Below are 288,358 nucleotides of genomic sequence, written 5' to 3' on the forward strand. Positions count from 1 at the left end.
TGCTCCTGGGCCTTGGGGGAGGGGGGCTCCACTTCCTGGGCTGCCTCTTCCTGTTGTCCCTGGGCCTCGGGGGAGGGGGTTACCTCTTCCTGGGCTGCCTCCTCCTGTTGTCCGTGGGACTCGGGGGAGGGGGGTTCCGTTTCCTGGGCTGTCACTTCCTGTCGTCTTTGGGCCTCGGGGGGGAGGGTTTCCATTTCCTAGGCTGCCTCCTCCGGTTGTTCCTGGGCCTCGGGGGAAGAAAGTTCAGTTTCCTCTAGGACGAGGAAACGGTTCTCCCTTACCACTCTTTTCTTTTGTCCTTCCGAAGGTGGATCCGCCCTGCATCTCTTCTCCCTCTTTCTCTTTCCCTTCTTGCTGGGAGTTATTAGGGCCCTTCCTCTGGTCAGCCATTTTGTCCGTCGTCCTGGCGGCCATCTTGTGGCACTGGTGCGGCTGGGGGTGTGGCCTTCTTTGTTCTCACCTCTCTCCCTTGAGACCAGTTTCTGCCGGCCGGCTTCCACCACCTGCGCAAACGAAGGTTTGTTTACCTTGCATTGGTGAAGGAGGTGTTCCTCGGCGCTGCATCCGTCGCACTTTTTGGCTGCCCGGCAGGTTTTTGCCAGGTGCCCCTCTTTGTTACAGTTGTGACATCTGACATCTGATGTCACACGTGTTCTCCTTGTGGCCGGACTGTCTGCTCTTCTTGCAGAAATCCGGCATCCTGGGGTAGTAAAGGTACCCCCTGTCGGCTCCGATGTTGAAGCGGGCCGGGACTGCTGGAAACCGTCGACGCCCTCTGGGTCCTCTTTCAGGAGGACTCGGTACTGGCGTTTGCCGTACCAGACGCCGCAACTGTCCCTGATCTCCGTCGGTTTGCCCACCACAGTTTCATACCTCCCTAGGTACACTGTTACCAGTTCCATTGGTACGTAGGGGTTGTATGTGAGGACTGTGATGGTCCTCTGGTTTGTCTTCCTTATAGGCTCCGGCCTGAAATCAGAGAAACCGGGGTGCTTACCTTTTTCTCTGATCATTTTCGTTGCCTTTTCATATGAGGCGTCCGTGGCCATGTAGGCCTCCATGTATCTCTCTGCCTTGTTGTCTTGCAGGCAGTAGAGATCTCCAGCCACCAACTGCAGGATCTCTCTCAGGAAGGTAATGAAAAAGGATTTCGCAGTTGGCATCGTCTCTGTTTTCTTGGTCCAGTGGAACCGGATCAGTGTCTTCTTGTCTGCCATCTGGAAAGGAGAAAAAAAAAAAGAGAAAGAGAGAGAGCAAGGTCCTGTGGAGAGGAGGGTTTAGCTGCTAAAGGAGCAGCGAGAGAGCCCTGGCCTTTGTCCTTGTGGGCAAAGCCCAGCTAGGTGCAGGCGCAGGAGGAGAGAGAGAGAGGGGGCGGATAGTGCTTCCGAGTCTCCAGGAAGAAAGCAAGCACCGCGGGCAGGCCACGAGTACCTACTCCCAGCCAAGAGGCCAAGGAGGCAGAGCAAGAGAAAGGGGGAGGGGAGAGGAGAGAGCAGAGAGAGAGAACGTTGCTGCCGGATCCCACCCAGCTCAGCTGCTGCTTGGCCTTAATCCCCTAGGCTCAACCTAGGGCGATACCAGCTCAAGCACTCTTCAGGATCTTCGATCGCCTTCTAGAACTTTGGAAAGACAGGAACTGCGGGCATGCCACTTGAACTTGATCTTAGCCAAAAGGCCGATAAAATTGGATTCCAGCTCACTGGCCCTGCAAAACTTAGTTCAAGACTTTAAACTCTCAGACACATATAGATGTATATATCCCACAACAGCAGGATATACATGGTCAGGGAGGAATAGCAGCTCCAGAATTGACTATTGCTTTGTCTCAGAGAGAGTGAAAGTTGTTGGGGTCACTCTTCAGCCTGTCTTCTTCTCAGATCACCAAGCTTTAGGGTGTAGAGTGGAACTCCAGGGCGGGACTGTCTTTGGGCCAGGCCTCTGGAAACTCAACACAAAGCTGCTAGAGAACGAGGGGGTAGTATCCCGCTACAAGGAGAAACTATCACAGTGGCTGTCCTTGCAGTGTCTGTACGGGTCAGTAGGAGAGTGGTGGGAGGAGGTGAAGGTGAGGACAAAGGCCTTTTTCATGGCTGAGGGAAGGAAGGCTGCTGCCAGACGGAGAGGAGTGCTAGCCAGGAAACAGAGGCAGCTGCAGCGTCTCTACACGATGCTGCACAGTGGCTTCGATGTGCTCGAGGATATCACCCTTTTAAAAAAGGACATCCGGAGCATAGCCGAAGAAAGTAGTCGAGGAGTGCTGTTAAGAAGCAGAGTGCAGTTCTTGGAAGAAAATGAGAAGTGTACTCGCTTCTTTTTCAGGAAAGTGGTAGGCTCCAAGTCTGTCATGGAAAGTGTAGTTGATGAGGAGGGACGAGAGAGAACAGAGCCGAGTGCTATCCTCTCCTGCACCGAGGCCTTCTACTCAAGACTGTACAGCTCTACAGAGGTAAAGGATGAAAAAATTCATTTTTTTACCTCAAAGCTAGAAAACGTTTTGAGTGAAGAAGATAGGGAAGTACTTGAGAGGGATTTGACAGTAGAAGAGCTGAGACAGGCTATGGAGAGCTTACAGAAGGGGAAAACTCCGGGTGCTGACGGGCTCCCAAAGAATTTTATTGCACCTTTTGGGATCTGCTTCAGGATCCGCTACTGCTCCTATTCGAGGGAAGCTATAAGACAGAATTGCTGCCTGACTCCTTAAGAGAAGGCACTATCTCTCTCTTGTTTAAGAAAGGAGCAAAGAATGACATAAAGAACTGGAGACGCCTCAGCCTGTTAGGCGTGGACACTAAGATCCTGTCCAAAGCCCTTTTCCTGCGCCTACAAAATGAAGTGGCCTCACTGGTAGAAAAAGAACAGACTTGTGGGATAGCAGGACGCCTGATGAGCGACAACCTGGCCTTGTTGAGGGATGTCTGTCTGTACTCGGAGGATCGCTCCCTCCCTCTGTGCATTTTAGGTGTAGACCTAGAAAAGGCGTTTGACCGCCTAAACCGGCAGTACTTAACATCGGTACTTGAGCACATGAAGTTTGGCCCCATCATGAGAAAGTGGATTAACCTGCTGTACACAGGTAGCAACAGCAGAGTAATGGTGAATGGCAATAGATCACGCCCCTTTGAAGTCTGTTCAGGGGTGAGGCAGGGCTGCCCATTATCCCCCTTGTTATTCGTTTTGGCTATGGAGCCCTTAGCCTGTGCCTTGCGCCAGGATCAGGCCATTAATGGGATACCAGTTCCTGGAAGTGGGGGAGGAGAGGTAAAGACATCTCTATACATGGATGACGTCACCCTGCTCCTCTCTGACAATGCCTCAATTAGCAGAGCTCTGCAGTGCTGTGATCGTTTCTCTTTGGCTTCCTCTGCAAAAATTAACAAATCTAAGAGTGAGATTTTTTATCAGAACTGGAGGGAGCCAAAAGAAGGAAATGATCTCAGGCTGCAAGAGAAGAGAATTAAGGTCCTGGGGGTGTATTTTGGAGAAGAGATGGGAACAGTAAATTGGCAGAACAAATTGCCAATCTTAAACAAAAAACTGATGCAATGGAAGGACCGAGACCTCACCATGACAGGGAAGGTGCTGGTCATCAAAGCCAAGCTCTTGCCTGTCTTGAATTTTCTGGCTTCTACCTTCCCAATCCCACACCGTGTTGCGGCGGTGGTGAGGAGATTGATGTTTCAATTTCTATGGAGTGGGAAGCAGGAAAGACAGAAGAGAAATAATGTACAGGCCGCTACTCTCAGGGGGGAAGTCTGTCCCAGATATTGCTACGAAGCTGCTGTGCATTTTCCTGGCCTCTGTGCTGAGAGGCTTTGCAACAGCGCCTGTAGCGCGTACCTGGACTTATTTTTCCAGGCTCTGGGTAGGTAGGGAGGTGTTCAGAGTGTGGGGTGTCAGACCCAAGCTGGATGTCCCACTCTCTGACACATGCCCTGCAATTTATGGGACAGTTAAAAGTTTTCACCCAATTGGCCATATTCCCCTCCGAGATGTCAGCGTCCAAAAACTGGAAGATTTCGTTGCACCCCAGAACAATAGGCAGACCCCTGTGGGCATTTTAACATCAGCCCAAACAAGGACAGTGTGGAAACACACATCCTCTAAGTTTCTGTGCAACATTCACAGAGATTTAGCCTGGAGTGTCGTCCACCAGTGCTTACCGGTACGAACTTTCTTGTACCGTAGGGGCCTCACCCCCAGCCCTCGCTGCGTTAGGGTGGGCTGCGGCGAGGAGGAGACTGTGACCCATCTCCTGTGGTCCTGCTTTTTTGCTAAGGCCTTCTGGGCACAGTTTGAAGATTGGTTGCAGGCTCTCTCGCCCCAATTTACCCTGACCACTGCTTTCGTCATATACGGCATCTCTCCTGTCAAACTTCCTCCTGACGTGTTTGACAGGATCTGGGCCGTGGTGAACAGTGGGAAAGACGCCCTGTGGAGAGTGAGGAACATGGGGCTGTTCAAAGGCATCGAGGTCCCAGTCAAGGCAGCAGGTAGCCTGGCCCTGTTCATCACCCGAGAGAACTATTACCTCAGAGATCTGTGGAGAGAAGGGAGGGAGGAAGCAGAAAATCTGTGGGAAATAGAGAGCATAGGTCAATATCTCAAGAAACTAAGGAAAACATGATCATGTTTAAGTAAAGAATGTGATTTGCACCAGAAAAAAAGAAAATTGTTGCTATGTAACTGGTACCGTGTCAAAATGTAATGAGATGTGATCATATATACTGTTTTAAGTATGTATATTAATGTAAAGCTTTCTAATTTGTGATGTCCAGTATTTTTTTTGTGAAGTTCTTAAAAAAAAATCGGTTCACCCAGAGCGAGGCTCGGCCATTGCACTCCGGCTGTGCTGACCCCTGCGAATTCCCCAAATGTGGGAATCTCGACTGCATAATTTCTGGTAGTGGGGGACTGCGTTCGCGCTCTCCCCTGATGTGCTTGGTCCAATATCAGATACGGAAGAGTTACGACATCACGAGCTGCGATAGGATCCCAGTTCGAAAGGAGTCGATGCCACTGCTGGTTCCCGGTTTCTTTTAGTTAGAGGTCCGGAGAAGCATTTCAAGCTGGTTACACTACTCCTTCAGGACATTCAATCCCTTTTCAAAGTCAGTCGTTTTGCTGTAGTCTGCATTATTTAGGCTGATTATCGAGGTTAGCCTTTATTTGGTCATGGGGGCCTCGGTACTGTATGCTAATTCTCAAGACAGTTTCACCCGTTTTCTGATTGCTAGGTTCTGTACCAGTGCAGACATGTCAAACAGTGAATGGCTGTACCTCTATTGTATCCGTGCTCAATGAATGAAATCAGTAATAAATGAATATATGTATAGTTATACGAAAAACAAGTGGTTTATCGACTCATCTTCATTTGCAGATTTAGAAGCAGCTTCGATATTCGTTTTACAAACGGGTTTTTTTTTATATGGGTCACACACATGCCATAGCAACAAAACATCTCTAGAGATGAGGCTATAGATCACCTTTCCATCCTCCAGGTTTTCCTCCCAAAGCATACGGCACCAACGGCGACCCCTGCTGGCCGAGAGAGCAAAAGCTTGAAAACCTGGTATTCTTAGGCGGTCTCCCATCCAAGTACTAACCAGGCCCAACCCTGCTTAGTTTCCAAGATCAGACGACATCAGGCGCATTCAGGGTGGTGTGGCCACAAGCGAAAGCCTTGGCGCCTGAGTCGCTACTTGAAGCTGTGTGTGGCTGGGGCTCTGTACCCCCCGAGCGGGACTGAAGGATCGTTCGTGTGCAACTCTTTGGAAAGGAGCCTCTTTCCAAATCGCATTGCGTACCTGGATGTTGGCGAATGTGCTCCCTTGTGTTGGCTTGTCCCGCACTGGAGGAGAACAAACAAACTGCACGGAGGAGCACAAGGCAAGTCTTCACAAGACAAAAACCTCCAGTGCACAGCACTCTGAAAACATTTCTGGGCTGTCACGTGTTTATTTCAGCACATAAAGCACACCAGTCCAACACGTCGGCCGGGCGCGCGGCGCCTCCGCCCTCTTGTGGCCTTGCGGCGTCAGAGCAAGAGGCTCCTTCTCGCTGCCTTTCCGCTGTGTTGCAGAGCCCCAAGAGGGAACCTGGAGCGCACACTTTGTGGGGGGCGGGGGACTGCGTTCGCGCTCTGCCCCCGGTCTCTTGCGCGAGTACTAAATCTCACGGCGCCAGCCAGCGGCCAGGAGACAAATACAATATCGCGGGACAGGGGGGCCTCGTCATTGATTGTTACATATGAGACGGGGATTAGGAGGAGACCCAGACTGATTGGTAAAGGGGAACACTAACACCAGAGAGAGACTCTTCTTAATGGCCAAGGAGGGTCGGGACCTCGGTTTTATGCCTCCCCCGAAGGACGGCGCCTGTTTGTGCAGCAGAGTGTCGCAATCAGGATGCTGGGGCATAAGAAAGCCACACAGACCGCAGGGTGAGCGCTCCCTACTGGTCCCAGTCACACCTCTTGTAGGAGCAGCAGCAACCTGAGCTTTTCCGGGGGGAATCTCCCATCCGGGTGCCGGCTAGGCTCACACCTGCTGGGCTGCCGTGGGTGAGCCCAGTCGAGAGTCGCAGGGTGAGATCTAGTCACCGGGGAGAAACGATACAAGCGAAGGATTACTCGACTCCCAGCACTTGAAAAGACCGACAAATGACTCGTTCCCACCGGAGCTGAAGGTACCTGCATGTGTCGTGTCGTCTTCTTCCCCCGCCCCGCTGTGTTTGCTGTATTGTCTTTGAAGCCGGCCCCCAAGACGAGACGGGCTGTTCCTGTGCCCCAATTAACACTTTACAGGTGCCATTCCCCGGCATTGTGGCCATTGTCGGTGGTCACACGCGATAAGATAAGGTGGAGGAGAGCGGGGCATGCCCAGCGCCAGACATTCGAGGAGGGGGCTGTGCGAGGTGAGGTGAGGTGCGACACGCCGGAGCCCCGAAGCTGCTAATGCGGAGCACTTGTTGAACTGGCATTGAAAGGACGTGTGCGCACGGAGCGAGCCTTCCCTGCGGCGGAGCGTGGAAACTTTCTCCCCGCGCTGCAGGAGTTGTGTGCGCTGCAGCGGTGCTGAGAGAACAGCACAGAAGGCAGCAGGCTCTGGAGAGCGGGTAAGAGACGGAGCCTTGTGGGCAGGCGAGCAGGCCCATTTTTTGGAAATTGCTGAAAAGGCTCCGGTGTTTGTTCGGTGCGTAGCAGGCGCACGACGCGAGCTTGCGTAGCGATTTGCGGGTCTGGTGTTATGCAAATGAGGCCGAATTGCATCCCGGGACATGCTGCGAATGCGCAATGGCGACTGCAGATGTGTAGGAAACGGCGCGCTCGTTTTCTCGTTTTGCCCACCCTTTTGAGTGTTAGTGTGGCGTGTGAGTGTGCGAAAGAGTGGGCCCAGCAGGAGGCGGTGGCGTGCGGGGCGAGGAGCTGGGCTAGGCTGCGCGCTTTGTGCTGTGGGTGCAGGCCGCTTGCAGGGCCTTATACAACTTATACTTACCTGGCAGGGGTGATACCTTGATCATCCTGTAGGTGGAGTAGTTGGATTGTTTTCTTGTTTTGTTAAAGCAGTGTTTGTTTTGCAGTTTACGAAATGGCAACTTTTGGATCCCGCAAGAATGCTGTGCGTTTTGAGCTTTTGGATGACCTCTTCATGGATCGCATGCAGTTCAGCAGAAAAAAGTGTTGCAGAAGGAACTTGGCTTTGAACCTCGGCACTTGGATTTCATCTTCGCTCTCCCAGGTCAGAAAGCATTTGAGGTTGTTTTTGCTACCTATCCTCTGTTTGAACGATGTGTGGATGTGTTTGAGGCAAAAAGAGGGAAAGTTCCTGCCCTTGAGAAGATCAACTTGCAGCCTCTGACACAGAGAGAGAGGAAAACGGTGCATGTTGTTATGTTCTCGGATCTGGCAAAGACGGAGGACATTCACACCTGGCTTAACCAGTACTGCACCGTCCACCATGGAACTGAGGTTAAAGATGTTGATGGTATAAAAACAGGAGCAAGGAAATTCGAGGTTCGCTTGCTACCGGACAGTGTAAATGGAGGCTTAAGGCACCTGCCCTCTACAATCCGGCTGGGCACCTGCAATGGCTATGTTTTTTATGTGGGACAACCAAAGGTGTGTCAGCGCTGTGGTGCTGTGGGACACCTGGCATCGTCCTGCACTGTGAAATGCTGCAAGACCTGTGGCAAACAGGGACATTTAGCCTCTGACTGTTCAATGCTGCCAAATTGCAATTTATGTGGCTCGGAAGGACACGTTTTTAAGAACTGCCCTCACGCCTACGCCAATAAACTCAAAATGAGAAAGGATGAGGCAGTGCTTGTTTCAGCCAAACCGGCCCGAAAATCCAAAGCAAGTAACAAGTCAAACAAAGAACCCTTGTTGGACAAAGACTCTCAGCCTCCAGCCAGGATCAGTCCTGCTGTGGCTCCGGGGCCGGTGGAAGAGAAATCCACTACGCCCCCACAACTGCAGACTGCACCAGACAAGCACGAGGGTTTGAAAACCCCCGAGAACAGCGAGGACCCCTCCCCCACTCCTGCTCCTCAGAATGAGGGCCAGTGTGGGGCCCCCCGGTGGAGTGGGTCCAGCGAGGATACCCAGGATTCAGCGGAGCTGCTTTTCTCAGACTCTGCAAGTGCTAGAGATGTCCTCCTCTCCTCCATCCAGTCCATCACGGAGGATCTGCAGCAGCTGGTGGGTGAGGGGGAAGAGGAGACTGGTGCATCGGCTGCACCTGTTTCCCCTCAGTGCTCCCAGGAGCTGGACTTGAGGAAAAGGAAAAATGACTCTGTTTTCTCCCCGAGCGAGGAGGAAGGAGAGCATGGTGATGGGGACAGCTGGAACCCCTCCACCCCTCCCTCTACCCCTTTCCTTGAAATGGACTCCGTGAACGCTTTTACTGCTGCCACCCTGATGAAGGCTCATTCAGAGGATGGCTGGCAGGAAATTGGTAAGAAGAAAAAGAAAAAGAAGTAAATCAAGAGAGGTATAAAAGCTTTGAAGATAGGTGGGATAAAGGGCCTTCTGATTGGTCAGGGGACAATAACAACAGAACCTCTGGCGTGGCCATTCTTTTCAAAGGATGGGCATTCAAATTGAAAAGTATTCAGAGGGTCATAGATGGCAGGTTGCTGTGTGTGGATGTGGAATGGGGGACCGTTAACCTGCGTCTAATCAATGTGTATTGTCCTACTGACGTGGGAGGAAGGGTGGAGCTACTCAAAGCACTCTCTCCCCTATTGTTATGTAGCACAGACGTGATAATGGGAGGGGATTTTAATTGTATCTTAGAGCACACAGATAGGCAGTCTAGCTCTCTGATAAAATTGGATTCCAGCTCACTGGCCCTGCAAAACTTAGTCCAAGACTTTAAACTCTCAGACACATATAGATGTATATATCCCACAACAGCAGGATATACATGGTCAGGGAGGAATCAGAATTGACTATTGCTTTGTCTCAGAGAGAGTGAAAGTTGTTGGGGTCACTCTTCAGCCTGTCTTCTTCTCAGATCATCAGGCTTTAGGGTGTAGAGTGGAACTCCAGGGCGGGACTGTCTTTGGCCCAGGCCTCTGGAAACTCAACACAAAGCTGCTAGAGAACGAGGGGGTAGTATCCCGCTACAAGGAGAAACTATCACAGTGGCTGTCCTTGCAGTGTCTGTACGGGTCAGTAGGAGAGTGGTGGGAGGAGGTGAAGGTGAGGACAAAGGCCTTTTTCATGGCTGAGGGAAGGAAGGCTGCTGCCAGACGGAGAGGAGTGCTAGCCAGGAAACAGAGGCAGCTGCAGCGTCTCTACACGATGCTGCACAGTGGCTTCGATGTGCTCGAGGATATCACCCTTTTAAAAAAGGACATCCGGAGCATCGTTCATCGTTGATGAACGACAGAGGCCACTCCGACCTCTTCTCGGTTTTCTTCAATGACTTAATAAGGATCTTCTTCACATTCGCCCATGCAGGGGAAGCCAGTTACACCAAAGCAAACGCAGGAAAGTGCAATTCAAACAGAGACCAGGAGGGACTTGTTTACACCCAGAGTGGTCGGAGAATGGAACAATGCGCCCAGCCCTGTTGCTGGAGCCGATTTTTGATGAGATCTTGGGCTCACTAAGAGGCCCCCACTGGATGCTAATCTTTCTGTTGTTCTTGCAGGTCCTGCGCTGCATTTGAGCCGACAGAGCTCGTCCTGGTCTGTCGCCACAGCCCAATTGCAAATGATCGGCTCCGCGCACAGAAGGAACGTGCGTTTGGTACAAGAGTGCATGAAGGCACCGGAAATACATTGGCAACAAATGATCGGTCGCTCAAGACCTCTGTGAAGTACAGGAGCGTGCAAAACGAGGCTGTTTCCGCCCAGTTTCGAACCGGGGACTTTTCAGGTGTTAGGCTGACGTGACAGCCGCTACACTACGGAAACCTGCAGGGACTGCTGCTTGTGTCTCGCTTGCGTTTCAGGCTGAGAAAGGGACTTTCACTTTAGGAAGGGGGCCCTGCAGAGAGGAACAGAGGGCTCAATGAAACAAAACGCTGAAACCCGGGATCAAACCAGGGACCTTTAGATCTTCAGTCTAACGCTCTCCCAACTGAGCTATTTCAGCAGTGCGGAGAGCACACACCCACCTGCTCCAGCCTTCCTGTGTTGCGGCATGAGCGCACCAAGAGGAGCGGGAGAGTGTTGCAGGAACGTCACTCAGAAGGAAAGCCATCCAGCTGTGCCCTCTGAGCTCTGTCCAGCGCATCTTCCTTGCATGGACTCCTGCCTGCGACGGGCAGGAAACAATTAGCAAGAACAGAACGACACCCCATGGGTGTCTCATGACCACACCTTAGGTTGTGACACGTGCAGGTGTGAGGGGTTGCCGGGCTACTTTGGAGCAGAGCTTGGGCGGAGGGGGGGCGGGAAAGCAGACAAAGAGGTGACACCTCAAGGTCTGCACGATCACAGCTCTCTGCCGCCCCAGGCTTCCGCTCGATAAGCTACTGGACACACCCGCCCCTCCTCACACAGACCGTGGAAAAGCCCCCGAGTGGGAGGGCTCTCTCTTCCTCCCAGGAGCTCTTGGACACGACGCACAGACAGGGCGCGGGGAGCCGCCGCCTGCAAACACGGCTCCAGGCAGGACTCCGCTCCGCAGGAGCCGCAGAGCAGAGGAGATGGGGGCAGCTTAGCTCCAGTGCAGACACCTGAGCTGTTGTTGCTGCGGACTCTGTCTTTTCTGTTCTTGGGGTAGGACATCAGGAAGCACATTGAAGCGCTGCGACATGCACTGTACAGATCCCGCCACTACTGGGCCCGATTTCCCCGGATCGAAACCAGGCGGAAACAGGCCCGTTTCGTTTGTTGCCACGCACACTGTTTGGGGATTCGCCTAGCGCTGTGATCGAACAGACCCACTCACCTCTTAGTGTGGCGGGATCTACACAGTGGATGTCGCAGCGCATCCTGCTTTCACTTCAATGCGCGTCCTGATGTACCCCGGTCTCCCGCGTGACAGGTGGGGATACTCGCCACTATACTAACGAGGAAGACATCGCTCTCTGCTTAGTGTGCAAAACACTTACTTGCAGCATTGTGGGTGCTGTGGTTTAAATGCTATTGGTTTGTCAACAGAATACCCCTATCCCAGTGCATTGTGCCACATTAAATAAACGCACGAGAAAAAGAGATTCAGAACGCAAAGCTGTGTCAGTGTTCTGTGTAAAAAATCGGTTTGAACATCATGGGAGCTGTTTTTAATAAGCTGCTGAGTAAAGAATATTTTAATCTTCCTGCTGTCAGTAGTATTGTGCATATAGTTGACTCTTACCTGAATGAAAACAGGACGTAAAGGAAGGGTTTCAGAATTCAGACAAAGCTTTATTCGCGTGCTTACAGTCTGAGTAATTGGAGACTGCGCTATTCTGTTGCCTATGGTCATATACGGGTTTTTCGCATGAAGCCGTATTGAACAGTATTTCTCGCGTTGTGAACTTGTGTATACAGCGGTCCCCCGGGTTCCAGTTAGTGCATAATTACGCATCGATGAAAAACCGGAGATTTAAAAAAAGATAATTAGCTCACTGATACTTTGATGTAGAGGCTGTGGAAATATCCACATGTCGTGGTCTTTAAAATACATTTGGTTTGAAGACGTTTTGTGCTTCCGTTGCGAAGATATGGACAAAAGAATATTCGTGCTTGGTCAAACAAATGTCATATAAACGAAAAAGTAAAGGCTTAGAAAGCATTCACAATGTATTTTATACACAAAGCAAGTATTCTCGCGATTCTAAGAGGTTTCGTGTAAACGCTACAGGCGTGCCAAATTCATTTTCGAACTTCAAGCTAACTTTACCCGGTCTGGTACCGTAGGTCACGTAGTTTAAAATCCCAGTCATGTTTTTTTTTCCTATCTTGTAGTACATAACGACCCATTTCGGACTATCACAAAGGGCTTGATTTCGTTAAATGCATGTATTCATTTCCTTTCTGGAAAACTTGTATTTCAAGAAATTCACACAGCTTGCGAGAAATGAAATTCAATTCTTGATTATCAGTGCAGAAGAAATATTACCAGCTGGCAAAAAAAGTTTTTTTTTAACCGGAAAGTCGTGATGCGAGACATAGACCCACCATTCCGTCTGTGTGGCTCGTTCGGTTGTTAACTGAAAGGTTGGTGATTCGAGTCCACCCAGGGACGGGTTTCTTTTGCGATGTAAACATTGTCTTCGCAAAGGTCGATTGGATTTCTCAGCGAAACCTTAACCAATTTAATTTTTACAGGAAATGTGAGTGCTTAACACGTGTCAGAATCACCGGGAAATGTCCAGTTACTGTATGCCCAACATCGCAACTCCCCAGAAAACCAAATTCACCCAAGAAAAAGTCGAGTCGTCATTTATACCCCCGTTGCATCCTCTGCTGAAATATTTTAAAAATACAATGCAGACTTGTTTAAGAACTTGCAAGCTTTGTTACATTAGCACCGTGCATTTGGACTTCGATATTTTGACACATTTACTTTAATTTTAAACATAAATACTGTACAATCTATTGTAGTTTTGTTGTACTATTAAAATATGTTAGCTGAGGATGCAAAGGGGTGAAAGGGAAAGGTCAGAGGGTGTAGTAACACCAAGGTTAAGTTTGGTGGAGGTGATAAGGGTGTTGATGGTTTTTCTCTGTAGAGGATTTTGAGTTTTTTATCCGTCTCTGAAGTGAGAAACTGGAAGAGTTGGGAGTTGAAGGATCTGATGAGGTTAGTTATGAAAGGAAGTTGATGTGGAGCTGTTAGCCGTAAAAACTCCTTAATGTCTTTGATGTTGTCATCAGCGATAAACTGCACTCAGCAATGATAAAAAAAAATTATCTTTGCTTACTGCCCTGTCTTTCTGTCACCTGAAGAAGGCTCCACAGCCAAAACATTGTGATTCTTTTCTTCTCTTTTCGGCAGGAATAGTCCTTTACTTGTTCCTTTGCAGCTTACGCATGCTGACGCAGCTACCCACCCGATATCTAACATTCTATAATCACAACTATGAATGTCCACTTTGGGTATTTTTTCCATGCTTATTTATTATTATTATTATTATTTATTCTGTCATTGAAGCATATTTTATGTCATACTGAAGTGTCATAATCACTGAAAAAATATTTTTTTTCATTTAGAAAGTAAGAAAATGATAAATCACTAGGAATTGCATTTAGCCTGTTCTGATCTAGATTTTCTATATACTTTAACATGCCATGGTCACAATGTCACAACTCATAAATGAAACAGTGAAGTGTTGTAATTACAAATGTACGTAGTGCCGGGACATTGAGATGTTTTGGTAATGAGGAAGGAGGGACATGCAATGTTCACAGGGTCAAATTTATAAAACACTACAGTAAAATTTCTTGTATTTCGGGATTATGAGAGCCTGTTACATTGTGTCTCACACCTCAGTGTCAGAATTGTGAGACATTTTTATAACCAGGGGTAGGTTCATAACAATAAGCAGAAAGTGCGATCATCCTTTGCTCATCCTCGGTTAACCATATATTCTCATATGCCATGTTCTGAATGTCCCATTTAAAACTGCTATATTAAAATTAAGACTTTTTATGATCAGAAGGCAAGGTTGTGGTAAATATGCATAAAGTGAAAGTGAACTTATGTTTTGCCTTTGTCTTGTTATTGTGAGTTTTGAAAATTGGTTTTCGATTTTCTGAAATGTGTTTCACACAAAAATGCAATTTGGATAGTCACTACTTATATATTCCCCTTTACTGAGGATATGTACAGTAATCCATCCCGATTAGTACTTTTAAAAATTACTGTAGAGAGCCATCAGAAAGGGAATGAAAACTTGCATTAAACAAAATCAAGCTGCACGTAATCATCCATAGTGATACATTTTGTAAGACAAGACAGGAAGAAAGACACTGCTGGGATTTGAATGCAGAATCTCCTGTTTAATAGGAAAACACTTTAACCAAATCAGCCAAGATGCTGTCAGAGTCTTAACATCATGTCTGCGTCAGTGATTCCAGCTGACTATCGCTGGAGGACAGTTCACTGTGAACAAGTCAGCCTGCATAATGAGGGGGAAGAGACTGACCTCTGCGATGCACTATAGAGTTACACTAACCTTCTATCCAACTGTTCTATGCTGCATTCTACCCTAGTGGTAAATATTGGTTTCCGTGCGTGTAATATTCCTTTTTTTGTCAAATATTTGCAAGCATAAATTTTGCTGTTGAAAATAACCCTTGTGGTTTTCAATGTTGTGATCCTTTTCCCCCAATGTCACCAAAATTGATACATTGTGCTTTGGCAATTCTTCAGGCGATATTGTTTAGAGGAGCTCAGTTGAATTAGTTTGCGTATATAAAGTATTTCTTTTCCCTTTAATCCTTTAAAACATATTACATTTTCAAAACATTGTATCTTTCTTCCTACTTATTGTAGCGGCAATGCTTGTTAATAAGACAGAATTAAGTGTTGCTGTGCTTTCCCAAATGAGGCCTCATTTCTCTCTTCATCTCTGTGGTGCAGCCACAGAGAAGCTATTCAGGCAGGCTGATTTAAAGATGTTTTCTTTTGATAAGGGACAGCTCCCAAAGGGGGATGCACTTAGCTAAGCCTGGCTATCATGATCAATGGGCATCCATTGGCGCCTATCTGTCTAGGGAGTGCCAGATGGACATCTGGACTGCATTCCTAAGTGTCAGGAGTAAGTGACTCATATCTCACCTTGATCAACCAATCAGGGACTGGTAGGGCCAAGTAACCCACGTGGGACTCTGATGCCCATGGAACTTTCAGCCAATCAACGAGCTGAAGTTCCTCCAGGTAAAAACAGGCAACACAGAGAGCCTGTAGTGTAGAATTCTGTGGACTTTTCTAAAGGGAATTCAAAGGAGAATTCCAGGGCAGGACGGCCCAGGAGCAGAAGGCTCCCAAGGGCAGGACATTCTCGCAGCGCGCCTCCTGACCATCCTGAGACTCAGCCCGGACAACCACGGAACGGCCAGTGTGTCCGTGTGCCAGAACTTTCCTTTGTTCTAAGAGTCTAGAGCGGAGGTTGCCAGAGAATAACCAGAGGATCCACCCGAGGTTAGCACCAGCAGCAGGCCTCGTGAACAGGTCGGAACTGTGGACAGCTGAATCACTATTCAGAACTAGCTCTTCATCAGGAACGAACTGGTCCTCTTCCTGACTTGCTGGGACCCACAGTCATCTTTTCTCCTGTGCACAAACTTTGCTAGTTAAAGCCAACATTGAGCATCAGCAGCGCACCGTCGCAAGCTGCACAGCACAGCCTGGCACGGAGCCAGAGAGCGCGGATTGGACAACAAGCCTCTTTGTGCCCGCAGGAGATCTGAATCCCCAGAGATTGGATGAATATTCAACTTCACTGCATTACAGCTCGAGAATTCAATTGTTATCCCAACCAGTTGATATCAATTTAATTCCTAAGAGTTATGTACTTGTTTTGAGTATCTGATGTAGAAGTTATAACCAAGTTCACTTTACGAAACGGTCTAAATGAATGATATACTGAACGTATGTCCTCTTGATATATGTAACTCTTTGTAACTGACTGAATATATACCTTTTGTATTCTGATAACCCTCTCGATAAGATGTGTTAGGTTTATATGCATATTCTATGTATTAATAAATGTATCCTCGTCTATTAGTACCTGTGTGTGTGCGTTGTTTGAGTTATATCGCATGGTTGGATTCTAAGGCCATCAAAAGAATCATTTTGTGATTTACTGCTACAATTAATAATTGTCCCAGTAAATGCCCAAACCCTACAGAACTGGTGCCTTCAGAGAGCACACTACACTGGAGTGGACTGTTAACACTGTAGGAAAACCGGCTCAGGGACGCCAAATATGTAATCATAGTGGCTCTCTGAAGGCTCAATAAACTTATCAAGAAGGCTGGCTCTGTGTTGGGGCTGAGCCTTGACCCCCTGGAGGTGGTGGCTGAGAGGAGAATGCTGCCCAAGCTCACAGCCATCATGAACAACACCTCTCATCCGCTTCATGGGACTGTTATTAGGCAGCGGAGCACTTTTAGCAACAGACTGCTCCAGCTATGGTGTTCAAGGGAACGTTTTCCCAGGTCTTTCCTCCCGGCGGCTGTGTGTACAGTATAACGCTGCCCTAGGCTAGGACTGTCAGCCCTTCATTTGCTCATCTATGGACAGCATGTTGCACTATTGTACTTTTTTAAACACTCAATCTATATTTACCTGTGCATATTTTGCGCACACCTATATATTTATTTTATGTTTATTTTGTATTACTGTATGTATTTTAATTTTTCGTCTATTCTGATGTTTGTTTTTGCTTGTCTTGGGCTGGGCTGTTGTAACACCTCAACTTCCCTTTGGGATCAATAAAGTCTTATCTATCTATCTATATGTCTACTGTACTCTATCTGTACTGTACTGTATCTGTACTGTCTCAATATCTGAACTATAACTATATGTCTAATGTACTATATCTGTACTGTATCTGTACTGTAGCTGTATCTATAGATATATTCACTAGATCCATATTGTATTTATTTTAAACCTGTGTGCCTGAAGCAGTGCTTTGCAGTACCAGTACTGTATCTGAACTGTCTCAGTATCTGTACTATATCTATATGTCTACTGTACTATATCTGTACTGTATCTCTACTGTAGTTGTATCTGTAGCTATAGATATATTCTCTAGATCTATATTGTACATGTATATATTATTATTGATATATATTGTATATTTGAAACCATTCCCAGTACCAGGACTGTACTGTCTCAATATCTGTACTACATCTATATGTCTGCTGTACTCTATCTGTTCTGTATCTCTACTGTAGCTGCATCTGTATCTACTGTATAAATATATTCCCTTAATTTTAAACCCTGTGCCTGTAGCAGTGCTGTGGTATGTGTGAGTGGTGTGTGTCAGTGTGTCTGTATTAACCCCCCTCTCTCTCTGTGCAGTGTTAATGTACAGGAGTGTCCAGTCAGTATGTCTGTATTTACTCCTCTCTCTCTCAGTGCAGTGTTAATGTACTGGAGTGTCTGTATTAACTTTAACATCCTAAATTTTCATTTGTCTTAATTTAGACTGACATTTAGCTTTTAGGTTTTCTCTATCTTTTGTTTCTTGTCCCACAGAGCTGTTTAATTTACATTACTTGATGTATATTTTAAACTTATTGCACTTGCCCTATTATTGTGCTTGGAATGGTTTAATTCACCCTTTCCTGAATGTCTATGAGAAGCAGAGCTAGTGCTGTCTCCGGTGCGATCTTCTGCAGCTGAAATTTCACTGTTTAAACAAATGAGAAATCCGATTACTCATACATCTACTTATTCTATGTAAACACGAAGTAGTTGTTCTCTGAAAAGGCTCTTTTTCTTGTTCGTTTTGGAGACCTTGATGAAACTGATCTGAGATGTTAAAAAGCATTTATCTTCTATTTGTATTTATGCCCCTGAACAGTCACACGTTTCCAACATTCCTCTGTTTTTTGAGATTTTAACTTTATATTTAGGCTCAGAATTCAGCCATAAGTCTTACAGTAATTACAAGCAGTAAATACTGATGTTTTGCTCCCCCTGACCACAATAATATATTTGTATCATTGCTGGGATTCACTTTTTTCTCTCTGGCCCGCTGCGATTGGGACATGGAATGGTTAAACATGGCGCCAGAAGGAAGGGTGGGGGTCTTCCTGCTTTTGTAACTACAGTAAATGCCAGGAAAGGCTTAAGTGATATACAGAGCCAAGTAGCAGACAGTTGCAGAGAGCCTGGCGAGTAAATTTCACTTTGTTGTTGATACTTACGCTTACGAAACTCTTCCAAAGAGTCATGTGACAGATTTTTGGCCCTGGTCAGTTGGTTAAATTCAACAATCTCCAGCATGTTAACCCTCCTGGTGGAAGAATTTTCACCTCGACAGTTTCCCAAGGCTTAGAAAGCCTTTATAAATATGCTTAAATTTTCACATGGAAAACTCTGGAACCCAGGTCTTTATAAAATTCAGATTTTGGTATTAATATTGTGTATAAATAGTAATGGGTGGTGGGGTGGCTAAGGATCTGTGCTTGGGCTGGAAGGTTGCCAGTTCAAATCCCACAGCTGGCAGAGGAATCCTGCGTTGTTGGGCTCCTGAGCAAGACCCTTAACCCCAGCTACTTCAGGGGCACCATATAAATGGCTAACTCTGCTCTCTGACCCCAAGCTTCTCTCTTCCTGTCTGTGTGTCTCATGGAGAGCAAGCTGGAGTATGTGAAAAGACAAATTCCTAATGCAAGAAATTGTATAGGGCTAATAAAGTGATCTTATCATTCAGCACAATTTATCTTGGCAGTTCCCTTGCTTTTCCAGATTTCTGTCACAGAAATTTTAGGATGTCTGTCTGACCTTGTCAAAAGACTAAAAATGCCTGAGTGCATAGCTCAGCAGCACCAGGTACTGACGAATTTCAGTTTCAACAAACAATGTCCTGCTGTTCACACCACAGGCAGAGGAGCTAACAACAAAACGAAAGAAGAGTTTCACAAATCAAAGAAAGGTTGTGAAAGATCACGGGTACTGTCTGCTCCATAAAATGCTTGACTTCACCTTGGCAGGACTTTCATGTTTGCTCGAGTACCTATCTTGTATCACACCTGGTTAAAGGTTGAATATGATGGTAGTCCAATTAATAATAACAGACAGATAGAATGTGGTTTCATATAGCACATATATGAAATTCCTTCCCTGTCTCCTATAAGCACTTTTTTATGTGGTACTAATTTATACTAATGATAAATTATTTGCTAAGAAGTCAAGTAATTATTGTTATGAATCATCCCTTCGAGAGACTCAGAGTGAAAGACAATTTCTCACAGAAACTCCAACTCCCCCAGACTGGAGGACACGGGTGAGAGAAACGGCCAGCATCGTCATCATCATCATCATTATTATTATTATTATTATTATTATTATTATTATTATTATTATTAGACCAGCAAAGGAGGGTTGTCACGGGGGGTTTGGTTGGTCCGGTTTCCATGACGACGGGCCCGCTGACAGTCCGGCGGCTCCGATCCGGATTCATTCCTCTTCAGTAAAAATCCACTGCAGCCTGACAGCAGGTTTGACAGGTCAGGTTCGTGTGGGTCTGCGGGTTGAACTGAGGACGGGAGAGAGCTGTCGGTGCAGAAGCACACGAGTGGACAAGAGCTGACATTGAAGCGCCGGGTCGTGTTTTTTATATAGCGCCTTTAAAGGTGGCTTCTCAAAGCGCTTTACTGAATGACAACAACAATTAATAAAAAAATTGATACAGGATCAAACACAGTTACACTATCAGCTGCAGGTCTCCCAGGAGTTAAATAATAATAACTAAAGGTTATAATAAACATTAAAGGTTTGTTCTTGCTGAAAAGAGAAAACATAACGTTTCGGCTGTGGAGCCTTCTTCAGGTGTGAACTGTATCTATAGAGACATGTCTCTCCTCTTACCAGCAGGGAATAAAGCTGTTACTTGTTCAAGTGTACAAGAGCTGACATTAAAGCGCTGGGTCATGTTTCTATGCCAGGAGCTGTTACTGAGGATCAGCTGGGAGTGTTGATGTACAGTACCGGACCCCTCTGCTTGTGAGGAGCTGACAGGTGTGAACCTGCTGTATCTGGCGAGCTGCTTGTGTACTACATTACCAACAATACCCAGAAATGGAGGGTGGAAGTGAGGTCGATCAAGTAAAGACACACGAGTATTCACATCCCTTCTCCGAGTCTCTCTATTAATAAAAATACAAGAGCATTGCAGCAGGAATTGATGGCAGCTTCTATCAATGACGATTTGAAGTTTGCACATTTTAGTTATTTTTATTATTGTACAGCTCTTGGGTTCACGTGGGTATGCGCCCTCACTGTTGCCACCTCAGATCAACCCCCCACCATCAGGAACTCAAGCCTTGGACTCCAGCATCACTCAACAGGGACCCAGCCAGTTGAGCTAAAGGTAGATCTCCCGTCAGCCCGACGGCTGCGGTCCCTGCTATTCACAGGGAAGGGCGGTGACGTCACAGCGCTGGTAAGCCGGCTCGCACAACCTGCAATTTTGGCCGTATGCGTTTCAGTTAAACATGTCTGTAGAGAGCCATCTACAGGGGAAAGGCGATATAACATCACAGCAGCAGCATTTAAGGTGGAACGAAAAACGCAAATAAGAAGCCAACTTCAGCCTCGTGGGGGAGTAACAGTCAAGAGATGAAATCTTTTTCTAATAAGAAATAAATAATCAATTTCTGGAAGGAACAACTCATTTTAAATTGTTTTCTTGAGAGTGAAGTAACGGGACACTTTAATCAGAAAGTGTTGCTGTAAAAAGCGAATTTCCCGGTTTTTATACTCGTCCAGAAACTCTCCCCTAAACACACGTTCTGTCTAAACACACGTTACAGGACTCCCGTCTCATGTGGAGACACATGTGGGGTCTTGTCAGGGCAGAAGTCCCACATTTTAAACCAGTTTAAACTGGGACTGGGTACAACCCGGATCAAGACAAGAACTGAGAGATTCATCAAGCACTCTCTCCCACTGGTGTCCTTTTATATGTCTCTGTCCTGTTTCCTAAAAAAACCCACTAATACCCCATGTAGGAAAGAAGACTCGCTCATCACTCCCGTTCTGTCCCGGTGTCTCAGTAACTGGGACTGAAGCAGACGGAGAGGAGACGCGCACTTCCAGAACTTTCCTTCCCGCTCGGTTATTCCTGCTGAGCCCCAGACGGACTTTTCCCCTCCTGAGGAAAGAACATCTTCCCACACAAACAGCCCGTTTCTCTCGGAGACACCGGCAGCCCACAACACCCACAGCACAGGGAGCGTTTTTACCAGCTGTGCCGCCACACGGGCAGCAGGACTCCCCTCGTCTGCAGAAACACCAGGGAAGAGCCTCCGCCATCCCTCCCAGCCCACAGGAGATTCCCGCTGGAAGGAGCTGGCGAGGGATTCCCAGTCATTCCTGGGATTTCCAGGAAAGAAGCGGCTCCTCACCTGGGACTAAAACAGCCCTGAGAGGAGCTCGAGCGCTCAAACTCGGAGTGTCGCTTAGCAACCGGCGCAGCAGCGGTATCCGGAGGACGAGCCGGAAGCGGGTTTTGGCGCCAGTTTTTCTCTTTTATTATCGGCTCATGAGAATAAAGTCAATATAAAACATAAAAGTCAATTTCTCTCCCTTATCTGTCTGAACATAAGAAAGGTTACAAACCACAGACACAGACAGGACACTGTAAGAGTAGGGGTGTTGACAATGACACATACAGTATGTATAAATATAAAAAAAGTTCTGACTGCTGGTCAGTACAGATCCCTGGACACTGTGTGTGAGAGTAGGGGTGTGGACCTCAGAGTCCTGACTGCTGGTCAGTACAGATCCCAGGACACTGTGTGTGAGAGTAGGAGTGTGGACCCCAGTGTCCTGACTGCTGGTCAGTACAGATCCAGGACACTGTGTGTGAGAGTAGGGGTGAGGACCCCAGTGTCCTGACTGCTGGTCAGTACAGATCCGTGACACAGTGTGTTAGTGTGGAGGTATCTTCCTTTTTCAAGTTTCGCTGTGATATACTGAAATACTTCCTCAGTTTCTGTTCCTCTTTGCTGTTTCTTACCCTGGTCAAATACTCAGCTTCTCTATTTAAGTTGAAGTAGTATTTCAGTTTGTGTGTGTGTTGTTTAGTGTGTGTTGTGTTTGTGTGTGCTCCAGTGGGTAAGGTTGTGTTGTATGTCTTTTGCTGTGATTCGACTTTGATTTGTTTTGTGGTGGTTGTTGTTCTAAGGCATGTCACTGATTCACTGAGAGGATAGGAACTATTCCCCCTCAGTTCACCTGGAAGATGGAAGGAGAGAGAGACTGTACTGAGTCCTGTCTGTAGGATACCCATTACGACAAGCACACAGTGTATATAAATGAGATATTAATGAATCTGTACTGTTATAGACTGTACTGAGTCCTGTCTGTAGGATACCCCTCACAACAAGCACACAGTGTATATAAATGAATCTGTACTGGTATAGACTGTACTGAGTCCTGTCTGTAGGATACCCATCACAACAAGCACACAGTATATATAAATGAGATATAAATGATTCTGTACTGTTATAGACTGTAATGAGTCCTTCTATCTCAACAAGCACACAGTATAAAAACGATTGTAGCTGATGTAACATCTAATCATGATATACACTAGATAGATACGATTTTATTGTCCCCTGAGGGAAAATTTTATGGACACCCAGCACTCCTGTACATTTAAACAGAATGGAAACAAAAAAAGAGAGAAGAAAAGAAAACCACAGCACATTATTTTATTACAAAAAATAAGAAAAATATTGCACATGTACAGTATAACACATAACAACATGTAACATGTATAACACGTCACAAAACATATCTCACTCACTCATGTGTTTATTAAAATGCAGATTACATTATATCGAAATTATTTATTTCATTTAAATTTGTTTGCTGATATAATTTATATAATTTAATAACTGCTACACATGCACAGTTAAAACAGAGCCTCCGTATAGACACACCTGTCAGCTCTCCTACCGTTTTATCTCTACTATAGAAGTCCCCGCATTTATTGGAGCCTCGGTCACCGCTAGTACACGGCAGCCCCACAGAAGAAACTCTTCACAGTGGTCTGGGCACGAACACTCGTGGAACCCGCCCGTCTTCTCCGTGGACATGGTTTCCCTGCGAGAGCCGGGCGAGGCGGGTCCTGGACGTGCGAATCTCTCAGGCTGCAGAGGCGCCTATTCTCGCAGTATTACGGCGCGCCGGTGCCGTGACTCGCTCCCGGCGGTGCCTCCAGTTCCTCCGCATTCCTGAGTGCCGGTTCCTCCGGTTCTGCTCATTTCATGTGAACTGCGCTCGGACCTGCGGACCGGAGCGGGTTAGAGCGCCGGCACGGCCGCTCCGAAGGTCAGGAGAAAATTCTGAACTTTTCTCTCTTCTCACGGTGTGTCGGTTTAGCGAGAAATTATGGATTTTCAGTTCTGAAATCGAGAAAGTGCTCGAAAATCACGCTTTCAGGATATACGATCAGCTCCTGAAAGCTCATCGTACATCGAAGCCTGTTTAAAGCATATCAGTTTCTTTTAAATCGTATTTAAATCCCCGAACAATTTCTCTCTCCTGATCCGTGATGCCTGGAATACAGCCTTGGGACAAAATCTAAAACAAAAACAGCACAATTGATTCTTTTTATACACAGAGTTTATTAATATACTTCCTTAATTCTTTGCAGGTAAATTAACAACGCTGAAGTGAGAACATTAATAATATGTATCTTATATAGCGCCTTATATTCCAGAGAAAAAGTCCACACTGAGAGGAAACAGCAGAATTACACAGGGGCAGTGAAATTAAAGCTCTTTTATTGAAGAAGGTTTAGAGTCTGGATGTGAAAGACTTCAGGGAAGTAGACTCTCTGATGTCCTTGGTGATGTTTTCACCTGTTTCTCTAAATACTACTTGTTTCTTTTAAATTAATTTTACATGCTTTTCCCCCAGTAAGAGTGTTTGTTTGATGCACATATAAAATATTAGCTCTTCTTAATACAGGCACATATCAGAAAACACTGACTCAGTGTTCCAGGTTCACAGGAGAAGTGGCTTTTTCATTCCATTTGTAGTTAATAATTGTATTAAAGACACAGCTTGTGCGATTTGCCTCAGTTACTTTTAAAATATCTGGGTTTTCTTAGTCTTTCACCTGAAGCAACTTTCATTTGTATTGATTGACAGACCTGCCTGTTACTGGAACAACACGAGTCACATGAGAGTTTACTCATGAAAAGTATTTTAATGTTTAATGCTTCCTGAGTGAATAGATGCGTTATGAATTTTCCTGGCAGTTTATTAAGTTTCGTTTGTACTGATCTACCAGGTGGCGCCAGAGAAGACTCTTCCTCACCCAGGTGAGCTCACCTTTACCTGAAGAGAACAGGAAGTCTTTCTCCTTCAGGTCACCAGGAAGAGGGAAGGAGAGAGAGAGATGGCATCTGAGAGCTCAGCGCTCAGCCCTGGTGAGATGTCTCTTGTTCTAACTGTCAGAGTGTCGGTAAGGGAGTCACTGAAGGTCTCTTCTCTGTCACAGAGCACAGCAGCAGCTGGAGAAGTTTCTTCCTGTCTGCTGAGAGTTTGTTCTGTCTGTCAAACACACAGGGTCTGAACTAAGAGAGAGGAGCTGATTTACTTTCACTTTCTCTTGTCAGCGATCGGAGATTAGTACTGTGAAACCTGAACAGGAAGGACATCATATATTTCCCCTGGTTTGTACTAAGAAGTTAATTTACAGTAAAAACAATTTAATTGGTGTAAAACCTCAGGTTCACTAATGTATCTGCAGGAGTTTTAAACACGGCTGATATGTTCAGACATGGTTGTTTCCTGTTTGAAACCGGAGCAGCAGAGAGACACGCAGAATATAAAAAGAGTCTTGCCTGTTCGTTATTTAGTCACTGATGGATACAAGGGCCAGATGTGACAGTAGCCAGGGAATTTCTACTTTCAGTGTTTGAACTTGAGTCCCCAAAACTTCTGTCCTTGTTTTTTGTTTTCCTACTTCTTGTGTTCAGAAAGTTGATGACCGGAGAAACTGACCCATAGCTGTAACTGGGATTTTTATCACCTCAGACAAATAAAACTGTTTCTTTTTGAATAGGTCATTCCTCATGTTTTTTTTTCCTTTCCTGAGCTGTACTGTCACCTTGACCTGATTCTTCCACTCCATCATGAAGGAGGTGAAAACACATCTCTGCTGTACAGAATTTCAACAGCAGGACGGACACAGCATCTCTGATCAGCTGGCTGTTCTACACCAGTTAACTAATTAAAACTTAGTACTGTGAAGAGGGCCTAGACACTAACTCCATTTTTCCTTTGACCTCTGCCATTTCTTGACTCATCTGTCCTGAAATGATCATCTATAATGTGAATCTTGGACACAGGTAACATGAACAGATGTAGCTTCACATGCATAGTTTGACTGGCTTTGGAAATCCGTGAGAATATTCTGAATTTGCTCTCTGATGGAAGAGGTGAAATCACACCAACACACTTCGGGGCTTGGTGACCTGTGGACTCGGTCATTAACTATCTAATACAAGTTCAATACAGCTTGCATGTGAAAGAATCCGACAGGTGGTGTGGAACTCCGAAGTCCACGTCAGGCCCATGACTTTCACACTTTTGCACCATCAGTTCTGCCCTTTGCTCATCTCACCCTCTGTTTCTGTATCTCGGCCTCGCTGGTGGTGAGGCACTGTGTTCAATCAATGAGCTCTCTGAGGCGGTGAACAAGTTGACCTGATCTTCACCAGCAGGGGGTGCCTGCAGGCAGTGAGAGGTTTCCACAGGTTGGGAGTTTTATCTGTCATCTGCTCTTTCCTCCCTGACCGGGTGCTGTGAGCTCGGGTCTTCACACAAAAAGGAAAATCTTGCACTTCCTGTGCCTCTGCCATGGTTGGGAGACATGTTGGTGTCACAGTTAATAGCTGAGTAAACAATGAGGGGGGAGATTGAATAAAATAAAGAAAATAAAGAGAAGGTGGGGCAGAGCTTAAATTTCAGCAGGCATCTTGAATTGGTCACTTGACCCCCCATATATTTTAGTAAAAAATAGAACAAATCATCTACCATCAAAGGACATGTGTCTAGAGAGAGAATAGATACAAAAATTGCATGTGTGATAAAAATTTGGTAATCTGTGATCTTTCTCTCTGACAGGGGAGCAACAGGCTGATTCCCATGAGGCACCACAGTGTCTCTCAGAGATCAGGATCATGCTGCTGGGGGAGAGATGGTCTGGGAGGAGCTCGGCAGGAAACACCATCCTGGGCAGAGAGGAGTTTGACACTAAGAGAGGAATGGAGGAATTTGAGAAGAGACAGGGTGAAGTAACTGGGAGGCAGGTCACTGTAGTTAACACACCAGAATGGTATTTCTGTGTTCAGTGGTACTCAGGTGGACAGGAGCATCCTTTCGAGGACACTCTAGACTGGAATAAAAAGGTGATTCAGCCCAGTGTGTCTCTGTGCCACCAGGACCCCACGCTCTCCTCCTGGAGATTAATCTGGACTCAATCACAGACCACTGGAGATCAGTGGAAAAGCATCTCAATCTTCTCAGTGAGAGAGTGTGGAAACACACAATAGTGCTGTTCACCTGGGAGAACACACTTAGAAACACAACCATTGAGCAGCGCATTGAGAGAGGAGGGAAGGAGCTCCAGTGGCTGGTGGAGAAATGTGGGAACAGGTATCATGTTCTCAACAACAAGAACAGGGGCGACCACACTCAGGTCACAGAGCTCCTGGAGAAGATAGAGGACATGGTGGCAGGAAACTATGGGCTGTACTTCACAACTGACATTGAGCAACTACACACTGAACCAGAAAAATATATTAAGCAAAAGGAGGAGAAGAGACAGAGAGAGACAGAGGGAGGGGGAGAGACAGAGAGAGACAGAGGAGTTGAGACAGAGGGAGGGGGAGAGACAGAGAAGTTGAGACAGAGAGAGGAGGAGAGACAGAGAGAGACGGAGGAGCTCACACAGAGGGAGGAGGACAGATAGAGAGACATAGGAGCTGAGACAGAGGATTGAGGAGAGAGAGAGATGAGGAGCTCAGACAGAGGTTGGAGGAGGAGTGAAGCAGGAGAGAAGAGGAGCTGAAGGAGAAGATGAGAAAGACACTGAAGGAAGAGGAGCTGGAGAAAGAGACAGAGGAGCCCAGACTGGCTGTCAAGAGGAGAAACAGTAAAGAATTCAACCCTCCCAACAGTGAGTGTGATTGAAGCTGTATTACTGAGTCACTGATTTTACTGGTCATCAAACTCAGAGATTCAACCATCTTGTTTCCTGTTAGGAATTAAAATAATACTGTGCTCCGCTCTGTACTGTATTACTAACAGTGGCACACAGATGTGTGTCTGTTTAAATCCTCTGTGCTGTAATTGAACTGTTTTCTATCTGGATGATTAGATTTAATCCATCACACAGCAGCTCAATCTCTGTAATATGTTCCTCAAGACTGTCTGACCAACAATCAATCAATAATCTAGGCTTATTTATCAATGCACGAACAGTACAGCACACAGCAGTGTTGTCGGCATTGAAATGCTTTCGCCGCGAGTTGGTTAAAGGTTCGGTAAGAGGGATAGAAGTGTAGAAGGACAGGAATTTATAGGGGTTAACATTAGGATACAACAGATTACACAATTGCAATTTACAGATAGTGCAGAGGTAACACAAGGATAGGTGGTATTTACAGATGCAGCCATTCAAAGTGCGCGGTACAGACACGTACCGGAGGTAATTGGCTACTGCGTCACGCATTGTGACGCACGATGACGCGCGGTACCACGGTGCGTGATTGGTTGACCGACAGGGGCACTCGTGGTCCGTTGGTCTGTCGTAGAAAGATTTACAGTAAACGTCTTTACTGTGCCCGTTGTAGTATTGAATATTTATATGGAATTTTACCACTGAAGGGAAATCTTAGTAGCTGAGCATAAAAAGAATAGGAGCATACTGTAACGCGTGTGAAGGCCATAAACAATATTAATTTTGGAACATAAACATACAGTTTATGGCTGGTCTCAGTAGTTTAAAGAAAAAATACACACCAGTATTCCATTTCTCCCTAAACATTTTAAGCATCGAAGTCTTTCATTAACCTGATACCGGAGTCAACAAGCATACTTTTTAGAATTTGATTAAAAGGGAATATAATATGGAATCGCGTATCTAAAGAAATTAATAAGCTTTGTGATAGTTCACCCACCCAGGCAGCAAAAGATCAGCTGCACTGGTAAGATGTGACACTGAAGATATGATTAATAACCTTTTAAATCTGAAGGGAGATCTGAAGGGATCCCTCCCCCCCACACACACACACAATAGAAGCAGGAAGCAGAAGCAGGGACCGTTGTCAGAAGGGAAGAAGGTGACTATTCATTGTTATCAAAAATGACTTAGATTCAATCATGTTATGATATTTTGAAAAATAAAAGTCAATTGATTGTCCATAATATTGCTATTCTATTTTTTCGAAGAAATGTTTGTTTAAAGAAAAGTCACAACGCCAGCTGGATTTGAACACACAACCCATGAGTTGGTAATCAGGCACGTAGACCAGTGGGCTACAAGGGAAGTCACATGAAGAGAGAGGCGAAACAGCCCTACACAGCCCTGTCGCAGTACACGAATATAATCATATCGTTATTAATTTCTTTAGATACGCGATTCCATATTATATTCGCAGAAAAGCTTAAAACTACCACTTTTTCACACGCTATTTCACATGTTAGTTAAATACTTCGATGCTTAAAATGTTTAGAGAGAAATGGAATACCGGTGTCTATTTTTTCTTTAAAGTACCGATTCCTCGAATCTGACTGGCTCACACCCTTCTGAAGTGGTTCCATAATATCTGGTATACGGAAAAGAAAGCGTTGATAAAAAAGCCTGGATACTCATGTATCTGATACAAGTATCTTTAAATACAGTCTTTGCTGTGCTCTTGAGGATCCTTGTGATATTTTGAGCTCTAGTTGAATGATAAGTGTCGCATTTTAAATAATTTTCGTAGTTAGAAATTATGAAACAACCTGTTAAAAGCAAGGGAGTTTTTATGTCTGTTGAAGTAAAAGAAAATGCCTGACAAAGTATGGCTTGGACAGATTCCAAGTGCTTGTACAAATGTGCTAAAGAAATTATACTTTGAGTATACAGCTTGTCCAAAGTCATTCATTATTAATACTATTAGTAATATCTTCGGTAAAGGCTTTGATGCATAAATATTTCTTATTAAGGTAGGTTGTGTACTTTTGTCCAACTAAGCAATCTTGCTTTCATAAAATATACCAACATTTTAATGACTGATGATTAACATGCTGTAATACACAGTTTAAATTTAAAAGCTCAAATGCTGTACATGAGAGGTTAAGCTTTATTGGCTCCTACTGGTGGTTTTACAGGGTGATGCCGGATACTTTCTGGCATGACGTCAAATGACGCGATTAACCCCGTGATACTGTGTGATACCGCGACACGCCCACCGGGGTATACCGCGAAATACCCCACCCATTTTGAATGGCTGCATCTGTAGGTATTTAGGTGTCCTGACAGTAGTAGGGTACAGGGTAGGAGGTATTTAGTGCTCTTCGTAGGTGTCCTGAGAGTGCAGTTCAAGGAGGTAACTGCAGGCATCTGCTGTGGTTGGCTGTTCAGTAGTCTTACTGCCTGGGGGAAGAAGCTGTTACGAAACCAGGTGATCTTGGTCTGTATACTTCGGTACTGTTTCCAGATGGTAGTAGACAGAACAAGTTGTGGTTTGGGTGACTGGGGTCCCTGAAGATGGACCTGGCCTTCCTGAGGCATCTAACAGAGTCGATATCCTCTGTGTTCAGTAGCGCAGCCGGTAGTGTTTTGAGTCAGTTTCACCACCCTCTGGAGGACCTAGCGCTCGTGGGCGGAGCAGTTACCACACCAGGCAGTGGTGCAGCCGGTTAGGATGCTTTCAGTGGTGCAGCTGTAGAAGCTGGTCAGGATGTGTGACGGCATTCTGAACTTCTTCAGTCTGCGGAGAAAGCATAGCCGCTGTCTTGTCTACGGGGTTGGTGTGGTAGGTCCAGGTTAGATCGTCTATGATGTTGACACCTAGGAATTTGAAAATCTGGACCACTGCAGACCCGCTGATGTGAATGGGTGCGTGGTCTGTTACTTGGTGCTTCCTGTTGTCCACGATCAGCTCCCTAGTTTTGCTGGTGTTCAGAGAGAGGCTGTTGTCATGACTTCATGCTGTCAGCGTTTCTACCTCCTCCCTGTTTGCAGACTCATCACCGTTCGTGATCAAGCTGATGATCGTTGTATTGTCCGCAAACTTGATGATGGAGTTTGTCTTGTTCCTGGCGATGCAGTCGTGGGTGAATAGGGAGTAGAGGAGAGGTCTGATTACTCAGCCCTGGGGGGGCACCGATGCTCAGAGTCAGGGTGGAGGATGTACTTGTGCTGACTCTCACCACCTGTGGTCGGCCTGTCAGAAAGTCCAGGATCCAATTGCAGAGAGGGGAGCTTAGTCCTAGGTCCTGGAGCTTGGTGATAAGCCTTAAGGGTATGATGGTGTTGAATGCTGAGCTGTAATCGACAACATTCTCACATACGTTTCTCTCTTGTCTAGGTGTGAGAGGGAAGTGTGTAGAGCAGTGGCGATGGCCTCCTCAGTTGATCTGTTAGTGTCAAAGGCAGCTCTGAAGTCCTGCAGGACAGGAATGGATGAAAGAGCCCATCAGCAGGTCATTAGAAACCCAGACAAGAGCTGTTTCTGTACATCAGTCTGAAAGACTCACAGCTTGTCTGCAGATCAGTGAGTCTGTGACTAAACAGCAGCAGCCTGTTGTAGAATCTGTGTCAAACAGGGTGAGATGGAGAATTACTGAACAGCCTGGAGTCTGAATTTTGCTTTTTTAACAAAGTGGTCAAGACTGAAGGTCTCAGTGTTGAAGGGACAGTTCCTTACCGACTGAGGAAGAGAATCACTGCAGGACAGCCCAGCCGTGGGGATGTGGTACCAGGAACATGAGGTTGAGTTTATTCCGCTGAGAGGTGCTAAGCTTTAAGGCTGTTTCTCTCTTCTCATACTCTGAAGTAAAGACACAGTGGACTCTGACTCTGGGTGTGATCAGTTTCAGAGTGAAATACCAGAAGGATGATTGCACTGGACTGCACACTCTCCTAGAGTGCTGTTCTTAACTGGATTGAAGAGATTATCTCTCCTTTTTCAATTAACTTCCTTCTACACTCTGCCCCTGTCACGCCCCACACTCTCCCTTGCAAACGGCATTGCATTCCCAAGCCCACTGTTTCACAATCTCACTCCTAATTGAACCCCTCACATTCCCACATTCTGCAAGATTCATGGTTGCGCATAAAGTTCCTCCTGTTCTACCAATTGGTTTCCTGGCAGCCCCTGTAACAGTACAGTACTACAGCATGACTGTTGTTGCTTGAAGGCCGGTAAGTGAACATGATTTTTAAAATGAAACTTGACTCACTTTGGGGGGGAAAAGTTCTGACAAAAGTTCACAAAATCATGAACATCCCGTAAAACTCTGTAGTTAGTTGATGCTAAAGATTATGAGTCTCTTTTATAATGGCTCTTTAAGTTTTGACTCTTGAGCAAACTGAACCCTTCTTATCTGTGGAAAGGTTGGTCTCCTCTCATGTGTATCCTCCCTGATGTTCCTGTCTCTCCTCCTGTTGCAGTGAATTAAGTCAAACCCAGACTCCAGCCCCGCCCCTCTGAGCTGAGACTGGTGCTGCTGGGCAGGACTGGTGCTGGGAAGAGTGCAGCAGGAAACACCATCCTGGGCTCAGAAGAGTTTCCCTCCAAAGCCAGCAGCTCCGCGGTCACTCAGGAGAGCCGGAAGAGGACAGGAAGTGTCCGGGAGATGGGTGACTGTAGTGGACACTCCAGACTGGCTCCACACTGGACTGTCTGAGGGGGACAGGAGACAGGATGTGGGGCTCTGTGTTAACTTGTCTGCCCTGGGACCCCATGCCTTCCTCCTGGTGACCCCGCTGGGCCGATCCACAGGGGAGGAGAAGAGGACACTGGAGATATTCGGGGAGAAGGCCCTGGAACACACCATTATCCTGTTCACCCACGCTGATGAGCTGACCAGCAGGACGCTGGAGGAGTTTGTGCACACAGGCAGCAGGGAGCTCCAGTGGCTGCTGGGAAAGTGTGAGAACAGGTATCACGCCCTCAACAACAAGGACAGGGGCGCCACTCAGGTCACAGAGCTGCTGGAGAAGATAGAGAAGCTGGTAGCAGGAAACAAGGGCAGCTACTACAGCAGTAAGATATACCAGGAGGCCAAGTCCCAGATCAGACAGGGGCAGCTGCAGATCCTGATGGAGACAGAGGAGAGGAAACAGAGAGAGGAGGAGGAGAGACTAAGGGAGAAGCACCAGAAGGAGCTGCAGAACTACTTCCGCAGGATGGAGGAGGAGATCCAGACACGAGAGGAGATCAGAGCGCTGGAGGAGCAGATAGCAGAGCTGGAGGAAAGGGATGAGGGGAGAAGGAGAGTGCTGGAGGAGAAGCTGAGGAGAGAGGCTGCAGAGAGAGATGGAGGAACTGAGAGAGGAGAGGGAGAGGAGAGAGAGAGGAGAACACACAGGAGGGAGATGGAGGAGCTCAGGCAGCACTATAAGGAAAAGGCCAGAGAGGAGGCAGAGAGACACCTGGACCTGGTGAAGCAGCAGCTCAGCACAGGAGCAGTGATACTGGGAGCAGGACTGAGGGCAGCATTTGGGCCCCTAGCAGGAGCCCTGGGGGCCCAACAGGAGCAGCAGCAGGAACAGTGATAGGAGCAGGAACTCAGTGCTTTACTGTGAGGAGAAGCCAGAGCAGCACAGACTCACGCACAGGAGCATGCACAACCCACAGGCACACAAGAACAAACACAAAAATGAAAACTAATTTTAAATTAATATTCTGTTTTGATCATGTTTTTATTATGGTATTTTTTGTATATGTCATGTATACTTTTTGGAGGTACTGTAATTGTAACAGTGTATATGTATATACTTGTAACACTAATGTCTGTAACTTGGGGGTGTGCTTTCTTTCCTGTTCTCTCTGCCTTGAACAGCACCCCAGTTCTTTTAAATTATTAGTCTAAATTGAAAAACCTTGGGGTAATATTCAATTCTGGTTTAATATTCGACACACATGTGCAGCATACTGTCAAAACATCTTTTTTTTCACCTCAGAAATATCACTCGACTACGCCCTATGCTATCGCTAACTGTGGCTGAAAAGCTGATCAACACATTTTTGTTCTCAGGAATTGACTACTGTAATGCTCTACTCGCTGGAGTTTCTAAATCTACTCTGAACAAACTGCAGTATGTCCAATATTCAGCAGCCAGAATCCGGACCAGGTCTAATGCAAGTGATTACATTACTCCTGTTCCGGAGTCCTTGCACTGGCTTCCGGTCAAATTCTGTGGGGACTAATCCTCATGCGCACCTATAAGGCTCTGCATGGCTTGGCACCTCAGTACTGTACCTGTCTGCACTATTATCGCTCTGCTCCCCACCTCGCAACCTTCACTCTTCTAATTCTGCTCTCCTTACTGTCCCCCAAGCCCGTCTACATTGTATGGGTGACAGGGTCTTCTCCTGTTATGCCCCCAAGCTCTGGAACTCTCTCTCCAAGGATATCAGAGAGTCACCTTCTCTAAACTCCTTCAGATCCAGACTCAAAACCTTCTTCTTCAGAAAAGCCTTTACTGAACTGGTTCCATTCTTCACCTCTCTGCTTTTCTTAGTACCACCATACCATCCTCTGTATATTGTAATTGTGTTTTGTCTTGTGTATGATCTTGTTCTATTGTTGTCATTCTGTAAAGCACTTTGAGAAGCCACCTTAAAAGGCGCTATATAAAATAAAGTTGTTTTTTTATTATTATTATTACTTGTGATTTTGTGTGTTTGACTGATGGGCAAAGATCCCAGATAGTGACTGGATCCCTGGATTTCTTGAGATCCACCAGCAGGATCAGGGAAAGGGTCACTGTGTCTGAACCTCTTTCCAAGGCTAAAAACTTAACTGGGATACTGTTGATATAAAAAAGTGAAATATATATTAAAGGTGAAATGTAAAACAAAAATACAGTGTGTTTATTGCAAAAGACAGGACTAACAAACTCTTCTTCAATACCCCATCATAAAATGACATTTTCTTGATCAATTGGCACTTTTTTAATTATTTTTTTAAAGAGAAGGAAGAGGATGTACAATTTGAAAAATTGAAGTATCTTTATGTTTTTTTTTTTGTGAGTCTATTATCTATATCACCACCCAACCTACAAAGTGATTTTTTAGCTGATGTGACAGAAGACTAGTATATCTCGCAATTGCGACTTAAAGTCTCAGAATTACGACTTTATTTTCGGTAATTAGGACTTTATATCTCACAATTACGAGTCATAAAAGTAGTAATTTTGAGAACTAAAGTCAAAACGGTGAGATACCATAGCGCGTTTTTCTTTTTACTCCCTGGTGGAAACTTTATTCTCATGAGCCGATAATAAAAGAGCAAAACATGCGCCAAAACCCGCTTCTGGCTCATCCTTTTAATTACGGCACCAAAACTCGCTCGTCCTCCAAATCCTGCTGCTGTGCCGCTTGCTAAGCGACGCTCCGAGTTTGAGCGATCGAGCTCCTCTCAGGGCTGTTTTAGTTCCAGGTGAGGAGTCGGTTCTTTCCTGGAAATCCCAGGAATGACTGGGAATCCCCCGCCAGCTCCTTCCAGCAGGAATCTCCCGTGGGCTGGGAGGGAGGGCGGAGGCTCTTCCCTGGTGTTTCTGCAGATGAGGGGAGTCCTGGTGTCCGTGTGGCAGCGCAGCTGGTAAAAACACTCCCTCTGCTGTGCCTGTTGTGGGCTGCCAGTGTTTCCGAGAGAAACCGGCTGTTTGTGTGGGAAGATGTTCTTTCCTCAGGAGGGGAAAAGTCCGTCTGGGGCTCAGCTGGAAGAACTGAGCGGGAAGGAAAGTTCTGGAAGTGCACGTCTCCTCTCCGTCTGCTTCAGTCCCAGTTACTGCGACACCGGGACAGAACAGGAGTGACAAGCGAGTCTTCTTTCCTACACGGGGTATTAGTGGGGTTTACTGAAACTGATTGAGGAATCTCTCAGTTCTTGTCTTGATCCGGGTTGCACCCTGTCCCAGTTTAAACTGGTTTAAAATGTGGTGCTTCTGTACTGGTAATAATAATAATAATAATAATAATAATAATAATAATAATAATAATAATGCTATATGTCTCTCTCACCTGTGTCCTCCGGTCCTGAAGAGTTTTATAAACTGTCCCATTAAGACGGCAGATAACATTTATACTGGGAAGTAAAAAATCAGCTTGCTAACTATTTTCTTCCCAAATGTCCTGTACCTGTTGGTAAATTGCGTTAATTTTTTCACCGAGTCATGAATCAGTGTTACTAAAGCACATATAGATATACATCTGGTCAGCGCCGAAGAGCGTGTGATTAAAACTAAAAGAGGAAACACTGAGTCTGAGATGCTGAGGTGAGAAATGGTACAGGATGTGTGAAAAGTTTGACTTCAAGATCCAAATGTTACAAGAACAACAAAAATAATAATAATTAATATTGTAATGCTCCTGGGCTTACGTGGGTACGCGCCCTCGCCACTGTCGCCCCAGGTCGGCTCCCCAACGTCGGCGACTCGAACCCAGGCCTCCGGCGTCACTCAACAGGGTCCCAGCCAGCTACTTGAGCCAAAGGGAAATCTCCCATCAGCCCGATGGCTGCGGTCCCTGCTATTCACAGAGAAGGGCTCAAATAACCTGCAATGGTGGCCATATGCGATATTATTAGACGAGCAGGGGAGGTGGTTCGGTTGGTCTGGTTTCCATGGCGACGGGCCCACTGACAGTCCGGCGGCTCCGATCCGGATTCATTCCGTTTCAGTAAAAACCAGCCGCAGCCCGACAGCAGGTTCGACAGGTCAAGTTCGTGTGGGTCTGCGGGTCGAGTTGAGGACGGGAGACAGCTGTCGATGCAGAAGCACACGAGTGTGCAAGAGCTGATGTTGTGTGAGTTTTATATAATAATAATCCACTTTATTTTATATAGCGCCTTTAAAGGTGGTTTCTTAAAGCGCTTTACTGAGTGACAACTACAATAAATAAATATATATACAAGATAAAACAAGTACCAGGTTTATTCCTGCTGAAAAGAGAAGAGAGAAAACACAACGTATCGTCTGTGGAGCCTTCTTCAGGTGTGAACTGTATCTATAGTGACATGTCTCTCCTCTTACCAGCAGGGAATAAAGCTGTTACTTGTTCAAGTGTACAAGAGTTGACAGGAAAGCGCTGGGTCGTGTTTCTATGCCAGGAGCTGTTACTGAGGATCAGCTGGGAGTGTTGATGTACAGTACCGGAGCCCTCTGCTTGTGAGGAGCTGACAGGTGGGATACCTGCTGTATCTGGCGAGCCGCTTGTGTACTACATTACCCACAATACCCGGAAATGTGGGAGGAAGTGAGGTTGATCAAGTAAAGACACACGAGTATTCACCCTTCTCCGAGTCTCTCTATTAAACAATGAAAATATGAGAGTGGTACATAACAGAGCATTACAGCAGGAACTGTTGGCGGCTTCTATCAATGACGATTTGACATTTGTACGTTTGAGTTGTTGTTGTTATTATTATTATATTATTATTAAACACCGACTCCTTCGCGGGCTGGTTTGTATATTTCTGCTTTCAGTAAGGGGCATTTTATAATAACAATAATTATTGCTGACACTTATATAGCGCTTTTCTGGACACTCCACTCAAAACAATTTACAGGTAATGGGGACTCCCCTCCACCACCACCAGTGTGCAGCCCCACCTGGATGATGCGACGGCAGCCATAGTGCACCCGAACGCTCACCCCACATCAGCTATCAGTGGAGAGGAGAGCAGAGTAATGAAGCCAATTCAGAGATGGGGGTTATTAGGAGGCCATGAATGGTAAGGGCCAATGGGAAATTTGGCCAGGACGCCGGGGTTACACTCCTACTCTTTTCGAGAAACCCCTGGGATTTTTAATGATCACAGAGAGTCAGGACCTCAGTTTTACGTCTCATCCGAAGGACGGTTTTGACTATATTATCCTGTTAATAATCTTTTAAATCATAAAGGGGCTTATTACCGCACCTTACACCCTCTCTGCCCAGACGGAGGGGTGAGAACAGATGTAGTGTAGCAGGTAGAAGAAATATAACATTTTAATTAAAATATATATTAATATACCAGTGAAGATTCCTATTTTACAGAATTATTACTGACCATTTGTTTCATGTGAATGTAATTCTCATTCACTCAGTAAGGTCTTTATTCATATTGCAATATGGTTTAGGGACACACCTGGGAAAAACAGCCACAGTCACCATATTCTCCTACTGGTGAGTGTGTGTGGGTCAGTAACAAGATGTCCTCTGTACAAGACAACAGTACACAACAGTACACTCCTCTGCACCATGTAGTATTTCTTGTATGGAGGGCTTTTTTACCAATAGAAATATAATTGTTTATATATTGTTTATATATTGTTTTGTATATCTGTCCATTTTCTAATCCAGGATTGCAGGGGAGCCATAGTCTGTCCTGACAAGCAATGGGTGTAAGACAGCACACACACCCTGGACACAGACACACAAACACACACTCACACACCCTGGACGGGATGCCAGTCTGTCTCAGGGCACACATAGACACACAAACACACACTCACACACACCAGGACATCCCGTCCCGCCAGTCTGTGTGTGTGTCTGTGTGTATCGCAGGGTACACACAGACACACACACACATTCACACCAGGGCCAATTTTCCCACAAGCCAATTAACCCGAAACCCAAGTGAACACAAACATGCAAACACCACACAGACAGTCCCCCAGGAACTGAAGCCAGGCAGCGATGTTAACCACTGCACTACCCTGCAACTAAGATGTAGCAGGTATAAAAGGGTGAAAACAAGACTTAATGTTGTGTGTATTTCTGCCCTCTGTAGAGCAGTTACAGTTTACAGCTCTGTGCTCACTACTATGTCAGCTGATAAAAACAGAACCATTGAGGTGTTGAAGTTGTATGGTATGTTTGTTTATTTCATTTCAGGCTTTGTCGGAACACTTTAAGATCTTTAAGTAGGGATCCTAATAATTTGACCATGGTGGGGGTTTCAGTGGTCTGGACTTGTAGTGTCATTTGACTGAAAGTGAAGAAAGTATACAGAATCGCTGATTGTAAAACTGGAGGGAACTGTACTGGCAGATTAATCTGGTATGATGTATTGCAAAATTGTATGTTTGTCAAACAACAAACAGTTCAAAATGAAGAAAACAACCCAAGTGAAATGTCACTACTTTTTAATGCTTGTAAAAAGATACAGTTTGTCACATTTGATTGTGATTTCCTTTATTAGATATTTAAGTTAGAAGCAGTAATTATCCCATCTGTCAGTACAGGAGCAGAAGAAAGTTTTGTCACCAACTGTCACCAATTTTCAATTACCATTTCAATGTATTGTGTTTCTATTGCAGTATATCATTTTTTTCCCTATTTTAATCTTTTTCCATTAATCACACACCAGAGGATATAAGAATTTATCAGCACAGTAAACATAAGAATTTTCCTACACAGAAAACCCGACCCATGATGGAGTATGAGAGCAGATGCCGGGATTTCCTGTGGACATCACACCCACAGCTTCAAAATACAGCATGAAGTTCCTTAGTCAAACTCTGAATGACTTTTCACAAACAGCAAAACAAATGTCAGAATAAAGTTTAAAGATAAAACCAATTTCAGGTTAAAATAAAACACAATAGTTGCAGAAATCTGCAGTTACTCATTCACTATTCAGTGTCTAAATGTCTGTTGAGTGAGAGCTTTCTGTGACATTCTAGTACTGAAATAATTTTACTGGGAGACAGTTCTCTTTTTGGAACCTCAATCCTAAATCAATCTGAAGGCCATATGTTACCATATCTAACCCAGAGAGCTTCTCATCTGTTCATTAATAACCAGATTTGTTACAGATGAGCATGACGATATGATATGAGGACCTGTAAGACTGACTTGATCCGTAGGTGAGCTCCTGAAAGGATTGATCCATAATCCCTCTGAATCGGTGTCCCTGAATACCTAAATATTTACACTGATGTGGGTTTACTACACGTCTCTCAGGGCTGCTTCCTTTTTGCTTCTGTCCCAGTCATGAGGGAGTTTACCCAGACCTGTGAATTTCAGTCCAAATTCCTGCTCGATCTTTATCCTAAAAGTACAGATGAACCATTTCCAGTAGAACTGTTTGTTTGATATCACTTCATTTTTACACCATTGCAGGTGTCAGTTTATACAAAAAGACATTTATATGAAAAGTTCATCTTTAAATTTTGTTATTAATGGTACTTTTTTCTTTCTCAGATCTAAAGTTACTTCATTTCCTCTTTTCAATTGTTTTCCACTCATCGGGAATTTCACCACTACCTTCAAATTTTAGCTTTAATTTCCCCTCCAGCTGTGACCTGAAAGTACAGATGAACCATTTCCAGTAGGACTGTTCGCTGTTATCTGGGGTGATGCTCCATCTACTGTAAGGTTCACCTGCTGCTCTGTAGGTCTTATAAGGGAAAGAACTACTGGAACTCAAAGGTCTGAATCTCTTGTCACTGCTGACTGAAGTGGTACAAAAATCAACAGAGAATTCATCAGTTCCACAGCGATGCCAGCCAGCCAGAGCTTTTGATCGGTGAAACTGGACACTGTGGTCAGTCTCATGGCCAGGGATGGTGTTTGTACAGATGGCTTTACAGAAGGGACACTGTTCCCAACATCCACTGAGCGCCTCACACAGAATCTCATCAGGTCTGAGTCTGAACATCTTTAAGTCAAGGTCAGGTTTGCTGCTGCTTTCTTTCTGAAGATTTTCCAGTATCTCCTCAAGTGATCTGTCCATCGTTTCTCTGAGGAACTTCAGGTCTGTGATGTCTTCATTTTCAATGTTTCTGAAGTCCTGTCTGGGGAGCTCCATATGATCACTGAGTGCTACACAGAAGTCATCCAGCCACAAGGTGGCACCACCATGTCTCTCTCTCACAGCTGCAGTGACAGTAGTGTTCACTGTTATAACCTGCTGTACTAGGTCAGTCAGATTGGTATTAAACATCACTCTCAGTTGATCACTGTTGTTTCTACAGTATCTTTCAACACGCTCCCTTATAAACCTCTCAAAATAATCCTTTGGCTGGTTAATATATTCCATATAGGAGTCAAAGTCCTCCTGCTCAGCGAGGTGTCTCAGAATGTGGTTCTCCAGGTTGGATCTGTTACCACTGAAAGCAGGGCAGTTAGATTTCATATCATCTGTGATCTGGATACAGGTCTTAGCACACACTGCCTGCTGGATCGCAGGTTTGAGACATCTGCACAAAAAATCTACAAAGAATGTGACAGATGTGGCTCCTTTACAGAAGCTCTTAAAAGAGTCAAGGTACTGATCCCTCTTACTCTCGAGGTAAATCAGAGGATTGTTGGCTCTCCTGAAGGCTGTGTGTAGTTTCTCAAATTGTGGTGCTGCAGTAAAGCACAGATAGACAGACAGTTCAAACTCGTACTCCTTTGTGAATATATTTTGCTCTGTAGACTTTTCATAATCAGTTATGTTACTTTTTATCAGCCCCAGGATTTCATGGATGAAGTTTTCATTGAAATCCACTTTCTCCCCTTCTCTCCTGTCAATGTATTTATTAACAGCTCTCTGTATGTGCTGAGTGAGTTCATTCCCATGAAACCCGCACTGTGGGTCTTGAGAAGTAACTGTGTTCCATACAGATCTTGCCCAGCTTTGTTTGATGTGTTTTTTCTTATTGAACTGGAACATCTCCTCTCTGTTGACAATCTTGTTGAGGACATCTCCCTGGTTCTTGAATTTCTCCAGCAGGATGTTCTGCACTGTGGCTCTGATGTCCAGCGGTTCCTCAGGGGGCAGCTCTGAGGACACTCTGGTCACCCAGCTCTTCCAGAGTCTGTCAAACTGCTCCTCCACTTTCTTATCACTGAGCTTCTGCTCCTTCAGTCTGGAAGCCAGGTCTTTGCTCATTTTAATCAGTTCTGATTCATATTCTGATTTCTTCCTGTCCAGCTCTAATCGGAATTTCTTCAGTCTGATCAGTTCATTGCTCTGTTTTGGGTTTCTTCAGTGAGCTCATTCCTCAGGATCTCAAATCTTTTATCAACATTCACCTTCCAGTTAATCAAGATCTCCTGTTTTTTTTCCTCTTTAAAATACTTCTCTATTTCAGCTGTCAGAGTCCTGTAAACCCCATTAAATTCTCTCATCAGATCTGACAATGTCACAGCCTGAACTATATTATTGTTAATTTGGTTGCTCAGTCTGTTCTGTATCTCCAGGGCTCTTTTCCTCATCTTCCATGACCACTCTCCGTACTTCTCCTCCAGTTTACTGTAAACCAACATTTCCAGGGTGTTTCTGAAGCTGAAGACAAAGTTCTCCCACAGCAGTGCATTCCAGACATCTCTGATCCGTAATTTAAACTCGGACAGTGAGGGAAACTTCACTCTAGGCTGCCACTGAGCAACACTGAGGAGCTTCATCTTCAGCTCCTGGACATTCTGGCTGTAGGAGGGGTTGGGAGGAGCCATCGGAGGGTCTCCTTCAAGAAGGTTTTTGAAGTAGAAAACCTGTGATTCCACATCGAACTGGATTATATCACTGAAGCCAGTAACTTCATGCTTTTCCTCTGTAGCAGCAATCCGGGCCATTTCATCCAGTTTCTCCAGGAGACACCTCCTTCCCTCCATATTCTTGTCATTCGCTGAAGCTTCTGCAACATTCTGGTGCACAAAAATACAACTTGGTTTGATCTGAACACTTGTCATTCTCAGAAATGCCTGGACGCAAATCTGGAGAATGTCCTGCATTTCAGACGGATTCTCTCCCATGATGTTGATAAGAGTCATGTCCCCAATCCCGATAATTAAAGTTGCTAATTCATTGTCATGACTCAGTGAGGTTTTATTACTGAGCTCTGGTGACTGAAGCCCCTCTGTGTCCACCACCAAGACAAAGTCATACTGCAGCTGGGCTCTGACCTCCTCACTCACTCTCACTAACTGCATGAACGCTCCCCTGGTGCACCTGCCTGCACTCACTGTGAACTGCAGCCCAAACATTGTGTTCAGCAGAGTGGACTTTCCTGAGCTCTGGACTCCAAGGACTGAGAGGACAAACACCTTTCTGTCTCCAAGTCTCTCAGTGAGCTTGTCCAGGACGGCCTCAATCCACACCAGGGGCACATGGGCAGCATCTCCGTCCATCAGCTCCAGAGGGTGTCCTGACATCAGCATCTCCGCTCCAACAGCAGGAAGGACACTGAGAAACTGTCTCTGATTTTTTAGACTCTCTCCTGATTGACCAGCTTCATAGAGCTGAGCGGTTTCTCTCATGAGGTGTTGAAGTCCGAGAGTAGCAGCACTAATCTGTTTAGATATTGTGTTCAGATCCTTCTGCAGTTTAATTTCCTGATCCTTGTCCTTACTCTTGTCTTTCAGTCTCAGTGTTGTCCACGTGGAGTGGTATTTCTCCTGAAGTTCATTCAGCGTGTCTGCAGTCAGTTCATCTAGATACATCCCTAGCCAGTGCAGCATGAACAGCTTGGTGTCTTGTGGATCTGCAGAAGTTAAACACTCTAGGAAGGATCTCGTGAAGTCATGGAGAGGGAAAGCTCTCTTCAGCTGTTCATGACGGAGGGCTGTTTTCTCAGCTCTGATCTCACTCATTTGCTGTTCAATACTTTTGTTCGCTTTGCTGTTCAGACGATATTGTTCTTTGTCCTTCATGCACCACCTGTGCCACAGCTCACCCTGCAGAGGCAGCAGAGTCTCTTTTAGGGTTGATAATCTCTCCTCTTTCAACAGATTCAACAAAATCTTGGCCTTTTCCTTCCCTTCTGTACAGAATTCGCTTTCTTCATCCACCCTGAACTGCTGTCGTCTCGCTGCCTGTAAGTATGTCTGCAGGCTGGAGGTCTTGTTCACAGTGGAGATGCAGTGTTTGATGTGTGAACTGATCTCATCAGTCAGATTACCTTCGCTCCTGTTCTTGGCTGCCAGTCTCACTTTGGTTGGATTGTTTCCTGGAGAGACTTTACTCTGTCCAGCAAACAGACAGATCAGGGGGACAGGAGAGTTGGAAAGAGCCTCAGCTTTCTTCTTCTCTTCTCCAACCAGCGGAGACTCTGGGATCAGAAGCACGTTGACAGTGCTGACCTCCTGGAGAAACTGCAGCTGCTCTGGGTGTTGGCTGGCATCTCCGTGAAGGTTCAGGAAAGCTATACAGCTGTCGAACACGTCGTCCTTCCTGCCTCCTGGACAGTACCAGGCGATCTCCACCACCCCGTCCATGAGCAGGCAGTCTGGGGAGCTGCCCCTGCAGTGCCGGTGGAAAAACACACTGTGTCTCTTGGGGCTGATGACACTGTTCAGGATCTGGGATTTTGAGATGGAGGATGATCCCAGCCTGATGAAGGACACAGTTGGCACTGGAGTGTTGAACATGTCCCTGCAGTTGTGTTTCACAGAGCTGCCTCTCACTGAGAGCTCCTTACTGCACCAGGACCTCTTGACCTGCCTCAGGGCCCACAGAGGGAGCTCCACTGCCCCAGTCTCAGGGCTGGGCACCAGGAGGGGCAAGGCAAACTGACAGGTGGAGAGCTTGTTAAAGAGGAACGCTCTCAGGAAGTCACCAGAGCAGTGGAACACAGCCATGTGGACGTCCATGGGGTGAATATATGAGTCTAGTTTGTTATCCTCTTCATCTTCCTCCTGTCCAACGCTGAAGAAGTCACTCCTTTTGTTTTTACTGGAACACTGGTTGTCTGGACTGCTTTTCTTAAATTCATTATCTGGAAGTTTCAGTACAAAAAACCGAGCACTGTAGTCCAGCGTCATGAGCTTGTAGAGATAGTAAGAACACAGCTGTGTCTCTGTTGTTGGCTTCTTGGCACTGAGTGATAGACTGTCAATGACAAGAACCTCTGATTTTTCAAATTGCTGGAATACACAGACTTAATTCCCAGTTTTTGAAGCAAATTAGTAAAATCTTCCATTTTCATTTTATTAACAATGTGTGTCAACATCAGGTCTGCGTCCTGCCCTGTGATCCTTCTGTAGGCCTCCAGCAGGCTGCTGCTCAGTCTGAAAGGGTCTGTGAAGTCTTGAGTGTGAGCAGACAGGATGATGTCCCACACAGGAATCAAACTGGTTCCTCTGTCTATCACCTGCCAGGTCCTGTTACTGCTGACCAGAGCACACTTCCACTGCAGGTGATTGTTGGTTTCAGCAGGTCCCCCAGTTTTAGAGACAGAAAGCTTCACTCTGCTCATCTGTGCTTCACTGTAGCTCCCAGTAAAGGATCCTTTCAGCTGTGATGCAGACACGCTCACTTCACTTTTAGGCGCAGTGATTGAAAAAAATATTTTTTTCAGTAATAAGAAATGTTTTCTGATTCCAGCGACATTGCTCTCTTTAGGTGAACATAAAGAGGTTAATTTACTGTATCCAGCACCAACATAGAGATGTAAGGCTTCAGATATCAGGCTGTTCATCTGTCTGACTTCACTGCTGCTGAACCCCTGGGCAGAGGCCTTCCACCAGAACACCCCACCAAAGTGAAGAGGACCCTGGTCAGCGTGGGAACCAAATCTCTTGAAAAACTCACCAACTCTGTCCAGTAACTCAGGGGTCATGTCACCCTCATCACTGTTGATCAGCACTGCTTCTATGTCTCTAAGGTCTTTCATGGCAGCACTTGACAGCTTCAGTTTGTCCTTCTGAATAAAGCTGGACGCCAGTGGGACATAACTGTACATCGTTTTCCACACGCAGGACTCTTCAGAGGAGGATGTGTGAGATTTCCCCTGTTCTTTAGTACAGTGTGACTTTTCTGTTGTGTTTTCAACAGTAAAAACTTTAAATCTAACTTTTGCTGAAATGCTAAAAGTGTAGCCGAGCTTTTCCACGACCTTCTGGAAGAAGGTCAGAGATGTGCAGGAGGAAAATGCTTCCTTCTCATAAAGCGAGCTGTGCTGGGGTCTGTGCAGTGAGAAGCCCTCAGGAACCTCAATGAGCTGCTCTCTCTTCTCCAGCATGTTCTCCAGAATCCCAGTGCAGTAGACTCCCTGCAGAGCCAGGCCTCCAGACGCGCTTCTTAACACATCCTCATCAGGAACATTCCCAGGGTGAGACAGGGAGGAGTCTTCCAGAAGGTTGAGCTGTTGGTGCAGATTTTCCACCAGCTCGTTTAGAGACTCTCCAGCAGGTACCCAGCATTCCTGAGGAACGTCAAGGGCTGAGCGAATCTTGTCTTCCAGTTCTCTCACCTCAGCACTGTTTCGGTCTTTGCCTCCCTTGTGCAGTTTCTGAAGCTCTGTGAGGTCTTGTCTCACCTCGTCCATTCTCTCTCTGAAAGACTCCTCTGGGTTTTCCATCTTGTCCTAGTTCATCAGAAAAAGAGGACTTGGATCACAACTTCTTCTGGGCCAAGAAGAGAAAAAACCACTGGTCCCTCTTTTTTCCCAGAATTTATAAAAAAAACTACACAGTATTTTCAGGCAGAGCTAAGTCAACTGCATCACAAAGTAGAGGAAATACACTGTTTGCCCAGGTATGAAGCCCAATGGTTTTCAATATCATGGTGATACACAGAGTCTTTAACTGCTGATTTGTGTCATTATCGATGGAGGGCAGGGATCCTGGCCAGCCATATCATAAAATTTATTTACTACAATACATTCCTAATGTTATGCTTTGGGCCCTGAGATCTCGGCACAGTGCTTAATGACAAGCCAAGCTCCAAGTGCAGGTTCACAGCGGAACCTCTTCAGGCTTTTAATGAGAGATGATGAAGTAATAAGGCAGGCTGATTGAAACCAGAGCTGTATAAAATAATTGGAAGTTGGAAAAAAAGCTGCCTTGATGCAGCAGAGAGACTGGTTTGAATACAGCTGTCGGAATTGCAGAGAGTTATGCCAGCGGAAGGAGACTGTCTGGAGATGGTGGGAGAGCTGTAGCTTTGAAGGAAAAAGAGAAAAAAGGGTAAAAAAATCACAAGCCACAGAAAAATAGAGATGAATGTTCTCACTGATTGAGTGCTTGTGACTTTTTTTGGATGTAGCATCTGCTTCGTGGTCTGTCTAGCAGCAGAATAACAAAAAATTAAGCAAGAGATGTCAAAGTATGAAACTAAAAGCTGGAGGCTGGCTGGAGGCCGCGCGGATATAAGACCCCGGAGGCCTCTGAGGGTGCCGTGCAGAGATAAGGCCCTTATTGACTTTAAATTGAAATTGCTGCCAAACACTGCGAGTCAGAAACAGGTACAGCCTCGAGTGCAGATGAGATGGACTGGCGAGCGTCCGTATCTGATGCACTGTCCTGAGGCTGCAGAGACTGCTGCTTAGACCAAAGACTGGCTTCATGTGCTGGGCGACGCTGGCGCTGAAAACTTCTGCAAAGCTCAGTGAGAAGAGCTGGATTAAATCCAATACTGCCGAGCAGACCTACGTGCTATACTGAAGCCAAAATATCTGCCAAACAGTTTGCTGGACAGAAACATGGAGCCCTTGCTACAGGTTCCTGAGAAGTGATAATAATAAACCCGAACACTAACACTAACCCCAAACCCGTGAACTCCTGAATAAGTAGGCTCGCACTTTCACATTCATTGACCTGACAGCCTCGGGTGAAGTACAGAAGGAGGTGATAAAATTTCCCCTTTTTCATCTTTCTCCATCTCACAGGATTACAAACACCAACCAGGGCAGGAGTGTAACACAAAGATCAACTACAGAGAAAACACCACCACACAAAGACAACACATGAATGTCTTCACATTAGCCAGTCTGGGGCACAGGCTGTATATTAACACTGACAGGCTGGAGGAACTCAGTCTCTTTAGTCCGAAGGAAGTGTCCCACACTGACAGGCTGAGAGAACTGAGTCTCTTTAGTCTGAAGGGAGTGTCCCACACTGACAGGCTGAGGGAACTGAGTCTCTTTAGTCTGAAGGGAGTGTCCCACACTGACAAGCTGGAGGAACTGAGTCTCTTTAGTCTGAAGGGAGTGACCCACACTGACAGGATGGAGGAACTGAGTCTCTTTAGTCTGAAGAGAGTGTCCCACATTGACAAGTTTAAAAAACTTTTTGTCTTTCAGCAGGCAGAGCAGAACACAAAAGGAAACATATTTACTCATATTTTCCATTTCTCCACTTCAGGAGAGTTTTAAAGAGCTATACTGTCCTAATACAAACTATTTATTTAACTATTTATTTATTTTAACTATTTAATAAAAACTATATTAACTTCATAATTGATTAAGAACAAACTTATAAATATCTACTCTAAAGTATCTGTCTGTAGGAACAGTAGTTTATAAGTATTAAGTAATAATGAGATTTTTACAATACAATTATTTATGTTTCAAGCATAAGATTTTTAATTAAATATACACTATATACAGTTCCTCTCATGCCTGGAGTTGATGGGATACAGTGTTTTGATCAGGACGTCTCTGAAGAGGAAACACAATTATTACAGGTAGACATGATTAATACTGTAGGTGCCAACTGAACTACACTGGCTACAGGTCTGACAGAACCCACTCATATGAGCAGTTGAGCACAAACAGAAGAGTAGTTACAGTGGATATAAGAAGTCTACACACAATTATTGAAATTGCTGGTTTTTGTGATGTAAAACCAGAAATCAAGATAAATCATGTCATACATTTTTCCATCTTTAATGTGACCTTGCAAACACAAAATAGATAAAAGAGAAAAACAAATAGATAATTATTAGGAAAAAAATATTGAAATTAAAAAACCTACAACACCCTGGTGGCAAAAGTGTGCACACCCTTTTATAATGGGGGCTGTAGCTGTGTTCAGAGTTAACCAATCACATTTAAAATAATGTCCAAAGGTAAGCAGCATACACCTGCCATCAATGAAAGTGATTCTGATTAACCCCAAATAAAAATCAGCCGTTCCTGTAGGATTTCCTTGAAACTTTCAGGTTGCATCCTACTGGGATAGCCTTGGTCTGCAAGGAGCTGACAAAACATCTACGAGATCTTATTGTTGAAAGGTACCGATCAGGAGAGGGATATGAAATCTCCCCCACTCCCTCCCATCATATTATGATGTCTCCTAATGTCTTCCTATACCCACAAGGACTGTACTCCTACACCACTACACACACATGTAAGCCGAAATTGTTCTGTCCCGATACAATAGCCCAGTAAAACTGTACCGGTCAAAATATTTATTAATTAACCATACTATTTTTAACCATACTATTTTTGCACTGTTCCAAGAATGACCTTGCACTGTTTTTGTCCTGTTATATTTTCTCTGTTTGCACAGTTTTTGATTACTTGATTACATGTTATTACTGTTATGTTATTACACATTACTGTTATTGCTATTGTGTTACTGTCTATTGTCTTATCTTCTGTCCTATTTATATACTGCACCTGAGTGACTAATGAGGAACACTTTTCATTATACTATGCACCTTTGTAAGTATAATGACAATAAAGTTGAATAAAGTATAAAAGAATATCATAGGCATTGGATGTACCATGCAGCACTGTGAAGACTATCATCAATAAGTGGAGACACAGGGACAAGATGAGGATAACCCTCCAAAGTTGATGATAGGACAAGGAGAAAACTTATCAGGGAGGCTATCAAGATGCCTACAGCAACATTAAAGGAGCTGCAGGAATTTCTGGCAGGTACTGGTCACTCTTTGCATGTGACAATGGTCTCATGTATTATGCACACGTCTGGGCTATGGGGTGGGGTGGCAAGACAGAAGCCATTATTCACAAAAAAGAACATCCAAGCCCATCTAATCACCCCAAACCATGTGGGAAAATGTCTTATGGTCTGATGAGACAAAGGTTTAACTTTCTGGCCTTAATTCTAAAAGATGCGTTTGGTACAAAGACAACACAGCCCATCATCCAAAGAACACCAAACCTACTGTGAAGCATGGTGGTGGCAGCATCATGCTCTGGGGCTGCTTCTCTTCAGCTGGGACAGGGGCTCTAGTCAAGATAGATGTGATAATGACTAGCTCCAAATATCAAGATATTTTGGCACAAAACCTGCTGGCCTCTGTCAGAAAGCTGTAGATGAAGTGGAATTTCACCTTCCAACATGATAACGACCCCAAACACACATCCAAGTCAACCAAGGAATGGCTTCAGAAAAAGATCAAAGTCTTGGAATGGCCTAGTCAGAGCCCAGACCTCTATCCCATAGAAAACCTCTGGAATGATCTAAAGAGGGCTGTGCACAGGAGATCTCCTGGCAATTTGAAGGAGCTTGAACTTTTTTTGCAAGGAAGAGTGGCATAAAATCGCAAAGTCCAGGCCTTTACATGATTTATCTTGATTTCTGGCTTTACATCACATAAACCTGCATAATAATATTTCAGAAGGGTGTGTAGACCTTTTATATCCACTGTACATAACGAATCTCACTTAACCAGTCTGACACCCAACGTGTCTGTTCATGTCAAAAAACAGCTCTCGTCTGAGCCAATGGAAATGGGACAGAGAGAGAATGAATTCCAATAAGCACTGAGAGAACTTGAAAGATAAAAGCTATTTTAACTTCAGCATTTGACTAACTTGGTAAAATGTCAACTGAAGTTGCTGATAAAAATTCCCATCTTCTTCCCCCATCGTAAAATGCAGATTTAAATTTTTAACACCTTTTTTAATTTTACTGCGATGACCCCTCCTATCTCAGAGATGAAAAACACCCAACCTTCACCTTCATTAGAAACGCAGATGAGAAATTAGTTTAGATTAGAACTCAATTACAAACTAAATATCATCAAAGCAGACCAGCTTCCAGAAATTCACAAAAAACAACCATTTGTCTCCAGAAGTGTCTCTACAGGTCTGGGCTCTGAGGACAGTCTCAGGCAGGACTATGCAGAGACACTGCAACACATTCTGATCAGTTAGTTTTAATCTAAATCTCACTACTTGATTGTTACCAAGAAAACCCCAGCATTCTGACAGCCCAGTGACTTCATCCATCCTGCTTGTTTTTTCTGTTTTTGTAAAGTTCTACTTTCTGTACTTACAGGAATCTCTCGCTTCTCCGTGTCTGGAGTCTGGTGTTCACTCCTGAAGAGCTGGGCTCACACTTTCACATTCGTTTACCTCCACAGCCTCTGGTGGCATAGGAGTGTGAACATGTTACTGCAGCTCCTAAAACTTCCCTGACAAGGAACTTCTGCTTCAGGTAAAAGACACCACTCGGTTTGAGCCCCTGTTTATTAACATGAATTATAAGTATTAATACTACGTATTAGCATCCTTCAGCGTTTCCATCTGCTGTTCATGTTTTAACAGCTCATTGCCAGGGGGGCTAGTTTACTCTCTGACTGCTTTGTTGGCTCAGTCCCAAACTTGTCCCATTCCTCTGTGCCACACAGGTTCTAAAGCACCAGACCACTGGAGCCCAGTTGGACAGGAGGGAGGTGGTTAGGTGGTTTCACTGCTCACAGGGTCTCGGACACCAACCAGGGCAGGAGTGGAAGTAAGGAGATCTGCTACAGGGGAAACACCACCACACGTGTGTGAGCTCCTACCCAGCAGCCCCTCTGGGGAACAGGCTGCATCACCGCCTGCAGTATGCCCGCAGTTCTTGTCTTTCCAAAGGTCTATAAGGCGATCGAAGATCCTGAAGAAAGCTTGAGCTGGTATCGCTCTAGGTTGAGCCTAGGGGGTTAAGGCCAAGCAGCAGCTGAGCTGGGTGGGATCCGGCAGCAACGTTCTCTCTCTGCTCTCTACTCTCCCCTCCCCCTTTCTCTTGCTCCGCTATCCTTGGCCTCTTGGCTGGGAGTAGGTACTCGTGGCCTGCCCGCGGTGCTTGCTTTCTTCCTCGAGACTGGGAAGCGCTATCCGCTCCCTCTCTCTCTCTCTGCCTCCTTGGCCTCTTACTTTCCTTCTCCCAGCCAAGAGGCCAAGGAGGCAGAGAGAGAGAGCGGATAGCGGATAGTCTCGAGGAAGAAAGTAAGTGTTTATAAAGTTGATACCCTGACTACTCTGAAGAAATACCCAGATGTCCAGTCTTCTCTTCTAATGTTTTGGGAAAAAGCTCTCAGTTGTTGTAAACAGTACAGTGAAGACTGCCTCTGAGAAACACCCAGGTAACAACCATGACTGATCATGTCTGCTGCTGTCATTAACACTCATGTAAACACAACACTATCAGCAAACAGCCAGGCTTCACACCCCTGAACACCAACAGTGAACCACTGGGGTTCATATCACTAAACACCATCACCGAACAGTCAACATTCACATCACTGAAGACCATCAGCAAAAAGCCAGGGTTCACACCATTGAACACTGTCAGGGAACACTCAGTCAGGTTTCACATCACTGAACACCATCAGAAAACAGACAGGGGCTCACAGCATTGAACACCGTCAGAGAACAGTCAGGTGTTCATATCACTAAACACAGTTGGCAGTCAGGGTTCACATCACTGAACAGCTTCAGAGAACAAGCGGGGTTCACACCACTGAAGACCATCAGGAAACAGTGTTTGTACATATGAAGTGAAGAATCAAGTTTTACAACTTCTGATTAAAAGCCAGTGAAATATTCCGTCAAATCCACACACATCAGGTTTTATAGTTTTATGACAGTAGAAACTAAAAGTAAATCAGTTCCCATCTGTCTCCTAGTTCAGACCCCGTGCGTTTGACAGGCACAACAAACTCTAAGCAGACAGAAATAAACTTTTCCAGCTGTTGCTGTGCTCTGCGACAGAGAAGAGACCCCCTGTGACTCCCTTTCCGATACTCTGACAGTTAGAACAAGAGAAAACTCACCAGGGCTGAGCGCTGAGCTCTCAGATGCCATTTCTCCTTTTTTCCAGTTGATCTGAGCGAGTTGTTTCCCGTCTGCTCTGTGATGCTGGTTTGGCGCCACCTGGTGGAAAAGTAACACTGCTACATAGACTGATGGATAAATTAAATAATAATTCCTTACTCTTACATAACGCTGTTCTTGACACTTCACTCAAAGTGCTTTACAGGTAATAGGGATACCTAAAGACAGAAATGAATCGATGATTATTATGTCATCAGAATACCGAAGTCACAGCACTTCAGTCGACACCCCTACTCTCACACACAGCATCCTGGATCTGTACTGACCAACAGTCAGGACACTGGGGTCCACACCCCTACTCTCACACACAGTGTCCCGGGATCTGTACTGACCAGCAGTCAGGACACTGGGGTCCACACCCCTACTCTCACACACAGTGTCCCGGGATCTGTACTGACCAGGATACTGGGGTCCACACCCCTACTCTCACACACACTGTCCCGGGATCTGTACTTACCCAGCGTGTCTCTGGTTTATAACCTTTCTTATATCCAGACAGATAAGGGAGGGATATTGACTTTTACGTAAGAATAAAAGAGGAAAACTGGTGCCAAATCCTGCTCCCACAGCCCAGCGCGAGACCAGACACTGGCCGTCAGGCTCGAGGAGAGAGCGCCGGTTGCTAGGCGACGCTCTGAGTTGGAAAATCCCGGCCAGAGCGCTCGAGCTCCTCTCAGTGCTGTTTTATTCCCAGGTGAGGAACTGCGTCTTTCCTGGAAATTCCAGGAATGACTCGGAATCCCCCGCCAGGTCCTTCCAGCGGGAATCTCCTGTGGGCTGGGAGGGATGGCGGAGGCTCTTCCCTGGTGTTTCTGCAGATGAGGGGAGTCCTGCTGCCCGTGTGGCGGCACAGCTGGTAAAAACGCTCCCTGTGCTGTGGGTGTTGTGGGCTGCCAGTGTTTCCGAGAGAAATTGGTTGTTTGTGTGGGAAGATGCTCTTTCCTCAGGAGGGAAAAAGTCCATCTGGGGCTCAGCTGGAATAACCGAGCGGGAAGGAAAGTTCTGGAAGTGCGCATCTCCTCTCCGTCTGCTTCAGTCCCAGTTACTGCGACACTGGGACAGAACAGGAGTGACGAGCGAGCCTTCTTTCCTACACGGGGTATTAGTGGGTTTTTTTTTAGGAAACAGGACAGAGATATATAAAAGGATACCAGAGGGAGAGAGTCCTGAATCTCTCAGTTCTTGTCTTGATCCGGGTTGTACCCAGTTCCAGTTTAAACTGGTTTAATTAACTCTTTAAACTGAGTGTCTTCAGTCATTAACAAAGGTCCGTCCAGTTTCTATGCGCTTTATCCAGTACAGGGTCGCGTCTTTCACACTAATGAAATGTAAAGAGTAAAAACTCATTGAAATGAGCAATAAAACCTGGATTTACCAGAGAAACAGGGGAATTTATTAAAACGAGACTGTATTAAATAGGAGTCTACTTCATCAGTGTGAACAACGCTTTCTAATATCACTTCCAGCTTTTTTTAAGCTTCTTTGATCCTGTAGTTTATATATACATATTTATTAATACCTCATATTGTATTTCGGTACTGCAGCAGTGATATGAGCCTGGTATGTTCACCCACGGCTATTTTAAAGAAGAAAAGGAGGAGAATAATGGAGGCAGGTAGTTCCCTCTCGTAACCCTGTCTGAACGAGTAACGCGATGCAAGCTTCACTAAGAGACGCTGGCTTGGTAGCACCTTTCAAAATCAAAGTCCACTAAACCTGCCTCAGAAAAAAAATAGTTCAAACTTATTCTACAGAGCCACAGCTAATAGAAAATCACCATGGTTTTCTCAGATAAATGTCTTTGCTGAAGTTGCTGGGGTTTATAGAGCACCTCCCATCCTCAGACTGGGACTGTGCAGCCATGGACAGGGAGTGGTCTCACCCCGCTCCCGACCAAACAAACATCTGTGCCTCTTCAAAAATACCTCAGATCTATTCTACGGACCCTCAGCTAATAGAAAATAGCCATGGTTTTTTTCAGATAAGTGTCTTTGCTAAAGCTACTGGGGTTTATAAGACTACTTGCTGTTCCCAGACTGGGACCGTGCAGTGATGGTGCAGGGATTGGTCTCATTCCCCTCCCGACCAAACCAAAATTTGTGCCTCTCCAAAAGTGACTCAGATCTCTTCTACAGACCCCCCAGCTAATGGTATATAACCATGGTTTTGCCAGATGAGCATCCTTTGCCAATGTTGCTGGGGTTTATAGGGGCCTTTTAGCAGCCGATACTAGATTTGTCTCGAAGGGCATGTTATTGGAATGTGGGCATTGTTAACACTTCACCTTTCTGGTTTGAAATAAAGTGTAAATTTCACACTTTTTCCCTACTGTCTATGGGATAATTGTTTGGGGTGTAAATGTAAGACATATTATAAAACTTAGGAATTTTGCTATATTAAATTTATTAGAGTGTATTGAAACAGCCAAAAGATTGAATAGACCTTCAATGGTGATGTATCTTTTCTGGGAAGGTGGCTCTGCCACAGACATGGTATGCAGCCTTTTTGAGTTGATGTAATGTGGAAACGATGGGTTACATGGTGCCCAAGTACCAGTTGATAACTGATCCCCCCCATGCGTTCCGATAGACTGGGAAGTAAAGATACCTTGCAGGTGTTCTGTATCAAAACACTACACTATGGTATTTTCTCTTAAATCAGATGAGTTTTTATTATTTCGAGTGTAGAACTACTCAGACAACATTCAAGTGCTGCTTTAGTTATCTGGCCTATTATCCTCTGGACACAACAATTCTGCACAGCACAGAGGGGAGGAAAAACCTCATTTAACTGCAAGAAAACCTCCGGGAGTCCACGGCTTGGGAGTCCAATTTTGGACGATAGATGTTTCACAAGAAATTCTCTTACTGTATATTAGATTCTATTTCAATTTTACAAATATGGGTATTTTTGAAAATCTGAATAGCTTTAGATCCCAGAAGGGTCTTGAAAGTCTTGTGTATTGTTACAGGTAACGCTGCCCGTTTCTTCGTCACTGATTGCAAGCTATTCAAAGACTCGTTCAGTGCCTCTTTACTATGCAGTGGAGTTGATATGTAACTGTTCAGTGGCTCCAGGTTTTTTTATGTTTCATGAGTATTGACATTCTCAACTGTGAGTACATAGTTTGACCAACATATGTCTCTGTCTGATGCCTCCTTTATTTCCAGAAAACAAACACAACATTAGTTTAGTTTATGCTATGTGTTGGCTGTGTTGTGATGTTTTCATCATTTACTTTAATTCTAAATTTCTGTCCAGTGCACAAAAGTACCACCCAATAATGTTCACCTCTGTTTATAGACTTTCCTTCATGGCATATTGTTGATTTAATAGTACATTGCACTTTACCAACACCTTCCAATTCCAACTGCAGTTCTCAGTGGAATGTGCTCTGGGAATCAGAATCACAATAGTTTGTGGACAAGAGCTAAATCGTTGCTTCCAGACCACTGTTTAATGATAAGTAGCTTGTTGTGATCATTTGGATGACCATCAATTTTGCATTTATCATTTAGACTAAAAATGTGTGATTATCTTGATAGGGGTTTTTTGGAATGAATGCCTGAGATGTTGAGGAATTTTCTTTTCTTGTTCCATTCCTCCTCTTTCACAAGGGCAGGAGACTTACTTATTCTAGACAAATTCAGTCTTATCTTATCACAACATTCCCTTTTATGTGCTTTGTAAAAAGTTCCTAACCTTTCCACACATTCATTTTGAACTTTACCTCAGAGTTTGATGTAGTCCATCCATTTTTTGGTATTGCTGAAATCTGCCTATTAGTATTTCTGTCCATATTGGGATTGATGACAGAATTTATTTTTACAAAAAAAGGTTTCGAACCAAAATAGGCATTGGGCCCTTTGTTCTCCTGTCTGTTTATATCCGCCATTGCCTTAATGTATTTTTTTTAAACAGTGAAGAAATTGAATAATTTTAATTCTCTATGCATCCAAAATCAATATCTGAGTCCTCAGCACCTGTAACAGTGGGGACACTGCTAGTGCTCAGCTGTGACACTTGACTTTTGAGATTGGAAATAGACTGGGTGATAAGTGTGTTACTGTATCTACTACCCATGAAAATGCAGGTGTCATAAATATGAGCGGACAGGTCTTCGAATCCCGTGGAATTAACTATGACACTGAAGATATACTGTATATGCCAACATTGTGTCTTTGACGCTTTTGACTAGACTGCTTTTTCACTAGTTTGCATCATAACATGTCTTTAACTGGCCCTAACTAAAGTACACCTTAATTCATGGTCAGGTGCAGTCCTTTTGAGATAGCTTTCCATAGTGTCCCCATTGAAAATATTTAGTCATGCTTTGAGCAGCATTATGGAGTGGTCACTTAATTTGAAAAGGTAGTGTGTGTAAGATGACCAGAGGAAGGGTCATCCAGGACAGGTATTTCAGGATGAACTGCTCGACATAATCGACTTAGAGCTAAGCAGGAGAAACCAGCTGACCCGCGTAGGGAAAGGGCTAATTCCGAAAAACAAAGGAAACAGGTGTGTCCCATCAGGAAACAAAATATAAATGCCCCGGAAGTGGTGAACCACTGTGGAAGTCAGAGTAATGTGATGCAAGCTACACTAAGCGACACGGAAGTGTATGTCAACAGCTGAATTTCAATCAAAATAAATACCCTTCAGCTACCACAGTAGTGTATGAGGAGTATAGCAACATTAAGCGAAGTGACGGGAGATGAGTAAAAAACAAGGAAGGGCTGGAGCGTCCTTAAGAGGAGGAGTTTACGAACGTGACACAGCTAACTTTAACAACCCCAGACACTTCAGCAAAGACACCTATCTGGCAAACCAAGATGATTTTCTATTAGCTATACATCTCTAGAGTAGATCTGAGGTATTTCTGGAGAGGCACAAATGTTTGTTTGGCTGTAAGGGGAGGGGTCACTGCATGGTCCCAGTCTGGGAATGGCAAGTTTTCTTATAAACCCAAGCAACTTTAGCAAAGACACTTATCTGAGAAAACCATTGTGATTTTCTATTAGCTGTGGGTCTGTAGAAGAGATTTGAGCTACTTTTGGAGAGGCACGATTTTTTTGTCAGAAATTAGACTTTTTCCTGTCTAGAAAAGCACAGCTCTGTGTCCGTTTGCAAGGAGGAAGCAATATAAAAATGATTGCAAGAATTAAAAAAAACTTATGAAGAACAGCTATTTCCTATTACCTGTGGGTCTCTTTATCACATTCCACCTAGTTTTGAGGATGGACAAAGTGTTGTGCTATAAATGTGACTTTACCTGGTCCAGGATTATTTTTTCTCAGGCAGGTTTTAGGGGACTTTTATTTTGAAAGATGCTGCCAAGCCAGCGTCTCTTAATGTAGCATCACGCTACTCCAGGCGAATGCGCTACAATATTAGTATGGAATCTGTAAGTAAGCAGCTAAAATATCACAGGTGGACATTTTGGTAAAGTTTGACATTCGTTTTGTTTTTTTAAACTTTTTTTGTCCCTGTAGTAGTAATGAGCACTGTAATGTAGCGAGCTGCACTCAAAGCGCGATCAGAGCATTACTTTCGGTGTGTTTCTCATATAGCCGAACACATAAAAATAGTCCACTATTATGCAGTAGCTTATTATGAACACGTCTCTTTCAGGTTTGAAAAAATCTGTATTTTGTCTTAATCCAAATGTCAGCAGCCAGTAATCAGCCAACAATTAAAATTTAGAATTTAAACCTTTAAACCGTGCTGTATATTGCACTGCACAGTATTGCGCAGTCCAAAGATTTACTCTGGGAGGCTGCTGCTGGTAAAACTGGCTCTGGCTTGAGTGTGTGTATCTGGATGAATTGTGATGCGTGATGGTTTTCTGATGAAGGATTTCTTCACGCGTTTCTTTAGGTTAAACAAAGGAGGGAGGAAGGGTTATTTCTGCAATTGCCAGTAACCCGAGAACAGCTTATCAACATGCTGAAACCAACCATAACTGAAGACAGACGGGTTACACCTTTAATAAAACACACTCTGTTTTATTAACAGACACTCCGGCTCAAACCTGTGTCCTACAGTGGGTAATGTCACCCTCATTAATCAACGTGCTTATCACACAAATCCTGCTAAACTAGAAGCGTTGCAGAAGGTGATATACTGTACATGATTTAATGGAGCACTGTTTAATTCAAAGAAGCAAATGAACGCTAAACTCCACCAGGCATCGTGTGTGCTGTTCAGCTATGAACAAGTTTAACTTTAGACAAGGACATGTGCTCTGTTCCCTTTTGTAACAGGGTTATTAGACACAAGAAGAGCAATGTTGGACAATGTTGTGTGGCTCAGGGGGAATTTTTCTCTAAACATAAGAGTTATAGAGGAGACACATTGTGTATCGCGTCTTCTTACACTTGTAAGAATGTTCCAATTTTATTGAGATATGGAAGATATTATTTATGACATTAATAATAAATAATGAATGACAGGCTGGAAAGTGAAGAGTTACAGAGCAGACACGTCGAGTCTCGTCTTTTCAGCTTGGAATTTAACCTCAGAGCGATCCCTTTGGTTTTTATTTCTTACATGGAAAGTCGTGTACTGTTCACAAAGTAGCTGACAACCAATTATTGCTTGAAGGATTTAAAATCTGTCCTGTAGCTTTATTTAATTGAATAGAAACCCGCCATCCTCTTCCAGCGGCTCTGTTGAGCAGAGTTTGTGTTGAGCAGAGTTGTGAAAGAGTTTTATCACCGTCGTCAGGGCGTGGGGGTGGGCAGAGAGATGGAAGTGAAAGAAAGTGCGCTGTCTGGCAAAACACTATTTTATTACCCTGGGAGTGTGAAGATTTAGTGAGCACGGGGCGCACAGTGACATTAACACACTGAGATCACTGAGATGGACATTGTAGTAAATATGTTGACAAATGTCTGGATTTTGAGTTTCATGAAGCAAGGTAGAATTGTATCCAGCTGTGAATCAGCTACGTGACTTTATCCCTGTGAAGTTCTGGTGGGCAGTGCCCCTCACAGTGTCCTGCCCAGAGAGAGTTAGCTTTCATATAACAGTGTATTATTATGATCTTGCAAGTACGTTTTTAAACGTTTGTAATCATTTTTTTTTTTGCAAATGGCAGTACTAAGAGACCTAAACTTGAAGTTTTGCAGTTTGGATTAAGCATGACTAGGATGAGAAAAGGTGGTGACCAAGTAAAGAATTGTTGCGTGTTTTGTTCCAAGGTAGAGAGAGGAAAACACACGAAAGGAAATATATACACATCCCAAAGTTACAGAAATAATCTGTCAGATAATGATGCTCATCCTGCTGAGTACATGAAATACTGAAGCAGGGCAGTAAACTACCGCTGCAGTCTATCTCCATCTCCCACAGGAAAATAACCCCAATAAGAACATAAAACACACAATACAGAATATGCTGATGTAAACCCTGTCTTAACGGGAGCCACGTATTAGACTGGCTGTAGCTGCTCAGAGACGCAGCACTGCCTACAAACTACAACACCTATAAACACCCTGAGCCACTTCCTGACAGCTGCATCACAGTCCCTATTCCTCCTGGCTGTGGTGACGTCAGCAGGTCCCTCACCATTCTGGCAGCTTCACAGTCACCTCTGCGCACATGAGAGACTCACACAGGATTTCATTTTAAAAGTTTATTTTCTCAAAAATTAGAAAACAAAACACAGTAGGGTTTCCAGAGATACAGATGCAGCCATTCAAAGTGAGCGGTACAGACACGTACCGGAGGTAATTGGCTGCGGCGTCACGCATCACGACGCAAGATGACACGGGGTACCGCGGTACGTGATTGGTTGACCGACAGGGGCACTTGTGGTCCGTTGGTCTGTCGTAGAAAGATTTACAGTACAGTAAACGTCTTTACTGTGCCCATTGTAGATATTGAATTTTACCACTGAAGGGAAATCTTAGTAGCTGAGCATAAAAAGAATAGGAGCATACTGTAACGCGTGTGAAGGCCATAAACGATATTAATTTTGGAACATAAACATACAGTACTGTATATGGCTGGTCTTGGTACTTTAAAGTAAAAAATACACACCAGTATTACATTTCTCCCTAAACATTTTAAGCATCGAAGTCTTTAACTAAAGAGATACCGGAGTCAACAAGCATACCTTTAGAATTTGATTAATAGGGAATATAATATGGAATCGCGTATCTAAAGAAATTAATAACGTTATGATTATATTCGTGTACTGCGACAGGGCTGTGTAGGGCTGTTTTGCCTCCCTCTTCATGTGACTTCCCCTGTAGCCTACTGGTCTACATGCCTGACTAGCAACTCATGGGTTGTGTGTTCAAATCCAGCTGGTGCTGGACTTTTCTTTTAACAAACATTTCTTCGAAAAAATAGAATAGCGATATTATGGACAATCAGTTGACTTTTATATTTCAAAATATCGCAACATGATCGATTCTAAGTCATTTTTGATAACAATCAACAAACAAACATTTCTTTGAAAAAATGAGTTTCCCTTGGTCAGAGATATAAATATATAATATATAAATAAATTAAATTTAACTAACGTGAAATAGCGTGTGAAAAAGTGGTAGTTTTAAGATTTTCTGCTAATATAATATGGAATCGCGTATCTAAAGAATTTAATAACGATATGATTATTTTCGTGTACTGCGACAGGGCTGTGTAGGGCTGTTTCGCCTCTCTCTTCATGCGACTGTACCAGGAAGAGGATTTCTTTCTATTCGAAACGTGTATTTTAAAAGTTTAAGAAGTAAAAACCTTACAGCGTACACAGATTTCTAAACTGATCAGGATCGTTATCTTTGTCTTATGCCTAATAATGTTCACCGCTCTGTCCAGCAAATTAATAATAAACTTTATTTTATATAGCGCTTTAAACGAATAAGTAATTAGATTGCTCATAAACCTAATCACTTGCTTTTTCTTTTTATTTAGGCTCAGATTTCAACTATAGATCGTATTATTAATAACCATAATAACAACCAACCAACAAAAACAACCATATAAACATAATACCAACCAAAAACATAGATAACGACCACAATACAAAATCAAATATATCAAACCATTATACTCTCGCAAATTCCTCCAATTATCATAATCCCGCCCCTTATGCAAAACCAAACCTTCCTCCCATCCCAGTTTATCCTCTTTATCATAAAGAAAATCCACCTCAATTTTCAACATAAAGCATTACTGCTTACTGAGTTTTGAGGGGGGGGGGGGGGTGTCTTTCGCTGGAAATCTCGCCTGCTTCTACTTTATGAGTACAACCCCCTCTCTGCCGGAGTGCTGGCTGTGACGAATTAAACCGGTTTCACAGGTATTTTCAAAGTAGGAAGTACAGTGTTAACTGGTAGCTGGGCTCCTCAATGGAATCGCTTTAACATGCTAATGCGTTGGTTTAACAATCCGGGAGTGGCAAGCTTCCAATGTCAACTCGACTCGATTGGAAGACAATGAACGTATTTTAGCCCTAAATGAATTAATAGCAAACATGGTTTACATAAAAGACATTTTTCCAAGAAAGTTTATAATAAAACGATCTATAGTTGAAATCTGAGCCTAAATATAAAGGAAAAGGATTTTCAGAGAGCAATCACGCTGTTTATGAGCAATCTAATTACCTATTTGCTTAAAACGCTATATAAAATAAAGTTTATTTAGAGATGAATGATCAGTGTCACAGTTTAAATAATTTTCGTAGGAGGGCTTGGACAGATTCCAAGTGCATTTTTGCAATTTACGTTGCATTGTCCAATGTGCTGTTGTAATACAGTTTAGAATACAGTTAGTCTAAGCTTTATCAGCTTTATTTATGGGTTGCAATTTAGAAAAAGTCAAAAACCGCACTCAAAATGCAATTTAGAGCTTTCTGGCAAGAGGAGACACCCAAATTATAATGTAACATGCCACTGTTTGTGCATGAACAAAGTTATACTGCAATTTTCCTTAGATACGCGATTAAAAAAAATAATTTTTTTGAATCCCCGGCGGAACACACTCCATAAGAATCAGCCCTTTTATACAGTATATCGCCTTTAAACACATATATTTAAACACGCGTTTACGATTTAAATCAAAACGCGATTCAAATCAATATAAATGTTTATTTTGTAACGCATTGGTGACTATTCATTGTTATTAAAAAGACTTAAATTCGATCATGTTGTGATATTTAGAAATATAAATTTGTTTGGTGCGAGTGAGGTTTTATTTAATCTCTGACCAAGGGAAACGTTTCATTTTTTCAAAGAAATGTTTGTTAAAAAATAAAGTCATAGTTCCATGGGATTCAATCACAGACCATGTGACATGGGAGTCAGGAAACTAACACGCAGCGCCACCAGATTTGATAATGCTATAAAAATGCTATAAAATAATGTGACTAGGCACAGAACAAGTTTACAGCACAGTACAATAATAAATGCTGACCATGACTTTAGAAGTGTAATGTTGCCATAGCCAAAATGTAAATGTAGTGGCTCTCTGAAGGCACCAGTTCTATAGGGTTTTGGCATTTACTGAGACAATTATTAATTGTAGCAGTAAATCACAAAGCTGATTCTTTTGATGGCTTTAGAATCCAACCATGCGACATAACTCAAACAACGCACACACACAGGTACCAATACACGAGGATACATTTATTAATACATAGAATATGCATATAAACCTAACAGATCTTATCGAGTGGGTTATCAGAATACAAAAGATATATATTCAGTCAGTTACAAAGTGTTACACCTCAAGAGGACATACGTTCAGTATATCATTCATTAAGACTGTTTCCTAAATGAACTTGGTTATAACTTCTACATTAGATACTCAAAACAAGTACATACTGTAACTCTTACAAATTAAATTGATATCAACTGGTTGGGATAACAATTGAATTCTCGAGCTGTAATGCATTGAAGTTGAATACTCATCCAATCTCTGGGGATTCAGATCTCCTGCGGGCACAAAGAAACAGTTGCAGGCTGTTGCTGTCCAATCCGCGCTCTCTGGCTCAGTGCCAGGCTGTGCTGTGCGGCTTGCGACGGTGCGCTGCTGATGCTCACTGACCGGCTAGGTAGTGTTGGCTTTAACTAGCAAAGTTTGTGCACAGGAGAAAAGATAACTGTGGGTCCCAGCAGGTCAGGAAGAGGACCGGTTTGTTCCTGATGAAGAGCTAGTTCTGAATAGTGATTCAGCTGTCCACAGTTCCGACCTGTTCACGAGGCTTGCTGCTGGTGCTCACCTCGGGTGGATCCTCTGGTTACTCTCTGGCAACCTCCACTCTAGACTCTTAGAACAAAGGAAAGTTCTGGCACTCGGACACACTGGCCGTTCCGTGGTTGTCCGGGCTGAGTCTCAGGATGGTCAGGAGGCGGGCTGCGAGAATGTCCTGCCCTTGGGAGCCTTCTGCTCCTGGGCCGTCCTGCCCTGGAATTCTCCTTTGAATTCCCTTTAGAAAAGTCCACAGAATTCTCCTGAATCTCTTCTGAATCTCACTGAATCTCTCAGGCTCTCTGTGTTGCCTGTTTTTACCTGGAGGAACTTCAGCTCATTGATTGGCTGAAAGTTCCATGGGCATCAGAGTCCCACGTGGGTTACTCGGCCCTACCAGTCCCTGATTGGTTGATCAAGGTGAGATATGAGTCACTTACTCCTGACACTTAGGAATGCAGTCCAGACTGGCACTCCCTAGACATATAGGCACCAATGGATGACCATTGATCATGATAGCCAGGCTTAGCTAAGTGCATCCCCCTTTGGGAGCTGTCCTAGGAAACCTTAAATCAAAGGAAACCTTAAATCAGCCTGCATGAATAGTTTCTCTGTGGCTGCACCACAGAGATGAACAGAGAGATGGGGCCTAATTTGGGAAAGCTCAGAAACACTTAATTCTGCCTTATTAATAAGCCTCGCCGCTACAGAAGCATAAATTACCTTACACTCAATTTAAACACAAGCTGTCTTTAGCTCTCTAAGCTGGTTCATACAGAAATGTAGAGATCCAGGCTCAGAACACACAGCTTCATTAGCGTATACATATGCAGGACAACTAGAGAAGACGTTTTACAGAGGATGGATTTTTAGAAACATCCCATCAGTGACATCATTGAAGTCAACTCCTAGGTACTGTAACTGTCGTGTGGATAGTTTCACAAGAATCACACAAAGGTTTAAGCATCGCTTGTTCTAGATAAAACTGCAAACAACAACAACAACCCATAATGTACTTCTTTGCGGCTCTGTTTGCCCAAATCATATATTCACAACGTGAAATTTAGAAAATAATATTACGTAACCAAAATCCGCAATATGGAAACAGAACCTGTGTAATTGTTGATAGATGATGTACTCGTAACATTTTTACAAGACGAACTACAACATTTAAAAAATGACTTGTATGTACTTGATATCTCTAATCAATCCACGGCGACATTGTTAAAAGCAGAGTCCCAGCACAAAACAAAACTAAAACGCCCTGGGCATACCGTTTCGCGCTTCTTATTTGTTGCTCAAAAGTAATTTGACCATATGAAATGCATAATATAAACCTAGAAACATATACGTGAGCAGTATTTACGTACTGTAGTATCGGTGTTAAGACATACCTCTCAAATACTGTAAATCAAGTTAAAAATATCTCAAGACTGATTTTGGTCATAATGAAACCATGTTTCGAGTTATATCTCCCTCTCTCGTACATGTTATTTTCCCTATTTAAAACTTTTACTGTAATTTAACACGTTTAAACACAACATCGTCATTTCTAAAATTACTATTATATTTATGACATCATCTCATTACCCGCCATTAAACTCGTCTCCCAGTATGAGCAGTGGGACAGAGAGCTGGGAGAGAGTCAGCCTGTGTTCATGAGTCAGGGACGGGTTTAATCTCCACACTGACAGCAGGCAGCAGCTCAAGGTCTTTATCTGAATCCCCAGTACAGAAGACAGGATAGATCTTCTCCCCCTGAGTGAAGACCATGTCAGTGAAAGTGTAGAGATGAGCTCTGGACTCCACTGTGTAAAAGGAGACATTTCTCTGCTCAATATCCACACACACCCCCAGCTTCCTGGGCCACAGACTGAGGGGGAGAGGGGTCTCAGGATCAGTGAGAGCAGAGAAATCAGGGTAGTAGTCCAGACACCAGTAACCCTGCTGGGGAGAGAAGCTGAACTCTCCTTTCCTCTCTGCAGACTCTCTGGTCACTCCTATTCTCCAGCTGTGATTCAATTCCACCTCCCAGTAGTGTCTCCCTGAGGTGAAGACCTCCCTGCTCACAACACATTCCCAGTCATTGAATCTGTGAGGATTGTCAGAGAGATCCTGTTCCTCCTCTACCCATCTCACTCTCTTCCCATCCCCAGACAGGCTGAGCTCACAGTGAGCTGTATCAGGGTCCAGAGTCACAGCAGCTGGGGAATAAAACAGCAAACATCACAACAGGCTCCTGCCGATTACATTCCAGTTCAACTCCATTATGCTGTGAAATGTCTTTGTCCCCCAAACACACTGCGTGAGAAAAACAAGTAAATTACTCATTATATATTTTCCCTTCCAGAGAAACGACATATTCTGTCATTGTTTCACTAAGTATTACACATGGAAGTGATCCCCAATATCCTCTAAATACAAACATTAAACATTTGTTTTCATAGCGATTAAACTTTATTTTTTTAAACAACATTATTAATAAACACAGGACTGACTGGACTGCAAGAGAAACTACAGCCCGACCACTCGCTTTCAAAAACTTCAAAACCCACCACAACGACCTGTATATTGTAAGAAACTGGACGACCTGTCTTTTAAAAAGGTTTATTTCAAATCCCAATTCAGCAGCTCGTTCTTCTCTAAAACCATTTTCCTGATGACACAGAATAAAAAAGTGCTGAATTCAAAGACTGTATAATGGTCAGAAAAATCTAAAGTCAAAAGCAATAATTTGCTGAAATAAAGGACTTCAAACTTACTTTGAAAATGCCAAGAAATATCCAAAGTATTCAATTTAAACCGGAAATAACACATCCAGAAACCCGGAGAGAAAGACGAGAGAAACAGAGGCGCTCATACTGACTTCAGACTGCTCGCGCTCAGCTGTCCGCCTCTCTGATAGGAGACACCAGCTGTCAATCAGTGAGCTCTGTCCACTGAGAGACAGGGGCGGGGCTTATACGTGTTCAGACTGAATGGGGGTTTTAATCAATACAATTCAAGAAGCTTTATTCACATGACTAATGAACACTGACTTAATACTCTCCCCATACTTAATACTTCAGTATGAACTCTTAATACTTAATATTGAGTAATACGTCCCTTTGCTTGTCTGCCTGTCAATCTAGTGAAGATCAAAGATATTCTAATCAGCTCTTATTTTTTTACTCCTGGAGCCTAGAGAGGCTGACACAGCCACCTACATGAATTTATAAAAACACCTGAATTCATTTCTGGACTCAGAGCGCCTTTAGTTCAGTGATGAGAGAGGACGCACTCTTCTGGTCAGTGCAGCTCTGAAGCCGACACGACAACATCTTCCACTGATATTTCACATTTGTTCTGTGTAGAACATGACACAGAAGAATATCATCACACTCCTCTTTCTGGAAAACAATCATCTAAAGGAGCATGTGTTCTGTCTTTTGTACACATGAAGTACAGCACTGTGTCAGTGAGTGTTCCCGGGTTAAATGTGTGTCGTTTTTACCATTTCTGTGACAAGTAGAATTGACACAGCTTTCCAAACGTCTGTTCTTCTTGATGTGAAACTGCAGAAACATGTCCTGTACAGGGTGTTTGCTCACTCTTTAAACACTGAACAGAATAAATTTACGATGACTTATACCTCCTGTTGGCTTCCTGTCACTGTTACTGTTGGTCCCAGTAAACAGCAAGCCAACAATGGACAAACTGTATAACGGCCTGTGTGCTGTCCTGAATTATTTTTCTTTTTGTCTGTCATTCCTCTATATCTTCACATTCATCAGCATAAAATATGCAGAAATACTGTTTCTTCTCCCTTCAAATTACACCTCCCTTGCATTTTACTGTGTAATTCCCAATTCAAGTGCATTTGATGTCTGCATACTGTAGTTTAAAAGCGTTTGAGGATTTTGCAAGTGACCAACAATAACATAAGACATTCTTATTTTAGTAGGAAACCAAAAACAACTGAAGGACACCAGAATAAGTCTCCACAGCTGAAAGGTTCTATTTCTTCTCTTTTCAGCAGGAATAAACCTTTACTTGTAACTTTGCAGCCTACGCATGCTGACACAGCTACCTGCTTGAACTACTAACCAGGAATTTATTACTCTTGACCTACAAATAGTTTCTCAATTCAAACAAAATTTCCTTAACTTTTATTCTTAGACACACAGTCACAGTGTCACACTAAGAAGACACTGAAACACAGAAGCTAAATTTCCTCCTCCTGCCCTGTGAAGACAAACCCAAATCTGAGGTAAAAACTACAATCATTGCTGACAGTAGTGATTACGATGAACTGATGTTGAAATGACTGATCTATTCTGAGTCAAACACTACACTGAGTCTCTTACTGAACCCACATCACTGCAGCCTGTCTCAGCAGAGCTCACAGCTCTCAGATGAATTCTCCAGCCCAGGAAACAGATTCCTTACTGACAGATAAACACCCCCAGCACCCCTCTCTTACCAGGACTAATAAGACACCTGATGGTCAAGAGCCTCAGACTCTGGAAGAGAAACAGGCCACAGAGTCTCTTACTGACTGGACCTGAGAGCTCTGTCAGGACACACAGATATGCGCCCCAGATTCCCCCTTTTGAACTTCCCTAAAACTGTTTGCCATTGTCACACCCCCCTGTCTGTGAACCTGCCCTGATCCTCTACGTCTCCTCCCCGATGTCCTTCTCCACTTACTTCTGGATTATACCGTCTGCCAGGGTCCTGAACTACACTTCACACACCGGCTCCTGTTACACCAGGACAGACTCTAGCCTTTAGATTGAAACACAGGACGGAGATAGAAATTCCCACCAAGAAACTTTGATTGATCTTCACAGCCCACATGTAGGATGTTACAGAAACATGAGAGTGAAATACATCTCCTTCTGTTTACAGACCATGAACAACCATCTCACATTAAAGAGACCTTCTGGTCTCAAGACCTCAATAACCCCAGACACTAGGGCTTAAAACAGCATCTCTGTCATCAAGAAGAGACAGACCTACCTGCAGCACTGCACAGCCACTGCCATTCTGAAACACAGAGATACAGACACTGTTAATCACAGACACACACTGGAACACAGAGACACAGACACTGTTAATCACAGACACACTGGAACACAGAGAAACGGACACTGTTAATCACAAATACACACTGGAGCACAGAGACACAGACACTGTTAATCACAGTCACACACTGGAACACAGAGACACAGACACTGTTAATCACAAACACACTGGAACACAGAGATACAGACACTGTTAATCACAGACACACTGGAACACAGAGAAACGGACACTGTTAATCACAAATACACACTGGAGCACAGAGACACAGACAGTGTTAATCAGAGTCACACACTGGTAAAAAGATGTCAGTACAGTCACTGCTCTCAGTCAACAGAGTTTCACACAGTGTACATACGTGATTTAGGTAGAGGAACTCGCTTCACAGGATCTGCAGAGGAGAAGTAGATCTTTATTGTATTAAAGACCATTCTTGCTTCTTACCTGTTATTATAGCAGAGTTTATACTACAGTCTGAAGTCAGTACATTTCAGGATCCCCAGTCTCCACTGCAGTGTGGATCAGAGTGTCAGTGAGTGTGAGCAGCAGTGGCTGTAAGACTGGAGTCTCACTCAATAAGACTGAGCAGCACAAGGCAATAAGACACACAGACACATCACAGGACACCCTGGAGTCTGGTGCCTGAGCCACTGAGAGAGATAAGAAAGAAACACAGTCTGTCCACAACAGCGAGCAGTAATTTCATAAAGAACCAGCGGTGATACTGAGAACTGATCATTGCTCAGCCATCATTGTCCTGTACCCACAGTGTCCAGTATCACTGACTGAGTGACCTGTACCCACAGTGACCAGTATCACTGACTGAGTGACCTGTACCCACAGTGACCAGTATCACTGACTGAGTGACCTGTACCCACAGTGACCATTATCACTGACTAAGTGACCTGTACCCACAGTGACCAGTATCACTGACTGAGTGACCTGTGCCCACAGTGACCAGTACCACTGACTGAGTGATCTGTACCCACAGTGACCAGTAACACTGACTGAGTGCAGGACACATTGCTGTAATAAAGTGCATTTTCTTACAAAAATGACGCCCACTGGATTTTCTGTCTGTGTGCATCTGAATGTTTCTTATACAGTGTGTCTCTGATCCACACACAGTGACTGTCTGCAAGCTTGACTTTCTGAATTCAGACGTGTATCAGCAAGTATCAGAGTGTGAACCAGTGTGTGTGTCAGAGTGTGTATCAGTTTATGTATCACTGTTCCTGCTGTGTGTTTGAGCTCCAGGTATATTTCAGGGGGAGCTGTTGTGAAAACAGACTCACAGTGTAAAAGCTCTGCTCTGGACCCGGGCTCTGGAGTCAGCAGACTGTAGACTTCAGTCACTGGGGAGACACACAGAGAAATGTCTCATCAGGGCTACAGTAACAGAGTAACAGGAATAACAGAGCTGTTCTACTGTACTGGGACTGTAATTCCTATTGTAGCAGGACTGATCTACTGTACTGAAACTGTGGCTCCTATTGTAACAGACTGTTCTACTGTACTGGGGCTGTAGATCCTATTGTAACAGGACTGAATCTACTGTACTGAAACTGTGGCTACTATTGTAACAGACTGGTCTACTATACTAAGCCTGTCCTATTAAAATGTTCTTGTTAAGCTATATACAGCACAATATAACAATACTGTTACTGTCATAAAGATTTGTGAGACTAGAGCTTTTAAGATGTTTCACCTAGAAACTGACTGATAAGCTGCTCTGATAAATGCAGTCACTGCACAAAAAATCTATAAACAATATAAGAGAAAAAAAGGAAATTTATAAGCTATTCAGAAAGACATCAGTGTGTTTCTCCACCAACCTGTCATGGAAATCTTTATTGATTCCTTATTGCAGAGATCCTCCAGTCGCTCTTTCAGTCCAGAGACAGCTCTCCTCACTGCCTCAGGAGAGAAGTGTGGACTGGCAGGGATGCTGGGTGAGTCTCCAGCTCCAGGAGGGACACAGACAGATTGATAATTCTGCAGCAGGGGAGAGAAAGAGGAGTTTCCAGTCAAACACAACACACATTCCTTGGGAGAAGCCAGAAGCAGCTCTGTGTGAGAGACACCCTTCTGTACTGCAGAGTCACAGAGCAGTGATGTTACCTGGAGGAAATGGATGTGATCCTCTGTGTGAGAGCTGGTTCAGCTCAGCATCTCTCCTCTTCAGCTCAGTGATCTCCTTCTCCAGTCGCTCTAGAATCCTTCAGCCTGACTCACTGCAGCCCTCTCTTGAGCTCTGATCAGCTCTGTGACCTCAGATCGTGTTCTCTCAATGGAGTGGATCAGTTCAGTAAAGATCCTGTCAGTGTCCTGTACTGCTGTGTGTGCAAAGCTCTGAGGGAGGAGACACACACTGGATTATTACACAGGAAAACTCTCAAACTACATTATGTTGTATGCTTTGTTTCCAAAGGGTACTGTCCAATGTCCAGCTGGGGCAATGTGTGTCAGTGTGTCCACTCCTCTGGTCAATACCCACTCTGAGTGACTTCACAGCCTGTCTCAGCTTCTGCAGCTCCTTCTTTCTCTCCTGGAGTCTCTGCTGGGTTTGTGTCTGTCGCCCCCAGCTGCTTCTGTGGAGAAACAGAGACACTCAGGACATTTCTGCTGTAAGAGAATCACATCACAGAGACACTCCTTAGAGTCACCCTGGAAAATTCACACTCTGTATCCCTGATGTCTTATCCACATGAGATGTGTTTCCTGGTCCTGTCTGACACGCTCCTGTTTCTTGTCTAATCTACACCGGCAGCGTGTGCAGCGCAGCAGAGCATGAGTCTCCACCTCCTGCTCAAGTTTTACACCTCACACCTGGGTCTGCACATCTGTATGTGAAGTGAAATGTAAAAATGAGATAATTGTGATTCTAATTATATATAAAACATAATCTAGAGATTTCAGATTTCATTCATCTCAATATGACCGGTCTTGGCATCTCCAAACAGAGGATTTCAGCACTACTGATGAGCCCGGTTGCTACTAGTTTCCCCTGCAGTCAGTGGAGACCCTGTGGCTGACGTGCTTGACTGCTGGATGAGGTTCTGTACCAGTAAGACCATGTGTCTGACCACATCTCACATCCTGTCTGCTTCTGGGAAAATTCAGATCATTTCAGAGGAGAAAAGGGAACATGTTCTGTGTCAGATCTGACTCCAGCTGAGCCCAGCGTGAGTCTTGTATTTAATAGCGCATGTGAAGGTATTATACCACAGTTTACAACTGGTTTTTGTGTCTGAGATAAACCACCTGCCTATTAGATCCCCTTCCCAGCACTTTATTTCAATCCTGTTTCTCTGCTTTCTGCCCCATAGTCCTCAATATGATAAATGAATCCTTGAGCACTGATATCGTACCAGTGGCCTTCACAACTGCTGCTTTTAACCCTGTGTGAGAAAAAGAATCATGGCTCTGGACAACCTGAACAACTTTCACCCTCTATCCAACTTTCATACCTTTTAATTACCTTTTCAAGCAAAATGTTTAGAATGTGCTGTTAGATTTCAGATAATAATCCTCTTTGAACTCCAATCTGGTTTCAGACAACTTCACAGCACAGAAAGTGCCCTGACTTCACAGCACAGAAAGTGCCCTTGTCAAAGTCACTAATGATCTTCTAATGGCTCCTGATTCTTGTTCTCTTTCTGTCCTCATTCTTACTGAACTCAGTGCTGCTTTCGACACTGTCAGCCATAACATCACACTTTCTTGTCTTGAGACTGTGTTTGGAGTTTCTGACACTGCTCCAGTCTTACCTCACTGATCACTTTCACTTTGTCTCTCTCTGTTTTTAGCTCTGAAATTGGACCTGTTAAGGAGTCACAGTCAAAATTGAAGAACTTGGGGGTGATATCTAATCCAGGCTTGACATGTGCAACAGATTGCCTAAACATCATTCTTCTACCTCAGAAATACCACCAGGCTGCATCCTACAGCCTCCAGAATTTGGCAGCCAGAATTCTGACCAGGTCTAATGCAAGTGATCACATTACTCCTGTCCTGGAGTCCCTGCACTGACTTCCTATCAGGTTTCATGTTGATTTCAAAGTCCTCATGCTCCCCTAAAAGCCTCTGCATGGTTTGACACCTCTGTACCTGTCAGAGTTACTATCATCCTACTCCCCATCTCACAACCTTCACTCTTCTAATTTTGGTCTCCTGTCTGTCCCCCAAGCCAGCACTCTGGGTGACAGGGCTGCTCTGCTGCAGCCCAGAGCTCTGGAATTCTATCCCTATGGATATCATAGAGTCACATTCCCTGAGCTCTTTCAAATCCAGACTCACAATCTTCTATTCATTAAGAGCTTTAATTTAACTGGGTCTGTTTCTGCCCCTTTGCTTTTCTGCTGTTTTATCAAACCCCTTTCTACCTTCTACCTTCGGTGTTCTGTAAAGTGTTTTGAGAAGCCATTTTAAAGATACCATACCTCCTTTCTCTGTGCATTTGTTATGATGTAAATTGCTTTGCCACTTTTAAAGATGCTATATAAAATAAAGTTTATTATTAATAATAATACTATTGAGGTGAAATTAAAGCATGACTTCATTAATGAAGGTGCAGTCTGTACTAGAGGTGTTGAGTTTGCTGTGCATTAATGAGGGTGCAGTCTGTTACAGAGGTGTTGAGTGTGCTGTGCAGTTGTACAGGTTCATTGGTGCTACATGAGGACAGTAAAGAGGGAAACAGTGAAGTTGAGGAGGAGGAGATAATGAACAACAGACAGAAGAACAGGAGACACTTCAGAGACACAACAGTGTGGATCACAGCTGAGTACATGAGCAGGACTCAGCAGTGGAGAGATACAGCATTATGGATACAGTAAATACAGTCAGGAGATCAGTTAGAGCCCAAGATATCCTAAATATCAATTTTACATCTTGTACTAGAAAATAAATACAGACTCAAAGTCCTCACCTGTTTCTCAGTCCTTCCTGCTGCAGCTGAGACAGTATCATGGCCTCTGTGTTCATCCATTACCCAAAGATAACAAACACACTTCTGGTCAGTACGGCAATAGAACTCCAGTAGTTTTTCATGAGTGGAGCAGATCTTCTCCTGCAGTTGTCCTGTGGCATCAACCAGCTTGTGTTTCTTCAATGGAGCAGCTTCATAGTGAGGCTGGAGGTGAGTCTAACAGTAAGAGGCCAAACACACCAGACAGGATTTCACAGCTCCCCTCTGTTTCCCAGTGCAGACTTCACACAGCACATCTCCAGGGCCAGCAGGACTGTGAGCAGGAGGAGGTCCACTGAGCCCTGTCTCCTTCAGTTTCTCCACCACTTCAGCCAGGATGGTGTTTCTGTGAAGATCAGGCATTGGAGTGAAGGTCTGTCTGCAATGGGGGCAGCTGTAGTTCCCAGTCTGATCTTCCTGATCCCAGCAGTTATTAATACAGCCCATACAGTAACTGTGTCCACAGAGCAGAGCCACTGGATCCTTCAGCAAATCCAGACACACTGACCAACTGAACTGGTCCTGAGAAACTGAAATATTGCCTTCTGCTATTTTTCTGACAAGTAAAAACTGCACAGAGAGGAGCAGTAGAGACGGAGCTGCAGTGAGGCTGTTTCAGAAGCTGATCTCTGAGTTTCACTTCCTAGATCTGCACAGAGCTGCAGGGGTGTGAGTGTTAGGGGGTGTGATTGTTAGGGGTGTGATTAAGGATTTTAGAGGCAGTGGTTTAGAAACAGCTGTGATTTCTTTGGTGGTTGTTGTTTCAAAGAAGGTGTGTTGCTGTGGGGGATGTGAATCACTTTGTCATTTTGTGTCAGCCTGACAGAGGGAAGTTTTTTTAATAAACCTGGATGTTAGTAACTGCTCATGTGAAGTCAATCCAGTGGTTTGTGTTCCCAATAATCAAAACAATAAAATACTAACTTACTCACACACCATGAGAAGATCAGAGTATGATGGTGACAGACAAGAGGAGGCCAGCTGGCCCATCCAGCTATTTAATCATTGGAAGTTATTTGGCTCCAGGATCTCCTCCAGCTGTGTTTTGGCAGAGGGGTGTCACAGCTCCACATGGTGCAGACTATTTCACTGTCCTGGTGTGAGCTCTTACTGCGAACAGTCCAGCCTGTTGTGTCTCTCTCTCCAGGCCAGTGAGCCCAGCCTGCTGCCTGGCTCTGCCCTGCAGCGTGTGGGCCAGCAGGGTACGTCCAGGGCTTCGTGCTTCACCTGCGCAGTGACCCCCTGTGTGAGCTGCACAGACCTACAGAGCGCTGCAGAGAATCACAAGCTCATCTCTACACAATTAAAGAGCTCAGGAGTTTTAGAAATGCAGCAGGTGTTTCTTTGAAATTAGCAAACAGAAAAAAGCAAATCATGACCAGACATAGTGCAGAGGAGGAATGCAGGACCACCTGTTAAAGCTTAGGTATACAAAAAATCACAGAAAGCTGTGTTATAAAAGAACATTATGAACACTGTTCGGTGTTTACTGAAATGAGATAAACATATTTGAATTGTATTTTAATGGAAACGTATAGAATGTAAAAGTATTTTAGATGTTGTGTAGTTGTTAGCACTGAACTGTGTTGGATGCACAGAACCAGAAGCAGTAAGCAAACATACAGTATCTGATCCTGATCCATGGAGCCAGCATCTCAAGATGTTCATATTTAGAGGTAGATTGTTTAAACAACAAACTAGCTGTGGATACTGATGACCCAGAGAGGTGGAAAGGCTGTTGCCTTAAGCCAGCTCTTTAAAATGTATCCTCAGTGAGTAACTGCTGCCATCTCATAGTGAGTTTCTTTTTTTATAATCTTTTCACATGTGATGTCATTAAGAACAATAAGCTCCTGCTTTGTTTAACGAGTGTTTCAAAATAAAACTAACTTTTATGGAAACTCTGCTTTAGGATAATTAATAGACATTAAGTTAAAATAAATTATTTACGTTGCTTGATTAATTTTAAAAACTAAGATATGGAAAAGAGCTCAGACTAAAGCTCTGAGTGTCCCTGTCCTGCTCATTGCACTGTCTCTGGAAAAGAGCTCAGACCACAGCTCTGAGTGTCCCTGTCCTGCTCACTGTACTGTCTCTGGAAAAGAGCTCAGACCACAGCTCTGAGTGTCCCTGTCCTGCTCACTGTACTGTCTCTGGAAAAGAGCTCAGACCACAGCTCTGAGTGTCCCTGTCCTGCTCACTGCACTGTCTCTGGAAAAGAGCTCAGACCACAGCTCTGACTGTCCCTGTCCTGCTCACTGTACTGTCTCTTGAAAAGAGCTCAGACCACACCTCTGAGTGTCCCTGTCCACTGTCCTGTCAGTGTGATGGCGGGTGAACAGAAAGTTTGAGGGGCTGCTGTATTGATTGTACCTTGCTGTGTTTGCAGATCTTGTTAGCACAGGGTCAGGAGCTGTCAGAAGAGTCACATGAGGTCCATAGTAACATAAAGGGCATCAATGGCACAGATTAACTTCAGGCAACTGAAGATTAAACACAACTTTCACATAACTGAAATGATCAACAACTCTCTGACCAAAATGAATAAAAAACAATTAAAGAGACAGTAAAAGAAAACAAGTTTCAAACTCTGTTCACACCTGCTCTCCTGCTCTTGTTCACTGCTCAGACACAGACTCAGCTCAGTGGGAATGTTGCTATGCAGGCTGGGTGAGTTTGTGCTGAAAGAACAGGTCTGTGCAGGTAAAGTGAAAGAAGAAAGAGAACTGTGTGCCTGTAGCAGTGAACAGCAGTTACAGTATGTGTCCTGTTAAAACATAACCAGCCCCTGTATGTTCAGGCAAGGCGCAAGGCAGGTGGACGTTTGCTGTGATTATAACGAGGTGCGTACCAGCCCTCAAAATTTGTGGGATTCCATCCCTGCACTTTAGCTGTTTCTCCATAAGGCCGCGTTAAGTTACCTCCCTTTAAATTGGCATATATGTTCAGAGTAGTTCTATGTGTCCAATCTAGTCTACCTAGATGGTCGTTCATATTAAAAGGAATGACCCCCAACAGCAGCCCTCCTTGTAACGTGTAACGTGGTATGGCAATACATACCCAGCACGAGCTCTGATTATTCCTTACTGACAGAAATAGCTTTTCTCCCTGATCCCTATGTTTTTCTGGGTCCCCTGTTGGACCCGCTTCTCTTACATCAAACAGCAAAATGGCAGAATACAAAAGATGTAGCTGGTCAAATCTGCTTCTCTGGAGAAGCTCGCTGACAGTGAGTGACGTGGATCCAGCAGTCTTTCCCCTCCAGCCTGACGGCCGATCCAGTTGTCAGCAGCACTTGGAGCGGTCCTTCCCAACGGGGCTGCATGGTGCTTGAAGGAAACCTCTTGACCCAAACCCACTCGCCACAGAGCAGATCATGTCCTCCTTCTGGTTATGTCCCCAGGCCTCCAGCACCCGGTCTCTGTCAAGAGCTGTACTTACTGCCACAGACAATCAGTAATTCAACTCAAAGTTCCTTTGGTTAAGTCTGGGCTGCCCAGCAGCCTCATGGTCTCACAGGCCCGAGGAGCCTCCTGTAATTCTTGCAGCCATTTGCCAGCATGCACCATCCTGACGTAGGCCTCACCTTCTCTGTCCTGTTCTCCAGGCCTTAAGGCTGCTTTCTTCAGCTAGGGCATTCCCCTTAGCCACCAGTGAATCACTTTTACAATGTCCCTTACAGTTATCTATCAGCTGACAACTGTATTTACTGCACAGGACCTCCCACTGGTCATGTTAATGGTCTGTCTGATGGTGTTGAGGTGCTGTATTCCCTGTGTGTTTAGGAAAGGAGAAGGAGGAGAGCTCAGTGGCTCACAGGACACTTCCAGGAGAGAAGCTGTGCAGGATGTTGCTCTGAGTTTTGCTGGCTGTTTTTCTGTTCACCAATAAATAAACCAAATAAATACAGCATCACACACATGATTTAAAAAGCAGTCCACCATACGTTGACATTTTTTCCTACCATAATTAACTACTTCTGTTAATATTTTTTAAATAGTTCATTACCTGTGCATGTGGTCTGTTTTTCTCAGGTAATTGCACTGACCAAAATGTCTGAGAGGAGCTTAGAAACACCTTCTGTACAGTATCTCAAACACTGGCTTTAGGGCCTTGATAAAAGGTCAATTTACAAGGGTCCGCAAACAATATTGTGACAGAATCTCGCTCATTTTAATTTGTGTTGGCAAACTAGCTTTATCATGTACCTGCCTCTGCATGCGTTTTTCAAAATATAATATACTGTATATATAGAAATATAAAGATTTTTAATTCAGTGTCAGTAGCAGGATGAACTTAGGACTCAGCAGCTGTCAGGTTGCAGAGTTGGTGCAAGATGTTAGTGAAAACAGGTATTTATAAATGAACCATTTCAAGAAGGAGAAGAATCCGGGTAATTATATATCTAACAGGATAGGGAAAGCACAGAACATACTGTAGGTACAGTTACATTGTTCATTTTAGTATGCAAAGCCATTTAGCAAAGAGGGGATGAGAAGAGTGACAAACTAGTATACTTTAGATTTTTTTTTCTGATCCAGGGAAAATCTGATCATGTTTCTCTATAAAAATAATAAAACACTTTATTTTATATAGCACATATCCAAGCATCTCAAAGCAATAGAGTAGGTGTAAAAACAGTTATAAGGACCACAGATTACAAAGTAAATACATATAAGAAAGACAAGCAGTTCGAAGTGCTACCATATTTAGAAAATGAAATAGATACAGACACTAAATAACCTGAAAAGAAAGGTTTTGAAGTTAGATTTAAATGCACTCAGAGTAGGTGCCTCTGATATCACTTGGGATACGAATCCAGAGCTCTGGGGTGCAGCTAGAGAAGGTCCTGTCACCCACAGAAAGTAGATGCTCTTGAGGACAGCTAGAAGACCAGAGTCAGACAGACAGAGGTTGCAAGGTGGGGAGCAGACAGATAATAAACCAGATAGGGACTGAATGTGGATGAGGATTTTGAAGTTGACTCGAAAACTGATAGGAAACCAGTGCCACGACTTGAAGGTAATGCAACCCATCAGGATTCTGGCTGTCGAATTCTGAAAATATTGGAGATTGCTCAGTGTGGATTTAATTACCCCGGTGAACAGGGTGTGCAGTCATTAATTCTAGAAAAAAGCTTTTCTTATTTCACCAGTACCCTTTAAAAGAAACTAAATCAGTGTTAGTAACAGCGTGTTTTTACAATAACAACAACAACAACAACAAAACAACGTATGCAAAATAATGGCATACCGGTAATTAGAAATGAATATCAGGTACTGTATACAGATCTTCAAGGTATGGTCAGAATAGGAGATGTCAGATCACAGACACTGAAAGAGGAGGCTAGAAAGATTGAAAAAGAAGCAAGGGAGGATGTATGGACAAAAGATCTACTAGTGGTAGAAGAAAGATAAGAAAGTAAGAGAAACTTGAACAGTGAGAAAAACACATAGAAGCTGGAATGTGGACCTGAAACATCCTGTAGTAAGTGTAAAGGTGAAATGAGGAAAGAAGAGAAGCTGGGATAGGGATGAAAATTACAATGGGGTTTTCAGTTTTTCAAAGTTTTTCTAAAAAGCTAGAATAACTGACTGACTTAAAAAAGTGTTATCTGCAGACCACAAGAAATGATAGTACGATTAGACAAAAATTGTCTGGCACCATCAGAACATGTAGTAGAAGAAAAGGCACAGGCTAAAAGTAAGTTTTAATGGAGCATGTTAAGTCTAGAGATGTAGGTAGGAAAAAGATCATTTTGGGAAAGTTGAGGAATACACAGACGACACAAACACTTCTAAGAGGCTTTTGACAAATAGATATGAGATGTTGTGGGCTGCAAAGGAAGAAGTGAACAGACTCACTGAATATCCACTGTTGAATGTTTAAGTAGATACTGAAATGAGGATTATATTTTAGATTTTGTGTAGTTGCTACCATTGAACTGTGTGTTGGATGCACATAAATTGAAGGAATGGGCAAACATAGCAGATGCTGATCCACGGAGCCAGCATCTGAAGATATTTGTTTAAATACAGACTAGTTATGGATACTGATGTCCCAGAGAGGTGGAAAGGCTGTTTCCTTAAACCAGCACTATAAAATAATTTATCCTCAGCTCACATGCATCTCAAAGTGGGTTTCTAACACTGTATATGCAGTAGTCACACAGTGCCTTTAGTTCCATGCATCTTCTAATCTCTTTACAGAGTAGCTGGAGTCTATCCCAGCAAGAAGCAGATGCAAGGCAGAATACGCCCTGGACATAGTGTCAGTCCATCACAGGGCATACAAACATACACAAACACACACACTCACACAAGTGTCAGTATTCCCATAAGCCAATTAACCTAACAGTATGTTTTGGACTGCAAGAGGAAATTAGATTACCTGGAGAACCCAGAGAGAACATGCAAACTCCAGACATACAATACCTCAGGAATTGAACCTAGGGCCTCAGCAATGCTAACCACTGCGTCACCATTAGAAATGGATGGATATCTTTCTAGTTCAATGATTTCCATGGAGCCACGGAGACATCTGGTGCTCCTGTTGTATTTATGAAAAAACATACAGAAAGCATACAAACCACTGTGCCATCCTATCCCTTAGATAATACATTTAATTTTTCTAAACAGGTAAGACTATTATTAATTGTTGATTGTTAGAAAATATTTTAAATTATATCATACCCTAATTTTTTGTTAATTTCACATTAATTTCACATTTTACATATTGTCTCATAGTCTGATTTAACATACCTTTGAACAATGGTTTGGAAATTAATATTTTTACAAGATGCAGGAAGAGTGCGACAATTTATTAGTGCTAATTTTAACATTATTGATTACTAATAGTTTATATTCACACCTGACTTTCTTATTTAGATGTATTTAAAATCATTAACTAAGTGTGACATAACATTCAGAAATCGAGAATAGTTTTGTGGCATTTGTATAGATGGTAGTTCGCTAAAATTAATAAAATTAAAAATGATTCAAATCTATAATCTTTCCACGTGTGATGCCATTAGGAACTACAATACGCTCCTCCTTTGTTTAACGATGGTATGAAAAAGAAATCTAAATGATGAGAAAGCTATGCTTAAAGTAAATTAAGGGACTTAGAAGACAAAGATAATTTACTATACGTTGTTTAATTTTAAGAACTAGGTGATAAACGCAGAAGCGATTGGTGCCGTTTACACTCCGCGCTACAGAAAGCTCGTGTTGTGCTGCTCCTCCTCTCGCTCTAGGTGCCTCTGACGGAGCGCAGTGGGCGAGACTCTATTCTCTATTCTCTATTCTCACAGCCTCTGATTGGGGAAAAACAGACCAGCCGATCTGTCCGACACAACAGGAAGAGAGGAGAATGTGATTTTTTTTCTGTATGAAAGTGTTTCGTTTATGAAATTTCTAGTATTTTAAACATTTAATTAAAAAGTAAAAATCTAACAGTGTACACAGACATTCTAAACTGATCACGAGGAAGAAAAATCACCCATTTGTAGCGCATAAAAAGTGGTTTTTAACTATCTAAACCATTTTTTACAGCTTTTAAAGTCATGCAATGATTACGTTAGGCAGGGCACCTCATTGTATCTTATTTATTTTATTTAAAAAAAATAATTTTCACATCATGTTAACAAGCTGTTCTCCGATTACTAGCAATTGTAAATAATAACCCTTCCCCCCTTATTTATCTTAAAGATTTCCGTGAAGAAATCCTTAAACACAAAACCATCACGTATAATTCGCCGGAATTCAGTACAGTCGCCGGAATCAAATTTTTCCAGAAACAACCTCCCAGACCAAATCAGGTACTTTGACTGAGGTCTCCTTCAGCCCAGGCAGCTGGTTCCCTGTTGACGCTGAAAGACTGGGTTCAATCCCTGGTGGTTTACTATATAGTAGTTTTTTATTATTATTATTAATTGTTGGCCGATGACATTTGGAGTAAGACAAAATATAGATTTTCTCAATTCAGGTGTAAACTTGAAAGAGACACATCATGTTTACAATAAGCTATAATAGTGGACTATTTTTATGCATTCGGCTCTGATCGCGCTTTGAACCGCCTGGGTGCAGCTTGCTACATTACAGTGCTCATTACCACTACAAGGAGGACATAAGTTTTTTTTAAAAAAGAAACGAATGTGAAAATGTTTCCAAAACGTCCACTTGTGATACTTTAGCTGCTTAGTTATACAATTCCATATTAATTTTGTATTGCTCTCAGGTTCACGTGGGGATTCGCCCTCACTGCTGCCGCCTCAGGTAAGCCCCCCACCTTCGGGGACTCGAACCCGGGTCACTGGCGTCACTCAACAGGGGCTCAGCCAGTTGAACTAAAGGAAGATCTCCCGTCCTACCTGCAGGCTGCGGTCCCTGCTATTCACAGGGAAGGGCGGTGAAGTCACCGCGCTGGTCAGCCGGCTTGAACAACCTGCAGTGGTGCACCGGGAGAGAGCAGGACAAAAATGAAAGAGAGAGAGAGACGGTGGAAATGTGACAGTTAAAATAAACTGCCAGAAGAGAATAACCGTCTCCGTCCCGTCCCTCTCCCTGTAGGCGGAGTGTTTAGTCACCGCCGACCTCACGAACCCTACAGCAGTTAGTGAACAGGGCAGAAGGTACTACTGAGCTTCCGTCCGGACTAAGCCCGGAGAGGACGGCAGTTCACTCACCCCTGGGGCTGCCCGGACCTGGATTCCCGTCTTGGGTTTGACAGCCCGTCTCCTGCGGAGCCGGAGCGAACTGGCGACGCGTACACCGGCCAGGCAGCAGATTAATCGGAGGGTGTAATCGTGGGGGGGAATTTAACCTTATGAGAGTTTTTTCTGTTGCATTTTTTTTTCTGTTAGGGAAATTCATATTACAGGATAATGTAAATTTACTATGTAAGGCGTTTAAAGGTCGAGGAGAGGTTGGGAAAGCCCCTGAAACCCAGCGCTGGAAACGTTGTCCGTCTCCACTAGGTATAGAATGCGCTCTTTACACGTCATTCACAGGCGTCACGTTACTCGGGCAACGGAGGTACGCTTATCCTCGGTGGGCAAGTTGATGTAATTCAGTAAAGCTGGAAAAGATACTCAGACACGTTTATTTATCACCTGCATATATTAACAAAGTTATTTTAGATGGACTTGCAGAACTATATCTCTAAGCATTTAAGTTCCAATGTTAGATTTAAGGCGTTTGATATTATGTCATACTGTGCAAGATGTAATGTGGAAGTTGACTGTTTACATTTGATCTGTTGGTAAAACTGGCTAGATATCGCAATCACAAAACAAAACGGCTCATTGATACCCCCTCCTTTAACGCTTATAAAATGGAACTGCAATATCACTTAAACTGTATTATGAAGATGAAAAATATCAATGTTAAAAAAAACAATAGATGTATATAAAACTGATTTATAATAACCTCTAGCTGCGTATTGCTTCGTGTGTGTGTGTGTGTGTGTGTGTTTTTTTCGTTCACATATTTTTTGGATATCTTTCCTCCCTTTGTTTGTTTTTCTCTCTCTCTGGGCTGCAGAACCCAACGGCATACCCAGTCGCGTCCTCAGAGCCTGCGCCAATCAACTGGCTGGTGTATTCACAGACATTTTCAACATGTCTCTGGCCCAAGCCGTAGTCCCCACCTGCTTCAAGACAACCACCATCATCCCAATACCAAAGAAAACCACAGTAACATGTCTTAATGACTACCGACCAGTGGCACTAACACCTGTCATCATGAAGTGCTTCGAGAGGCTGGTCATGAAGCACATTAAGGACACCATCCCAAACACAGTGGACCCGTACCAGTTTGCCTACCGGTCCAACAGATCCACAGATGACGCAATCTCCATTGCCACACACACGGCCCTATCCCATCTGGACAAGAAGAACACATACACAAGACTACTATTCATCGACTTCAGCTCAGCTTTTAACACTATCATCCCAGAGAAACTATGCCCCTATCCACATCAACGGGACTGAAGTGGAAATGTCAGTTACTTTAAATTCCTTGGTGTCCATACACCGAGGACCTCACATGGTCTCTCAACACCACCTGTCTGATCAAGAAAGCGCAACAGCGCCTGTACTTCCTAAGACGGTTGAAGAAGGCTAAGATATGTCCTCAGATCCTCACTAACTTTTACAGATGCACTACAGAAAGCACACTGACAGTCTGCATCACAGTGTGGTATGGCAACTGCAGTGCTGCTTACCGCAAAGCCCTACAGCAGGTGGTGAAAACTGCCCAGTCCATCACTGGGGTTACCCATCTATCCAGGACATTTATGACAGACGGTGCTTGAGGAAAGCTCTAAGCATAATCAAAGACCCCACACATCCCAGCGACAGACTTTATGATCTGCTACCATCTGGAAAATGGTACCGGAGCATTCGGTCCCGGACTACCAGACTCAGAGACAATTTTTACCCCTGCACTATCAAACTGTTAAATTCCCAGCCTCTCTCAATCTCACTCTCACCTATGATCTGAACCTCACAGTGCCTTCTTCCTTTCTTTCTTTCTTACCAAAAACCCAAACACACATTGAAAATCTACCTCTACCATACATGTCAAAAGCTCACTCCCCATAATTTCTATCCCTTTATTTTATTCTGTTGATGGATATTTTTGCACACAACCTGTTACCTTACCTGTTTTGCACATTGCCTGTTGTTGGTTTTTTGCACATTGCCTGTTGTTGTTTTTTTGCACATGGTCTGTTGTTTTTTGCACACTGCCTGTTGTCTCTGCCTTTCTTTTGCTACACAACTGTATTGTTGTTGTTGTTGTTGTTTTCTTATGTCCGAGAGCTAGCTAAATAGCATTTTGTTATACCATATACCATTTATATGAGTGTAATGACAATAAACTTGAACTTGACTTGACTTGACTTGACTTGATTTGATGTTGAACTAAAGTTTGAAAATAAGAACTCGCTGCCTCATTTTTTTCCGGGTTTTCATGGGTTAATGACTTGTCAGAACGTCTGGGCATCTTATGGGTCGCTTGGATGTGTTGTGTTACAGTGCATAAAAAAGCTTGGAGACACCCAGATGTGCCTGAACACATCTAACAGTCACATCTCATTTACTTATATCTTCATGTGCCTTAATTTCAGTTCCCTTTCTTTCTACAAGATGCTTACCTCAGAAGGGGGGCGCAGATGTCAGTACTGGAAGTCTGGTGTCCTGTGTGTGTCCTGTGTGTGTCTTCTGTAATGGACTGGTGTCCTGTCCAGTGTGTGTCCTGTGATGGACTGGTGTCCTCTCCAGGGTGTACCCCGCCCTGTGCCCGTTGAATGCAGGAGAGGCTCTGGCTCCCCCGCGAGACGATTTGATTTTGGAAAGACAAAGTTCTAGAAGCTGATCAAAGATCCTGAAGAGTGCTTGAGCTGGTATCACTCTAGGTTGAGCCTAGGGGGTTAAGAGACTCAGTTCCTGCAGCCTGTCAGTGTGGGACTCTCCCTTCAGACTTAAGAGACTGAGTTCCTCCAGGCTGTCTGGGTGGGACATTCCCTTCAGACTAAAGAGACTCAGTTCCTCCAGGCTGTCAGTGTGGGACATTGCAGCCTGTCTTTAGTCTCCTTCAGACTAAAGAGACTCAGTTCCTGCAGCCTGTCAGTGTGGGACTCTCCCTTCAGACTGGAGACTGTGTTCCTTCAGGCTGTCAGTGTGGGACATTCCCTTCAGACCAAAGAGACTCAGTTCCTCCAGGCTGTCAGTGTGGGACACTACCTTCAGACTAAAGAAACTCAGTACCTTCAGTCTGTCAGGGTGGGACACTCCCTTCAGACTGAAAAGACTCAGTTCATGCAGCCTGTCAGTGTGGGACTCTCCCTTCAGACCAAAGAGACTCAGTTCCTGCAGCCTGTCAGTGTGGGACTCTCCCTTCAGACTGAAGAGACTGTGTTCCTCCAGGCTGTCAGTGTGGGACATTCCCTTCAGAATAAAGAGACTCAGTTCCTGCAGCCTGTCAGTGTGGGACACTACCTTCAGACTAATGAGACTCAGTTCCTTCAGTCTGTCAATGTGGGACACTCCCTTCAGACTAAAGAGACAGTTCCTGCAGCCTGTCAATGTGGGACACTCCCTTCAGACTGAAGAGACTGTGTTCCTCCAGGCTGTCAGTGTGGGACATTCCCTTCAGAATAAAGAGACTCAGTTCCTGCAGCCTGTCAGTGTGGGACACTACCTTCAGACTAATGAGACTCAGTTCCTTCAGTCTGTCAATGTGGGACACTCCCTTCAGACTGAAGAGACTCAGTTCCTTCAGTCTGTCAGGGAGGGACACTCCCTTCAGACTAAAGAGACAGTTCCTGCAGCCTGTCAATGTGGGACACTCCCTTCAGACTGAAGAGACTCAGTTCCTGCAGCCTGTCAGTGTGGGACACTCCCTTCGGATTAAAGAGTCTCAGTTCCTGTATCCTGTCAGTGTGGGACACTCCCTTCAGACTAAATAGACTCAGTTTCTTCAGTCTGTCAGAGTGGGACACTCCCTTCAGACTAAAGAGACTCAGTTCCTGCAGTCTGTCAGTGTGGGATACTCCCTTCAGACTAGACTCAGTTCCTGCAGCCTGTCAGTGTGGGACACTACCTTCAGACTGAAGAGACTCAGTTCATGCAGTCTGTCAATGTGGGACACTCCCTTCAGACTAAAAAGACTCAGTTCCTGCAGCCTGTCAGTGTGGGACACTCCCTTCAGACTAAAGAGACTCAGTTCCTGCAGCCTGTCAGTGTGGGACTCTCCCTTTAGACTTAAGAGACTCAGTCCCTCCAGGCTGTCAGTGTGGGAAACTCCCTTCAGACTAAAAAGACTCAGTTCCTGCAGCCTGTCATTGTGGGACACTCCCTTTAGACTAAAGAGACTCAGTTCCTTTAGCCTGTCATCTGTCTTCAACCCTGGAACGTATCCGGTTGCTTTTCTCTGGACTGATTCCAAAGTTGCAATAAACATTGCTTCGTTTAAATACAACACATCTATATAAGTACTGAACACAGTTCATACAGTGAGGCTCAACTGGACTCGACCTGGGGTTTGTAAGCCGGTTATTCATGGGTCAGTTCCTGCTTAAAGTGTAAATACAGAGCAATTAAATGTCTCCAAATCTTGATTTTCAGTTTTTTTTTTCACTCATTTTTGCTGGGAGGAGACACAAGTTTCTGAAACTACTTGCAGGAAACCAAGCGACATGGCACCCCCCGCCCCATCCCTCCAGCATAGCAGCGGGGGTTCAAATAGCTGTGCCGCTCACACCCGCGCCTGTGTGAGTGTGACACAGCTGGGCTCTGCAGAGACGCCATGGGACTCCGAGCCTGCCTCTTCATCTCCCTGCTCCTCCTGCTGCTGCTCCCTCTGAACCGCGTGGGGGAAGTCACCGGATGCTCCGGCGACTCCACAGGTGAGCGAGCTCCGTCTTCCCATCCTTTTTCCATCACCTTCCATAACCTGGCCCCCAGCACACTACCGAGTCCCAGAGCATTCTACACACATACAGTACGTGCATTTCGACAAACACATCCAGCAGATGTTTGGAGATATTTGGGTGTTCTGTTTTGTTACATTTCTGTGTGTAAAACAAAGCTGCTGGGAGGCAGGACAAAAATCGTAGAAATGAAAGTATTACTGTAGTGTAAATGTTCATATCCATAGTTCTCCACAGACATACGATATGTACATGTACTGTACACAGATCACGTAGGGAGCTGCGTCAGCATGCATAGGCTGCAAAGCAACAAGTAAAGGTTATACATGTACGTACATATCATATGTGTGCTGAGATCTATGTATATGAACAAGTACAGGTTTATTCTACGCTGAAAAGAGAAGAAAAAAAGAAGTTTATATGATGAAATGTTGTTTTTCTTCTCTTTTCAGCGTGGAATAAACCTGTACTTGTTCATATACATGGATCTTGGCACAATTACGATGTGTAAATAGGTCTATAATTTATACATACTGTGCATCACACCTTTCAGAGAGCTCAGCAGCCGAAACAGTGGGTTTTTTCTTTCTGCTGATCTCTATATGACTTTACTGGTCTCTTAAACACCAGTGCATTTCATTTCATCTCCCTGTCCCAGTACTGTCACTTTCCACTGTGTATGTACGTACAGTATACACATAGATACATAGGATAGGAACCAGATAATTTACTGTAAGAGATGCACCACAGACAGAATATCTACATATTGCACGTGTTTTATATCTAAACATATTCTGTAATTCCAGCTTCAAAGCTAAATATCTTGTTCTCAAAAACTGAAAAGGATTATGAGGAGTAGAAGCAGCAGCAATTGGAAGAAAAGCATCAAAAGCATCGACGTTAGTAGAGAAATGGAGCTTTTCTTCAGGTTAATATGACGCAGTAAGAGCAATCACTCTGGTAGAGCAGATGCAACCCGCTATCTTGTTTGGAATTAGCAGTGTTAACTCAAAGACACACCTACAACAAACTACTTCCCATGTTAACTGGTTAATTACTTCTGCAAATACATCATTTGTATTAATTGTTTTTGTCCTCCGATAAACACCGATGGAAAAAATAAGCCTTTCTGGTTATAGTGTGGAGCACCACACCCCTTAGATAAGATCATAAGATAAGATCACTATATTGGCCATATAAAGTTTCTTGCATTAGGAAATTGTCTTTTTGCAGACCCCAGCTTGCTCTCCATGAGACACACAGGCACACAGACGGGGGCAACGAGGGCTGTGCTCGAGGGCCCAACAGAGTAGGATTCCTCTGCCGGCTGTGGGATTCTGTGGCAACCTTCCAGCCACAGGCACAGATCCTTAGCCACAGAGCCACCACACCGCCCCTTTGTTTAAAGAAGTGTCAGTTGGCCCATCTGGCCTGTGTGACAGCTCATGGCCAATTGGGCTGAGAGAAGCCAGGGTATTGGCTTCAACAGCATGCCTGGGCAGCTTGTTCCACACTCCCACCACCCTTTGTGTGCAGAAGAGCCTCCTGTCCTCACTGGAGGATCTCATCCAGCTGTGTCTTCAGAAAAGCCAGGGTATCGGCTTCAACAACATGGACTGGGCAGCTTGTTCCTCACTCCTCTCCACACGAGCGTTTTCTAATTTGTCTGACACTCAAAATTCACCTCTTCCTTACACGAACATACAAAAAACATTGCCAGCAATTGCAAGATTGCAAGGAAGCCTTTTTTTACCGTTTCTATTTTCTCTGCTCTTGTCGATCGTATCTATCTGGCTCTTGTAACTCCAAGAGGAAATTGACAAACGGCTTTTTAAAAAGCCACAGAAACCCAACAGGAAGCTGCTGCACTAAATATGCAGTCAGAACTGTGGGGGTGTGTGTGTGAGTGTATATATCCCTCTAAACAGTAGGAAAAAATATGTATTGCAAAAATATACAGGTACATTCACAAATAAAAAAGAACATCTGAAAACCTAAAATAGGTTCCAGCTGACCCCTGTATTAACTGAACCAGGCACACAGACCCCTGGACTGACTGGACCAGAGTCACAGTCCCCTGGACAGACTGGACCAGGGACACAGAGCCCTGGACTAACTGAATCAGGGACACAGACCCCTGGACTAACTGATCCAGAGTCACAGTCCCCTGGACTGACTGGACCAGGGACACAGAGCCCTGGACTAACTGAATCAGGGACACAGACCCCTGGGCTAACTGGACCAGAGTCACAGACCCCTGTATTAACTGGACCAGAGACACAGACCCCTGGACTGACTAGACCAGGGACACAGAACCCTGGACTGACTGGATCAGGGACACAGACCCCTGGACTAACTGGACCAGAGTCACAGACCCTTGTATTAACTGGACCAGAGACACAGACCCCTGGACCAACTGGATCAGGGACACAGCGGACAGTAATGATCCATCTTTCCATTCCCCTGCTTCTTCTCTTTCCCTTCTTTCGCTCATTTCCATTTTGCTACACACTGGTTAAAGAGTGAGCAGGGGCTGAGGTAGCCATGCTGGTTTTGCAGTGTCTCATCAAACTCTGTTTCTTTTTCAGACTTTAATAAAAGCAGCACTGATTGTTCAGGTGAGAAAGTATATAACTACATTAAGGGTCTCCAGCCTCTATATAAATTAAATATAAATATATGTTGTCTGCATGCTCGTAATGACACAGTACGGAACAACAGGTCACGCTGTTAACGCTCGAACTGACACTGTACTGAACAACAGGACTCGCTGTTCACACTCGTATTGACACAGTACAGAACGACAGGACTCGCTGTTCACACTTGTATTGACACTGTACTGAACAACAGGACTCGCTGTTCACACTCGTATTGACACAGCACTGAACAACAGGACTCGCTGTTCACACTCGTACTGACACTGTACTGAACAACAGGACTCACTGTTCTCACTCGTATTGACACTGTTCACACTCATATTGACACAGTACTGAACAACAGGACTCACTGTTCACACTCGTATTGACACTGTACTGAACAACAGGACTCACTGTTCACACTCATATTGACACAGTACTGAACAACAGTACTCGCTGTTCACACTCGTATTGACACTGTACTGAACAACAGGACTCACTGTTCACACTCGTATTGACACTGTACTGAACAACAGGACTCACTGTTCACACTCGTATTGACACAGTACTGAACAACAGGACTCACTGTTCACACTCGTATTGACACTGTACTGAACAACAGGACTCACTGTTCACACTCGTATTGACACAGTACTGAACAACAGGACTCACTGTTCACACTCGTATTGACACTGTACTGAACAACAGGACTCACTGTTCACACACATATTGACACAGTACTGAACAACAGGACTCACTGTTCACACTCATATTGACACAGTACTGAACAACAGGACTCACTGTTCACACTCGTATTGACACTGTACTGAACAACAGGACTTACTCAACATGACTGCATGCTGGTTAAAGGGTGAGCAGGGGCTGAGTTAGCCAGGATGGGTTTGCAGTGCCTCATCAAACTCTGTTTCTTTTTCAGACTGTTATGCATGTTGCAATGGATGTGCAGGTGAGAAAGTATATAATTTTATTAACGGTCCCTAGCCTCTATATAAATGAGGAATAAAAGATACGTTGTTTGCACATTGGTTAAAGGGTACAGAAAGGATGACAATGTCAATTCCGCCCACTGGTGTCTGGAGCTTGTGCCGAACCAACCTCTTTTATTCATTCCCAGACTCAACAACATGCAGCACCACTGCTACAGAGTCTTCTGCTCCTCCAAGTCCCAGTGAGTATAGCTGGAATACCACTTCAAGGGTGTGCACTGGGAACACTGGATATCCTCTGAATATTGGGTGTGCACTGGGAACACTGGGTAACCTCTGAATATTGGGTGTGCACTGGAAACACTGGGTATCCTGTGAACACTGGGTGTGCTCTGGAAACACTGGGTATCCTGTGTACCCTGGTTTGCACTGGGAACACTGGGTATCCTCTGAACACTGGGTGTGCAATGTGAACACGAGGAGTGCTCTGGGCACCCCGTGAACACGAGGAGTGCTCTGGGTACTCTGTGAACACCAGGAGTGATCTGGGCACCCTGTGAACATGAGGAGTGCTCTGGGCACCCTGTGAAAACTAGGAGTGCAGTGGGAATACTGGGAGTGCACTGTGAACACCAGGAGTGTTCACCCTGTGAACACTGCTAGTGCATCATGAAACAGCCTCCAGTGTACACTCCTCTGCACGTGTCTGAATTATCTCAGCACGCTCTCTGGTGTGTCTACAGAGGAGAGGCAAATGAACTGGGCTGCGATCTAGTCTTCACTAGGAGTCCTACTGATGTGCTGTGTGCTCGTGCTGGGGATCCTGTGTCACAGAAAGAGAAGGAGACCCAGAGGTAGGATCCACTCATCTCTCCATTCCCCCGCCCATGCTCTGGAGATCAATCATCTAGAACAGGGGTCCAGGGGTCCCCCCCCCACACACCCACATCTCTAAGTCTTCATTCCAGCTGAACTCTGAATCTCCAGTGCTAACTGATGACATCATTCAGGGGTCCCCAATCCTGGTTCTATGGGACCCCCAGCCACACCTTTACAGATACCCACCCTGTCCGTTCTCCTCTCTCTGCAGACAGTCAGACAAAGCCAGAGCCTTTCTATGAAGTCATCAAGGACACAGGAGCTAGAGCAAGCCGTGAGTACAGGGATCACTGTCCTAACTCTCCACTGTGTGTCTGATCCTGTCTCTGTCTATGGATCTTCTCTGTGTATCTGATCTCCTCCACGAGGACTCCTTCACTGTCCTGATTCTCCCCTGTGTCTCTGATCCTGTCTCTGTCTGACTGTGGATCTTCTCTCAGTATCTCTGATCTCCTCCATGAGGACTCCTTCACTGTCCTGATTCTCCCCTGTGTCTCTGATCCTGTCTCTGTCTGACTGTGGCTCTTCTCTCTGTGTATCTGATCTCCTCCATGAGGACTCCTTCACTGTCCTGACTCTCCGCTGTGTCTCTGATCCTCTCTCTGTCTGTGGATCTTCTCTCAGTGTATCTGATCTCCTCCATGAGGACTCCTTCACTGTCCTGATTCTCCACTGTGTCTCTGATCCTGTCTCTGTCTGACTTAGGCTCTTCTCTCACTGTATCTGATCTCCTCCATGAGGACTCCTTCACTGTCCTGACTGTCCTGAGTTTGTGGGTTTGTGGGTTTTAAGGGATCCAGCGTGAGCAAGTTTGGTTCAGTTAGCAAACCAGCGGTCCACGATCTGCATTCAACTAATTTTAAAACTGCGGTCTCTCATCATGTGTTTTGAGTTTTTTCAGAACGCCTGGAGAAAACGGATTCCGATTACTGCCTGGCGCAAACTCCACTCCCAGCCGGTAACTGTGAGATCCGAGACCTTTTATAACAGTACTTGTAAATATGTCCCTTCTATCGTCATCAGAAGTATAAAGTGGCTCTGCGGGTTTTTTAAAAAATTATGCCTTTTCCTTCCAACCATTGAAACACTGTGTTCCCTTGGTGGTACCAACCAGGAAACAGTGTAGTGAGAGGATGAGCACTTAATGTCGAACTGGTTTCCCTGTGGAACACCTACAGACACAGGAGACATCGAGAGCGGGAAGGGGAGCTGGGATAAGACCATCCAGAGACGGGTCAGTTTTACTCCAGTGATGATGAGCTGTCACAGCAGTGATCCTGCTCAGCAGGAGGAGGAGCCACAGGTTCGGACAGTCAGACAGGTTGAGGCGGGGCTCCACTGAGATTGTGTTTGAGATTATGACAGAAGGCCCCTGGAGGGGCCCCTCAGGAGATTTCCCAGTGTCTCTTGGTCAGACTGCACCAGTTCCTCCTGTGACTTCACAGCAGGGAGCTCTCAGTTGACCCGAGAGAGCGCAGTAAGCTCCCCCTGGTGGCTTGGACCCGTTCCTAGTCCAGTGCCTTCCGAACCCAAGGAGCAGCTGCCTGCTGGTAGGCCTCGGTGGCGTGCTGTGACCGCGTGCAGTTCGGGTCGTGGGTTCGAGGCCCCCGATGCAGACGCTGCTGTTGTAACCTCCTGTTGTGGCTCCAGTCTGCCCAGCTGGAGAAGTGGGGAACAGTAATGCTGGAGGGGTGGAACTGGTGACGTGAGGTAGGTTCTGCAAAGGCCCGACATCACATCTGGAAGGGTGGATAGATCACATCTGTCCTGTTGTTGTGTACAGCGTCAATACGAGTGTGAAAAGTGAGTCCTATTGTTCTGTACAGTGTCAATACGAGTGTGAACAGTGAGTCCTGTTGTTCAGTACAGTGTCAATACGAGGGTGAACAGTGAGTCCTGTTCAGTACAGTGTCAATATGAGTGAGAACAGTGTCAATACGAGTGTGAATAGTGAGTCCTGTTGTTCAGTACAGTGTCAATATGACTGTGAACAGTGAGTCCTGTTCTGTACAGTGTTAACACACCGAGATCACTGTTGCTCTGCACAGTGTTAATGGGTGAGAACATGTGTTTTATTCTTTGCAGAATTAACACAGACAGATACTGCTGTTGAATACTCCACAGTCAACAAATCCCAAGCTGCACAAAGTGAGGACCTTTTACTTATACCTATAAAACTAGCAGAAATTTTAAAACATAACTTCTTGTTGCTCTGTCCAGTTTTAATAAGTGTGAACAAGTGTAATAAGAGTGAGTCCTGTTGTTGTGTACAGCGTCAATACGAGTGTGAAAAGTGAGTCCTGTTGTTCAGTACGTTGTCAATACGAGTGTGAACAGTGAGTCCTGTTGTCGTGTACAGCGTCGATACGAGTGTGAACAGTGAGTTCTGTTGTCATGTACAGTGTCAATACAAGTGTGAACAGTGAGTCCTGTCGTTCTGTACAGTTAATGTAAGTGTTGTTTAAGTGTTAGTACAGATGCAGCCATTCAAAATGGGTGAGGTATTTCGCGGCATACCGCGACACGCCCACCGGGGTATCACGCGGTTCACGTGTGTCACGTGACTAACTATCCGGCGTCGCCTTGTAAAACCGCCAGGGGGAGCTTAACCTCTCATGTACAGCATTTGAGCCTTTAATTTTGAACTGTGTATTACAGCATGTTAATCATCAGTCATTAAAATGTTGGTATATTTTATGAAAGCAAGATTGCTCAGTTGGACAAAAGTACACAACCTACCTTTATCAGAAATATTTATGCATCAAAGCCTTTACTGAAGATATTACTAATAGTATTAATAATGGATGACTTTGGACAAGCTGTATACTCAAAGTATAATTTCTTTAGCACATTTATACAAGCACTTGGAATCTGTCCAAGCCATACTTTGTCAGGCATTTTGTTTTACTTCAACGGGCATAAAAACTTCCTTGCTTTTAACAGGGCGTTTCATAATTTCTAACTACGAAAATGATTTAAAATGCGACACCTATCATTCAACTAGAGCTTAAAATATCACAAGGAAAAATACACACCGGTATTCCATTTCTCCCTAAACATTGTAAGCTTCGAAGTCTTTAACTAACGTGAAACCGGAGTCAACAAGCATACGTTTAGAATTTGATTAAAAGGGAATATAATATGGAATCGCGTATCTCAAGAATTTAATAACGGTATGATTATATCCGTGTACTGCGACAGGGCTATGTAAGGCTGTTTCGGCTGCCTGCTCACGTGAGCTGTCTTGCAGCCTACTGGTCTAGGTGTATGACTACCAACTGGCAGGTTGTGTGTTTGAATCCAGCTGGTGCTGGACCTTCCAGTTTTATTTATTTATTTTTTAATCGCGTAACATAAACATATTACCGTATGCAAACTGTACTGTATACAATATGTATATGTATATTTAATGTCTTAACTGTGCCCGTTTAAGTATTGAATATTCATATCTAATTTTACCACTGAAGTGAAATCTAAACATAAACATACAGTATATGGCTGGTCTCGGTACTTTAAAGAAAAAAATACACACCAGTATTCCATTTCTCCCTAAACATTGTAAGCTTTGAAGTCTTTAACTAACGTGATACCGGAGTCAACAAGCATACTTTTAGAATTTGATTAAAAGGGAATATAATATGGAATCGCGTATCTCAAGAATTTAATAACGGTATGATTATATCCGTGTACTGCGGCAGGGCTATGTAGGGCTGTTTCGCCTGCCTGCTCATGTGAGCTGTCTTGTAGCCTACTGGTCTAGGTGTATGACTACCAACTGGCAGGTTGTGTGTTTGAATCCAGCTGGTGCTGGACCTTCCAGTTTTATTTATTTATTTTTTAATCGCGTAACATAAACATATTACCGTATGCAAACTGTACTGTATACAATATGTATATGTATATTTAATGTCTTAACTGTGCCTGTTTAAGTATTGAATATTCATATCTAATTTTACCACTGAAGGGAAATCTTAACATAAACATACAGTATATGGCTGGTCTCGGTACTTTAAAGAAAACATTCACACCAGTATTCCATTTCTCCCTAAACATTTTAAGCATCGAAGTCTTTAACTAACGTGATACCGGAGTCAACAAGCATACTTTTAGAATTTGATTAAAAGGGAATATAATATGGAATCGCGTATCTCAAGAAATTAATAACGATATAATTATATTCATGTTGCAAAAGAACTGCAACGGACATAAAAACTCCCTTGCTTTTAACAGAGCGTTCCATAATTTCTAACTACGAAAATGCCAGGTGAAAGGATTTGTAAACATATTTTGTTAAAGCAAGTCAGTTTTTTCTGCAACACATAAAATACATTTTTCCAAGAAAGTTTAGCCTTTGTCACTAATGAAACCACTAAATAAAGACATAAATATAGAAATCTTAAGATTTGTTTTATTTAATGTTGGTAGCAGGATGAACTGTCAGAGTGTATATTTTGTCGCAGAGTTGCTGCAAGATGTTAACAGTGAAAAAGGTATTTAGAAATGAATTATTTCAAGATGAAAAAGAAAACATACACGAAACATGGTTTCATTACGACCAGAATCGGTCTTGAGATATTTTTAACTTGATTTACAGTATTTGAGAGGTATGTCTTAACACCGATACTACAGTGCTTAAGTACTGCTCACGTATATGTTTCTAGGTTTATATTATGCATTTCATACGGTCAAATTACTTTTGAGCAACTAATAAGAAGCGCGAAACGGTATGCGTTTTACTTTCGTTTTGTGCTGGGACCCGTGGATTGATTAGAGATATCAAGTACATACAAGTCATTTTTTAAATGTTGTAGTTCGTCTTGAAAAAATGTTACGAGTACATCATCTATCAACAATTAGGTTCTGTTTCCATATTGCGGATTTTGGTTAGGTATTATCAAATCCAGTGGTGCTGTTAGTTTACTGAGTCCCATGTCACATGGTCTGTGATTGAAACCTGTAAAACCGGTTTAATTCGTCACAGCCAGCACTCTTCAGGTGTGAGGGTCTTCTGCTCAGAATGAAACGCTAAAATGTTTGTGTATATTCTAATGGTAGTGGGGGCAGGGTGTGTGGGAATAGGTTTGGTTGAAATTGCATTGGAGATCTATGTTCTTCACACCTGAAACATTTTCTCTGAAAGCATTTTCTTCACAGTTTAACCGATCTTGTTACAGCATGTTACAGTTTACTATTATTAACCATATTAATTTTAAGTGCTTAATGTAAAATCTTGTAAAAATATATTTTCATTGTTCAAATATACATTAAGTCTGACTATTATATAATAAGTTAAATACAAAACTAAAGAAAAAATAGGGTTAAATATAATTCAAAATATTTTGCTAACAATGTTAACTGTTTATGAATAAAAAAATGTATTAACTAAGGAGTAGGATGGCACAGTTGTTAGTATGTTTTTTGTTTTGTTTCTTTTTCATAAATACAACAGTAGTACCTGATGTCTCAGTGGCTTTCAAAATTAAATTATGCAATAAATAACCACATGTAAGACTCTGATGCTTAAAATGTTTAGGGAGAAAGTGGAATACTGGTGTGTATTTTTTCTTTAAACTACCAATACCAGCCATATACAGTCTGTAACGTAGGGATTTCTATATGTCTTTATTTAGTGGTTACATTAGTGACAAAGGCTAAACTTTTAGCTTCAGTAACGTGTACATATCTCCCCTTTTTATAAAACGACATGGTTGAAAACTGTTCCAGAGCCACTGTTGTTTCATCAGTGAAAAGTACATCATGAAATGCCTCTCCCTGTTCAATCCACTGGAAAAAAGAAAAGGAGCATAAAGCTTCTGATGGTCATAAACGATATTCATTTAGGAGCAGCATCAGAGGTATGTTTTTAACTGCACTGCATTGGAGAGAATACCATAGTGTGTTTTTTTTTTACTCCCTGGCGGAAACTGGCTTCCAGAAGAATCAGTATGGCTCAGAGATTAAATAAAACTTCACTCGCACCAAACAAATGTATATTTCTAAATATCACAACATGATCGAATTTAAGTCATTTTAATAACAATGAATAGTCACCTATGCGTTACAATATAAACATTTATATTGATTTAAATCGCGTTTAAATCACCTTTATTTAAAACCCATAAATAAAGCTGATACTGTTTAGACTTTCAATTATTTAAAACTGTATTAAAGCAGCACGATACACAATGCAACGTAAATCGCTATCTTTGTCTTCTGTGTAATTATGTTCACCTCTCTGTCCAGCAAATTTACAATAGTAATAATAATGAACTTTATTGTATATGGCGCCTTTAAAGGTGGCTCCTCAAAGCGCTTTACAGGTTAAAAACAATACTGTTTGGCTGGGAAAACAATTTTTTTTAAGAAATACAAAATGAGATATAATGATATGTTCCGGCTTACACATTAACGAAGAGCAGAACGCGTGTACTGTATACACTGCAAGTACAACCCCCCTCTCTGCAGGAGTGCTGGCTGTGACAAATTGAACCGGTTTCACGGGTATTTTCAAAGTAGGAGGCGAGATTTCCAGCGAAAGACACCTCCCCCCCCCTCAAAAACCCAGTAAGTACAGTACTTACTAGTTAAAGGCTAGGCTCCCGACTATGGCGAAAGGAACCCTTCTTTCATTAGAAGACAATGAACATATTTTAGCCCTGAATTAATTAATAGCAAACATGGTTTACATAAAAGACATTTTTCCAAGAAAGTTAAGCCTTTGTCACTAATGAAACCACTAAATAAAGACATAAATATAAAAATCTTAAGATTTTTAAAATACATGACTTTGCTAAAATTTATTTGAAAATAAAAACAATTACAACCGCCAGGGGAGAGAGAGAACAGGGGAGGGATGTTGGTTTTGCATAAGGGGCGGGGCTATGGAAATTAGGTTTGTTTGGGAATGTGTAGTTACATGTTCTGGCTGTTTGTGAATTATCGTTGTTGAGTATGGAGTGTTGAGGTATTGATTTTGTGTAATGCTTTATGTTGAAAATTGAGGTGGATTTTGTTTATGATAAACATGATAAATTGGGATGGGAGGAAGGTTTGGTTTTGCATAAGGGGCGGGATTATGATAATTGGAGGACTTTGCGAGAGTAAAATGGTTTGATATATTTGATTTTGTATTGTGGTTGTTATCTATGTTTTTGGTTGGTATTATGTTTATATGGTTGTTTTTGTTGGTTGGTTGTTCTTATGGTTATTAATAATACGATCTATAGTTGAAATCTGAGCCTAAATAAAAAGAAAAAGCAAGTGATTAGGTTTATGAGCAATCTAATTACTTATTCGTTTAAAACGCTATATAAAATAAAGTTTATTATTAATTTGCTGGACAGAGCGGTGAACATTATTATGCATAAGACAAAGATAACGATCCTGATCAGTTTAGAAATCTGTGTACGCTGTAAGGTTTTTACTTCTTAAACTTTTATAATACACGTTTTGAATAGAAAGAAATCCTCTTCCTGGTACAGTATGTATAGCAAACCAGCACATCTTTTTTCTCCAATCAGAGGGGTGTCAGATGGTGTCAGCCAATCACCATTCTACGTTGGGTAGCAACGGGTGACTGTTCTCAGGCGGAAGATGTAAACAGCTTAATGTTCGTGTTAAATAATTTTTTTAAATTCAATTAAACGGGCACAGTTAAGACATTAAATATACATATACATACTGTATACAGTACAGTTTGCATACGGTAATATGTTTATGTTACGCGATTAAAAAATAAATAAATAAAAATGAAAAGTCCAGCACCAGCTGGATTCGAACACACAACCTACCAGCTGGTAGTCACGCACCTTGACCAGTAGGCTACAAGACAGTTCACATGAACAAGCAGGCGAAAACAGCCCTACACAGCCCTGTCGCAGCACACGGATGTAATCATACCGTTATTAAATTCTTGAGATACGCGATTCCATATTATATTCCCTTTCAATCAAATTCTAAAAGTATGCTTGTTATCACGTTAAAGACTTCGAAGCTTACAATGTTTAGGGAGAAATGGAATACTGGTGTGTATTTTTTTCTTTAAAGTACCAAGACCAGCTATATACTGTATGTTTATGTTCCAAAATTAATATCGTTTATGGCTTTCACACGCGTTACAGTATGCTCCTATTCTTTTTATGCTCAGCTACTAAGATTTCCCTTCAGTGGTAAAATTCAATATCTACAACGGGCACAGTAAAGACGTTTACAGTAAGTCTTTCTACGACAGACCAACAGACCACGAGTGCCCCTGTCGGTCAACCAATCACGTACCGCGGTATTTTGCGTCATCACGCGTCACGATGCACGACGCCGTAGCCAATTACCTCCGGTACGTGTCTGTACCGCGCACTTTGAATGGCTGCATCTGTATAAGTGATGACCTGTATAGTATAAGTTAACGTAAGTGTTGACCTGTATCCTGTTCTTTACAGACATCACACAACCAAACAGTGATGTTGAGTACGCCACCATCAACAAACCGAGAGCAGCACAAAGTGAGGACTTTTTTAACTGTTAACCACAGTATAAAACCTGCAGAAGTAATGAAAATGACACTAAAAACAACACTGATAGTGAAAAAGAGATTTTGTACAATACACATTCTAGTCAGATTTAAATACCCAGAGATCTGACCGTTGAAGTAGTAAAAAATATTTTTTTTCTGCATACAGGTTTTCTAAAAACTGAAGAAAGGTTAAAAACAAGAGAAGGTTTTTAGTTTTTTCAACACTGTCTGGTAGTTAGTGATTAATTGATCCCATGATTTAATTCAGCTGTGTCTGGAGAGAAGCCAGGGTATCAGCTTCAACAACATAGCTGGGCAGCTTGTTCTATACACACCCCACCCTTTGTGTAAAGAAGTCTCCCATTCTTGGTTTTATTTCACTGTTCACTATAGGAGAAGAATTCCAAAAGGTGGACAAATGCTCTGGAGCATTTTTCACAGTGTGAGACTTCTCTGTGTGTCTCCCTGAACACAGAGTCTGACTGAAGGGGCACTGACCTGCAGGAATGGGAGGAGACCAACCTGGAACAATTCTTCCACGCCAGCGAAATTCTGGACCTCGTGTGCTTGGAAGTAATTAATCTGCCAAAGAAATAGCAACGTCAAATAACTCAGTCAGCGAGTTCAACCGACACCGTCTTTCTTTCCATCTCTGTGTGTCCAATCTCTTTACAACCCATCTCCTATCAATCCCACTGTATTTCATTTACTCTTTCTCACTCTGTCTCTTGTCCGGTTGTGTCTACTTAAAACTGAGGGATTCTCTGTGATCTCCTCTCTCTCGCTGTGTCTCCTGTCCTGTGTGTTTGTATGTTTGTTACTGAGGTATTTCCTGTGATCTACTATCTCTTATTGTGTCTCCTGTTTTTCAGTGTTTTAATCCTTTTAAATAATTTAGTTCATTCCTCTCTCATTCACTGTGACTCCTATCCATTCTGTGTTCAGTTCCTATGACTTGCCTCTTGCATCAGCGTTAGCAATATAATGCATATATTTAATTTATAATTATTTATTTGTAACCTTGATAGTTTGATCTTAGCTACAGTTAGCATAGATGACAAAATATATTTTAATTAAAAGGATGATGAGCTCAACATCTGTGCATTTACAGTATAATTAACTGAAACATACAGAACATCCTGCTTTCTTTAGCTAGTCTTTCGCTGGCAGGATCGCTTATCGGAGAGACCACATCTCAAGGAGATTCTGCAGACTGGACACTGTAGGACTGGCACTGTGGGAGGGTGGTACTGTATTTCTGCCTGAACGCCGGAAATCACTCAGGATTTCCAGAGAGACTCCTGTAGCCTTAAAGCATCACAATCACAGGCCTCAGCATTGCAACTGTATAATATCAAACACCCAAACACCCTGAGGCGAGGCCGACCGGTCTGAAGTATTACTTGTAAACACAAGGCACAAGGGAACCTGACTTTATCAGGAGGCCACTTAGTGCAGAGGTGGGGCGAACAGTCAGTTTTCTGGGGAGAAAAGAAACAAGACCAAGAATTAAGCGTACTGAAAGGATCATGGTGTGAAAATCTGGCCGAACCAACTTGGCTGAGGAGGAGGAGTGACCAGGGGACAGCTGCACAGGTGGAGACGGGGTGGAGGAGGGATGCGAGGGAGAGAGGGGGATCACGTGCAGTATTCACAGTGTTTCAGGAGAGGAGTCAGGAGTGAATGCTAAAATACTGACAGCCTGTCTGATTGAACTTGGCTGTTGCCATCCCTCCCGAACTTTCATCACAAACTCCTGTCTTCCTGTGGTGTCTCTCAGGAAGCTACCATGTTTCATTGGCTTATAAGGCCCCTCTGTAGTTGAGATCTCTGTTATACCCATCTAGAAACATGCAATCAACATGTTATTAATGGAGCAATAGTTACAACGTTATTTCACACCTCTAACCCTGCACTAGGGGGCGAGCCTCAGGCTCGGGCCAGGACGAGAGGTGGGTTATGTTACAGTCATGCTTTCTACCCCTTATACTGAGCTCAGAAATAGAACAAGCAGACATCTCATGAGCAAATCGCTCCACATACTGTATAAGTAAGGCTACTTGTCTAGACAAAGCTCAACAAAAATAACAGATTCACATCCGAAATATCATAAAAATGCAAAAACCACATGCTTGTAATGCAAACGTACTTGAATAAGGAAAAACAGTTTTAAGATAAGATCAACTTTATTTGATGTCCTATCCCCCTAGGGAAAACTTTCTATGGACAGACATTGCTTCGGGTCATCTGAATACATCACAAAATATTACACATCACCTAAATTACACATTACGTAGTTTGTTACAAAGTAAGCCGTTACTGACACAGATTTATTTACCCTGTTTAAATAGATAAGGGAACATGAATATTAGCATCAATTTGATATACATCTGGGAACCCTAAAATGTTTTCCAGAGAGGAGAAGTTGATTTTCAGAATTGAGAATATGAAAGTTATCTGATATCATAGCACAGAAACCGCCTTAGTCAAAGTCACCAACGATCTCCTAATAGCTTCTGATTCTGGTTCTCTTTCCATACTCATCCTTCTTGATCTCAGTGCTGCCTTTGACACTGTTGACCATAACATCTTGCTTTCTCGTCTCGAGACTGTGTTTGGAGTCTCTGACACTGCCCTCAAATGGTTTAAGTCTTACCTCACTGATCGCTGTCACTTTGTCTCTCTCAATGGGAACAGGTCTGAAATTGGTCTTGTCAAGTCTGGTGTCCCTCAGGGCTCAATACTGGGCCCCTTGCTCTTCAGCATTTACATGTTCCCACTTGGTCAGCTTTTAAGATCACATGGCCTCAGCTTTCATTTTTACGCTGACGATACTCAAATATACATCCATACCAAACCCGACACTGATGTGGCTGTCTCTATTCTATCTAATTGCATCTCTGACATAAAAATTTGGATGACTCAAAACTTCCTTCATCTTAACTGTGACAAGACTGAAGTCATGCTTATTGGTACCCCCCATCAACTTCGTAAAGCCAGTCCTGTAACCCTGTCTGTAGATGGCTCTGTACTTGAGCTCCAATCAAAATTTTCACCTTAGAAATATCGCAGGACTACGCCCTATGCTATCATTAACTGTGGCTGAAAAGCTGATCAACATATTTGTATTCTCTCGAATTGACTACTGCAATGCTCTGCTCCCTGGGGTATCTAAATCTACTCTGAACAAGCTGCAGTATGTCCAAAATTCAGCAGCCAGAATCCTGACCAGATCTAGTGCAAGTGTTCACATTACTCCTATCCTGGAGTCCTTGCACTGGCTTCCGGTCAAATTCCGCGTAGACTTTAAAATCCTCATGCTCACCTACAAGGCTTTACATGGCTTGGCACCTCAATACCTGTCTGAACTTTTATCGCCCTACTCCCCACCTCGCAACCTCCGCTCTTCAAATTCTGCCCTCCTTACTGTCCCCCAAGCCCGTCTACATTGTATGGGCGACAGGGCCTTCTCCTGCTATGCCCCCAAGCTCTGGAACTCCTTGCCCAAGGATATTAGAGAGTCACCTTCTCTAAACTCCTTCAAATCCAGACTCAAAACCCTCCTTTTCAGAAAAGCCTTTACTTAACTGGTTCCATTCTTCACCCCTCTGCTCTTCTTAATACCATCTTCCACGGTCTCCTCTATTGTTATTGTTGTATTGTTGTAATTATAATTGTGTCCTGTCTTGTGAAATTTTCTTATTTATTGTTGTAGTCTTCTTATTTATTGTTATTGTCATCCTGTAAAGCGCTTTGAGAAGCCACCTTTAAAGGCGCTATATAAAATAAAGTTTATTATTATTATTATTATCATCATTTTTTTTCTGCTGTCCAATCGAGGATTGTTCAAAAAGTATCTGCAAGGATACAGTACAGTAGGCTATCATAATACTCATTACATTTTTTCTAAGTATATATGCAGGATTTGAAATGTATATGCACTAAACCTCACGTTCCAACTACAAGAATACTGTGTATATTTCTTTAAGATAAACTGTAATACTTATTACTGTCATTCCCCACGACATTCTTAAGGCAACTGTTCATACTTTGGGGGGGGGGGGGTCTCTATGTTTCTACTATTTTGGAATTTTGTTCAAGATCAAATTCGGTATGGATTAATGAGTTACAAGCAAGTCAGCCATTTACAGAGTCATTCCCACAAAGGGCATTCAAACAAAGCAACAGCAATACAATAAACCTGACAGGAGCTACTTTAACACTCCACACTCTATCACACTTTAATTCTCTCAACAGACAGTTCGGGCAGAGCAGGAATTTCAGTTTTTCAACCAAGAGACAGATAAAGTGGACGACCGCAGCTACTGTCTGCGACGCAGTGTGGGGTGAATGATACAGGGAGTAAAAACCTTTCAGATGAGCTGTGATCACAGGTTTGGAATACAAAGGAAACAAAACTGGAAATTAGACAATCTAACCACCCAGCAAACACAGCTGAATGGATAAGAATACCTGTAACTTAATAATCAAATATAAGGTAACGATACGACAAATCACAGGAGAAAATATATCAAATAATGAGAAAACAGGAATATAACAGTAGAGCAGATATATGATATGTAAATAGACAAAAGGAAAGATCAACACATAAGGCCCCAAATCAGAGTTTTTCCATTGAAGATATTCTGGGCTGCCCGGTCACCCCTACAGCAGACGCACTCACACAGCTGTGTACTTTCATAATGTCCTATCACAACTATCAGCTGCTGCCAGTGACTGTGCAGGGTGCCGGGAGCCATACAGGGTGTAAAGACCTTTCAGACAAGCTGTGCTCAAAGGATCGGAACGCAGTGTGTTCTGAAAGACACCAGATGGCGGCCAGAGGGCACCAGCTGTGAGCTCTTGGGGAGACACCATTCATCCCACATCTGTTCTGCAGCGAAAAAAGAGGGTGACGCTCCCTCTGGTAGGGAAACAGGCACTCAGTGCTCATACTGTAACTTGTTCTGTGTGGTGGGAATATGTTCCTATAGTCTATAGGCGATGTAAAGGAAGTTGTAACCCCTCTGTCCCCTCTTCCGAACGGAAACAAGGAGAAGAGAACCAGAAAGAGTAACTGAAAGAGTTCCGGCTGAATTTATGTTGGATTGAACTTGTAAAGCAGGAGGTGTTTCTGCCAGGGTGGAGCCACTGTTAGGAACAGCTCACTGCCCAGTCTCATCCCATTTATAATAATAATACTTTAACAACTCTAAAAGTGGCTTCTCAAAGTGAGTCTCAGTAAGAAAACAATATAAAAAGATAGGAAAACCAGATGTAGTACAATTAAATTCAAGGGATTAGAAGTGTAATAGAAGATGGAAGGGAGCAGACAGAGGGATCAACCAATGAAAAAGCTTTTCTGAAGACGCAGGCATTGAGTTAATGTGCAAGTTCTCAGGCAAGGTGACTCTCTGATGTCCTTCCTGCACTGTTCCCACTGAAACCCCCTGACAGACACAGGCAGGAGAGCGGAAAAAGACCCATATGCGTAGCGGCGAGACAGGAAAAAGGCCCGGGCTCCTTAGTGCAAAGAGTTCAGGAGTGCCGTATAGATACCTATGCCCTCAGGTAGCGGACGTGGGGCGACCTGGGGCTAGACGGGTCTCAGGACATCCGAACGTCCATGCTAAGCGAGGGCAGAGTGCAAGACCCGGAAATATATAGCCCAAGGGAAAGAGAGGGACTGGAAGGACAGCAGGCAGGGAACTAGGGACAGGACAGAGAAGGAGCGCCCTCTGGCTGCAGAGGGCATGACACACATCACACAAACAGCTCAGCTGGAGAGACGCCCTGACCAACCGACACACAGCACTGAGGAGGTAAGGCTCAGGGCAGAGTGACTCCTCAGTGTAGAGCCTCCTGCTATTGAGACAGTAGCTACCTGCCACTCTGCAAGAGATATAAACTGGTACAAGAGTCTCTAAAATTAACTACAGATCCTCTTGGTCTGAAATATTAACTGCTGAACAGTCAGGCTCCTGTTTGTGTCTGTAGGCAGAGGAGACAGAAGAGAGAGTCAGAGAGAGAGACAGGTTAGAAATGGGTGTGTGAGAGAGAAAGACAGGTTAGAGATGGGGGTGAGAGAGGAGAGAGAGAGACAGGTTAGAGATGGCAGTGAGAGAGGAGAGGAGAAGATAGAAATATTGGTGTACCTAAAGAGATGGGGCATCTGTTCTTCAGGAGTGTTTTAGCCTCTGTGGTCACTGACTGAAATACTGTCTCTTAATTACTTGAAGAAATTATTTATTTTAACTAAGAGAGATATCAGTATTGTTATTTATTTACTCCCTATGTTGGTTGTTTGTTCACCTATTGTTTTTTTAACAAATGTATTTCCTTCATGAGTTTAGTTATAGAGAACAGACAATCTGTGTTTGTAGGCAAATCAGAGGGAGAGAAAAAAGAAAGGCAGGAGACAGACAGAGAGGAGATAGTAAGTGACCAGGAAATTCAGACATCATCAACTACTGTACATTCCAAAACACTGCGTATCAAACCACCAAATCAGGCATCAACAGGGCTATAACAGATTTAAATCACATATTTCAGAAACCAGCCTCAAAATTTAAAATTCAAAAGAATGAATACAAAACGAACTCAAGAAACAAGAGCACAAGAAGAACGGTTTGATACAGAGTGCAGAAACGCTAGAAAACCACTGCGAGAACAATCAAACCAAAAACACAGACAACCACACAACACAGATATGCACCTCACCTACTTACTGTGAGATGATAAAACACCGCAAACACAACCTGAAGAGGAGAAGAAGCACACACATAACTGGACAGCTCTCGGAAAACCGAGGAATCGATAGATCAAAAAGTTTCTATTAAAAATGGAAGAATTTAAATAAACCAAAACCAGAAGAATTGGCAAGCCAAAATGGATCAATCTGGAAAAACTATTTTAAACATCTCTACTATTAGAAAGAAAACACAGACACATAAGACCAAAACAACATACATGAAAAACAGAGAACTTTCAGATCAGCTATACAAGACCTAGACTCTCTGACCCAGAACAGGGTCAGCAGCAGACCCTGGCACTGCTGGGGCAGTACTGTCAGACCTGGGCACTGCCAGCCCATCTGGACCCAGAACAGCAGAGCCTGGCACTGCTGGGGCAGTACTGTCAGACCTGGGCACTGCCAGCCCATCTGAACCCAGAACAGCAGAGCCTGACACTGCTGGGGCGCTGGACACTGCCAGCCCAATTGGACAAGACCAGAGTCAAGAACATTTCCTTAATGCTATCAGCAGGGAAGACAGGAGAGCAGGATGAGAATGAAGAAATCCACTGTTGGGAATCTCTTCCAGCAGTGCAGAGTCTGGTGTTTTTGAGTGGAAGTGGGGGGTCCTGACAGTTTAAACGGGGATCAGGATCTCGAGAGTATTCCCCAGTCTCCACTGGTGACCGATCCACACCAGCCAGGGGGATCAGTAGCAGCCCAGCAGGGCTGAGTTAATTCAGATCTGACTGAACCCATTAGCGAGTCCTGAGCACGCCAGTGACCTGTAGGAACTGTGTCAGACGTGTCTGTGCTGTGTCACGCAGGAGGATTCGAACCCGGAGCCGAGAGAGACGCTGTGTCTTCACCTCTGAGCAGATCTGCTAGGATTGAGAGGAAGGGGCTGGTGTTTCTCTTCCTGGCAGATGAGCCTGTGACTCTGCTCCCAGGTCAAGCAGCAGGGCGCTTGTGCAGGACTGGGGGAGTCCAGCAGCCCCTGGGCACGCGTCTCCAGTCAGCCCCTCAGCTCTCATCCGCTGCAGAGAGAGAGAGTCTCTATTATTCTACTACTCACAGCAGCAGTGTGGGCGTCCAGAGAACCAGACAAAAAAAATACGACCACAACACCAACATGCAGGTGGATGCTGCACATTGGTGATGGTGGAGGGGAGTCCCCATTACCTGTATAGCGCTTTGAGTGGAGTGTCCAGAAAAGCGCTATATAAGTGTAAGCAATTATTATTATTATTAAATTTGCATAGATAATCAAGTGCTAAGGATATGGCTGCAGGTATGAATGAGATCTTAGATCTGTTGGTTTTGAAGTTGTGGTGTCGGTATCTGCATTCTGAGGGGAGTAACAGAAATTCGATAAACAAGGGGGGCGAAGGATAGGCACAGATGGGTATTGCTTCACACAAAACACGAGACTGAGAGATGGTGATCAGCACCAAGGGCCCCCTGACACAAGGCTGCCCAGTTCTTCCTCACACTTGGATCCAGCAGATCCAAACACAAGGACCCAGACTTAAATACACAGCCGCTGACACAGAGGTAGAGATCACCCACAGGCAACGATACCAGTCACGCAGAAACAGGGTCTGGAAATATTCTCCGGCACAAACATTAGGACCAACTACAGAGCTGCTGCTTCTCATCAAGCAGCGAGGACAGCACTGGGCGCGTCTTCCACAGGGATCAGAGCTAGAAACCCTCCCAGTGACCCACCCCGGCTCAGGATGGCTTGGTTTGTATGAGAGGTCAGGAAGAGACGAACCGCCTGTGTAAAAACACAGCACAGGAGGACCTGGTTCCCCCAGGTCATTATTGTAAGATGGACAGTGTTCAGTCTGTCTCACTCAGCAGATCCAGCTGCATTGTTAGTGTCTACAGGGCTCAGGTACAGTACAGCCATGCTGTCAGAGTCACACACAGACTTGTCCGTTATAGACAGGAGGGTCACCTCTCTTATCGCCAGTGTGACGAGTGAGTTTCGGGTGGAGTACAGCAGCAATGTGGTGTTACTGTGTCTCACAATGTATTTAAACAAACTGACTCTATAGCTTATAGACCCTTTTAACTGCAATACAGATTAATTTGAGAAACTTACACAACCCATGGTTCTGTGTTACCAGTGCTCTATCCTTCTGGATCCAGCCTCATCAGGAAGTTCTACTTTGTGGACTCACCCCTGAACTGGGCTGACGCTCATAGACACTGCAGAGACAACTACACTGACCTGGCCTCCATCAACAGCACAGCAGAAATGGACACAGTCCGGAATACTACTAACCTGCCCAGTGGCACAGCCGGGATGGGCCTGTACTGAGACTGCAGAGAGAGCTGGCGGTGGACTGGCAGAGAGGTCGTGACCTTCGCTCACTGGAGGAGTCAGCTCCCCTGTGCTGCTCTCAACGCAGCGGAATTCTGGGAGGAGAGAGACTGTAGTGAAGAGAACTACTTCATATGTGAGAGTCAAGGTGAGACAACCCTGTACACAGGACTGAATCTCAGAGTGATATCTGAGTTAAACTGTAGAACACAGGAATAAGCAGGGAACAGGAAGAGCTCAATTGCAGTGCATTTTGGTATTTGTAGTCTCATCACATGTTGCAGTCATTGTATTGCATTGCATCAGGGGAAATGTAGTCCTAAATTACGTGTGCATTTACAAATCAGGTTTAAAATACACAAACTTCAACACATTTTTTCCCTGGGATCATATCACAGGAAAAGACCTATAAAGACCCCTTTTCTTAGAATTTTAAATGTATTTTCATTATTACAGTAAGCTGTAACTTAACACTAATATCTCTCAGAATGACAGAGCATTCAGTAATCACAAATATCATACAGTATCCGAGAGCATAAACCACAGAGACCTCTCTAAATCACACTGAGAAGGTTATTGTATTAATGTTATTGCATATTGTGTAATTGTCACATTGACAATGTCCATAACTGTCCATGCAATGAAAATAGTTTTAAATAAAAACAAAATTCAAAAACAAAAACAAAATACTGCTGGCACAATCACAGACCTGGTTACTGTGTTCATTGAAGAGCAAACATATTAGGTTCAATATTTATATTGCTTAAAAAAACATTTATCTAAACAAACAAAAAAATGTATTTATGTCACATCTTGGTTTACCCGATTATCAGATCTAGAGAAATGGAAAAAAATTGAAAAATATTTTTTGCCAATAATAACAAAATAACATGAACATGTCCAGCTCACCTAGGTGAAAGGGGAACTGATGATAACAAGGGGATTGGAATGAGAGCTTTTTAACTATCAGACCCCGAAGAAGGCATCACAGCTAAAATGTTTGAATAAAACTTTACCTATTTAACTATACATAGGAATGAACAAGAAACAGGAAATGGGGGGTGCAAAGTATTGTAGGATTTGTAGTCTCACAGCTGTACACACCATCATTCCTGATGTCTTCACAGGTGGGACACAGCAGTACAGAGTAATTGAGGAAAACAAGACTTTCGCTGCAGCCCAGAGACACTGCAGACAGAGCTGCACCGACCTGCTCAGGGTGGACAGTGTGGGAGAGTCTGAGCAGATCAAGACGATGGCGCAGGGACACGCTGTCTGGATTGCTCTGCTCCAGGATGGCTGGGAGTGGTCTGACGGGGGGTGCTCTGGGTTTCACAACTGGAGTCCTGGGGAGCCAGGTGCAGGAGGAGCCCAGTGCACAGAGATGTTTTTAAAAGATGGTGTACATAATAATAAAAAAGAGGTGAATGGAACGATGCAACTGGAAGATATCCCAGCCCCTTCTTCTGCTACACTGCTGAGTCCAACCCTAACAGACTGTCCCAGAGCCCCAGGCAGTAGGTCAGTGGGCTAAGTTTGTCTCAGGAGAATCCAGCTTGAGAGAACAGCAGCAGAGAGCTGTTTCTCCCTCATCTGTCCTTGTTCTCACAGCTGCAATACAGAACTCAATCAAGAGCAAATAATGAATTTAGAGACAGAATATCAAGTAAACGACAATTTCAGAATGTACAGAAATATTATTTCTACAGTATATGTATTTTGTTTACAGCTACACACTATAAACTGTCATGGGTTGAAGTTCAGAAATACTGCCGGTAAAATCACACAGACCTGGTCACTGTGTTCACTGAGGAGCAGCAGAGACAACTTCTCAGCCTCACAAACACTGGTGATGTAGGAGCAGCTTTGATTGGTGTGTATAAGAACACACAGAGTGCCACAGGGAGTCCCTGCACTCAAACCCAGGGGCGCGTCTGTGTGCTGATGGACTCTGAGGGAGGATGGGAAGAGAGAGACTGTGAGGAAAGAAAGTACTTCATGTGTCTCAACAAGACAGGTAAGAGGACAGTCCATCACACCAGTATCTCACTGAAATCTCTCTGCTCTAAATCAGAGTCACACTTCACCACTGTCACTCAACAGAGGTAAGAGGACAGTCCATCACTCGAGTATCTCACTGACATTTTGACTCACTGACTCACTGATACATTATCTTGTCTGCTCAGAGTGCAGTAACGTCACCCTAATTGAACTTAACCAGACCTGTACTGAAGCCCAGAGTCTCTGCAGACAGAAGCACACAGAGCTGGTCAGTGTGAGGAGCCAAAGTGAGAATGAGGAGGTTTGGAGGTCAGTGCGGGGTCACAGGATGTGGATCAGCCTGTACAATGAGCCCTGGAAGTGGTCAGACCAGGAGGTGTCCAGCTTCAGGAACTGGGCAGGAGGGCAGCCTGGGTCAGCAGGTGGACAGAGACGTGCACAGGTGGACCTGCAGGGCAGCCTGAGAGGCAGATGGACAGTCTGTTGAGTCCACCCTGGTCTGGCTGGGCCTGCGACAGAACCAAGTCTTGGGGTCCTGGTTCTGGGCGAACGAGGCTCCCCTGATCAATCAGAATTGGGGTGCAGGGGGAGCCCCTGGTTGGCCTGCTTCCAGCCCCTGTGAAGCCTGAACAGAGACAGGGGGCTGCTGGACCAACCGCAGCTGTGAGGAGCATCTGAGCTTCCTCTGCTCCAGAGATGATAATAATAATAATTGCTTACACTTATATAGCGCTTTTCTGGACACTCCACTCAAAGCACTTTGCAGGACATAGGGACTCCCCTCCACCACCACCAATGTGCAGCATACACCTGGATTATGCGACGGCAGCCATAGTGCGCCAGAACGCTCACCACACATCAGCTATCAGTAGGGAGGAGAGCAGAGTAATGAAGCCAATTCATAGATGGGGGTTATTAGGGATTTTAAGACTCATTATCTCATGATTGATAAGGGCCAATGGGAAATTTTTCGAGAAGCACCCTGGATTTTTAATGACCACAAACAGTCAGAACCTCGGTTTTACGTCTCATCCGAAGGACGGCGCCTGTTTACAGTATAGTGTCCCCGTCACTATACTGGGGCATTAGGACCCACATGGACCGCAGGGTGAGCGCCCCCTGCTGGCCCAACTAACACCTCTTCCAGCAGCAACCTTAGCTTTTCCCAGGAGGTCTCTTATCCAGGTACTGACCAGGTTCACACCTGCTTAGCTTCAGTGGGTTGCCAGTTGTGAGTTGCAGAGTGATATGGCTGCTGAAGGATGTACTAAGGGCGGCTCCCTGTTCTGCACGTGTTTGACCAGCAGGTGGAGACAGCAGAACCCAGAGTCTGTCTGCTCTCAGACCAGGCCTCTCGCCTGACATCTGAGCAAGGAGAGATCTGCGCTCGATGTCACACTCCAGAGTGCTGGGTCTGCAACAGAACCTCACCTTACCTCATCACACACTCACACACCTCACCTGACCTATTCACACACTCACACACCTCACCTGATCTTAACACACACTTAAACACCTCACCTGACCTCACCACACTCACACACCTCACCTGACCTTTTCACACACTCACACCCCTCACCTGACCTCACTGATGCCTGTTGCCCCAGACCCACAGAGGAGGAACGGGAAGAGGACCATCCTGAGGCTGAAGAGCAGACAGCAGATTTGGAATTACACCAAGGAGACTGGGGTTCCCCCAGGAAGGGAGCGTTTCAGACTCCGATGACAGACTGTTCCAGATGTTGAGAGGTGGGTTATAAACTTCCTGTCCTTGATCCTCAGGGATTCAGATCCAGGTCTCATCCAGGGGCTCAGCAGGAGAGACGGAGAAGATCTGGTCTCCGACAGGATGTTTCAGAGCTCGAACCTGTGTTGTTTGAATCCAGGGGTGTTAGCGATGTGTCTGAGGTGCACGCCGGTGCTGTGTGAGCTGTCCAACAGTGCAGCAGGCCTGATTGTTGAGTCACTGAGCACAGCTGTAAGCACACAGCCTGGCGCTCAGCGCTCAGTCCATCTGTGTCTGCAGATGGAGGACTTGCTGGCCCAGCGGGGTCTCCTGGGGAACCACACCCTGCACTGGAGGGAGCAGGCAGACGGACAAGTTTTCTATCCAGTGGAAGAGGGAGGAGGTGAGTCTGAGACCCACTGCCTGAGACAGGACCCGCTGCCTGAGACAGGACCCGCTGCCTGAGACACGACCTGCTGCCTCAGACAGGACCCACTGCCTGAGACACGACATGCTGCCTCAGACAGGACCCACTGCTCCTGACAGGACCCGTTGCCTGAGACAGAACCCCCTGCCTTTGACAGGGCTCACTGCCTGCAACTGGACACGCCGCTTGAAAGAGGACCCTCTGCCTGCGACTGGACATGCTGCCTGAGACAGGGCCCGCTGCCTGAAACAGAACCCCCTGCCTGTGACAGGGCCCGCTGCCTACGACTGGACCTGCTGTCAGGTGTGATTTAGAGAAATAGGTCACAGGCAGCATGGAGATGACTGAACACTGAACCCTAGCACCCTGTGTTCAGCTGTGTCAGTACAGTGTGTGTGTGTGTGTGTGTGTGTGTGTGTGTGTGTGTGTGTGTGTGTGTGTGTGTGTGTGTGTGTGTGTGTGTGTGTGTGTGTGTGTGTGTGTGTGTGTGTCCGTCCTCTGATGGACTGTTGTCCTGTCCAGGGTGTGTGTTTCTGTGTCTGTGTGTGTCCTGTGAAGGACTGGTGTCCTCTCCAGGGTGTGTGAGTGTGTGTGTCCTGTGATGGACTGCTGTCCTGTCCAGGGTGTGTGCAGAGTGCAGAGGTGAGTTGCATTCAGTGACTGTAGCTGTTAATAATTCACACTGCTGTGGGGTAGTAGCTGTCGTTTAGCCCAGTGGTCAGTGCTTTACAGGTACAGTACTGCCTGCCAGAGCACAGGGGGAGAGCAGTTTGTTTGTCAGGTTGGTTGGGATTCTGAATGCTAGATCAATCGGGCTTTACTGCGACTGCAGATGAGCTATAGTGAGCTATAGTGAGTCCTAGTCAGGAAACCTTCTGTGATGCTGGGGTAGGAGGGGTTGGATCCCATCCAACTTTCTGAAAAGAAGCCACACTGTATTAGACACAGTGGGAGTAACACTATATTAGACATGCTCACAGTGGGAGTGGGATTAGGCAGACCCGCCAAATTAGACACACCCACAAGGGGAAGGGCCCACGTCTGACACACCCAAAATGGGAGCTCTCCCCCCCGGCATCGGACACACCCACAGAGAGATGGGACACACACAGTGAGTATGACCCTTTACTAGATAAACCCGCAGTGAGCCAGGGTAGTGGGGGTGTGGAACAAGCTGCCCAGGTGTGTTGTTGAAGCCGATACTCTGGCTTCTTTCCAGACACAGCTGGGTGAGATCCTCCAGTCAGGACAGGAGGCTCTTCTGTACACAGAGGGTAGTGGGGGTGGGGAACAAGCTGCCCAGCCATGTTGTTGAAGCAGATTCTTGCCAAAGAAGCCAAGAAAGAAGCTGCTTTGAACGCTTGTTAAGGTAAAAGTTTGCTGCATATCATTTTTTTTCCAATAAAAAGAATTAAAGACAAAACGGGCTTCTTTGTGCTTTGTTTTAGAAAGGCGTTCTTAATTCGGAAGCTTTGAGTGTCGGTTTGCAGGTTTGCAGACCGAGAGCTGCTCTTCCTCGCTCCCAAGCCGAGAAGATTCGGTCCCCTGGGAGATCTGGGCCTCGAAGCCCGCTCTGTATTTAAACCTCGGACATGGTCTCCCTGAGATCTTGGTGGTCTTGATCTCCGTGAAGAGAGGGGGCGTGGTTCTCTTGTCCAGACTTCCCAGTCCTGCTGCTCGGAGCTCGGCGGCTGTAGTGTCTCTCCACGTTTCCTAACAGCCATCCAGCCTGCAGAACCACACACCCAGGGCACCCAGCTCCTGTCTGAGGGGGACCGGTCCTTCATCCTTCCCAAGGAAAGACAGGTGTGAAGATGACACCCCTAGGATTGCTCCCTGAGTGCAGGCTGGGCTGGAGTCTTGAATTAAAGAGATCCCCTTACTTTATTTAATTGATGTATTCTTTTGATGTTGTATCTCACTTCCGCTTGTCCTATAGGGGCTTATTTTAATGTTTATGTCACAGTAAGGTGAACCCTATGGGCGAGGAATGTTCCTGCCTCGTGTCCGACTACACCACCTAACAATACAAACGGGGTGCTAGGGCCCCTCTACATGACCACAGGTTCTGTTTATCTCCCAGAATCACCAACGCACACACAGACCAGCGACAAGCATTTGTATTGTATAAGTGCCCTTTTATTTACTAACAACATTCACATTCATTATCACTTCATCGAAAAACAGCATTCGCAGCAGCAAAAGGTCCTTCCCAGGGTCATATTGAATACAGAGGGGCAGCAGTCTTCCCTGTAAAATACTGAAGAGGGCCACACAAATGTTTCTGCTTAGTCCCTGTAGTCTCTGATGGCCCACTTGAAGGAGAGGAGTATCGCCCAGTCCTATTTCCCCATCTCCGTTCAGGTAGTGATAGAAATCCTCTGCAGGCTGTATTACATTCCCCTCAGTTTGAATCGGCTAGCTGTGCCAGTTTCCTTGTTCGTCACCTTCAGGTGTTAAAAGTCTCTGTACAGTACCTCTGTTCCAATGTCTCCCGTTGTCGTCAGTTACTGAACCAGTAGTTCCTTGCCTCCAGGTATTAGAAGTCTCTGCACAGTTCCTCCGTGGTCTCGCACTCTGAAAAGCTACTCCCCATCGGGGAATCGAAGCCCGGTCTCCCGCGTGACAGGCGGGGATACTTGCCACTATATTAACGAGGAAGACATCGCTCTCTCCACTGGGGTAAAGTTAGCTTGAAGTTCGAAAACAATTTTGGCACACTTGTAGCGTTTACGCGAAACCTCATAGAGTTGCAAGAATACTTCCTTTGTGTATAAAATACATTGTGAATGCTTTCTCAGCCTTTACTTTTTTGTTTTTATGACATTTGTTTGACCAAGCACGAATATTCTTTTGTCCATATCTTCACAATGGAAGCACAGAACGCCTTCAAACCAAATGCATTTTAAAGACCACGACTTGTTGATATTTCCACAGCCTTTACATCAAACTATCAGTGAGCTAATTATTTTTTTTAAAACCTCCAGTTTGTCATTGATGCTTAATTACGCACTAACTGGGAGTCTGGGGGACCGCTGTGTACAGCCGTTCACAATGCGAGAAATACTGTTCAATACGGCTTTGTGCGAAAAACCTGTATATGACCATAGGAAGCAGAACAGCCCTGTCTCCAATTACCCAGACTGTAAGCACGGGAATAAAGCTTTGTTTGATTTCTGAAACCCTTCCTTTACGCCCTGTTTTCACCCAGGTAAGGGTCAACTATATTGACAATACTACTGACAGCAGGAAGATTAAAATATTCTTTACTCAGCAACTTATTAAAAACAGCTCCCATGATGTTCAAACCGATTTTTTGCTGTATTTTTTGCTTTGCTTTCTGAATCTCTTTTTCTCGTGCTTTTATTTAATATGGCAAAATGCACTGGGATAGGGGTATTCTGTTCACAAACCATTAGCATTTAAACCACAGCACCCACAATGCTGTGGAATGCTGCACAATGTTGTGGAACCTTTCTTTATTTGTTTATGATTTTTTGAAGATACTACAGGCAATACACTGGGATAGGTGGGTCGTCTTCATGGCTCAATAACATTTCAAATACAACAGCCACAGTCCTGCAACCAGGTGTTTTATACACCAGACAGCTCCCCTAACTTCATACAACCTTGTTTCGAGTTGTGGAACATTTCTTTATTTCTTAATGATTTTTTTTTACTGTAATCAAGTGTTGTGCTAACTAGGCAGGCCTCCTGACCTTTCACAGTCATGCTTTGTTGTGTGCAACTTTAATTATCTTTTTAGTATTTTTTGAACATGGCAACTTCCACCGAGATGGGTGGGGGGTGTGGGGGTGCTCTTCAATAGCTTTTTCATCTATACACACAAACGGATGTAACCAAGACACTCAGAACCTGTCACGCAGGGGCTGACTGCTGAGGATAGGGATCCAATGCGGTGCCCTTGGTAAGGTTGGCGCGAGATGCAGGCGTAGTCGGAGTAAACAGGCAGGGGTCCGAGTCCGGGAAGCCGTAGTACAGGCATAGGCACAGAATCGACAGGCGAAGGCGTAGTCGAGGGACTGGCAGGGGTCGAAGTCCGGGAAGTCGTAGAAGTTGCGTCGGTGTGGATTCAGAAGGCAGAGGCGTAAACGAAGAGACAGTCTGGGGTCAGGATCCGAGAAAGCGTAAAACAGGCGAAGGTACAAAATCGAGTGGCTAAAGCGAAGTCGGAAAAGCGGGGTTGAGGTCCAGGGGAGAAGTCGTAGTAAGGCAAAGGCGTAGTTAGTAGGTAAGCTCCGGGAGAGAATCTCAATCGTGAGCAATGACCGGGGGACAGATGAGGGTTTAAGTAGAGGACTGATTGACACTTGCACGTTTGGTACGGGGAGAGCTTGAGGGAATGCGGGAGCGCTTGCCTGCGTGAGGGAGATTCGTGACAGAACCAACAGAATCAACCTGAACTCATAGAAAAACAAGAATGCCCCCAAGACACCTGCACCCCCCTCCTGGACCACTCTGGTATCAACACCCCCAAACCCATCCATACCAGCTAACAAGACTCAGAATCGGTGCAACCCTCCAACCTGTACCAAGAGCAGGATTGGACAAGAACCTGTACCACACTACGTACACAGGTTTGTATTTTTGGCTGAAGATGAAAATCTTTAACATAGATTGTTTTGGTTCTAGCAAACAATAATAATAGTTGTTAAAATCCAAACACACATAATGAGATCACTCTCTGTCAGTATGTGTAACATTCTGGGTCTGGGCTCCTCTGTATTTTGGCTAAAGAGAGTTCAACAACATTATTAAATGCACTGACATCATAATCTGACAAGAGACATTGTTTAGGGGAGACTTGACCACCCACTGTCCCCCTGGTATCGTGAAGCTCATTGTCCTTTAGCTTTCCAAAACCAGAATCACTTGGGACTCTGGGGAGATCGGTGTATGCAAAATATGAATTCCTTATGCAAGAAATTGTATATGGTCAATATTGTGATCATATCTTATCAGCAGATGGTAATCTCCAAGGAACAATCTCTGGCCATCACAGAGGACAGTCACCACCCCGGGCATGAGCTCTTCACCCCACTGCCCTCAGGCAAGAGATATAAGAGCATACGGACACTTACCACAAGATTCTTCAATAGCTTCTATCCACAAGCAGTGAGACTGGCGAACACATTTAGCCATCCCCCTCGGACCACACCTACACCATCACCATCTACCTCTTTATGATTTCTTATCTATTGCACATCTCCAGTCATTGTTTACACGTCTGTATTGTTTACATTCAAACTGTCTACATGTTTACTTGCACATTGTCTATTGTTTGTTGGTACATTGTCTCGATGCACTGTTTGCACTTTGATTTGTTTTTTACACTTGTTTTACAATCGAGAGACTTTCTGTAAGTAAGAATTCCATTGTACCAGTATCGGTTACATATGGCAATAAAGTTCAAGTTCAAGTTCAAGTTCACAAGTAATAGGTTTATTCCATGCTGAAAAATGATCAAATGATTGATGAACCCAAGTGATTTGAAAGAAATGTTCCACAGCTCAAAGCGAGGTTGTATAAGGTTAGGGGAGCTGTCTGGTGTGTAAAACACCTGGTTGCAGCACTGTGGCTGTTGTGCTTGAAGAGCTATTGACTCGTGAATAGCACCCCCCTATCCCCATGTACCGCCTGTCTAATGGTGCCATATGGAAAAACTCATAAAAAAATAAAGAAAGGTGCCACAGCCACAGCAAGGTTGTATGAGGTTAGGGGGCCTGTCTGGTGTGTAAAACACTTGGTTTCAGCAGTGTGGCTGTTGTATTTGAAATGCTATTGAGCCATGAAGTCAACCCACCTATCGCACTGTATTACCTGTAGTGTTATCTTCAAAAAATCATTACAAAATAAAGAAAGGGGCCACCGCCACAGCAAGGTTGTATGAGGTTAGGGGGCCTGTCTGGTGTGTAAAACACTTGGTTTCAGCAGTGTGGCTGTTGTATTTGAAATGCTATTGAGCCTTGAAGTCAACCCACCTATCACACTGTATTACCTGTAGTGTTATCTTCAGAAAATCATAAAAAATAAAGGTTCCACAACCCAAAACAAAGCTGGGAGAAGTCAGAGGACCTGCTTAGTGTGCAAAACACTTACTTGCAGCATTGTGGGTGCTTTGGTTTAAATGCTATTGGTTTGTGAACAGAATTCCCCTATCCCAGTGCATTGTGCCACATTAAATAAAAGCATGAGAAAAAGAGATTCAGAACACAAAGCTGTGTCAGTGTTCTGTGTAAAAAGTCGGTATGAACATCATGGGAGCTGTTTTTAATAAGCCGCGGAGTAAAGAATATTTTAATCTTCCTGCTGTCAGTAGTATTGTGAATATAGTTGACCCTTACCTGAATGAAAACAGGACGTAAAGGAAGGGTTTCAGAAATCAAACAAAGCTTTATTCCCATGCTTACAGTCTGGGTAATTGGAGACTGTGCTGTTCTGCTTCCTATGGTCATATACGGGTTTTTCGCATGAAGCCGTATTGAACAGTATTTCTCGTGTTGTGAACGTGTGCACACAGTGGTCCCCCGGGTTCCAGTTCATGCGTAGTTACGCATCGATGAAAAACCGGAGGTTTAAAAAAAGATAATTAGCTCACTGATGGTTTGATGTAAAGGCTGTGGAAATATCCACAAGTCGTGGTCTTTAAAATGCATTTGGTTTGACGGCGTTCTGTGCTTCCATTGCGAAGATATGGACAAAAGAATATTCGTGCTTGGTCAAAAAAATGTCATAAAAACGAAAAAGTAAAGGCTGAGAAAGCATTCACAATGTATTTTATATACAAAGGAAGTATTCTCGCAACTTAGAGGTTTCGTGTAAACGCTACAGGCGTGCCAACATCATTTTTCGAACCTCAAGCTAACTTTACCCTGGTCACGCCTGTCATGGACGGAGCAGGAAAGGCGGCGCCACATTCTACAGCCCTCTCCACGCAATCAACGAAATCGGGCTACTGAATGGAGAAAATCGCCTCTCCAGAAAGTGCAAATATCATCTTGGAGAGTATAAATCCTATTGCCGAAGGTCAGCCCTGTCTACCAGAGTAACCCTCCCACAGCGATGATCAGCTCGTCTCACACGCGAGAAGTTTCGGTTGGAAACAAGCGCCCCCTCTTCTCGCGCGTTTTGCATGTTCGAGTGGTTTTAATGCGGCTCCTTCGTACACGGTGCTGATCTTTTGGAAAGCAGGAGGCAAAACTGACACGCTCCCATACTGGGAGTCGAACACAGGCCGCCTGGGTGAAAACAAGGAATCCTAACCGCTAGACCATATGGGAGCACACAACCCTGCTGTTCCGGGCTTCATGCAAGCAAACTAAATAAATATGAGAACACACGCAAGAGAGTTGTCACTCAGAGTGTCGAAGGGTCGATGTATACTGGGGCTCAGTTGAAATGCAACGTCAGGACTTTTCCGAATTATGTCACACGAAGAGAGCACAGCCCTTTCCACCCTGCCATGTGTGTCTCAGTAACTCGCTGTGATCGTATAGTGGTCAGTACTTTGCGTTGTGGCCGCAACAACCCTGGTTCGAATCCGGGTCACGGCAGAATAGGGGCGTCTGCTTTTACTACATGCACGAATGAAGGCAAAAAAAAGCCAATCGATGTGAACGAACGGCGCTTTACAGAGGAGTACTGCCTGACTGGATCGTTGATGAACGACAGAGGCCACTCCGACCTCTTCTCGGTTTTCTTCAATGACTTACTAAGGATCTTCTTCACATTCGCCCATGCAGGGGAAGCCAGTTACACCAAAGCAAACGCAGGAAAGTGCATTTCAAGCAGAGACCAGGAGGGACTTGTTTACACCGAGAGTGGTCGGAGAATGGAACAATGCGTCCAGCCCTGTTGCTGGAGCCGATTCTTGATGAGATCTTGGGCTCACTAAGAAGCACCCGCTGGATGCTAATCTTTCTGTTGTTCTTGCAGGTCCTGCGCTGCTTTTGAGCCGACAGAGCTCTTGCTGGTCTGTCGGCACAGCCCAATTGCAAATGATCGGCTCCGTGTACAAAAGGAACGTGCGTTTGGTACAAGATGCAGGAATGCACCGGAAATACATTGGGAACAAATGGCCGGTGGCTCAAGACCTCTGTGAAGCACAGGAGCGTGCGAAAAGAGGCTGTCTCGAACCGGGGACCTCTCGTGTGTTAGTCGAACGTGATAACGCTACACTACGGAAACCGGCAGGGGCTGCTGCTGGTGTCTCGCTTGCGATTCGGGCTGAGAAAGGGAAGCGTCACTTTAGGCAGGGGGCGCTGGAGAGAGGAACAAAGGGCGCGATGAAACAAAATGCCGAAACCCGAGATCGAACCAGGGACCTTTAGATCTTCAGTCTAACGCTCTCCCAACTGAGTTATTTCGACTGTGTGCATCGCCCCCATCGCCACCTGCTCCAGCCTTCCTGTGTTGTGGCATGAGCGCACCAAGAAGAGCAGGAGAGTGTTAGTGAATCCCCAAACAGTGTGCGTGGCGACAAACGAAACATGCCTGTTTCCACCCGATTTCAAACCAGGGATCTTTCACATGTGAGGCAAACGTGATAACCACTACACTACAGAAACGGTTGGAAAACAAGCCCACCGGCAGTGAGTATTCAACTTCACTGCATTACTGCTCGAGAATTCAATTGTTATCCCAACCAGTTGATATCAATTTATTTCCTTAGGGTTATGTACTTGTTTTGAGTATCTAATGTAGAAGTTGTAAACAAGTTCAATTACGAAACGGTCTAAATGAATGATATACCAAACTTATGTCCTCTTGATATGTGTAACTCTTTGTAACTGAATGAATTTATATATTTTGTATTCTGATAACCCTTACGATAAGATCTGTTAGGTTTACATGCATATTCTATATATTAATAAATGTATCCTCGTGTATTAGTACCTGTGTGTGCGTTGTTTGAGTTATATCGCATGGTTGGATTCTAAGTGTAACGAACAGTTCTTTCTGGACCCTATGCGGACGACACAGCCCGAAGGAGTGGGGAAACACTAGGGAAATGTCACGCAGGAAAACGGGGCTGAAGACAGGAGGGCGTGTCCAAGGTGCGCTGGTGCACGGGGGAGGTGTGGCCGAGGCGAACAATCCAAAAGAGAAGTCCTTAGGGAATATCCAAAACACAAGGGTAAGTCCAAAACCAGGAGATCCATCAGAACGAAGAATTAAAAACCACGGAGGCCGGGTTGGAACCGGCGGACGGGGAACAGGAACGGGAACGGGAACAGAGGTTAAAACCTTAACGGGACCAGGCGCTTCCAGGTCCCGGACTCGCACGATATGGAAATCAGGTGCAGAGCCCGGATGAGCGTCAGCGCTTGGCTTTTAAGGTGGGCTGGGAATGGGAAACAGGTGCATGAAATAAAGTCTTGAGTGAAAGGGCTGGAGCACCCTTAAGGAGGGGGGACTATAATCGTGACACTAAGACCATTAAAATAATCAATATTGTGATTTACTGCCACAATTAATAAATGTCCCAGCAAATGCACAAACCCCTACAGAACTGGTGCCTCGCAAGAGCACACTACAACAGTGTGTGATCTCCTGTCCCAGCCTGAGGAGCAGACAGCGAGCCTGACTCTCAATAATAATCATCAAGTATGGGATCTCCTATCGCAGTCTGAGGAACAAACAGTGAGCCTGTCTCTCAATAATAATAATAAAGTGTGTGATCTCCTGTCGCAGCCTGGGGAACACTGAGCCTGTCTCTCAATACTAATAATACAGTGTGTGATTCCCTGCCCCAGCCAATGGAACAGACAGTGAGCCTGTCTCTCAATAATAATAATACAGTGTGTGACCTCCTGTCCCAGCTTGGGGAACAGTGAGCCAGACTCTCAATGATAATAATACAGTGTGTGATCTCCTGTCCCAGGCTAAGGAACAGCGAGTTTATCTGTCAATAATAATAATACAGTGTGTGACCTCCTGTCCGAGCCTGAGGAAGAGACAGTGAACCTCTCTCTCAGTAATAATAATACAGTGTGTGATCTCCTGTCCCAGCCTGAGGAACAACCTGTCTCTCAATAATAATAATCCAGTGTGGAATGTCCTGTCCAAGGCTGAGGAACAAACAGTGAGCATGTCTCTCAATAATAATAATACAGTGTGTGACTTCCTGTCCCAGCCTGAGGAACAGACAGTGAGCCTGTCTCTCAATAATAATACAGTGTGTGACTTCCTGTCCCAGCCTGAGGAACAGACAGTGAGCCTGTCTCTCAATAATAATAATACAGTGTGTGACCTGATGTCCCACCTTGGGGAACAGTGAGCCTGTCTCTCAATAATAATAATACAGTGTGTGACCTCCTGTCCGAGCCTGAGGAAGAGACAGTGAACCTCTCTCTCAGTAATAATAATACAGTGTGTGATCTCCTGTCCCAGCCCAAAAGAAGAGACAGTGAGCCTATCTCTCAATAATAATAATACAGTGTGTGATCTCCTGTCCCAGCCTGAGGAACAGACAGTGAACTTGTCTCTCAATAATAATAATAATAATACAGTGTGTGACCTCCTGTCCCAGCCTGAGGAACAGACAGTGAGCATGTCTTTCAACAATAATATGAATAAACTGTGTGATCTCCTGTCCCAGTCTGAGGAACAGACAGTGAGCCTGTCTCTCAATAATAATAATGCAGTGTGTGACTTCCTGTCCCAGCCTGAGGAAAAGACAGTAAGCCTGTCTCTCAATAATAATAATACAGTGTGGGATGTCCTGTCCCTGCCTGGGGAACACTGAGCCTGTCTCTCAAAACTAATAATACAGTGTGTCATTTCCTGTCCCAGCTAGAGGAACAGACAATTAGCATGTCTCTCAACAATAATATTAATAGACTGTGTGATCTCCTGTCCCAGTCTGAGCAACAGACAGCGAGCCTATCTCTCAATAATAATAATACAGTGTGTGACCTCCTGTCCCACCTTGGGGAACAGTGAGCCAGACTCTCAATAATAATAATACAGTGTGATCTACTGTCCCAGCCTGAGGAACAGTGAGCCTGTCTCTCAATAATAAAAATACAGTGTGTGATCCCCTGTCCCAGCCTGGGGAACAGACAGTAAACCTGTCTCTCAATAATAATAATCCAGTGTGTGATCTCCTGTCTTAGCCTGAGGAAAAGACAGTAAGCCTGTCTCTCAATAATAATAATACAGTGTGGGATGTCCTGTCCCTGCCTGGGGAACACTGAGCCTGTCTCTCAAAACTAATAATACAGTGTGTCATTTCCTCTCCCAGCTAGAGGAACAGACAATTAGCATGTCTCTCAACAATAATATTAATAGACTGTGTGATCTCCTGTCCCAGTCTGAGCAACAGACAGCGAGCCTATCTCTCAATAATAATAATACAGTGTGTGACCTCCTGTCCCACCTTGGGGAACAGTGAGCCAGACTCTCAATAATAATAATCCAGTGTGTGATCTCCTGTCTTATCCTGAGGAACAGACAGTGATCCTGTCTCTCAATAATAATAATCCAGTGTGGGATCTCCTGTCCCAGCCTGGGGAACACTGAGCCTGTCTCTCAAAACTAATAATACAGTGTGTCATTTCCTGCCCCAGCTAGAGGAACAGACAGTGAGCATGTCTCTCAACAATGATATTAATAAACTGTGTGATCTCCTGTCCCAGTCTGAGCAACAGACAGTGAGGCTGTCTCTCAATAATAATAATACAGAGTGTGATCTCCTGTCCCAGCATAAGGAACAGACAGTGAGCCTGTCTCTCAGTAATAATACAGTGTGTGATCTTCTGTCCCAGTCTGGGGAATTGAAAGTGAGCCTGTCTCTCAGTAATAATAATACAGTGTGTGATCCACTGTCCCAGCCTGAGGAACAGACAGTCAGCCCGTCTCTCAATAATAATATTACATTGTGTGATCTCCTGTCCCAACCTGAGGAACAGACAGGAGTGAGCCAGTCTCTCAATAATAATAAAGCAGATTATAATCTGCTGTCCCAGCCTAAGGAACAATCAGGAAAAAGCAGGTCTCTCGATAATAATAATACAGTGTGTGATCTCCTGTCCCAGCCTGAGGAACAGACAGTGAGCCTGTCTCTCAATAATAATAATACAGTGTGTGACCTCCTGTCCCAGCCTGGGGAAAAGTGAGCCAGACTCTCAATACTAATAATACAGTATGATCTACTGTCCCAGCCTGAGGAACAGTGAGCCTGTCTCTCAATGCTAATAATACAGTGTGTGATCTCCTGTCCCAGCCTGGGGAACAGACAGCGAGCCTGTCTCTCAATAATAATAAAACAGTGTGTGACCTCCTGTCCCAGCTTGGGGAACAGTGAGCCAGACTCTCAATAATAATAATAATACAGTGTGATCTCCTGTCCCAGCCTGAGGAACAGACAGCGAGCCTGTCTCTCAATAATAATAATACAGTGTGTGACCTCCTGTCCCAGCTTGGGGAACAGTGAGCCAGACTCTCAATAATAATAATAATACAGTGTGATCTCCTGTCCCAGCCTGAGGAACAGACAGTAAACCTGTCTCTCAATAATAAGAATCCAGTGTGTGATCTCCTGTCTTAGCCTGAGGAACAGAGAGTGATCCTGTCTCTCAATAATAATAATCCAGTGTGGGATGTCCTGTCCCAGTCTGAAGAACAAACAGTGAGCATGTCTCTCAATAATAAAAGAACAGTGTGTGATCTCCAGTCCCAGCCAGAGGAACAGTGAGCCTGTCTCTCAATACTAATAATACAGTGTGTCATTTCCTGCCCCAGCTAGAGGAACAGACAGTGAGCATTTCTCTCAACAATAATATTAATAAACTGTGTGATCTCCTGTCCCAGTCTGAGCAGCAGACAGTGAGCCTGTCTCTCAATAATAAGAATCCAGTGTGTGATCTCCTGTCCCAGCCTGAGGAACAGACAGTGAACCTGTCTCTCAATAATAATAATCCAGTGTGGAATGTCCTGTCCCAGTCTGAGGAACAAACAGTGAGCATGTCTCTCAATAATAATAGAACAGTGTGTGATCTCCAGTCCCAGCAAGAGGAACAGACAGTGAGTCTGTATCTCAATAATAATAATACAGTGTGTGATCTCTTGTCCCAGCCTGGGGAACACTGAGCCTGTCTCTCAATACTAATAATACAGTGTGTCATTTCCTGCCCCAGCTAGAGGAACAGACAGTGAGCATTTCTCTCAACAATAATATTAATAAACTGTGTGATCTCCTGTCCCAGTCTGAGCAGCAGACAGTGAGCATGTCTCTCAATAATAATAATACAGAGTGTGATCTCCTGTCCCAGCATAAGGAACAGACCGTGAGCCTGTCTCTCAGTAATAATACAGTGTGTGATCTTCTGTCCCAGTCTGGGGAATTGAAAGTGAGCCTGTCTCTCAGTAATAATAATATAGTGTGTGATCCACTGTCCCAGCCTGAGGAACAGACAGTCAGCCCGTCTCTCAATAATAAGAGAGCAGATTATGATCTGCTGTCCCAGCCTAAGGAACAATCAGGTGTAGTGTGCTCTCTGAAGGCACCAGTTTTGTAGGGTTTTGGCATTTACTGGGACAATTATTAATTGTAGCTGTAAATCACAAAATTGATTCTTTTGATGGCTTTAGAATCCAACCATGCGATATAACTCAAACAATGCACACACACAGGTACTAATACACGAGGATACATTTATTCATACATAGAATATGCATATAAACCTAACAGATCTTATCGAGAGGGTTATCAGAATACAAAAGGCATATATTCGATCAGTTACAAAGAGCTACATATATCAAGAGAACATACGTTCAATATATCATTCATTTAGACCGTTTCGTAAATGAACTTGGTTATAACTTCTACATTAGATACTCAAAACAAGTACGTAACTCTTAGGAATTAAATTGATATCAACTGGTTGGGATAACAATTGAATTCTCGAGCAGTAATGCAGTGAAGTTGAATACTCATCCAATCTCTGGGGATTCAGATATCCTGCGGACTCAAAGAAACAGTTGCAGGCTGTTGCTGTCCAATCCGCGCTCTCTGGCTCGGTGCCAGGCTGTGCTGTGCGGCTTGCGACGGTGCGCTGCTGATGGTCACTGACCGGCTAGTTAGTGTTGGCTTTAACTGGCAAAGTTTGCGCACAGGAGAAAAGATGACTGTGGGTCCTAGCAGGTCAGGAAGAGGACCAGTTCGTTCCTGATGAAGAGATAGTTCTGAATAGTGAATCAGCTGTCCACAGTTCCAACCTGTTCACGAGGCTTGCTGCTGATGCTAACCTCAGGTGGATCCTCTGGTTACTCTCTGGCAACCTCCGCTCTAGACTCTTAGAACAGAGGAAAGTTCTGGCACTCAGACACACTGGCCGTTCTGTGGTTGTCCTGGCTGAGTCTCAGGATGGTCAGGAGGTGCGCTGCGAGAATGTCCTGTCCTTGGGAGCCTTTTGCTCCTGGGCCGTCCTGCCCTGGAATTCTCCTTTGAATTCCCTTTAGAAAAGTCCACGACATAGTCTGTCAGGTCCTCTGTGTTGCTTGTTTTTACCTGGAGGAACTTCAGCTCGTTCATTGGCTGAAAGTTCCATGAACATCAGAGTCCCACGTGGGTTACTCAGCCCTACCAGTCCCTGATTGGTTGATCAAGGTGAGATATGAGTCACTTACTACTGACACTTAGGAATGCAGTCCAGATGTCCATCTGGCATACCCTAGACAGATAGGCGCCAATGGATGACCATTGATCATGATAGCCAGGCTTACCTAAGTGCATCCCCATTTGGGAGCTGTCCCTTAACAAAAGAAAACATCTTTAAATCAGCCTGCATGAATAGTTTCTCTGTGGCTGCACCACAGAGATGAACAGAGAGATGGGGCCTCATTTGGAAAAGCACAGCAACACTTAATTCTGTCTTATTAACAAGCATTGCCGCTACAAGTGAAAGACTGAAGTGAAATAGAGTGGGGACGAAGGCAGTGAAGAGAGAGAACGTGGGAAGAAGAGAAAAACGCAAGGGAAAAAAAGGACCGTCGTAAAATAGGTGACGGAGCTGTCCTCTCTATAAGAAGGGAGCCTGTGAGGCCTGCTCTCACTTGTGGCCACACCCCCTTGAGCATGCCTGATCTCGTCTCATCTCAGAAACTAAGCAGGAACAAGCCTGGTTAGTACTTGGATGGGAGACCGCCTGGGAATACCAGGTGCTGTAAGCTCTTAAGCGCAGGAGTCGCCCTATCCCTGCTTGCTCGCTCATTCCCCTGTTCACACGTGCAGTGCGGCTTTTCCGTCTGTTCATTTGTCAGCTTTGGTGAGACACGGGTGCTTGTGTATTAGCGTGAGCGTTTTTTATTCTGATCATGAACAGTTTTACAAGTCCGCAAAGGATCGAGGAAAGGTTCATCGCCAGCTGAAAAGAGACACAGCGCTCCGGCTGTGGAGACATTTTCGGCTAGCGTTCGGGGAGTCGCGTTTTTCAGAATTGTATTGAGATCGTTTTCCACAGAGCTCAGATGTCAAAGCACAGCAGCAGCTCTCCACAGCGATCCTCTATAGCGCCCTTTCTCCCGCAGCTCCGTCCTCATTGGAAGGAAGCAAGAGTGAAAGGCTGAAGTGAAATAGAGCGGGGACGAAGGCAGTGAAGAGAGAGAATGTGGGAAGAAGAGAAAAACACAAGGGAAAAAAAGCAGCGTCGTAAAAGAGGTGACGGAGCTGTCCTTTCTAGAAGAAGGAGAGGAATAGAGGATTTTGTCTCAAGTAAGACTTTGTTTTTTGTGAATTTTCAGCCTAGCCCTCCCCTTCAGCCTAGCTCTGTTGGGGAGGGGAGAGACTTTTGGTTTTTTTTTTGTTGCTTTTTTGTTGCTTTCTGAGTCCTGTTTGTGTTTTAATGGAAGGAAAAAACATGGAGGCAGAGAATGTTATTGTAGTGGAGGAGGAGAGTGGTGTAGGTAAGAGAAGGATGAGGAATTCGGACCGACCCCCCTGGCGGGTTTTTGCAAGGGCGCATACTGTTGTGGTGGATGTGAGCGGCGTGGAGAAACCGTCTGCGGGTGCTATTATCGCAGCGGTGCACGGCGTCTGTGGGGAGGGCTCTCTTTTTGTCTGCCACCCCCGGACGCCAAAAGAGTTTGAACTGACTCTGGACTCAAAAGAACATGCGGACACGGTGGCTCTGGGGCTGGATATGCAGGGCACACCCTGCTACTGCCGCTGGCTGGAGCGGAAGAAGGTAGTGGTGTCCTTCCTCCACCTCCCTGCATATATCTCAGACGAGACTATCAAGGAGAAGCTGAGTAGCTGGGGGGTGAGAGTGATTTCGGACATCAGGATGCGCCACTACCCCGGGACCACCATTGCTGATGGCACGAGGTTTGTTCGGATTCGCTTTCCCGAGCATGTAGCCTCGTTGCCATACAGCATCCGCTTCGCCACGGCAGAGGGGGGGCAGTACTTCAGGGTCCTCCACGACCAGCAACAAAGGGTGTGTCATGTCTGCCTGGACTCGGGGCACATCGCCAAGGACTGCTCCGAGTTCCTCTGCTATGAGTGCAGACAGCCCGGCCACCGTGCCAGGAACTGCACCGTGCCAGGAAGTGCCCGGACTGCCTCCATGCGCTCATGAGCTGCAACTGCGAGCCGGAGCCGGAAGATCAAGCCGCCACAGGAGCAGCTGCCCGCAACGCTGAGGGGGTTGAAGATGGACTACAAGTGGCCGCTGCAGCTGAGCATGGAGAGTTGCCAGCAGCGGCGCCCCAGGACCCCAGTGAGCCAGCAACGCCCCAGCCGGTGATGGGGGAGAGGCAGAGGGAGGCCCCTCCAATCCTGGGTACAGCGCAGCAGAAAGGAGCCGGGGACCAGCCAGCATCTCCAACAGCGGGGGCGCCCCGTTGCCCTAACAAACCTGTTGCGTCCCACTCTGCGCCGCAAGAGAAGCGGAGGGAGGTTGCTCCACAACAGGCGGTGGTGCAGCGTGGTGCAGCTGAGATCCTACGGGCACCACCACCACCAGAGGCGGCCCCTCAGCGTACCAGTGGGCTTATGACACCCCAGCCTGTGCAGGGAGAGAGGCAGAGGGAGGAGGCGACGGCACCACCACCACCACCTCCACCATCACCGTCAGCGGTTCCCCAGCTTACCGGTGAGCCAGCAGGGCCCTCTTCTGGGCCAGGGGATGAGAAGCCTGCTGGGGTCAGCAAAGGCGCTGCTGCGAGGCGTGTGACCAAGCAGCAGCGGCAATGGCGACAAGACCCTGGCAAGGTGGACATAGGCCCAAACGAAGAGATGCCCGAGGACCCAGAGGAGCCTGAGGGGAAGCGCCCGGTTGCCCTGCAGTGGCCAAAAGACACCCTGCCAGGTGAGGGAGCCTCTTCAATACTCGGTCAGGTACCGTTGGCAGACACTGAGGAAGGGGAGTTGGATATGGTTGTGGGAGGAGAGGTAGGGGAAGTGGTGGAAGAAGGAATGGAGGATGGGTGTCTTGAGATGGATGGGGCAGGGACAGAGGAGGGGGAATTACAGAGCATGGAGATGGAGGGGGAAGGGGAGGTGGTGGAGATGGATGGGGTGGAGAGGGAGGACAGGGAGGAGGGGGAGGGAAGTGGGCGAGCCGGGGTACAACCGCCTGGGCCCTCGAAGGCCGGGATCCAGTGGCACCACGTCAGGCCTCAGCCCAACCTCAAGCCCAATTCAAGAGTTGTCCGCAGACCCATCCCTGATGTCTCTGCGGTGGCGGAGACAGGAGGTGGGGAGGAAGCAGCAAGTGTTGGCAATGAGAATGTGGCAGAAAGGGCGGGGAAACTGTTGTGCGGGCCGGAGAATTAACTTCACTCTTTCCCGGCCATATACGTGATGGCATCTTTCGCCTCTTTAAATGCCAACGGGCTGAGGGACAGAGCGAAGCTGAGGGCAGTGTTGGCTCTGCTGGGGCGGACGGATGTTGTCTGCCTCCAGGAGACCTTCTGGGACGAGGAGTGTGTCCAGAAGGTGAGAGCACAGTGGGACTGGGAGCTGTTTTACAGCAACGCCTCCGGCCTGTGCAGGAGGGGGGGTGGCCGTGCTGGTGAGGAGGGGAGTGTACGAGAGCGTAAGGCTCCTGCACCGCGACACGGACGGCCGGCTCCTGCAGGTCTGTCTCGGGTTTCTGGGACAGTCCGTGCTGCTGAGCAACATCTACGCCCCCAATGGGGAAGCTGAGCGGCTCGCCTTCTTCAAGCAGCCAGGGCTGGTCGTCGGAGATTTTAACTGTGCACTGAGTGCGCTCGATGTCGCGGTTGGGATGACCTTTAAGAGCAGCGCTGCTCGCAGCTTCCTGGAGCGCAGTGCGGAGGCTCATGGGTTCGTGGATGCGTGGTGTCAGGCTTATGGTGCGCGGAGGGACTTTTTTCGGCGGCAGGTCGTTGAAGGTGTCTTGAGACAGAGCCGGATCGACCTGTTGCTGGGGCACATGAGTCTCTTCCCGTGCCTGAGCCGGATGTGCTATGTGTTCACGACCCTGGGCGACCATGCTGTGCTTCACTTCTCTGTAGCAGGGGCACAGGAGGACCGGGGCCCCGGCCTCTGGTGCTTTAATAACGCGCTCCTGGGGGAGGCTTAATTCTGTCAGGGCATAGAAGACCTAATCCGGCAGCAGCTGCAGTGTCCCCTGTATAGGTCAGAAAAGCTGGTCAGGTGGGATAATCTCAAGTACGGCATCAAAGAGTTCAGTATCTCGTATGGCCTGTCCCAGGGGCGGGAGAAGGCCAGGCGGGAGAGAGAGCTTCGGGCTCGGATCGCCTCAGAGCTCGGGCTCCTGGCAGATCACGGCGGGGGCTGCGAGCTCTTGCTGGAGCTGAGGGGTGAGCTGCAAGCCCTGGAGGAGGAGAAGTGGAGAGGAGCCAGGGTGCGCAGCAGATCCCAGTATCTTGCCAAGGGCAAGAAGAGCACGAGGTTCTTTTTCGGCCTGGAGCAGGAGAGGCAGCGCAGCTCCTTCATCGAGGAGCTGGTGGGAGAGGACGGTGTGCGGCTCTCTGCCCCCGAGGCCATTAGGAATGAGGTGTTTTCTTTTTATAGTGCCTTGTTCTGGTCCGAAGGGGTGGATGAGCAGCAGACCCGGGCCATGCTGGCTTGGGTGAGTACCCGCCTGTCACAGAGCGATTGTGAGCTCTGTGACAGTGCGCTGAGCTTGGAGGAAGTGCTTGAAGCACTTCGGGGCTCGTCTCCTAACAAGAGCCCTGGGTGGGACGGGCTCTCCTCCAAGCTCTACAGACACTTTCAGCAGTCCCTGGGGCCCCTCCTTCTGGAGGTGTTCCAGGAGATTGCCAGGACCGGCGCTCTGACCCCATCTATGAGAAGGGGGGTGATCTCTCTTGTCTACAAAAAGCAGGGAGCCCTCCCTTTTGAAAAACTTTCGCCCGATCAGTCTGTTGAACACGGACTATAAGATACTAACTCGTGTTCTCTCCCTCAGGCTCGGGAAGGTTCTGCCCAGGATCCTGTCGCCTTCGCAGACCTACTGCGTCAAGGGGAGAGACATCGCGGACACGGTGTGCTCCATCAGAGATGTTGTGGACCTTATGCGGGAGCAGCCGAGGGGTGGATACGTCCTGAAACTGGACCAGGAGAAGGCCTTCGACAGGGTGGAGCATTCCTTCCTGTTTGAGGTCTTGAAGAGCTTTGGCTTCGGCGAGGCCTTCATCTCCTGGGTGAGGCTCGTGTACAAGGGGATCGTGAGCTGTGTCAAGGTGAATGGTTCCCTCACGAGCTTCTTTCTAGTGACCTTGCCTGGGGGCACCGCCACCTCGTTGATCTACCAATATGCTGACGACACCAGACTGACGTTGGCAGAGGTGGCGGAGATCTCGGCCATTTTAGAGGTGGTGCAGGCCTACTGCGCTGCCTGGGGCGCCAAGGTAAACTTGGAGAAGTCTGAGGTCATGCCGGTGGGGAGGGCAGACCTTGCCCCGCTCTTCGGCTACCCTTTCAGGGTTGAGACGGGTCACCTGAAGGTCCTTGGTGTCTACATTAGCGCTGATGAGCAGGCCACTGGGCTTCTCCTGTGGAAGGAGAAGCTCATTAAGATGAGGGCCAATTAAATCGGTGGAGACACAGGTCCCTGACCCTAAAGGGAAGGGTCCTGCTCGTTAACACACTGTGCCTGTCCCTCTTGTGGTACCCACTGTCTGTGATGCCTCTTCCTGAACGGGTAGAGAATGAGATTAGGCAACTGGTGGTGGGATTCGTGTGGGAGGGGAAGCCTCCGCGGGTCACTCATGACACCCTCATTGGGAAAATCTCCAGGGGTGGGCTGAAGCTGTGTGATGTAGGCCTGAAGCTGAAAAGCTTTAGGCTGAAAGTAGTGAAGAAGTTCCTTGACCTGGATAATGTCAGCATTTGGAAGATTGGTATGGGAAGCTACCTCGAGACTTGCGGGGGCTTGGGGCAGGAGACTCTCCTGGTGAGGCTGACTCCGGGGTTGATAAAACATCTGCCCTCCTTTTACAGGGAGGTCCTGCTGGCGAGGGGGTAGTTCATGTCCCAGCATGTCTCCTACACGCCGGAGACCCGGGCCCAGATTCTGGAACAGCCTCTGTTCCTCGACCCCCTGCTGGTGTCTCGATGGAACAGGCAGCTCTACGAGGCTGGCATATCCAAGGTCAAGGATCTTCTTTATGAAGTAAAGGACGGATTTCTGCCCACCCAGGCTATTGTCGACGCTGTGCGAGAGGTCGACGACGAGCTGCCTGTCAGTAAGATCCGTCAGGATTACGAGCAGCTCAAACTCGGTCTCCCGGACAGTTGGCTGGAGAAGCTCCATCTACAAGACGGGGCAGCAGGCACGGCCTGGCCGGAGCTGAGGGTGAAGTGGGGGGACCGTGGGGTGGACCTCCTGGGGTTCACCACCAGCATGTTCTACAGGCTGATGGTGGCGAAACGCTTCAGAGTGCCGGTCTCAGAGGTGTTCTGGGGTAAGATCTTCCCCCAGCGCGAGCCAGGGCGTACTTGACGGATCTGCTGGATGGCCTGTTTCGCTCTGTTCGAGGAGCTGTTCTTGACGGGGTGCCCTGGAAAGAGCTGTTCCTCTTTGGGTACCGTGGGTCTGAGAGGGGGGTTAACGCCATTTTAGTGAACCTCCTCCTCAGCCTAACGAGGACAGCTGTCTGGGAGAGGAGGAACCTCATGATGTACAATGGCCTGAAGCCAGACCTTGTCAGGCTGTGCATTGCCAGGGTGAAGGACTGCTTCTCTCTCAGCCTGGCCTACTGCAGGGCTGAGAGGCGGATGGCCGACTTTCGCAGGATCTTCTTAAAAAATAACATCTTTGTGGACCTGCGGGAGGAAGGCCTGTACTTCCGGCTCTGAGATGGGGGTGTCTTTGAACAAAAGACACACACGGCTCCACCCTTTTCCACACCTGAATAGCATTGGCGAGTTGAATAGCATTCAATTCACATCGAATAGCATTGGCCCCTGAATAGCCCCTGAATAGCATTGGCGTAGCTCAGCACTGGGCCACTGGGCACAATTTCCCACCGTTTCCAGAGTGTAGTGGTTATCACGTTATCACGTTAGACCGTTACACAGACAGTTTCCATGAGACGTTGGACTTCCGATATTTAGAAGGATCCGTTTTTCAAGAAACATTTAAATTGATTCTTATCAAGCTCGTAGTTTTCCTTCAAATCTTGAAAGCTCTCAGTGAGAACTTCATAGGCTGCAGGACGCCCCGTAACTTGATTACTTCAACAGAAAGAAGAGCAGACAGCTCGACAAATATGTGAGGCGCAGAGAGCGCAAGGCGAGCCGCACACGTTTCGGTGGCTGAGAGAGGGCAGTTTTTGCTTCTGCATTTCCCAAGTAAGGACGCATGACAACAAGTGATCGTGGTGCTCATCTACGACACAGTGGTGATGAGTTTTCAGTACGTGTTCTTTTGAACGAGCAATGAGGTTGCCGCCTTGGACAGCTGACTGCATGCTCTCATTGTGCCACGTGATGAGAATTCACCAGGCTCGTTCAGTCATTAGTCACATTCCATCGTTTGCCATAAGCAGACGCTGCGAAGTGATGTGGATATCAGTTCCCAGTCTTGTGGAAGAGGAGGAAAAGAGCACACGAGAGCTCGTCCGGGAGTTGAACCCGGGACCTCTCGCACCCTAAGCGAGAATCATACCACTAGACCAACGAGCCACAGCAGCACTTTCCATTCCAATCTGTCAGCGAGCTTGAGGATGGGGAGAGGCGCCATTCGCTCGTCCAGTCAGACCTTCATCAATAAGTCAAGAAAGCTGCATTTACACGACTGCCTTGCAGACGAAGGGCAGTGAACTGTGCCCGGTAAGAGGGGAACAAGCGGCACTAGGTGACGCCGAGGCATAAGTCCCAGCGAGGGGGGTTGGCTTGTATGGTACAGCGCTTGCTTTGCATGTGGGAGATAGCAGGATCAATTCCCGCATCCTCCAGGTGTGTGCTTAGAGCTTGATGTGCCGAAAGGTGTCCTTTAGCCTGTGGTCCCGCCTTACATGGAGAGCATCGTGCAGCTGTCAAGCGTTTCGCAGCCACGCCCCCTTTTCATCTTCTCTCTGGCTTAAGCGTCACTCCGCCCCTCTCTCTTGACATTTCATGTCAGCATGTCAGAAGTCCGAGTGACATTTTTAATGGCTGAGTGAGGGCACGATGCTGAAGCAGAGAGGCCACTTCAGCCACAGAGACTTGTGCTAGGTGAGATCTGAAAGACGGACTCGCAACAGAAACAGACCAAAAATGTATCGGTGAGATCAAAAGGCAAATGCAACATTCAGCAGAGGGCGTCTAAAGATTAGGGAACGGGCGACTGAAATCCATGTGAGGCAAACTTTCCGGTGTGTGTACTGCAGCTGGGCTTGTTGGCGTAATTGGTAGTGCGTCAGTCTCGTCATCTGAAGGGCCTGAGTTTGATCCTCACACGGGGCAGGGCTGCTTCCTCTCTTGCTCTTTTCAAACACTTGCGGCAACTGTTCGCTCATAACCACGTCTGGAATGCGTGACCTTTACACGGGCGAGAAGCAACGCCGCATCCCTTTTCTAAAGAACATTCACATTCAGAAATAAGTCAAGAAATTTGCCATTACTTTCGCTCGCACTGCTGTCAGCCTGCCCATGTTGCCAAAGAAAGATTCACTCGGCGTCAACATGACAGAACAGCGATCACTTGAAAGCAATGTTCCACACTCCGTAAGCAAGAACTTCAGTGTTTGCAGTCACCCGATATGCCGATAGTCAAAGGAGCGCAAAACACGAAGCGTCAAAAGACAAGATGAGTGGATGGAAAGAGCGTTGAATTGATGAGCACAAAAGTTCATTTCGTACAATAGGCAACGAAGGTCTCAGCGTCGTCATCGCATTTGAAAGGACTGCCTTGCAGACCAAGGGCAGTGGGCGGTGCCCGGTAAGAGGGGTAGAGGCGGTAAGACATGATGCCGAGACGCATGAAGCGAGGGGGATTAGCTCAAATGGTAGAGTGCTCGCTTAGCATGCAAGAGGTAGCGGGATCGATGCCTGCATCCTCCAGGTCTGAGTTTGGATCTCCGGAAGCCCGGTGCTCTTGTTTAGCTTCTGCGACTTCTGACAGGTGCTCCTCCGTTGCGGAGAGAATGTCCTTCAGTTGTCAAGCGTTGAAGGGCCACACCTCCTTCCCAACCTCAGTCTGCACTGAGTGCGTCTCCGGCATTTTCTCGTCCAATTTGTCAGCTTACCAAGTGAAAAGTATATCCGAGTGAAAACAGTGCTGATAATACTCTCACGAATTGTTAGAAGACGTGCTTTTGATCATCGATTGCTTAACAATCACATTCGTTCGACTTGAGCCATCAAGCTCGTAGTTTTCCTTCAAATCTTGAAAGCTCTCAGTGAGAACATCATAGGCTGCAGGACGCCCCGTAACTTGATTACTTCAACAGAAAGAAGAGCAGACAGCTCGACAAATATGTGAGGCGCAGAGAGCGCAAGGCGAGCCGCACACGTTTCGGTGGCTGAGAGAGGGCAGTTTTTGCTTCTGCATTTCCCAAGTAAGGACGCATGACAACAAGCGATCGCGGTGCTCATCTACGACACAGTGGTGATGAGTTTTCAGTACGTGTTCTTTTGAACGAGCAATGAGGTTGCCGCCTTGGACAGCTGACTGCACGCTCTCATTGTGCCACGTGATGAGAATTCACCAGGCTCGTTCAGTCATTAGTCACATTCCATCGTTTGCCATAAGCAGACGCTGCGAAGTGATGTGGATATCAGTTCCCAGTCTTGTGGAAGAGGAGGAAAAGAGCACACGAGGGCTCGTCCGGGAGTTGAACCCGGGACCTCTCGCACCCTAAGCGAGAATCATACCACTAGACCAACGAGCCACAGCAGCACTTTCCATTTCAATCTGTCAGCGAGCTTGAGGATGGGGAGAGGCGCCATTCGCTCGTCCAGTCAGACCTTCATCAATAAGTCAAGAAAGCTGCATTTACACGACTGCCTTGCAGACGAAGGGCAGTGAACTGTGCCCGGTAAGAGGGGAACAAGCGGCACTAGGTGACGCCGAGGCATAAGTCCCAGCGAGGGGGGTTGGCTTGTATGGTACAGCGCTTGCTTTGCATGTGGGAGATAGCAGGATCAATTCCCGCATCCTCCAGGTGTGTGCTTAGAGCTTGATGTGCCGAAAGGTGTCCTTTAGCCTGTGGTCCCGCCTTACATGGAGAGCATCGTGCAGCTGTCAAGCGTTTCGCAGCCACGCCCCCTTTTCATCTTCTCTCTGGCTTAAGCGTCACTCCGCCCCTCTCTCTTGACATTTCATGTCAGCATGTCAGAAGTCCGAGTGACATTTTTAATGGCTGAGTGAGGGCACGATGCTGAAGCAGAGAGGCCACTTCAGCCACAGAGACTTGTGCTAGGTGAGATCTGAAAGACGGACTCGCAACAGAAACAGACCAAAAATGTATCGGTGAGATCAAAAGGCAAATGCAACATTCAGCAGAGGGCGTCTAAAGATTAGGGAACGGGCGACTGAAATCCATGTGAGGCAAACTTTCCGGTGTGTGTACTGCAGCTGGGCTTGTTGGCGTAATTGGTAGTGCGTCAGTCTCGTCATCTGAAGGGCCTGAGTTTGATCCTCACACGGGGCAGGGCTGCTTCCTCTCTTGCTCTTTTCAAACACTTGCGGCAACTGTTCGCTCATAACCACGTCTGGAATGCGTGACCTTTACACGGGCGAGAAGCAACGCCGCATCCCTTTTCTAAAGAACATTCACATTCAGAAATAAGTCAAGAAATTTGCCATTACTTTCGCTCGCACTGCTGTCAGCCTGCCCATGTTGCCAAAGAAAGATTCACTCGGCGTCAACATGACAGAACAGCGATCACTTGAAAGCAATGTTCCACACTCCGTAAGCAAGAACTTCAGGGTTTGCAGTCACCCGATATGCCGATAGTCAAAGGAGCGCAAAACACGAAGCGTCAAAAGACAAGATGAGTGGATGGAAAGAGCGTTGAATTGATGAGCACAAAAGTTCAGCTCGTACAATAGGCAACGAAGGTCTCAGCGTCGTCATCGCATTTGAAAGGACTGCCTTGCAGACCAAGGGCAGTGGGCGGTGCCCGGTAAGAGGGGTAGAGGCGGTAAGACATGATGCCGAGACGCATGAAGCGAGGGGGATTAGCTCAAATGGTAGAGTGCTCGCTTAGCATGCAAGAGGTAGCGGGATCGATGCCTGCATCCTCCAGGTCTGAGTTTGGATCTCCGGAAGCCCGGTGCTCTTGTTTAGCTTCTGCGACTTCTGACAGGTGCTCCTCCGTTGCGGAGAGAATGTCCTTCAGTTGTCAAGCGTTGAAGGGCCACACCTCCTTCCCAACCTCAGTCTGCACTGAGTGCGTCTCCGACATTTTCTCGTCCAATTTGTCAGCTTAGCAAGTGAAAAGTATATCCGAGTGAAAACAGTGCTGATAATACTCTCACGAATTGTTAGAAGACGTGCTTTTGATCATCGATTGCTTAACAATCACATTCGTTCGACTTGAGCCATCAAGCTCGTAGTTTTCCTTCAAATCTTGAAAGCTCTCAGTGAGAACATCATAGGCTGCAGGACGCCCCGTAACTTGATTACTTCAACAGAAAGAAGAGCAGACAGCTCGACAAATATGTGAGGCGCAGAGAGCGCAAGGCGAGCCGCACACGTTTCGGTGGCTGAGAGAGGGCAGTTTTTGCTTCTGCATTTCCCAAGTAAGGACGCATGACAACAAGCGATCGCGGTGCTCATCTACGACACAGTGGTGATGAGTTTTCAGCACGTGTTCTTTTGAACGAGCAATGAGGTTGCCGCCTTGGACAGCTGACTGCACGCTCTCATTGTGCCACGTGATGAGAATTCACCAGGCTCGTTCAGTCATTAGTCACATTCCATCGTTTGCCATAAGCAGACGCTGCGAAGTGATGTGGATATCAGTTCCCAGTCTTGTGGAAGAGGAGGAAGAGAGCACACGAGGGCTCGTCCGGGAGTTGAACCCGGGACCTCTCGCACCCTAAGCGAGAATCATACCACTAGACCAACGAGCCACAGCAGCACTTTCCATTTCAATCTATCAGCGAGCTTGAGGATGGGGAGAGGCGCCATTCGCTCGTCCAGTCAGACCTTCATCAATAAGTCAAGAAAGCTGCAATTACACGACTGCCTTGCAGACGAAGGGCAGTGAACTGTGCCCGGTAAGAGGGGAACAAGCGGCACTAGGTGACGCCGAGGCATAAGTCCCAGCGAGGGGGGTTGGCTTGTATGGTACAGCGCTTGCTTTGCATGTGGGAGATAGCAGGATCAATTCCCGCATCCTCCAGGTGTGTGCTTAGAGCTTGATGTGCCGAAAGGTGTCCTTTAGCCTGTGGTCCCGCCTTACATGGAGAGCATCGTGCAGCTGTCAAGCGTTTCGCAGCCACGCCCCCTTTTCATCTTCTCTCTGGCTTAAGCGTCACTCCGCCCCTCTCTCTTGACATTTCATGTCAGCATGTCAGAAGTCCGAGTGACATTTTTAATGGCTGAGTGAGGGCACGATGCTGAAGCAGAGAGGCCACTTCAGCCACAGAGACTTGTGCTAGGTGAGATCTGAAAGACGGACTCGCAACAGAAACAGACCAAAAATGTATCGGTGAGATCAAAAGGCAAATGCAACATTCAGCAGAGGGCGTCTAAAGATTAGGGAACGGGCGACTGAAATCCATGTGAGGCAAACTTTCCGGTGTGTGTACTGCAGCTGGGCTTGTTGGCGTAATTGGTAGTGCGTCAGTCTCGTCATCTGAAGGGCCTGAGTTTGATCCTCACACGGGGCAGGGCTGCTTCCTCTCTTGCTCTTTTCAAACACTTGCGGCAACTGTTCGCTCATAACCACGTCTGGAATGCGTGACCTTTACACGGGCGAGAAGCAACGCCGCATCCCTTTTCTAAAGAACATTCACATTCAGAAATAAGTCAAGAAATTTGCCATTACTTTCGCTCGCACTGCTGTCAGCCTGCCCATGTTGCCAAAGAAAGATTCACTCGGCGTCAACATGACAGAACAGCGATCACTTGAAAGCAATGTTCCACACTCCGTAAGCAAGAACTTCAGTGTTTGCAGTCACCCGATATGCCGATAGTCAAAGGAGCGCAAAACACGAAGCGTCAAAAGACAAGATGAGTGGATGGAAAGAGCGTTGAATTGATGAGCACAAAAGTTCATTTCGTACAATAGGCAACGAAGGTCTCAGCGTCGTCATCGCATTTGAAAGGACTGCCTTGCAGACCAAGGGCAGTGGGCGGTGCCCGGTAAGAGGGGTAGAGGCGGTAAGACATGATGCCGAGACGGATGAAGCGAGGGGGATTAGCTCAAATGGTAGAGTGCTCGCTTAGCATGCAAGAGGTAGCGGGATCGATGCCTGCATCCTCCAGGTCTGAGTTTGGATCTCCGGAAGCCCGGTGCTCTTGTTTAGCTTCTGCGACTTCTGACAGGTGCTCCTCCGTTGCGGAGAGAATGTCCTTCAGTTGTCAAGCGTTGAAGGGCCACACCTCCTTCCCAACCTCAGTCTGCACTGAGTGCGTCTCCGGCATTTTCTCGTCCAATTTGTCAGCTTAGCAAGTGAAAAGTATATCCGAGTGAAAACAGTGCTGATAATACTCTCACGAATTGTTAGAAGACGTGCTTTTGATCATCGATTGCTTAACAATCACATTCGTTCGACTTGAGCCATCAAGCTCGTAGTTTTCCTTCAAATCTTGAAAGCTCTCAGTGAGAACATCATAGGCTGCAGGACGCCCCGTAACTTGATTACTTCAACAGAAAGAAGAGCAGACAGCTCGACAAATATGTGAGGCGCAGAGAGCGCAAAGCGAGCCGCACACGTTTCGGTGGCTGAGAGAGGGCAGTTTTTGCTTCTGCATTTCCCAAGTAAGGACGCATGACAACAAGCGATCGCGGTGCTCATCTACGACACAGTGGTGATGAGTTTTCAGTACGTGTTCTTTTGAACGAGCAATGAGGTTGCCGCCTTGGACAGCTGACTGCAGGCTCTCATTGTGCCACGTGATGAGAATTCACCAGGCTCGTTCAGTCATTAGTCACATTCCATCGTTTGCCATAAGCAGACGCTGCGAAGTGATGTGGATATCAGTTCCCAGTCTTGTGGAAGAGGAGGAAAAGAGCACACGAGGGCTCGTCCGGGAGTTGAACCCGGGACCTCTCGCACCCTAAGCGAGAATCATACCACTAGACCAACGAGCCACAGCAGCACTTTCCATTTCAATCTGTCAGCGAGCTTGAGGATGGGGAGAGGCGCCATTCGCTCGTCCAGTCAGACCTTCATCAATAAGTCAAGAAAGCTGCAATTACACGACTGCCTTGCAGACGAAGGGCAGTGAACTGTGCCCGGTAAGAGGGGAACAAGCGGCACTAGGTGACGCCGAGGCATAAGTCCCAGCGAGGGGGGTTGGCTTGTATGGTACAGCGCCTGATTTGCATGTGGGAGATAGCAGGATCAATTCCCGCATCCTCCAGGTGTGTGCTTAGAGCTTGATGTGCCGAAAGGTGTCCTTTAGCCTGTGGTCCCGCCTTACATGGAGAGCATCGTGCAGCTGTCAAGCGTTTCGCAGCCACGCCCCCTTTTCATCTTCTCTCTGGCTTAAGCGTCACTCCGCCCCTCTCTCTTGACATTTCATGTCAGCATGTCAGAAGTCCGAGTGACATTTTTAATGGCTGAGTGAGGGCACGATGCTGAAGCAGAGAGGCCACTTCAGCCACAGAGACTTGTGCTAGGTGAGATCTGAAAGACGGACTCGCAACAGAAACAGACCAAAAATGTATCGGTGAGATCAAAAGGCAAATGCAACATTCAGCAGAGGGCGTCTAAAGATTAGGGAACGGGCGACTGAAATCCATGTGAGGCAAACTTTCCGGTGTGTGTACTGCAGCTGGGCTTGTTGGCGTAATTGGTAGTGCGTCAGTCTCGTCATCTGAAGGGCCTGAGTTTGATCCTCACACGGGGCAGGGCTGCTTCCTCTCTTGCTCTTTTCAAACACTTGCGGCAACTGTTCGCTCATAACCACGTCTGGAATGCGTGACCTTTACACGGGCGAGAAGCAACGCCGCATCCCTTTTCTAAAGAACATTCACATTCAGAAATAAGTCAAGAAATTTGCCATTACTTTCGCTCGCACTGCTGTCAGCCTGCCCATGTTGCCAAAGAAAGATTCACTCGGCGTCAACATGACAGAACAGCGATCACTTGAAAACAATGTTCCACACTCTGTAAGCAAGAACTTCAGTGTTTGCAGTCACCCGATATGCCGATAGTCAAAGGAGCGCAAAACACGAAGCGTCAAAAGACAAGATGAGTTGATGGAAAGAGCGTTGAATTGATGAGCACAAAAGTTCAGCTCGTACAATAGGCAACGAAGGTCTCAGCGTCGTCATCACACTTGAAAGGACTGCCTTGCAGACCAAGGGCAGTGGGCGGTGCCCGGTAAGAGGGGCAGAGGCGGTAAGACATGATGCCGAGACGCATGAAGCGAGGGGGATTAGCTCAAATGGTAGAGCGCTCGCTTAGCATGCAAGAGGTAGCGGGATCGATGCCCGCATCCTCCAGGTCTGAGTTTGGATCTCCGGAAGCCCGGTGCTCTTGTTTAGCTTCTGCGACTTCTGACAGGTGCTCCTCCGTTGCGGAGAGAATGTCCTTCAGTTGTCAAGCGTTGAAGGGCCACACCTCTTTCCCAACCTCAGTCTGCACTGAGTGCGTCTCCGGCATTTTCTCGTCCAATTTGTCAGGTTTGCAAGTGAAAAGTATATCCGAGTGAAAACAGTGCTGATAATACTCTCACGAATTGTTAGAAGACGTGCTTTTGATCATCGATTGCTTAACAATCACATTCGTTCGACTTGAGCCATCAAGCTCGTAGTTTTCCTTCAAATCTTGAAAGCTCTCAGTGAGAACATCATAGGCTGCAGGACGCCCCGTAACTTGATTACTTCAACAGAAAGAAGAGCAGACAGCTCGACAAATATGTGAGGCGCAGAGAGCGCAAGGCGAGCCGCACACGTTTCGGTGGCTGAGAGAGGGCAGTTTTTGCTTCTGCATTTCCCAAGTAAGGACGCATGACAACAAGTGATCGCGGTGCTCATCTACGACACAGTGGTGATGAGTTTTCAGTACGTGTTCTTTTGAACGAGCAATGAGGTTGCCGCCTTGGACAGCTGACTGCACGCTCTCATTGTGCCACGTGATGAGAATTCACCAGGCTCGTTCAGTCATTAGTCACATTCCATCGTTTGCCATAAGCAGACGCTGCGAAGTGATGTGGATATCAGTTCCCAGTCTTGTGGAAGAGGAGGAAAAGAGCACACGAGGGCTCGTCCGGGAGTTGAACCCGGGACCTCTCGCACCCTAAGCGAGAATCATACCACTAGACCAACAAGCCACAGCAGCACTTTCCATTTCAATCTGTCAGTGAGCTTGAGGATGGGGAGAGGCGCCATTCGCTCGTCCAGTCAGACCTTCATCAATAAGTCAAGAAAGCTGCAATTACACGACTGCCTTGCAGACGAAGGGCAGTGAACTGTGCCCGGTAAGAGGGGAACAAGCGGCACTAGGTGACGCCGAGGCATAAGTCCCAGCGAGGGGGGTTGGCTTGTATGGTACAGCGCTTGCTTTGCATGTGGGAGATAGCAGGATCAATTCCCGCATCCTCCAGGTGTGTGCTTAGAGCTTGATGTGCCGAAAGGTGTCCTTTAGCCTGTGGTCCCGCCTTACATGGAGAGCATCGTGCAGCTGTCAAGCGTTTCGCAGCCACGCCCCCTTTTCATCTTCTCTCTGGCTTAAGCGTCACTCCGCCCCTCTCTCTTGACATTTCATGTCAGCATGTCAGAAGTCCGAGTGACATTTTTAATGGCTGAGTGAGGGCACGATGCTGAAGCAGAGAGGCCACTTCAGCCACAGAGACTTGTGCTAGGTGAGATCTGAAAGACGGACTCGCAACAGAAACAGACCAAAAATGTATCGGTGAGATCAAAAGGCAAATGCAACATTCAGCAGAGGGCGTCTAAAGATTAGGGAACGGGCGACTGAAATCCATGTGAGGCAAACTTTCCGGTGTGTGTACTGCAGCTGGGCTTGTTGGCGTAATTGGTAGTGCGTCAGTCTCGTCATCTGAAGGGCCTGAGTTTGATCCTCACACGGGGCAGGGCTGCTTCCTCTCTTGCTCTTTTCAAACACTTGCGGCAACTGTTCGCTCATAACCACGTCTGGAATGCGTGACCTTTACACGGGCGAGAAGCAAGGCCGCATCCCTTTTCTAAAGAACATTCACATTCAGAAATAAGTCAAGAAATTTGCCATTACTTTCGCTCGCACTGCTGTCAGCCTGCCCATGTTGCCAAAGAAAGATTCACTCGGCGTCAACATGACAGAACAGCGATCACTTGAAAACAATGTTCCACACTCCGTAAGCAAGAACTTCAGTGTTTGCAGTCACCCGATATGCCGATAGTCAAAGGAGCGCAAAACACGAAGCGTCAAAAGACAAGATGAGTTGATGGAAAGAGCGTTGAATTGATGAGCACAAAAGTTCAGCTCGTACAATAGGCAACGAAGGTCTCAGCGTCGTCATCACACTTGAAAGGACTGCCTTGCAGACCAAGGGCAGTGGGCGGTGCCCGGTAAGAGGGGCAGAGGCGGTAAGACATGATGCCGAGACGCATGAAGCGAGGGGGATTAGCTCAAATGGTAGAGCGCTCGCTTAGCATGCAAGAGGTAGCGGGATCGATGCCCGCATCCTCCAGGTCTGAGTTTGGATCTCCGGAAGCCCGGTGCTCTTGTTTAGCTTCTGCGACTTCTGACAGGTGCTCCTCCGTTGCGGAGAGAATGTCCTTCAGTTGTCAAGCGTTGAAGGGCCACACCTCTTTCCCAACCTCAGTCTGCACTGAGTGCGTCTCCGGCATTTTCTCGTCCAATTTGTCAGGTTTGCAAGTGAAAAGTATATCCGAGTGAAAACAGTGCTGATAATACTCTCACGAATTGTTAGAAGACGTGCTTTTGATCATCGATTGCTTAACAATCACATTCGTTCGACTTGAGCCATCAAGCTCGTAGTTTTCCTTCAAATCTTGAAAGCTCTCAGTGAGAACATCATAGGCTGCAGGACGCCCCGTAACTTGATTACTTCAACAGAAAGAAGAGCAGACAGCTCGACAAATATGTGAGGCGCAGAGAGCGCAAGGCGAGCCGCACACGTTTCGGTGGCTGAGAGAGGGCAGTTTTTGCTTCTGCATTTCCCAAGTAAGGACGCATGACAACAAGTGATCGCGGTGCTCATCTACGACACAGTGGTGATGAGTTTTCAGTACGTGTTCTTTTGAACGAGCAATGAGGTTGCCGCCTTGGACAGCTGACTGCACGCTCTCATTGTGCCACGTGATGAGAATTCACCAGGCTCGTTCAGTCATTAGTCACATTCCATCGTTTGCCATAAGCAGACGCTGCGAAGTGATGTGGATATCAGTTCCCTGTCTTGTGGAAGAGGAGGAAAAGAGCACACGAGGACTCGTCCGGGAGTTGAACCCGGGACCTCTCGCACCCTAAGCGAGAATCATACCACTAGACCAACAAGCCACAGCAGCACTTTCCATTTCAATCTGTCAGTGAGCTTGAGGATGGGGAGAGGCGCCATTCGCTCGTCCAGTCAGACCTTCATCAATAAGTCAAGAAAGCTGCAATTACACGACTGCCTTGCAGACGAAGGGCAGTGAACTGTGCCCGGTAAGAGGGGAACAAGCGGCACTAGGTGACGCCGAGGCATAAGTCCCAGCGAGGGGGGTTGGCTTGTATGGTACAGCGCTTGCTTTGCATGTGGGAGATAGCAGGATCAATTCCCGCATCCTCCAGGTGTGTGCTTAGAGCTTGATGTGCCGAAAGGTGTCCTTTAGCCTGTGGTCCCGCCTTACATGGAGAGCATCGTGCAGCTGTCAAGCGTTTCGCAGCCACGCCCCCTTTTCATCTTCTCTCTGGCTTAAGCGTCACTCCGCCCCTCTCTCTTGACATTTCATGTCAGCATGTCAGAAGTCCGAGTGACATTTTTAATGGCTGAGTGAGGGCACGATGCTGAAGCAGAGAGGCCACTTCAGCCACAGAGACTTGTGCTAGGTGAGATCTGAAAGACGGACTCGCAACAGAAACAGACCAAAAATGTATCGGTGAGATCAAAAGGCAAATGCAACATTCAGCAGAGGGCGTCTAAAGATTAGGGAACGGGCGACTGAAATCCATGTGAGGCAAACTTTCCGGTGTGTGTACTGCAGCTGGGCTTGTTGGCGTAATTGGTAGTGCGTCAGTCTCGTCATCTGAAGGGCCTGAGTTTGATCCTCACACGGGGCAGGGCTGCTTCCTCTCTTGCTCTTTTCAAACACTTGCGGCAACTGTTCGCTCATAACCACGTCTGGAATGCGTGACCTTTACACGGGCGAGAAGCAAGGCCGCATCCCTTTTCTAAAGAACATTCACATTCAGAAATAAGTCAAGAAATTTGCCATTACTTTCGCTCGCACTGCTGTCAGCCTGCCCATGTTGCCAAAGAAAGATTCACTCGGCGTCAACATGACAGAACAGCGATCACTTGAAAACAATGTTCCACACTCCGTAAGCAAGAACTTCAGTGTTTGCAGTCACCCGATATGCCGATAGTCAAAGGAGCGCAAAACACGAAGCGTCAAAAGACAAGATGAGTTGATGGAAAGAGCGTTGAATTGATGAGCACAAAAGTTCAGCTCGTACAATAGGCAACGAAGGTCTCAGCGTCGTCATCGCACTTGAAAGGACTGCCTTGCAGACCAAGGGCAGTGGGCGGTGCCCGGTAAGAGGGGCAGAGGCGGTAAGACATGATGCCGAGACGCATGTAGCGAGGGGGATTAGCTCAATTGGTAGAGCGCTCGCTTAGCATGCAAGAGGTAGCGGGATCGATGCCCGCATCCTCCAGGTCTGAGTTTGGATCTCCGGAAGCCCGGTGCTCTTGTTTAGCTTCTGCGACTTCTAAGTCCCAGCGAGGGGGGTTGGCTTGTATGGTACAGCGCTTGCTTTGCATGTGGGAGATAGCAGGATCAATTCCCGCATCCTCCAGGTGTGTGCTTAGAGCTTGATGTGCCGAAAGGTGTCCTTTAGCCTGTGGTCCCGCCTTACATGGAGAGCATCGTGCAGCTGTCAAGCGTTTCGCAGCCACGCCCCCTTTTCATCTTCTCTCTGGCTTAAGCGTCACTCCGCCCCTCTCTCTTGACATTTCATGTCAGCATGTCAGAAGTCCGAGTGACATTTTTAATGGCTGAGTGAGGGCACGATGCTGAAGCAGAGAGGCCACTTCAGCCACAGAGACTTGTGCTAGGTGAGATCTAAAAGACGGACTCGCAACAGAAACAGACCAAAAATGTATCGGTGAGATCAAAAGGCAAATGCAACATTCAGCAGAGGGCGTCTAAAGATTAGGGAACGGGCGACTGAAATCCATGTGAGGCAAACTTTCCGGTGTGTGTACTGCAGCTGGGCTTGTTGGCGTAATTGGTAGTGCGTCAGTCTCGTTTTCTGAAGGGCCTGAGTTTGATCCTCACACGGGGCAGGATCCTCACATCCTCTAGACTAAGGGCAGTGGGAGGTTGCTGTTTTGAGACGGAGGCATTGGGATGGTGGGCCGAGATCTATTCTTCTTAAGGAATTCTTCATCGTGAAAGATCGGTCCACAGGTCTTCCAAAGAACTCGGGGAATCATGTGCTACTGAATGGAGTGAAGTGCTGAAACACATGACATGCCCCCTTGATCTCACATGCACAATTCTGCTGCAACATGCACAGCTACCGTCCACACCAGGCAGTGGGGCTTCAGCAGAATTTGCTACGCCACCTGCAATTACATATCCAGCTGCACACATATACATGGCCCTTCTTTCCTTTTCAGGATCTCAAAAAAAAGCATAGTGTGGTTTTCCTGCCACCTGATTGACCTCATCTCCCTCAGAATGTGCCCCGCCACATTCATTGCTGAAGCAGGACGGAGGCTAACGGACATGTCAGAACAGTGAGGTTCAACGATCTCTCCAAAATATTGTGGTTGTAGTGGAAGTGATATGTTTTAAATTGTACCTTGGTATTTCATACTCTCTCTAGAATGTTATCCATTTCTATTTTATTTTGACAGGAACTGTTAAAAGGCTAATGACACTAGATGAAAAGAGAAGAAAGAAAACACAACATTTCAGCCGTGGAGGCTTCTTCAGGTGTGAGGGCTCCACGGCTGAAATGTTGTGTTTTCTTTCTTTTCTTTTAAGCATGGAATAGACCTATTACTTGTTCCTTTGCAGCCTACACATGGTGATGCAGCTCCCCACCTAAACTGCAAATGATACTAGATGCCTGGTAGTTTGTGGTACTTGGTTATTGTCTTATGTTTGCTCAAACTGCATATGTGTTGTAGCAGCGATGCTTATTAATAAGAAAGAATTAAGTGTTCTGAGCCTTCCCAAATGAGGCCCCATCTCTGTTCATCTCTGTGGTGCAGCTACAGAGAAACTATTCATGCAGGCTGATTTAAGGTTTCCTTTGATAAGGGACAGCTCCCAAAGGGGGATGCACTTAGCTAAGCCTGGCTATCATGATCAATGGTCATCCATTGGCGCCTATCTGTCTAGGGAGTGCCAGATGGACATCTGGACTGCATTCCTAGGTGTCAGGAGTAAATGACTCATATCTCACCTTGATCAACCAATCAGGGACTGGTAGGGCCGTGTAACCCACGTGGGACTCTCATGCCCATGGAACTTTCAGCCAATCAACGAGCTGAAGTTCCTCCAGGTAAAAACAGGAAACACAGAGAGCCTGTAGTAAGATTCAGGAGAATTCTGTGGACTTTTCTAAAGGGAATTCAAAGGAGAATTCCAGGGCAGGACGGCCCAGGAGCAGAAGGCTCCCAAGGGCAGGACATTCTCGCAGAGCGCCTCCTGACCATCCTGAGACTCAGCCTGGACAACCACGGAACGGCCAGTGTGTCCGAGTGCCAGAACTTTCTTTTGTTCTAAGAGTCAAGAGCGGAGGTTGCCAGAGAGTAACCAGAGGATCCACCTGAGGTTAGCACCAGTAGCAGGCCTCGTGAACAGGTCGGAACTGTGGACAGCTGAATCACTATTCAGAACTAGCGCTTCATCAGGAACGAACCGGTCTTCTTCCTGACTTGCTGGGACCCACAGTCATCTTTTCTCCTGTGCGCAAACTTTGCTAGTTAAAGCCAACACTAACTAGCCGGTCAGTGAGCATCTGCAGCGCACCATCGCAAGCCGCACAGTACAGGCAACAGGCACCGCACTGGCACCGAGCCAGAGAGTGCGGATTGGACAGCAACAGCCTGCAACTGTTTCTTTGAGTCAGCAGGAGATCTGAATCCCCAGAGATTGGATGAGTATTCACTTATTACTTCACTGCATTACTTCTCGAGAATTCAATTGTTATCCCAACCAGTTGATATCAATTTAATTCCTAAGAGTTATGTACTTGTTTTGAGTATCTAATGTAGAAGTTATAACCAAGTTCATTTATGAAACGGTCTAAATGAATGATATACTGAATGTATGTCCCTCTTGGTTTGGAACTCTTCATGATTTAATATATACCTTTTGTATTCTGCTAACCCACACTCTTAAGATCTGTTATGTTTATATGCACATTTTATGTATTAATAAGTGTATTAGTATCTGTGTGTGTGCGTTAATGAGTTAACCCGCAAGGTCGGTTTTCTAATAGCCATTAAAGAATCATTTTGTGACTTACTGCTACAATTAATAATTGTCCCAGTAAATACACAAAACCCCTACACACGCATGGAAACCAATATTTACCTGCTAATCCAGAATGCAGCAGAGAACAGTTGGACAGAAGGTTAGTATCTGTCGATACTGCATCACAGAAGTCAGTCTCTTCCCCCTCATTATGCAGGCTGACTTGTTCACGATGAACTGTCCTCCAGTGACAGTCAGCTGCAATCACTGACTCAGACATGGTGTTGATACACTGACGGCACTTTGGCTGATTTGGTTAACATGCTTTCCTCTTAAACGGGAGATGCTGAGTTCAAATCCCAGCAGTGCTTTTCTTCCTGTCTTGTCTTACAAAATGTATCACTATGGATGATTACGTACAGCTTGATTTTGTTTAACGCAAGTTTTCATTTTCTTTCTGGAACAACTTGCTTTTCATGAAATCCATACAGCTTGTGAAAGATGAAATACAAATATTGCCTTGTATATCGCAGGCTGGTAAGAAAAAAGCATTATTTTCTTTTTTTTAAGCTTGCAAATGGAGAAAAGGGACACACGTGAGTCTCTGTTAATTGAAAGGTTAGTGGTTTGAGCCCACCCAGAAATGCACTTCTCATTATTGCAATGTAAACCTCATCTCTACTTATTCGGATTTCTTAGCAAAACCTTAACCCACTTGATATTTGCAAGAAATGTGAATGTTTTTGTTAAACAATTAAGTATGTAAGTCAATATCACTGGGAATGGCCAATAATGACCAACATTCAAGGACATCATATTCAGCCAAGGACTTTGATCTTCGAACGGCTAGCAGAAGAATTCTCTCGATGCATCCTTAGTTAGAATATTTAAAATTACGACACAGATTTCTTGGAGAACTTGACAAGCAAAAAAGACAGTTGGACAGCATGATTATGCTAGGACTGTACATTTGTATTTTAATACTTTTGTATATTTATCTTAATTGTAATATACATGTAACCATAAATGCTGTTCTATGTAAATACATTTTGTTGTATTTTATCATATTTTAGCTGAGGGCACAAGGGGGTCTATTATACCTTCCGAAACTTCCAAGACAACTATAACAGAGGCTCATATTTTAATATAATTTGCTTTAAAAGAAAACTACAATTTGTACGATATCAACCCTCAATATTGACGTTCAAATGAAGGATTTAAAGAAGCAACAGCGATAGGAGAGTACATTGATTTTGGACCAATGTTTGCATCTGAACAATCCTTCCTCCTGGAAAGAAGAAAAAACAGGTATGCTTTGAGTCTCATGATGATGCTCTTCTGGATAAAAAAAAACAGTGCAAATTTGTTTCGGATGTATTTTGGATAACATTATAACTGTCATCGAAGAGAAATTTGATCAGTTGAATGCAGTCAAAACTTTTGACATTTTATATGATGACAGGACGTACATTTAGGACTCAGTACCGATAACGCTGCTGATATTGATGGAGTAGAAATTAAGTGTATTGGTAATTTTATCTGAGGCAAGAAGTACTAGAACACCTCCTATAAAAATGTTAGGATTCAGAGCAAGAAATATTTTTCCACCTCACCCAATGGTATTGCATTAACGAGGCTGAATCTGGCTTCTTATCCGCCAGCTTCTTCTTCTGCCCTAAATGCTGCTGCTGTGATGTTATGCCGCCTTTCACCTGTAGATGGCTCTTTACAGTAATTTTTAAAAGTACTAATCGGGATGGATTACTGTATTTATCCTCAGTAAAGGGGAATATGTAAGTGACTATCCAAATATAATTTTTGTGTGAAACACATTTCAGAAAATTGTAAACCAATTTTCAAAACTCACAATAACACAAACACAATAAGTAAATAAGACAAAGGCAAAACATAAGTTCACAGGCACTTTCTGCATATTTACCACGACCTTACCTTCTGATCATCAAAAGTCTTAAAATCTTGCATTTTACAAGAACTTTTTAATATAAATGGGACATTTAGAACATGGCATATGAGAATATATGGTTAACCGAGGATGAGCAACGGGTGATGGCACTTTCTGCTTCTTGCTATAAACCTACCCCCTGGTTATAAAAACATCTAAAAATTATGACACTGAGGTGTGAGAGACAATGGAACAGACTATCAAAATCCTGAACTTTAGGAAATTTTACAGTACCATTTTTTCAAATATGACCCTGTGAACATGGCATGTCCCTCCTTCCTCATTACCAAAACATCTCAATGTTCCGACACTATGTACATGGGTAATTACAACACTTCACTGTTGCATTTCTGAGTTGTGACATTGTGAACATGGCATGTTAAAGTATATAGAAAATCTAGATCAGAACAGGCTAAATGCAATTCATAGTGATTTATCATTTTCTGACTTTCTAAATGAAAAACAATTTTTTTCGATGATTATGACACTTCGGTATGACATAAAATATGCTTCAATGACAGAATAAATAATCATGGAAAAAATACCCACAGTGGACATTCATAGTTGTGATTATAGGAATGTTAAATATCAGGTGAGTAGCTGCGTCAGCATGCGTAGGCTGCAAAGGAACAAGTAAAGGGTTATTCCATGCTGAAAAGAGAAGAAAGGAAACACGACGTGTTGGCCGTGGAGCCTTCTTCAGGTGTTAGAAAGACAGGGCAGTATGCAAAGATAATTTTCTTTTTATCTTTGCTGACTGCAGTTTATCTTTGATGACAACATCAAAGACATTAAGGAATTCTTACGGCTAACAGCTCCACATCAACTTCCTTTTATAACTAACCTCATCAGTTCTCTCAACTGCACTCTTCCAGTTTCTCACTTCAGAGAAGGATAAAAAACTCAATCATCCTCAACAGAGAAAAACCATCAACACCCCTACCACCTCCACCAATCCTAACTTTGTTGTTACTATACCCTCTGACCTTTCCCTTTCACCCCTTTGCATCCTCAGCTAACATATTTTAATATTACAACACAATTACAATAGATTGTACAGTATTTACAGTTTAAAATTAAGGTAAATATGTCCAAATATCAAAATCCAACTGCACAGTGCTAACAAAACAATGCTTGTCAACTTCTCAAACAAATCTGCATTGTATTTTTAAAATATTTCAGCAGAAGATGTGATGGGAGTATAAATGACGATTCGACGATCATTTTTCTTGGGTGAATATGGTTTTCTGGGGAGTTGCGATGTTGGGCATTATTGGACATTTTTGACAAGTGTTGAACAGTCACATTTCCTACAAATATTAAAATGGCTATGGTTTAGCTGAGAAATCCAATCGACCTATGCGAAAACAATGTTTACATCGCAGAAGAAACCCATCCCTGGGTGGACTTGAACCACCAACTTCTCAGTTAATAGCCGAACGCGCTAACCGATTGCGCCACAGAGACTGACTGGTGGAGTCTTTTCTCGAATCAAAAAAAAAAATCTCTTACCGTTTATTTTGCCAGCCGGTAATATTTCTTCTGCACTGATAACCAAGAACTGAATTTCATGTTTCGCAAGCTGTGTGAATTTCATCAAAAACAAGTTTTTGAAAGGAAATGAACACATGCATTTAACAAAATCAAGCCCTTTGTGATTGCCCGAAATGGTACGTTCTGTATACCGGGGTAAAGTTAGCTCGAAGTTCGAAAACGATTTTGGCACGCCTGTAGCGCTTTCACGAAACCTCTTAGAATTGCGAGAATGCTTGTTTTGTGTATAAAATACATTGTGGATGCTTTCTCAGCCTTTACTTTTTCGTTTTTATGACATTTTTTTGACCAAGCACGAATATTCTTTTGTCCATATCTTCGCAATGGAAGCACAGAACGCCGTCAAACCAAATGCATTTTAAAGACCACGACTTGTGGATATTTCCACACTCTTTACATCAAACTATCAGTGAGCTAATTATCTTTTTTTAAACCTCCGGTTTTTCATCGATGCGTAATTACGCACGAACTGGAACCCGGGGGACCGCTGTGTGCACACGTTCACAACGCGAGAAATACTGTTCAATACGGCTTCGTGCGAAAAACCCGTATATGACCATAGGAAGCAGAATAGCGCAGTCTCCCATTACCCAGACTGTAAGCACGGGAATAAAGCTTTGTTTGATTTCTGAAACCCTTCCTTTACGCCCTGTTTTCATTCAGGTAAGGGTCAACTATATTGAAAATACTACTGACAGCAGGAAGATTAAAATATTCTTTACTCAGCAGCTTATTAAAAACAGCTCCCATGATGTTCAAACCGATTTTTTACACAGAACACTGACACAGCTTTGCATTCTGAATCTCTTTTTCTCATGCTTTTATTTAATATGGCACAATGCACTGGGATAGGGGTATTCTGTTCACAAACCAATAGCATTTAAACCACAGCACCCACAATGCTGCAAGTGTTTTGCACACTAAGCAGGTCCTCTGACTTTTCCCAGCTTTGTTTTGGGTTGTGGAACCTTTCTTTATATTTTTTAGGATTTTCTGAAGATAACACTACAGGTAATACACTGGGATAGGTGGGTCGTCGTCATGGCTCAATAGCATTTCAAATACAGCACCCACACTGCTGAAACCAAGTGTTTTACACACCAGACAGCCCCCAGAACCTTATACAACCTTTCTGTGGTTGTGGCCCCTTTCTTTATTTTTTGAATAAGAATTTTAGTTTTTCAATATGGCACCATTAGACAGGCGGTACATGGGGATTGGGGGGTGCTATTCATGAGTCAATAGCTCTTCAAGCACAACAGCCACAGTGCTGCAACCAGGTGTTTTACACCAGACATTTCCCCTAACCTTATACAACCTCGCTTTGAGTTGTGGAACATTTATTTATTTTTTAATTGTTTTTTTGACTGTAATCAAGTGTTGTGCTCACTAGGCAGGCCTCCTGACCTTTCACAGTCATGCTTTGTTGTGTGCAACTTTAATTATCTTTTTAGGATTTTTTGAACATGGCAACTTCCACCGAGACGGGTGGGGGGTGTGGGGGTGCTCTTCAATAGCTTTTTCATCTATACACACAAACGGATGTAACCAAGACACTCAGAACCTGTCACGCAGGGGCTGACTGCTGAGGATAGGGATCCAATGCGGTGCCCTTGGTAGGGTTGGCGCGAGACGCAGGCGTAGTCGGAGTAAACAGGCAGGGGCCCGAGTCCGGGAAGGCGTAGTACAGGCGTAGGCACAGAATCGACAGGCGAAGGCGTAGTCGAGGGACTGGCAGGGGTCGGAGTCCGGGAAGGCGTAGAAGTTGCGTCGGTAGGCAGAGGCGTAAATGAAGAGACAGGCTGGGGTCAGGATCCGAGAAAGCGTAAAACAGGCGAAGGTACAAAATCGAGTGGCTAAAGCAGTTGTCGGAAAAGCGGGGTCGAGGTCCAGGGGAGAAGTCATAGTAAGGCAAAGGCGTAGTTAGTAGGTAAGCTCCGGGAGAGAATCTCAATCGTGAGCAATGACCGGGGGACAGATGAGGGTTTAAGTAGAGGACTGATTGACATGTGCACGTTTGGTATGGGGAGAGCTCGAGGGAATGCGGGAGCGCTTGCCTGCGTGAGGGAGATTCATGACAGAACCAACAGAATCAACCTGAACTCATAGAAAAACAAGAATGCCCCCGAGACACCTGAATCCCCCTCCTGGACCACTCTGGTATCAACACCCCCAAACCCATCCATACCAGCTTACAAGATTCAGAATCGGTGCAACCCTCCAACCTGGACCAAGAGCAGGATGGGACAAGAATCTGCACCACACTACGTACACAGGTTTGTATTTTTGGCTGAAGATGAAAATGTCTAACATAGATTGTTTTGGTTCTAGCAAACAATAAAAATAGTTGTTAAAATCCAAACACACATAATGAGATCACTCTCTGTCAGTATGTGTAACATTCTGGGTCTGGGCTCCTCTGTATTTGGGCTAAAGAGAGTTCAACAACATTTATTAAATGCACTGACATCATAATCTGACAAGATCCATTGTTTAGGGGAGACTTGACCACCCACTGTCCCCCTGGTATCGTGAAGCTCATTGTCCTTTAGCTTTCCAAAACCTGAATCACTTGGGACTCCGGGGGGATCGGTGTATGCAAAATATGAATTCCTTATGCAAGAAATTGTATATGGTCAATATAGCGATCATATCTTATCAGCAGATGGTAATCTCCAAGGAACAAGTAATAGGTTTATTCCACGCTGAAAAATGATCAAATGATTGATGAACCCAAGTGATTTGAAAGAAATGTTAAACAACTCAAAGCGAGGTTGTATAAGGTTAGGGGAGCTGTCTGGTGTGTAAAACACCTGGTTGCAGCACTGTGGCTGTTGTGCTTGAAGAGCTATTGACTCATGAATAGCACCCTCCTATCACCATGTACCGCCTGTCTAATGGTGCCATATTGAAAAACTAAAATTCTTATTAAAAAAATAAAGAAAGGGGCCACAACCACAGCAAGGTTGTATAAGGTTCTGGGGGCTGTCTGGTGTGTAAAACACCTGGTTTCAGCAGTGTGGCTGTTGTATTTGAAATGCTATTGAGCCATGAAGATGACCCACCTGTCCCAGTGTATTACCTGTAGTGTAATCTTCAGAAAATCATAAAAAATTAAAGAAAGGGGCCACAGCCACAGTAAGGTTGTACGAGGTCCGGGGGCCTGTCTGGTGTGTAAAACACTTGGTTTCAGCAGAGTGGGTGCTGTATTTGAAATGCTATTGAGCCATGAAGACGACCCACCCGTCCCAGTGTATTACCTGTAGTGTAATCTTCAGAAAATCATAAAAAATTAAAGAAAGGGGCCACAGCTACAGTAAGGTTGTATGAGGTTTGGGGGCCTGTCTGGTGTGTAAAACACTTGGTTTCAGCAGAGTGGGTGCTGTATTTGAAATGCTATTGAGCCATGAAGACGACCCACCCGTCCCAGTGTATTACCTGTAGTGTAATCTTCAGAAAATCATAAAAAATTAAAGAAAGGGGCCACAGCTACAGTAAGGTTGTATGAGGTTTGGGGGCCTGTCTGGTGTGTAAAACACTTGGTTTCAGCAGAGTGGGTGCTGTATTTGAAATGCTATTGAGCCATGACGACGACCCACCCGTCCCAGTGTATTACCTGTAGTGTAATCTTCAGAAAATCATAAAAAATTAAAGAAAGGGGCCACAGCTACAGTAAGGTTGTATGAGGTTTGGGGGCCTGTCTGGTGTGTAAAACACTTGGTTTCAGCAGAGTGGGTGCTGTATTTGAAATGCTATTGAGCCATGAAGACGACCCACCTGTCCCAGTGTATTACCTGTAGTGTTATCTTCAGAAACTCATTACAAAATAAAGACAGGGGCCACAGCCACAGTAAGGTTGTATGAGGTTCGGGGGCCTGTCTGGTGTGTAAAACACTTGGTTTCAGCAGTGTGGGTGCTGTATTTGAAATGCTATTGAGCCATGAAGACAACCCACCCATCCCACCTGTAGTGTTATCTTCAGAAAATCCTAAAAAATATAAAGAAAGGTTCCACAACCCAAAATAAAGCTGGGAAAAGTCAGAGGACCTGCTTAGTGTGCAAAACACTTGCAGCATTGTGGGTGCTGTGGTTTAAATGCTATTGGTTTGTGAACAGAATACCCCTATCCCAGTGCATTGTGCCATATTAAATAAAAGCATGAGAAAAAGAGATTCAGAATGCAAAGCTGTGTCAGTGTTCTGTGTAAAAAATCGGTTTGAACATCATGGGAGCTGTTTTTAATAAGATGCTGAGTAAAGAATATTTTAATCTTCCTGCTGTCAGTAGTATTTTCAATATAGTTGACCCTTACCTGAATGAAAACAGGGCGTAAAGGAAGGGTTTCAGAAATCAGACAAAGCTTTATTCCCGTGCTTACAGTCTGGGTAATTGGAGACCGCGCTGTTCTGCTTCCTATGGTCATATACGGGTGTTTCGCATGATGCCGTATTGAACAGTATTTCTCGCTTTGTGAACGTGTGCACACAGCGGTCCCCCGGGTTCCAGTTCGTGCGTAATTACGCATCGATGAAAAACCGGAGGTTTAAAAAAAGATAATTAGCTCACCGATAGATTGATGTAAAGGCTGTGGAAATATCCACAAGTCGTGGTCTTTAAAATGCTTTTGGTTTGAAGGCGTTCTGTGCTTCCATTGCGGAGATATGGACAAAAGCATATTCGTGCTTGGTCAAAAAAATGTCATAAAAACGAAAAAGTAAAGGCTGAGAAAGCATCCACAATGTATTTTATACACAAAGCAAGTGTTTTTGTAACTCTAAGAGATTTCGTGAAAGCGCTACAGGCGTGCCAAAATCGTTTTCGAACTTCAAGCTAACTTTACCCCGGTTTTTTTTTTGCAGTTTTATCTAGAACAAGCGAGGCTTAAACCTTTGTTTGATTCTTGTGAAACTATCCACACGACAGTTACAGTACCTAGGAGTTGACTTCAGTGATGTCACTGATGGGATGTTTCTAAAAATCCATCCTCTGTAAAACGTCTTCTCTAGTTGTCCTGCATATGTATTCGCTAATGAAGCTGTGTGTTCTGAGCCAGGATCTCTACATTTCTGTATGAACCAGCTAAAGACAGCTTGTGTTTAAATTGAGTGCAAGGCAATTTATGCTTCTGAAGTCATGGTCAGCATTTATTATTGTACTGTGCTGTAAACTTGTTTTGTGCCTAGTCACATTATTTTATAGTGTTTTTATAGCGTTATTAAATCCGGTGGCGCTGTGTGTTAGTTTCCTGACTCCCATGTCACATGGTCTGTGATTGAATCCCATGGAACTATGACTTTATTTTTTAACAAACATTTCTTTGAAAAAATGAAACTTTTACCTTGGTCAGAGATTAAGGTCGCTGCCTTTCATCTAAAACCCTACTTGAATCCTTCTAAACTAAAAATCAGTGTTAGTGAGTTAAATAAAGAGGTATCCAGGTAACAGTGAAATGGGCAGACAGTCTGGGGAGATCGCCCGTTTTCCATGTAAATAGTTCCCTGGTTCCGCACCCCTTGGTGTTTCTCTCGTTCTCTCTCGGGTCACCTGATCATTAGCTCGAAAGATTTGAGTGCTTTGTGTATATTCTAATGGTAGTGGGGGCAGGGTGTGTGGGAACAGGTTTGGTTGAAATTGCATTGGAGATCTATGTTCTTCACACCTGAAACATTTTCTCTGAAAGCATTTTCTTCGCAGTTTAGCCGATCTTGTTACAGCATGTTACAGTTTACTATTATTAACCATATTAATTTTAAGTGCTTAATGCCATTTTTTGACCAGGCACGAATATTCTTAAGTCCATATCTTCGCAAGGGAATCAGTGCGAATTGCAATACTAATTAAATGACCGCAGGCACTTTCCACCCCCTCTGCCAGCAGGAACATTCCTATTCTTAGCTCAGCAGCTCATTACAAACCGGGTTTTTTTACACAGTGATGCAGCTTTGCGTTGTGAATCTGTTTTTCCGTGTTTACAAAGAAAGTGGAATACAGTGATACTACCTGCTATACAGATACATATGTTTAGATATTTAGACCCTTAAATTAATATCATTATTAATAATAATGATTATAATGATAATTATGATAATCGGCCAGTGAAAGCTCTCTTGTCCTTCACATCAATGCCTGAAACATTTTTTTCATAATGTCGACATACACAGTCGTGTAACTGACAGTTTGAGGTAGCCTATCGTGTAAATTTCGCTTTGTTGCTGATAGGTTAAGCTTTCGAAACTCTGCCCCAAAGTCATGTGACTGATTTTTCGCCCTGTTTTGTTGGTTAAACGCAATGATCACAAGCACCACCATGGTAACTGGGATGTGTAGTTTTTAATTCCGTTTGAATTATAACTGTACGTACTGTCTTCATATTTGGCCAGGGCTTTAAAGAGAAGGTGCGCCAAAAAATTTCGGTGCCGTCGTCTCCGCTTTAAAGGTACCCCCGTGCTGGAAGAATTTGACCTTGGAACGTTTGCCCAGCGTAGGACATAAAAACAAGAGTTCGCTGGCATTATATAATTATGCGAATTACACAAATATAATTATATCTTATTAATTTCTTGAGATACGCGATTCTTTTAATACAGTCTTTGCTGTGCTCTAGAGGATCCTTGTGATAGTCGAGCTCTGGTTGAATGATAAGTGTCGCAGTTTAAATAAATTTTGTAGTTGGCCATTATGAAACACTCTGTTAAAAGCAAGGGAGTTTTTATGTCCGTTGCAGTTCTTTTGAAACTGAACTTGTTTGAATTGACTGAGCTCCGTGCTGTACCACACAATGTCTGTTTTTTTTGTGCTGTCCTACTGTACTTCCTACTTTGAAAATACCTGTGAAACCGGTTTAATTCATCACAGCCAGCCCTCCCGCAGAGAGGGGGGTTGTACTTGTTAATGTCTTAGCACAAAGCAGAAACTTCTTGGAAAGATTACAGATTTTAATCGTCTTTTTTCTGAGCCAGGGAAAATCTGATCATGTTTCTCTATAACAATAATAAAAAACTTTATTTTACATATCACCTTTAAAAGTGGCATCTCAAAATAATACAGTAGATGTAAACCACAGATTACAAAGTAAATACCCAGACAAAAGCAAACGTGTTTTTAATAAGATGCTTTTATTCGTTCATAATCCGACGATCTCAGGAAGACTAATGGGGGTCTGGCTTTTTTTCTGGAAAACCATAACTCTGGTCTTGTCCAGATTGACTGTCAGTGCCCAGGTCTGACAGTGCTGCTCCAGCCTCTGTTCTGTGGGCGACAGCAGGACCAGTTCCTCTGCAAAGAGGAGGAACTCTATTTCTGTAATTAATGCAGATCAGTAAATCAAGGGACGACAAAACAGTTATTGCGCCCGGCTCCTCCCTCAATGGGCTTCGACGTGCTAATGCGTTGGTTTAACAGTCCGGGTGTGACAATGTTTTTTTATTATTGTTATAGAGAATCATGATCAGATTTTCCCCGGTTCAGAAAAAAAGATCTGAAGTACTGTACCGTATACTAGTTTGTCACTCTTCTCATCCCCTCTTTGCTAAATGGCTTTCGAATCGAGTCACATGAAGACAGAGGTGAAACAGCCCTACACAGCCCTGTCGCAGTACACAAATATAATTATATCTTATTAATTTCTTGAGATACGTGATTCTTTTGATACAGGCTTTGCTGTGCTCTAGAGGATCCTTGTGATATTTCGAGCTCTTGGTGAATGATAAGTGTCGCAGTTTAAATCATTTTCGTAGTTAGAAATTATGGAACGCTCTGTTAAAAGCAAGGGAGTTTTTATGTCCGTTGCAGTTTTTTTGCAACATGAATATAATTATATCGTTATTAATTTCTTGAGATACGCGATTCCATATTATATTCCCTTTTAATCAAATTCTAAAAGTATGCTTGTTGTCTCCGGTATCACGTTAGTTAAAGTCTTCGATGCTTAAAATGTTTGGGGAGAAATGGAATACTGGTGTGTATGTTTTCTTTAAAGTACCGAGACCAGCCATATACTGTATGTTTAAGTTCCAAAATTAATATAGTTTATGGACTTCACACGCGTTGCAGTATGCTCCTATTCTTTTTATGCTCAGGCACTAAGATTTCCCTTCAGAGGTAAAATTCCATATAAATATTAAATACTACAATGGACACAGTAAAGACGTTTACTGTAAATCTTTCTACAACAGACCAACGGACCACTAGTGCCCCTGTCAGTCAACCAATCACGTACCGCGGTACCCCGCGTCATCTTGCGTCACGATGCGTGACGCTGTACCCAATTACCTCCAGTACATGTCTGTACCGCACACTTTGAATGGCTGCATCTGTAGATGAATATTTTTGGCACAGCTGTTACAACAAATAGGCAAATAAACTTTTTTATTATTCCATTCGAGCTGTAGTTTTGAAAATGTTTTTTTCCATTCATTAAATAATACAAAACACAAACCCACCATAAACGTCTGACCATTGATATTCCTGAATTATAAGATCGTACACATGTACCGCGAAATTCGTGCAAGAGTCACAGCTGGTAGGCAGTTCAACGAATATGATGCTTTTCAGGGGCCGAGTATTAGACACGTGTTATCGTGCGGAGCTCAGTCTTCCTCTAACACAGTCTTTGCCTCGGACCACCCCTCTTGGCACATTAGCCCTTTAATTTTCGATTTTCTGTATAGAACACCGAATATCTTGAGGAAGTCTGTCAAGCAAAGACTGCTGGATAATTGAGGTGAAAACATTGGTTCAAAATCAACATCCTCTGCTATTGCCGTTGATTCTTTGAGAGTTTCTTCAAGTCCTTCATTTGACCTTCAATATTGAGGGATATTGAGCATAATACCGTACTATTTGTAGCTTTCTTTTGATCGCCCGTTTTATTAAAATGCCAGCCTCTTTTACAATTATTTAGATGTTTGGCAAGGTGTAATAGCCCCCCTCGCATCCTCAGCTAAAATATTTTAAAAGTACAACAAAATTACATTATATTGAACAGCATTTATGTTAACATTTATATTCAAATTAAAGTAAATATACGAAAATATTAAAATACAACTTCGGCGATCTGTCGTTTTTGCTTGTCAAGTTCTCAAACAATTTTGCGTTGTATTTTAAATTACTTTAGCTGAAGATGCAATGGGAGCATAAGTGGTATTTTTTCCCGCCACCCACTGGAACATATAATTCCATGGGTGAATACTAACTGCTCGCAAGTTGCCAATATCGAAAATTATTGGAAATTCCCGGTAATGTTGACTCTGGTACTCAATTGTTTACTACTGCAAATATCAAAATAGTTCAGGTTTTGCGGAACAATTAAATTTTTGCGGTGATGATGTTTACTATAGGAAGAAGTGCGTCTTGATTTTTTTCATTTACATACTTTTGGTGAACAAAAAAATTCACTCGCATTTCATCTTTCGCAAGCTATATGATTTAAAAAAACAAGTTGTTCTCCAAAGGAAATGAATAAACGCATTAAACCAAATCAAGACCTCTTTGAGTGTCCCAAATTACATGTTCTGTAAAACAAGACAGGAAAAAAAGGTACCGCTGGAATTCGGATCCAGGATCTCCTCTTTATGAAATAGGTGTTTTAACCAGCTTTACCAGAGCACCGGCAGAACACTATTCTTATACAGGTGGGTACCCACCCTCAAACCTTTGTTCTCCCGCTACTTTACCTTTGCCTACTGCCCTGTCTCTCTCACACCTGAAGAAGGCTCCACGGCCGAAACGTTGTGTTCTCTTTCTTCTTTTTTTTAGCATGGAATAAACCTATTACCTATTCTTATACAGCCGCTTGGACACACCGCTCTGAGACATCTGAGGTCGATATGCGATGAGCCTGGTCGCCGAGCAAAATCATGCCCAAGGGGGGGGGAGCAGCTTTCATGATGTGGTGGTTGAGTGGTTAAGGCGATGGACTGCTAATCCATTGTGCTTTGTACGCGTGGGTTCGAATCCCATCCTTGTCGGTTTATGTCTTCGACTTGTGATCTGTTTCTAAGTTGGACTTGCTTTCTTTAGCTACTGTAGTAGAGCAGTAATATTTCTAGCGTTGGCTGAACATGGCTTACAGCAGTAGCTGACAGATATAGCCTCTTAATATTTAGGTTAAATTTATGCTTTGTACTGCTTTCACCTGATATTAATAGTAGTCCTGATGAACGATTAAGGGACATGGTGCATCTTGAAAATGTTCTTGTTAATTTCAGTTTGGAAAAAATGCACTCACCAGAAGCAGAAACTGGTCGTATCTGCAAAATGCGCAATGCAATAGCATGTCTTGTCTTGCTATGAGTCCTTATCTGTTACAGGAGGCGTTGTAGGACTTTTTTAGCTCAAAAAAAGCTATCAATTCATCTTACATTTCTACTCCATCAATATTAGCAATGTTATCTTTACTAAGCTCTAAATAAATGCAAATTTTAAAATACATTTTAAAATAAATGTGTAGGGAAAACCGGTTCAGGGACGCCAAATATGTAATCATAGTGGCTCTCTGAAGGCACCAGTTCTGTAGGGTTTGGGCATTTACTGAGACAATTATTAATTGTAGCAGTAAATCACAAAGTTGATTCTTTTGATGGCTTTAGAATCCAACCATGCGGCATAACTCAAACAACGCGCACACACAGGTACTAATACACGAGGATACATTTATTAATACATAGAATATGCATAGAAACCTAACATATCTTATCGAGAGGGTTATCAGAATACAAAAGATATATATTCAATCAGTTACAAAGAGTTACACATATCAAGAGGACATACGTTCAGTATATCATTCATTAAGACCGTTTCGTAAAGTGAACTTGGTTACAACTTCTACATTAGATACTCAAACAAGTACATAACTCTTAGGAATTAAATTGATATCAACTGGTTGGGATAACAATTGCATTCTCGAGCTGTAATGCATTGAAGTTGAATACTCATCCAATCTCTGGGGATTCAGATCTCCTGCGGGCACAAAGAAACAGTTGCAGGCTGTTGCTGTCCAATCCGCGCTCTCTGGCTCGGTGCCAGGCTGTGCTTTGCGGCTTGCGACGGTGCGCTGCTGATGCTCACTGACCGGCTAGTTGCTGTTGTTTAACTAGCACAGTTTGTGCACAGGAGAAAAGATGACTGTGGGTCCCAGCAAGTCAGGAAGAGGACCGGTTTGTTCCTGATGAAGAGCTAGTTCTGAATAGTAATTCAGCTGTCCACAGTTCCGACCTGTTCACGAGGCCTGCTGCTGGTTACTCTCTGGCAACCTCCACTCTAGACTCTTAGAACAAAGGAAAGTTCTGGCACTCGGACACACTGGCCGTTCCGTGGTTGTCCGGGCTGTGTCTCAGGATGGTCAGGAGGCGCGCTGCGAGAATGTCCTGCCCTTGGGAGCCTTCTGCTCCTGGGCCGTCCTGCCCTGGAATTCTCCTTTGAATTCCCTTTAGAACAGTCCACAGAATCCTCTCCAGAATCTTACTGAATCTTGTTGAATCTGAATCTGAATCTCAATCTGAATCTTACAGGCTCTCTGTGTTGCCTGTTTTTACCTGGAGGAACTTCAGCTCATTGATTGGCTGAAAGTTCCATGGGCATCAGAGTCCCACGTGGGTTACTCGGCCCTACCAGTCCCTGATTGGTTGATCAAGGTGAGATATGAGTAACTTACTCCTGACACTTAGGAATGCAGTCCAGATGTCCAACTGGCACTCCCTAGACAGATAGGCACCAATGGATGACCATTGATCATGATAGCCAGGCTTAGCTAAGTGCATCCCCCTTTGGGAGCTGTCCTTATCAAAAGAAAACATCTTGCATGAATAGTTTCTCTGTGGCTGCACCACAGAGATGAACAGAGAAATGGGGCCTCATTTGGGAAGCTCAGAAACACTTAATTCTGCCTTATTAATAAGCCTCGCCGCTACAAATGCTTAGACCTTTAAAATGTACACTGTGGACTGTTTGCTCTTCCTAACACAATTAAAAAGCCGCCGACGAACTTACCGATCGGGAGTTTAGTGATAGCGCGCACTTAAGACGCTCCGTTTTCTATCGCCGGCATCTCTGTATTCTTTTTAAACGCGATATTTTTTATTCTTCGTGTGTGAATTTCAGGGAGACTCATAAACCCTTTGTCTGTTTTAAAGATACATTATTTTAAACCAGACATAATGAAAGACGTAGTAACTAGACACACATACAAGACACATGAATAGTAGCGGCTCTGCATGCAATACAAACGCCAATGGCGCAATGGATAACGTGTCTGATTACGGATCAGAAGACTTTAGGTTTGTACTCCTTCCTGGTTCGTGAAGAAGCTTTTAAACCTCACTACTCAACACTGACATCGTAGGGTGTGCGGTCCTACACAACCTTACTATCGACTGGATGAGTCGTCTGTTCAATCTCCAATTCTTTCCACACATTCCTGCTATTTCACCACCGTTATTGTAGGACAACAGCCACAGACACGAGAAGATACACTATTCCGAACAAATGTCTTAAAAATCACGTTGAAAAGGGTGACAATACGTTTTTTGTTTCTTTAAGGTAACCTTACTTTTGCCTGTAAAGTTCACATTATTTTCTGTAGCCGCAAATCCCCAATATTTTTGCTGTCTCCTGAGAAACACAAGCATGGAGTCAAATCATATTAAATAACACAACACATCTATTAATTTAATACCCAGATGTGACAGAACACATGTAAGACTTACACACAGCCTTTATTTTGCGATAGTGAATTTGCAGGTATCCTGGGGAGGGAAGAGAACTGATATTAAGGAAATACATATTTAAAGGGGATATACATCTTAAATGTGTTTTGTCACATCTGGGTGTTAACTGAATATTTTTTAGCATTATTTGTTGTGTTTTGACTCTATACATGTGTTTCTCAGGAGACAGCAGAAATATTGATGTTTACATTTATATTCACATTCCCGTTGATATTGACTTAGGTACTCAACTATTTACTTGTAGTTTGACTCGTGTCAAAAGTTGAAAATCTCTGCAAACATCAAGATGGCTAAGGACGTGCAAAGAAACTCAATCACATTTAGAGAAGGTAATGTTTAGATCGGATTAATTCGAAGTGTGTCTCTGGGTGCGTTTGATCTACGAACGTTGTTTTTAACTGAAGCACACCCTGACTGAGTGTGCCATAGAAACTGACACATGTCGTATTTTTCTACATTCACAGATTTTTGGCTAAAGTAAAAAAAAAATCGTTGTCATTTTCTTGCCAGCTGGCAGTAATTCTTTTGCACTGATAACAAAGATAAGCATTTTAGCTTTCACAATGTGTGGAGTTTTTGAAAAACAAGTTGTGCCAAAAACGAAATAAACACCTCCATTAAACTTAATGCAGAAGCATGTTGTCTATAACAATAAACGATGCAAGAAGACAGGAAGAAAGGCACCGCTGGGATTTAAACCCAGGATCTCCTGTTTACTAAAGAGGCACTTTAACCATCTAAGCCACGACACAAGCAGAACTCCGTCATCTTAATTTAGCTTAATACAAGTATTCACTTCCTTTTCTGTGGATTACAGACTGCGAAAGATGAAATAAAGTTATTGGTTATTCATGGTCAGTGCAGAAGAAATACTGCCGGCTGGCAGGAAAATGTCAGTATTTTATAATTCTTTAATTACAAACGTGTGAATGGCAAAAAGCAACGGGAATGTGTCTCTATGCAGCTATTAAATGAAGGGCTGGTGGTTCAAACCCACTAAGGGATGAGCTTCAGACTGTTCCGCTGTAACCATAACCTCTGCTAAAACTTGATGGGATTTCTTTGCAAGCCCTCCTGAAATTTGCAGGAAATATGGATTTTACTCGTGTGGAACTACAAGTAAACAATTAAGTACCTGTCAATGTCCAAGAAAACCATTTTCACATGTGGAATTTTATCTTCAACTGGCTGTCAGGAGAATTCATTTATACACCCGTTGTATCCTTAGCAAAAATATTTTAAAATTAGAACACAGATTTGTTGGAGAACTTGACAATCCTTGACAATCATTATTAAATGAGCATTATACAATTGTGTGTTGATATTTTGTATATGTACCTTAATTGTAATAAAATTAAACATAATTGCTTTGATATGGATGTTCATTTGAAGGATTTGAGGAAACTATCAAGGATCTCAGAACAACCAAAGATACATCTGGGCATCTGCTATTGGTAAAGATTAAAGAGTACTGTAAGTGTGAAGCTTGCACACACACGAGAGAAAAATCAGTTTTAATGTACTTCATTAAACTGATGGTGTGCTTATCAATCGTGCATAAAATGTACATAGCTAAGGATGGTTTCAATCAGTCGATTTCTGGATTAAGGGCCCAGCACGGTTCCGCTGCACCACTCTGCTAACAGAAGTCTTAGTGTGATTCAACACAACTACTCTATCTTTGCTTTCTAAAAGTGTGCCCAAGATGGAAAAGTCTAAATGGTAAACGCAGACGTCACTTTGAGCACTTGGTCTTTTATAGTACAAATCATCACACGCTGCCTTACATGGCATGTCTTCAAGATCGTTGTGAACCAAACCTTCTGCCAAACTGAATCTTTCGTCGTTAATTCCCAAATCTTCAATGAGAATCAGTGAAACAAAAACCAAGCCCATGTACACACTCGCGTCCTAGCGTGAAAGAAAAATGATGTAAGCATTTGAGAAATAACAAGAGTAGTCTGAACATCTCCAGCCTGTCAACTGCTCTACAAAGAGATCGCTCCCTCTACACCCACTTTATAATGCTGAAAATGATTCAGGAAGCACAGCAAAGTTCTAGAACCAGGGAATGCATCTGCATACATAAAATGTCAATTTTTCAAAAGTAAAATCTTCAGCTTTGAAAGATTGTCATCTATATATTTTCGTTTTTCTCTTTTTTACATAACACGCTTTCGAGAAACAAACTGTCTTGTAATGAAGGCTGCATTAGAAAATGTGTATCTAGCTTTGTTAAATTAAAATCGGCACGTCCCAGTGGACAAAAGATGTAGAATATACGGCTATTAAACGCATACTTTAGACGTATAAATGTGCTCCGTAACTGGTCTAGAATGAAATTCTAATATACGTATATCGTTATACGTCAATTAGACATCTATGATTATATGTTTATTATACATAAATGGCTGGAGTTCTATTATACGGATAAATTTAGAGGACTAATATACATATATAGTTAAAGGCCTATTATACATCAAATAAATATTTTATAGGTGTAGAAACTAGTAAATAAAGCCAATGATTTGTATTAGAAATGTATTCTTAAAATATACAATTATTCACACCTGAAAAATATGTAGTTCAAATTATACATTATAAACAATATTGAAATCAACAAATGGCTAATCATCATAAAAACACAACTAGTAAACTTCAGTTACAAATTCTAGTAACATGGCAATATATATAGTAATGACAAACAAACTAATCACATGATCCCGCTAAAATTTAACTCAAAACCACATTTCGATTCAAATATAAATTTTAACATTTACAACTTCTATATTTCCACGAAAATATAATTAATGTAGCACAAACGCTACTTTCTAAAAAAGACAGAATGAAACTGTTTGTTTTGTGTTTCATGGTGATCCTCCTCTCGATACTAATGAAATGTTTAATATGATCCCTCGAGAAACAAAAAGGAGTCCATTTCCGCCTGGAATGATTGATGCCCCATCAAACATTTTGTTTGTAGAATCCTGGTTCGTGGCCTAAATTCAAGGTAAACAAGACTAAGGAAACGAGTTGGAAACTTGATGTCGAACTGGGATTTAAATCACCCGGAACATTTCACTACATTGGGCAGTATGTGCCAGGGAGTATTGCTAGACATGCCTTCGATAGCTCAGTTGGTAGAGCGGAGGACTGTAGTGGAGTCAGTAGGGAATCCTTAGGTCGCTGTTCGATTCCGGCTCGAAGGAAGGTGCTTTTTGTGAACTTTAATCAAAGAGTTAAAATAGCGAATCTTTTTCACTCAGACATTGATCAAAAGCTCAATAAACGACGAAGCAGAGGCTCCTGTTACAAAGTCAGCCCACGTCTGATTGTCTTGTTTTGGACAATATCTGATCTTTGAATTAAGGGAATACTCTGTTTGCTTTGTAATTAAAAAAAAAACATACAGTACAAATGTCAATTTCATTTTGGTTTCAAGATCGCAATTTAGTGTGAAACATAAAAGCCAGCTGGATAAGCTTTATTAATTTCCCTCACGGGATCAATAAAGTATCTATCTATAAATTTCTTATACGTCATTTACAATGGCCTTTCAACTAATAGCCCGTGCAGGGATCAAACCCCAGCTGTTGGTACACTACGAGTTGCGTAAGGCTCTGTAACGCGCAGATGAGAAACTAACCTCTGCTTCTTCATTATATACACAGAGAGCTATATATGCGAGCATACTGCCTCCTACGGGCTCTGTATTTGTTAGCGGTACAAGACCGGACGTGGAGAAATGAAGTGAGGAGGGTGTGTACATTAAAAGGCTCATATCGTCCCTGGAAGGGCTCAAACCACCACCCTTTTGGTTAACAACCAAACCATAAAGACGCATGTACAGCTTAACACTTCTCGGTCTCAGTAAATTGATACACTCCGAAAAATTTCCAGAGATTCATTTATTTTAAAAGGAAAATCACCAACAGCGGCCGAGATCTACTGGAGTTTTTTCATTCTATACTGCGATTTCTGAAGGGTACCCTGTGAAAATACGAGTTTTGACGAGAAGGGATGGACATATACGGTCAAAAGGCTTGGGGAATTGAACTTTAAGGTGAAGACTGCGGGTTCAGTAGCAGCAGAACCTGATCAGTATCAGTTGACTCCGATATACTTTGAAAATGAACTTGGGGATTTAGAGTCAGACGTGCTACCGTTGCACCTTGGGGTACTTAATTTAAAAAAATAGAAAAAACAATCAGTGTTCCTGGATCTGTAATTGAGAACAACACCTGCACAGGAAGAATAAAATGTGGTCTGGGAAGAAGAGACTCTCTTCGGAAGAGCTGCGCTCTTCACAGGAGATTTTTTTTTTGTGAAGCTGATTTGTCTCCTTTGGGGAATTCAAAGGTACGGACAGCCGTGACTTCGTGGCGCAACGGTAGCGCGTCTGACTCCAGATCAGAAGGCTGCGTGTTCAAATCACGTCGAGGTCAGCTGTTACTTTTTCAGGTTCTGCTGGTCCTGAACACGGAATTCACACCATGCAGTTGAGTTCTATCTGTACACCACATAGATAATCTAAACAAAATAGAGCAGTACAGGACACGCAGTGTGGAGCTCACACAGGCTTACAGTCTCCAGCATTGGAGTGAAGAGGAAAAAAAGAACTTTGTTTTTTTTTAAAGAGAAAAGGCACAGTTCACATCTGCTTAACATCACGTCCAACTTTAGAGACAGCTACATCAGATAATGGAATCACGGAAGTTTCAGATACCTTTTTTTTAATACAGGTTCAAGCAAACCTGAAAGTTAATGAGTGTCGGACACTTTTGTTTTATTAAAAAGTGTCTGAAGCCTGAAAATGTAATTTGAAAAAAAAAACCGCTATTGGACATTAGCAGGTGCTTTTTGTAACGATTTGCTATTTCATGCTGGAAAACAAAGGAAACAGACCCAACGTTTGCTTTCAGGTGCGGTTCATTACATAATATACATCTATTACTGAGGAGCTTGAATAAAACTTACACGAGCCAGGTAGAAGTCGAACCTACAATCTTATGATCCGAAATCAGACGCGTTGTTTATTAAACCGCTGGCATTTCACATGACTTGAATTTCCCCATAGTGTGCTCAGCGCCGCTACTAGTAATGCACCGCTCCGTCTAAAATTTCAAAGTGAGAAACATGTGTTTTCTGATTTTTTATGAGTTTTAAAATATAATCTCTTTAAATCAGACAAGGGGTTTATGTTTCGCACTGAAATTCCGATTGACTGAGAAGTCAAAGAAAGACTGTTTTCTTCCACAACACCGTATAATTATCACATCCACCAGACTCTGCAACCTCGCCAGACCTTGCTGGTTGAGCAATTGTTCCGATTAATTAGGTCACGTATCATGTTAAATCATTTCTTCTCAACACAACATTTCCTGGTGCACGTTTTCTCTATGAAAAAAAAATACATTTTTCCCTTGCACGATTTCTCGTTTTTTATCAAAGCGTACAGAAATAAAAAAGAAGAAGAAATAGTGTCGCAAAAGAACTCTGTCGCCCTTGGGAGATGTCAAACGCATTGGACATGAAAATGCCAGATACAAGCCAGTTCTCTTCGTTTCTCAGTGTCGGGGCTGCTACTGTATGTAAAAGAGGCAATTTGCTCTTAGCGCAGGTTCAGCGCTTCCTGAACGCAGATGTCTCAGAGCGGTGTGTCCAAGTGGCTGTAAAAGGTGATGGAAGTCCTGTTACCGTAGCTTAGTTGGGTAAAGTGTCTTTATTGAACAAAAAAACCGCGGTTCAAATCCCAGCCGTGTATTTCTTCCTATCTTGTAGTACAGAACGTATAATTTCGGGCAATCACAAAGGGCTTGATTTCGTTAAATGCATGTGTTCATTTCCTTTCTGGAAAACTTGTTTTTGATGAAATTCACACAGCTTGCGAAAAATGAAATTCAATTCTTGGTTATCAGTGCAGAAGAAATATTACTGGCTGGCAAAATAAACGGTAAGAGATTTTTTTTTAACCGAAAACTTGTGATTCGAGATTCTCTGTGGCGCAATCGGTTAGCGCATTTGGCTATTAACTGAAAGGTTGGTGGTTCGAGTCCATCCAGGGATGGGTTTCTTCTGCAATGTAAACGTTGTCTTAAGTCAATTGGATTTCTCAGTGAAACCATAACCATTTTAATATATGCAGGAAATGCGAGTGTTTAACACGTGTCAGGGTCACCGGGAAATGTCCAATAATGCCCAACATTGCAACTCCCCAGAAAACCATATTCAGTCAAAAGAAATTATCGTCGAATCTTCATTTATACTCCAGTTGAATCCTCTGCTGAAATATTTTAAAAATACAATGCAGGTTTGTTTGAGAACTTGACAAGCATTGTTACGATAGCACTGTGCAGTTGGATTTTGATATTTTGACATATTTACCTTAATTTTAAACATAAATACTATACAGTCTATTGTAATTTTAAAATAAGTTAGCTGAGGATGCAAAGGGGTGAAAGGGAATGGTCAGAGGGTATAGTAAAAACAAGGATAGGATTGGTGGTGGTGGTAGGGGTGTTGATGGTTTTTCTCTGTAGAGGATGTTTTTTATCCTTCTCTGAAGTGAGAAATTGGAAGAGTTGGGAGTTGAGGGATCTGATGAAGTTAGTTATAAAAGGAAGTTGATGTGGAGCTGTTAGCCGTAAAACTTCCTAACGTCTTTAAACTGCAGTAAACGTTATGTTTCCTTTCTTTTCAGCATGGAATAATCCTTTACTTGTTCCTTTGCAGCCTACGCATGCTGACACAGCTACTCACCTGATATATAACATTCCTATAATCACAACTATGAATGTCCACTGTGGGTATTTTTTTCCATTATTATTTATTTTGGCATTGAAGCATATTTTATGTAATACCGAAGTGTCATAATCACTGAAAAACATTTTTTTTCATTTAGAAAGAATTAAAAAAATATAAATCACTATGAATTACATTTAGCCTTTTCTGATCTAGGTTTTCTATATACTTTAACATGCCATGTTCAGAATGTCACAATGCAGAAATGCAACAGTGAAGTTTTGTCATTATAAATGTTCGTGGTGAGTGATTTTGTCTCTTACCTTAGTGTCAGAATACTAAGATGTTTTGGTAATGAGGAAGGAGGGAAAAAGTAATTCAGCAGAAGGGGTGCTATTTTGTTGACTATAAATCCTCACATGCCATGTTCAGAGGGTCATATTAAAAAAAAGGTACAGTAAATTTTCTTATAGTTCATGATTTTCATAATTTGTTACATTGTGACTCACACCTTTGTGTCAGAATTCTGAGATGTTTTTTTTCTAAACAGGGGCCATCACAATACAACAGAAAGAGCAATTAGCTTTTCCCTATGAATTCTCTCATGCCATATTCAGAAGGTCATATCTTAAAAATGGTACAGCAACATTACCTGAAGTTCAGGATTTTGAGAGTCTGTTACATTGTGTCTCACACCTCAGTGGCAGAATTGTGAGACAATTTTATAATCAGGAGGGAGGGTCATAGCAATAAGCAGAAAGTGTCATCACCCTTTGCTCATCCTCCGTTAACCATATATTCTCATATGCCATGTTCTAAATGTCCCATTGTAAACTGCTATAATAACATTTCTTGCAAAATGCAAGATTTTAAGACTTAGAGAATTCACGTTTTGCCTTTGTCTTATTTACTTGTCGTCTAACATGCCAGTTTGTGTTATTGTGAGTTTTGAAAATTGGTTTTCGATTTTCTGAAATGTGTTTCATACAAAAATGCAATTTGGATAATCATTACTTACATATTCCCCTTTACTGAGGATATGTCCAGTAATCCACTCGGATTAGTATTTTTAAAAATGACTATAGAGAGCCATCTACAGGCGAAAGGCGCCATAACATCACAGCAGCAGCACTTAAGGTGGAACAAAAAATAAGAAGCTGGCGAATAAGCAGCAAACTTCAGCCTCGTTAATGCTGAAAAATATTTCTTCCTCTGAATCCTAACATTTTTGTAGGTGTTCTAGGGCTTCTTGCCTCAGATAAAGCTGCCAATACATCACTTATTTCTACTCCATCAATATCAGCAGTGTTATCAGTACTGAGCCCTAAGTGTAGGTCCTGTCATCATATAAAAACTTGAACGTATCGACTGCATTCACCTGAAAAAATCTGATAAAATTGAAAAATACATCGGAAACAAATTTACACTGTTTTTTTCAGATCCAGAAGAGAATCATCATGAGACTCAAAACAGACCTGTTTTTAATTCGTTCCAGGAGGAAAGATTATTCAGATGCAAACATGGGTCCAAAATCAATGTACTCACCTATCGGTGTTGCTTCTTTAAATCCTTCAACTGAACGTCGATATTGAGGGATGATATCATACAAATTTTGGTTTTCTTTTAAAGCAAATTTTATTAAAATATGAGCCTCTATTACAGTTGTCTTGGATGTTTCGCAAGGTATAATAGACCCCCTTGTGCCCTCTGCTAAAATATTATAAAATACAACAATCTTTATATATATATAGAACAGCATTTATGGTTACATCTATATTAAAATTAAGATAAATATACAAAAGTATTGAAATACAAATGTACAGTCCTAACATAATCATGCTGTCCAACTGTCTTTTTTGCTATTCAAGTTCTCCAACAAATCTGTGTTGTAATTTTAAATATTTTAACTAAGGGTGCAACGAGAGTATAAATGAATTCTCCCGTCAGCCATTTGAAGGTCAAAGTCCATGGCTGAATACGATTCCCTTGAATGTTGGCCATGACTGGTCATTCCCAGTGATAATGACTAATGTACTCAATTGTTTACTTGTTGTAGTTCGCCACACAAAGCAACTGCATTTCCTGCAAATATCAAGTGGGTAAAGGTTTTACTAAGAAATCCAATTATCTCCAATAATGAGAAATGGGCTCGAACCACTTACCTTTCAATTAACAGCTCCCAGAGACTCACGTGCATCCCTTTTCTCTATTTGCAAGCTTTTGGTAAAAAAAAGACTTTATTCTTGCCAGCCTGTGATATTTGTTTTGCACTGATAAGCAAGATCTGTGTTTCATCTTTCGCAAGCTGTATGAATTTCATGAAAAGCAAGTTGTTCTAAAAAGAAAATGAAAACTTGCATTTAACAAAATCAAGCCACACGTGATCATCCATAGTGATACATTCTATAAGACAAGACGGGAAGAAAGGCAACACTGGGATTTGAACTCAAGATCTCCTGTTTAATAGGAAAACGCATTAACCAAATAAGCCAAAGTGCTGTCAGAGTATTAACATCATGTCTGATGTCAGTGATTGCAGCTGACAAAGAGGATCACTGGAGGACAGTTCACTGTGAACAAGTCAGTCTGCATAATGAGGGGAAGAGACTGGCCTCTGTGATGCACTATAGAGTTACACTAACCTTCTGCCCTACTGTTCTCTGCTGCATTCTACTCTAGCAGATAAATATTGGTTTCCATGTGTGTAAGGTTTCTTTTTTTTGTCAAATATTTTCAAGCATATTTTTGCTGTTGAAAATAAGTGGTTTGTGGTTTTGAGTGTTGTGTTCCTCTTCCCTTAGTGTCACCCAAAGTGATACATTGTGCTTTGGCAATTCTTCAGGCTATAGTGTTTAGAGGAGCTCAGTTGAATTAGTTTGCATAGATAAAGTATTTATTTTCCTTTTAATCCTTTAAAGCATATTACATTGTCAATACATTGTATCTTTCTTCCTACTAATTGTCATCATTATTTTTCTGGCTTGATCTCGTAATTAGATATTTCAGAATCTTCCTTAAAAACTAGTAAAAGTAGTGGGACACATTCATGCACACTAAAAAATGCGAAAGGGTAGCAGGACACAGTAACCACCAAACATCTTGTAGATTATGGATGTGCCTAAAATATTTCAGTACTTTAGAGGGTTCTGCCATTTTAGATGTTGTACTGTGCCTGTCTGATTTATCAAACGTGTCATTTAAATCTCCCGTCATTTCTATATCAGTCTGAAGGCCTTGCAGTAAAGATTGCAATTCATCCCAAAATGCCAAGTTTCCCACTGTTGATACGTACAAAGAAATTAATGTACATTTTCCACCAAGATTAACCAATTTAAAAATCAAATGCATCCCTCCTCATCTGCAGTTGGAGAGAATAATGTCAGGATAAATACAGGTTTAAAAGTCAGGAGCATTGATAGTCCTATTTAAACATTTTGCTAAAATGCTCACAATATATTAAAAAAGTTCTATAAAATGCAAAAATAATTAAAACATTAAAACAAGGTAAAAAGAAATGATACACAGTTATAAAGATCAGGAATTATCAATTTGAAGTTACAATCCACTTACAATATGCCAAAAATGGCAAGAATATGTAAAACAGGTGTACAATTTTCTTTTTAAATAAAACAAGTTAAAAATAAATACTAAATACTTTTAAAATTCAGGAATGTGATTGGTCAGATGCTTACGATGAGTGTTGTTGGTGTTTCGTGTGATTTAGCGAATTGAAAAAATATTAAATTTAAAAACTGCAATAGCTCGTATGAAAAAAAATAGTTCGTAAGTAACTTTGTTGTAACAGCTGCACCAGAACTAGTGTATTCATATTCAGCAGAAAAGTACCTGAACTTGACTGGTTTATATTCAGTTATGTGCGTTGGGGACAAAATGGAGACTTACTGTACGTGGATTTTATTAGGTTTTATGAATCAGAAAATGTATTTTTACACGTTTATGCCTACGAGCAGAAATAACTTCCTGCTTTCAGCGCTTTTATTGTTTCTGCTTGTAATCTCGAACAGAGAAACTCAGTACTGACTCACAGAAACGCCCCTGAGTTTCTGTGTTTCTGGGATTCAAGAGGGATGTATGAAGACAGTAGAGGGGAGTTTGTTTTTTTTCCCCGCTGTAGAAGGCGGTGTGACGAGTCTGGAGGTAGGAGACGCACATTCCGCACGGGGAGCGCAGAGCAATGAGTTTCACCTGCAGCTCGCCGAGTCCTGTTCTATATAACCACTGAGCCCGGACACACTGAGTCTCCAGCCAGTGTTGGAGACTTACAGGGTTAAAGCCTAGAAGTTGAGAGTAGAGTTTGTGTACGAGTATAAGATTAAGGGAATAGGGTTTTGGTTTGGTTTTTGTTTGCTTTTGACACATTTGTAACGGCCATGGGGGCCTGTAGGGTCGGCATGCGCCGTTACTTTTGCGCGCGTTTGGTGTATAAGAGAGGTGAGGCCTTGGCTCATTCGGGTGATATTTCACGGTTGAACTTTTCAAGGAAGGTGTTACAGAAAGAGTTAAAGGTTAAGGCATTAGATGTCAATTGTTTAATTACTTTGCCGAAAGGAATTGGTTTTGACATTAGTTTCAAATCGGCAAAGTTATTGGAAGAATTTGGAGAAAAATAGAAGAGAAAAAAGATGTGGGTCTGATTAGAATGTTTGAATGGCAGAAGCTGACGGATCTTTCTAATAGGACTGTGATTGTTCGTATGTTTAATGAGATGGTGATGATGGAAGATATTGTGACATGGTTGTCTAAGTATTGTTTAGTGAAAGGTGAGCCTCAGAAAGTCTTGGATGATGATGGGATCTGGAACTGTGCATGGAGAGTACCTGTTTCGTTGCATGAAGACAAAAATGGTTATGGTGGATTTAAACACATTCCTTCTTTGATTGGATTAGGTGAAAATAGAGGCCTTGTGTTCTACCAAGGGCAGCCAAAACTGTGCAGGAGGTGTGGGGAGCTGGGTCACTTTGTGGATGCCTGTACAAAGGTGGTGTGTGGTAAGTGCAAGGAAATTGGACATGCATATACTGAATGTACAAGCGTGAGGAAATGCAATCTATGTGAGTGTGAAGGTCATGTGTTTAAAGACTGTCCAAAATCCTTTGCAAATAGAACAAAACTGGGAAGACCGATGCAAAAACAGGAAGAGTTTGAAGAGGTATTAGGGCTGGAGCAGTGGTTCTGGATCAGGAACTGGATGTGGTTGACGTTGAAGAAAGTAGTGGAAAAGAGAGTGAGGGTTCAGAATGGAGTGAAGGAGATGAAGCTGAGGTAGAAGAGAATGATAATGATGTGGAAAGTGAGGTGGACTCTGAATTGATTGGTAGTATCTCTCCTGATCGTCTGCCACCCGTGGAGACTGAAAGCGCTCAAATGGAATGTACAGAACAGAGGGTGCAGTCTAAAAGGTCTGCTGAGACATCTGATTTAGAAAGTGATCTAACTCCGAGTGGAAAAGCGAGGGAAGATCATTTTCAGAGTCCTCAGATGGCAGGTTCTCCCATGGGATTAGTTCTCTCCAATCCTACTGATCCAGCTTTAGAACTAGAGACTCAAGGAGGGCAGGTGGAGAACCATCCTATTGATGGTGGAGGAGGAGGCAAGGAGAGCAAATGGAAAAAGAAAAAGGCCTGTATAATAGGTGTCACAGACTGAATGATTCTAGCCAGAGCTTTTAGTCTTCCCTGGTTTAACTTTAAGTATGGCTCTGAACATTGTGTCCATAAATGTGAGAAGCATTCGATCCAAGTTAAGGGCAAGGAATATACTATCATTTGTGAGTAAGGTAAATGCTGATATTATGTTGTTACAGGCGTGTGGATTACCTTTTAAAAACGGCTATAAGGATATGGAGGAACTGTGGACATTGGGGCCCATCAATTTGGAGTGGGTCCAATGAGAATAAATCTGATGGTATAGCTGTTTTAATTAAAAATAAGATGGTAGAGGTACGTCAGCACCTTGTAGTGAAACCAGGGAGAGCACTGGTGGTGTATCTTGGTTTCATGAATGTCTAATTTAAACTTTTAAATGTGTATTGTCTGAGTTGCTCACATGGCAGATATGTCCTAATTCAGGAACTGAGTATATTTATTGGGATGGGAACCAGTGGTTTTAGCTGGGGATTTTAATTCTCTTTTAGAAAGAGAAGGCAGAATGAGGGGCGAGAGGCGGGTCCAATTTGATAAATCATCAATATTATTGCGAACATTATGTAAAGATTTTAAACTGAAAGATGCCCTCAAACTTCATTGTCAGGGGAGGGCAGGTTTCACATGGCACAAGTCTAATGGGACCCAAGCCTCACGTATAGATTTTGTTTTGATACGTGATTTTACTTGCACAACTGCAGGCTTAACCCCTGTTTTTTTTTCTCTGACCATTGTTTACTGTCATGTACACTTGCTATTCCAACGGTTGTTACTGTGGGGAAGGGTGTGTGGAAGCTGAATATTTCACTTCTGGAGGATGAGGAAGTGAGGAGCAGGTTCAGGGAAAGATATAAGGAATGGCAGTCTTTGTATGACCTGTTTGGCACAAGAGCACAGTGGTGGGAGGAGGTGAAGGAGCGTACAAAAGCATTCTTCATAGAGATGGGGAGGAGAAAACAGGCTAGGATACGAAGGGTTGAAAACAGATTACAAAAGAGATTGCAGAGGTATGTTAAGTTATTAGAAGAGGGGTGGGACTTCAGTGAGGAAATCAAAGAATTAAAGAATGAGCTTTTAAGTCTCTCTAAAGAAAAGATTAAAAAAATCATGTTTCAAAGCAAAGTGAAAGAGCTTGAAGAAGGTGAAAAATGTACAAGATTCTTTTTCAAGAAAAGGGTTGCAGGGAGGGGACTAATGTCAGCATTGAAGGGATGAAAGGGGGTTTTGCAAACTTGTATGGAAGACATGTTGACTGTAGCTGAGGATTTCTATGGGGAGTTGTTTGGAAAGAAACAAGTGTCTAAGGATTTGTTAGAAACATTTGTGCAAATCATTCCAAAGAGTGTAAATGACGATACCGTGTTATCAAAAGGCCTTTCTGTAGAAGAGTAAATGGAAAGTTTGAAGACCTTCAAAACGGGTAAAACTCCAGGGTTGATGGTCTACCCATTGAGTTTTATAGGGCCTTTTGGGATATTTTAGCATTGGATCTTTTAACCAGTTTTTAGAAGAACTGCCGGACAGCTTTAAGATGGGAGTTGTGATCTTACTTTTCAAAAAGAATGATCGCACTGACCTGGCAAATTGGCGACCGATAACTTTATTGAATTGTGATCTTAAGCTGCTTTCCAAGTGTTTAACGCGTCGATTAAAATCTGTCCTGAGTGAAGTCATTCATCCAGATCAAGCTTGTGGTGTGGCAGGGAGGAGGATCACGGACAGCCTAATACTGATTAAAGATACCATAGGTTATGCGAGAGAGGGGAATATTGGATTAGTGGTCTTAAATTTGGATTTTGAGAAAGCTTACGATCGTATCTCTCATGAGTATATGTTTAGAGTACTACAAAAGATGGGGCTTTCAACCAGGTTCCTCACTTGGGTAAGGTTATTATATAAGGCACAGGAAGTAGAATAATGATTAATGGAAGCATGTCAAATGTGGTTAATGTGAATTGCGGTGTTCGCCAAGGCTGTCCGTTATCCCCACTCCTTTTTGTTTGCTGCATAGAACCACTGGCACAAGCCTTAAGAATGGAGAATGGGATTGAAGGCATTAAAATCCCTGGGAGTGGAGCCCAAGAGGTGAGAACTGTACTATACATGGACGATGTAAATGTTTTTTGTACAGATTATAAGGGAGTCAGAAATAGCTTGGAGGTGACAACCCAGTTTTGCGGAGCATCAGGGGCCAAGCTGAATAAAAACAAATGTGTGCTGATGCAATATGGAAACTGGAGTGAAGAGGAAAATGTGGGAATCACAATTCGTAGAGATGAAATAAAGATCTTGGGAATAAACTTTGACAGAAATGGGATGGGGAGTAGGAATTGGGAGAGGGTGGTAGGGAAAGTCAAAAGCAAGATCGGTCTGTGGAGTTTACGGGAATTAACAATGGAAGGCAAGGTTTTAGTTGTCAAGACTGTAATTTTACCATTACTGTTGTTTGTCAGTGCTGTTTTTATGCCATCAAGGTCTGTTTTATTGGTTTTAAAGAGGGCTATTTTTTATTTTTTCTGGAGGTCAAAATAGGAGAGAGTAAAGAGGGTGGTTGTAGGAAAAAAAGGTGGAAATGGGTGGAAAAGGCATGCCTGAACTGTTCACTTTCCTAATGTACAAATATGTATCATTACATTTGTCTTTAGTGGTAGGGAACAGGGGGAAAGTATCCTTTACGTCTCACTTTTTGTGTGGTTTTTATTTAAGGACATTGAAAGTTTTAGAGGTCCCTTTAACAGCACCTGTTGCTTTTAACCTCCCATATTCATATTTTATCATAAAGAAATTTTTAAGGGAATGGAATTTGGAAAATGAGGCACTGGATGTGTTGACAAGTGCAAGAAGGCTGGAACTTGTTGTGCAGGGTAGAGGTGCAGTATGTCATATTCGTGGCCTCGTGGCTGGGGATCCCAGCCATGTTTGGAAAAGGGTTGGCCACACGGTTTTGTTGAACAGACACAGAGACATGTGCTGGTTGATTGTACATGAAGTTTTACCAACAAGGGCTGTGATGCATTCGAGAGGCATGGGGAAGACATCAAGGTGTCCAGTGGAAGGATGCGGACAAGAAAAATCCATCCGGCACGTCCTGTGGGACTGTGGCATCGCAAAAGAGGTGTGGACATTGGCTAACAGCTGGATAAGGTGCTTTCTGGCTTGCGGTATAAGTGACCCCCAGGTAGTGCTCTATGGATATGGACTTGAGAAGCTATCGAAATCGGAAGAAAGCAAAGCCCGGCAGGTCATCTGTTGCCTAAGGGAAGCTTTATGGAAGACTAGAACTACATTGGTATATAGAATGGAAAAAATTCGGCCTCTGTCAGTGATACAGAAGGCTGTGTCTTATTTGAGAGACTACATTTTGATCCACCGGAGAAGATTTGGGGAGAAAGAGACTGAGAGGGTCTGGAAGTGGACATTATGGCCCAAGCATGTTGCAATCAAATGGTGATGGATCACAAGTCGTGTTTCAGCAGGTCATGTTGGAAACTTTTTTTTTTTGATGCCTCTTGCCTTGCACAAAAACTGTCTAGTTTTTTTTTCTTTGCTTTTGTATCTTATTTAATTTTATGTAGAACTTAATAGTGTAAGTTGTTATTGCTTGTGTATCAATAAAAACTTTAAATTTTTTTTATGCAGAAGCTGGGATTCTTTCGCTTTTATAATAATAATTGTTATTATTGGAGTTAGTGGTTACTATGCTAAACTGGCACAAATGACGCTTCTATTTCTTCTCTCTGCTCAAACACTGCTGGGCAAAGCTTAAATTAAAACCCTTTTTCTGAAACATTGAGTGTGAGGGGTAACAGCTGGAGTTTAAAGCCGAATAAAGGGCTGTTTTGGATGAAAGCAGTAGATTGGGTCTGATCGAGCTCGTTACTCGTCACTCACGCAAATTCCATACGTGCGGTAAAGAGAAGAGTACAGATGCAGCCATTCAAAATGGGTGGGGTATTCCGCGGCATACCCCGGTGGGCGTGTCGCGGTGTCACGCAGTATCACACGGTTAATCGAGTCATTCGACGTCACACCGGAAACTATCCGGCGTCACCTTGTAAAACTAGCGGGGGGAGCTTAACCTTTCATGTACAGCATTTGAGCTTTTAATTTTGAACTGTGTCTTACAGCATGTTAATCAACAGTCATTAAAATGTTGGTATATTCTATGAAAGCAAGATTGCTCAGTTGGACAAAAGTACACAACCTACCTTTATCAGAAATATTTATGCATCAAAGCCTTTACCGAAGATATTACTAATAGTATTAATAATGAATGACTTTGGGCAAGCTGTATACTCAAAGTATAATTTCTTTAGCACATTTGTACAAGCACTTGGAATCTGTCCAAGCCATACTTTGTCAGGCATTTTGTTTTACTTCAACGGGCATAAAAACTCCCTTGCTTTTAACAGGGCGTTTCATAATTTCTAACTACGAAAATGATTTAAAATGCGACACTTATCATTCAACTAGAGCTCAAAATATCACAAGGATCCTCAAGAGCACAGCAAAGATTGTATTAAAAGATACTTGTATGTATCAACGCTTTCTTTTCTGTATACCAGATTTTATGTAACCACTTCAGAAGGGTGTCAGCCAGTCCGATTCCAGGAATCGGTACTTTAAAGGAAAAATACATACCGGTATTCCATTTCTCTCTAACGATTTTAAGCATCGAAGTATTTAACTAGCATGTGAAATAGCGTGTGAAAAAGTGGTAGTTTTAAGCTTTTCTGCTAATATAATATGGAATCGCGTATCTAAAAAATTGAATAACGATATGATTATATTCGTGTACTGCGACAGGGCTGTGTAGGGCTGTTTCGCCTCCCTTTTCATGTGACTTCCCTTGTAGCCTACTGGTCTACATGCCCGATTACCAACTCATGGGTTGTGTGTTCAAATCCCGCTGGTACTGGACTTTTCTTTTAACAAACATTTCTTGGAAAAAATAGAATAGCGATAGTATGGACAATCAATTGACTTTTTTATTTCAAAATATCACAACATGATCGATTCTAAGTCATTTTTGATAACAATGAATAGTCACCTTCTTCCCTTCTGACAACGGTCCCTGCTTCTGCTTCCTGCTTCTAATGTGTGTGTGTGTAATAGAGTAAATTTTTATAGAGAAATGGAGGCTGGACAGTATGCGTTACAATATAAACATTTATATTGATTTAAATCGTGTTTTGATTTAAATCGCAAACGTGTGTTTAATTATGTGTTTTTTTATCATAATCAGGCTAATGCAACATAAATTGATACAGTATCTTTGTCTTCTAAGTATCTTAATAAACTTTCAGCATAGCTTTCTACCCATTTAGATTTATATTTCTTGGGATTTTGGGATCAAACGTGGAAGGATTAGGTTGTGATCGTTTTTATTTTTCAAATACGTTTTAGAAAAGTGTAATCTATACCTGCCCAGACTGTACGCCTTCCTAAACCCCGCCTTTCACTCCTGTCCTGCTCTTCCCCACGCACCCCAGCCGGGCGCTCTTCAGCCTCTGCCCGGGACGAATGTATATTTTGATATTTACACCCGGCGCGGCACCGAGGGAGCGTCTGCATTTATAACTTTTTCTTTTTTTTTCAGCATGGAATAAACCTGTTACTTGATTCATATGGATGCCCGGTTCCGCCGGGGATTTAAAACATTTTTTATTTTTTTATATTTATTTTTATTTTTTATTTTTTTTAATCGGGTGTCAAAGGGAATAGGCAGTATAACCCTGTTCATGCACAAACTGTGGCATGTTACATTGATTTGGGTGTCTCCTCTTGCCAGAAAGCTCTAAATTGCATTTTGAGTGCGGTTTTTGACTTTTTTTAAATTGCATTTTGGGCGCGGACAGCACATACAATGGTTAATGAACTGCGCCAAGAAATTTAAAATAGTATTCTTTAGGTGTGAGGGTAGGAGTGGACCGCAGCAGGCATAATCAGCAAACCAGGAAAACAAAGAACAGGACAGGTGAGATGTGTATCCAGAAAGCGAGTGATCAGAAAAAGGAAATGGTGTTACGCCCAGGTTTTCGACCCAATTGTTTTAACTTGCTAATGCATCAGACACATTTCCTGGCGTATTGTGTTTTAAATAAAATAGGAGTGTCTTTCCCTGGCATTAGCTCATCGGTATGGTGTAAGTTTTATCTGTACCATACCATACAGTATATAGGTACAGAATTCAAGCTGCACCACTGTATCGCTTTGGTAAGGGGACGGACAATGACCAAAATCACGAAGACTCTCTCACACCAAATAATGAAGATGAAAAGAAACGGGAAGTCAACACGGGACATTGTACAGCAGTTGGCTTCGATGGACATCTTCGTTTCTGAAAGCACAGTGAGACGGCATTATAAAGGGGAGAGGAGGCAAAGAGAATCTAAACCGAGGACGATTCAAAGGTAAATAAATTTCTAAAAAGACCTTTCTTGCATGTAAATACAACTACGCACATTATTTTTAAAACTAACTGCTGATCTCTTTTTTTTTTCAAGTCTTATTGTGCGAGCTATCAACAAACTGACTGGTGAAAATGATGAGCTACCGGCGATGCAAGTCCAAAGACGGCTATGGGCTGACCTCGGTGCGAATATAAGCCCGACATCGATAAGAAGAGTACGCAGGAGGCTTGGATGGAGATACAGAAAAACCAACACATGCCCCATGATAAGGCAAAAAAACAAAGAGGAAAGACTCAAGCAAGCACTCCAATGGATTGAACAGGGGGAGGCATTTCAGGATGTACTTTTCACCGACGAAACAACAGTGGCTCTGGAACAGTTTTCAACAATGGCATTTTGCAAAAAGGGGAGATATGTGGACAAACCAAAGCCCAAACATCCACTGAAGGTTCACATCTGGGGGGGTATATCTAGAAGAGGCCCGGGACCACTTCTTATTTTCGAAGGAATTATGGACCGTGTATTCTTCGAGGAAGTCGTGGTCACACAGCATGCTGCCCCATATATCAGGGAGCAGTTTGGATCAAGGCACCGTCTCTTTCAAGACAACGATCCGAAACACACAGCAGCAAGGGCGAGGCTTATAGCAGAAGGAGTGAACTGGGTGAAAACTCCAGCCGAATCCCCAGATCTAAATCCAATAGAGATGGTTTGGCATTTGTTGAAAGACTACGTTCGGAAAACTGCTAAGCCCGTCACAAAGCAGGAACTGATCGATGCGATCTATAAATTCTGGGAGGAAGAACTGACCAAAATTGTAAAAATTTTTGTGTTCTTCCTAGGATTGTTGACTGGGGCGGGGGACGTTCGGGAATGTAAGTCTGAGAAAGACAGTCTCACGTTTGTGGACAGTCTGTCCACAAACAAAACATTCCTGTTAGACAAGAGGAATTGAAAAAAACAAATTTTGTCAAATTTTTTTGAATCCCCGGCGGAACACATTCCATAAGAATCAGCGCTTTACAACCCTTACTTCGTGCGACTGGAAAAGAATTCGTGATCGGATCAACGAAATGCTTCGTAGAAGGAGGCGCTCTTTTCCTCTAGTCTAACAGTCTGTCCACAAACAAAACATTCCTGTTAGACAAGAGGAATTGAAAAAAAACATTTTTGTCAATGGAAACCGGTGTGTGTGTCTCTCTGCTGGATGTCCCTCTCACTCTCTGCTGAATGAATAAAAGCATTTTATTAAAAACGCGTTTGTGTTTGTCTGGTATTTACTTTGGTCCCTTTTAACTGTTTTTTTGATCTACTGTATTGCTTTGAGATGCCACTTTTAAAGGTGATATGTAAAATAAAGTTTTTATTATTGTTATAGAGAAACATGATCAGATTTTCCCTGCTTCAGAAAAAAAATCTAAAGTGCTACACATAACTTTCTTAATTCGATGTATTTAAAGCAGTGAACTACTGTAGGTGTAACATAACATTCAGAAATACAATCGAGAATAGTTTTGTGGTGTTTGTTTAGATGAAACGTTCCTAAAACGTATAACGTAACAAAATTAAAGACGATTAAAATCTGTAATCTTTCCACTTGTACTGTATGTCATCGGAAAGTTTCTGCTTTGTGTAAGGATGGTATCAAAAAGCAATCTTAAGTGGTGAGTAAGCTGTGCTCAATGTATTTAAGGGACTTAAAAGTAAAAAGGAGATGCTTCATATTGCTTGACTAATTTTAAAAACTAAGTTATAAATGCAGACGCTCCCTTGGTACTAGTATTTTAGTACTTAGTACTAAAGTACTAAGTATTTATTTTAGTACTAAAAATAAGATACACTCTACAGACATTCACAACGGCGACTGTCAGAAGATAGGACACAGCGGCTCAGGCACCCGCTGAATGGAAAAGGGGCACTTTAATGTTCTGTATGGCTAATACTAAAGCCAATACTAATATTCAATACTTTAATATTCTTTTCTGTATGTTTAACAATAGTGGGTACTGGCCTTAATCGTCCCTGCTCCCGTTGTTAGGTGTTAATGTGTTGTTAAGTATGAATTTGTACCTGTTTCCCTGAGGTCTGGCTTTTTTTCTGGAAAACCATAACTCTGGTCTTGTCCAGATTGACTGTTGGCGCCCAGGTCTGACAGTGCTGCTCCAGCAGTGCCAGGTTCTGGCGCAGCCTCTGTTCTGTGGCCGACACCGGGACCAGGTCGTTTGCAAAGAGCAGGAACTCGATTTCCATAATTAATGCAGATCAGTAAATCAAGGGACAAAACAATTTTTGCGCCCGGCTCCTCAATGGGCTTTGACGTGCTAATGCGTTGGTTTAACAGTCCGGGTGTGGCAAGCCTCTAATGTCTCCCGACTTTGGCAAAAGGCACCCGCCTTTCATTGGAAGACAATGAACATTCTAGCCGTACATGTGAATATAGCATAAATACACAAAGGGATTGGGTGAGCTCCCATCACAAAAAAAACTGCGAACCTGCACTACAGCGACCACAGTACAGTATGGAGACCAAGACCTTTTACGGGAAGAGACGGGGTGCTTCTGCCGCCCCAGCTTCCAAAGAGCGAAGGGTCAGCAAATACAGCAGACTTCATCTGAAATACGTGATTACAGCGTATATTACAAGGTATTATTGCTGTTTTGAATTTTAAATTCAATTATAATTATTTCTTCGTAGCCTGTTCTTCAAGAAAACACCGCACGGGCGAAACGATCTACCACCAGGACAGTAAAAAAGAAAGCGGTAAGACGGAAAAAAAGAAAAGTTTATTTTGACTTCTGTTCCGCGACTGATGAATACTACTGTGTGACTATTTCTTACATGAATTATGTTATTTTGCCACAGGCCGTGGGTCTCTGCTCTCGGCCACTGGCCAGGGTGCCAACCTGTAGAAGCAGCACCCGTGTGGAGACATTTCGGCAGCAGCGGGAGCAGTACGATGCATTACTGGGGAGGACTGGGAGGCTAGAGACACTCCTGAAAATGCAGAGGAAGGAGACAGTATGTTCCAGCAGTCAAACAGTTGAGCAGCTGTCTCCCGAAAAGTGCCTCTCCCCGCCGCGCAGGTTGCAATGCCTGGCGGAAGCTCTGCCCCCCGCAGAGCACACACCGCCTCAGGACACTCCATCCCGGCCTCTCCGTTCACCACCGCATGGGAATTGGTTGATGCTGTCCCCGCCGTCTATCTCCCCCCAGGAAGCACAGCGGAATTCACAGACGCCAGTGGGACGAATAATTCTCCCAGATGTCCAACTGCTACCCATCACTCAGGAGATGGAGGGGGGGTTGTACTTGCAGTGCATCGGCATAGACGGGAAAGCAAGAGCCGACCGCTACGCCGCCCTCATGTTTCGAAATCTTGTGACTTTTGAAATTTACTGGGGGTGGACCACGTCTGTAAATTTCGATGGGTCCAGAGGCAAAAGTGCCTTGCCTTGCAATCTCCGGGAAACCATTAGTAGCATGGTGAATCGGAGATTCTCAACCCTTACTTTGTGCGACTGGAAAATAATTCGTGATCGGATCAACGAAATGCTTCGTAGAAGGAGGTGCTCTTTTCCTCTCGTCTAACAGTCTGTCCACAAACAAAACATTCCTGTTAGACAAGAGGAATGTAAAAAAACAATTACTTTTGTCAATGGAAACCTGTGTGTGTGTGTCTCTCTCTGCTGGATGTCCCTCTCACTCTCTGCTGAATGAATAAAAGCATTTTTATTAAAAACGCGTTTGCGTTTGTCTGGTATTTACTTTGGTCCCTTTTAACTGTTTTTCCCATCTACTTTTTTGCTTTGAGATGCCACTTTTAAAGGTGATATGTAAAATAATGTATTTTATTATTGTTATAGAGAAACATGATCAGATTTTCCCTGGTTCAGAAAAAAAGATCTAAAGTGCTACATCTAACTTTCTTAATTCGATGTATTTAAAGCAGTGAACTACTGTAGATGTAACATAACATTCAGAAATACAATCGAGAATAGTTTTGTGGTGTTTGTTTAGATGAAATGTTCCTAAAATGTATAACGTAACAAAATTAAAGACGATTAAAATCTGTAATCTTTCCACTTGTACTGTATGTCATCGGAAAGTTTCTGCTTTGTGTAAGGATGGTATCAAAAAGTAATCTTAAGTGGTGAGAAAGCTGTGCTCAATGTATTTAAGGGACTTAAAAGTAAAAGGAGATGCTTCATATTGCTTGACTAATTTTAAAAACTAAGTTATAAATGCAGATGCTCCCTCGGTGCCACGCCGGGTGTAAAGATCAAAATATACATTCGTCCCGGGCAGAGGCCGAAGAGTGCCCGGCTGGGGTGCGCGGGGAAGAGCAGGACAGGAGTGAAAGTGGTCAGGGCGGGGTTTAGGAAGGCGTACAGTCTGGGCAGGTATAGATTACACTTTTCTAAAACGTATTTGAAAAATAAAAACGATTACAATCTAATCCTTCCACGTTTGATCCCAAAATCCCAAGAAAAATAAATCTAAATGGGTAGAAAGCTATGCTGAAAGTTTATTAAGATACTTAGAAGACAAAGATACTGTATCAATTTATGTTGCATTAGTCTGATTATGATTAAAAAAACACATATAATTAAACATGCGTTTGCGATTTAAATCAAAACACGATTTAAATAAATATAAATGTTTATATTGTAACGCATACTCTCCAGCCTCCATTTCTCTATAAAAATTTACTCTATTACACACACACAATAGAAGCAGGAAGCAGAAGCAGGGACCGTTGTCAGAAGGGAAGAAGGTGACTATTCATTGTTATCAAAAATGACTTAGAATCGATCATTGTGATATTTTGAAATATAAAAGTCAATTGATTGTCCATAATATTGCTATTCTATTTTTTCAAAGAAATGTTTGTTAAAAGAAAAGTCCAGCACCAGCTGGATTTGAACACACAACCCGTGAGTTGGTCATCGGGCACGTAGACCAGTGGGCTACAAGGGAAGTCGCATGAAGAGAGAGGCGAAACAGCCCTACACAGCCCTGTCGCAGTACACGACTATAATCATATCGTTATTAATTTCTTGAGATACGCGATTCCATATTATATTCCCTTTAAATCGAATTCTAAAAGTATGCTTGTTGACTCCGGTATCACGTTAGTTAAAGACTTCGATGCTTAAAATGTTTAGTGAGAAATGGAATACTGGTGTGTATGTTTTCTTTAAAGTACCGAGACCAGCCATATACTGTATGTTTAAGTTCAAAAATTAATATCGTTTATGGCCTTCACACGCGTTGCAGTATGCTCCTATTCTTTTTATGCTCAGGCACTAAGATTTCCCTTCAGTGGTAAAATTCCATATAAATATTCAATACTTAAAGGGCACAGTTAAGACATTAAATATACATATACATACTGTATACAGTACAGTTTGCATACGGTAATATGTTTAGGTTCCTAAATCAATCTCTTTTATGAGCATGTGAAAGGCATGGTGAATTGATTCTCAAAAATTACTGTACTTTGCATGATTGGAAACAAATGCATGATTGCGAAATGCTGTGGTGTTACTTTTACAAAGAGGGTCAATGAAAAAAAGAATGTTGACCAGGCCAATACTTTGAGTTTACACTTACAGCTCGTCCAAGGTCATTCATTATTACTACTATTAGTAATATCTTCGTTAAAGACTTTGATGGCGACAGCTCAAACATGAGGTTGAGCTTTATTAGCTCCACCTTGCGGAAATTCCGGATACTATAATTTTGCTTGCCGTATTATAGGAGAATTTACGGTAACTCGCGGTAGACTGCGTACAGCGTACCGGAAAATAATGCGGTATCGCCCACGCATTTTGAATGGCTGCATCTGTATGTTCCAGCAGTCAAACACTAGGGTGTCAGCCGTCTCCAAACAGACCTTCATCTCCTGAAAAGTGCCCCTCCCTGCCACACAGGTTGCTGTACCTGGTGCAATGCGTATCTCCATACAACCCTCCACCCCCAGCAGAGCACACCCCTTCAGGACACTCCATCCTGTCCTCTCTGCTCACCACCACTAATGAATTGGCTGGTGCCGTCCCCACTGTCTCTCTCCCCTCAGGAAGCACCATCTACACAGCAGAACTCACAGATGCCACGTACAGTTCTCCCAGATGTCCACCTTTTGCCCATCAGTCAAGAGAAGGAGGGATTGAATGTGCAGTGTGTCGGCACAGAGGGGACAGCCAGAGCCGACCGCTACGCCACTCTTCTGTTTAGCAATTTTGGGACTGGGGGTGAACCACATCCATAAATTTTGACTGGTCCAGAGGCAAAAGGGCTTTGCATTCTCCAGGAAAACATAGGTATGTTGAATTGGAGATTCTCAGAACTTACTTTGTATGATTGGAAACCGATACATGATAGGATAAACAAAATGCTTCAAAGAAAGAGGTGCTATTTCTCTCTGGTTTTAGTCTGTGCAGCAATAAAACAATCAGATTAAACAAGAGAGAGTGCGACATTACTTTTCGTCAATGAAAAAATAGTCTTTTCATGTTTATTTAAGTGTCCTTCTTTCATTTGGATTGCATTAAACAACTCGGGAGTTATTGTTATGATTACTCTATTATCGAATCCTCAACTCGTTCACTTTTTGTTATTTTGGGAACATTTTGACATGTTGCTTTTAGCCGTCGATTCTGTTGAATTCACTCAGTTTGTAATGTAGGGTAAGTTAAACTTTGATACAGGACAAATGTATTTCCCACAAGCTGTACTGTAGTAGCATTAAAAATATACAACATGACACTGTATGCATGTGGCACATCTTTGTTCAACTTAAGAAAAAACAGGACATTTGATTGCTGATTGCCTTATGTTAAAGGCCAACAATGACACCAGAAAACTGAAAGTTCCTTCCCCTCCCCAAGTAGAACTGTCTAATCTACATAAACACAGTGGGGTGTAACACCTAGCCTAGACTTTGTGAGAAGTATGGAGCTGCGTTGCATTAAAATGGCTGCAATGGAATATACATAGTAGGCAAGAGTTAATTTCAAGCTGAAAAGAAAAGACTCAACATGTCCCATTAAAATCAGAAATTTTCTTACAAGTGTAAATCCAACTATTTTCTAATTGCTTTATCCAGGACAGGTAACAGTTTCACCAATATTATTTGGTAACTTTTTACGATTGTCAGACTTCAGAATGCTTCAACTGATGCTTAAAGATATGACATAATGCGTACTGTGTTAAAGAGCTATTGAGCACAGAACATCTTTACACTTGTGAAAAGATTTGCACGTGCAGTTTATTCTTATCTGTGTGAAAACAGGAAATATCGATGGAGTTTCAGAAAGTAAACAGAGGTCTGGAACACCATATCTAAGATGTTTAATAAATTGAAGTTTGTGAAAACAGTGACAAATCACCCGCAAACAAAATACAATTTTAAAATACAAGCAGTTTGAAATTATTAGTTGTTATTAATAAATCACTTAACTTTGAACATCTTGTGATATTTAGAAATAGCAACAAATCAATATATTTTACTATTTTAGTTTTTCAAAGAAATGTTTTTGTTAAAGGAAAACTCATGCCAGGAGCTGGGTTCAAACAAAGCTATAGCTGAAAAGGGCAGGCAAAATGTTTAAGTAATCATGGGTGAATGAGACAAATTGATGCAGATGTTTAGAAAGAAAGTGGACTATGGTAATATTTTGAGCTTACAGCCTATCCAATATTATTCTTTATTAATCTTTCATATCACATTAAAATGAATGTTTTTTTTAAATGTAAGAGAATACACAACGCGTGTCCTCTATAACACTTCAGTGTACTTTTTAATCAGTTTAATTTTTATCAATGTTATACAAAGCTTAAAATTATTAAATTGTATATACCGTTTAGACTGTTAAAGTCTGTAATTGACAAAAGATTGTCCCTCAGTATTGACAGGGATTCAAAACCAAACATTTTCTAGCAACAGCGCAAATGCTGCACATGAGACATTAAGCTTTCATAGCTCCGCCTGGCGGTTTTACAAGATATTTCACCCTACTTTGATACATCATGCGATATCCTACAGTTCTTTGCAGAACAAGCACTGCTATTTACTGCACATTTTGAATGGTTGGATCTGTAGTTCTACTCAGTTTGGTGTATTCTTGATAAACCAAACTGGTGCCCTCCCTCCAACTCACCATTCCTCCCTTATGGTAGTGTATGCAGAGAAACCCATGTATATAAACCCACAGGGTCAATTGCAATGGACATCCCAAGTTAAAACACAGCCGCGTGCTAAGTTAGTACGGTACATTCTGGAGATCATCTCCCGCTCCGAGTTCAATTGCAGCAAAAACATGTGGAACAAAGATGGAGCTCAGCTCAACTTGTGCTTAATCCGGTTCCAAGGGCTTGGCCTTGTTGAACTAATTAGCCCGAACTGGAGAGGACTGTACATCAGAACACTTCTGATTAGTAGAATAATACATAGGACACATTAATATACAATTACTTTTCTGTTTCTTCTTTATATTCAAGCTAAATTTCCTGACAAATCAGTTAGTTTTTAATTTAAGAATTGCATTTAGGCTACAATTCACCTGATGAGGCTACGTCATTATTAAATGAGATACTCAATTGTAATTAGTCATGAAACAAATGAGAACCGCAGCTGTGCATTTGAAATTAAACACTACTGTATTATTGCAGCATTAATTTTGTTTAACACTCCAGATGAATAAGTGGACACATCGTTATAGCTAAATCATTACAAAACACACCGACTAATAACCAGTAAAGTTAAGTTTAATTTTTAACAGAACTGGAAATTAAACTTGTGCAAAAAAAAAAAAACAATTGTTCCTCTGACCTAAGCATTTTTTTTAAGGCAATACATTTCTTTAGCAGGGTGTGCCTTGTGCTTACTTTTCAGAACTTTGATTTTCTCCCTCTCCTGTATCAGTAGGACCGTACATTTCAAATTAAGTTATTTTTTAGTCAGTTCCAATGTCTTCCTTTCAGTTCAGCTCAACTTGTGCTTAATAAACATTTGGAACCAAGTTGGAGCTCAGCTCATCTTGTGCTTAATCCAGTTCACAGGGCTCAGCATTGTTGTTGTACTATTTAGCCCGAATTGCAAGGGACTGTGCATCAGAACATTGCATCTGATAAGTAGGTTAATTCATAGACCACGCTAATTACTTTGTCTCTTGTTTAAAATTAGTCAGGAAATTTAGTTTAAATATAGTTTTAAAATGTAAGAATTGCATTGAGGCTACAATTCACCAAATGAGGGATACTCAATTGCAATAAGTCACAAAACAAATGAGAACTGCAGCTGTGGGCTTGAGACAGGACACTACTGTATTAATTTGACATTAATTTATTTTTAACAGAACTTTACTGAAAATTAAACTTATAAAACTACCTGAGCAAATAAATACAACAATTATTGTTCGTCTGACCTTCTCAGAATCAGTTCCAGCATCTTCCTTTCAAAGTGGGGAAGTGCTTGCTGGCGTGTTGTTTTGCTAACTCATGCTTATCCTTTATAACGGTATCTTCTAACACCTGTGCACAATCCAACAACATTACAAGACCAGCACTATAACAGGAGTCATAAAAACACAAGAAGCCACATTGAACGAGCTTTCAGAATTGTAAAACAACGCTTTGCTTCTCTGTCATTTGGTTTGCATACCAGTCCATCAAGAGCTAGCACAACCCTGGCTGTTTCAACACAGTCATTGGATCACAGCCACAGGACAGAAAAGGGACTGTAAACCATCATAAATCACTTAAAATGCCGAGTTTTTTCCTTTAACATGCTTGGGTGCCACCTATTTCCTCCTCATCCCTGCTTTCCTCTGATAACCACAAATACGGAGACCCATCACTAAAATATTTAACAAATCTATCCAGTTGACTCCTCAATTTTATAAAACACATTAAAGGCTCACGCTACATTTATATAAATAATAGCTTAGGTTCTGTTCTCTTCACTCCCTAGCACCTCAAACTTCACAGCTACTAGTAATGATTAACATTCAACATAATAAGTAAATGTCACTTTTGTAAATACCCACATTAAATCAACTTCATCATGAATAAATGTGGTATGAGTGTTAAGCAATTTTAATTAAATATTACAATGTTTCCAAGCGACGGATGCATAAATTCAGTACGTGGTAACGATATTATTTCCACTATATTCTGGAGCCTTCTAATGCAATTCATCGTTACACCAAGTATGGTACTAAGTTGCTCAAGCCATATTAAGAGGTGGTTTAAAATAATTCACTAGTTTAGTCACTTCTAGAGGGCAACAACTATTACTCTGTGTTCGTTGTAATTGAGAACAGGTTTAGTACGGTGCTGTGGACTAAGCACAGCAGCAACGTTCGTTGCAATTGGACTTAAAGTGGAGCACAACTTCAGACCACAGCTGCGTACTAAACACGGGTTGAACGCCTGTTAGTACTTCACTTTCAGTTTGTTGCAATTAACCCCTAGACTTTGCACTACGAAGGTGTAAATCAAGCTCAAGCAGAGACAACCCATTAATGGCTTTCATAACTTCCATTAGTCTCCACCTCTGTCTTCCCTAACTCATTCTTGATCTTCCTAAACTAGGCGTTTAACTGAAATTCAGCCCAATGATACTGTTTAGTCTGAGAAAAAAAAAATATAATAAGCGCTATTCCTGACAGCCTGAAAAGAAACACAGATTCCTATAGCCTCAACTGAGCAAAAGAGTCCGTTTCTGCACCTTCTGAAGTATTATTTAAAAAAAAAACTCCAGCACTGGCTGGAGAGGCTGTGGGTGTCCGGGCTCAGCGGTTATATAGGACAGGACTCAGCGCGCAGCAGGTGTGACTCATTGCTCTGCGCTGCCCGTGAGGAATGCGCGTCTCCTCCCTCCACACGCCACCGCCTCGCTAAACCGCCTTCATACTCCCCAGCGGCAATAACATCTCCATTTATTAAATTTATTCTTCCATCTTAACCCAGAAAACTCCTGGGACGTTTCTGTGAACCGGTAAAGCTCTCTCTGTTGGTGGTCACAAGTAGAAACAATGCACGAGCTGAAAGCAGGAAGTCAAAGCACTCCTCCCTCACTGTATATCTGGGTCCAGACTTCCGAAAACTCCTAAAAGTGAATTTCCAGAAAGCCATATTAAAGTCTCCCATCCGTTCGTTTCAAATACATAAATTAGATGAGTTTGGGTACTTTTCTGATGTATTTTAATTGTTTGGCACTGTACCTTGTTAAATATGTTACAAGCAAAGTTTATCAACTTCATGCGAGGTTTTGCGTGGATACAAAAACATTATATGATATCTATAACACACGTGAATAGTGAATCTGAATTAATCAGAATGCCTCGCAGCACCAGAATTGTTATTTGCGTATTTTAAAAATACATCTGGTGCATCTGAAGACAGAATAAAACCCAGAACTGTAAAAGGACGACAGACCATTAAACTGTCTGGTGATATTGCTGCATGGGGCGCAAGATCACAATAGAACACGTTATTGTAAAAAATGTTTACATTCGTGAATGAGTATTTTTTTTAATTATACCAAATGTCCGTTAAATAATGAATTACGTTTATCAGACCATAAACACTATTATATGAAAAAGAAAAACATTTACTATATATGCATTTAACTTGCTTTTTTAAAAAACATGACAATACGGTAGATAAAAATTGTTGTTCAGCGCTCTTGTATTAAATATACTCTACCAGCCTTTTAAGTCATGTGTCAGAAATAAAGTGTATAAAATTCGCTAAATCAAACAAAACACAAGCGCTACGAAAAATAAAAAATGCGTTTATCCTGCAATTTTATCTTGCTGAAACGTTTTTTTTTTCTGTGGCACTAACGGGCTAACGGTTAGGATTCCTGGTTTCCTGATTACATAGAAATGTGTCTCTCTTGTCTTACGGTGTCCAAATGACCAGTTCAGTGTAGAAAGGAGCAGCGTAAAACACCGGGGTAAAGTTAGCTTGAAGTTCGAAAACGATTTTGCCACGCCTGTAGCGTTTACACAAAACCTCTTAGAATCGCGAGAATACTTGCTTTGTGCATAAAATACATTGTGAATGGTTTCTCAGCCTTTACTTTTTCGTTTATATTACATTTCTTGGACCAAGCACGAATAGTCTTTTGTCCATATCTTCGCAACGGAAGCACAGAACGCCTTCAAACCAATTGCATTTTAAAGACCACGACGTGGATATTTCCACAGCCTCTACATCAAAGTATCAGTGAGCTAATTATCTTTTTTTAAACCTCCGGTTTTTCATCGATGCGTAATTACGCACTAACTGGAACCCGGGGGACCGCTGTATACACAAGTTCACAACGCGAGAAATACTGTTCAATACGGCTTCATGCGAAAAACCCGTATATGACCATAGGCAACAGAATAGCGCAGTCTCCAATTACTCAGACTGTAAGCACGGGAATAAAGCTTTGTCTGAATTCTGAAACCCTTCCTTTACGTCCTGTTTTCATTCAGGTAAGAGTCAACTATATGCACAATACTACTGACAGCAGGAAGATGAAAATATTCTTTATTCAGCAGCTTATTAAAAACAGCTCCCATGATGTTCAAACCGATTTTTTACACAGAACACTGACACAGCTTTGCGTTCTGAATCTCTTTTTCTCGTGTGTTTATTTAATCTGGCACAATGTACTGGGATAGGGGTATTCTGTTCACAAACCAATATCATTTAAACCACAGCACCCACAATGCTGCAAGTAAGTGTTTTGCACACTAAGCAGAGAGCGATGTCTTCCTCGTTAGTATAGTGGCAAGTATCCCCACCTGTCACGCGGGAGACCAGGGTACATCAGGACATGCATTGAAGTGAAAGCAGGATGCGCTGCGACATCCACTGTGCAGATCCCGCCACACTAAGAGGTGAGTGGGTCTGTTCGATCACAGCGCTAGGCGAATCCCCAAACAGTGTGCGTGGCAACAAACGAAATGGGCCTGTTTCCGCCCGGTTTCGATCCGGGGAAATCGGGCCCAGTAGTGGCGGGATCTGTACAGTGCATGTCGCAGCGCTTCAATGTGCTTCCTGATGTCCTACCCCGAGAACAGAAAAGACAGCATCCACAGCAACAACAGCTCAGGTCTCTGCACAGGAGCTAAGCTGCCCTCATCTCCTCTGCTCTGCGGCTCCTGCGGAGTGGAGTCCTGCCTGGAGCCGTGTTTGCAGGCGGCGGCTCCCCGCGCCCTGTCTGTACGTCGTGTCCAAGAGCTCCTGGGAGGAAGAGAGAGCCCTCCCACTCGGGGGCTTTTCCACGGTCTGTGTGAGGAGGGGCGGGTGTGTCCAGTAGCTTATCGAGCGGAAGCCTGGGGCGGCGGAGAGCTGTGATCGTGCAGACCTTGAGGTGACAAGTCCCTCCTGGTCTCTGCTTGAAATGCACTTGTTCGAGACCGGGCGGAAATAGCCTCGTTTTGCACGCTCCTGTACTTCACAGAGGTCTTGAGCGACCGGTCATTTGTTCCCAATGTATTTCCGGTGCCTTCGTGCACTCTTGTACCAAACGCACGTTCCTTCTGTACGCGGAGCCGATCATTTGCAATTGGGCTGTGCCGACAGACCAGGACGAGCTCTGTCGGCTCAAAAGCAGCGCAGGACCTGCAAGAACAACAGAAAGATTAGCATCCAGCGGGGGCCTCTTAGTGAGCCCAAGAGCTCATCAAGAATCGGCTCCAGCAACAGGGCTGGGCGCATTGTTCCATTCTCCGCCCACTCTCGGTGTAAACAAGTCCCTCCTGGTCTCTGCTTGAAATGCACTTTCCTGCGTTTGCTTTGGTGTAACTGGCTTCCCCTGCATGGGCGAATGTGAAGAAGATCCTTAGTAAGTCATTGAAGAAAACCGAGAAGAGGTCGGAGTGGCCTCTGTCGTTCATCAACGATCCAGTCAGGCAGTACTCCTCTTTAAAGCGCCGTTCGTTCACATCGATTGGCTTTTTTTTTGCCTTCATTCGTGCGAGTAGTAAAAGCAGACGCCCCTATTCTGCCGTGACCCGGATTCGAACCGGAGTTGTTGCGGCCACAACGTAAAGTACTGACCACTATACGATCACAGCGAGTTACCGAGACACACGCGGCAGGGCGGAAAGGGCTGTGCTCTCTTCGTGTGACATAATTCGGAAAAGTCCTGACGTTGCATTTCAACTGAGCCCCAGTATACATCGACCCTTCGACACTCTGAGTGACAACTCTCTTGCGTGTTTTCTCATATTTATGTAGTTTGCTTGCATGATGCCGGTGAAGTGGAAATCTAATAAGTAAATTGATTCTTAAAAATGTAGAGAGCTTTGAAAAAATATATTGGTGCTTTTAGATAATATATTTCAAGGATGTAACTGCTGTGCTACAGTGCGTGCAGAGAAAGGGGAAGTTTTAGAAGGGACCAAGTGCTGAACTTTTTTACAGCGCAACGTCTTATAAAAACCCTGTACTGCTTGTAACAAATTGAGTCTCTGGTTGCACTTTGCAGGGCTCCCAATATTGCAATATTGAAATAAAGACCTTACTCAGGTGAGAACTCTCTCTTGTGGCTTCCTTGATAGTTATATTTCCATGACAATTTGGGGGCTCGTCCGGGATCACAAACCTGAGCGCGACCGGCTGCTGAAACTCCATCCGGACCCGGACAATTTTAGCAAATTGGACGAACCTCGGAGGATAAACTGTTTATCCTTCCAGAGATGCGTCTGGAGAATTGGCAGCTGTCTGACGTCAGTAAGTGATCCTTTAAAATTAATAGTTATATTTCCATGACAAGAGAAAAACCAACAACACCCCTACCACCTCCACCAATCCTAACCTTGTTTTTACTATACCCTCTGACCTTTCCCTTTCACCCCTTTGCATCCTCAGCTAACATATTTTAAAATTACAATAGACTGTATAGTATTTATGTTTAAAATTAAGGTAAATATGTCAAAATATCAAAATCCAACTGCACAGTGCTATTGTAAGAATGCTTGTCAAGTTCTCAAACAAACCTGCATTGTATTTTTAAAATATTTCAGCAGAGGATTCAACTGGAGTATAAATGAAGATTCGACGATAATTTTTTTTGAGTGAATATGGTTTTCTGGGGAGTTGCAATGTTGGGCATTATTGAACATTTCCCGGTGACCCTGACACGTGTTAAACACTCGCATTTCCTGCAAATATTAAAATGGTTAAGGTTGCGCTGAGAAATCCAATCGACTGAAGACAATGTTTATATTGCAAAAGAACCCCGTCCTGGGTGGACTCGAACCACCAACCTTTCGGTTAACAGCCGAACGCGCTAACCGATTGCGCCACAGAGACTGACTGGTAAGGTCATTTCTCGAATCACAAGTTTTCGGTTAAAACAAAAAACTCTTCCCGTTTATTTTGCCAGCCTGTAATATTTCTTCTGCACTGATAACCAAGAATTGAATTTCATTTTTCGCAAGCTGTGTGAATTTCATCAAAAACAAGTTTTCCAGAAAGGAAATGAACACATGCATTTAACGAAATCAAGCCCTTTGTGATTGCCCGAAATGATACGTTCTGTACTACAAGATAGGAAGAAAGACACGGCTGGGATTTGAATATCGGTTCTTTTGTTTATTAGAGAAGCGCTTTAACCAACTAGGCTACGGTGACAGGACAACCTTCACCTTTTACAGCCGCTTGGACACACCGCTCTGAGACATCTGCGTTCAGAAAGCGCTGAACCTGCGCTCAGAGCAAATTGCCTCTTTTACATAGCAGCCCCGACACTGAGAAACGAAGAGAACTGGCTTTTATCTGCCATTTTCATGTCCAATGCGTTTGACATCTCCCAAGTGCGACAGAGTTCTTTTGCGACACTATTTCTTCTTCTTTTTTATTTCTGTACGCTTTGATAAAAAACGAGAAATCGTGCAACGGAAAAATGTCTTTTTTTTCATAGAGAAAACGTGCACCAGGAAATGTTGTGTTGAGAAGAAATGATTTAACATGATACGTGACCTAATTTATCGGAGCAATTGCTCGACCAGCAAGATCTGGAGAGGTTGGAGGGTCTGGTGGATGTGATAATTATACGGTGTTGTGGAAGAAAACAGTCTTTTTTTGAATTCTCAGTCAATCGGAATTTCAGTGCGAAACATAAACCCCTTGTCTGATTTAAAGAGATTATATTTTAAAACTCATAAAAATCAGAAAACACATGTTTCTCACTTTGGAATTTTAGACGGAGCGGTGCATTACTAGTAGCGGCGCTGAGCACACTATGGGGGAATTCAGGTCATGTGAAATGCCAGCGGTTTAATAAACAACGCGTCTGATTTCGGATCATAAGATTGTAGGTTCGACTTACTTCTACCTGGCTCGTGTAAATTTTATTCATGCTCCTCAGTAATAGATGTATATTATGTAATGAACCGCACCTGAAAGCAAACGTTGGGTCTGTTTCCTTTGTTTTCCAGCATGAAATAGCAAATCGTTACAAAAAGCACCTGCTGATGTCCAATAGCGGGTTTTTTTTTTTCAAATTACATTTTCAGACTTCAGACACTTTTTAATAAAACAAAAGTGTCCGGAAACTCATTAACGTTCAGGTTTGCTTGAACCTGTATTAAAAAAAGTTTTCTGAAACTTCCGGGATTCCATTATCTGATGTAGCTGTCTCTAAAGTTGGACGTGATGTTAAGCAGATGTGAACTGTGCCTTTTCTCTTAAAAAAAGACAAAGTTCTTTTTTCCCCTCCACTCCAATGCTGGAGACTGTAAGCCTGTGTGAGGTCCACACTGCGTGTCCTGTACTGCTCTATTTTGTTTTGATTATCTATGTGGTGTACAGATAGAATTCAACTGCATGGGGTGAATTCCGTGTTCAGGACCAGCAGAACCTGAAAAAGTAACAGCTGACCTCTACATGATTTGAACACCCAGCCTTCTGATCTGGAGTCAGGCACGCTCTCGTTGCGCCACGAAGTCACGGTTGTCAGTGCTGTTGAATTTCCCAAAGGAGACAAATCAGCTTCACAAAAAAAAAATCTCCTGTGAAGAGCGCAGCTCTTCCGAAGAGAGTCTCTTCTTCCCAGACCACATTTTATTCTTCCTGCGCAGCTCTTGTGCAGGTGTTGTTCTCAATTACAGATCCAGGAACACTGATTTTTTTTCTATTTTTTTTAAATTATGTACCCCATGGTGCAAAGGTAGCACGTCTGACTCTAAATCCCCAAGTTCATTTTCAAAGTATATCGGAGTCAACTGATACTGATCAGGTTCTGCTGCTACTGAACCCGCAGTCTTCACCTTAAGGTTCAATTCCTCAAGCCTTTTGACCTTATATGTCCATCCCTTCTCGTCAAAACTCGTATTTTCACAGAGTACCCTTCAGAATTCGCAGTATAGAATGAAAAAACTCCAGTAGATCTCGGCCGCTGTTGGTGATTTTCCTTTAAAAATAAATGAATCTCTGGAAATTTTACGGAGTGTATCACTTTCACTGAGACCGAGAAGTGTTAAGCTGTACATGAGTCTTTGTGGTTCGGTTGTTAACCAAAAGGGTGGTGGTTTGAGCCCTCCCAGGGACACTATGAGCCTTTTAATGTACACACCCGTCTCACTTTATCTCCACGGCCGGTCTTGTACCGCAATCAAATACAGAGCCCGTAGGAGGCAGTAAGCTCGCATATATAGCTCACTGTGTATATAATGAAGAAGCAGAGGTTAGTTTCTCATCTGCGCGTTACAGAGCCTTACGCAACTCGTACTGTACCAACAGCTAGGGTTTGATCCCTGCACGGGCTATTAGTTGAAAAGCCATTGTAAATGACGTGTAAGAGATTTATAGATACTGTAGATCAGTGGTTCTCAAACTGTGGTACGCGTACCGGCAGTGGTACGTGGAGTGCCACCAGGTGGTACGCCAAATGACCCTGGAACTGTGTAGTGTGCACTGAAAAATCGGGACGGGTTTTCATATTTTGTATTTTAATACTTGTCGAATACGCAGCCTACATACTACGATACAGTGCGTGCTAATACTTCAGTGGACACAAGAGATACTCTGTAATTCTATACCACTCTATAGGAATGCGTGCTACGGATGCAAGTGACCAATTGTATTTAAAAAAAGCTATTGTATCTCCAGCAAATAGGGAGAAAGGAGAATGTGCGTGATTTTGGAACAATGCCAACATTGTAAACACAGGAATGCATAGAAATACGTGCTACGAACGCAGGCAATCTTGTGAGCACACAAAAGTGTGATAGAAAAATATTTAAGAACTGTTCGAATTTGAGAAAAATACACCGAGCGTCTCTGTGTTTCGCTCCCATGCGCATGAAATAAAAACTTTAAATAAATACGGAAATAAAAACGGAAACGCGGAAAAAGCTTGCGGATTGCTAAAGCAGGTAAGCTACACTATTTTTGAAGAACCTTATTTACCGTTGGCAAAAGAGCTGACACGTATTATGTGTGGAAAAAAAGCTGCTAAACAGCTCGACCTGCTGCCCCCCTCCCCCTGAAAGACACAGTCATTCATAGAATTATTGAAATGGAGGATTATATCAAAAGTACACTGATAGAGCGCGTTAAGATGAGCAGATGTTTTTCACTGCAATTAGATGAGTCTGTAGTCGATTTGGCCAATTTGCTCGTTTACGTTAGATACGAGTCCCATGAAGACTTTCTGTTCTGTAAACCGCTACCAACAGGAACTACAGGAGAGCACATATTTCAGCTTCAGAATGAATTTATCGAAGAGAATGACCTCAACTTGATAAAATGCATCTGAGTTTGTACAGACGGTGCTAGAGCAATGACAAGCCGACATAACGGTGCAGTTGCACGAATTAGAGAGGTTGCTCCAGAAATTAATGTACACATTACAACATCCACCGCGAGACCTTTGCCGTCAAGAAAATGCCTGATGATTTAATATCTGTTAGACTCTGTTGTGAATTGTATCAAGGCTCGAAAAATTAATTCACATCTCCTTTGCTCAACTAAATAGGCTCACCCCTCTCACTGAAATGGTGCTTTTTTATTAGTTGTTGTTAATATTTTTTTTTCTGTAAAATACTTTGAGAAGCCACCTTTAAAGGCGCTATATTAAATAAAGTTCATTATTATAATATTTATTATATGTATGTGTGAGTATGTGCACGTACACTCATGTTGGTCATTGAGAATTTCTGGGGTTCCTATGAGATGATGACTTGTAGGTGGTACTTGGATGCTTTGGTTGGATTAGGGGTGGTACTTGGTCCAAAAAGTTTGAGAACCACTGCTGTAGATACTTTATTGATCCCATGAGGGAAATTAATAAAGCTTATCCAGCTGGCTTTTATGTTTCACACTAAATTGCGATCTTGAAACCAAAATAATTAGAAATATGGAACACAACCATTGTTCTCCAAGAAGGAAAGCTGTTTAACACTGACGTCACTCCTTTTTATTTAACCCAGATTGTGAAGACAACTCCACCCTATCAAAGGAAAATGTTGCACAAAAGTTGGAAAGCACACTCTGAATCCATCTGTACTGTATATTTGATTTCCGCGATCCGTTCAAGGCTGCTTGGTGCTTCGCAACCAAGTCATGTTCAGGGAAGAAACTCAGCTTAGAGAACTACTGGTGCATTTTCACTCATTGAATTTGATCTTTGTACTCTCTTTTCATTCTCAGCTATAATATTTCAAAATTACAGTTCGGATTTGTTGGAAAACTTCACAGGCATTATTAAGTTAGGACTGTACAATTGTATTTTAATATCTTGGTATATTTACCTTCATTTTAATATGGATGTAACCATAAATGTTGTACTTTTGTCGTACATTTTAACTGAGGACGCACGACGACTATTATACCTTGTGATACATGCAAGACATCTGTAAACAAAGATGTAATTACAGTCAAATTGGCAATTAACAGAAAACCACAATTGTATAATATTATTTCTCTATGTCGATGATCAGTTGAAGGATTTGAAGAAACTATATATTATTCCTCGATATCGATGATCAGTTGAAGGATTTGAAGAAACAGCAGCGATAGCAGGTGATTTTGGTTTTGAACCCATCTTTACACCTCAATAATCCATTTGTCCTCGAAAAAAGAAAAGACAGGCATGTTTTGAGTCTCATAATGATCATCTTCTCGATCCAAAGAAACATATAAATTTGATTCCTTCCGTAGTATTTTGGATTTTCTTACGAAGATCTCACGAAGTATTGCCAGGATCTATATTTAGCGTTCGGTAGTGATAACACTGCTGATATTGATTGAGTAGAAATCTATGATGTATTGACAACTTTATCTGAAGCGAGAAGTCCTAGAACGCTGTCTATGAAGTGTTAGGATTCATACCAAGATATACTTTTTGTTTTCAACCCAAAATGCTGCTATTGCATTACACATTATATGAACATTACCAGTTTTGGTAGCTTCTCTGCATGATTTTTCAAAACTGAAACTAATTACAAAATTATTTAAGATCAACCATGACAAAAAAAATATAAATCAGGACTAATATTAATATCAACTGATGTTACTACAGAAAAAAAGATTTAACTGAAATATTAATAAGACTATGCAAGCCTAAAAAGTTGAACAATTCAATTTATATAACTTTTTTTTTTTAGAAATGGGCTCACACACCGGAAGACACTAACGTTTCTCTTCGTTAGAGTATGTGCATAACAGTTTAACCCAAAATATTTGGAGTCCAGAGGGAGGACTTGCTCGCTGAATGATCTCTCAAGAAATCCCTGGTGAGATTCAACAGGTGTTTTCTTCAACAGCCACTAAAAGTCTGATGATCTTCTCTGGATTTCCTGAATATGACGTAAAATTAGTTCAAATCATTTGGTAGTTAACACAACGAAATGCTTTGGAGGTACATTTAAAACAGCAGAGCAAGACTGTAGCACTTCGTGTGTGACTGAATTTAATTGTGTAAACCTGGCTCTCTTTGAACACGAGCAAAGAGTTCTTACTCAACAGAAGATTGCGATGTGAGCACAATAATATAAGACATCTGGAGACACCAGAGATTGAACTCAGGACTTCATACATGAAAAGCATGCACTCTACCACTGAGCTACATCCCCTATGGCACAGATGGTGGAACTGACTTAAAGATGTGCATATGTTTACTGACCACAATCCACCCTTCATGAATAATTGAAATGAATAATTTATTTTTATATCCAGTCACATGGGCGACGGTGGTTGATTCTTCAATGGGGGAGTGCGTTTTTCTACCTCCTTACTCGACTGTCTTTCAATTATGTTTTCTTTTAAACCTTTTTGCATCTTTTAAGTGCTTGCAATTAAATTACGCATAGAAAAACAGCAGTACAGTTGATGTTCATGGACTGATGCACACAACTCCAGTGATAAAGCCCTTTTGTAAATATTGTAGAAGAATGTTAAAGGGCGAAACAACGCTCCAACCACGTGAATGGTAACAAGAAGGATCGTGTTCTTATTTAATATGTGCTTTTGAATTGCCTTGTCAATACACACAGGCTTTAGAGATGGACAAATAATTGAGTGAATCAAATTAGTTTTTGTTGGTCGTCTGTGTCTTCATAACTTTGTAGGTGAGAGAGAGGATTGTGAAAATGTGCAGGTGCTTCTCAGAAGTGCGTTGGTGGTATAGGTTCCTTCAAATAACTGAGCCAGTGCATCCCAAATCTTTTCAAGATGATCTGTGATCTGGTAACACATCTCCTGAAACTAACATTCGAGGTAGGAAGTGTGCTCTTAAACACCAAAACACTCAAAAAGGAAGAAGCAGATCTCTGTACACAAGACGGTAGTGTGATATTAGAATTTCAGAGTTCTTGATGGATTCAGGCTCCTTCTCAGAGGTCCTTGCTCACCAAATAACTTTGCATCTGAGGAACAGCACCACGGAAAAAACCCAACTCAACAAGAGAGCGCGTTGGTTGCTCTTGCTCTTAATGCAAGGAGCTGTTTTTTTTTCCTCGCAATAATAATTATTAACCAGAAACAGCAGCACAGGTAGGTCGCATTTGTGATTATGTCATTTCTCTGCTTCAGCAAGGTCAATAAAAGACTCTGAAAGTAGTAAAGCAGAACTGAACTCAAAATCATATTAGGAATTCTGAGCGATATCTCCATACAGGTAATCCAATAAGAACGTTGAAATATTTGAATATCATCTCTCTGTAGATTGCGCTGCTTTTTACCCAGAGTAAAACTATTGGATTGAAGGAATGCTAACCGCTGGGTTAAAATGTATAGTTGTTATTTGGAGAAATCTGTAAACTCGTGATCGACAGTGCTGATTATTTTCCGGAGACGGAGCACTGATGACCTATCCGAGCTAATTGATAAAGCTCACCCAGTGGATACTCTAGCAGAACGTCAAAGAACATTCACCTTTGTATCCAAAGAAACCACAGGAACAACATCAGGAAGCACAATCAATTCCCCTTTTAAATCTTTCCTGTAAGGTATGCTATGTGAATTCATGAAGTTAATCCTCTGATCTCTTTTGATCACGAACAAAGTACTTCTGATGGAGCGCTATGTTCAAAGATTTAATAAGCTTTACCCCTGCCAACGATTCGGCGTGAAGAATTAAAAGTTTCACAGACAAAAGCAGCTCACCACCACAGCCAATATTAAATGTACTTGCCGGTACACTATCATGTGCACTGCCTCAAAAGTGATCTTGGCAGATGTTGTTCCCTACATAAAGCTGAACGTGCCAAAGAGAATTTCTGTTGAGAAAACAAAATATTTTTTCTGCCTTGATGTTAAGCCTGTCTTTTAGAAAGTTTATCTCTTAACACCTCCTGCAGCCTAACAAAAAGCACTTTTACTGATCGTATTGCAGGTCTTAAAACATTAACATTTGGCAGCGGTGGGATTTGAACCCACGCCCCCAGAGAGACTGGAGCCTAAATCCAGCGCCTTAGACCGCTCGGCCACGCTACCATCCTCCATGTCCATCTTCCTCACATTGCTGGCCTGGACTGGGGGGCTTCAGCTCTTGTCGTCGGATCTAATGATATCATGACATGTGGAAGTGACTGCACCTTCATCTCCCGAGATGCTTTCAAAAGCACAAACGCTACTTTCACCGGCACAAACATAGCAATAACGAAGGAGGTGGGTTTCATCCTTTGTGCTGTTTGTAGGGGTGCAACTCTACGTCGATCTACTGACTTGAAGAGCAAAAATCAAAATCCTCTCCTACTACTATTGCTTTTTTCATAGTTTCTTCAAATCCTTCATTTGAACGTCGATTTTGAAGGATATTGATGATAATACCACATAAATTGTGGTTTTCGTGTGATCGCCAATTTTATTCAAATATCAGCCTTTTTTACGGTTCCTTGCATGTTAGCCCCCCTCGCATCCTCAGCTAACATATTTTAAAATTACAATAGCTTATACAGCATGCATGTTTACATTTATATTAAAATTAAAGTAAATATACAAGAATACATACAGTACTAACCCAATAATTCTTGTCAGGTTCTCCAACAAATCTGCATTGTTATTTTAACATGTTTCAGCTGAGGGTGCAAAAGGAGTATAAATGAATTTTCCCGCCAGCCATTCAAAGACCAAATTCCATGAGTGAACATTATTTTCTCAGAAGTTGCCGGCATTGGACTTTGCTGGTGGTATTGAATTATGTCCAAACTGTTGTAGTAGTTCCTTCTTGAAATTCGACACCTGCAAAGCACTCGTAATATCATAGGTGTTAAAGTTCGCTGAGTCTATTCGAGTCATGGTGTGTATCCCTGCCTATCATTGGGAGACAGGTAGCTTTTTTACACTCAGATTCCAATCTTCAATGCTTTGTGGGAGAGATTACATAACTTTCATTTTCTCACATTTTCTGACGACTGTTCCAAAGGGGCATCCTGTCAATTCCGAATACTTTTCAAAAATCTGCCTGCATGTTTGATTATTGTCATTTCATTTAAAAAAAGTTCAATATTGATCATAACTAAAGAAAATAATGATCATGAACAAAAAAGGGATAAAGATGCGAGTCGATCTTGAATCACAGCTGGGTGACACGGGCTTCTGTTCTGATATGGTTGTATGAGAAACAGGAGGAATCGCCAATCTCCTATAGAACATGAGTTGAATCAGGAGTGAGACATTTCGTATACTCGTGCATATGTCAACGCCTGACCTACATCGTAAAACTAACATTAAGTTGTCAGAGACATTCATTTATATACAAACAAGAGACAGACCAAGTAATAATTCTACATTAGTTCAGGTGGGTAAACCTGAACTAACTAACTAATAAACCTATTAATAATTCTACATTAACGTGTCCTACACTGTTCAGACTAATTGACATGGTCTGATTCAGAGCCTGTGCAGTTCGTGCTAATTACAACAACGACAGTTCTGAACCCTCATCACCGAACTGAGCACAAGTTCAGCTGTTCTCCAGTTTTGTTACGCATGGTTTTTCATTGCAATTGAGTTCAGAGCTGGAGCTGATCTCCAGACAGTACAGTGTTTTGGGTAAGTTGTCGACGCAGGAGGCTGCAGACAACTTACCCAAAGTGTTTTCTATAGCTTTCAGGTGCAGTTCATTTATATAAAAGAATGTAAGTGGTATAAACTCAACAAGCCAGATGGCAGTCGAACCTATAATTTTCTGACACGAGGCCTAACGCGTTATTCATTACGCCACTGACCCTGCTATTATAGTGTTAAAAAAACGCGTTTTCTACGTCTGTTTAAAAATCACTAAAAAAGACAAAGGGCTTGTGTGTTGCGCTAAAATTCCGCTTCATTTCGAACGCAAATAAAAACCGTTTTGTTCCGTGAAATCATACATTTGTCACATCCTTCATACTATACTTCTCTCTTGTATTAGTAAAGCATTTTGATTTAAACTGAACAATATATTGTAACGCAACAAGGGCTCAGGCGGGCGCCGTCGCCGCATTAGGTCGGCCCCCCACCGTCGGGGGCTCGAACCCGGGACTCCCATGTCTCTCTGCAGCAACCCAGCCCGGTGAGCTAAAGGGAGATCTCCCCACAACCCACGGGCTGTGGTCCTGCTATCACAGGGAAGGGCAGTGACGTCACCTGCTCTGGTACACCGGCTCTTACACAGTGCCTGTCAGCCGTAAGCGTTACACTATGAAAGGTTTCATCTATACACTTACACATAATAAGTATACGAATAAATACTCGGAAGAAGCCGCAGCTCAGGTATTAGAGAGATTTAAAATCGGATCGGAGGATTTAGAGTCCAGACTGCAAACCAACAGCTGACACAGGTCTTTTATAGAACCGTTTTGATTTCCTCTACTTTGTCCACGTGACGTCATTGTCCTGCTCGCAGCCGAGCCCGATACATGGTACCATCTGGTTTCTGTCGCTGGGCGCTCACCCTGCGGTCTGTGTGGGTCCTAATGCCCCAGTATAATGACGGGGATACTAAACTGTAAACAGGCGCCGTCCTTCGGCTGAGATGTAAAACCGAGGTCCTGAATCTCTGTGATCATTCAGGAGAATGGTGGTGGTGGAGGGGAGTCCCCATTACCTGTAAAGCGCATTGAGTGGAGTGTCCAGGACAGCGCTATATAAGTGTACGCAATAATGATTATTATTATTATTATTATTATTATTATTATTATTATTATTGTAATGTAAAATGCAATAAAAAATAAAAAAAATATCAAACTTTGATTCAAAATAGATTAATGTAAAAACTGAAAAAGCTAATGCTTTTTTCAGGGCTATATCTACTTTTTTTTTTAAAAAAAGCAAAGTCTATCGCGATCGTGAAAGTTAGAGAAGGTGTACCAGCGGGTGCCTTCATATCGCGAGCGCCAGTCTCACCTGTAGCTGCGAGAAGGTTAAAAGCGCACAAGTGATCTGTCTTTCATAAAAGCAATTGCCGGAGCAGTAAAACGCAGAGCACCATCCAGCAGCTGTAGACGATGTTCGGGGAAGAGCTAATTCTGTTTTTAGCACAGGGAGTGAGAATGACCTCAGTCCGGCTCCCAGCAGAATCCATCCTGGTTTGGTTACAGTGCGTCTGAGGCTCTTTGGATCGCGACGTAAAAAAAAAAACAATTGCTCACATCGTGTGACTTCCACGACAGGAAGGAAAGATATCACTTAAAAAAATCAGAACTGAAGATTTGGATCCTGGGCCTCATACTTGTCAAATGATTAAAATAATAACTATCAAAATATCAGATTGTGTTTCTGCAACATTGCGTGCACAGTACGCCATTTTTATCTAAAACAGTCACAACGAGGGCTTTACACGCAGTCTGGGGTATTTTCCCCTTTTATATTTTTGCCACTTTATATCGAACCTGTTATACTCCCAGAAGTGCACAGTAGCCTGTACTTAATAAAACTGTACAATTCACCACTGGTATAAACAGATGTGTGCCGTGTTTGCCTTTGTAAGCATTTATTTAAAAAATAAGTTCACAATACGATAAAAACACAGAAAGCACAAACTTTATAATACAACGATACAAAATCAATACCAAATCATTATGCCAATTAAGTACCTATCCTTTGAAAACAGAGAACACCTTTATATCTACAAAAAACTTGACATTGTATGTATTTTTGAATTACAAAGCAGACAGAGTAGTCCCTTAATTCAAAGATCAGATCTTGGCCAAAACAAGACAGACGTGGGCTGAATTCGGAACAGGAACCTCTGCTTCGTCGTTTATTGAGCTTTTGATCAATGTCTGAATGAAACAGATTCGCTTTTTTAACTCTTTGATTAAAGTACACAAAACGCACCTTCTTTCGAACCGGAATCGAACCAGCGACCTAAGGACTCCCTGCTGATTCCACTACACTCCTCCACTCTACCAACTGAGCTATCGAAGAGATGCAGTGGCATTGCTCTCTGGCAAATACTGCCCAATGTAGTGAAATGTTCCGGGTGATTTAAATCCCACTTCGACATCAAGTTTCCAACTCGTTTCCTTAGTCTTGTTTACCTTGAATTTAAGCCACGAACCAGGATTCTACTGTATAAACTTCCAGGGATATTACAAAATGTTTGATGGGGCATCAATCATTCCAGGCGGAAATTGACTCCTTTTTTTTTCTCGAGGGATCATATTAAACATTTCATTAGTATTGAGAGGAGGATCACATGAGACACAAAACAAACAGTTTCTTTCTGTCTTTATTAGAAAGTAGCGTTTGTGCTACATTCATAATATTTTCGTGGAAATAAAGAAGTTGTAAATTTTAAAATTTATATTTGAAGCGAAATGTGGTTTTGAGTTAAATATTAGCGTGTTCATGTAATTAGTTTGTGTTTGTCATTACTATATATATATATTGCCATGTTACTAGAATTTGTAACTGAAGTTTACTAGTTGTGTTTTTTTATGATGGTTAGACATTTGTTGATTACAATATTGTATACAGTATAATGTATAATTTGAAATACATATTTTTCAGGTGTGAATAATTGTATATTTTAAGAATACATTTCTAAAATAAATCATTGGCTTAATTTACTAGTTTCTACACCTATAAAAATCTTTCTCTGATGTATAATAGACCTTTAACTATATATGTATAATAGTCTTCTAAATTTATCCGTATAATAGAACTCCAACTATTTATGTATAATAAACATATAATCATAGATGTCTAATTGACGTATAACGATATACGTATATTAGAATTTCATTCTAGACCAGTTAAGGAGCACATTTACACGTCTGGTATACGTTTAATAGTCATATATTCTACATCTTTTGCCCACTGGGAAGTGCCGATTTTAACTTGGCAAACCAAGATACACATTTTCTAATGAAGCCTTAATTAAAAGACAGTTTGTTTCTCGAAACATGTTATGTAAAAAAAGAGAAAAACGAAAATATATGGATGGTAATCTTTCAAAGCTGAAGATTTTACTTTTGAAAAATTGACATTTTATGTATGCAGATGCATTCGCTGGTTTTAGAACTTTGCTGTACTTCCTGAATCATTTTCAGTATTGTAACGCTTACGGCCGACAGGCACTGTGTAAAGAGCCGGCGTACCAGAGCAGGTGACGTCACCGCCCTTCCCTGTGATAGCAGGACTACAGCTACTGGGCTGTGGGGAGATCTCTCTCTTTAGCTCACGGGGCTAGGTCACTGCAGAGAGACGCAGAAGTCCCGGGTTCGAGCCTCATTCGGGATGGGGCCGACCAGATGCGGCAAGGGCGCCCGCCTGAGCCCCCGTTGCGTTACATTGGTGTCAGAAGCGGGGTGGGATAGCCCTTCGCCGGGGACGGCGATTTAAGCGGGGGAGAGTGTAACGCTTACGGCCGACAGGCACTGTGTAAGAGCCGGCGTACCAGAGCAGGTGATGTCACCTCCCTTCCCTGTGATAGCAGGACTACAGCTACTGGGCTGTTGAGAGATCTCTCTTTAGCTCACGGGGTTAGGTCGCTGCAGAGAGACGCGGAAGTCCTGGGTTCGAGCCTCAGTCGGGATGGGGCTGACCTGATGCAGCAAGGGCGCCCGCCGGAGCCCCCGTTGCATTACAGTATTATAAAGTGGGTGTAGATTTTTCTTTCAGGTTAGGACGCGAGTGTGTACATGTGTTTGATTTTCATTTCACTGATTCTCATTGAAGATTTGGGAATTAACGACGAAAGAATCAGTTGCCTGTGAAAGCAGAAGGTTTGGTTCTCAACGATCTTGAAGACACGCCCATGTAGAGCAGCGTGTGATGATTCGTACTATAAAAGACCAAGTGCTCAAAGTGACGTCTGCGTTTACCGTTGAAACTTTTCATCTCGGGCGCACTTTTAGAAAGCAAAGATGGAGCAGTTGTGTTGAATCACACTATGACAGCTGTCAGCAGAGTGGCGCAGCGGAAGCGTGCTGGGCCCATAACCCAGATGTCGATGGATCGAAACTATCCTCTGTTATGTGCACGATTGATAAGCACACCATCAATTTAATGAAGTGCATAAAATCTGTTTTTTTTCCTCTCGTGTGTATGAAAGCTTCACACTTACGGTACTCTTTCATCTTTACCAATAGCAGATGCCCAAATGTATCTTTGGTTGTTCTGCTATCCTTCATAGTTTCCTCAATTCCTTCAAATGAACATCCATATCAAAGCAATTATGTATATATATTACAATTAAGGTACATCTTAAAAATATCAACGCACATTTGTATAATGCTCATTTAATAATGATTTCAAGGATTGTCAAGTTCTCCAACAAATCTGTGTTCTAATTTTAAAATATTTTTGCTAAGGATACAACGGGTGTATAAATGAATTCTCCCAACAGCCAGTTAAAGAAAAATTCCACACGTGAAGATGGTTTTCTTGGACATTGACTTAGGTACTTATTTGTTTACTTGTTGTAGTTGCACACGAGTAAAACACAAAGATTTCCTGCAACATTCAAGAGGGTTTGCGACGAAATCCCTTCAATTTTTAGCGGAGATTATGTTTACATCATCACAATCTGAAGCGCGTCCCTGAGTGCGTTTGACCCACCAGCCCTTTGTTTAACAGCTGCAGAGGGACACATTCCCGTTGCTTTTCACAAATCACTGGCATTTTTTTGCAGCATTTCTTCTGTCCTGAGAAGCAAGATTTGTATTTTATCTTTCAGAAGTTGTATGAATTTCTTGAAGTTCAGAAACAACTTGTTCCAGAAAAGAAATGAACACTTGCTTCAAAGTAAATCAAGACGTATGTGTCTCTTGCTGTGTGTGCTCTTATCTGTCCATCTCTCTCTCCTCTTCTCTCTGGCAGTCTGTGCAGAGTATCTGAAGGGGATGTAACACCACTTGGAAAAGAAGACAAATTCTCAGGAACAATTCTCAGGAAAATTCTCAGGCAGAATAAAAAATCATTATTCTCTTCTCAGTCAGATTCACAGCTCAGACTCACACTCAGACAGGATCTCAACTCCGTACTGCTCTCTATCCTCACAATCCAGAACCAGAAGATATTCAGACAATCAGTGCTGCTACATGAACAATATCAGACAGAACAGCCTGGACTCATGTCACATTTCCCCCTTTTATCCTTCCTCCCAGCCCTCTTAGAGACATAAAAGAGCTCCTGGTTCTCCTCTCTGTGAACTGGGCTCAGGGGTCACTGATCTGGCAGTTGTGGGCTCTGTTCCAGGTCGAAAGCAAGAAGGTTCTATTAACGCTTTCCAGGACTTCCAGCCCTTCAGTATTACTTTCTTTACTGTATGTCAGCCTCCCAAAATGTTTATAAATGCTTTATAACACACATGAGTGTGGAATTATCTTATTATTTATATATAGTATTTATGTAATAAACACCAGTAGTGACAATATGATCAGGATATTGATTATTTGTAGCCGATGGTCCTGTCTACAATAGCGACCATTTGACCAGTCTGTAGCTCTGGGCAGTGGGACTCAGATCACACAGAAGACCTGTGTCACGAACAGTTCTTTCCGGGCCCTATGCGGACGACGCAATCCAGAATAGTGAAGACACAAGGGGAAAAATATCATGCAGGAGTCGGTCAGGAGACAGGGGGGTGTGTCCATGCAGTGCTAGTGTCCGGGGGGAGTGAATCCAGGGCGAACAATCCAAGGGTAAATCCAGAGGAGGAATCCAAGACGAGAGGTTAAGTCCAAGACCAGGGGATCCATCCGTAGTTAAAACCAGAACCGGGTCGGGACCGGCGGGGCAGGGAATCAGGACCAGGAAACTAAAACCATAACGGAGCCAGACTCAGCAGGACCCCGGGCTCTCACGACACGGAAATCAATGAGAAGCCAGGAGTGAGGTCAGCGTCTGGCTTTTAAGGGGGACCGGGAATAGGGAACAGGTGCAGACAATGGGAAGGAACGAGGAAGGGCTGGAGCTCCCTTAAGAGGAGGGGTTAGCGATCGTGACAACCTGTCTGTGTGTGATCCCACAGCAGCCCTGGGATTCAGCTACTCTCACAAATGTCTCACAGACTGTCTTATAAATTTACAATTAGATGAAGTCATGTAACAGTTTAACAGATAATTTAAATAATCAGACAGCAGTTTTGGCAGTGGATACATCTCCACATGGGGGAAAGGGATAGTAAAATAGTAAGGAAAATACAAAAGAAGAAACTGAAATATATGCGCTCACTGTAAAGTACGAAGAGGTGGTCAGACAAGCAAAACAGCTTTGCGGATAATGTGAAGTGACATTGTTTTGTGTCAATCAGCTCATGGATTCAGCTTCATGTGCCTTAAGCTGTGCATGCCTTCATGAAGACTCTCTTTAAGATGATTGCACCTTTCATTGTCAAATCGCCTTCTTTGCATACAAAAGTTGCACCAATACTAAGAGAAAGGATGAGGAATGGCTTTTATCAAGCGATTGCAGTGTTTGTTTGACTGAGGATCCTTGTGTGCTGAACTGGCCTCTGGAGAAGTGTAGTGCAGTAAAACAGAAGGTTTGTGTCACTCAAGATTGTTACAGAACAGAACAATACAATTACAATACTTTTGTGAGAGTAAATATTACTGGTGCATCACAGTTCTTATAATGGTGAAAACAGGAGCACCTTCTCTACATTTTTGACTGAAGTATTTAAACGGAAAGAAATACTATCACTATGCAATTCATAAATGCAATTGAGCTCCTCTAAATGTTCTAGTCTGATGAAACAATGTATAGAATTAGGTGACAATATCGGAATTCATTCAAATGCACAAGATTAATTTTCAGCAACAAAAAAAGTGCTCGGAAATATTTTACAAGAATGAAACCTTACATTCACCTAAATAAACATTCACCCTCTACATTAGCAGAGAACAGTAGGACAGAAGGTTAGTGTCACTGGACACTGCATCAGAGAGGCCGATCTCTTCTCCCTCATTATGCAGGCTTACCCACTCATGATGAACTGTCCTCCAGCGATTCTCAGCTGCCATCATCGACTCAGACATGACGTTCATGTACATATTATACCTTAATATGACACTGCGTTACAATGATTTGATCAAAACAACTGGTGAATAAATAATAATCAAATATTTTTTTCCTTTCTTTTAGTAGCTAAAGACCAAAAAAGAAGCATTTATTCTTTTCCTCTCCTACCAGCCCTTACAAGTCACCCAGTTTTTAGTTTAGAGCTGGATTAAAGCTCCAGTCTCTTTGAGGGTTGAGTTGGAATCCCACAGCTGCCAAATATCTCCAACTATCTCAGTGTTAAGAAGCAAAAAAACTCACATTTGCTGCAGAAGGAACAGGAGAATTCGTGCCATTCAGCCTTCTAGCGTGATGTCATTTTCTCATTCTCGTTTTTAGATGCTTGTGATCGAATCTATGATCCTTATGAGTGTGGTCACCCTCCATAAAGGTAGCACAGATACAACGTGCCACGTTTACAGAGAATCACATTAATTACAGGTCAGAAGAAGGCGACAAAGTGTCCGCTAGGCAGTTCAGCGATTTCAATGGTGTTCTCTGTTGTTTAGGTCCAGAATGACAACCAGGAAACACACAGTGTCAGGCATCAAAAAGACTTCCCAAAACCCTGATCCTCTCCTTGATCCAGTGATGGCATCCAGACATTTCCTGCAACACAGCCAGGATACGGTCTTTAACAACATGAGTGAAAAGCTAATTCCCAACCTTTGCAATCCTTTGCCAACAAGGACTGCATGTGCTCAGTGTTAAATGCACTGTTCATTATTAATAATAATAATAATCTTTACATTATATAGCGCTTTTAAAGGTGGCTTTTCAAAGCACTTTACAGAATGACAACAATAAAGTTAAAAAAATACACAAGATAAGCAGGATGAGAATACACAGTTAGAGGAGACAATAGATGGTGGTATTAAATACAGTAGGAACAGAGGGGTAAAGAATAGTTCATTAAAGGCTCTTCTAAAGAAGAGGGTTTTGAGTCTGGATTTGAAGGAGTTTAGAGAAGGTGACTGATATCCTTGGGGATAAAGATCCAGAGCTTTGGGGCAAAACAGGAGAAGGCCCTGTCACCCATAGAGTGTAGTCCAGATGGACTGGGGGACAGATAGGAAAACACAATTAGAAGAGCGAAGGTTGTAAGGTGGGGAGTAGGGCGATAACCCAGACAGGTACTGAGGTGCCAAGCCATGGAGAGCCTTATAGCTGAGCTTGAGGATTTTGAAGTTGACAGGAAGCCAGTGCAAGGACTCCAGGACAGGAGTGATGTGATCACAGTCCAGTGCTAATTTCTTTCTTGTGGCTGCTGGTTCATTTTCAACTGTGGACTCTTAAGAAGTCCTGTATTTGACTTGATCAACACCAATCCCTAGAGGATTTCGAAAGGTTCAATAAAAATGACACATGACTCTGGTAGGACTCGAACCCACAACCTTTGAATGACTTCATTCTATCGAGGCCTAGAAGTCCAACGCGCTCTCCATTGCGCCACAGAGCCAGCTGTATGAAAAAGTGTTTGCCCCCTTCCTGATTTCTTATTTTTTTGCATGTTTGTCACACTGAAAGTTTTAGATCATCAAACAAATTGAAATATTAGACAAAGATAACACAAGTAAACACAAAATGCAGTTTTTAAATGAAGGTTTTTATTATTAAGGGAAAAATTAAACCTACATGGCCCTGTGTGAAAAAGTGATTGAGATTAATCAGTCTGGAAAAGTTTATAAAGCCATTTCTAAAGACCAAAATTACCCCAAGAGCACAGCGAAGACTCATCCAAGAGGTCACAAAAAACCCCACAACAACATCCAAAGAACTGCAGGCTTCACTTGCCTCAGTTAAGGTCAGTGTTCATGACTCCACCATAAGAAAGAGACTGGGCAAAAATGGCCTGCATGGCAGAATTCCAAGACAAAAACCACTGATGAGCCAGAAAACATCTTGATGACCCCCAAGACTTTTGGGAAAATACTCTGTGGACTGACGAGACAAAAGTTGAACTTTTTGGAAGGTGTGTGTCCCATTACATCTGGCGTAAAAGTAACACAGCATTTCAGAAAAGGAACATCATACCAACAGTAAAATATGGTGGTGGTAGTGTGATGGTCTGGGGCTGTTTTGCTGCTTCAGGACCTGGAAGACTTGCTGTGGTAAATGGAACCATGAATTCTGCTGTCTACCAAAAAATCCTGAAGGAGAATGTCCGGTCATCTGTTCGTGACCTCAAGCTGAAGTGCACTTGGGTTCTGCAGCAGGACAATGATCCAAAGCAGGCAAACTTCTATGCCCACTTTGATGCTCTGAACACGGGCAATGCTGAGAAGACCCCAAGTATGCAGGGCGAGTTTGTTCTGAAACTCTCAGAGCAGGACATGCAGAAGACTCTGAGCAGGGTGAAAATCTGTAAGGCTGCAGGGCCTGATGGGATACCACCTCACGTCCTGAAGACATGTGCAGCCCAGCTGACCACAGTGTTTACGGACATCTTTAACTCCTCCGTGTCACAGTCCATGGTCCCCACCTGCTTTAAAAAAAACACTATTGTTCCAACCCCCAAAAAGACAAAAGTGACATGCCTGAATGATTACTGCCCAGTAGCATTAACATCTGTGGTGATGAAATGCCTGGAGAAGCTGGTGTTGTCACACATCAACTCCTCCATCACAGAGTCCCTGGACCCCCTGCAGTTCGCCTACCAGAACAACAGATCAGTGGATGATGCTGTCTCCCTGGCTCTTCATACAACCTTGGAACACCTGGACACTAAGGGACACTAAGAACTCGTATGTGAGAATGCTGTTTGTGGACTACGGTTCAGCATTCAATTCCATCATACCCAGTCAACTGGTGACAAAGCTCAGGGGATTAGGTCTGTGCAACTCTGTCTGCAACTGGCTGCTGGACTTTCTTATCGAGAGACCACAGGTGGTGCGGATAGGCAATAAAACATCAACACCACTCACCCTGAGCACTGGAACCCCACAAGGCTGCTGTCTGAGTCCAAGGTTGTACTCCCTATTTACTCACGACTGCACAGCAAGACACAGCAACAACCGCATCATTAAGTTTGCCGATGACACCACTATAATAGGACTGATCAGTGATGATGACAAGTCCACTTACAGGGATGAAGTTGTACAGCTGCTTAGGTGGTGTCATAGCAATAACCTGGACTTGAACATAAAGAAAACGAAAGAGCTAATAGTGGACTTTCGGAGACACAGGCCATACACTCACAGCCCACTCAGTATTGATGGAAGTGGAAACAGTCACCAGCTTTAGGTTTTTGGGAATTCACATCTCTAAAGATCTAACCTGGACTGTGAACACTGACTCTATCATGAAGAAGGCTCAGCAGCGCCTTTATTTCTTGAGGTGCCTCAAGTGATGGGGGATGCCAATACATGTGTTGGTGAACTTCTACTGCTACACCATCGAGACCATCCTCACCAACGGGATCACTGTGTGGTATGGTAACACCTCTTTGCGAGAAAGAAAGGCACTATAGAGAATGGTCAATATGGCCCAGAAGATCATCAGCTGCGGTCTCAACGAGATTAAACAGCTCTATGAGGACCGCTGCCGTGGTAGAATTCTGGCCATCACAGAGGACAGTCACCACCCCGGGCATGAGCTCTTCACCCCACTGCCCTCAGGCAAGAGATATAAGAGCATACGGACACTTAACACTAGATTCTTCAATAGCTTCTATCCACAAGCAGTGGAATTTTACCACTGAAGGGAAATCTTAGTACCTGAGCATAAAAAGAATAGGAGCATACTGTAACGCGTGTGAAGGCCATAAACGATATTAATTTTGGAACATAAACATACAGTATATGGCTGGTCTCTGTACTTTAAATAAAAAATACACACCAGTATTCCATTTCTCCCTAAACATTTTAAGCTTCGAAGTCTTTAACTAATGTGATACTGGAGTCAACAAGCATACTTTTAGAATTTGATTAAAAGGGAATATAATATGGAATCGCGTATCTAAAGAAATTAATAACAATATAATTATATTCATGTACCGCAACACAAGAATAGTACACGCTGTACATTGTCTATTGATAATGTTTCTGTAGTGCTTTTTCAGCACTCTGCATGTGACCTTGCCGGTGGCACTGTGGGTTAGGCTCCTGACTCCTACCTCACATGCTGTGTGTTTGAATCCTGCTGGAGTCATTACTTTTTTTTCAACAAACATTTCTTTGAAAAAATAAAACATTTCCCTGGGTCAGAGATTAAATAAAACCTCACTCGCACCAAACAAATTTATATTTCTAAATATCACAACATGATCGAATTTAAGTCATTTTAATAACAATGAATAGTCACCTATGTGTTACAATATAAACATTTATATTGATTTAAATCGCGTTTTGATTTAAATCACAAACGCAGGTTTAAATATATGTGTTTTTTGATTCACAATCAGACAAATGCAACATAAATTGATATCTTTGTCTTCTAAGTATCTTAATAAACTTTCAGCATAGCATTCTCCCCGTATAGATTTATTTTTCTTGGGATCCTGGGATCAAACGTGGAAAGATTAGATTGTAATCGATTTTATTTTTTAAATACATTTTAGAAAAATGTAATCTATACTAAAAAGTTGTACACCACCTGCTATAAAGATACATATTGTAATACTTTCGGGTTCGGATAGGACAGACACAAGAACTTAGACTTGCGGAGTTAAAGCAAGTTAAAGCCTTGATTTTATATATCACCTTTAAAAGTGGCATCTCAAAGCAAAGTAAATACCCAACACCGATTGTACCAATCTGTCATGCTAATAAAGCACCTTGAATTGAATTGAGAGAGAGAGAGAAGAGGAGGGCGAGCAAGCGAGAGAGCACAGCCAGGACAGACAGGCAAATAAGATACACTCCACAGACATTCACAACAGCGACATATCATAAAACATTTGCACATATAGTTAAATTATTATTTGTTTTTCAGGAAGTTAAAAAAAACACTTGAATTACTTATCCAGTCTCTCGAAATAAAATTATTTTTCAAGCAATGCAACTAACGTCGGGCAATGTGTTTTTTTAAATCCAACATTGACAGCCACATCTTAAATCTTGTCAGTCAGCTCTTTTTTCTCTATTTGAATTGTGGCAATTCAAACAACCTGGGATAACAAGTGGTCTCAAAGTCACAGAGCTCACAGAGCTTTCACAACAGATGACAATCCCCTTAGTCCTTCCTTAGTCTTCCTGAAATTGTCAGATTATGAGTGAACAAAAGCATTTTATTAAAAATTTAATAAAAAATATTTTTTTAATCGCGTATCTAAGGAAATAGCAGTATAACCTTGTTCATGCAGTGGCATGTTACATTATTAACTTGGGTGTCTCCTCTTGCCAGAAAGCTCTAAATTGCATTTTGAGTGCGGTTTTTGACTTTTTTTTAATTGCAACCCATAAATAAAGCTGATACTGTTTAGACTTTTAATTATTTTAAACTGTATTACAGCAGCACAATGCAACGTAAATTGCAAAAATGCACTTGGAATCTGTCCAAGCCCTGCTTTGTAAGGCATTTTCTTTTACTGTAACGGACATAAAAACTCCCTTGCTTTTAACAGAGCGTTTCATAATTTCTAACTAAGAAAATTATTTAAACTGCTACACTTATCATTCAACCAGAGCTCGAAATATCACAAGGATCCTCAAGAGCACAGCAAAGACTGTATTAAAAGTATACTAGTGACAAACTAGAATACTTTAGATCTTTTTTTCTGATACGGGGAAATCTGATCATGTTTCTCTATAACAATAAAAAAAACATTATTTTACATATCACCTTTATGTGATATCACCTTAGGGACAGCACATACAAGTGTTAATTGCACAATGGACCGCGCAAATAAATTTAAAATAGTCTTCTTTAGGTATGAGGGCAGGAGTGGATCGCAGAAAGCATAATCAGCAAATTAGGAAAACAAAGAACAGGACAGGTGAGACGTGTATCCAGAGAGCGGGTGATCAGAAAAAGGAACAGCTGTTATGCCCAGGTTTTACGCTCTCTCTGCTGAATGAATAAAAGCATTTTATTAAAAACTTGTCTGGGTATTTACTTTGTAATCTGTGGTTTCCATCTACTGTATTGCTTTGAGATGCCACTTTTAAAGGTGATATGTAAAATAAAGTTTTTTATTATTGTTATAGAGAAACATGATCAGATTTTCCCTGGTTCAGAAAAAAGACGATTAAAATCTGTAATCTTTCCACTTGTATGTCATCGGAAAATATAAGAAGTTTCTGCTTTGTTTAAGGATGGTATCAAAAAGTAATCTAACTGGTGAGAAAGCTGTGCTGCTCAAAGCGCTTTACAGGATAAAAACAATAACAACAATAGTGTTAGGCTGGGCAAATGATTTTTTTATAGAAATACAAAATGAGATATAATGATGTGTTCCGGCTAAGACATTAACAAGTACAACCCCCCTTTCTGCGGGAGTGCTGGCTGTGACGAATTAAACCGGTTTCACAGGTATTTTTTAAGTAGAAGGGGGCAAGATTTCCAGCGAAAGACACCTCCCCCCTCCAAAAGTACATTACTTACTAGTTAAGAAAGCTAGGCTCCTCAATGAAATCGCTTTAACATGCTAATGCGTTGGTGTAACAGTCCGGGCGTGGCAAGCTTCTAATGTCAACCCGACTACGGCAAAAGGAACCCTTCTTTCATTGGAAGACAATGAACATATTCTAGCCCTAAATGAATTAATAGCAAACATGGTTTACATAAAAGACATTTTTCCAAGAAAGTTTAGCCTTTGTCACTAATGAAACCACTAAATAAAGACATAAATATAGAAATCTTAAGATTTTAAAAATACATGACTTTGCTAAAATTTATTTAAAAATAAAAACGATTACAAACGCCAGCGGAGAGAGAGAACAGGGGAGGGATGTTGGTTTTGCATTAGGGGATGGGGCTATGGAAATTAGGTCTATTTGGGAATGTGGAGTTACATGTTCTGGTTGTTTGTGAATTATCGTTGTTGAGTATAGAGTGTTGACGTATTGATATTGTGTAATGCTTTATGTTGAAAATTGAGCTGGATTTAGTTTATGATAAAGAGGATAAACTGGGATGGGAGGAGGGTTTGGTTTTGCATAAGGAGCGGGATTATGATAATTGGAGGAATTTGAGTGAGTTTGCGGGCTATTTTTGGATTGTATTACAAATAATTCATACTAGATATTGAGATTTGTTGTGGTTTTGTTGAGATTTAACTCCGCAAGTCTGAGTTCTTGTGTCCGTCCTATCTGAGCCCGAAAGTATTAAAATATGTATCTTTATAGCAAGGTGGTGTACAGCTTTTTAGTATAGATTACACTTTTCTAAAATGTATTTAAAAAATAAAAACGATTACAATCTAATCTTTCCACGTTTGATCCCAAGATCCCAAGAAAAATAAATCTAAACGGGGAGAAAGCTATGCTGAAAGTTTATTAAGATACTTAGAAGATAAATATATCAAGTTATGTTGCATTTGTCTGATTGTGAATCAAAAAACACATATATTTAGACACGCGTTTGCGGTTTAAATCAAAACGCGATTTAAATCAATATAAATGTTTATATTGTAACGCATAGGTGACAGTTCATTGTTATTAAAATGACTTAAATTCGATCATGTTGTGATATTTAGAAATATAAAAGTCAATTAATTGTCCATAATATTGCTATTCTATTTTTTCAAAGAAATGTCGCAGTACACGAATATAATCATATCGTTATTAATTTCTTTAGATACGCGATTCCATATTATATTAGCAGAAAAGCTTTAAAACTACCACTTTTTAACATGCTATTTCACATGTTAGTTAAAGACTTCGATGCTTAAAATGTTAAGGGAGAAATGGAATACCGGTGTGTATTTTTTCTTTAAAGTACCGATTCGTGGAATCTGGCTGGCTGACATCCTTCTGAAGTGGTTCCATAATATCTGGTATACGGAAAAGAAAGCGTTGATAAAAAAGCCTGGATTATCATGTATCTGATACAAGTATCTTTTAATACAGTCTTTGCTGTGCTCTTGAGGATACTTGTGATATTTTGAGCTCTGGTTGAATGATAAGTGTCGCAGTTTAAATAATTTTCGTAGTTAGAAATTATGAAACGCCCTGTTAAAAAGCAAGGGAGTTTTTATGTCCGTTGCAGTAAAAGAGAATGCCTGACAAAGTAGGGCTTGGACAGATTCCAAGTGCTTGTACAAATGTGGTAAAGAAATTATACTTTGAGTTTACAGCTTGTCCAAAGTCATTCATTATTAATACTATTAGTAATATCTTCGGTAAAGGCTTTGATGCATAAATATTTCTGATAAAGGTAGGTTGTGTACTTTTGTCCAACTGAGCAATCTTGCTTTCATAAAATATACCAAATTTTTAATGACTGATGATTAACATGCTGTAATACACAGTTTAAATTTAAAAGCTCAAAATTTATACCGCAAAATACCCCACCCATTTTGAATGGCTGCATCCGTAGGAAGTTTCGGGTCACTTTTTTTGTTATAGATTCAAGCAACCCTAAATACCTTTTCAAGAAACATTTCAGAATCCATGTCACATCCAGTACGATTGCTACACAGGTCTACAGAATACAATCAGAATACTGTTATTTTGAATACAATCAGAATACTATATAAAACACACCGCCCAAAACATTTCTAAAACAGGAATTACACGTTTAGGAATGCGCCCTCCTTTATACATTAAATAAAAGGTCTGAAGCCTGCTCCAAAGAAGAACTATATTCAGAGCTGACAAAGAAGTGATAGGAAACAAAAGTAAGGTGTTGGGAGTGTGGCTGGGTGGTCTAAGGTGCTGGGTTTGTGCTCCAATTTCTTCGCAGGGGTAGGTTTGAATTTCGCTGCTGCTAAGTGTTTGTGGGTTAAGACCATCCTTCTATTGCGAGTTCAATGGGTAAAAACTTTGCTTGACAGTCTGTTGAGAGACTGAATTAGGTGTTTCAAGATAGTCTTTGTTAGCTTAACATCAAGGCAAAAAAAAGCCTCATTTTGTCTTCCCAACAGCAATGCTCTTTGGTCCCTTCAGCGTTATGCAGGGAACAACATCTGCCGTGATCACTTTTCAGAGTCAGTGCGAATCGTAGTGTGCCGTAGTTGTTTTTAAAATTGGTTTTGTCGGCATGCTGCATTTGTCTGTGAAACTTTAATGCTGTGTTTTTTCACGCCGAATCGATGGCAGGAGCAAAGCTTATTCAACCTTTGCACTCAGCGCTCAATCAGAAATACAGTATGTATTACTATTAGTGGCACTGAGGTCACTATGGTGCAATTGAGCGATGTAAGACCAATGGCATAATGGATAACGCGTCTGACTTCAGATCAGGAAATTGTATGTTTGACTCCTGCCTGGCTTTTGTTGCGTTAAAACGATTTACCTTCCTTTATATAAATTAACTGCACCTGAAAGCTATAGAAAACACTTTGGGTAAATTGTCGAAATTCGCATGAGACTGCAGACAACTTAACACTACTGTCTGGAGATCAGCTCCTTCTCTGAGCTCCATTTGAATGAAATCCCGTGGGTAGCAAAGATGGAGAGCAGCTCAGCTTGTGCTCAGTACGGTGCTGAGGGTTCAGTACTGGTGTCATTCTACTCAGCACGAACTGCAGAGGCTCTGAATCAGACCATTTCAATTAGTTTGGTCATTTCAATTAGTTAGGACACTTAATGTAGAATTATTACTTTGCCTGTCTCTTGTTTGTATATAATTTAATGTCTCTGATAACTTAATGTTAGTTTTTAATTTAGTTTTAATTTTACGATGTAGGTTAATGCGTGGACATATGCACGAACACGCGAAATGTCTCACTCCTGATTCAGCTCATGCTCCATAGGAGAGAAGCGATTCCTCTTGCTTCTCGTACAACCATATCAGAACAGAAGCCCGTGTCACCCAGCTCTAATTCAAGAGTGACTCGCATCTTCAGCCCTTTTTTTTGTTCGTGATCATTAATTTCTTTAGTTATGATCAATATTGAACTTTTTTAAAATAAAAATAATCAAACACGCAGGCAGGTTTTTGAAAAGTATTAGGAGTTGACAGGGCGCCCATTTGGAATAGTCGTCAGAAAATGTGAGAAAAGGAAAGTTACGTAAACTCTCACACACAGCATTAGAGATTGGAATCTGATTGTAAAAATGTTACCTGTCTCCCCGTCGGTAATCAAACCCCGGTTTCCCATGTGACAGGCAGGGATACACACCATGACACTAACTAGGAGCGCTTGCTAGCTGTTAGGAGGCATTTACTCTTATGGCTACTACTGTTTCGGGTTTCAACTTTTATTTTCATTCCTTCCAGAGGAGCGCATGAAAACGAGTTTCCATCTGCGCCATCCTCACTCCTGGTCTACTATTGTCACAGCTCCTCCTTGTGCACGACCAACACCCATGGAGTCGGTTCTTTCAGCTTTACTAATTAGGTTTTCAAAGGCTGGAAGTAGGGCACAAGACACACGAACACTAAAAGCATCCTTATCTGCTTTCAGCTGTGAAATGTCATTCATGGAAGCTGAAGAATTTGTTTCCAAGGCAGCGGTTTCAAGCAATTTTGCGTTTTAAAAGTAGAGTAGTGCGTTTCCATTTTTATGCAGGCACACGATGACATAAGGAGATTGTTGTAGCTGGCAGGACTTGAACCTGTGCGGGGAGACCCCGATGGACTTCAAGTCCTTCGCCTTACCCACAAAAACACAGCAAAACTCTTCAAACCAATTGAAGTCTGATTGAACCGCTCCACCAACCTGTCGTTCTGGGGATGCAGCGGGGTGGTCCCCGTCTTAGAGATCCCCAGGCGCTGGCACACACTGGCGAAGACCTGGGATTCGAAGTTACGCCCCTGGTCACTGTGTAACTCCTCCGGCACCCCTAGCCTGGCAAACATCCCCTCCAGTAGTGCATCGGCCACGGTGGGGGCACTTTGGTCCGGGAGGGCATAGGCTTCCGGGCACTTTGTAAAATAGTCCACCGCCACCAGGACATAGCAGTTTCTGGCCTCGGTGCGCGGAAACTGGCCCAAAACGTCAACCCCCACCTGCTCCATAGGAGTCCCCACCTGGTGTTGTTGGAGGGGGGCCCCTTCTGGGCCACACGCACCGCACACGTTCGGCAATACCGCTCCATGTCCCGGTGGCAAAGACCCCAATAAGAAGTTTTTTTTACAGCCGAAATGCCCCACGCCCTTCTGGCCGTGCACCACTTGGAGCACAGCCCCGCGGAGCGACTGTGGCACCACTCGCCACTGATGGTTGCCCGCCAACCCCGGCGCAGCACCCCATCCTTTACCTCCAAGGCCTCCCACAGGGCACAGAGGGCCTTGACGGACTTTGGGTGTGGGGCAGGCTCCTCTCGCATAGGCCGCGCTCCTGCTGCCCTCCAGCAGAGCACCGGCCCCACATCCGCCAAGTCTGACAGACCCACCCCCAGCTGCCCCTCCAGGGCCGTGGCCACGGCACTCGACTCCACCACGGTGCGGACGGCCCCCTCACACTGCTCCCGCTGGGCGCAGTAGCAGCAGTCCGCGGCCTCATAGGGGCTCCACAAGAGAGCGTCAGCATTGAGATGGCGAGATCCCGCACAGTGTACGACAGTGAAGTCGTATTCCTGCAGGACCTCTATCCATCACACCATCTGCCCCTCCGGCTCCTTAAAGTGGAGCAGCCAGGTGAGGCCTGAACAGGTACGGCCTGAAGTGGCGGACCGCCACCATCACCGCCAGCAGCTCGCGACAGGTCACGCAGTAGTTCCGTTCAGCCTTATTCAAAGCCCGACTGTAGTAGGCAACTAACCGCTCCCCATCTGGCCCCTCCTGCGCCAACACCACGCCCACCTCCGAGACACTCGCGTCGGTATCTAGGATATACTGTAACCACTGATCGGGGTAGTCTAGCACGGGGGCCCCCACCAGAGCTTCACGTAACCGACCGAAAGCCGTCTCGCAGCCCGAGTCCAATTTGAAACGGCGGCCCTTGTCGGTGAGGCAGTGCAGTGGGGGAGAGATGCTGGCAAAGTCCCGGTCGAACCTCCGATAATACAAAGCCAACCCCAGAATGCAGCTCTGCGACGGAGCGGGGAGTCGGCCATCCCCTCACTGCAGCAACCTTACCTGGGTCTGTAGCCACCCCTCGCGGTCCAACAACATGTCCCAGGAAGGTCCCCTCCCGCAGCAGGAGCTCTCACTTGTGGGTGTTGAGCCTCAGGACAGCACAGCAGATGCAGGCCAGCACCGCCTGGAGGTTCGTCAAGGCCTGGAACCGGCAGGTCGTCCAGATACAGCACACACTGGTTCAGCGGGACCAATGCCAGCACCCTCTCCATCAGCCTCTCGAAAGTCGCCAGGGCATTGCACAGGCCAAAGGGCATGACAGTAAACTGCCAGAGGCCCTGACCGATGGAAAAGGCCGTCTTTGGTTGAGCATCGGGAGCGAGCGGTACCTGCCAGTAGGTGCAGCGGAGGTCAAAGGAGCTGAAGCAGGTCGACCCTGTGATGTAGTCCAAGGCGTCGTCTATCCTCGGCAGGGGGTAGGAATCTTTCCAGGTGACCTCATTCAGCTTGTGGTAGTTCACGCAGAACCTCCATGAGCCGTCTTTTTTTCGGAGCAGTATGCTTGGCATGAGCCATGTGTCCCGGTGGGATGCAGATGGGCCTAGCGTCGCCAGTGTTGATGTCGTGTTGGACCAGGGCGGCGCGGGTGCAGTCCTCATCCCTTGCCGCAAAGAGGTCCTCTTTTTGGGCGAGTAGTTCCTGGAGCCGCTGCCGCTGGTCCCAATCGAGGCCCTCGTCGCTTCACTGGTAGAGGTCCTCAATGGCGCGCCTCGCTTCCACGCAATGCTCAGCCCCCGCCACAGCCACCGCCGCCTTGTCACAACCCCCGGGTGATTCAGGGGCAGGATCCGGCACACTCGCTCCCCGGCTCGCAGGCCCGGTCCGCCCCGGCGACTGCCACCGCCACTGCCTCTTTTTCCCCTGGCTCCGGCAAGCCCGCGTCCCTCGGCCTTCGCCGGGCCTGACCTCCACCACGTGAAGTCGCTCTCCCTGCCACACCAACTCCTGCCGGCCCAAGTCCAAACCGGTCCCCACTCCCTGCAGCAGGTCCAGCCCCAGGATGCAGTCCTCCTGGATGGGTGCAAGGTAGCAGGCGCACCGTCGCTGTACCCAGACGGAAGGCAAGCACCTGTTTCCCTGTTTCGGCACGGCTCCTCGGGTAAGAGGGCCTTGAGAAAGGCCTGAAGAGCCATCTCCCGCTGCGCCTCCCGGGGGAAAACCGGGTATCCTCAGCGGGCGAGGAACATGACATCAGTGGCGACCGGGCCCAGCCGGAGAGCTGCTGCCAGCGCCGCGTATTCACCTTAGTCCTCCTCTGGGACATCCAGGAGAACCTAGCAGGCCACTCCTTCCAGCGCCGCTGCCAGGTGGCCGGCCATCTCTGCCCGGTTCCAGCCATTTGTCTGGGCCGCGAGCTGGAACTGCGCCTCGTAGGTTTCCCATGCGCTTCCCCGTCGTAGCGACTGGGTCGCACCCGCGCTGGCGGGTGTGGGAATAGCTGGCCGACTCCGGCAGGGAGGGCATCTTCTCTCTTGGGCATCCACTGGGCAAGAGTAGTGGGCAGTCGCCCCAATTCTACCAGCGAGACCACTACTGGGTAGCCCTGGTAAGGGCTGTGGACACCTGTCGCACCCAGGAGTTGCTCAGGCTCTGTATGTGCGCTGCCGGTGGGTTCAGTCTCTTTTAGGGTTAGCCGGCGCTTGACAAAATCAGTGAATGTCTGCCATGGTCTGTCCATCCTGCCCGCTTCTGACACCAATGTAACATTTTTCAGGTTCCCTCAGGACAAAGGACAAGTGGAGACATGATCGTAAACCAAGCGACGGCTTTATTCTCCAAACAAAACCACACAAAAACCAAACACAGGCTATACACACATGAGGAGACCGACAGAACACTTACACATGGTTAGGGTGGTAACTCGTTAACTTCGGGCTATACACTTATAGAGCTATACAGGACACTAAAACTACTATCACAATATTTACGTATGCAGATACATATCATCCTGCTGACCCTCAGACTCCCCCCGGCTACAACTCCCAGCCTGCTTTGCGGTACTATGAGTGCCTAGGTGCGCTTCCTCCTCACCACTGGGCGAGGGCGTTAAGGTATTATGCTATTGGCTTGTTTGTTTATTACCAAATAGATTCACCGCTGTAAAAGTAAACTTCATAGTTGTGTTCAGAGGCTATTGGGAATCTTTTGCGTTTGCAACGTTTTTTAGGAACACGTATTTTGTTTGTGGCAATGTACACTTTGTAGTGTTAAACGGGGACTGCTGCCCCAGTGTCTCCAACCAGTTATTAAATCTCCGTCTCAGAAGAAATTATTGAGGGTACTGCAAAATGTGAGAAATTCCGAGACCTTCACAAATTCGTGAACGTTGTGCAAGTCCTGTATGGTCGCCATGTTTGTGGAGATCAGCGCAAGGCTGCTCTCATCACGGGTGAGAGGTCGCGAGAATTGTGATGTAGGGGCTGCCCTTCCTGCTGGGGTCAGTTGTAATGAACTGAAAGCAGCACCCCAAACTGGAATTCAGCCTTAAGACCAGAAGCAACAAATGTGGCCGCTGAAATTAGCCCACTGTTTAACTTGAATTGCCTTTAGTGTTGACAGCATGAAGTCTGCAGAATAATTTCTTGCTTAGAATGTTTTTTCTTTCCATTTACAATGATTTTTTTTCCTTTTGTCTGTTTGCATATCATACATCAGCTCCACTGTTATACTCCTGTTTTTTAAATTATTTCATAAATTTTCTCCTGTGATTCCTCATATGGTTACCTTATATTTCTTCATTAATTATGGGTTTTCTTATCCATTCAGCCCTGTTTGCTGGGTTGTTAGATGGTCTAATTTCCAGTTTCGTCTCCTATGTGTTCCGATCATCTGATCGCAGCTCGTCTGAAAAAGGTCTTTATACCCTGTATCATTCACACCACACAGTGTTGCAGACAGTAGCTGTGGTCACCCACTTTATCTGTCTCTGGAGCTGTAATCGAGAGCATTATCAGATATGGTATTTCAGTGTGGTTCGGTCATCTATCAGTTCATTTTAAATGGCAAATGACCCGCCTCATCCAGACAGCTTTCAAGGTCAAGGGAGTGAAACAGCAGCCCTCCCCGCAGCCCATCTTTGAAAAATCCCTAATCAGACAGACAGGAACAATGATATCAGATCCTTCCCACATCCTCAACCCTGAATACCAACTTATTCCTTCGGGCAAACGTTTCAGGGTTCCCAAAGGTAAGTGAAACGGATACAAAGATTCCTTTGTTCCACTATGCATTACAGCTGTCAACACAATAATGTCAAGGATAAACAATTTTGACTCTTACAACATGTTATGTTATGTTATGTGTTCTACTGTACATGTGCAATAGAATGATGTGCAGTGTTTTTCTTATTTTTTGTAATAGTGTAATGTGCAATGATTTTATTTTCTTCTCTCTTTTTGTGCATGCTATTTAAATGTACAGGAGTGCTGGGTGTCCATACAAAATTCCTTCAGAGGACAATAAAAGTCTTATCTCTTTGCTGGAATTTTTTTTTGCCCATCTGTTGAGAGAATTGAAGTGCGAAAGAGCGTGAGGTGTTAAAGTAGCTCCTGTCAGCTTTATTATATTGCTGTTGCTTTGTTTGAATATACTGTTATCTGTTATTTTTGTAAAAAAATCATCTGTGTTAGTGTGGGCGTTGCTCTGTAAATGGCTGACTTGGCTTTTAACTCATCATTCTGTACGGTACAAAACAGAGCAGAAGATAGATAAGACTTTATTGATCCTGAAGGGAAATTGATGTGTTACAGCAGTCCAAAGCCAAAAAAAAAACAGACACCAGAATAGACGAAAAATTAAGATGCATACAGCAATACAAAATAAATATAAAAAAATCACTTAAATAGAAATATAAAAGACTCTTTTCACAGGTCCCAGGCTCTTACACAGTCGGGTCTCCCTGGGGGGCGGCGTTTATTTGAACATCTCTCCAGGCTCCGTTCTTGTGCCTGTGTCTTCTGTAAGTCTCTCTTTCAGCGAACCCAGAGCAAGAGCTGCTGCCCTCTAGTGGTTACTGAAGTAGGGGGACGAACTGACATCACCTCTTCATGTGGTTTAAGCAGCTGGAGTCACATTAGAACGTCCCCAGATAGGGTGGACATAATATGGTCACTACTGTCATGAGTCTGTTATGCAGCTGTCGCTGGGAACATTTTAATATTGAACTGAAACTGCTTTCCAGTGAACATTAATACATGCATGAACTAATACGAATGTCATTTAGTAACAGCGAACTTTAATGTCTGTCTTTGTTCGTAGCTGTATTACAGCTGGTGAATGTAGAGTCTTGTGCGATGTGAGGGCGTGGTGTGTGAGAGTGGGTTTTCAGAGATCATGGGGAGCAGAGCAATCTGAAATGAAGAAAAGGCACGTTTAACTGGGGTGTAAACCTGAAATGTGTTCGGTCACCTCTGAGTGTCAGTTGAATAGATGTGTTGTCTTTTGTTATTTGGATGGGACTCCACCCTCTTGGCTCTCAGGGTAAAGCAGGGATATGGAGAAAAGGTTGTTTAGTCAAATGGAAGGGTACGTTTGTACCCCACCCCCACCACCCTCTATGTACAGAGGAGCCTCCTGTCCTGACTGGAGGAGCTCACCCAGGTGTGTCTGGAGAGAAGCCAGCATCTCGGCTTCCACCACAGGGCTGGGCGGCTTGTTCCCCACCCCCACCCCCCTCTGTGTACAGAAGACCCTCCTGTCCTGACTGGAGAAGCTCACCCAGCTGTGTCTGGAGAGAAGCGAAGGAATAAGCTTCAACAACATGGCCGGGCAGCTTGTTCCCCAACCCCACCACCCTCTGTGTACAGAAGAGCTTCCTGTTCTGAGTGGAGGAGCTCATCCAGCTGTGTCTGGAGAGAAGCCAGGGTATCGGCTTAAACCACAGGGCTGGGCAGCTTGTATCACAGACGGCAAAGGAATCAGACTGCTCCCATCGAGACCATTTTATTGTGCAGTTCCATTATTTCATGCCATACAGATGGGGATCAGGCACATGAATTACACCGTGTGTGGGGGATCCCAAGTATGACATTGTGGAGCTATGTGACAGTCACCCCCCTCACTTAAGCTGTCCAAATTCCATTAATGAACATAGTCAAAAAGGTGCATTTGAAATTTTCTGCAGTCACACTAGAAACATGGACATAACCAAACCCCCCTGCTGTAGATTAGCAACACCCTAGCCTTGATCCTAGTCTGCATGATAACCCCTCACCAGAACCCCAGGAGCAGGGAAAAGCGATTCCCATCCTCCATGACATCATAAATCACCACATGACATCATCAAGAAACTAGACAGATGGCCAAGCAGGGACCCTATTATAATGCAGGAAGCGCAGAGGAAGTGAGAGAGCTCTTCCCGGTCCTCGTCCTCCTGCCTCAGACTCCGATGGCCATGTCCTGGGAGAGGCTCAGCTGCTCCAGCTCTTGCAGGGCCCGGTCGTACTCCCTCTGCAGCTGCTCCGCAGACAGACTGGAGGGGCAAAGGGCCAGGAAGCTGTAGGCGTCTTCGCAGTGAGAAAACTTCTCCCCCACACTGGAGCAGCAGGCACACAGCACCTGGAAGGACTGCAGTGTGCGTGTGCGTGTGCGTGTGCAAAGATCAATTGTGTGTATGTGTTGCATTGATGTACACAGTACAAATGTGTAGTGTGTATACAGTATAGTTGGGTGTAGAGTGTGGTTGTGTGTATTGTGTATACAGATTAGTGGTGTGTAAAGTGTGTATGCATTGATGTATGTAGTACGAATGTGCATGCATGTGTAGTGTGTCGTTGTGTGTATTGTGAATACAGATCAGTTGTGTGTACAGTGTGTGTATGCGTTGCGACGATGTGTACAGTATGAATGTGTGTGCGTGTGTAGTGTGTATGCGTTGTGTTGATGGATATAGTACGAATGTTTGTGCGTGTGTAGTATGTATACAGTATAGTAGGGTGTAGAGTGCGATTGTGTCAGATCAGTTGAGTGTATGCATTGTGTTGGTGTGTACGGTGCCATTGTAGTCAGAATGTGTGTAGTGTGCATTTGTGCACAGTGTGTAGATGTGTGGAGAAAAATGGCAGTTATTAACTCTAAAATGAATGACTGTCCTAAAATATCGTAGTTTCCTTATTTCCAGCTACTGTAGAGAGCTACCCGTCTGACTGACGGAGGCTCCCACTGAAATTCGGGAGAGAAAATCACACCACTGATCTGCCCCTCCACCCACCTGCTCCGCCTCATCCAGGCTCTTCAGGTACTCCTCCTTGAAGTCCTGGATGTAATCCAGGAAGCTCTCTCCCGCCTCGGTCTTCTGCCCCAGGCTGGCGATGGCCACCCGAGCCGTGTCGCAGAAGTTGTGCAGCCTCAGCAGGATCTGCTGGACGCGGGACAGGCAGCGCTGCACCTCCTGCAGCTGCTTGGGCTTCCCGAGCTTCCCTGAGGGAGAGGGAGAGAGGGAGAAGGGTGGGCAGCAAGCAACAGGCACAAGGCAGGGTTCACCCTGGACAGGACAGCAGTCCATCACAGGACACACACACACACCCTGGACAGGACAGCAGTACATCACAGGACACACACACACACACACACACACACACACACACACACACACACACCCTGGACAGGACGGCAGTCCATCACAGGACACACTCACACACACTCACACACCCTGGACAGGACGCCAGTCCATCACAGGACACACTCACACACACTGGACAGGACACCAGTCCATCACAGGACACACACACACACCCTGGACAGGACGTCAGACCATCACAGGACACACACACAGACACACACACACCCTGGACAGGACACCAGTCCAGGACCAGGCATGGACACCCCCCTCAATCGGCACGCTTACCTATTTCCACCAGCACCTGGGAGTAGACGGCCTGCATGCGGTTGAGCTCGGCGGCATTGTCCCAGATCTCCCGGGTGAGGCAGTTGTCCTGCCCGTAGAGGTGGCGCAGCTCGCCCTCCAGGGCGCTCAGGCGGGCGTTGTTGCTCTTGTCGCTGTAGGCCCAGCAGCCGCCCTGGCGCTGCCTCTTCTCCGCCAGCTTGTCCTGGATCTGCCGGCCCACCTGGGCCTTTTCCTCGTTCAGGCGGGCCAGCCGGTCCTTCAGGGCGTGGGCCTGCGCCCGCAGCGCCTCTGCCTCCTGCGTCTTCTTCTCCCTCTCCTGCTGCTCGCTCTCGCGGACCGCCTTCACATCGCTGCAGGTGCCGGCCACGCTGCCGTTCAGGCCTTCGTACCTGCGGTCGAGAGAGAGAGAACAGGCAGGAGGAACTGAGTCTCTTTAGTCTGAAGGGTGTGTCCCACACCGTCAGACTGGAGGAACTGAGTCTCTTTAGTCTGAAGGGAGTGTAAAACTATCTGAAAGCGTTTGAAAGCGGAGAACAGAAAACACCTCTTTGCACAAAGTGTGGTGGGGGTGTGGAACAACCTGCCCAGCTCTGTGGTTGAAAACTGGCTACTTTCACACCATTGCAGCCTCGGATCCATTAACCATTAAAACAGGCTAGACCGGTTAGAAATGAAAAAGAGGACTTGGCCCTTCTTATGTTCTCACGACAGAGAAAAACGAGTGCCTTGGTGGGGGGAACGAACGTGAGACTTGACGTATCGTTCAATAGCCTTTATCCATTTGCACAGCTGTTCAATTCAACCCTTCCATCTTGAGGCTGAACTGAACTCCAATTAAAATGATGAGAATGATATTTAACCCCCTTCCCCAAGAGAGCATCAACAGACCCAGCAGTCGCAGCTGGAATTCCCCAGAGAAAATAAAGATGCGTACTTTTCCACGACATTCTGCACGTCGGAGCACATCTTCTGGATCAGGGTCTTGGACAGCTCCAGGCTGACCCGGGCCGACTGCATTTGCTGTTCCCTCACCGCCTGCCGAATTGCTGGGAACACCCGTTTCATGATGTCGGTCCCCACATTGGCGCACTTCGGGGGGGGGAAGAACCGGAAATGAGAGAGAAAGGTAAAGTTACTTGTTCCCCACCCCCACCACCCTCTGTGTACAGAAGAGCCTCCTGTCCTGACTGGAGGAGCTCACCAAGCTGTGTCTGGAGTGAAGCCAGGGTATCGGCTTCAACCACAGGGCTGGGCAGCTTGTTCCACACCCCCATCCTTTGTGTACAGACGTGCTGCCTCCCCCCCCCCATCAGTTTGAAATACACTTCCAGGCAGTGGTCCACTACACGAGCATCACTATTAGTGCTGATGGGCCAGCAATAATGATATTTAAAGGGCACGTTGCCTACCTGTAAAAACGTAGCCGCCGTAGAGATGCACAGCTTGCGCGACTCCGTCCCCCGCTGGTGGACTTTGGTCTCCAGATCCGGGTACTGGCAGAGGCTGAAGTAGGACACCTTGAACAGCACGGCCGCCTTCTGCACCACGGAGACCAGCTCCTGGAGCTGGATCACCGACTGCACCGCGTGGAAACCGGCCTGGACTGCGGCCGCACGCAGGCGGAGAGAGAGAGAGAGAAACCGGACAGGAGGCCACGTTAAAATCCGCTGCGGGCCGCCGAAAACAGCCAGATGGCAGACGGATAAGACGGGAGGGGAGGAGAGCATTCAAATGCAGCTGCCTCGGCCGCTGCAGGAAAAGCTCGTCCCAGCAACAGGGAGGAAAGAGCTGGGAGTTTGCGCCATTCCCGAAGGGGGAACCACAGCGCTGTTTCCACTTAAATCCAAAAATAAAAATTAATTTTCTAGAACATCGATGAGGAAATGGTGGTAACCGAGATCTAATAAGCGGGTCTTTTAGTAGTAACGAGTAACTTTTTTTACTAGTTGTTTGAGGACGCCTCATTGTTGAAGGCTGATAATTCGGCCCTTTTCCGCCAGAGGGCGCCCCAAGTCCTATCAGACTTCCATCAGGTCTACGCGTTCCCACAGTTGAAGCCATTTGGATATAAGGAAGAGATTCCCGAGGATAATATAACCACCCGCGGCTGTTTTGGGGGGCATTCATTTTCGATTTTGTAAATTAGATCTCACTTGACGCTGCTCAAGAACGTCATCTTTGATTTTCTCAGTCTTCCGTCCTTAACATCCCTAACGGGATGAGAAGTTCCTTTGTTTAACAGCGTCTGATCTTTAAGCCGACTTGTCACGCACATGGCATGCAGTCGGTGATCCTTTTTTCGACCTCGGAGGTACCAACACACCTACCTTTGTTCTCCGCCATTTTTGTTGCTGATCTTCTTTACTTCTGGAAAAGAGAGAGACGGAGATCAAAATGTTTTTTTTTTAAATAGCTTGGTTTCTCCCTCCCTCGTCTTTTTAAAAAATCTGTGGTCAGTATCTGCTCTTCCTTTCCCTGCATCTCTGTCACCCTAAGCGTCACCCAGGCGGGGCTCCACACTGGTGGGGGGTGGAGGGGATCCCCGTGACCCGGAGAGAGCTGGAGAGTCCGGAAAGGCGCTATATAGGTGTGAGGGGGTTGAATAATATGACCTGTACCCCCCTTTTGGGTACTTTTTCCAGGGTCCTTCATTATAGGGGCAGCTCCAGCGTGCGTGTTTGCTTCTTCGCTGGCGAGTAGAGGGTCGCTGGTGTGTTTCTGCCGGTGCCTCGCTGTATCTAATGAATTAATTCCTTATATACAAAGGGGCGGAGCGCGGAGCGGTGACTCTGTGCCTCAGGGTCTGCCGGTTCCAATCCCGCGGCCGGCAGTGGTAGCCCTTCACCCCAACTGTTCCAGAGGTGCTGTATAAATGGCCGACCCTGCGCTCTGACCCCCAGCTCCCTGTCTGTGTATCTCACGGAGAGCAAGCTGGGGTCTGTGAAAATACACTGTATAGGGCTAGTTAAAGTAATCTCATCTTATTTTATAGCTGCTGCCTCTACCGCGTTTGCTGGGGATCGGAGTGAAGTTGCAAATTCTTACTGAATGACAGTTCTAGTGCTCTTCACGCGAGACAGGGGAACCCGAAAGAAAGCCACGCGCGTGTCCCTTTTTAATCCTTATTGCGTTACGCATCGGTCATTAAAACCCCCAACAGACGCAGATCTGAACCTTTCTGATTGGAACAGGAACCCGAGACACACACAGCCCTGCACCGTGAAAGACTGCGGCGGGGATTCATTCCACGCAGAAAAGCAGAAACGGACACACACGCTGGGTTTTTTTTCTGTCCACGTTTTGGCGTGGAATTAACTTTTAAGCCTGCTTAAAACACACACACACACACAGGACAGGACACCAGTCCATCACAGGACACACACACACACTCCGTGCTCGCGTAGGATCAGCGCATCCGTGTGACCCTGGATCGTGGATTAATATCGGCGTACCCACCCCGACACACAATGCAGAGCAAAACCCGCAAACCCGCAGGCCAGCCCGATCAAGCGCGGGAGGACCGGCAAGCTGATCGCGCGATGCAGCGGCCACGCAGAAGAGGACCGAGCTCAAATACGCACCGAGGAGCTGCTGGAAACGCGCGTGAAAGGAATAAAAGCGTGCGAGAGGAGGAGGAGGTGGGGCAGGTTGGTGATACAGACCTGTGTGCGCGCGGCCCCGCCTACCCCCTCCCCTCGAACCTCTCACCCCGCGCGACACGCAGCCTTTCCTGCTGAAACGGGTGATTTTTGAAGAGGTGGCAGTTTTCCAGGCCAGTCAAGATAAGAACAGGCGCCGGCTTTCCTCAACCGTCCGCTGTCCAACCCGGCTGTGTCTCTCGGGGCACGTCCCGCCTTTCGCTTGCGTGTGAACACACCTGCATCCACCAGGGGCCCGTTCAGCCCGTGGGACCCCTCCGCCCCCTGTTTGATGGTGAGGAATTAATTGTTCCGAGGGGCTCATCCAGCTGTGTCCCGAGAGAGGCTTCAACAACAGGTTGGGCAGCCTGTTAATAATAATTAATAACTCCTTACACTTCTATAGCACTTTACTGGACTCTCCACTCTCCAGCTCTTCCCAGGTCACGGGGATCCCCTGCAGCCCCACCTGGATGATGCTCCAGTCCGCTCAGCACACAGCAGCTCTCAGTGGGGAGGAGAGCAGAGGGATGGAGCCAGTTCAGAGGGGGGTTATTGGGAGGCCATGATGGGTAAAGACCAGGGGGGGAATTGGGCCAGGACACTGGGGTAACACCTTTACTCTTTCCCAGAAACACCGTGGGATTGTTAATGACCACAGAGAGTCAGGACCTCGGTTTTACGTCTCATCAGAAGGACAGTCCAGTGTCCCCGTCACTATACTGGAGCTTCAGGACCCACACAGACCGCAGGGTGAGAGCGCCCCCTACTGTCCCCCCTCACACCTCTCCCAGCAGCAGCCTCAGCTTTCCCAGGAGTCTCCCCTCCAGGTACTGGCCAGGCTCACACCTCCTGAGCTCCAGTGGGGGGGGGGGACTGCCAGCTGGGCACTGCAGGGTGAGATGGCCGCTGGCCACACCCCCGCCACCCTTTGTGTAAAGAAGCGCCTGCTGTCCAGTTTTAAACCCACTTTCGTGCAGTTTATACCCCAGCCCCGGGTTGTGCTTCACCATGAGCAGTATGATACAGGGGAAAAACTGAAACTGGACGCCAGCCAGACAAACTGAATCCTTATTTTTTAGATTGACTTCTGCACTCGCAAATGCTGACTGTTAACATACCCAAATGTGATTTTAAGAAGTTCCCCGATGGCCTGAGGCTATTTGGATGACATTTTGTTGAGATAAAGACGAATTTAATGGAGCAGGAAACAATGATCCGCAGACCTCAATTAAACCGAGCCTATAATATAAATTCAATCAGACTTTCACTCTTTTCCAGGATTCAGCACCATACGTGCTGATGGAGTCTGTGAGCAGAATCAGTGTGTAACCCTGTACCCAGATAGTGGCAGGAGCTGTGAACTCCTGCTGTATTCACATGCTAAGCTCTAACCTTCACGCTGGCTAGACCACAGATGCTTCTCACTTCCTGTCCCAAATTCCCAAATGGGGAATGTTTACACTAAACTCCTGACAAGAAAGGAATGTTTTAAGTGCTTTCCGAGTCCTGGGAGTGTCCTGAGAAAGCTACCTCGAAGACAGGAGGGGGAGGGTGTAGAGAAACGTGTATTTATAAGCTGTGTAGAGGCATGTCCCCTCTGAGCTACTACAACTACTATAGTCCTTATTGTGGTTCCTTGTATGCCTACTATAAAGCTTGGCTGGACGAACGGACACTTCAGGCTCGAATCTCTTGGTTTCTACAATGCCAGCTGATCTGCTGGAATATCGTCAAGTATAACAGTGGCTAGGACTTCGATGATCGTTTATGGTGTGTATTTTCATATCTGCACTTTGTTAAACACAACAATATGATCCTAATAAAGCTTAGAAGATCTGGCCTTTTCAGTATTTAGGAGTTAATTGATCTGAGGAGCTCATCAAGCTGTGTCCTGAGAGAAGCCGGGGTTACCGGCTCCCAGCAGCATAGCTGTTCCCCACCCCCACCCCCCTCAGTGTAAAGCAGTGTCTCTGTTTCTCAGTTCCATTTGCCCTTTCACAGAGCTCCTGTTTCTCTTATCTTTTTCAGACATCCGCTGGGTTGACGTCGTCCCCGGGGCCTCAAAGGAAGGCATGCTAAGAGCATCCTGCTAACAGGCCACTGCTGGAGGGGGTGGGAGTGTTGGAGGCGAAAGGCGTGTTCTGGCATGCCCCTTCAATAGCATCAGATCACTCCAGATCATCTTACTGTGGCTACTGAGGTGGATACACCCCTCCTGCTCATGTCCTCTGGCGTTCTGTGAGTGTGTGAGCCCAGCTGTCTCCTTATTGAGAACAGGTTTTTGTTTTTTTACTGTCCTCCGGTTTGGTATTTTGCCACGTTAGTATTAATTTAAAATTATGCCAAAAAAAACTAACTTGATTTTTATTGTGTTCCAGATTCTTGTAAAGCAGAGTTTTTATGATTTATTTATTTATTTTTATTATTGAGCCCACTCCTGAAAGGTAAAAGGACTTATCTTCTGTAGGACTTCTGTAGGACTTGTAATCCAAACCTCCAGACATCATGAATGTAGTAGATGATATCAGTCTGAAGTTGACTCCAGCTGTGGAAATCCTGATATTCAAACATACTGTACACTCATCCCTCAGGAAATGGGTACCTTGCTTACGAGTACTGAGTACTCTGTCACTGAAAAAACATGAAACAAAACATTTTACTGTCAGTGTGGGACTCCCCCTTCAGACTAAAGAGACTCAGTTCCTCCAGCCTGTCAGAGTGGGACACCCCCTTCAGACTAAAGAGACTCAGTTCCTTCAGTTAGTCAGTGTAGGACACCCCCTCTGCACACACACACACACACACACACACACAGAGCAGTCCTTCCAGGTGCTGTGTGCCTGCTGCTCCAGTGTGGGGGAGAAGTTCTCTCACTGCGAAGACGCCTACAGCTTCCTGGCCCTGCGCCCCTCCAATCAGTCTGCGGAGCAGCTGCAGAGGGAGTACGACCGGGCCCTGCAAGAGCTGGAGCAGCTGAGCCTCTCCCAGGATATGGCCATCGGAGTGTGAGGCAGCCGGCTCCTTCCCCACTCTCCCGGCAGAAGGAAGACGGATAGGTACTTTATTCATCCGGTAAAATTCAGGTGCTACAGCAGCCAGGCACAGTCAACACAGCACAGTACAGATGTAGTAATACAATAATACAGTAATACAATACAATAACTAAATTAAATGGAATAAAGAATTACAAACAAAACAGAAAAGGCACACAAAGCAAAAAATTGAATGTACAGAACACAAGGAAGGTGTAATAGACAGTATAGATATTACAAACTCCCAAGCACATTGCAAAGAGTAGGTAACTATTGAACAGTTGTGAATAATAAATGAATTGCCCATTCCACTTCCACCTATTGCACTATAAACCAGATGTAGACAGAGCACCAGTAACACAGAGCATCAGTTGTTACAGAGGAATCAGGTTTCAGGAGTACAGGTATGGTGTTGCAACAGGTCAGTGCCCCTGCCCCCGCCCAGACATACTGTAGTTGGGTTGTAAAGTCTTATGGCAGAAGGCACAAATGATCTTCTGTAATGGTCCCTGTCGCACCCTGAGTACCGGGAAAAGCTCTTTCACAGCTACAGCGCCTCTGCTGTTTCTGCAGGATAGTTAGTCACTTGGTCCTGCTAGGCAGTCTGTTTACTTTATTGATGTTAAACAATCAAGCAGTGTTAAACAACTGGAGGACCTCACCCGGTCTTTTCTCAGGACACAGCTGGACATCGGCTTCAATGATAGGGTTGAGCAGGTTGTTCCCCACCCCCACCACCCTCTGTGTAATGAAGAGCCTCCTGTCCTGGCTGGAGGAGCTCACCTAGCTGTGTCTGGAGAGTAGCCGGGGTATCGGCTTCAACAACAGGGCTGAGCAGCTTGTTCCCCACCCCCACTACCCTCTGTGTAAAGTGGCGTCTCAGTCTCTGAGTTCCAAATGCCCTTTCAAGGAGCTCCTGTCTCTCTGCTCTTTTTCAGACGTCCGCTGGGTTGACTTCATCCCCGGGCCGGAAGTAAAGACATTTTGAAAGTATAACAGAGGACAGTGCTGGAGGGGATGGGAGTGTAAGAGACTGGGAACATGCTCTGTCAGACCTCTTCGACAACTGTAAATCATTTCCTGCCACAATCGAAGCTCAAGTCTGCACAAGTCTCTGGCACTCTGTAAGTGAGTGAACCTAGTCGCTTCTGTCATTAATTTCAACTGGTCAGGACCTGTATTCAAATATTGGGTCTTTTTTTTAACATGATTTTAGAACAGGTTTTGTATTTAATTGTCCTCCATTTTGGCATGTTTCTAGGAATTTGAAATATGTTTTCATGTTGTACAAAAAAGTAACTGGATTATTTATTGGTCCCAATTCTCATGAGCGAGTTTTGTGTTTTATTTTTTTACTATTGCACCCACTCCTGAGCAAAGCGTTTATTTTCTGTAGCTTACAGTCGAAAGCTTCAGACATCATGAATCAAATAGGTGATATCATTCCGATGTTGACACTATGGCTGGAAATCCTGACATTAAAAGTCGGACTAAAGAGAATCAGTTCCTCCAGCCCGTCAGTGGGGGACCCTCCCTTTAGACTAAAGAGACTCAGTCCCTCCAGCCTGGCAGTGTGGGACCCCCCCTTCAGACTAAAGAGACTCAGTTTCCAGCCTGTCAGTGTGGGACACTCCCTTCAGACTAAAGAGACTCAGTTCCTCCAGCCTGGCAGTGTGGGACACTCCCTTCAAACAAAAGAGACTCAGTCCCTCCAGCTGGCAGTGTGGGACACTCCCTCAGACCCTGACATGTACTCTGTCTGGTTGCTGAAATCGCCGTACATTCCTGTTAACACACATGACTCTGGTGATTTCACTGACACTTCACAGAAAAGGCAATTGTGAACCCCTGTCCACACAGCTGCGTACATTAGTGAGAGAAACACTGGGGGCTGCTTGTGTCAGAACACTGTAATAGGGTCTGCAGGAATGCCTCCTGGTAGAGGTGTCTGCCGAAGGGTGTGGGGGCAGAGCAGTCAAGACCCGGTGCATCGCCCCCTCGACTCAACTGTCCTGCCCCCTCAGTTTCGGACAAAAGGACTTTCACCTACTTAACTCGGGCCCTAAAAAAACAGATGTGCTTTGTCAATGGTCAGATAATGAACACGAACCCCTGAATTCGCAGGTCCTGCATCGGGCTGTCTGATGTGCCAGAAGGGCTATCCGTCCATGAACAGCACCTATTCCATGGTGTCTGCATTCCTGGGTGTCAACATTATTATAAAGCAGCTCGAGAAGGTTTCCTCTAGGTAAAAGGTAAGGACAGGTAACGAAAAGAGCAGCAAGGCAGCGCAACGTTTCAGCCTGAAGAAGGCTCCACAGCCCGAAACGTTGCCTTTCTTTCCTTTGTGGCAGGGAATAAACCCATTACCCGTCCCTTTGCAGCATTATTACGATCTCGAGGGCTCGGGTGGACCGATGCCTTGCAAGAGTTTATCCTAATACTTTAGAGTTATTCTATAACGAGGACCGTAGTTATCGGAGTCTGTGCCTGCTGTTTTCTTAATCTGGAGGGGGGACTCCTGGGAAAGCTGAGGCTGCTGCTGGGAGAGGTGTTAGTGGGGCTGCACACTGGTGGGGCTGGAGGGGATCCCCATGACCTGGGAAGAGCTCTGAGTGGAGGGTCCAGCAAGGCGCTATATAAGTGTAAGCAATTATTAATTATTATTATTATACTTCAGGACATACAGCTCCACTTGCTATTATTATTATTATTATTATTATTATTATTATTAACGATTCAGAACGTCGGTGTATTTTGCTACTCCGGGCAATAATAAAAATAATCGCGCGGGCGCTGGTGAACGTGAAACCGGGCTTCGTCGCTCAATGCCAGATGGCTCATCGGTATCTTGATCACTACCGTCAGGGGCCTGGTTGCGAAATTCTGCTGGGGCAGTCACAGCGGCTCTGTTTCACTCCCCCCCTCCGAATTTCAGACGGCCCCCCTACAGATTTTCCCCCTGGAGCAGTCTGAGTAGGGGCGGGGTTCTGCAGCCCTGCGAGCCTTATATGGTGTTTCTTACCTGTTCGGAGCACTATAAAACAGGCTCAGAGAAGGGCACACTTTCAAAGTCCTCCGGGAAGAGCTGAGAGAGCTTCGTACAGCCATGAGTCTAAAGGCTTTTTTTATTAATATCCTCTAGGATGCCTTACTATATCCATTTAGGCTCCGTTGTCCCATCTGCTGCCTTTGCCATGTGCTTTCGATTTGAACCAGTCAGGCTTGCAGTCCTCCTGTCTCTCCTGGTCTTAATGTGGGGGGAGGGGTGTGTGTGTTTTGTCTGCTGGTCAAAGAAAATGATTAGTTGTTAAGAGGAGACCAGATGCTCGTTTTATGAAAATTTGCACACCATTCCAGTGAGCTGTGAGGCCGCTAGAAAATGCGGCTGAAACTTGTGTAGACTTGAAATCGGTGTGTGCTTTCTCCACTTGATACCTCCCCAGTAGGGTATCTCAAGCAATTTGTTGGTCTCTCAGCTTGTATTGTAGTTCATCTCAAACCCAGCTGCTCTCCATCGGCGGTGTTCAGCTGGTGTTCTGGCATAGGAGCGGCAGGGGGTGAGAGGGAAATAACTTTATTATTTTCTTGATATTTGCCTTAAAAAAACACCCTCTTTCTCTTTGCAGGACAGACGTTTCAGTGCCTAAGGTCACCCACAAACCTGCTTCAAGATGTCTCAGTGTTGCGGTAAGCGTGTTCTGATCCGTTATCCGTTCTGATTCGGATATTGTGATTCTCCGACTTCAGCTGTGGTTTTTGACCCCTTGGTGTCTTATGGAGGTATAATGAGGCTTTAGGATTCACGAGCTGAACCACAGTGAACTGTCTTGATTTCAGTTACTGAAGGTGTTTGCACAAGGCAGATGTGCAGAAAGTTTTACACAGACTCAAGGGCTCAAGGTGTTCATGTTGGACACTCTGGGTTGGGAGGGTTTTGACATGGGGGACATGGGGGTGAAGAAAATATTTAAAAAGCCTTTTCTTTCCTGAATGTCTCTCTCAGACCTAGTGCCTGCGGATCAGCAGCTGATGAATGACATGGAGATGTTCAGGCATATGGTCCCGGCCGCCGAGAAGACAGCTTTGCTCTTCCACCTGTCCTACCTGTGTCTGGCCACCCACCCTGAGCTGGAGAGGAAACTGAGGCTCAAGGCCACCGAGAGCCAGCAGCTGTTCGCCTCCTCCGAGGTCCTGCTGCTCCAGGTGGGTCTGTGTCTCTCTGTGTGTGTGTGTGTGTGTGTGTGTGTGTGTGTCTCTCTCTGTGTGTGTGTGTGTGTGTCTCTCTCTGTGTGTGTGTGTGTGTGTGTGTGTGTGTGTGTGTGAGAGAGTACCTGCTGCTCCAGGTGAGTCCTCGTACTTACAGCTCCAGGTTTGCGTGCGTGTGTGTACCTGTTGCTACAGGTGTGTGTGTCTCAGTTGTGTGTGTGTGTGTGGGCACCTGCTGCTACCGGTGTGTGTCTCAGTTGTGTATGTGTGTGCACACATGCTTTGACAGGTGTGTGTGTCTCAGTTGTGTATGTGTCTCAGTTGTGTGTGCAGAAAATTTAATGAAATTTAAAATCTGGAAAAAATCTCATTTTCAAAGGGTTCTACAAATGGACTTGTATTCCATACATTTAGTTGGGTCTTGGGAGAACCCTGGGAGGCTTCCATAGACTCCTACAAACTCCTACATGGACTTTGCATATTCTCCCTGTGTTCACGCAGGTTTCCTCTGGGTGCTCCAGTTTCCTACCATAGTACAAAATCATACTGGCAGGTGCATTTTCCCTAGTGCGTGTCTGCGTGTGTGTGTGTGTGTGTCCTGTGATGGACTAGTGTCCTGTCCTGTCCTGTCCATGTGTGTGTGTCTGTGTGTCCTGTGATGGACTGGTGTCCTGTCCAGGGTGAACCTGCCTTGTGCCTGTTGCTTGCTGGGATAGACCCCAGCTTCCCCCTGTGACCCTGTACTGGAGAGAGCTCTGAGAAAATGGATGGATAGTCTGCTGTAAAATACATCCCAATCCTAAAATCTAGATCCAGGGTGTCTTCCCTGTTGAAATAAAAGCGCTGGAGACTCTTGAGACAGCAGAGGGGTCAGGATTGCGAAACAGAGATAAACGTGCTGGCGCTTGATCTCGCTCGCAGTGCGCCAGTACGGGGACCAACATCATGGCACCATGCTGCTGATGATCCGGATCCGTGAAGAAGAGGAACGTGGCGCTGGCCAAGAAGTTCCTGGACAAGTCGAAGGGCTGAATCGAGGACATCTGCCACCAAGTGGACCGATCGGTGGAGAAGTAAGACCCCCCAGAGCTCCAGCTCTGCCATGGGGGAACCCGTCATTGCAAGCAGCCAGAGATCCTGGGATATCAGGATTCATTCCAACCGAGCGGCTTACTCCACCCTCCCACCACCCTTTGTGAAAAGCACTTCCTGTTAGGCTTGAATTATCCGCTCCCATACTGTCTCGGGAGCTGCCGTTTGCTTCATATTAGATAGACTGTCAGCCCAGGGTGCCCGTTATCGTTGTTCTGACACCACTGAATACCTTATTTTACCAACTAGGAGAAAGTACTGCGGGATCCTCCTCTGCTGTTGGCATCAAATGCATGAGAATGCATCAACCCAGTCAAAACTCTTCATCGGTCACCCAGTAACCTCAAAGATCACAAACCAGAAGTAGCGCAGGGGATGAGAGGCAGAGTAATTTATAAGATCACTTTATTAACCCTATACAGTTTCTTGCATTGGGAATTTGTCTTTTCACAGACTCCAGCTTGCTCTCCATGAGACACACAGATAGGGAGAGAGAAGCTGGGGGTCAAAGCGCAGGGTCGGCCATTTATATGGTGCCACCTGGAGCAGCTGGGGTGCAGGGCCTCGCTTCTCGCAAACAGAGTAGGATTGCCCTACAGTATGCACACATACAGTCCATAGGAGTTCGTATTGGCCCCGTTCTCTCGGGAGGCGCACAGTACAAAAAAGACGGCACAGTGTGCATGGCACGCTACAAAACAGTAAATAACAACAGTCATGACAGCCCACCATCATGCACAACCCAACACCAACAACGGGCAGTGCTGGACAGTAAATGCGGAATAACTTCAGTAACACCAGCAAGAAGAGCAGCACGCGGAGGCGAGTGGAGTTCAGCAGATGTAGCGGTGAATCATTCACACTGCTGCCCTCTGATGGCGAACAGGGGGAGGCTCCTTCCACTGGGTCCCAGGCTGCTTTCAAGCAGAAATAATAATAATAATAATAATTGCTTATGCTTATATAGTGCTTTTCTGGAAAGTCGACTCAAAGCGCTTTACAGGTAATGGGGACTCCCCTCCACCACCACCAATGTGCAGCCCCACCTGGATTATGCGACAGCAGCCATAGTGCACCAGAACGCTCACCACACATCAGCTTTCAGTGAGGAAGAGAGCAGAGGGATGAAGCCAGTTCAGAGAGGGGGACTATTAGGAGGAAATTTGGCCAGGACACCAGGGTTACACTCCTACTCTTTTCGAGAAACACCCTGGGATTTTTAATGACCACAGAGAGTCAGGACCTCAGTTTTACGTCTCACACGAAGGACGGCGCCTGTTTACAGTATAGGGTCCCTGTCACTATACTGGAGCATCAGGACCCATACAGACCGCAGGGTGAGCGCCCCCTGCTGGCCCCACTAACACCTCTCCCAGCAGCAACCTTAGTTTTTCAGCAAGTGGACATCTCCCCCCCTGTCTCTTGGCTCGCTGGCTCGGATTCTCCTGTCCCATACGGTCTCGGTGGTGGGGGGCTGCGGGCTTCCACACAAGAGGGGTCACAGTTCCCCACCCCATCTCCTCCTCCAGGTATGAGAATCTGAGCAAAGGCGTGGGTGACACCTGCAGCGACGTGGTCAAGACCAAGGCGGACAAGGAGCAGCAGAAGAAGGAGAAGACGGCGGAGGCCAAGGCCCTGGAGGGACAGTGCAGCAAGCTAGACACCTCGGTCAAACAGCTACAGGGGGAGAGGAACCAGCTGGAGACGGACATCCAGGACAAGAACAAGGAGCTGCAGGGCCTCATCAACAGCATCGGGGAGCGGGACCGCAAGTTCGGCATCGTGGCGGCCGTGGTGCCCATCCTGGGCGCCATGATCAACACCATCCAGAAGGCCACCAACAACCCCAAGGACAAGGCGGCCTAGGAGTCCCTCAAGGTCCAGCTGGAGGAGCTGCGCAGCCGCAAGGACGCCAAGGTGTCGGAGCTGTGGCAGAAGGAGAAGGAGCTGATCCGGCTGCAGCTGGACTACGCCAAGGTCCAGATCGACATGGGTAGACGGGCGGGTTGCCGGATCGTGGGGGCCGCTGGAACGTGTTTTGTGCGGGGTGTTGGCCTCAACAACGTGGCTGGACGGCTTGCTCCACACCCCTACCACCCTTTGTGTGAAGGAGCCGCTCCTGTCCTGACTGAAGTCCCGCTCTCAGCTTCAAGCCCATAGCAAAGTCAGGATTTAGGGAAATGTGTTTTGTTTTTTTATGTGATTGTTTGCTTGTAACAGACCTGAGCTGTCACCAGAGTTGAAACCAGTAGGCGGGTGGGTTGCCGAACCGTGGGGGGCCGCTGGGATGAGGCTTGTCTCGGCCTCTGCGACCCCGATTCCCACCGGCAGCTCAGGACAGGCCTGTCCCGGTCCGGCAGCTCGGTGCACGAAAACGTCCTGTTTGTAACCTCCAGGCTCGGCTGGCAGATCGGTAACTGACTGAGAAGCAGATCTCAGCCAGCTGCGTCTTAACCGAATTCTGGGTGTTGGCTTCAGCAACATGGCTGGGCAGGGTGTTCCCCACTCCCCCCACCCTTTGTGTAAAAGAAGCGCCTCCTGTCCAGCTGCATCTTTACCCAATTCTGGGTGTCGGCTCCAGCAACATGGCTGGGCAGCTTGTTCCCCACTCCCCCACCCTTTGTGTAAAGGAGACCCTCCTGTCCTGACTGGAGGAGCTCATCCAGCTGTGTCTTGAGAGAAGCCAGGGTATGTTTCCATCTAAAAATGACATCTGCCTCTTGATCCAGCCCCTCCAGCAATTCCTGTTTTCCTCCTCTGCCTCCCAGGATCCATTGGAGATCCCAAGATGCTGGCGGAGGTCCAGAAGTGCCTGACCAAGATCCAGGAGATCCTGCTGCAGATGAAGAAGTTCTGGGAGACGACCGGCGTGGCGCTGGACAACCTCAAGCAGAGGACCTTCGCCGGAGAGGACATGCTGGACTTCCTGGAGGACTGTGAGATGGACTTCCTGTCCAGCCTGGATAAGGCCGAGCCGGTCAGTGTTGTTTTTTTTTCCCAGAGCGATTCTGGTAGATCAATCTCAGAGCGGGGGTGGACAGAGCTGTCCTGCCTGGCGGGTTGAGCTTCTCTGATCTGGTACCTGTTGGCCCAGATCTTTGCCTGCACACCCCAGACACTCTGATTGAGCTGCAGCACCAACCATCCTACAGGCAGCCCCTGAGCTGCCGATGCAGTGGTTACTGTGGCTTCTGATGGGTGCAGTGCTTGTCCTGTATAGGCGCGGGTGGTGTCGTGGGGAGGCTGTTCTGTCATCACCCTGTCAAGTGGAATAAGAAAAGCGAGAGTCAAAAGTGTAGCCTAAGGCGATGGAGACCAAAGGCTACGAGATTGAAGAGCAAGGTGGGAGGTTTCACAGGGGACGCAGGGGATCATGAGCTGTAGCTGTGGATCAGAGAGTAGTCATGTGCTAAACATCCAGACGGCCCCCTTCTGGGCTAGAATTCGGTCAGATCCTTTCACTGGTCAGGGATAATCCTGCGGGTGGATTATCACTGCAAGGGTTTGCGAGACATGTGGACTGCACCCCAATGCCTTCTGGGATAGAGGTGTGCACCCCCCCCCCCCCGAGCGAGCAGATGATTCCTGGCGGGCTGATGGGTGCGTTTTGATTCCGATTGGTCCACGTTATCTCCAGGCCTCGGTGCGGCAGGGATAAATCCTGTTGCTCTCAACTGCGCTTCACTGAACGGACTCAAACCCCCTCTCGCACCCAAGATGGCAACTGGCAACCCACTGAAGCTACACATGTGTGAGCCTGGTCAGTACCTGGAGGGGAGACTTCTGGGAAAAACTAATTCTGCTGCTGGAAGAAGTGGTAGTGGGGCCACCATGGGGCACTCACCCTGCAGTTTGTGTGGGTCCCAATGCCCCAGTATAGTGACGGGGACACTGGACTGTAAACAGGTGCCGTCCTTCTGATGAGACATAAAACCGAGGTCCTCACTCTCTGTGCTCATTAACAGTTCCAGGATGTTTCTCGAAAAGAGTAGGGGTGTAACCCCGGCGTCCTGGCCAAATTTCCCATTGGCCCTTACCAATCATGGCCTCCTAATAATCCCCCCTCTCTGAACTGGCTTCATCACTCTGTTCTCCTCCCCAATGAGAGCTGATGTGTGGTGAGCGTTCTGGCGCACTATGGCTGCCATCGCGTCATCCAGGTGAGGGCTGCACATTAGTGGTGGTAGTGGGATTCCCCATTACCTGTAAAGCACTTTAAGTGGGGTGTCCAGGAAAGTGTTATATAAGACCGCGTGGGTCTGATTGGGGAAATGGAGTCACGTGGTTCAGACAACAGCGCCCCCTTTTCCCACAGCAGAAGGATTGCCAGCAGCAGGAGCGTTTCTTCTCTGCCCCGTGGCAGTGCGATCTCACATTTCCCCGCACCACTCAGGTCGGCCTCACGTCTGTGCTTCTCCTCCCCTTCCCCGCAGATCTGGAAGAGCTTCTGCAACGTCTGCATGCACGTCCGCGGGATGTTCATCCTGCAGTCCAAGGAGGCCTACAGGTTCCTGGAGGTCAGCCCCTCGGCCCTGAGCAAGGAGCAGTGGCAGCATGAGTACGACAGCGTGGTGGCGCAGCTGGACAAGCTGAACCCCCCCACCCTCCGGGAGCTGCCGGACCAAGATGCTGGGAAGGCTGTTGAGGGGCCGAAGTAGGGCGGTGCTTCAAGTCGGGGGGGCTGCTGGGATATCGACCGCTCTGAAGGGGTCGACTCCTCCCTTCGCCCCCATCGTGGGGTTCTTGGGGCTCCGGCGATGCTCTTCACACGCAATAAAAAGTCGATCAGCACCTCTTGCGTAGTGGCTTTTTTTGCAGTGATTATCTGTACCAGAGGCTTGACCCCTTATTTCTGGGGGGGCGAGGAATGATGTGCCTTTCGTCGAACCTCTGTATGGTGAAGGCAGATGGGCCTCGAGGGGCCCCTGCTTTCAATCCCCTGCCCATCAGCGGGTCCTCTGCTGTCTTGATCGTGTGGCGAAAGAGGGGACGAAGGTTTGACAAAGATGGCAGCTCTTGTCTCAAACTACATTTCCCAGAATGCATTGGGGGTGTGTGTGGGGGGGTTTGACCTGTGCCATCCTCCGTCACCTGACTGATTTGGAAGCAGACCATTGGTCAGGTGACTGCTTCAAGACAGGAAGCTGAGGACTCTAGGTCTGCTTTCTTCCCACTGGCTGTACTTCAGTTATATAGCACAGCACAGTGCCTTACAGCGCTGCGGCCCCAGTTCTGACTCCTGGAGTGCTCTATCTGTGTAGAATATGTATGTTCTCTCTGTGTCCATGTGGGTTTCCTCCCACAGTCCAGAGACATGCTAGTGGGTTCATTGGCATCTAGGAAAATTGGCCCTGGTGTGTCACCTTAGTCTTTTTCTACATTTCTAAATCTCACAGTGTTTTCCTGCCTGCACAGTAGTGGTAGAAACCATGAAGTTAATTCTTACGATCGGCTTTAATTCAGACCTCTGTCTGCTAATTAGACACCCCACCATCCCGATGCTCAGGGCATGACCATGACTCCCCCCCCCCAGCTGCGTGTTAAACACAGGAGGAGGAAAGAGGCTGGTTCTCTTTCGTCTGAAGTGATTCATGGGGGGTTTGACTGGATTTGGAGATTGGGATCGGGGTCCAGTCTGTTTACGGAAATAAGCAGCCATCACATTAATAATTCAGTAGATCACACATATTAAAAGAACATGGCATGCTGTAACCTTTCACAGAGAACATTTCAGCTCCCATGAGAAGGTCAGATGGTACCGGCTGCTCTGATGAAATCCGCTGACATTGTGAATACATCACGAGTATTCATACATACAGTACTAGTATTGAGAAGTAATTGTGATGACATCCCCTGAGTTGGCTGTTCGTCGCATGAAATACTAGTATCAGGTGCCCTAGTAGTTTTCCCTATTTTGGGCAACAGCCATATAACTCCTAGCTGGCAGCCCCACTGAAGCTCAGCAGGTGTGAGCCTGGTCAGTACCTGGATGGGAGACCTCTTGGGAAAAACTAAGGCTGCTGCTGGAAGAGGTGTTAGTGGGGCAAGCAGAGGGTGCTCACCCTGCAGTCTATGTGGGTCCTAATGCCCCAGTATAGTGATGGGGGACACTATGGCCCTTACCAATCATGGCCTCCTAATAGTCCCCATCTATGAATTGGCTTTATCACTCCGCTGTCCTCCCCACTGAGAGCTGGTGTGGGGTGAGCGTTCTGGAGCACTATGGCTGCAATCGCATCATCCAGGTGGATGCTGCACATTGGTGGTGGTGGAGGGGATTCCTATTACCTGTGAAGTGCTTTGAGTTGATTGTCCAGAAAAGTACTATATAAGTGTAAGCAATTATTATTATTATTATATTTATTATCCCTACTGAACCGCACAGCCCTGCCGAGACCCTTACAGCCCAGAGTCTTAGCCCCTACTCAACAGAGCCACAAAGTCCAGCCCCAATTTCTTTACTTATCAATGTGCGACTGTCACTAAGGTGAAAACCAGCTTGCACTCAGGAGCAGGATGTGATCCCCCCAGCCTCTGACACTGAGCCCACAGTCTTAACCTCCACACTACAGAAGCACACACTCCCAGACTCCCTCTCTTCACACTTATCAGTGTGTTGACATTTCAGGAAGAATTACACTGAAAAACCACAGGTCTCATGGAGGATTTGAGCCCACCACCAGTCAGCCACAAGCCCAGACTTCTGGACCATAAAGCTCAACCCCTAACTGTTGACTTAGCAATGTGTTACTGTTGCTATGAATTATACTGAAAAACAACATGCAATCACGGCCAGGACTTGAGCCCACAACCAGGTGACTGTGAGCCTACAGTTGTAACCGGTGAGGTACAGAAGCACACACTCACAGGACCAGTCTCTTTACTGATCAGTGTGTTGACATTTCAGGAGGAATTAAACTGAAAACAAATCATAAATCTCATGGACTGAGACTGAGCCATGACTCCATACTTCACCTCTACATTAGAGCTCCTGACAAGCCAATCTCTGTACTAATCACCGTCTTACTGTCACTAGGAACGAAATTGAAAGTTAACATGAGGACACAGCCAGGACTTGAACTCCTTACCCTCAGGCTGAGAGTCCTGCTCGACAGAGACACAGGCCTTGTGACTGAGTCTCTTTACTCATCAACGTGTTACTCTCAGGAAGAATGTGATTGGGAAGAAAAAGAACAGTTCTCTGGCAGGACTTGGTCATAGTCAGCAGTTCAGAATCTGTCCCTTCAGATCCGGACAGCTGCTGTTCCTCTGTCCTGAGTTGAGAAGATTCGTTCCTGTCACGACCGCCAGCCAGCAGAGATCAACTCGTAAGCAAGCTAATCAGCACCAGCATCGGGTTATTATTAACAAGAGCCGCCTCACGAGTTAACACATCTGCAATTGCTCTACCGTGCGGCACGCCAGGTTATTTATACCATTCTAACCCGCTTCCCGTTGCTCGGTATTGAGTTAACTTCTCGTAAACTCTACCTAGCATTTCTCTACCTTTTTGCCTTCCTGGAATTTTGGACTACACCTTTTTGCCTTCGGACTACGGATCTCGCCTTGCCCCTCGGATTGTTTGCTATCAGTGTCTATGCCAGATTTACTACCGCTCTCTTTTTGACCTCAATTCTGTCTCAGGTTTTGGATTGTTCGCCACCAGTGTCTTTACCGGATTTCGACCTACCTTACACCTTCTGACTACGATTCAGCTCCTAGTTTCGGTTTGTTCGCCTAATTACCTCCCTACGACTCTGGCATCTGCATTGGATCCGTTTCACCTCTTCAGAGCAGCATTATAGAATACCGAGCCTTATTATGGATCACGCGGACGCACAGACTCTTCGTTCCCTTCTCCCGCAGCATTCCCAAACTATCACCCAGCTGCAATCTTCACTCCAACAGCTCACTAACCAGGTCACCTGGCTTTTTTCTTCCCCTGTTTCGCCGGCTCCTGCACCGATTCCTGTAACGCATTTTGCACAAGCACCTGCTCCGACCCCCGCGGCCCCGTCCACCACTCCCTCAACCTTACCATTTGTCCTCCCGGAGAAGTATGATGGCAGCCTTGCAGGCTGCATGGGCTTTATTGCTCAGTGCTCCCTGGCTTTTCAGCTGCAGCATGAGCGTTTTTCTACTCTTCGGGAGCAGATTGGATTCGCCCTTTCCTTGCTCACAGGCAAAGCATTGGATTGGGCAGCAGTATTGGTTGCTAGGGGAGATCAGCTGTTCTCTGACTTTCAGCTTTTTGCTGACCGTCTCCAGGCACGTTTTTCTCAAAGCAACCCGGATTTGACTTGCCTTCGGCTTTCCTCTCTTCGCCAGGGCGACAGACCACTGCAAGATTATGTGGCTGAATTCCAAGCCCTCGCCACAGAGTCTGCCTGGAACCCTGAAGCTTTGGTTTGCCTCTTCTCTAAGGGTCTCTCGGAGGATTTAAAGGACCACCTGATGCTCAGGCCTCTACCCACCTATCGCTCAGGTGGTGTAATTGGACACCCGCATTCGGCTTCAGAGAGCAGAGAGACACCCAGGAAGCAGACCTGTGCACCCCATGGATCCTCCCTTTTTGGCACCCACCCTGCTACATGCACCCCTGTCCTTGGAGGAAAAGGAAAGGCACCGTCAGGAGGGGCTGTGTCTGTACTGCTCTGCGTTGGGTCACCTGCTCGCCTACTTGTCCTTCGAGACTCCCACATCCATCTCGAGCTCTCCCACTGCCTACTCTTAGAGTCAGTAGTGCTGTTTTTTCACAATCCTCTTCGGGGCCTTTATTCCCAGCTGAGATTTCATGGATGGACACGCCCCTTCCCCTTTCGGTTTTGGTGGATTCAGGGGCAGCCTGGAACTTTGTGGATGCCTCTTTTGCTAAGAAGTGGGATATTCCTCTTGCTCCTGTTTCACCCCCTGTCTGCATTCAAACTTTGGATGTTTCACCGATTTCTCCTGGACACATTACCTGGCAGGCTATTTTTTCTATCCCTTACTGTTGGTGCCACTCACGTGGAGAACATTTCACTCCTTCTCCTGGATTCCCCTGCTTACCCTGTGATCCAGGGCTTTCCCTGGCTCAAGAAGCATGATCCCCACATCTCCTGGGCCAAGAATGAGATCATCGCCTGGAGCCATGCCTGTCGTGACAACTGTTGTAACCCACCACTCAAGGTTGCTGCTGCAGTAATCCCCTTGGAAGAGCAGTCTATTACCCCCCCACCCCCCCCCCCAATATGCACATCTGAAACAAGCCTTTGACAAACAGAAAGCTCTATCGCTCCCCCCTCACTGCACCTGCGACTGTGCAATAGATTTGCTTCCGGGAACCCTCCCACCCAAAGGACGGATCTACCCCCTCACAGGCAGAGAATGAAGTCCTGCAAGACTATATCATGGAGACCCTGGATTCCGGTTTCATCCCTCCTCGTCCCCAGCCTGTGCAGGGTTTTTCTTCATAGGGAAGAAGGACGGCTTCTTGAGGCCCTGTATTGACTACAGAGGGCTGAACTCCATTACAGTCAAAGATCACTACCCCTTGCCTTTAATCCCGGCCGCTCTGGAGTCCGTACGTGGAGCGTCCATCTTCTCAAAACTAGATCTACAAGGGGCTTATAATATAATCAGGATCTGTGAAGGGGATGAGTGGAAGACGGCCTTTATGACCACTATGAATATCCGGTTATGCCTTTTGGACTCACTAATGCCCCGGCAGTCTTCCAGTCCTTCATGAATGACCTTTAGGGACATTATTGGAAAGTTTGTTTTGGTATACTTGGACGACATCCTAATTTTTTCCGCCAACCCTCAGGAACATGTCCATCACATCCAGGAGTTCTTGTCCAGACTCATCGACAACCAGCTCTACGCCAAGCTCGAGAAATGCGTTTTTCATGCTTCTAAGATTCACTTTCTGGGCCATCCTGGATGCAGTTGTAGTGTGCTCTCTGAAGGCACCAGTTCTGTAGGGTTTGGGCATTTACTGGGACAATTATTAATTGTAGCGGTAAATCATAAAATGATTCTTTTGATGGCTTTAGAATCCAACCATGCGATATAACTCAAACAACGCACACACACAGGTACTAATACACGAGGATACATTTATTAATACAAAGAATATGCATGTAAAACTAACAGATCTTATCGAGAGGGTTATCAGAATACAAAAGGTATATATTCAGTCAGTTACAAAGTGTTACACATATATCAAGAGGACATATGTTCAGTATATCATTCATTTAGACCGTTTCGTAATTGAACTTGGTTCCCACTTCTACATTAGATACTCAAAACAAGAACATAACTCTTAGGAATTAAATTGATATCAGCTGGTTGGGATAACAATTGAATTCTCGAGCTGTAATGCATTGAAGTTGAATACTCATCCAATCTCTGGGGTTTCAGATCAGCACTGTCTACGAGAGTACCCCTCCCACCTCCTGCAGGTTTCCGAGCTGCAGCAATGATCAGTTCGTCTCACATGCGAGAAGTCTTCAGGTGGAAACAAGAGCCCCCTCTTCTCGCAAGTTTTGCACATGTTTGAGTGGTTTTAATGCGTCTGTTTCATACATGAAGCTGATCTTTTGGAAAGCAGGAGCAGGTGACTCCTGTCACACGAGAGAGCACAGCCTTTTCCTCCCCCAGCGTGTGTTTTGGGAACATGCCATGATTGTATAGTGGTCAGTACTTTGCATTGTGGTCGCAACAACCTCGGTTCGAATCTGGGTCACGGCAGAATAGGGGCGTCTGCCTGTACTACTTGCATGAATGAAGGCAAAAAAAAGCCAATCGATGTGAACAAACAGCACTTTACAGAGGAGTTCTGCCTGAGTGGATTGTTGATGAGGCCACTCTGACATCTTCTGTTTTCTTCAATGACTTACTCAAAGTGAAAATATTCAAGGCGATCGTATCACTGTACTCCACGTAGATGATCTAAATGAAATCACAGTAGAGTACAGGACACATAGTGAGGAGCTCACGCAGTCAGTACTCTTGAATACGACAAGAGGAAAGGCACATTGTACATCTGTGGAACAGATTTAGCTTAATTGGCTTAGCTGGCTAGTAAACAGGAGATCCTGCGTCCGATTCCCAGCGGTGCCTTTCTTCATGTCTTACTGTACAGAGTTTATCGTTATAGTCAAATCCCATGCCTTTTAATTTATGTGAATGCAAGTGTTGGTTTCCTTTCTGCAACAACTTGTTTTTAAAGAAATCTATACAGCTTGCGAAAGATGAAAGACAAATGTTGAACCCATGCCCCCAAAGAACCTGGAGCCTTAAGCCAGCACCTTAGACTGCTCAGCCACACTACCCGCTGTGCCTTGTCTCTTTGTCTCATTACTTGCCTGGAGGAAGCCGGGTGGCTCTTGCTCTTGTCATCCAACTTAGTGGCGTTATGACTGTGGAACCGACTGCACTTCTTTTTCTGAGATGCTTCCCCTCTCATGGCGAGATCTTGACTTCTTTAACATAAAGTTTCTGGATAAAGTTTTCCTGTGGAGCAGGCTTCAGACCTCTGCGTACAGCACCCTTGATCTCATTTTTTTTACAGCAGCTGCATCCGGAAAATTATGCTTCTTACTTTTCATTTGAACAACAAAAATACATACAATACAAACAAGAGCACATATAACGTATCAAGAAAATCGCCAGGGGTTCATGCTATAATACAATTACATTTTATGAAAAACGATTGCACAAGGTAAATAAGAAAAGGTCCGCACACCCAGTGGGCAGTGATTCATTGAATATACGTATATATCACGGCGAAAATACGGCTATACGTATACAGATGCAGCCACTCAAAGTACGCGGCACAGACACATACCGCGGGTAATTGGCTACGGCCTCGCGCATCATGACGCAAAATACCGCGGTACGTGATTGGTTGACCGACAGGGGCACTCGTGGTGCGTTGGTTGGTCGTAGAAAGATTTAAATGTCTTTACTGTGCCCGTTTTAGTATTGAATATTTAGATGGAATTTTACCACTGAAGGGAAATCTTGCAAGAAATAGTAGCTGAGCATAAAAAGAATAGGAGCATACTGTAACGTGTGTGAAAGCCATAAACGATCTTAATTTTGGAACAAAAACATACAGTATATGGTTGGTCTCGGTACTTGTAAAACATACACACCAGTATTCCATTTCTCCCTAAACATTTTAAGCATCGAAGTCTTTAGCTAACGTGATACCGGAGTCAACAAGCATACTTTTAGAATTTGATTAAAACGGAATATTATATGGAATCGTGTATCTAAAGAAATTAATAACGATATAATTATATTCATGTACCGTAACACATGAATAGTACACGCTGTACGATGTCTGTTGATAATGTTTGTAGGGCTTTTTCAACACTCCTCATGCAACCTTGATGGTGGTGCTGTGGGTTAGGTTCTTGACTCCTATATCACATGGCATGTTCGAAGCCATGACTTTTTTTTTAACAAACTTTTCTTTGAAAAAATAAAACATTTCCCTGGGTCAGAGATTAAATAAAACTTCACTCGCACCAAACAAATTTATATTTCTAAATATCACAACATGATCGAATTTAAGTCATTTTAATAACAATGAATAGTCACCTATGCGTTGCAATATAAACATTTATATTGATTTAAATCACGTTTAAATCGCCTTTATTTAAAACACATAAATAAAGCTGATACTGTTTAGACTTTTAATTATTTAAAACTGTATTATAGCAGCACAATGCACAATGCAACGTAAATCGCTATCTTTGTCTTCTGCGTAATAATGTTCACCTCTCTGTCCAGCAAATTAACAATAGTAATAATAATGAACTTTATTGTATATGGCACCTTTAAAGGTGGCTCCTCAAAGCGCTTTACAGGATAAAAACAATAACAACAATACTGAGATATAATGATGTGTTCCGGCTTAGACATTAACGAAGAGCATAACGAAGGTCATAAAGGTCATAAACTATATTAATTTTGGAACATCAACATATTATGTAAACTGTTATTGTTGCTGTTATTGGTATTTTAAAGAAAAAATACTGTATAATCCTGGGTTCGGTACAATGATTCAGGCATTCATGTGAAGGACAACAGAGCTTTCACTGGCTCAAAAAGACAAAATGAATAACTGACACAGCGCGAGCCTGCATTCTTTCCTCAGCCATCCACACCTCCCTTTTTCCTGGGTCAGATTTTAAATAAAACTTCACTCGCACCAAACAAATTACCACACACTGAACACTGAACATGTTAACCCAAATATGTCTCACAATACTTTTATGGTACATTACTTTGCTAAAATGTATTTAAAAATAAAAACGATTACAAACGCCAGCAGAGAGAGAGACACACACACAGTTTTTCATTGTCAAAAAGTAATTGTTTTTTACTTTGTCAGCACCCAGACAAACGCAAACGCGTTATTAATGAAATACTTTTATTCATTCTTAATCAAACTCACAAGTTGTCATCTGCTGTTGAAGCTCTGTGAGACTAGACTCACACATGGCTAGACTTGACTCGGCTCTGGCTTTCCCATCTATACCGATGCACTGCAAGTACAACCCCCCTCTCTGCGGGAGTGCTGGCTGTGATGAATTAAACCGGTTTCACAGGTATTTTCAAAGTAGAAGGGGGCGAGATTTCCAGTGAAAGACACCCCCCCCCCCTTCAAAACCCAGTAAGTACAGTACTTACTAGTTAAGAAAGCTAGGCTCCTCAATGAAATCGCTTTAACATGCTAATGCGTTGGTGTATTGGAGTAAGTGAAAAGACCAGGGGCATTCTTCCTCCCCCTACATTCTCAGAGTAGAATAGAATTTTCCTTTGACAAAACAAGGCTCGCCAGATAATGTGAATCGAAACCTGTTTTTCTAGCTTTTAAAGTCGTGCAATGTGTAATCAGGAACACATCATTATATCTTACATATGAAAAATACATAATATAGCTCCCAAATAAAGACAAACGTGTTTTTAATAAAATGCTTTTATTCACTCATAATCTGACAATTTCAGGAAGACTAAGGAAGGACTAAGGAAATTGTCATCTGTTGTTGAAGCTCTGTGAGCTCGGTGACTTTGGGACCACTTGTTCTCCCAGGTTGTTTGAATCGCCACAATTCAAATAGAGAAAAAAGAGCTGACTGACAAGATTTAAGATGTGCCTGTCAATGTTGGATTAAAAAAAACACGTTGCCCGACATTAGTTGCATTGCTTGAAAAATATTTTTTTTTCGAGAGACTGGATAAGTAATTCAACTGTTTTTTTAACTTCCTGAAAAACAAGTAATAATTTAACAATATGTACAAATGTTTTGTGATATGTCACTGTTGTGAATGTCTGTGGAGTGTATCTTATTTGCCTGTCTGTCCTGACTATGCTCTCTCGCTCGCCCTCCCCTCCCTCTCTCTCTCAATTCAATTCAATTCAAGGTGCTTTATTAGCATGATTGATGGGTACAATCAGTGTTGGGTATTTACTTTGTAATCTGTATTGCTTTGAGATGCCACTTTTAAAGGTGATATATAAAATCAAGGCTTTAACTTCGCAATTCTGAGTTCTTGTGTCCGTCCTGTCTGAGCCCGAAAGTATTACAATATGTATCTTTATAGCAGGTGGTGTACAGCTTTTTAGTATAGATTACACTTTTATAAAATGTATTTAAAAAATAAAAACGATTACAATCTAATCTTTCCACGTTTGATCCCAAGATCCCAAGAAAAATAAATCTAAACGGGGAAATCTAAGCATTTGCGATTTAATTCAAAACGAGATTTAAATCAATATAAATGTTTATATTGTAACGCATAGGTGACTATTCATTGTTATTAAAATAACTTAATTCAATCATGTTGTGATATTTAGAAATATAAATTTGTTTGCAAGTGAAGTTTTTTTTATTTATCTGACCCAGGGAAACGTTTTATTTTTTCAAAGAAATGTTTGTTAAAAAATAAAGTCATGGCTCCGGCTGGATTCCGGCTTGTGTTGCGATACATGAATATAATTATATCGTTATTAATTTCTTTAGATACGTGATTCTATATTATATTCCCTTTTAATCAAATTCTAAAAGTATGCTTGTTGACTCCGGTATCACGTTAGTTAAAGACTTCGATGCTTAAAATGTTTAGGGAGAAATGGAATACTGGTGTGTATTTTTTCATTAAAGTAATGAGACCAGCCATATAAATATTCAATACTAAAACGGGCACAGTAAAGACATTTAAATCTTTCTACAACCTACCAACACACCACGAGTGCCCTGTCCGTCAACCAATCACGTACCGCGGTATTTTGCGTCATTGCGCGTCACAATGCGCGAGGCTGTAGCCAATAACCTCCGGTACGTGTCTGTGCCGCGCACTTTGAATGGCTGCATCTGTATGTATTGTACTATTTTTATTGTATCATTCGTTACACTGTGGCTGTGTTGTCTGTGTTAAGCTGCTGTTGCACTGCAATTTCCCTCATGGGATCCATAAAGTATCTATCTAAAAAAATGTATATGCATTAGTTCATCAGATTGTGATATTGTTTGATGCTGTTTGTAGGCTTTAAATTCTTTTACAAGACATAATGACACAGGCTTCCTGATTGACATGTCTACAGAGGCTTGAGACCTGATACACATGGACCCTAACAGAATAATACTTCACAGTGCAGAGTGATACCACATCCATACAAATAAAGAGAATCACACCAGCATGACAGTATGAATAGAGGAGCAATGGATTATCACTCATACCCATACAAAATGTACAATTCTACTCTGGGCAGTAGAAACACAAAAAAGTGAGTGATTCTAAAACAATATTTCCCAGAAGAGTATGGTATTGCATGGGGTCTATTTAGGGTTGAATCAGTGCACAGCTAAACATGAATTCTACAGTATGTGTACATTATATTAGAAATAGAACATAAATCTTACTTCACACTGTCAGTAACAAGCCCTACTAGTTGTGTGTCAGTGCCTGTGGGATAATACTCCTGTCCTGTTTTCCAGGAGACAATTTCCCTGCTCCTCTGGATGGATGGTGGCTCTCTTCCTAACAGCAGCTGTTACTGTAGCAGCATCAGTACTTCTGGTGATCCAGTGGAGAATAATGGACAGTATGTGCTCATTATATATAGACATGTGTGTGTGTTTGAATGTCTGTGTCAGGAAGGATTTAAAATTCCTCTGTATATGAGCAGATCAGGACATTCCTTTTGATAACAACTGACTGCCAGTGGGAACTAAAAAACTAAAACATTTAGCTCAAGAGCCAGAGCATGTTCTAGTCTTTATAGAGAACTACACCCCAGCAGAGCTACTGATGCAGCTATCTATAATACAAACATCTATAATACACATCAAACCCTGAGATAAACGCACTGCATTATACCAGTGAGCCACAATCAGCCCTTCGTTGCTCAAAACAGATCAACAGGTGACACTTGTGAAAGAAGATTCATTTAATCTGTTCTTTCTCCTTAGCCTAATGATCACATGTCTTGAAAAAAAAAATGTTGTAGCGATTCTCTGTAGTTTCCCTCTGCACAGGAGGACGAGAGAGGCAAGAGACTGGGAGTGCAGTGAACTGGCTTCTTGTCCTTGTTTGGGACACAGGCATGCTGGTCACTCAGAGAGGACAGGAAGGAAGAAGGTAGAGGGAGAGAGTGATGGCCAGAGAGACAGAGAAAGGAAACTGGACTCTGTTTATAGAGAGAGGAGAGGGCAAGCTGGATGATGAAGGTCAGGTGTTCAGGGCTCAGGATTGTTACAATTGATATAAATTACAGTACAATATGTTCTTAAAGCCTCTGTGTATAGTATATTTTTAATAAGCAAAAGTAAAATGAAATTAACTTTTTTCTAATTATTATTTATACACAATTTCTAATATTTCTGTGTACTATATGAAATAAAAATATTTCTGTTTGTTTTACAAAATATTGTACAATACAATATTTGTGCAGAGTTGTGTGTAATCATTGTATTTCATTAGATTGTTTATCGCTACTGTACAGTATGATTAATGCAGAAAGGCACAAACAGGTATATACATTTTTACATTTCAATATTAGAATAAGATTTGACAACCACACACAGCTGCAGTAGTTTAAGGATTCACTTCAGAGTAGTGCAGTCCTCTGATTCCGGAGTATCTATCTTTGTCACCATAGTCAAGCCCATTCAAAGACCCCCTAACCCTTCCTGTCTATTTCAGCCCCTGATGGCAGTGACTTTCCCTCAGTCTGGAACAGTGTATTCATGAGCTCTGTGTTCATTGGTCAAACATGATCACGTGACAGGAGGGGGTGGGGACCTTTAAAGGGGAAACCACAGATGAATGGTAGAGAGTGTCAGACCTGCTAATCTATCACAGAAATCACAGATGACCTGGAGAGAGACAGACCTTCTCATCTATCAGAGAGAACAGGAATAAGAGGGGTCAGTTCTTTGGAAGTTCACAGCAGAAAGGGTTGAATAAGATCTGTGGATCAATTACTGTCAAACGTATGGCTAGAGGAGCAGAACGACCTCCAAGGATTCTCTCTCTTATGTTATTTTGTGCAGTGAAATATAGAATATTTGTAATAGAAAACATGGCTGATGTATTTTTTCAGCTTCTGCAGCCCTGATGCTGTGTCACTCACTGTCCTGTCTGTTTCTTTACAGGGCAGGAGAAACTCAATGGTGAGTAAATCAGTCAGACTCTCTGTGCTGTGTCCTGTAGTGATTTCAGCAGGAGCTCCTCTGTAAATGATCCTGCACCAGTTTTCTAACTGAATTGTCTGTTATTATGATAAAAGGTCCACGTAGAACAACTTGTTTATTAACACTTTTCTTATAATTGACAGTTTATTTATGGAAGGAGCTATTAACTGCCAATTTGAAATTGAAAACTTAAACCAAGTTGAGTGTCATCAGACACCGGAGCTCTGATGGTCTAAATCATGTCTTATTATTTCCAGCCATCCCTGTCATCCTCACAGAACTGTCTAAGTGATCTTCTGTGTCTCTGAGATCACAGATCCACCAATACAAACACTAATGAATTATATTTGAGTGCACTGTTGTTCTGCAGTTTACTGTACTCTACTGTAATGAACTATATTGCACTGAAGTGTATCCTTCTAGTGTATTATCCGTCAGTAATACTGTTACGTCCCAGTGTGTGTGTTTTTTCTGTTATGTCCACACTGCTGACCCTTGATTGTTCTCCCTTCCCCATTGGCCCACCATCACACCACATTTTCAGTATGACGTCATCATTAATTAACTCTCAGCCAATCAGAACACATTTTATTCACTATATAACATGGAGGCTTTCAGGAAAAAGAGGCCTTTCGTTTGACTTCGGTCCCGTTTGGTTTTGGTTATCGCTTCGCTTTGCTTCGCTTCTGGTTATTGCTTCGGCTTCGTTTGTTGGTTTGTTTTGCTTTGTATGTGTGTGTATTTTCATATAGCTTTGGCTTTGTTGTTTTGTTGGTTTGTTGTTAGTTTCTTTGTACTTTCGTTTGTTTGTGTGTTCATCCTTGTTTTGTCATTACCTTGCCCCAGTGGTACATGTTAAACTTTTGTGTTCTTTTGTACCCTGCTCCTGTTGATTACTCTTGTTTTCCCTTATTTGTATTCCTGGTTCACTTGTGTTTTTGTGTGAACTTTTGTATATAAGGTTAGTTTAGGTTGTTGGGTACACTTACACACTTAGTTGATTTTGTATTAGTACACTAGTTTAGTACGGGTGAGTGCCGTTTGTCTTGTATGGTTTTGGGTAGTCAGTGCAGGTTAGCTAGGGTGTTGAAGACGCCGAAGACCGTGTGTTTCGGGTTTTCTTTTGTAGTCAGATTAGCTTTCCCTCACTGTCCTAACCAGCTCTATTTTGTTTTTTGTTTTTTTCTTTGGCACCACTCTAGTTTCTTACCCTTATCACGCTTCCTAGTCCCTCACCAAAACCCCCCCTGCTTTCAAAAGAATTATCCTAAATGTTACACCCCTTTTCCCCTAGACACTTGGGGTCGTAACAAATACACACAGGTGTTTGATCAGTTGTGAAGATTTAAAAAAGCAATAGAAGCTACAGAGAAATAGAGACATTCTTGTACCACAATGTAAATAAGGAGATCTTACTCAGTTTTGACTCTGTTTGGTCCCAATGCACATTTTCAAAGTTAATATTTTAATGAAAACTTTAGTTTTAGACCATTTGCATGGGTGAAAGAAACTAACTGGCAGCACAAACTATAAAGTAAGAAATGCTGCTTGTATGAATATCAGTACTCTTTGCTCTCTTCTAATGTGTCAAAGACACATTTTCTTCACTCTTGTCTGAAAAGACAAAGACTGACAACAGCCCATCAGCCCCCTGTCCTGAGTGAACAGTCTGTATCTTGACACTGTGGGGGTCCTGCCTGTGTCTTGCTGTCACACACAGTGTCTGTAGTGCTGGAACAATACAACTGCTCTGACTGCTTGTGTTCAGCCAGCTGGGCCCCTGTCTGTGTCAGACTGATACTGTCTCTGTCAGTCTTCCTGGATCAGGCCTGGTGTGGAGATGTGCTCACCATGGTGTGTGACTGGTCATCTCTCACTGTCCAGCTGATGTCCAGAGATCAGGCAGTGTGACCAGTGAGAAGGACATCTCTGTATCTCAGTCAGTGATACTGGTCACTCTTGGTACCGGACCCTTAGTCTGTGTGAGAGCAGCCCACACTTTCACTCATCTGACTGAACAGTGAACAGAATTCATTATTAATGGGATGGTTATTTAAATATGAAATATCCCTCAGTGCTGGAGACTGCAGACTGTATTTATTTCTTATCTCTCTCAGTGGCTCAAGCACCAGACTCCAGGGTGTCCTGTGATGTGTCTGTGTGTCTTATTGCATTATGCTGCTCAGTCTTATTGAGTGAGACTCCAGTCTTACAGCCACTGCTGCTCACACTCACTGACACTCTGATCCACACTGCAGTGGAGACTGGGGATCCTGAAATGAACTGACTGCAGACTGTAGTATAAACTCTGGTATAATAACAGGTAAGAAGCAATAAAGGTCTTTAATACAATAAAGACTTACTCTCTTTCTGCAGATGCTGTATGTACAATGTGTGAAACTCTGCTGACTGACAGCACTGACTGTACTGACATTTTCTTACCAGTGTGTGACTGTGATTCACAGTGTCTGTATCTCTGTGGTCCAGTGGGTGACTGGGATTAACAGTGTCCGCATCTCTGTTTCAAAATGGCAGTGGCTGTACAGTGCTGCAGGTAGGTCTGTTTCCTGTTGAAGATTCAGACACAGTACTGCTATTGAGCACCAATATTAAAGAGTATTGATTCCTGGTGAGAAATGCACTGATAAAAGGTTAAGGAGAATGAGAATCAGTGTAAAGTGAGATTCCCTGCAGGTTCACATCATATTCCTTTGGAAAACCTCATCTCCTTTCACAGTGATCATGTTGTCATTCAGCCAGTAGAGTCATGTCTGTGCTGGACTGACTGAGCTATAAAATCACACAACCTAAATCAAAACCTTTTTACTATGAAAAGTTCACAGCCTGTAGCAGACTACATGTCATGGGTACAAATCATGAATCCTACACAGTGGAGCATTTTAATAAACATAGTGGAGATGACAAAATCCATTATTACAATATTTACACAACTGACGGTAAGAACACTATTTCACTGCTGACCTCGTGATCCTACATAATAAGGATATGTGTCCCCGTCACTGTACTGGAGCATTCAGGGTGAGCGCCCCCTACTGGCCCCACTAACACCTCTTCCAGCAGCAGCCTCAGCTCTCCCAAGAGTCTCCCCTCCAGGTACTGGCCAGGCCCACACTGCTGGGTCTCAGTGGGCAGCTGGTTGTGAGCAGTTTTCACGCTGGTGCTTGATTTCCTTCAGAGATATTAGACATAAAGCCAGCGAGCAGCACAGCCTGATAACCCACGCACTGTCACACTATAAACTATATCTTTACATTACCTTTGCCCCGTTCACCTGTCTGGGGTATAACCTCAGTATTGTCTGTGCTGGACACAGACACTACAGCTCAGTACTGACCATCTCCTTTCTTCTGTACAGGTGAAGGCAGCCCCATCCCTGACCTGCGTAAGTCCACTGTGTGTAAAATCACAGCTCCTGCTGAGCTCAAGTTCTCTCCCTGTCAGTGTGCTTGGGAAGAGTGTGTGTGGAGGACAGAGCGGTATTTAAACTGGGGGGCAGAGAGCTCCCAAAAGGGCAATTCTGTTGGATCAGAAAAGCCTGGGCAACACTAACAATAAATTAGAAAAATAACACATCACAGAAGTCCATTCTTAAATATTTCTATATTACTAATGTATTTTTTCAATTCTTAGAACATGAGCAATAAAGAGGAGGTTTCACACCGGTTTCAGTGTGAATGAAGCTGAGCTCCAGATTTTTTTTAATACTGATACTGTATGTCTGAAGTTGTCTTGTAATTTTAACGTTTAGTCTCTTGAAAGAAACCAGTTCAAGAAAGCATTACTGGTCTCCAGTGAATTTCATTACCCCTGACCCCTTACTTTTTGTACTATGAGATTTATAATGAAAACTGTAGTGACATCTTTGTTTCAATATGGAGCCCAGTGTGTGTCTGTGATCCAGTGTGTGACTGTGATTAACAGTGTCTGTATCTCTGTGTTCCAGTGTGTGTCTGTGATTAACAGTGTCTGTGTCTCTGTGATCCAGTGTGTGACTGTGATTAACAGTGTCTGTATCTCTGTGTTCCAGTGTGTGACTGTGATTAACTGTGTCTGTATCTTTGTGTCCCAGTGTGTGTCTGTGATTAACAGTGTCTGTGTCTCTGTGATCCAGTGTGTGACTGTGATTAACAGTGTCTGTATCTCTGTGTTCCAGTGTGTGACTGTGATTAACAGTGTCCGTATCTCTGTGTTCCAGTTTGTGTCTGTGATTAACAGTATCTGTATCTCTGTGTTCCAGTGTGTGTCTGTGATTAACAGTGTCTCTTTATCGCTGTGTTTCTGAATGGCAGTGGCTGTGCAGTGCTGCAGGTAGGTCTGTCTCTTCTTGATGGTAGAGATGCTGTTTTAAGCCCTAGTGTCTGGGGTTATTGTGTTCTTGAGTCCAGAAGGTCTCTTTAGTGTGAGATGGTAAGTATGTAAACTGTGAGAGGCAGCAGTGGGACTCTGGTACAGGGGCTCCTCTGGAGCCTGTAGGCCTCTCTCTTGTCTGGGAAATGGCTGCTTCTCTTCACATGTCAACCAGGCTGATAGGTCAGCAGGAAGAAACATTATAAAATCAACTTTTCTTCTTCTGTTTCCCTTTTTCCTCTGTCTGTGTTAATATTCCAGTTTTCAGAGCTGAACCTCTTTAACCTCCAGCCCCTCAAAGGTCATTTCCACCTGGAGTGTTTGTGTCCTGAACATTTTGCAATATCTTGGACAGGATAGAGAGTACAGGCCTAGTTCGTGGTCTGAATTCAAGGAACCACCTGGACATCAAGTCTAAAACATCAGATTTATATATATATAGTACTCAGTACACACACTAGGAAGCAATATCCACCCCCCCCAAAAAAAAAAAACATTCTTCGAAAGTGAGTTTTCAAAATGTAGCACATGTAGATACCTATTTTTCCAGGCTATGTCCAATATATTTCTACTATTTGTACTGGATAGGCTTTTTTTTTACAGCCTTTCTATTCTCCAGGAATAAAACAATAAGAACTGAAAATAATCTCTTTTATCTTCACTAGATTGACCTGCAGATGAAAGAAGGGTAGTATTTATTAAGTATTGAGAGTTCATACTTAAGTATTTAGTATCAGGAGAGTATTAAGTCAGTATTCACTGGTCATGCGAATAAAGCTTCTTGAATTTAATTGATTAAAACCTCCATTCACTCTGATCATGTATAAGCCACGCCCCTGTCTCTCAGTGGATAGAGATCACTGATTGACAGCTAGTGTCTCCTGTCAGAGATGCGGACAGCTAAGCGCGAGCAGTCTGAAGTCAGTATGAGTGCCTCTGTTTCTCTCAGGGTTTCTGGATGTGTTATTTCTGGTTTAAATTGAATACTTTGGATATTTCCTCACATTTTCAAAGTGTGAAAGCTTTCTTATATTTCAGTAAGGCTTTGCTTTTTCCACTATATTTTTTTTCTGTAACAAACGGGCATTATGCAGTCTTTGAATTCTGCACTTTTTTATTTTGCATCATCAGGAAAATGGTCTTAGAGAAGATGAACGACCTGCTGAACTGAGATTTGAAATAAACCGGTTTAACAGACAGGCTGTCCAGTTTCTTACAGTATACAAGTCGTTGTGGTGGGTTTTAAAGTGTATGAAAGCGAGTGGTCGGGCTGTAGTTTCTCTTGCAGTCTGGTTGGTCCTGTGTTCATTAATAATGTCGTTTAAAAAAATAACGTTTCATCGCTGTGAAAACTAATGTTTAATGTTTGTATTTAGAGGACATTGGGGATCACTTCCATGTGTAATACTCTGACCCTGAGACTGATCTCCCCAGCCGTCTGTGGCCCAGGAAGCTGGGGGTGTGTGTGGATATTGAGGAGAGGAAGGTCTCCTTTTACACAGTGGAGTCCAGAGCTCATCTCTACACTTTCATTGACATGGTCTTAACTCAGGGGGAGAAGATCTATCCTGACTTCTGGACTGTTGATTCAGATAAGGACCTTGAGCTGCTGCCTGCTGTCAGTGTGGAGATTAAACCCATCACTGACTTATGAACACACTCTTCCAGCTCTCTGTCCTCTGAGATGATGTCATAAATATAATAGTAATTTTAGAAATGATGATGTTGTCGTGTTTATACTAAATAAAAAAAATTAAACAGGGAAAAATAACATGTACCAGAGAGGGCGAGATAACTCGCTACCAGCCTGCTGTACTCCTGACTTGTAAATATCTCTGGAAACCCTCCCATGTTTTTTTTTTTCTAATTTTAAGAAAATAAACTTTTAAAAATGAAATCCTGTATGAGTCTCTCCTGCGCACACCGGAGGTTGTGAAGCTGCCAGAACGGGAAGGGACCCACTGATGTCACCACAGCCAGGAGGAATAGGGACTGTGATGCAGACAGGAAGTGGCTCAGGGTGTTTATGGGAGTTGTAGTTTGTAGCCAGCACTGTGTCTGTGAGCAGCTACAGCCAGTCTAATCCTTAGACAGGGTCACATCAGCATATTCTGTATTGTGTATTTTATTTCTTATTGGGTTTATTTTTCCTATGGTGGTTTTGTTAGTGTGAGAGCAGTTTTTTTTATCTCTGTCTCAGGGGGAAGTACGGTGTGGACGCGCTGTGTCTGTTACTCTTTTCTTTTTTCTTTATTTCAGTTCCCAATCAAGTGTGATAATCGGCCAGTGAAAGCTCTGTTTTTCTTCATATGAAAGCCCAAAACCCTAAACCCAGCCCAGGGTTTTACATCTGTTTGGTGGCTGCGGCTTGCTAGGTCTTCATTGACAGAAACGTGGACTTGTAAAAAGCAATGAAGAAGTATGAAGAAATGTCGACCCACATCCAGTTCTTTCTGAAAAGAAGTCTGTATATCAGCTTCAAGAACATGGCCGGGCTGCTTGCTACACACTCCCACCACCCTCTGTGTAAGGATGTGCTCCTGTTCTCAGTTTTAGATGCACTTCCAGCTAGTTTCCGCTCTTGTGCTCCAGATGAAAGCCCTGAATCTAAAGGCTGTGGATGAAGTCACGAGGAAGACTCCCTGTCAGAGGCACTAGGATGAACCCAGTAATGGCTGGACAGTGACACCGAGGAGGTGGAAATTTCATCTGCGTGACAGGTGAGGTTGTCATCAGTAGGTGAGAATGAGACAGGGCCAGTCCTGGGGAGAGATCTGGGGGTCCTGGCAGCCTCTAAACGGGGATTGTCGGGTCTCTGCACAAGCAGGTAGCTGAACTGTAACTTCAGCTTGAGGCAGTGACTCGCGTGCTAATGTGTTGAAGTCCTGTCGCAGGACAGGGGAGGGTGAGTGTGAGCTTGGGTTCGATGCAGAGAGAAGGTGCTGGCGTCTCTCCTCAGGCAGGACTGCCCAGCATTTATTAAATATTTCAAACAGATTCTCAAGCAGTAATAATTATTAAAACACAGAATAAGCAGGATGTGATACAGACAGAGCAGTGCCACCATGACATCACAAAGTCCTGATATGATTTCATGTGCTTCCAATATTACATCACATTTTCCAGAATTGACATCATACAATCCCCAAATGTCTTCACAGCCCTTGTAACTTACTGCGGGGATGTTATGTTTATGAGTAGGAGCCATGCAGCTGCACCTAAAGGAGAGAGCGATGAGTGGTCCTGACTCAGGAAGAGAGAGAGGAAAGATGTCTCAAATGCAGATGTAGAGTGAAAACAATGACTTTCTCAAAAAGGGCCCCCTGTTCCCTTAGCCAGACAGAACATTCAGCTCCTCTTCAGCTCCAGTGAGGAGCTGGTCAGGGCTGCTTCCATCCCTGGCACCCAGGGCCAGCCTGACAGCAGGGGAGGAGAAGATACTGCGGCCATTCAGAGGCAAGACAGGGCGATAAACATCAGCCAAGTGCAGGACTGTAGTGAACTGGTCAATCTGGAGAGAGAGAGGGGTTAATACAGGCACACTGACTGGACATTCCAGGACATTAACACTGCACTGAGAGAGAGGGGTTCATACAGACACACTGACTGGACACTCCAGTACATGAACACTGCACTGAGAGAGAGAGGGGTTCATACAGACACACTGACTGGACACTCCAGTACATGAACACTGCACTGAGAGAGAGAGGGGTTCATACAGACACACTGACTGGACACTCCAGTACATGAACACAGCACTGAGAGAGAGAGGGGGGTTCAGACAGACACACTGACTGGACACTCCAATACATTAACACTGCACTGAAAGAGAGGGGTTCATACAGACACACTGACTGGACACTCCAGTACATTAACACTGCACTGAGAGAGAGAGGTTAATACAGACACACTGACTGGACACTAACAGCTCAATACAAACATGTTTAAGACACACACACACGTCCGCCTGTCTCTCACCAGATCTCTGCTGACCCTCACAGGCTCCTGGAACACGGTCCATACCACAGCCTCATTACAGTCAGGGGTGGTCAAGGACCCCCTGTAGCGAAAGAACTTGGAGTGGTCCACCCCCCTCAGCAGCTCGTCCAGGGAGAGGGATAGAGCCAGAGTCTTAGTGGAGCCTATGGGAGAACGAGAGAGAGATGCATCCTTAACCGAGAGCGCTCGCTGATGGACCCTCACTGGCTGGACACTCCTCTCCTGTCACCTCACCTGTCCCAGCGATCTCCTTCAGGAGTGACGTCAGTGTCTTCCAGCCCTCAGGAGTGCCACCTGCCTCTGTCGCCTAGCAACCCAAAGAGAGGCTGTCTGTGTCCCAGTCTGTGGTCTTCATCTCCACATGTCTGAGATCAGCTGGTCTCTGGACTGGACAGCGCCACTGGACACACACAGTGACCCCAGGGGACTGCAGGAGCTGAGAGCCTGCACACTCATCTTCCTGCAGGAACACTGCCCTCTGCTGGACACTGGGGCTCAACCAGACAGCTTTGCTGGCGCGACAGATGAACCCCATGTCATTTCAGACGTTCACTATCACATATCACTTCTCTGTTATCATGCCTGTCCTCTCTCTGTCCTCTCTCACTTTGTTCTGTCTTTCTGTGTCTCTCAGTGTTCTCCTTCTTTCTGTGTCCTGTCTCTCTCTCTGTGTGTCATTTCTCTCTCTGTGTATTCTCTCTCTCTGTGTGTCCTGTCTCTCTGTGTGTGTGTCCTGTCTCTCTCTCTCTGTGTCCTGTCTCTCTCTCAGTGTCCTGTCTCTCTCTCTCTCTCTCAGTACTGACCTCTATGAAGAAGCCCAGGACAGCAATGCCCTCAGGATCAGCCAGAGCTGCAGGCAAACTCTTCCCCTTCTTCACATGGACGATGTGCAGCTGATAACACAACAGTAACACAACACAGCAGTTACACAACACTGTGACACAGCATTGAAAACACTGTCACACAGCCCTGGAAACAGTGACACAAGCCTGGAAACAGTAACACAGCCCTGGACACAGTCGCACAACCCTGGACACAGTCACACAGCCCTGGACACAGTCACACAGCCCCGCACTGTCCCCTCACCTCCATGGGGAAGCGCTGTCCGTCCAGCAGGTGCTCGGAGCCGGGGAAGTCTGCGGAGTTTCCCCAGTGGAAGTGGAACTGGACAGCGGAGTACCAGCCAGAGAGCCCCCCGCCACTGACCCCTGCCCCTGGCCTTAGGGTCACCTGCACTGAGACACACAGCCAGAGAGAGCCAGGGTGTCTCCCATCACTGCTCCCGTCACTGTGCCAGTCACACACTGCTCCCATTACTGTCCCAGTCACTGTCCCAGTCACACACTGCTCCCGTCACCCAGTCACACCCTGCTCCTGCCACTGTCCCAGTCACTTACTGCTCCTGCCACTGTCCCAATCACTCACTGATCCCGTCACTGTCCCAGTAACACACTGCTCCTCTAACTGTCCCAGTCACACACTGCTCCCATCACTGAAACAGTCACTCACTACTTCTGTCACTGTCCCAATCACTCACTGATCCTGTCACTATCCCAGTCACACACTGCTCCTGTCACTGTCCCAGTCACACACTGCTCCCATCACTGTCCTAATCACACACTGATCCTCTAACTGTCCCAGTCACTCACTGCTCCCGTCACTGTCCCAGTCACTCACTACTCCTGTCAATGTCCCAGTCACACACTGCTCCCATCACTGTCCCAGTCACACTGCTCTCGTCACTGTCCCAGTCACACACTGCTCCCGTCACTGTCCCAGTCACTCACTGCTCCCGTCACTGTCCCAGTCTCTCACTGCTCCCGTCACTGTCCCAGTCACTGTCCCAGTGACTCAGTGCTCCCGTCACTGTCCCAGTCACACACTGCTCCTGTCACTGTCCCAGTCACACATTGCTCCCATCACTCTCCCAGTCACTCACCGCTTATGTCACTGTCCTAGTCACACACTGTCTCGGTCAGTCAGTGTCTCAGTCAGTCTCTGTCTCAGTCAGTCACTGTCTCAGTCAGTCTCTGTCTCGGTCAGTCTCTTACTGTCTCAGCCAGTCTCTGTCTCAGTCAGTCTTTGTCCCAGTCACACATTGTTTCGGTCAGTCTCTAACTGTCTCGGTCAGTCACTGTCTCAGTCAGTCAGTCTCTGTTTCAGGCAGTCACTGTCGTAGTCAGTCTCTGTCTAAGTCAGTCTCTGTCTCAGTCAGTCAGTGTCTCAGTCAGTCTCTGTCTCAGCCAGTCTCTGTCTCAGTCACACACTGTCTCAGTCAGTCTCTGTCTCGGTCAGTATCTTACTGTCTCAGTCAGTCTCTGTCTCAGTCAGTCACTGTCTCAGTCAGTCACTGTCTCAGTCAGTCTCTGTCTCGGTCAGTCTCTTACTGTCTCAGCCAGTCTCTGTCTCAGTCAGTCTTTGTCCCAGTCACACATTGTTTCGGTCAGTCTCTAACTGTCTCGGTCAGTCACTGTCTCAGTCAGTCAGTCTCTGTTTCAGGCAGTCACTGTCGTAGTCAGTCTCTGTCTAAGTCAGTCTCTGTCTCAGCCAGTCTCTGTCTCAGTCACACACTGTCTCAGTCAGTCTCTGTCTCGGTCAGTATCTTACTGTCTCGGTCAGTCTCTGTCTCAGTCAGTCTCTGTCTCAGTCACACACTGTCTCAGTCACACACTGTCTCAGTCAGTCTCTGTCTCAGCCAGTCTCTGTCTCAGTCACACACTGTCTCAGTCAGTCTCTGTCTCGGTCAGTCTCTCGCTGTCTCAGCCAGTCTCTGTCTCAGTCAGTCTCTGTCTCAGTCAGTCTCTGTCTCGGTCAGTCTCTTACTTTCTCGGTCAGTCTCTGTCTCAGTCAGTCTCTGTCCCAGTCACACACTGTCTCGGTCAGTCACTGTCTCAGTCAGTCAGTCTCTGTCTCAGTCAGTCTCTGTCCCAGTCACACACTGTCTCGGTCAGTCTCTCGGTCAGTGTCTCAGTCAGTCTCTGTCTTGGTCAGTCTCTCACTGTCTCGGTCAGTCACTGTCTCAGTCAGTCAGTCTCTGTCTCGGTCAGTTACTGTTTCGGTCAGTTACTGTTTCGGTCAGTCTCTGTCTCGGTCAGTCTCTCACTGTCTCAGTCAGTCACTGTTTCGGTCAGTCTCTGTCTCGGTCAGTCTCTCACTGTCTCAGTCGGTCTCTGTCTTGGTCAGTCTCTCACTGTCTCTGTCAGTCACTGTCTCAGTCAGTCAGTCCCTGTCTCAGTCAGTCAGTGTCTCGGTCAGTCACTGTCTCAGTCAGTCCACATCTGTCTCAGTCAGTCAGTGTCTCGGTCAGTCTCTCACTGTCTCGATCAGTCTCTCGCTGTCTCAGTCAGTCAATGTGTGTGTCAGTGTTACCTGTGTGTCCGTTGTTGGTCAGCTCTCTCATGATGTTCTTCTCTCTGTACCCAGTGAAGGTCAGCTCAGTCAGATTGGGGTCAGTGGTCACTCCGGAGGTCCTGATGTCCACAGGAGACTGACGTTGCCCATTGCAGTGACCAAAAGGCCTGGATACCCAGGCAGAAGGGCCTATAACAGAGACACAGTGCCTGTGTACACTGATCGGTTGTGTAGACAAGAGACTGGACCTCAGTCAGGCCATTCCTTAACCAATCATCATTCAGGGTCATTAATCAGAGCATTCCTTAATCAATCACTGATCAGGATTTTATTGATTAGATGATTCACTCCGGTGTCTTACCACACTGCCCGCGATGGTAGCACCAGTCACACTGATGAGACTCTGAAAGACAAAGTGTTACAAGAGGCAAATTCTCAGGACAACTGGTTTCCTGCTTTCTTACGACACTCAGAATTACACCTCCCATCCTGTTACTGAGGTTTGCAGTGATCGCCTCTCTCACTGTGTCTCCTGTCCTGTTGTGTGTGTTTATCACTGAGGGATTCTCTGTGATCTCCTCTCTCTCACTGTGTCTCCTGTTCTGTTGTACTATATGTGTTTATTACTGAGGGATTCTCTGTGATCTCCTCTCTCTCACTGTGTCCCCTGTCCTGTTGTGTGTGTTTATCACTGAGAGATTCTCTGTGATCTCCTCTCTTATTGTGTCTCCTGTCCTGTTGTGTGTGTTTATCACTGAGGGATTCTCAGTGATCTCCTCTCTCTCACCGTGTCTCCTGTCCTGTTGTGTGTGTTTATCACTGAGGGATTCTCAGTGATCTCCTCTCTCTCACCGTGTCTCCTGTCCTGTTGTGTATTACTGAGAGATTCTCTGTGATCTCTCTGTCTTCAGGTATTCTTACTCCAGTCTGCAGGTGCTCTGTTGAGAGTGTGGTATCACCTGTGGGATCACAGTGTGGTTTGGCAGCAGCTCGATGTCTGACTGGAATGTGTCACAAGGTTGATCAGTTTGGCCCAGTCCATTACCCTCTGGTAAGCATTATAGGAGCACAAAAACACAGATCTCCAGACTCAGAGACAGCTTCTTCCCTCATGATGTCAGCTTGTCTAATTCTACAGTGACTCTACAACTGCACACTGCTTCTGCTACCTTTTATCTGTGTGTTATTCAGCTTCGTTGTTGCTGCTGCTGTTGTTGTGTGTTGAAGGTGATGTTTCCTCAATGTCTTTGTATTGGAGCCTACATGCAAATAAGCATCTCATTGCGCTTGCCCCTGTGGCAAATAAATTAAACTGAAACTGCTCTGAGATTGTGTCTAATTAGATTGCTGATTGAATACTCAATAGAAATGTATATCACTCTGAACCACAGCAGAGCTTCATTTCCAGCTCAGGATCTAAGGAGCAGGAGGAGTGAGAATAATACTCACTGGCTCTCACTGAGGACAGCAGCCCCAGACACAGCAGGAGGAGAAACACATCCATCTGTTAGAGAAAACCAGACAGAGATGAGTCTGTATCCCTGAGCACACCTGCGTCTTTAACACACAGCTGGTCACTGAACACAGACGAACCCCAGTCCAATCAGGGCAATACAGCAACCTACACAGCCACACACAGCACTGAGACTTTCTGTCAAGTACTGTAGTAAGATATACTTTGTTATTGTGTGGTGAAAGCACAGTACAGTGCAGTAAAACCCAGTGAGATTGTAAAAGAGTTGATTACAGGTAAAGTCCAGTGAGATTGTGGTAAAACAGTCCATTACAGGTAAAGTTCAGTGAGATTGTGGTAAAAACATAGTACAGTGCAATACACCCCAGTATGTTTGTGGTAAAACACAGAACAGTGGAGTACATCCCAGTGAGATCGAGGTAAAAACACAGTACAGTGTAGTAAAGCCCAGTGAGATCAAGGTAAAAATACACTACAGTGCAGTAAAGCCCTGTGAGATTGTGGTAAAAATACAGTACAGTGCAGAAAAGCCCAGTGAGATTGTTGTAAAAACACAGTACAGTGCAGTAAAGCCCAGTGAAATCAGGGTAGAAACACAGTACAGTGCAGTACAGCCCAGTGAGATTGTGGTAAAAGCACAGTAGAGTGCAGTAAAGCCCAGTGAGAGTGTGGTAGATGAGACAGCAGATCAAAGGAGACACACTTACTCTGGGAGTCACTGTGGTGTCGATGTGCCCACTCACTCAGCTCTCGGTGTGAGCCCATCTGTGGGCTGTGCTGCTCTTAAACCCTGCAGACAGCCAATCACACACAGAGCTGTTCAGCCCCTCTCGCCCGCTTGATTTTACATAACTGATCTGAAAGTGCCGCCCAGCTTCAGTAGCATGGCTGGGCAGCTTGTTCCACACTCCCACCAGAAGATCCTCCTGTCCCAAGGTTTGTCAGGGATCGGTCTCCTGTCTTTTCTGATTCCATCTCTGCAGCTGTGTGTTGTTCTCATCTTGATGAGCTGCTACACTGGCGCTTGTGTGATTCGACCCTGATAAGCGCTCCCAGACTTTCCAGATAACTCAGGCGCACCTGATAGCTCTGCAGATTCCCCGAATCTGATTTCCAATCACCCTGGGGGGGAGACAGCAGGACAAAGCTGGAATTGAACAGACGAAAGAGCAGCTAGACCTCAGGCACTGAGCAGGGGTGAGCATGTGCGCCTTGTAGCACTGAGGTCCTGGGGTTTAGCTCCTGGGGTGCTGTGTGTGTGGAGTTTGCATGGTCTCCCCATGTTCATATGGGTTTCCTCCCACAGTTCAAAGACACACTGGTAGGATCTGGGAATATTGGCCCTGGTGTCAGCGTGTGTGTGTGCCTTGTGATGGACTGGCGTCCTGTCAAGGGCGTACCTTGTCCTGGGCCCATTGCTTGCTGGAATAGACTCCTGCTCCCTCACGACCCTGAGCTGGAAGAAGTGGTGCGACAACGGAAGGATGAATAAAATTGTGAGCCTTGAGTTGACAATCCTCCCCAGCTGTAGAACAAGGACAAAGTCCTGTTTTAGAGTATAGTGTACTGTTGTGGTCAGCATGTTACAAAACAAAAGATGCTGCTGCACTGGAATAATTCCAGAGATGTATACCATACTGACAAGCTGAAGGAACTGAGTCTCTTAAGTCTGAAGGGAGTGTCCCACACTGACAGGCTGTAGGAACTGAGTCTCTTTAGTCTGAAGGGAGTGTCCCACACGGACAGGCTGAAGGAACTGAGCATCTTTAGTCTGAAGGGAGTGTCCCACATTGACAGGCTGAAGGAACTGAGTCTCCTTAGTCTGAAGGAAGTGTCCCACACTGAGAGGCTGGAGGAACTGAGTCTCTTCAGTCTGAAGGGAGTGTCCCACACTGACAGGCTGAAGGAACAGAGTCTCTTTCAGGAATTCTGAAAAGACAATTAATCAGCCCAGATCAGAAGTGAACCTAGGTCAAGTCATGTCAGGTTTGAAATTCTCTCACCCCTAAGAACGGTGTCTGTGCTGACACATGAGACAGACTGAGACAGCTTTACTGGGAGTATGAAAGCCCCTGGAGAAGGTGTGAATGCAGAGATTAACAGGGAAGATGCTCCTCTGTGTTCCTGTTGTTTCATGAATGACCATCTGAGACTCAAACTGTCTTTAATCCTTTCTGGTTTAAAGACACTGCAGCTCCCAGAAGTTTTCTGAAACTTTAGTCATTTCTGGTTCACTGCTGGAACTCCCAAAAGTCCTCAAAGTGGAAGAGTATCCAAGCAATGCAGACGTTCAAGAGAGTTTCTGGTTTTAATGACCTCTTGTCACTACAGTAAAGTTCTTACACACTAGATGTAAAGTAAGTAACTGCGGTTTTATTCCATGTTCAAACAATTAACTTGAACCTCATTACTTTCTTAAAGAACATATTATTCTCTGACCCTTGAACTACAAAACCTCACTACAGAATTCTTTTTAAGCCCCCAAAAGTCCCTTCCCTTTCAACTTACTTCCTTCAATGTATCCCAAATTCCAATCTCCAAACAAAGGCACTAGAACTGTCTTTGCTAAGCCCTGTGTACTGTACTGTAGAAACCAGCTCTAGGGCCAATGGAACCCCGTGAAACTGTCAGTTGGCCCTCTGGTGTCACACTTCCTGGTATTTGTAGTCCTGGCTTGTAGTCTTCAGCTCTAGCTGCCCGTCCAGGAATTCAGTCTCTGTGAATCAACAGCTGTAGGAAACACAGCGAGAAGCAGGTGGAGAGGAATCCTGCTGAATCAGGGCTGAGGTCCTCTTTCTCAACCGCGGGCCGTTAGCAGGCTCGCACCCTTGCGAAACACCACATGATTCGGGGTTAATAACGGCTTGGTTTCTTCAGCACAGCTTGTGCAAACCTCTTGCAACTTCCAAGAATAACAAAATCTTAAATTTGTGAAATCATGAGTCAGGATGCACTTCTTTTAAATATCGCTACTGCTGTTGATACTAACAATCCCAATGATAATACTGAAACACCAATAAATAATATTGATGCTCATTAAGGGTAAAGGTGTTGGTATAGGATTTCACTATAGATGCAAGAATCTACAGCTGGTAACACTATAGAAACATAGATGGATGACAATACTAATGCTAATCTTGACACAAATACTGATATTAATAATGATACTGAAATTAGTACTAATGATGATACTAATACTGATATTAACACTAATAGAGAAAATAATACTGAAACTGATACTACTGATACTAACACTGATGATACCTTTCATACTGACAATACTAATGATCTCCCTTCTTGTATGAATTGGCTGCCCAAAAGATAATGGAAATCAATCTCCCTACTCTACAAGTACATCAAGTGTCAGGATTCCAGAAATAATGGGAATTATCCATCCATCTACTCTCTAACCTCTGCATCTGCTTCAGGGTTGCGGGAGGGCAGAGCCTATCCCATCAGGCAGTGGGCTCAGGGCAGGGTCCAGCCTCGAGGAGAGTCCAGTCCATCACGGGGCAGCACACAGACACAGACACGAGAACAGGGGGCTAGTTTGCTCAGCTTTGCTAAGTCACTTAGTCTCCCGGGATATCTCTGGGCTGCTGGAGGAAAGTGGAACTCCAGGAGATAACTCAAGCAAACACAAGAAGACCTCCACACACACAGCACCCCAGAACCTGAGTCCACAACCCCAGATATGTGAGGAAGACATTCAGCACCACCACCACCCCCAGTCTTCCCATTTCTGATTTATGAAGAGAAGGGGCTGCTGCAGAGCGGCTTGTGCAAGATGACCAGACGTGTGGTTTCAGGTTTAAGGACGGAAACGAGCCCAGTCACTAACGAACTCACTCCCCCAGCGGGCAGTGAGGCCACACCAGAGGGCTGGAGAGGGGAATTCTTCTTGATCACGCCTGAGTTGTACGAGTTGTTCACAAACCCCGCACTCCACCTTCAACTAGATGTTCGGTTAGAGGATTGATTTGATCATCATTGAATCAGTGATGAACTTGTAAATGTTAACAATAGCAATAAGCAGCAGAAACTGTACAAAGGTCTGTGCTTCTCCAGCGCAAGTCGACCATGTCTGATCGCTGCTCCAAAGATATTTACTGTCCTTTCGCTTCCAGCCTCTGTTGGGATTTTTCTAATTAAAGAGAAATTTATCAATTTTAAATTCGATACCTTCACAGTGTGAAGTGACCCAGGCTGTGATCATGGGGAGGCCGAGAAGAAAGCTGTTGAGTATACTCCTATACTCTGGAAATGCCATACTCTGATACTCTCAGACTCCAATACTCTCATATTCCTACAATATGAAAGGAATATGAGAGTATAGGCACATGGGAGTGTGCCTATACTCTCATACTCCTGAATTCCCATACTATCAGACTCCCATACTGCTTTAATCCCAAACTCTCATACTCTCATTCTCCAGTACTCCTATATTCCCAAACTCCTATAATTGTGTACTTCCACACTCCCCTACACCTATACTCCCATATTCCTGTCCTCCAATTACTCCATTACTTCTATACTCCTATAATTCTTTAGAATTAATAATAATTAATAATTGCTTGCATTTATATAGGGTTTTTCTGGACACTCAAAGTGCTTTACAGGTAATGGGGACTCTCCTCCACCACCAGTGTGCAGCCCCACCTGGATGATACGACAGCAACCATAGTGCGCCAGTACACTCTCAACACATCAGCTATCAGTGGGGAGGAGAGCAGAGTAATGAAGCCCATTCATAGAGGGGGATTGTTAGGAGGCCATGACTGGTAAGAGCCAATGGAAAATTTGGCCAGGATGGCGGGGTAACACCCCTACTCTTTTCAAGAAACAGCCTGGGATTTTTAATGACCACAGAGAGTCAGGACCTCTCATCCTTTTATGTCTCATCCGAAGGACGGCGCCTGTTTACAGTATAGTGTCCCCGTCACTGTACTGGGGCATTAGGACCCACATAGACCGCAGGGTGAGCGCCCCCTGCTCGTCCCACTAACACCTCTTCCAGCAGCAACCTAAGTTTTTCCCAGGAGGTCTCCCATCCAGGTACTGACCAGGCTCACACCTGCTGAGCTCCTGTGGGTTTATTTTTTACTCTAATTAACCTCATCATTGTCCCAGACATCTTTGCTCCTGTACTCTAACATTCCTATTCTCTTTGAATCCTAGACTCCAGTATTCCCATACTCCTATAATCCCATGTTCATATAATCTCATGCTTCTGTTCTCCCACACTCTATACTTCAATACTCCCATACTCCTGCTCTCCAATACTGCAATACTCCTGTACTTCCACTCTGCTACAGCCCCACAGTAAACACTTTATAACTGAATAAGAAACTGGGCCAGCTGGTCAGTGAGGGAGACACCAGACTGGCCTCAATCACGAGAGTAAGACAATCAGACAGCTTGCAGACACCAGGGAGCCATTTAGCCCATCTGGCCCCACTGGGCATCAGGCAGAGCGCTGGCTCTGTGGCTCAGGATCTGCGCCTATGTCTGGAAGGTTCCCGGTTGGAATCGCACAGCCGGCAGAGGAATCCTACTCCGTTGGGCCCCTGAGCAAGGCCCTTAACCCCAACTGCTCCAGGGGCGCCGTGTAAATGGCTGACCCTGCGCTCTGACCCCCAGCTTCTCTCCCTGTATGTGTGTCTCATGGCCAATAAATGATCTTATATATCTTATCTAGTACCTAATGGATTGAAAAATCGGAGACGTTGGGCTCAATGAAGTGAAAAGGCTCTTCGCTGGGATCACCCCCAGGGCTCCAGCTGTAAAGCTACGGGGCTCTGTGTCCAGTAGTAGCTGGAGAAGGTCAGTGCTCTGTGTCCAGCAGCAGTTAGGAGGGCCAGTGCTCTGTGTCCAGTAGTAGCTGGAGAAGGTCAGTGCTCTGTGTCCAGCAGTAGTTGGGGAGGGTCAGTGCTCTGTGTCCAGTAGTAGCTGGAGAGGGTCCGTCTTCTGTGTCCAGCAGTAGTTGGGGAGGGTCAGTGCTCTGTGTTCAGCAGTAGTTGGGGAGGGACAGTGCTCTGTGTTCAGCAGTAGCTGGGGGTGGGTCAGTGCTCTGTGTCCAGCAGTAGTTGGGGAGGGTCAGTGCTCTGTGTTCAGCAGTAGTTGGGGAGGGTCAGTGCTCTGTGCCAAGCAGTAGCTGGGGAGGGTCAGTGCTCTGTGTCCAGTAGTAGTTGGGGAGGGTCAGTGCTCTGTGTCCAGCTGTAGTTGGGGAGGGTCAGTGCTCTGTGTCCAGCAGTAGTTGGGGAGGGTCAGTGCTCTGTGTCCAGCAGTAGTTGGGGAGGGTCAGTGCTCTGTGTCCAGCTGTAGTTGGGGAGGGTCAGTGCTCTGTGTCCAGCAGTAGTTGGGGAGGGTCAGTGCTCTGTGTCCAGCAGTAGTTAGGAGGGTCAGTGCTCTGTGTCCAGTAGTAGCTGGAGAGTGTCCATCTTCTGTGTCCAGCAGTAGTTGGGGAGGGTAAGTGCTCTGTGTCCAGCAGTAGTTGGGGAGGGTCAGTGCTCTGTGCCAAGCAGTTTATCATGTGCTCGTCTCGGATGGATTACCTTGTTATGGATTACGGACTGTTCCCTGAGTACCAACCTGGATCTGCCTGGGCTCGGTTGCCTTTGGCTGTTCCCCTGTGAACTGGATCACAAACTGTCCTCACAAATAAACCTAGTGTGTCTTTCCCTGAAGTCTGTCTAGTGTCTTCTCCAGAAAAACCGTCAGGTTTAACTGACCTCTACATGGGAGACCAATCTGGCTCCCATAACACACCTGCTGTGGTTTGTGTTAATAGAGCTCAGATACAGAAATCAGGACTCCAGGTGGACTGATAATACAAGCTCAAACTGCTGCTAGAAGAGTTTGAACTGACTCTGGACTCAAAAGAACATGCGGACGCTGTGGCTGTGGGGCTGGATGTGCAGGGCACACCCTGCTACTGCCGCTGGCTGGAGCGGAAGGAGGTAGTGGTTTCCTTCCTCCACCTCCCTGCATATATCTCAGACGAGACTATCAAGGAGAAGCTGAGTAGCTGGGGGTTGAGAGTGATTTCGGACATCAGGATGCGCCACTACCCCGGGACCACCATTGCTGATGGCACGAGGTTTGTTCAGATTCGCTTTCCCGAGCATGTAGCCTCGTTGCCATACAGCACCCGCTTCGCCACGGCAGAGGGGGTGCAGTACTTCAGGGTCCTCCACGACCAGCAACAAAGGGTGTGTCATGTCTGCCTGGACTCGGGGCACATCGCCAAGGACTGCCCTGAGTTCCTCTGCTATGAGTGCAGACAGCCCGGCCACCGCGCCAGGAACTGCACCGCTGCCGAGTGCCCGGACTGCCTCCATGCGCTCATGAGCTGCAACTGCGAGCCGGAGCCAGAAGATCCAGCCGCCGCAGGAGCAGCTACCCGCAACGCTGAGGGGGTTGAAGATGGACTACGAGTGGCCGCTGCAGCTGAGCATGGAGAGTTGCCAGCAGCGGTGCCCCAGCGGCTCCCCCATGGGGGAGAGGCAGAGGGAGGCCCCTCCAATCTTGGGTACAGCGCAGCAGAAAGGAGCCGGGGACCAGCCAGCATCTCCACCAGCAGGGGCGCCCCGTTGCCCTAACAATCCTGCTGCATCCCACTCTGTGCCGCAAGAGAAGCAGAGGGAGGTTGCTCCACAACATGCGGCGGTGCAGCGTGGTGCAGCTGAGATCCTACGGGCACCACCACCACCAGAGGTGGCCCCTCAGCGTACCAGTGGGCTTTTGACACCCCAGCCTGTGCAGGGAGAGAGGCAGAGGGAGGAGGCGACGGCACCAGTACCACCTCCACCATCACCGTCAGCGGTTCCCCAGCTTACCAGTGAGCCAGCAGGGCCCTCTTCTGGGTCCAGGGGATGAGAAGCCTGCTGGGGTCAGCAAAGGCGCTGCTGCGAGGCGTGTGACCAAGCGGCAGCGGCAACGGCGAAAAGACCCTGGCAAGGTGGACATAGGCCCAGACGAAAAGACGCCCGAGGACCCAGAGGAGCCTGAGGGGAAGCGCCCGGTTGCCCTGCAGCGGCCACAAGACACCGGCCTGCCAGGTGAGGGAGCCTCTTCAATACTCGGTCAGGCACCGTTGGCAGAGACTGAGGAAGGGGAGTTGGATATGGTCGTGGGAGGAGAGGTAGGGGAAGTGGTGGAAGAAGGAATGGAGGATGGGTGTCTTGAGATGGATGGGGCAGGGACAGAGGAGGGGGAATTACAGGGCATGAAGATGGAGGGGGAAGGAGAGGTGGTGGAGATGGATGGGGTGGAGAGGGAGGACAGGGAGGAGGGGGAGAGGAGTGGGCGAGCCGGGGTACAACAGCCTGGGCCCTCGAAGGCCGGGATCCAGTGGCACCACGTCAGGCCTCAGCCCAACCTCAATCCCAATTCAAGAGTTGTCCGCAGACCCATCCCTGATGTCTCTGCGGTGGCGGAGACAGGAGGTGGGGAGGAAGCAGCAAGTGTTGGCAATGAGAATGTGGCAGAAAGGGCGGGGAAACTGTTGTGCGGGCCGGAGAATTAACTTCACTCTTTCCCGGCCATATACGTGATGGCATCTTTCACCTCTTTAAATGCCAACGGGCTGAGGGACAGAGCGAAGCTGGGGGCAGTGTTGGCTCTGCTGGGGCGGACGGATGTTGTCTGCCTCCAGGAGACCTTCTGGGACGAGGAGTGTGTCCGGAAGGTGAGAGCACAGTGGGACTGGGAGCTGTTTTACAGCAACGCCTCCGGCCTGTGCAGGAGGGGGGTGGCCGTGCTGGTGAGGAGGGGAGTGTACGAGAGCGTAAGGCTCCTGCACCGCGACACGGACGGCCGGCTCCTGCAGGTCTGTCTCGGGTTTCTGGGACAGTCCGTGCTGCTGAGCAACATCTACGCCCCCAATGGGGAAGCACTTCGGGATTCGTCTCCTAACAAGAGCCCTGGGTGGGATGGGCTCTCCTCCAAGCTCTACAGACACTTTCAGCAGTCCCTGGGGCCCCTCCTTCTGGAGGTGTTCCAGGAGATTGCCAGGACCGGCGCTCTGACCCCATCTATGAGAAGGGGGGTGATCTCTCTTGTCTACAAAAAGCAGGGGGATCCCTCCCTTTTGAAAAACTTTCGCCCGATCAGTCTGTTGAACACGGACTATAAGATACTAACTCGTGTTCTCTCCCTCAGGCTCGGGAAGGTTCTGCCCAGGATCCTGTCGCCTTCGCAGACCTACTGCGTCAAGTGGAGAGACATCGCGGACACGGTGTGCTCCATCAGAGATGTTGTGGACCTTATGCGGGAGCAGCCGAGGGGTGGATACGTCCTGAAACTGG

General features: G+C 44.6%; 5 protein-coding genes, 4 long non-coding RNA genes, 15 other non-coding genes and 3 pseudogenes across 40 annotated transcripts; 11 read left to right on the forward strand and 16 right to left on the reverse strand.

The window, feature by feature from the left end:
• Window positions 1-4,774: 4,774 nt before the first annotated feature.
• On the forward strand, window positions 4,775-4,932 carry LOC148662746 (U1 spliceosomal RNA). The gene has a single exon (XR_015937834.1). It is a non-coding gene; the product is annotated as a U1 spliceosomal RNA (small nuclear RNA).
• Window positions 4,933-5,555: 623 nt separating this feature from the next.
• LOC148662747 (5S ribosomal RNA) lies at window positions 5,556-5,673 on the reverse strand (annotated as a pseudogene).
• Window positions 5,674-23,327: 17,654 nt separating this feature from the next.
• Window positions 23,328-27,544, forward strand: LOC148662748 (uncharacterized). The gene is made up of 3 exons (XR_015936391.1): window positions 23,328-23,461; window positions 24,429-24,567; window positions 26,270-27,544. It is a non-coding gene; the product is annotated as an uncharacterized LOC148662748 (long non-coding RNA).
• Window positions 27,545-38,483: 10,939 nt separating this feature from the next.
• LOC148662749 (uncharacterized) lies at window positions 38,484-39,338 on the reverse strand. Its single transcript, XR_015936392.1, has 2 exons — window positions 39,116-39,338; window positions 38,484-39,080 (listed from the first exon to the last, which is right to left on the reverse strand). It is a non-coding gene; the product is annotated as an uncharacterized LOC148662749 (long non-coding RNA).
• A 30-nt stretch (window positions 39,339-39,368) lies between these two features.
• LOC148662750 (interferon-induced very large GTPase 1-like) lies at window positions 39,369-50,393 on the reverse strand (annotated as a pseudogene).
• Window positions 48,800-50,896, forward strand: LOC148662751 (uncharacterized). The gene is made up of 3 exons (XR_015936393.1): window positions 48,800-48,947; window positions 50,317-50,475; window positions 50,669-50,896. It is a non-coding gene; the product is annotated as an uncharacterized LOC148662751 (long non-coding RNA).
• Window positions 50,897-62,749: 11,853 nt separating this feature from the next.
• Window positions 62,750-73,875, reverse strand: LOC148662752 (E3 ubiquitin-protein ligase TRIM39-like). The gene is made up of 8 exons (XM_088631306.1): window positions 73,330-73,875; window positions 70,897-70,990; window positions 70,521-70,751; window positions 70,235-70,394; window positions 69,695-69,754; window positions 68,758-68,790; window positions 68,337-68,363; window positions 62,750-65,539 (listed from the first exon to the last, which is right to left on the reverse strand). The coding sequence occupies exons 4-8, from the start codon at window positions 70,239-70,241 to the stop codon at window positions 64,992-64,994; spliced, it is 675 nt and encodes a 224-aa protein (XP_088487432.1). The 5' UTR covers window positions 70,242-70,394; window positions 70,521-70,751; window positions 70,897-70,990; window positions 73,330-73,875; the 3' UTR covers window positions 62,750-64,991.
• Window positions 73,876-86,397: 12,522 nt separating this feature from the next.
• LOC148662753 (uncharacterized) lies at window positions 86,398-110,279 on the forward strand. Of its 13 annotated transcripts, none has more exons than XR_015936395.1 (12): window positions 86,398-86,778; window positions 89,391-89,420; window positions 90,376-90,405; window positions 90,574-90,627; window positions 91,129-91,239; window positions 91,476-92,228; window positions 93,350-93,412; window positions 99,700-99,762; window positions 100,167-100,346; window positions 107,334-107,734; window positions 108,642-108,986; window positions 109,966-110,279. XR_015936395.1 is itself a non-coding variant. In XM_088631309.1 (9 exons), coding segments are annotated over exons 1-7 (351 nt in total). In that variant the 5' UTR covers window positions 86,398-86,678; the 3' UTR covers window positions 93,352-93,412; window positions 99,700-99,762; window positions 100,167-100,867. The 13 variants fall into 13 exon arrangements, 10 of the variants coding, with proteins under 10 accessions (XP_088487435.1, XP_088487434.1, XP_088487437.1 ...); XR_015936394.1 differs by having other exon boundaries at window positions 100,249-100,346; XM_088631309.1 differs by lacking the exons at window positions 91,129-91,239; window positions 107,334-107,734; window positions 108,642-108,986; window positions 109,966-110,279 and having other exon boundaries at window positions 91,476-91,538; window positions 92,157-92,228; window positions 100,167-100,867.
• Window positions 110,280-128,068: 17,789 nt separating this feature from the next.
• Window positions 128,069-128,187, forward strand: LOC148662754 (5S ribosomal RNA; annotated as a pseudogene).
• Window positions 128,188-135,064: 6,877 nt separating this feature from the next.
• On the reverse strand, window positions 135,065-135,136 carry trnap-agg (transfer RNA proline (anticodon AGG)). Its single transcript has one exon. It is a non-coding gene; the product is annotated as a tRNA-Pro (tRNA).
• Window positions 135,137-137,253: 2,117 nt separating this feature from the next.
• On the reverse strand, window positions 137,254-137,325 carry trnap-agg (transfer RNA proline (anticodon AGG)). The gene has a single exon. It is a non-coding gene; the product is annotated as a tRNA-Pro (tRNA).
• A 2,117-nt stretch (window positions 137,326-139,442) lies between these two features.
• Window positions 139,443-139,514, reverse strand: trnap-agg (transfer RNA proline (anticodon AGG)). The gene has a single exon. It is a non-coding gene; the product is annotated as a tRNA-Pro (tRNA).
• A 2,117-nt stretch (window positions 139,515-141,631) lies between these two features.
• trnap-agg (transfer RNA proline (anticodon AGG)) lies at window positions 141,632-141,703 on the reverse strand. The gene has a single exon. It is a non-coding gene; the product is annotated as a tRNA-Pro (tRNA).
• A 2,117-nt stretch (window positions 141,704-143,820) lies between these two features.
• trnap-agg (transfer RNA proline (anticodon AGG)) lies at window positions 143,821-143,892 on the reverse strand. Its single transcript has one exon. It is a non-coding gene; the product is annotated as a tRNA-Pro (tRNA).
• A 2,117-nt stretch (window positions 143,893-146,009) lies between these two features.
• On the reverse strand, window positions 146,010-146,081 carry trnap-agg (transfer RNA proline (anticodon AGG)). The gene has a single exon. It is a non-coding gene; the product is annotated as a tRNA-Pro (tRNA).
• Window positions 146,082-147,367: 1,286 nt separating this feature from the next.
• Window positions 147,368-147,440, forward strand: trnaa-agc (transfer RNA alanine (anticodon AGC)). Its single transcript has one exon. It is a non-coding gene; the product is annotated as a tRNA-Ala (tRNA).
• A 6,133-nt stretch (window positions 147,441-153,573) lies between these two features.
• On the reverse strand, window positions 153,574-153,647 carry trnan-auu (transfer RNA asparagine (anticodon AUU)). Its single transcript has one exon. It is a non-coding gene; the product is annotated as a tRNA-Asn (tRNA).
• Window positions 153,648-169,581: 15,934 nt separating this feature from the next.
• trnay-gua (transfer RNA tyrosine (anticodon GUA)) lies at window positions 169,582-169,668 on the forward strand. Its single transcript is given in 2 exon segments — window positions 169,582-169,618; window positions 169,634-169,668. It is a non-coding gene; the product is annotated as a tRNA-Tyr (tRNA).
• A 1,164-nt stretch (window positions 169,669-170,832) lies between these two features.
• Window positions 170,833-170,904, forward strand: trnaw-cca (transfer RNA tryptophan (anticodon CCA)). The gene has a single exon. It is a non-coding gene; the product is annotated as a tRNA-Trp (tRNA).
• Window positions 170,905-172,452: 1,548 nt separating this feature from the next.
• Window positions 172,453-172,526, forward strand: trnan-auu (transfer RNA asparagine (anticodon AUU)). The gene has a single exon. It is a non-coding gene; the product is annotated as a tRNA-Asn (tRNA).
• A 27,998-nt stretch (window positions 172,527-200,524) lies between these two features.
• On the reverse strand, window positions 200,525-200,599 carry trnan-guu (transfer RNA asparagine (anticodon GUU)). The gene has a single exon. It is a non-coding gene; the product is annotated as a tRNA-Asn (tRNA).
• Window positions 200,600-208,142: 7,543 nt separating this feature from the next.
• trnal-uag (transfer RNA leucine (anticodon UAG)) lies at window positions 208,143-208,224 on the reverse strand. Its single transcript has one exon. It is a non-coding gene; the product is annotated as a tRNA-Leu (tRNA).
• Window positions 208,225-218,587: 10,363 nt separating this feature from the next.
• trnar-ucu (transfer RNA arginine (anticodon UCU)) lies at window positions 218,588-218,680 on the reverse strand. Its single transcript has 2 exons — window positions 218,644-218,680; window positions 218,588-218,623 (listed from the first exon to the last, which is right to left on the reverse strand). It is a non-coding gene; the product is annotated as a tRNA-Arg (tRNA).
• A 15,592-nt stretch (window positions 218,681-234,272) lies between these two features.
• On the reverse strand, window positions 234,273-240,004 carry LOC148662769 (uncharacterized). Of its 5 annotated transcripts, none has more exons than XM_088631322.1 (7): window positions 239,773-240,004; window positions 238,519-238,555; window positions 237,601-237,794; window positions 237,126-237,280; window positions 236,192-236,580; window positions 235,556-235,764; window positions 234,273-234,817 (listed from the first exon to the last, which is right to left on the reverse strand). In XM_088631322.1, the coding sequence occupies exons 2-7, from the start codon at window positions 238,532-238,534 to the stop codon at window positions 234,605-234,607; spliced, it is 1,176 nt and encodes a 391-aa protein (XP_088487448.1). In that variant the 5' UTR covers window positions 238,535-238,555; window positions 239,773-240,004; the 3' UTR covers window positions 234,273-234,604. The 5 variants fall into 5 exon arrangements, with proteins under 5 accessions (XP_088487448.1, XP_088487446.1, XP_088487445.1 ...); XM_088631320.1 differs by having other exon boundaries at window positions 238,519-238,558; window positions 239,773-240,003; XM_088631319.1 differs by having other exon boundaries at window positions 238,519-238,558; window positions 239,648-239,787.
• Window positions 240,005-246,439: 6,435 nt separating this feature from the next.
• Window positions 246,440-252,956, forward strand: LOC148662770 (uncharacterized). Its single transcript, XM_088631324.1, has 4 exons — window positions 246,440-246,554; window positions 246,871-247,074; window positions 250,934-251,142; window positions 252,599-252,956. The coding sequence occupies exons 1-4, from the start codon at window positions 246,539-246,541 to the stop codon at window positions 252,821-252,823; spliced, it is 654 nt and encodes a 217-aa protein (XP_088487450.1). The 5' UTR covers window positions 246,440-246,538; the 3' UTR covers window positions 252,824-252,956.
• Window positions 252,957-264,147: 11,191 nt separating this feature from the next.
• Window positions 264,148-266,324, forward strand: LOC148662771 (uncharacterized). The gene is made up of 3 exons (XR_015937126.1): window positions 264,148-264,267; window positions 265,820-265,837; window positions 266,116-266,324. It is a non-coding gene; the product is annotated as an uncharacterized LOC148662771 (long non-coding RNA).
• A 6,850-nt stretch (window positions 266,325-273,174) lies between these two features.
• Window positions 273,175-279,950, reverse strand: LOC148662772 (carbonic anhydrase 4-like). The gene is made up of 9 exons (XM_088631325.1): window positions 279,758-279,950; window positions 279,026-279,080; window positions 277,938-277,979; window positions 277,595-277,765; window positions 275,312-275,460; window positions 275,029-275,118; window positions 274,460-274,532; window positions 274,205-274,368; window positions 273,175-273,737 (listed from the first exon to the last, which is right to left on the reverse strand). The coding sequence occupies exons 2-9, from the start codon at window positions 279,078-279,080 to the stop codon at window positions 273,558-273,560; spliced, it is 924 nt and encodes a 307-aa protein (XP_088487451.1). The 5' UTR covers window positions 279,758-279,950; the 3' UTR covers window positions 273,175-273,557.
• Between the last annotated feature and the right edge of the window lie 8,408 nt (window positions 279,951-288,358).

Source organism: Lepisosteus platostomus, chromosome 5 (genome assembly GCF_059453375.1).
Source record: "Lepisosteus platostomus isolate fLepPlt1 chromosome 5, fLepPlt1.hap1, whole genome shotgun sequence".
Taxonomy (NCBI): domain Eukaryota; kingdom Metazoa; phylum Chordata; class Actinopteri; order Semionotiformes; family Lepisosteidae; genus Lepisosteus; species Lepisosteus platostomus.

Bases quoted from the DNA above. Each gene is read 5' to 3' on its own strand.
- LOC148662752 (XM_088631306.1), bottom strand. The intron at 68,791-69,694 runs GTGAGTCTGTTT...TCTCCTCTGCAG, and splicing joins CAGAGCAGAGCTTTTACACT to ATCCTGTGAAGCGAGTTCCT. The intron at 68,364-68,757 runs GTATGTACACTG...TCTGTGTTTCAG, and splicing joins AGTTCCTCTACCTAAATCAC to AATGGCAGTGGCTGTGCAGT.
- LOC148662753 (XM_088631309.1), top strand. From the start codon at position 86,679: ATGGGACTCCGAGCCTGCCTCTTCATCTCCCTGCTCCTCCTGCTGCTG. The intron at 90,406-90,573 runs GTGAGAAAGTAT...ATTCATTCCCAG, and splicing joins ATGTTGCAATGGATGTGCAG to ACTCAACAACATGCAGCACC. The intron at 91,539-92,156 runs GTGAGTACAGGG...ATGTGTTTTGAG, and splicing joins CACAGGAGCTAGAGCAAGCC to TTTTTTCAGAACGCCTGGAG.
- LOC148662769 (XM_088631322.1), bottom strand. The intron at 236,581-237,125 runs GTACGCATCTTT...TCTCGACCGCAG, and splicing joins GTGCAGAATGTCGTGGAAAA to GTACGAAGGCCTGAACGGCA. The intron at 235,765-236,191 runs GTAAGCGTGCCG...CCTCTCCCTCAG, and splicing joins CCAGGTGCTGGTGGAAATAG to GGAAGCTCGGGAAGCCCAAG.
- LOC148662770 (XM_088631324.1), top strand. The intron at 247,075-250,933 runs GTCTGTGTCTCT...TCTGCCTCCCAG, and splicing joins GGTCCTGCTGCTCCAGGTGG to GATCCATTGGAGATCCCAAG. The intron at 251,143-252,598 runs GTCAGTGTTGTT...CCTTCCCCGCAG, and splicing joins GCCTGGATAAGGCCGAGCCG to ATCTGGAAGAGCTTCTGCAA.
- LOC148662772 (XM_088631325.1), bottom strand. From the start codon at position 279,080: ATGGATGTGTTTCTCCTCCTGCTGTGTCTGGGGCTGCTGTCCTCAGTG. The intron at 277,980-279,025 runs GTGAGTATTATT...TTTGTCTTTCAG, and splicing joins GCTGTCCTCAGTGAGAGCCA to AGTCTCATCAGTGTGACTGG. The intron at 274,533-275,028 runs GTCAGTACTGAG...TTGGGTTGCTAG, and splicing joins TCCTGGGCTTCTTCATAGAG to GCGACAGAGGCAGGTGGCAC.